The sequence below is a fragment of the Ctenopharyngodon idella genome, chromosome 21 (genome assembly GCF_019924925.1).
Source record: "Ctenopharyngodon idella isolate HZGC_01 chromosome 21, HZGC01, whole genome shotgun sequence".
Classification (NCBI taxonomy): domain Eukaryota; kingdom Metazoa; phylum Chordata; class Actinopteri; order Cypriniformes; family Xenocyprididae; genus Ctenopharyngodon; species Ctenopharyngodon idella.
The window spans coordinates 12,075,094-12,308,658 of record NC_067240.1 but is presented as its reverse complement, the minus strand read 5'-3'; the positions used below and the strand labels follow the sequence as shown (position 1 = coordinate 12,308,658).

At 36.1% G+C, this 233,565-nt stretch overlaps 11 protein-coding genes across 21 annotated transcripts; 3 read left to right on the top strand and 8 right to left on the bottom strand.

The window, feature by feature from the left end:
- Positions 1 to 22,469: 22,469 nt before the first annotated feature.
- rai14 (retinoic acid induced 14) lies at positions 22,470 to 65,610 on the bottom strand. 8 transcript variants are annotated; one of them, XM_051877706.1, is made up of 18 exons: positions 65,362 to 65,610; positions 64,658 to 64,729; positions 46,712 to 46,842; positions 41,253 to 41,341; positions 41,075 to 41,139; positions 38,095 to 38,152; positions 37,159 to 37,229; positions 31,263 to 31,369; positions 30,428 to 30,615; positions 29,803 to 29,828; positions 29,332 to 29,415; positions 29,046 to 29,135; positions 28,440 to 28,559; positions 27,840 to 27,941; positions 26,016 to 27,557; positions 25,773 to 25,925; positions 25,180 to 25,245; positions 22,470 to 24,237 (listed from the first exon to the last, which is right to left on the bottom strand). In XM_051877706.1, exons 2-18 carry the CDS (start codon positions 64,691 to 64,693, stop codon positions 24,160 to 24,162), a joined length of 3,006 nt encoding a protein of 1,001 aa, XP_051733666.1. In that variant the 5' UTR covers positions 64,694 to 64,729; positions 65,362 to 65,610; the 3' UTR covers positions 22,470 to 24,159. The 8 variants fall into 8 exon arrangements, with proteins under 8 accessions (XP_051733666.1, XP_051733668.1, XP_051733667.1 ...); XM_051877708.1 differs by having other exon boundaries at positions 65,547 to 65,610; XM_051877707.1 differs by having other exon boundaries at positions 65,366 to 65,606.
- Positions 65,611 to 74,397: 8,787 nt separating this feature from the next.
- On the bottom strand, positions 74,398 to 76,650 carry LOC127503706 (granzyme K-like). Its single transcript, XM_051877793.1, has 5 exons — positions 76,319 to 76,650; positions 76,068 to 76,212; positions 75,435 to 75,582; positions 75,057 to 75,311; positions 74,398 to 74,956 (listed from the first exon to the last, which is right to left on the bottom strand). The coding sequence occupies exons 1-5, from the start codon at positions 76,380 to 76,382 to the stop codon at positions 74,786 to 74,788; spliced, it is 783 nt and encodes a 260-aa protein (XP_051733753.1). The 5' UTR covers positions 76,383 to 76,650; the 3' UTR covers positions 74,398 to 74,785.
- Positions 76,651 to 83,727: 7,077 nt separating this feature from the next.
- rxfp3 (relaxin family peptide receptor 3) lies at positions 83,728 to 86,604 on the top strand. Its single transcript, XM_051877772.1, has one exon. It carries the CDS (start codon positions 84,530 to 84,532, stop codon positions 85,766 to 85,768), a length of 1,239 nt encoding a protein of 412 aa, XP_051733732.1. The 5' UTR covers positions 83,728 to 84,529; the 3' UTR covers positions 85,769 to 86,604.
- Positions 86,605 to 87,080: 476 nt separating this feature from the next.
- On the bottom strand, positions 87,081 to 104,307 carry slc45a2 (solute carrier family 45 member 2). 2 transcript variants are annotated; one of them, XM_051877759.1, is made up of 9 exons: positions 104,119 to 104,307; positions 104,000 to 104,021; positions 103,131 to 103,812; positions 102,194 to 102,370; positions 97,050 to 97,396; positions 92,511 to 92,654; positions 90,260 to 90,383; positions 89,649 to 89,854; positions 87,081 to 87,338 (listed from the first exon to the last, which is right to left on the bottom strand). In XM_051877759.1, exons 3-9 carry the CDS (start codon positions 103,579 to 103,581, stop codon positions 87,123 to 87,125), a joined length of 1,665 nt encoding a protein of 554 aa, XP_051733719.1. In that variant the 5' UTR covers positions 103,582 to 103,812; positions 104,000 to 104,021; positions 104,119 to 104,307; the 3' UTR covers positions 87,081 to 87,122. The 2 variants fall into 2 exon arrangements, with proteins under 2 accessions (XP_051733719.1, XP_051733720.1); XM_051877760.1 differs by lacking the exons at positions 103,131 to 103,812; positions 104,000 to 104,021; positions 104,119 to 104,307 and having other exon boundaries at positions 102,194 to 103,030.
- Positions 104,308 to 104,451: 144 nt separating this feature from the next.
- amacr (alpha-methylacyl-CoA racemase) lies at positions 104,452 to 120,046 on the bottom strand. Its single transcript, XM_051877778.1, has 6 exons — positions 119,969 to 120,046; positions 119,399 to 119,653; positions 118,917 to 119,060; positions 113,656 to 113,816; positions 108,854 to 109,040; positions 104,452 to 106,328 (listed from the first exon to the last, which is right to left on the bottom strand). The coding sequence occupies exons 2-6, from the start codon at positions 119,643 to 119,645 to the stop codon at positions 105,919 to 105,921; spliced, it is 1,149 nt and encodes a 382-aa protein (XP_051733738.1). The 5' UTR covers positions 119,646 to 119,653; positions 119,969 to 120,046; the 3' UTR covers positions 104,452 to 105,918.
- Positions 120,047 to 138,453: 18,407 nt separating this feature from the next.
- On the bottom strand, positions 138,454 to 145,552 carry btc (betacellulin, epidermal growth factor family member). The gene is given in 7 exon segments (XM_051877805.1): positions 138,454 to 139,579; positions 141,757 to 141,890; positions 142,008 to 142,154; positions 142,234 to 142,351; positions 143,906 to 143,933; positions 143,935 to 144,011; positions 144,447 to 145,552. Coding segments are annotated over 6 exon segments (543 nt in total). The 5' UTR covers positions 144,487 to 145,552; the 3' UTR covers positions 138,454 to 139,579; position 141,757.
- A 1,623-nt stretch (positions 145,553 to 147,175) lies between these two features.
- hpse (heparanase) lies at positions 147,176 to 152,954 on the bottom strand. 3 transcript variants are annotated; one of them, XM_051877761.1, is made up of 12 exons: positions 152,543 to 152,953; positions 152,314 to 152,453; positions 151,527 to 151,655; positions 150,891 to 151,064; positions 150,621 to 150,792; positions 150,468 to 150,515; positions 150,282 to 150,375; positions 150,043 to 150,149; positions 148,869 to 148,983; positions 148,613 to 148,737; positions 148,367 to 148,513; positions 147,176 to 147,598 (listed from the first exon to the last, which is right to left on the bottom strand). In XM_051877761.1, the coding sequence occupies exons 1-12, from the start codon at positions 152,758 to 152,760 to the stop codon at positions 147,439 to 147,441; spliced, it is 1,629 nt and encodes a 542-aa protein (XP_051733721.1). In that variant the 5' UTR covers positions 152,761 to 152,953; the 3' UTR covers positions 147,176 to 147,438. The 3 variants fall into 3 exon arrangements, with proteins under 3 accessions (XP_051733721.1, XP_051733723.1, XP_051733722.1); XM_051877763.1 differs by having other exon boundaries at positions 152,314 to 152,472; positions 152,543 to 152,690; XM_051877762.1 differs by lacking the exon at positions 147,176 to 147,598 and adding an exon at positions 147,834 to 147,857 and having other exon boundaries at positions 152,543 to 152,954.
- A 161-nt stretch (positions 152,955 to 153,115) lies between these two features.
- helq (helicase, POLQ like) lies at positions 153,116 to 163,262 on the bottom strand. The gene is made up of 18 exons (XM_051877703.1): positions 162,909 to 163,262; positions 162,249 to 162,828; positions 161,965 to 162,143; positions 161,640 to 161,840; positions 160,960 to 161,032; positions 160,768 to 160,865; positions 160,583 to 160,681; positions 158,481 to 158,626; positions 158,159 to 158,398; positions 157,885 to 158,026; positions 157,010 to 157,114; positions 156,719 to 156,929; positions 156,383 to 156,540; positions 155,725 to 155,823; positions 155,244 to 155,417; positions 154,385 to 154,498; positions 154,139 to 154,273; positions 153,116 to 153,336 (listed from the first exon to the last, which is right to left on the bottom strand). Exons 1-18 carry the CDS (start codon positions 163,101 to 163,103, stop codon positions 153,253 to 153,255), a joined length of 3,033 nt encoding a protein of 1,010 aa, XP_051733663.1. The 5' UTR covers positions 163,104 to 163,262; the 3' UTR covers positions 153,116 to 153,252.
- A 618-nt stretch (positions 163,263 to 163,880) lies between these two features.
- Positions 163,881 to 165,244, top strand: mrps18c (mitochondrial ribosomal protein S18C). Its single transcript, XM_051877807.1, has 6 exons — positions 163,881 to 164,033; positions 164,293 to 164,351; positions 164,456 to 164,539; positions 164,631 to 164,688; positions 164,761 to 164,820; positions 164,961 to 165,244. Exons 1-6 carry the CDS (start codon positions 163,961 to 163,963, stop codon positions 165,035 to 165,037), a joined length of 411 nt encoding a protein of 136 aa, XP_051733767.1. The 5' UTR covers positions 163,881 to 163,960; the 3' UTR covers positions 165,038 to 165,244.
- Positions 165,245 to 165,248: 4 nt separating this feature from the next.
- Positions 165,249 to 169,209, bottom strand: abraxas1 (abraxas 1, BRCA1 A complex subunit). Its single transcript, XM_051877774.1, has 9 exons — positions 168,977 to 169,209; positions 168,756 to 168,846; positions 168,593 to 168,629; positions 168,166 to 168,232; positions 167,849 to 168,045; positions 167,626 to 167,745; positions 166,155 to 166,239; positions 165,944 to 166,058; positions 165,249 to 165,820 (listed from the first exon to the last, which is right to left on the bottom strand). The coding sequence occupies exons 1-9, from the start codon at positions 169,061 to 169,063 to the stop codon at positions 165,444 to 165,446; spliced, it is 1,176 nt and encodes a 391-aa protein (XP_051733734.1). The 5' UTR covers positions 169,064 to 169,209; the 3' UTR covers positions 165,249 to 165,443.
- A 441-nt stretch (positions 169,210 to 169,650) lies between these two features.
- Positions 169,651 to 177,183, top strand: gpat3 (glycerol-3-phosphate acyltransferase 3). Its single transcript, XM_051877768.1, has 13 exons — positions 169,651 to 169,835; positions 171,044 to 171,235; positions 171,542 to 171,608; positions 172,208 to 172,502; positions 173,295 to 173,369; positions 173,560 to 173,649; positions 174,159 to 174,252; positions 174,340 to 174,455; positions 174,541 to 174,596; positions 174,780 to 174,865; positions 174,956 to 175,084; positions 176,185 to 176,264; positions 176,552 to 177,183. The coding sequence occupies exons 2-13, from the start codon at positions 171,092 to 171,094 to the stop codon at positions 176,667 to 176,669; spliced, it is 1,350 nt and encodes a 449-aa protein (XP_051733728.1). The 5' UTR covers positions 169,651 to 169,835; positions 171,044 to 171,091; the 3' UTR covers positions 176,670 to 177,183.
- The last annotated feature ends 56,382 nt before the right edge of the window (positions 177,184 to 233,565 follow it).

Here is a 233,565-nt window from a genome sequence, read left to right as displayed (position 1 = left end):
TTCTATGTTGAAAGCTAAATATGGGTAAATATACTGGCCAGTTTCAAAGCCTACATTTATCTTGCTCTCATTTAATCCAAGATTTTCTTAATGATTAATTTACAAGCCAACCACAATATTTAAGAGGAAACTCCAATACCGTTCCTGCATTTCTATGCAGGAATGGCATTGGGCCCCTAAGCTTAGTACCAATAAGCTAATACAGTATCTTGCTTCTAAACAGTATGTACTACAAAAATTCACTATTTGTGCAACACAGTTCATGCAATTCACATCTGCCACAAGTGACGCTACAATGCGAACTGTTTTACACCTCTGATGACCTTCAATGGGAGAGTAATTTGCCCTAATTTCCTAACCATTTCCCACTTTCCTGACAAAAAGCAGTTCAAGACTTCTTTTGCATGCTATGCCATATCAGCATCCATTTCAGTAATGTGCAGCAGATTTGATTAAATTAGTGACTTAATATTCTTAACACTATGCTTTTGGTTTTACATGATACATTAATCTGCATCTCAGAACTGGTATCATTTCCAGCCAAAAATACCCAGGTCAAAAGTTGCTGCAAAGACTATAACAGGGTGGATCAAGACAAACCCTTAATTGTCATTGTGCTTATATGTGTGTGACATTGACCTCTGGGCATTTGAACCTGTGACCTGTCACAATCTCCAAGCTCATTCAATAGCACTAAGTGATCAGCACCTCCAAGACAAAGACTCCAGCTGCCTGGTGTTGAAATATGCATTAGGTAAGTATTCACTAATGGTAAATAATACATTGGTTAGATTAGTTCTAGTTTCAGGGAAAGCGAAGCGGAATGAATAAATGATAACACAAGCTATCTGGATCTCTCAAGCGGCAGCTCATGGGTGTAAGGTCCTCAACGATGGACAATACAATGTTTAAGAAAATGAGGAAAAAAGTGAATGTGCCACATTTGAGATTAGTACAGGGCAACAGTTTTGTTCAACTAGCTCAATCAGATCATACAAAACATATTACTTCCAAAAAGTGTAAACAAATATGAACTAAATTAGATAATAAAGATTGAAATGATAATCTTTCTTGGGGAAAAAAAAGTCATGCTCTCATGAAGGTGTCAGGTGTCAGCAGGGCATTTTATCAGGTGTTTTAACTCTCAGTGAAAGATATGAGGTGTAAGGAGAGGATGTGAGGAAATGAGGCCCAGGTGGCTTTAAGTGGGAGGAGACTGGAGCTGAAAATATTCCCAGGCCCTTTAGGACAAAGCAATCTCCCTCCAGTCAAACCTAACCGAGACCGATAAACTCAATAGAGTGTATAAGTGAATTTAGATTCTTTATCTTCTTTTTATAGTCTTGCAAAGAGATTTTTGCTTCTAGCATGTATATCCAATGTATTAAATTTAAAACCGATATTTATAAAATTCTGTTAGAAGATGTAGGATGACGGTGAGTAAACTACAGTCATTCAGAGGTCACAAAAAGTAGAGCCAAGTAATGACACGGGCGGCTAATCGACAGGATGACACCAGAAGTACCTTTGCCCTCTCTAAGCAGGAGGTGGAGGTTGAATGTCACACTTGAACTGGAGTCAGTGTGTGCAGGATCACTCTATCAATGACTGCCTCAGGTTACTGAGCGTTACTACAGACGGAAACATATGTTCTACCCCTTGTACTAAACCAAACACAAAAAACTTAAGTTTATCTTGTGCATCAGGTGTTGAACATGATAATGAATAATAATAGAATTAATAATGAATATACTGTGTATATATATCCATATATATATATATATATATATATATTACATACTACTGTTATTATTAATACTGCTTTAAATTAAATCAAACATTTTAAATTAATAAATATATATTATATTTATTATTACTTGTTATTATTATTACTACTACTATTGTTTTAAATTAAATAAAATAAAATTATAATACCAGATTATAAAGAACAAAACTAAAATCGAAATGATCGCAACAGAGCATTATTAGTATACATCAGTAAGCACTGCTCCACAATGACAGATTGAAGAACATTGAGTCAATGCTATCCATATGTAGGGCCTGATAAACAGAAAAAAAAAAAAAAAAAAACACACATTGTCCCCATTAATAGGGACCAGAGCAGCTGCAAGAGACACTGTCGGTCAGTTTGCTTTCACATCATGGTGTCAGTCATCTAAGAAAATAAAGCAACTGAGGCGTAAATGCAATAAAGTTCACAATGAAGTTCTCTTTCCGGTTCAGCTTGTTATTCTAACTATCTGTAAATGTCAAAAATATAAACAATGTACACAGATGAGTTTAATAATGGTAAGGGTTCCCTCTTTTTCCTAAAACAAATAATTCCCTGAAGCTTTGATTAAACCACTTCAACAAACATCATAATGAAGTTACTCTCTGTATAATAATCAAACAATCTTTTCTCAATTTTCAGCTATCAAAGCTTAACTGGTTAATAACTGCATTAGAAATGGCAATGGGTTCAATTGATTAGCCAGAAACACAGTTAAATGTCTTGAATGCACTTTAAGTTACCAATTGCATTTTATTCTTGACATTTTCAAACAGTAACAGTTGCCATTACAATGCATGACCTAAAGACATTATGATCACCTGAGTCCCTCACTTCAAAAGCACCTGATAAAACCACATATGAAATATCAGACATTCCACTGTTTTCATACCAGACATGTCCAACGAACATATCCTGTCCAGTGCACATATTGCTGTGTACATATATATTCTGTTTTCTCCCCTTAATATATCAGAGTGTGCCTTCCATCTGTTGCTCCAATTTGAACTCTCAAACCCCTCTTGTTCAGCAATTACACTGCAATGATGTGAAGCAAACAGACAACATGTCTCTCAATAGTTTCTTTGACCATTGAGGCAAAAAGAAAGAGAAAGATTGAACATTGTACACTCTAGAACATTGTAATCATGCAGAGAGCACAACAGAGGGAAAACGTGTGTCCAGTTTACCCTCTGGCCGCAGGGAAACGCAATACTCTGTATATTCTGTTACAATGGCATTCTTTTTCAATTACTCTTAAATGCTGATGAGGCCTGGTGACCGTGTGCGTATGCTGATTTAGAGTATGTGTGCCTGTGTCATTATTGTTAACTAAAACATAAATATTAGATGAAAAAGTTAAACTTAAAAAACTAAAATTAGAAATGTTGCCTTGGCAACTAAGTGAAATAAAATAGGGTGAAGTAATAAAATAACTAAAACTGGAATATAAATTAATTAAATCTAAATAAAAATTAAAAATTAAAAAAGCACTTAACAAAATTACTAAAACTTAAACTGAAATTAAAATAAAAACTAAGAAAAATAAAAAAAAATAAAAGCTAATTCAAAATATTAATAAATGCAATAGCAATAGATAAGTAATAAAAAAATAACTTTGTCCCCAGCCCTGTCCCAAATGGCACACTTTATGTGCACTTTCAGTCTTGTGGACTTACAATGGCCACTGCGTGCACGTGTCCGTTAAGTCCAGGAGACCGTAGGGTGTCCCATTTGTCATTTTAGCTTTCAGAAGGGTGCTCGTGAGCGGGGCTTTGTGCTTTGTGGCTGCTAAGCTCCCTCAATGCGCACTTCTGCTGAGCCCGCAAGCCTGCGAGCTACACAGAGGACTTCTACCCGGCAGTCAAAGCGGCATTACGTCACGAAAGTGTGGCTTCAGAGGAAGACCATGAGGGTTTAGGGTGCCATTTGGGACAGGGCCTACATATAGCCCCATAAAGTGTTACCCAAAATTCTGTCATTTAGAATTTTCTGGAAAAAAAAATTCAAACTTCACCTGTTCATCAAATTTGCATGACATTTGCTACAATGTGTGTAAAAATATAGTGCTAAGATTGTAAGAAAATCCTTAAAACTAAACAGTTGAAATCAAGGAAGTTGCAGCATTGAAATGTGGCTTCACATTTTTCCAATCTGTTTGGACCTCAATGATCGTCGCTTGCAGCTATATTTTGATATTGATTTAGACCATATACCACACATATCATCCACTAAATATATCTTCTCGTGATGAGCGAGATAAGAAGAGGACAAGTTCTCCATATGGCGCAAATATCCTTTGATGGTCATACGTATGCCACATGTCACTCTTCAATGGAATGAACCAACTGACTCAAGCCACGCAGGACTGAGAGCTGAGAGGGGAACACAGACCGGTTCTATGAAACCATAATGAGCGTGAAGGAGACATCAACACGTGTTAATTACTAAGGCAAGTTCCTCATCTGTAATGTGGGAAGGGGGTTGATCCTGCCAAGCCACCAAAAAACAATAAGCACAAGTCATAAAGTTGATAAACTCCTCATTAATTTTGCATTAAGCTGATAACTTCCTCATGACTCTAATTATGCAAGTACATCTGATATCAGATGTTCATGATGCTAAACATCTATTGATATCGATGAGTGATTGTGACAAAGCTGCAATCAAAAGCTTGAGTCAAGAGGTCTCCTGCTGTGTTCTCACCAAAAAACTTCCTAACCCACAGAGAGATGCTTGACAAGCACACTCACTATTCTGCTAATGAACTGTAATTAACCTGTTTGCTCATGTCTTGGTTTCGTCCGTCTTAGTCATATGTTCTCATCCAGGTAGTACAGACTGAAATGAGCATTTACTGGTCACCAGAATCAAAGCGTGCCTTGACTCTTAAAGAATGTGAGCAAAGATGAAAGCAGCTGTAAAGTTTTATGATTCTCACTGTGTGCAGTACGATTTCAACACTACGTGACTCATTCAGCCAATCTCTTACACATAGATTTCAGATTTATAGCTTCAGTGTATAACAAGATATAAAAACACAAATAAGTGAAATTAAATGACAAATTTACTCCAAAATGAAAAATCTCTCATTTACTCATGCCTCATGTTGTTCCAAACTTCTTTCAAGAAACACAAAAGGTAAAATTCTGTCTGTTCACTATTGCATGGAAAAGAGCAACCAGCCTGTCAAAGTCTTCCAAATTTCTCATTTCTAGAAAGAAAATCATTCAAGTTTGGAATGATTCAGCAGAATTGAAGGAAATCATCTCGGGCATGTCTCCAGGCTTTGGTCACACCATCATTTTCAAAGTATTGTTCTGGATTCCTCTCATGCCTGCTGTGTTTCTTTTACAGTGCATTCAGGAGATTTGCTTTTGTCTGGAATAATAAAAACATATAGCAAAAACTCTCCATCAGCATTTTAACAAGTTAGATCACGGAGTGTGCCTTTAGATGCAAAATATTACTGAAAAATATTTGTAATAAAAAAAAAATAAAAAAATGGAAATAATTGAAGTTTGTTTTGTAACATCTATCTATCTATCTATCTATCTATACATGGCTTCACACACTGAACTAATAATTGAGACAAGGATACGCTGTTCTTTTGAACTTTTTATTCATCAAAGAGCACTAAAATATTAAGCAGCAGCTTAATATTGTAGGATTCTTTGATGAATAGAAAGTTGAAAAGAAAATGGCTTCTATTGGAAATAGAAGTTTTTTTTTAAACAATGTGATAATTAGACATACATACATACAGTATATATAAATAATGGCTTCACACACTGAGCTAATAAATGAGATAGAGGCATGCACCGCTGAGAATAACTCATATTTTATAGACAATAAATGTTCACCCACTTGGAGTACATGATCTAAAGCCATGGGAAAGGAGCTGACAGTAAACCAGAGAAGGTCTGATGTTATGACAAACTACATTATAGCACACTTGTAAGACTCAGGAATCATAACCACAACCAGAGCTGGTTTCATAGCTATAAATGGCGAGAGTGCCAGCTGCTTTCACCTACACAGAAACTGTGAAGTACAGACCTCTATTTCTGGAAGAAAACAGCATTCTGGCTGTTGATAGAGGGGCTGCTGGACTGTTTCAGACAGACAAGACTGTTACTCATCCAGACAGGCCTCTACTCCTCTAGCACTGTGAACATTACTCTAGAGAGGCTCCCTGAATCTCATCCTGCCCCAGTGTTGACATTCTCTGCCTGGTACTGTAAAAGAGGAGCCTACAGTGTAACCAGCCACTCAGATGCTGAAGTATAACGAACCACTGTCTATGAGAACTTCATGAGAGCATCAGGAGATAGAAGCTGTAGATACGATTTCCACAAACTGAAAGGTTCCTCTGCGACTCCCTTTCCTGACCCTCACCTCCTCACCATGCATTTATTTTGTCACTTTACAATGCTTAGGGTTTATGGGTCCTGTGACCTGTGGCCTTCAAGCAGATAAATCTCCACAGATTCTCTGGTGAGCGACCACACAATTGTTTATTGTTTGTTCATGTTAGTTCGCTGTGCATTAACCAATGTTAACAGATACAACTTTTGATTTTAATCATCTAATTAATATTAACTAAGATCAATAAATACTGCAGAATTATTGTTCATTGTTATCTAATGTAGTTAACTAATATTAACAAATTAATCATTGTTAACCGTTAACTAAAAGTAAAACTATTAAATCTTTTTCATTAACTGAAATAAAGCAGATATAAAAACAAAATATGAATATTATGTGGAAAAACTCAAATGAAAATTAGAAATGGACAAGTTGAAGTACTAAAATTACTCATCACAACGTAACAAAACTACTAAAATAAAATGAAATATGAAATGAATATATTAAAATAAAAGCCAATTCAAAATATGAATAAATGTTAAAATACTACATAATACTTAAATAACAGTGGACCACATATACTGTCTATTAACTAATTTCTCACAAAAAAAAAAAAAAAAAGACTGTTTTCAGTTTAAAGTGTTCATAACATAAAATCTGATATTTTTGGTAGGCTTTTTCATTTGCTCCATTTAGTTCTGCATCAGGATATTTGTATATTGAGTTTATTTATATAAAATAAACTCAGTAGCAAATCCTTAAAGGGTCATTTCACCCAAAAATAAGAAATCTGTCATCATCACCATCAAGTTGATCCAAAAATTTCTTCCTTCTTGATTCCACCAAGATTCTCAGTGAACAACTTAAAATTCATTCTGTTCCACAATCTGTTTATTTGGAATTACTTGAGGGTGTGTAAATAATTACAGAATCCTAATTTTTGGGTGAACTATTCCTAATATGCAGTTTGACATGTTGAATCTAACAGTTGCTTCAAATTAAACTTAATGTCACTGGTTGTTGATTTCTCATGCAACAAAAATGTTGTCCAAATAAAAGTGAGGTTATTCTGCCTGCTGTGAAGAACAAAAACACGAATCCGAAAAACTCAAACCCTCTCAGTGAAGAACAAACCAAGATTACTGTCATTTTGAAACAAGTATTTGGTTGGACACGTGGGTGTCCAACCAAATATTCATTTCAAAATGACAGTAATCATTTTGTAACCGGGGGAAAAAAACTTACAGCAGATAATACAGTCTAATGTGATGACAGTAATATGATTTACAAACCCCTGGACAGAGCTGAAAGTACAAAAAAGTAGTCCAAAAGTGTGAAAAGTGTGATGAACTGCCTGATTATCTTAAGAACTGACAAGCCGTTCACTAAAGGAAATAGGAACAAGATGAACAAAGCATGGCATACTTACATAGTGGAAAGACATTGAGCATCGGCATGAATATTTCAGAGCCATAAAGGTTGGATTTCATCAGTCTAGATGTGCCGTCAGAAAACATCAACTGAGCACAGCCTGCGAGACAGATCATTCCAATAAATAACAGCCATCAATCCCAGTGGACATCTGCATTACTGTATGATGTACTGTATGATGTACTGTATGATTTGCATTACTGTATGATGAAACTTATCTGCTTCACTGTCAGTTAACTTTGTTATGCTCTGTGCTTAAAAGAAACAATATTAAGAATACATGTGTACTGTATACTGTAAAAACATAAATTCATTTAAAGAATGATGTGGTTGCCATTGCCAGAAAGTAACTCTAAAAAATAGGGTGGCCATATTTCAGGCATTATGGGATATAGTTTACTATATAATGTTACTAGAAGCAACCTAGAAGCCATAAAACAAATAAGTTGTAAAAGAAGGCCACATGATGACTTTAAGTTATTCAAAACTAGCCTTTCCTTGACCTATGACTAATGAACGTAAATAGTTTGTGTTACCCATCATCAGGGTAACACACATGACATTAAAATGACCTAATAAACATGAACTAAACAACATTAAATGTAACTCAAACCACCACAATGTGCATAACTGATATGGACAAAAATTATATACATCTATTTAAATAACAATTAAATGTGTTCCATCACACAGGGATGTCCTTTAACTGTTTTCACTGTAAATTATAAGGGAACTTGTATTTACAAAAAGCATAATTTTAGCACACATTTTTTACTATTAATATATGTACATGTACTGTCTTGTTAAATACAATATATATTTTCATCATAAATTATAAGGTTATATATACATATTACTTACAGAAAAACGTTATTAGTACTTAAAAAAAAGTACATGTATAGTCACATGAAATCAAATGTAAGTTTTTGAAATATTTGCTAAGGTAACAACTAATTAACAGGTTTTTAATGTAGCATTTTCAAGAAAAAAAAAGAAGAAAATAAGCAAAATAAAACAAAGAAATGTCATTAATTAGTGACATTATGGCCTGGTTTCACAGACAGGGCTTAGATTAAGCCAGGATTAGGCCTTAGTTTTTTTTTTTTTTTTTTTTTTTTTTTAATATATCTCCGATTGTGTTCATCTGAAAGAAGATTATCATATACACCTACTGTAGGATGGCTTGAGGGTGAGTAAATCATGGGATAATTTTCATTTTTGGGTGAACTAACCCTTTAAGTAGCTTTTATAAATGTACCTTAGAAAAAACAACATTACTGGTGTGCATCTTGAGACAAAACAATGGCAATGGCTTATTTTAGGATATGTCAGTGCAAGTTGCTTTCAGTTAAAACAGCTCATTTTAATGTGGGACAAGGCTTAAGCCAGGGGTGGATATCTGAACCAAGTAAACTGTGATACCCTTCTCTTGTTTTAATGCTTCAAAGCTGCAAGCTACATCGGTGACATCTTACTGTGAACAGACACCGCAGAAGGTTATTTATTGGGCACTGATGAGATCTTTATCTCCAGCTTTCAAATACTTTTGAAGCATTATCTTCTTCCCCCCAGTAGTTTGGCCGTATACCCATTTACAATGACATAGTGGGCATGTTCTGCTTTGAAGTGTTCAGTCCGTATTCTTCCTTTCGGCTTATCTCACCTCCCATAACCTCCAATGAGACGTCAGTAGCACCCACTGTCATCCAGTTCACTTCACTGCTTCCTTCAGATTGTGTTTAAATGTTTGAAAGTCAAAATTTTCCGTGGCTAGTGCGAGTCAGTCGTGACCATGAGACTCTAATGCTGTGGAGTGGAAGGGTGTGAAATATGCAGGAAGAGTTAGAAGAGTCATCAGTATCAGTTTTCTGAGAGAGATATGTTGTCAGGTTAAGGTATAAGTCATGGATGAGCTCTGGGATCGCTCAAAAAACATTCTTGTTTTAATCAAAGTTCTCTTTGTCAACTTGACAACATGCTAGACGCCTCTAGACTTAAGTACATAGACTTTGCAAATGAGAAAGATCTAATGGGCAAACCTCACGGTGGAATTTAAGACGTCTAATAGTAAAATAAAATGAACTTTGTCTAAATTCTAATGACAAAAACACACATAGCAGTTAAAAACATTAAGAAATGTCATTAAAACACCACCTTACATTTAGTCCTGTCTATCTTTGGTCCGTTTCTACCCAGACACCAGTGGGAGGTCTTCACCTCCCTGACGGATCCTAAGGTAAAGCCTGACCACTTGTAGGAAACTCCACCGCAGGGCTCTCAAGTGTAATAAAGGCTCAGGATGATCCGTTTACATGAGCAGCTGTGTAAATGATGTCAAGACTTTCCAGGAAACCGCTCTGGGTTGTATTTGCAAAATATTCGACCTGATTCATCATTTACTAACGAGACTTGACGTTGCTTCACTTGATTTATCTTTGCACAAAAACATCCAAGGCCCACAGATTAGTCATCTTGCTTTTACTTCTCTTCTTCTTGAGTTTCTGCAACAGACATCACATCCAAGCTCCATTTCTGCTTGCGGTCTCAGCTGCACAAGATCTCAGACGTTAGAGTGTTTTTTGCGGTGTCTCGCATGTTCAATTATGAGAACGGTCCAATGGACCTGATAATTCCCTCTGTTTATATCTCCTGTGTGGTATCATCTGCTCATATTTAATCACACTGGATATTTAAGACTTTTTTTTTTTTTGCTTGACCCTAAATGCATTAATTTGAAGCCAGCAACTATAACGGTGAGAATTGGGTTTTTTTAACAGGTAATAAACAGGATTTTTTGTACGAATGTGCCTGCCAAGTAAATAAATGTAAAATTTTTATGTGTGAAAGAGGGACTCATAAATCAAAGGTGAAGAGACTGCCAATGAAATTACTAAGAACAACAGGCCAAATGTGATGGGAAATATAATGCAGTGTCAAATATTGCACTTCTGCCAGCCTGGTTTTTATAAGTGTGGTGCAGTGGTTAACACATGTGCTTTTAACATGTTGGTGCTCATGCAACAGACAGCTTTGAGTTCATTCCTTTTATCTCAAAATTTGTCTTGTAAATGTGGCAATCAACATTGCTCCACAAATACTGACAGTGAACTTGTATTAAACTAGGAACATTCCTTTTAATACATTAGCAGTGACAAGAATAAATGGTTGTGGATTACAAAGCATGTGTTATCTATTGTGTGCTCTTGTGAACACATCAGGGGTTCTTACCTTTGTTATGGGAAGCAGGATGTGGGATTTCCTACAAAAATCAATGGCTGCTCATGAACACTCTGCAGCACCTGTGTGGAACAGTGTGGGAATAGACAATTTCATGTTTGGTGAAACGAAAATTCAAAGCAACATAGAAATTATGATTGGTATTAAAAAGTTTCCAATTAGCATAAAAAAATTACACTTGTGGCATTGATCATGGGAACTCCTTTGTACAGACGGTCAGATTTCCTTGCTTCTATTGAAGATGCTCTTTGGATCATTTTCAAATCACAGACTTTTACCATTAAAAAAAAAAAAAAAAAAAAAAAAACTAACAGTAATATATTTTGAAGAATGTTTGTAACCAAACAGTTGTGGGGCACCAGTGACTTCCATAAAAAAATATTACGGAAGTCAATGGTGCCCCATACGTTTGGTTACAAACATTCTACAAAATATCTTCCTTTGTGCTCAGCAGAACAAAGAAATTTATACAGGCTTGGAACAGCTTGAGGGTGAGTAAATGATGACAGAATTGTAATTTAGGGGTGAACTATCCCTTTAAATTACTAAAATAAATTAGCAACATTCCCAATTTTCTAGTGGAAAAATTACTACTATGTCCCAACAGAAGGACATTGATTTCAAAGTTTTCTTTTATAAGGTTTCACAGCTGTGTTCAACACACAGTCCACGCAGATTTTCTTATAAAATGGAAGCATGTGAACACCACTTAATTAATTCATTGATACATAAAGCTTTTTTTCAGTTGAATCTCAGAATCAGTGACTGCCAAATCATCGCAACAATTGCTCAACTCCACTTTTCAGTATCTGCTGTACAGTATTTCATCCTCAATGACCCCTGCATCCCTCCCACACTCCCAGCATCTTGCTATTCTCCCATAATCATTCTTTCTCTCTGTCTTTCTCTCCGAAGAGTCAATTTGCACCAACCTTCAATTAAAGTTACAAATGAGAACTCCTAAATTCCAATCCTCTAAAGGGATTAAAAATGATACTACTGCACCTGTTAATGATATTTGCTCTGGATCACTCCAGTGAGGGATGAAAGGCAGGCAAGACAAAGCAAACTGCAGCTGAAAGGGCTGAGATTCCAGATTCAAAATAACTCATTCACACTCATGAGAAACACATGGGCCTGGTGCAATGTGATGGATCCAGCCTTATTACTAATACTTTGACTTCACAAAATAAATAAATAAATACCCTCAAATAAGGCAAAATTTGCTAGCTCAAGAACATGCCTTGACATTTGGCAGGACAGCAAAGGTGTATCAGTTTAGTGACGTTGATGTTGAAATCTGAGTTAAGTAGTAAATAATTTTTATATTGGCCATAAAATAGCTTGATTGAGATATGTGCAATATGATGAAGAAAAATGAGTAACGCTTACTGTACAAATTTATAATGTTTATATAACAAGTTTATTTTGGTATATTATTAAAGGTAATAGAGCTCTAGTCTGCAGAGAAGGTTGCTGAAATACTTGCATGCTAAAAAGCACCATTAATTTTTTTTCCTCTAATCATTGTCAGATCCCTGTCAAAGTGTCAAGAGCTCAAAGTCCTCAATTAATAAAAAATAAAAAGGCCTTCAGATGTTGAATTAGTAGCAGTGAAAAAAATGACCAAGACTTGGCTGCTACAGAGAAAAAAGCCATGGGAGTAATAAGACTTAGCTATATGATGTGGTGCTAAGTGACAATTTGTAATCAATGTCTGAATATCTCCCTGAGGAGTTCCAGGAAGTTCCTAAATAATGCTCCAAGAGATTTTATAACTAGACAAGCATTTTATGTCCTTAATGTGCTCTTTGTGTAATATACAAAACTGAGTAGATGGTTACGGCCTTTATTTTTATCTCAAATTTTCTTCCATGTCTTGAACATAAAGCATAAAGAAATATAACAGTGAAGGAAATTCTAGGTCTAATTCTAGGTTGGGAAATAATCATTTTGAACTATTTGAAAATAATATTTGCACTAATTTGCATTAAAATGTGCACACTTTTGTTTGTATGCCGTTAAATGTATCTTGTCTCGTCACACTTAGTTAGGAATTACATGTATCAAGTACCTGCATATTTTCAATTCAAATCAGACATATTTGAGAAAAAAAGTTGAGTAGTTTGCATCACTGGATGTTACTGTTGGTCGTTTAACATTTCTGTCACAAAACAATTGACATGTATTAAATGTTTCGCTATTTACAACTTATCTCACTCTCTTTCTATGTTAAACTGACGCTTCATGCTGGAACTTACGCTCTGCTTTTGTTAACAGTAAACCCCGCCCACTTTGATTTGATTGGCCATCTCAATCTTTTTGACTTTTTGAGTGTCTCGGTTACATATGTAACCTTAGTTCCCTGAGTAGGGAACGAGACGCTGCGTCGAAGCGCTGCGGGAACGCCTCTGCGTGATTGCGTCGTGAAGCACAAATGAAATCAGTCCAATGGAGTGATGGAACGTCATAGGCGGGTGACGTCACTGACCAGGAAACTATAAAGCCTACCCGAAAACCCATTCATTCAGCTTCTGGAAAACTGAAGCATGTCGCTTACGGGCATGCTGGGAGTATGGCAGGGTGACGCAGCATCTCGTTCCCTACTCAGGGAACTAAGGTTACATACGTAACCGAGACGTTCCCTTTCAAGGAAACTCGAGCTGTGTTGAAGCGCTGCGGGAACACTAATACCCACGTTGCCATATGAGCAAGTGACCGTTTGTGTGAAATCGATGCGCACACTAGGACGATAGCACCTGCGCCCCTGGAGTGGAGCCGAGGTCCAGTTCATAGAACCTCACGAAGGTATGCAGCGAGGACCAGCCTGCCGTATCACAAACTTCTTGGAGAGAAACTCCTGACAATAGTGCTTTGGAAGCAGCCATACTCCGGGTCGAGTAAGCTCGAACAGCCAAGGGTGAAGGCTGACCAGCCGACTCGTAAGCAAGTGAGATGGCCTCAACCACCCACTTGCTCATCCTCTGCTTAGATGCGGGGTGACCTTTCCTAGGTGACCCGAAAGAAACAAACAATTGTTCAGATTTTCCCCACAGGGCAGCTCTGTGGACATAAGCATCTAATGCCCTCACAGGGCACAGGAGATTCAGCTTTTCCTGGTCTGACGTCCGGAAGGGAGGAGGACAGAAGGCCTGCAGAACGATAGGCCTCACAATATTAGTGGGGACCTTGGGAATATAGCCCGGTTTAGGGTGCAAGAAGGGGGATAGCCCTGTGGAAAATCTTTCCTGCAGGAACTCCAGCACCGTGCCAACGGGGCAGTTAACTGGGTCCAACTGGTGATTTCCACACCATGAAGTGAATAATCTCCACTTCATGGCATAGAGTTTCCTCATGGAGGGAGCTCTGGAGTTGAGGATGGTCTCAACAACCTCAGTTGAGAGACCTAAACTCATGAGCTGGGCCCCCTCAGAGGCCAAGCCCATAGTTTCCACAACTCTGGGCGGGGGTGAAGGATCGACCCATGTGCCTGAAAGAGAAGGTCCTTCCTGATCGGAATCTCCATCGGATAGCTGTCTAGCAAGGATATCAGGTCCGAGAACCATACTCGGGCCGGCCAGAACGGGGCCACTAGCAACAGACATACCCCGTCCTGGCGAACTCTCTCCAGAACTCCCGGGAGCAGCGCAATCAGTGGAAATGCATACAGACGTAGCCTCGGCCACGCCTGTACCATAGCATCCAGCCCCAGAGGTGCTGGGTTTGTCATGGAGAACCATAATGGGCAATGAGTAGTCTCTCGAGACGCAAACAGATCCACCTTGGCTCGACCAAAGTTCTCCCACAGGAGCTCCACCACCTCAGGGTGAAGTCTCCATTCCCCGGGCCTCAGCCCCTGCCTCGACAGGATGTCTGCTCCCAAATCGAGGTACCCTGGGATATATACTGCCTCCCAGCTCCCAGGGGGAGTACGAGTGGCAACACTCTGCTTCTGCTGTTGTCTGTGGGAGGAGCTTGGACTCGGCTGCTCCTGCCCAGCAGCCGCAGAGACCTGGGTTCGGCGGGGAAGAAACTGTTGTAAAGCCGCAGCTTGTTTCTTCAACTCAAGAAACCTCTCGGTGACAGTAGATATAGCGTCACCGAAGAGGCCAGAAGGGTTAAGCGGAGCATCCAAGATGAAGGTTTTATCTCTGTCTATTATTTCTGTGAGATTCAATCATAAGTGCCTCTCCGTGGCCACCAGGGCTGCCACAGACCGGCCGATAGACTTGGCCGTCTCCTTAGTGGCATGGAGAGCTAAGTCAGCAGACTGACGCGGCTCCTGGATGACATCCGCCCCTACTTCTTCACTTTCCCCCAGGTCTCTTAGCAGTTCGGCTTGGTATGACTGCAAGATGGACATAGTATGCAGACATGCCGCAGCCTGACCTGCAGCCGAGTACGCTTTGCCCACCTGCGCGGATGTAGCTTTAAGAGGCTTGGTGGGAAGTGTCGGGGCTTTGAGGGACGATACAGACTGAGGGGAGAGATGGCTCGCAAGTGTCTCTTCCGCCTTTGGCATCGCCCCATAACCGTGCCTTCTCATACCTAACACGTTACTGTATGTTGATGTTTGTGGTGTATATATACGGTATGAGACAGGTAACGGTAAGCCCCGACGTAGAGGTTGAGCTGATCTAGATGGTAAATATCTTTTCATCTTTTCATGCTCTTTACTTGCAGCTCCCGTTTCTCGGCCGGACAGTCAATGTTTAATTTAGCCATGGCACGAGTTAAAACCTCCATCAGCTCCTCACTAGCAGGGGACTGAAGTGGCGAGTCTTCAGTCTCTCCTGTTGTTGCACTAACAACATCCAATTCCTCAGAACTGGATGCCATTAATGTAACTGCATCAACCGGAGCGGAAGAAACCGCAGCGCGTGCTTCCTGATTTCGAATTGACACATCGGATCTGACAGGTGAAGGCTGAGATAGGGCAGCGCCCGTCCCTAACCCCTCTGTCAGATCCATTTGCGAACCTCACGACCTGAGACGCCGCTCCGCCTCAGCAGAAGCGGGACCCGAGCCCCGTGGAACGTGAGCTGAGCCGCTCTCCTCAAAGAGGGCTCGGCGGGAGCGCAGCGTTCTCAGCGGGAGAAGCTCACAGTGCTCGCAGGCAGCCCCCTCGAGAGCTGCCTGGGCGTGCTGCGCTCCCAAACAAACAACACACATTTGGTGTGTATCCCCACCCGTAATAAAACGAGGGCAGGGATGAACACACTTCCTGAAATGTTGTTTGCTCGCCATGATATATATATATATATGTGTGTGTGTGTGTGTGTGTATATATGAATGAGGACAGACAACAATAAATAGGACAAACGATTTCACATGAAGCGCTTGCTGAAGGCACAGAAGCTGAATGAATGGGTTTTCGGGTAGGCTTTATAGTTTCCTTGTCAGTGACGTCACCCGCCGATGACATTACGTCACTCCATTGGACTGATTTCATACGTGCTTCACGACGCAATCACGCAGAGGCGTTCCCGCAGCGCTTCGACGCAGCTCGAGTTCCCTTGAAAGGGAACGCTTATATCGCTGAGGCAGACCAGACTAAAAATGTCTTCCTAACAACTTAAGGCCAATTCACACCGCACCGACAAACGCCAACGAACAAGTTGGCCGTTGGATTTAGAATTCTATGAGAAAAAACTGTCATGTTCACACTGCCCCAACAAACACCGACAAACGAGCCACAGAGAGTCAAGTCTGACTAGGAAAATTCCACAAGTACATACGTGTAACCATGTTAAAAATATTGTCAGGCAAGTTTATTATATTAACAATATAGTATCATATATATTTTCATTGTATTAAAGTATTGAGGCAAAACAAAAATACTAACCTGAAATCGAAGAGCTGTAGCCATCGATCTGATCGCAACCTATTGCGTTGCGGTTGGTATACACCGGTTTTTAAACTTTTTTTAGCGCGACCCTTTTTATTTATGTGACCCATAGGCCTATACAACCATGTAGCTAAACAAGCCAAAACGAATTAATTCAAAACGAAACTGAAGGTAAACCTGCGCTGCTCTCATGGTGGTTACCTCTCTCTTTCGGTGAAGTGGAGCAGTGCTCTTGCTGAATGGTACGGATTGCACTACGGACTATTGTACCTTTTATATGTTTTTTTTTTTTAACTGTATTTTATTTTTTATAATGAACAAGCTGTGATGTCACGTTTCTAGTACTTTGTTGTGTGTGCGTGAGGCGCGGGCGCGATCAAACAGCTGTCTTTGCAGGGGACTTGCCTCCTCGTCATGACAACGGTTCGTGGCCAGGTCAGATTACGTCCGAGTTTGTTGCCGTTTGTTGGTAAACTGTTCACACTGCACATTTGATGCTTACAAATATGTTTTAAAAATGTTAAATGTTATCATACACACTCACATGAGAAGACTTTGTTCATTTCGCCAGAGAAGAACTGGCCTCCTGGCTGAGCCATGGTTTCTGGCAAGGTTTTATTCTCCATATCTGTCACCTGATTGAGTTTTGGCTCCTTGCCACTGGTGCCTTTGGCTTGTTTAGTTGGGGTTTAAAAGACACTTAATATTCAGTAATGTTATTGATTTGACTGCGCTAATGAGAACAAACCATGTCTTCTGTAGAGTGCAGCTGAATTGAACTCATTTCATAATTGAAGAGCTTTACACAGTAATTGAACTGAACTGAATCAACACTGAATTGACTTGAGCTTTTCTTCTGTGGAGGTGTTTTACAGAACAATTTGAAATTGTCTTATATTTGATGAAGTTTGCATCATTGATCATTATTTTTCTGTTTATTACTGTGAAGCTGCTTTGAAACAATCTGCACTGTATAAAGTGATATATAAATAAATGCGACATGACTTGGTTATATACTGGTTATATCTTTGTTCATTTTGTAAATTAAATGGATACTTCATCCACAAATAAAAAAATACTTCCTTTTCTTGAAACATAAATGTAAAAAAAAAAAAAGAAAAGAAAAAAAAGGTTTTGTCCAAACAATGAAAGTCCAAAACAGCATTGAAGAAACTCATAAATGATCTAAATTATCTCAAAATTGCCATGTTTGGGTGAACTATCCCTTTAAGGCTATTCTTAAACCACATCTGGAGTTGTTGGAATTAAATCAATGGAAGCCATAATTTTGATATCACTGCTTAATCCAGTGAGGTTTCTTTAGTAAAACCCCCAATACTTGTCTACTTAATTCATTATCCTCTGAGGGAATATCTATAAGCCACTGAATCTACATCACCATTTTATAATACCATGAATAAACTTGCAGAGAACATCTAATCCCCATTGCAACACAGACCAGCAAGGGAAGGAGGCTTGGTTATTTGCCAGCCTCTGCAGAACAGACCTTGCAGCATTTTTTGCTGCAATAACTGAAACTGTATTATACCCTGAAATCAAGAACAAACTGCTGGTAATAGCCCAAAACATTACTGTACTCTCTAGTACAATGTGTGCAGACTGTAATCTGTGCAATAGCGCAAAAAAAAAAAAAAACATTTCACAAATTTGGTTGCATTTAGATAATGTTGCATTTCCTTTTAAAAAACAGAAGAAAGTTCTGCTTATCTTGACAACCAGTGATTAATTTAATTTATCGGCAACGCAGGTCATAACCAACCCTATTGCGCCATATTAGCCCATTTCACAGAACATAACAGCAAGAAGACAAATGAACGGTTTCACAAAAAGATGGACAAGAGGACATTGGACATATGGTGTCTGCCATTCCTCCGCCACAGACGGTTTGATCCACCACATGCCAATAGCGCAGCGGACCCTCATGAGCCATTTCCTTCACATGTTGCTAACGGTTTTCCACCGACACGACTGGTCTTTTGAAGTCCCTTTTAAGAGCACAATTATTCCCCCTTCCAGACAGTACACTCACTTCTCACCTTTTTAATAAGCCACTCATAGACAAGTGTTTGCCTCTTTTACTCGCTCTCTCTTTCTTACTTATTTCCCTAGAAGCCTAAGTGCTCCCATAAATTCTCTGTCACTTGGCTGCAAACACGGTCGCCCCTCTCACCAGGTTGATTCTCCTGCTAGTTTTGAGTCACTTGTGAAAAGGGACCTCCACGCTTTGATTTTCAGTGAGTCAGGTGTGACTGAATATAAAAGCAGCCATTAGAGGGAACGAGACTTCAGAGGCTCGAAGGTCCCTGAGCTGCATTAAGGTAGTTCCTCACAAGTTCATCACGTTCTGCAGTCTGCTCAATAAAGAGAAGGACAGCGGATTTGGGAATGATGTCATTAATACTCTGATCCTGTCTGTTTTGATATGCAATTACTACATCTGGTTCCAATTAGGCGTATTAGATTTTGATGGCGATGCTGTTGAGTAGGTTTGGAGAATGCATGTGGTCTTTCTGAAGGCAAAATGCATTGACAACTAGATGCGATGTAATTCAAACTAGAGGCTAAAGTTTGTGAACAAACTTTGATGTTGGCTTGAGAAACCTAAACCTTGAGCCAGGACTCGAACTTCAGTCGCATGAAGCACAGATGCGGCATATGTCAGAGTAGGGGCGAAGCCAGAACATTTTTCAGGGGTGGCCAGGTAAGACCCAGTCATTTCATTAGGGGTGGAAAAAATAATAAATAAATAATAAATAAATAAATTTAATTCCTGCTTCAAATCTACCGTGACCGTGCATGGAATACATTAAAACATAAACAGATTTCTTGTAGCTAACTGCATCTCAACAAACACTGGTTAAACCAGTCCCACTGCAATAACATCCTACAGATTACTATTCCTTGAGTCATTTTTCCCCAATATTGTCTGCTGCTTAAACATCTTTACCATGTGTGCTTAGTCAATTAAGTTAGTTGATTATTGTATCCTGTTGTGCAGGACTTCACGGTTAACGCTACTGAAACACCCCTCATTTTTGTAGGGGCGGTAGGCTACACATCAGGGTTATTATAGTTTTATTTTAGTTCTGTATTTGTTAAATTTCATTTAATTTAATTTTTAATTTCAGTTTTGTTTCAGTTAAATTTAATGGTGTATAAATAGTTTTGATTTCGTTTTTATCTTATGATAAAAGTCTTGACGTGTATTTGACAAAGGTGGAATAAATTATCAAAATCAAAAGGCATATTTAACACTAACAAGCTACAAAAATAAAATTTAAAATAAGCGTGCATCACCGATTCTGACACTAGGTGCGTCCCAATTCGCGTACTTATGCACTATGACATTTTTTAAGTACAAACAGTGCGAGTAGTGCGTTCACACAGAAAATTCCAAAAAGAAAAAGAGCACTTTAAATACCCGGATGATGCACTAAATTAACGGAAACGAAGTGTGGAATGTTGGACACTACATGCACTCAGCTGTCGCAGCTTTAATTACGTAGCGGAGGGAGAGGGGGTATCGGACTCCGTTTTAAAATGACAAAATAACTTTATACAACTCACGTACTACATGGATGAGTACATACTGTAGTGTTTAAGTACATAGTATGTAAGTGCATAGTGTATAGTGCGTCATTTGGGATGCAACTACTGTTTCTGTGCGCGCGATCTACACGTGGAGAGCTACTAAATATATGTGTGCAACAATTATGTAGCAACACATAAGTTTAGAACAGCAACTAACTTACCTGTACAATAAACTGTTTAAAAAAGTGCTTTCACCCAATCGATAATGAATATCCAGATGGTATAAGCAAGCATAACTTGTGGAGCACTAGCCTATCTATCAGATTATGCATTTATTGGTAATTTTAACTGACAGAAATGGAGAGTAAAAGTAGACATAAAAGATTTCTTCTCCTGTTGCCCCCTCTATAGGATAGCATTAGTATTACAGCCAAATGTAAATGTATGGTTTTTTTTGTTTTGTTTTTTTACATTTTTGATCGCCATTTGGGCCTATACGAAAGCCCGAAGTCCAATCAGTTAGATAATACATAGCAACAAACTTCAGAACAGTTTTAAGGTCTGTACCGAGTTTAGTGCTTGTAGCAGAGACCTCTAGTAGCAGCAGTTGAAAATGAAGTCTCAGAAGAACATATATATGTATGTGTGTGTGTACAGTGTACATTTATTATATTTTAGATCGAGGATTATAAAAAAAATGAAGCTGTTGTAAATGTTTAAATGTTATGTGCTTTTAAATGCATAAATGTCATATTAAAACAATGATGTGCAAAGCAGAACTTTCATTCCACATTATGTAATACAGCATGAAAATCCCAGGATAAAATGGAAAAAAAAAAAAAAAAAAAATACTTAATTCTATAATTATAATTCTAACTCTATCCTCTAAATATGATTTGAATGGCTGAATATTTGACTTCAATGCTTTATCCTGAAGTACTTTTCTAAGTAATATTGGTCAACAGCACCATCTAGCTGAGACAACAGCTACTTTGGTGTACTACACTAAAGGCCTATGGCAAAGGTGGGATGCAGAAGGATCGTTCTTGAGTTCATTTCTTGGTAAAGAATAATATAGCTTAAAATCTTAAAACTAATCTGTTCAAGTAAAGCTACTGGTATTTCTGCCATGGCAGGCACTTCAGTGTTCTGGTGCTCTAATGTGGTGTCCATTTGTTTGAATTATTAGATTGTATCCTTTAAGGACAAAGGAGTCTTACCACAGGGTACAGTGGTGACATTACCCAGAATTCAGTTGGCATGACATCTAAGAACATTCTGATGCTGTGCGCTCAGAGTAAGACGTCTCTGGATCGGCCTTTAGGCGCTGACAGTTGCTCTCTCCTTGCCAAAATGGCATCTAAAAAACATTGACAGTGGCCTTCTTCACCAAAGCAGCAATTTCAAGAAATTACCAACAGGAAATGGAACTCACATGCTGGCCTGTGTTGTTCTTGTTTTTGTGTTCTCAGGGAGAACTTTGCAAAATAGAGGCATGTAAAATATGAAAATCCTCATTTTGCACAGTATTGTTTTGACAGCACAAGGAAAATTTTTTTTAACTCTTGTACAACTTTCTAAATATGACAGTAATACCATTATTTCAGCTTTACCGAATTGGTAACACTTTACAATAATGTCTCTTTTGTCAACATTAGCTAAAGCATTAGCTAACAATAACATTGAGCAATATGTTTTTACAGCATTTATTAATATTTTAGTAAACGCAAATTATTAATATGACGAATAAATGCTGTAGAAGTACTGTAACGTCATGTTAATCTAATTAACTAATGTTAAATTTAATCTCATTATAAAGCGTTACCACAAAACTGTTACTCATAAGATCTAAGAGCTAGTTAGAATTGCAGCAAGTTTGTTGATGGCACCAAAAGCACACGAGCATCAAGGTACAGTGTTCCAGCTGATTATATAATAAAACCTCAATGCAGAATCACCATTTGCCATGAAATTGAAGCCAGGACTGTGCTCTTCCTGCCTCTGTGAATCTGTATTTCAAGCTGTGTTTACATATTTGTAGAATACAAATTAAGAAATCAATACTTGGAAAGTATTTTAGTGCACAAAAAGTTCTTACATTAATCTGTAATATTTCTATATTAATATTTAAATGATGCTACAGTAACATAACGTCTCTAAACTCACCCCTAATCCCAATATTATTTTATTATAAATTGTTTAAAATATGTACCAATATTGATTAATTGAAGACAAATAAGAACAAATTCATAAGTTTAATTACTAAGCAAAAATCCTTTTCTGACTCAATAACAAATACAATAGAAAACAAAAAACTCAACTGACTATGAGCTGATCATGAAATATGACAGATAAGATCTCAATATCATGGGCATTCAACAGGCCAGTTTTTTGCATTTAATCTCTTCTCTTCAGAAACTGAAATTGACAGTATCAGATATTTGTTGAACATTTTCTGATGTATCATCAAATGTATTTTTGTACATTATGAACTCGTTTAGTAATCCAATGGCACTCTGAAAGCAACTGCAAGGCTCTCAGGAAAGGTAACGGATAATCAAAAAGAAAAGATGCCTATTTCTAGGTAATAGACAGTTAATACACGTCATACAAAACACTGCTATATTTTCTATGAAAACGGGTTTATATCTTATGCATCCCTCAAATTACATTCAAAAAGCTAAAAAAATTGTACTAAACCAGGTAATGAGCTAGGCTTTAGTGCATGGATAAAATAACATCTAAACCATGCTCTACAGGTGAATAGCATGTTTTCAAGTGCTAATGTATATTTCTTAACACTTACAAAGCGTGTTTACTCTTTAGGTGTCAAAAAAATCCTTCGTTCGGCCCACATTTAAGTAACTCCTGAAGTGGGGAAGTTTGTTTATCCTTACACTGACAAACAAACTACCATCTCATCTTTTCCGAACCTTATTTGTTGTAAAAACCACAACTACACTGAAGTGCTAGGGCTAACTCACCCCTCACTGTGTCACTGGAGCCTTTAGTACATAACTACCTACAGTAATTGTTTAACATGTGATGACTTCATTACTATTATGTGCAGGCAAATTCAACTGTAAAGCTAAAATGTTTTAGTGCAGCAGGCTGGTTGAACCAAGCATAATGCAAAAGAAATATAGTGCAGCTTCAAATGTTATGGCCTCCAGAACACTACCATGGGTTTTAAAAATGAGCAGAGGCACAAGGACACAACCCATCAGGTGTCCTGGAGATGGCAGGTAAACGCTGGCATCAAAGAAAGACTGACTACTGACTGAAGAAAGTGCATTTGGCAGATGGGCATTTTGTCAAAGCACATGCTCTGAAAAAGTCGAGAATTCTGAAAAACTACTTAAAAATGTCATAATGTCCTACAACACTGAGCAACTTCACTTTTCACAGCATGCAGATACTATAGGTGGCTACAATTTAAGTCCACATAATACAACTGAAAAAGAAAGCCAATACGGTTGTAAAAGGTGCATTGTGATGGACTGCTCTGCAGGCAAACATACTAGAACACACATTGTGCTTTGTTTTTGCATTCTACCTCAATGCAAACTGACAAATTCTGATTACCTTGCAACAGAATCAAATACTGATCAAATTCTTTGACAATATACAAAAATAAAACTGTTTTCAAAATAGATTTCAAAAAATCACTGACTGTAGATTGTGTTTTTGTCTGGCACTGCATGAGCTACGAGATTGTGCACACATCAATTGTTTTCCTTTTTTTGTAAATCACTCAAGTTCGCTGTACGTTTCCAAAATATCTGGGGAAAGCCAATGACAATGTTCTCAATTGCAATGCTTGAGTACAGATGTCATTCTGATTGATGGATCCTGGACTTTAGTTCTCAGATGAATTTCCTTTGATCAATGTTTTTTTGGCAAATCATGAACAACTGCAGTACTGGCTCCTTCACTTGGCCTCGGTTGGCATTTTGCACATTACAAGTATCTGTTTCAAAGCCTTTTGCACATCTTCATCCATCTGACCCTAAAGAGAAAGGTTTCAGAGTTTAAAAATTCTATTCTGAACTGTGAGAAAAAAATGAAACAATTTAGTAATAAGATAATACAGTATATGGATGGGAATAAATGCAATATCATTAAATAAATATATAGAATATTGTTGTAACTGTGGTACTATGACATTGCAGTATCTTTAACAGAGGAAACACGTTAAAGGGTTAGTTCACCCAAAAATGAAAATTCTGTCATTTATCACTCACCCTCATGTTGTTCCACATCTGTAAGACCTTCGTTTATCTTCGGAACACAAATTAAGTTGAAATCCGAGAGGTTTCTGTCCTTCCATAGAGATCTAACGCAACTACCACTCCAAGCTCCAGAAAGGTAGGAATAACATCATTAAAAGTACTCCATGTGACTCCAGTGGTTTAACCTCAATTTTATGAAGCGATGCGAGTGCTTTGTTTGGGCAAAAAAAAAAAAAAAAAAAAAAAAAACATAATTTACCACTTCACTTACAAAAATATTGATCTGCAACACGCGTTGACGAGAGCTTCAAGACACATGCGTTTTGTGTTCACACGAGAGCTGACATTGTTGCATGAACATGCTTTGGATAATATTATTTGTAAATAAAGTGGTAAATTATGTTTTTTTTTTGCACAAACAAAGCACTCATGTCACGTCAAAACTGATTTTAAGCCACTGGAGTCACATGGAGCACTTTAATGATGATTTTCCTACCTTTCTGGACCTTGGAGTGATAGTTACTTCTCAGACTCTGACTTCATCAAAAAGATCTTAATTTGTGTTCCAAAGATGAACAAAGGTCTTACGGATATGGAAGGACTCAAGGGTGAGTAATAAATGACAGAATATTCATTTTTGGGTGAACTAAACCTTTAAAATGTCAATATATTATGTGTACATACTGTAATAAAAAACTGATACGAAAATCAATACAGACCTGGACAGCATAAAGAAGGTGCATCCGGTAGACTGAGACAATTTCATGATGACGTTTCTTGGACTCCTATTGCACAAAAAGAGCAAATACTGTTATGTTTGGAAAGCTATTTTGAGCACTAAAGTGAGTGCATGATGCATCCGTCATGCTCATACAAAACAAACATCATTTTCTCTGCTGTTATATATTACACACTATCGTTCAAAAGTTTGGGGCCAGAAATGAATAAAAATGGATGCATGATCTAAATTGGTCAACAGTGACAATAAATGTATAATGTTACAAAAGATTTTATTTCACATACATTTTCCCACAAAATTAAGCAGCACAACTCTGTTTTCAATATTGAGAATAAAGAAATGTTTCTTGAGCACCAAATCAGCATATTAGAATGATTTCTAAAGGATCATGTGATGTGCTAAAAAAATCATCTTTGCCATCACAGTAATAAATCACATTTTAAAACATGTTAAAATAGAAAACAGTTGTTTTAAATTGTAGTATTTTACACTTTTGAACAGTTCACTTGCCAATAATGAAACAGAACATTAGATGCCTTGCTAATTTATGGCAGAACAAGATTTGTAACATACAGCAAGCTGATATTGCAGTTGTTTGATCTGCTGCTGGAGCGAGTCCACCTGCTGGCTCTGTTGTCTCTTAGGGGTGCTAGTGGTGTACGAGAGCTGTGAAAGGCTGTTCAGAGCATCCTTCAACTTCATGATTTCCTTTGAGAGCTCATCTATCTGTAGATAATAAACAAACATGACACATTGAGCTTTAATATGACACAACTGCATCAATTTAGACAGAACCGTGTGTGAGAGAATCAGCACCTTTTTATTCTTCTCTCTCTCTGAGATCACATGGTTCTCCACCTGCTTCTTCAGCTGGATAATGATATCCTGAGCCTCCTTGTACCTGGTATTCAATGCACTGCACTCTTGCTCCCTGCACACTGCCAACTCCTGTGCCGCTTCTCTCTCATTCCTTCCGTCCTTCACCTCCTGCCAAGCAGCGGTCACCTCCAGGGCCATCTCATCCTGTTTCCTGAGAGCATCCTTCAGTAGGTGGTTCAGGTGACTTATCTCACCCTCCAGCGTCTCCCTCATCTGCTCATATTCCAGTCGGGACAATGAATCATCTGGAGTTACATCCTTCTCAACTGTCAGTCTGTTCTGCAAAGCGTCCACCTGCAAGGTCTTCTGGGCGAGCTGCTCTTTAAGAACTTCAACTTCCAACTCTAGGTTCTTAATAGCGTTCCCCAAGGATGCCACGACCTGGGTGTGGTCTGCAATGGCTACAGATGATTGAGCCTGGTTTTCAGCATCTTGTTTAACCTGGGCTATTTCTTTTAGCGCCGCTTGATGCTTAGCCTCCGTGTCCTTCAGAATGTTCTGCATGTCCTTTATCTTGAACACCAGCTCTTGAATTCTCTGCTCATGCTCCTCCTTGGTGACACAGACCACGTCTGCCTGGTCCTTAGGCTCTGAAGCTTTGGCCTGCAGCTGGTTGCGGGCAGCACTAAGCTCGCTTTTGGCCTCGCTGTACGACTTTGAGAGCTCCAAAAGCCGCCGCTGCAGCCCATCGATAATCTCGCCGAGCTCTGCCTTCATCTCCTCGAAGTCTTTGGCAGCAGCCTCTACCGGCACAGTGCCACGAAGGGCCTCCTGGAGCATCTTGATCTCCTCTTGAGACTCCTTGTACTTCTCAATCAACAGCGTCTTCTCCTGGTTGATGTTTTCCACCAAAACATTGTAGGTGTTCTTTAGTTCTTGACGCTCTTCTTCAGATAGACGGACACTTTTGAGCTGAGCCTGAAGATCCCTTATCAAACAAGTATCTTGCTTTTGCTCCTCCTGTGACTTGGCCAACTTTCCCTTCAGTTCTTTAACCTCCTGCTCCAGGCAGCTTTTCAAATACTGAAACTTCTGCACCACATTGTCCTCTTGTGGACTCACAGAATCTCCCCTCAGCTGTAACTCTTGCAAAGCTTCTTGGTATTTTTGAGTATCTTCGCCCATGCTTTTAGATGCAACTTCAATCTTCTCAAAGTCAGTGTTGAGTCTGGCCTGAAGGGAGCGGTTCTCCATTCTGGACTCTAGAAGTTTAGTCTGCAGATTCTCCAGTGCATCCCGTAGCAATCCAATTTCTTTATCTGTACTCAACCTCACATCCTCCTCCATCTCATTCTTGATTGAGGAACTGCTGATGTCCAGAACAGACACCTCTGAAAGATCCTCTTCATCCACAGTGTGGATATGCATGTCGCTGGAGAGCTCAAAATCAGCACGGGTGGAGTGGTACGAAGCATTGGATTCGATGCTGTTTGGACGGGAATTTCCCTGGCCTTCCTCTCCTTGAGGAGCTGGACGTTTCTACTCGGTGAGAAAAGATAAATAATGTTGAAAATCAAAATAATGACTTGCAATGCACATCTTTTTTTCCAAATTCTTTTCCTTAAAGTGCAGTGTGCAATTTCCGAACCACCAAACAGATTTGTAAAAATTTCCAAACAGGTTTCCCAGTCTAACACTGTTTATAGAGGCAGTCCTGCCCCAAACTCTGGCCACTGGTTGTCTGTCATGGCATGACATGGCAATATAAGGTAACCTACAAAGTTTCAGCTTTATGGTCAAACATTTTTTACACTGAGTTACCTTTATTATTTGGGCAAGCTGCTGGTTTTCCAGGGAAAGAGAGGCTATCTTTGCTTGTAGGGCTGCAATCAATGACAAATTTGCATTCTCAGACTGCTCCATCTGTTTCAAAACAGGAGGACAAAAGATTATTTTACAATATCCTTTTTTTATTGGGCCTCAGACAAAAACTCACTTGGGACCGACAAACTGCTTCCTTACGATCTGTTACTACACTAAGTGAAGTCATGCAGGCCACCACAAAAATTCCCTAACATAAGAGGCTGTTTTGAAGAGCATCATTAATAAACACAAAACACAGTGTCTCTGGGCTTTGAGGTTTTCAATGCTTACTCAAGGTCACGTAAAAAAGACCCACGGGTTTGCGTCACTTGTCGAAATTCAAACACGATGCGCAAACTTAAAGCTCATCTGCAAGTTGGAGGCTAAGAACAGTGGTGTGGATGAGAGGTCTGCTTTCGTGTCCCCTAAAGCAAGGTCCTTCACCTGGCCAGGGCCAGTAAAAATGCAGCTGTTAAAATGGGTTCCAGAGAGCAAAAGTGGCTGAAGATCAAAGCAGCTGCCACATGAAGGAATATTAAAGGGCTGTGCAGTACTCGCCTTGGGCTCAGTCTGCTCCACAATCTGCTTCAGATCTTCAATGGTCTCGAGCAGCATGCTCTTTTCCTCGTGCAATTTCTCGATCTCATCCTTCAGTACAGCACTTTTCAGCTCCTCCTCCTCAACAAACAGGAAGTGAAGAACGCCCAGTCATATGTAATTAAATAGTGAACAAAATATAACAGCAACATACCTATGGTTTAGCTATCTGACACACTTGTTTTATTTTACCACTGACAATATTTCAAAACCTAATATGCTGCCTACCTAGACAGCATTTTTGGGGCATTATAGGCATGTTCAAATGGTAAGCATTTTTGAATGTTTGGTGGGCAGTGACTAAGCTTTGAGACACAGCCAATAATTTTTTTTAACTAGTTACAAAACAATTTTTGGTTTTTTTTTTTTTTTTTTTTTTTAGTTACACACAATACTTAAAAAAAAAAAAAAAAAAAAACCTTTACAAAAACACTAATAAAAATGTAAATAAAAATACAATATTTACATTACATTAATATTTTAATAAATACTTTCTTAATTTATATATACATACTTTATATATTTTTATTAATACTAATACCCCTTAATGCTCTTTCAATATTTTACCTTGTAATTAAATCTTTTGGATGAATCACTTTTGCTGGACAAAGGAGTATCAGTTGGAGTAAAATAAGGTGGTGAGATGATACCAGCCGACTGAAAAAAAAAGACAAAGGAAAGTGTAAAAGCGAGGCTAAGCTTAGAGACAGTAAGAGCCAATATGGATACAGAAGAAAAAAAAAAAAGTTATCAGCTGAATATTCAGAAGTAATTAAAAAAAGAATTGCGTCTAAAGCTTTTAGAAAGTGCAGAGATCATTACCGATTACAGATTTAGCACTGTGTGCCTTTACCTGGATTGGGCTAATGGGAGGAGGAGGAGGTGCTTTTCTCTTTTTGGGAGTGGAGCTTCTGTCCTCATTTAACTTTTGACCATGCTGAGATTGTGTGCGTGATAAGGAGAGTGGCAAAGAGAGAGAGAGAGAGGAAGACGAAGTAAAGTGTTTAAGTGGTTAGTGAAATAAACACTGCACACTTAGTTTGGGAAAAGTAGACTTTTTCACTACAGGGTGAGGCAAATGCCAGTGCAGGTTTCCAAAAGTGCATTGTGGGAATGTTTGTCAAATTTAAGAATAAAGGAATATTCAATCAAAACTCCTGGCTTGTGGCTGACGCTACTGTTCCTAGTGAACTAAGCATTCAGTTAAAATGTGAATTTGAAGTGTCTATGGAGAAACTTTGCAGGTTCTGTCAATCAGAAAATGAGGAAAACCATCAAAGTCTGAGGGGATGAAAATGAATGAAATGAAAATTAACTTGCTTACCTGAGGGGTTCTCGTCGAACTCTTATCTGCTCATGCAAAGATACAGGAGGGGAAAACATGGAGCGTGGTTATGAGGGGAAAATGAAAATGGCATGTCATTGTCTGGTGCTAACATTAGTTATTCTGTCTTAATCTTTCCTTTTTTCATTATTTCATAGAGAAAATCATTATTTCATTATTTATTAAATCAAATTTTCTTTATTTAATCTGAGAAAAAGTGTCGAAGTAAGAGTTTATTTTTGTAAAACGCCACTAGATGGCAATGTTGAGCCAAAAAGCTCTGTGCAACTTCAGGACAAAAAGGAAAAAAGGAGTGACATTTAACATTCAAGATGATGATACACACACACACACACACACACACACACACACACACAAATAATAATGGTTTCTTTTATTAAATGCCATTGGGGGAAAAAAACGCCTTTCAGGCTTTCCTCAGTGTATCCCAGTGTATATTTTACATTCAACAACAGCTGCCTCGTGCTTAAAGCCAAATCATAACTGCACTGATGTGATATTCAGCACAACAGCACAAATAAAGATGCTATTGCTATTAATCATAATCTGAAATGACATCTTCACAGCTAAACTGGCATCACACTGACATTCACTTTTAAATTACCTGACTCTGACTGCTGTCTCTGGAGGGCCGTGTTAAGAACGGTTCGGACCTCGCTGCTGCCCGACAATTTGGCATAATGGAGCACGTCGTGGCCGAGCGAGTCCACCATGTGCAGGTCAGCTCCCCTCTGCACCAGCAGCTCTACAGCGGCTGGACAGCTGCTCTCACTGGCCAACATCACTGCGGTCCTGAACGGATAAAAGTTTTTTTTTGTTGTTGTTAAAAGAAATTAATACTTCTATTCAGCAAGGACTCGATAAATTGATCAAAAGTGACAGTAAATACATTTATATTGTTACAAAATATTTCTATTTTAAATAAAATTAAAAATGTTGATCTTTTTAATATTCTATTCATTAAAGAATCCAGAAAAAAAAAAAAATGTAAGAAACATTTCTTGAGCTCCAAATCAGCATATTAGAATGATTTCTGAAGGATCATGTGACACTGAAGACTGGAGTAATGATGCTGAAAATTCAGCTTTGCCATCACAGGAATAAATTAAATCTAATATATATTAGAAAAGAAAACGGTTTTAAAATGTTAATAATATTCCAGAAAATTACTGTTTTTACTGTGTTTTTCATCAATCAAATTCAGCCTTGGTCAGCATAAAAGACTTAAAAAAAAACAAAAAAATTCGTATTTATCCCAAACTTTTCAACGGAACTGTGTTCTGTCTTAAGATGGATTATGTTACGCACAGTTTAGTTGCGGCGTTAGCATCTCAATTTAGTTTATTTAGCTCACTTGACACTTTATGATAGCAGGGTGTAATGTTTAAATTGAAAAACTTTTCTTATCAGCAGATTATGACTGATGACTACAAACATACCTGCCATTTTTGTCTCTAGCGTTGATGTCAGCACCCCAATCCAATAAACTCCGGCAGACCTCTGCGTGTGCATGTCTACCTGACAAAAGCAGGGGCGTCAAGCCGTCCTAAATGGAAAAAGAGCTTTAAGTCAACATCATTTTTCTTCAAATACAATCCTCTGCATATTAAGAGGCTACGTAGACATTAAACAGAACTGGCACCAAACAGTGAGACAGTGTGAAAAGGCACTGAATTATCATTAAAATGTAATAGAGCTTCAGACAACTAATATCAACAGAAGAAAAACCTGATGCATTAAACTCTACATGATATTAAAGTACACAAGTCAACTTTGTCCCCCATCTTTTCTAAATTTCCTTAGGCAAACAATCCTCTCACTGAGCTCAATTGCTCCTGCCAGCGACGCCAGGGGTCACAGGGGGTTCTGCCAATTATTCCAGAGCGCAAGAGAGAACCTGACACCTCATCAAAAGCACATTTAGGGTGACGAGGCTGAATTTGAGCTGCAACCTGAAAATTGCACCATGACTTTGTACAGCACTGTACCAATGCATTTAAGTTTTCTCAGTTAAAACTTCTACAACAAAAACCAAAAAGAGCCTGTGCATGCAAAACATTGTGAGCTATATGGCAATGTTTTCAATTCTGCTGACATTATGCTGTATTTGAATAATTTATAAAGAATACAATCCAAGAGAATTAATTTTTTTTTCTTCAGGAAGCAAAAGGTGCAGATCTAGACTGTCTGTGGGAGCTCACAACATGGTGTGGTATTTCCATGGGAAGTGTGAGGAAACTGAGACTGTGTTGATGCTAATTTTTGATACAGACACAACCATTATGATCTTAAAGCTTGTGCATGTTTGTGGTATACAAAAAAGGTTTCAAGTCCTCTTTTGACGCTCTTCATTTTGCATCTTAACTGGCAAAAGCTTAGTCATAGCAGTCCAGGGGATGATTTAAGCTCATATGGCATCAAGCAGAGAAAATGAAATGATTAAATATAATCCTATATATGCGCTGGCTGGTTTCTACCCTGGCATTCATTGAAGAGCCAGGACAAGATTAAATTTAACAAGCTAACATTTAAGACATCTGGAAGGTCAGCGCTCAACCCAACAGGTCAGGGGATGTTATAATTACAGTTTATACTAACAATAACATTTGTAGGCCCAATATTTGAGTGATAGAATAGAAAATAATTGCCTTTTTTTAGCTATTACACATCCCATCTAGACTTTTTTTTTTTTGTACATTCTGGGAGTGACATTTCAGTCAATTGACATTTTCCAGGCAAATTGTTGTAAAAACATAATTGTTCATACATAAGCCCTTCAAGTTGAGAACAATCATTTCACACAGCAAACCACATCAATTCCAATTAATTAGTTTATAACTGTATTCAGCACTGATAAACACAGAACAAGTCTGCTGTGGAGAAAGTTTGCTTACAAAATATACCTCATGAGTATTCACAACTGTGCCAATTTTGCAATGGCTGAGTCGCTGTAATACAAACATTAGCATAATTGTAGCAGAATTGATTGGTTTGTTTACATAATTCACCAGTTTTAACGTAAAACAGGTTTTGAGAGAACATTGTATCTAACAAACCATTTTATAAGGTGTTGCTCAAAAGCTCAAAGTCTGTTAATAACCTCAATATTAATTTCTTCCAGCTAGGAGATCTTAAGCTGTTGCAATCATAAAAGGAAATGTGCATAAACTGTACCTTCAGAGCTACGACAGTATGTTACTTCGGCAGTACCCTCAAAGGGACACTTTTATACAATATTCACCCCAAAATGAAAATTCTGTCATTAATTACTCACCCTCATGTCTTTCTAAACCTGTAAGACTTTCATTCATCTTTGGAACAAGATAAAATCTGACAAAATCTGAGAGCTTTCTGTTCCTCCATAGACAGCTATGTGACTTCCACTTTGACACTTCAAAAAGTTCATAAAGAGATTGGAAAACTAATCCATATGAATTGAGTGGTTTAGTCCAAATTTTCTGAAGAGACTCGATTGCTTTATATGATGAACAGACTTAATTTAGGCTTTTTCTCACATGTAAACATTGATCAGCGAACATAAGTAGAAGCTCAACCGAACGTGAAGCTCAAACGTGCTGCGTAACCAATGAGGTTCATTCTCTGTTACGCAGCATGTTTGAGCTTCTGGGAGAGGTTTGTTCTTGTGCGTTATTCAGGTTCGGTTGAGCTTCTGCTTATGTTCGCTGATGTAACATTTGAGTAAAAGCCTAAATTAAATCTGTTCTTCATAAAAAGCAATCGAGTCTCTTCAGAAAATTTGGACTAAACCACTCAATTCATTAGTTTTCCAATCTCTTTTTGAAGAGTCAAAGTGTCAGTTTGCGAAGATGAACGAAAGTCTTACAGGTTTTGAACGACATGAGGGTAATTAATGACAGACTTTTCATTTTGGGGTGAACTAACCCTTTAAGGCTGCAAATCGCTACTCTAAAGTACCAATATGCACCTTTTAGGTGTAGAGGTACAAATTTGTTCCTTTAAGGGTAATGGGTAATGCCCTGGTGACAAGTACCTTTCCCCTAAAGGTATTTTTTTTTGCACCTTTAGGTCTGACAGCGTTTAAATGTATTAAAGAAGGAGTTTCTTCCAAAAAAGAAAATTCTTATTTACTCAACCCTCTTTTCTTTTCAAACCCATCAAATTTATTTCCTCTGTGAAACAAAACAAGCAAGGTAATTCTTCACACAATGTGTTTTTAGGTGATTTTGTGCGTCAGGTCCCGTTCATTGAAACCACATGAAAAAGAGTCTTCAAAATGAAGCTATATGAGTTCACAATGAGATGATCAAGAGTAAATGATAACAGAACTGTCATTTTTGGTTGAACTATCCCATTAAAATGTAAACATATTTTTGCAGTATAAATTTAAAATCTATGCACATACTGCATGCCATATGCTCCTGAGGGTAAGAGCATCCCAGATATGCTGCAAGGGAAAATAAGAGGAAAAGTACCAGGTGTGAGTTTTCTAAATTAGACCGAGTGGCTTTTTGCTAAGCTGTTGGTGGATGAAGGTTTTCCATTCATTTTCCAGCTCAAAGGCAAACTCCAAGATGAGTTTAAATGAAAAACAGGAAAAAGGCACACCACTGGACTCATTACTAACAGTCTAGTTTTTGAAAATTAGGCCCAGTGTTTTCTGAGTGTGCAAAGCTCAATTATTTGTGCTTGAGCCCAGAATGCTATTGCGAAATTAGTTGGGCTACGTTTAATAATTTAGCAGCGAAAGCAGGTATTTCTGCATGTTCAAAGAAATGGGCTGAGTGGGCATGAATGTGCCAAGCTTGCCTCAGAGGAGGACGACGGTGGATAATCAGTGACCGTAAGCAGAAGCCGCCTCTGATTCACATCTACTTTGACTCTTTCTCTCTCTCGTTCTCATTTCTGACTGCTGAAGCTCTTCAGTCATGGTTGTCTAAAAGAGAGAGCCACAGCTTGAGGGTTCGCTGCCTCCCACACCGGCCCTCTGTCTCTGAGTAATATACAGCTTGAGAAGAGAAAAACAATCATTTCATTGGAGCTGCATGCTGACATTACGACAATTGAGATGGTGTGAATTCGAGAATAGGTGATAATGTCACATGGTAGACAAAGGCTGTTTATCTAGCAGACAGACACAGTGGTTAAGTCAAAGTTTATGAAAATGACATGCTTTTGATATGTGTAAAAGAGGTTTGGGACCATTTTATGCAAAATGCAAAAATATGAAAATATGAATTCTGTTCTGCTACCTGCAAAAATGGATAAAAAAACCCCCCCTTGACTTTAAAGGAAGTTATGCTTCTGTTGTCTTGATAACAAAGCAGCTCATTATAAATGATTCACGTCACTACCATAAGTTTAGTGAGGATGACTTAATACAGGTTGTTTAGCTGTTGCCTCTTTCTTCCAGCGCTCTCCCCTGACAGAAAATAGCTATTTGATGCATTATTAGCATGAAATATTTCTCTGGAGTTGCATCAGGGTCGTTCATCCTTCACTGCAGTCAGTCTAATCTCTGGGATAAAAGTGCTGTGGGTCTTAACAGAAAACACTACTATTAAAGGATAACTGTGAATAATTGTGGATTTATTTCTCAATTAGAACAGACACTGTAGGGACAGCTCAATCCATCCAATGAATGTTGAAAGAATCATTTGTTTACTGGTTGTTTACATTTGATAACTGGATAATGCAGATGCAAATTAATAAATTTTCGACACAGAGGAGTAAATAAGGTCAGTGTGATGGGTAATGGATACAAACCTTGAGTTTTAGTAATGTGATCATTTAACTTCACAAAAACCTTGTTTAACAAAACATCATGGTATAAATAATTTTGGATATTCCAATATTTTTCTTCTGTTCTCTAAAGTTTTGAAGCCTTTTAATTAACACTATATCTAATTCATCTCTAGAGGACTTTTCACACTGTGCTTAACCTTGGGTTATCGTTGTTCTAAACATCGTTTTTAACCCAGAGGAACGTTTCACACTTGTAATTTAGAAGCGGGGTTAGCGCTGCTTTTTACCCGAGGATATGAAACCCTGCTCTGGAGCTTTTGCGGTGTTAACCTCGCATTGCGGTGCCAAACTTGTACAGTGTGAAATGATGCAGTGCTAGAATGTTACAGCTAGACGCGTAGCAACAGACAACTAATAGCGTGCCTCATATTTGCTTGCTTTGGACAGTCATGGAAACACTGTGCATGGTATATAATAAACAGTAAATTCAGCGTTTGAGAGGAAAAATGTCAAATGCTTGACAGAAAACGCGTCAATTTGAATGAAGAGACTGTTTCATTCTTACCTTTATAGTCCGAAATGTCCATTCAGGATAAACTCAATAGTACAATCAGCAATACGAGGATGCGCGATGTTAAAACTAGCCTATGTAAACAAGTTGCATGCTGCGTTTATCCAATTAATGACACTGACACCACAAATATGCAAATAAGAACGTTAACTCAGGGTTTAGTAACGTACAATGTGAAACGTCAGCTTATGTCAACCCTGGGTAAATTATGAGTAGTGTGAAAAGTGAAGCAAGATAACCCAGGATTCCGTTTACCCGGGGTTTAGAATGACCCAGGGTTAACTATTTCAAGTGTGAAAAGCCCTTAGGATGATGGTTAAATGTTAACATGATACTAGGCAGATTCTAACATTAACCAACCACATATTTTTACAGACACACACACATTTTATTCAGTTTGAATTCAATATGAGCCAGAGGTAATTTAATTCTTTATAAATATTAATCTATAATATGTTAAATATTAATTCATATTTATAATTTATAAATAATTTTAAAAATATTATTAAACACTTTGATCTTTGAAACACTTTGAAACTCCCTCAATATTAATATTTTTATGGTAATCTAAATTATTCTTATACCAAAAGATGCCAGAGAGATTTGTAGTAGTCTGAGTTATGAAAGAAAAAAATACCTTACTACCTGTAAGTATAGAATACAAATTCTTTTTGTACTACTAGTCAGCGCTCTTGTCATCACCCAGACAGAAGCCATTTAAAAGCCATTTAAAAGAAGCACTGTAAGACTCTTGAAGGAATAAAAGAAAACTCATTGCAGAAGAAAAAGTAAAAAAACAACCCTAGACAAGCAATCTCCCAGTAACGGTGACCTCAAGTGTGCCATGGGGATTTTAATCAATGTAGCTGAGCACGGATTCAAACCCACAGAGAACAGAGTCTTTGAGGAGTTGTGCCTGACAATGCACAAGTTTGAGGTAGACCACAGGCAGCTCTGAGATGCAGCAAAACACATGCAGAGAAAGACAGAAAGACCATTTTTCCAGCAGTTAAGCTATCTCTTATAAGACTCATACATACCGAGTCCTTAAGATTGACGTGACACTTGTGCTCACACAGAAGCTGAACTATCACAGTGTTTCCGCTGGCAGCTACAGGAGAGAGAAAGAGAGAAAAGATAATAAGAAGCAGTTCTTTATCCCCACAGAGACACAAATAAGGGTTTAAAAGCATGCCAACAAACTCCTTACAGAGTAATTACTATGAACACTTCAAGCTTTCCCACAGAGACCAAAACCAGGCTTATAGTGTGTGACCCCACTTATTTCCCAACAATTATTAGCGTCCCCTTTAAAAATTAGAGAGTGTCCTGCTTCTCAACCAATCACGGCAATTATTCTCAAAGGGCGGATGGGCATAAATGCATCCTCCTATCAGTTTCTCTGCTTTGTAGTCCATATGAAACCATGTTTTGCTTATTGTTTTTCTCTGTAAGATAAATAACATCTTGCCAGCAGATTTATAACCTCCAGGTGGATGCAAGCTCCTTGCTCTTTGTGGCCGTTCCAACCCGGTTCAATCCATAACAGCTGGCAAAAAGGCTCAATTAACAGCCAACACTCTGTCAGTTTTTTCCTTACCATCTTCTGTACAGACTGAAAGGGGCAAGGGAGCAATTTTTATTTTTTATTTTTTTGCAAGGGAGCAATTTTCTGAACAAAGAGTCCACAAATAAAAACATGATTTTCCTGGCAATTTGGAGCAAATGGTCCACAATGACATGTCATTCTGTGCTTGGGAGTATACGGTGAATGATGGTGCCAAAGTCGTGGTGTTAATGTTTAAAACTTTTGCACCAAGATACCACTCAGAACAAACTATCAATAAACCAAAAATAATGAAAGAAAACAAGACATACTGAAGATTGCTTGTCCTTGAAGAGATCCTCTCTGAGGTAGTCAAGAAATATTAAAGTAAACAGAATAATCTTTAAAACAAGGAAATTTTGCACCTCACCTGCATGATGAAGAGCCATCTTCCCTGAGCTGTCAGGGGCATCCACCACACACTTAGTCTGTAGAATGAAGCGCATTAGATTATTGCTTCAAACACATCATCTAAAACCAGCATGACATGTTCTACCCAGAATTCACTGCTAGACACCAATTACGACCTTTCAATCAAAACAGCTACACTTTCACCAAGCAGTTTTTTTTTTTTTTTTTTGGTGCGAGTTAATGATTTGCACTCCTATTAAACATTTAGCAGCATGTCAGGCCAGTGTTTATGGATGAACAGGCACAAGGCATTTATTTGACAGGCATCATCCGAGGAGAAGTGTAATATATTAAACCTGACTACAGCAGCTGATCAGACCTAAAAATGTACCAAATGTGGATGTCCCTTTAAATGTGATTACTGGCTGCCAGCTATTAACCCTCAAGGTTATTCTGCTACTGTTATGGTAATGAGATCCCATACAGTATGTCCCTTTTAAATCCTGTATGCCTAGATAAACCACCAAAGCTTATTTTAACTAAAGAGGCCAATGACACTTTTTTTTGTCATTAGAAATGACCAGCCAGTCAAACAACAAGAAAATTAGCCTAGAAAGTATTTTCATTTTCATGGAACATTTCAGCAGAATCTCAAGGCACTGGGTACATTAGAACATTTGTTGTGTTTGGGAAGCCAGGCAAGAAGTTTTGGTTTATCACTGCTGGATGAAACCAAATTACTACTGTCAGGCCCTTTCATTTGTGCAGCAGTTAATTTTTCTGTTTCACAGGATCTCCAGGGGAAAAAGGCTAATTAATTCAACACCGGCCTAGCTGTGTGAAGGGGAATATATTTGCAATGCTTTCAACAGTGAAACGACACCATTCAAAACTTCTCATTTTTCACTTGTAGAATGCATTTAAAGGGTTAGTTCACCCAAAAATGAAAATAATGTCATTAATTACTCACCCTCATGTCGTTCTACACCCGTAAGACCTTCGTTAATCTTCGGAACACAAATTAAGATATTTTTGAATAAATCTGAATGCTCAGTGAGGCCTCTATAGACAGCAATGCCACTGAAAATCTCAAGATCCATAAAGGTATTAAAACATATTTTAAAACAGTTCATGTGAGTTCAGTGGTTCTACCTTAATATTATAAAGCGACGAGAATACTTTTTGTGTGCCAAAAAAACAAAATAACGACTTTTCAACAATATCTCGTGATGGCCGATTTCAAAACACTGCTTCAGGGTTTTACGAATCGAATCAGTGCTTCGGAGCGCCAAAGTCACGTGATTTCAGCAGTTTAGCCATTTGATAGGAGATCTGAATCACTGATTTGAAATAAAAGATTCATAAAGCTTTGAAGCTTCATGAAGCAGTGATTTGAAATCGGCCATCATGAGATATTGTTGAAAAGTCGTTATTTTGTTTTTTTGGCACACAAAAAGTATTCTCGTCGCTTTATAATATTAAGGTAGAACCACTGAACTCACATGAACTGTTTTAAAATATGTTTTAATACCTTTATGGATCTTGAGATTTTCAGTGGCATTGCTGTCTTTAGAGGCCTCACTGAGCATTCAGATTTATTCAAAAATATCTTAATTTGTGTTCCGAAGATGAACCCTTACGGGTGTAGAACGACATGAGGGTGAGTAATAAATGACATTATTTTCATTTTTGGGTGAACTAACCCTTAAAGGTTGGAAGGTCAATGTTGGCAAAATAATGTACAATACCATTGAAAAGTTTAGGTTGGTACTATTTTTTTAATGTTTTTAAAAGAAACATCTTATGCTCACCAATGCTGGATTTTATTTTTTATCAAAAATACAGTAAAACAGTAATGTTGTGAAATATTATTACAATTCAAAATAACGATTACCTATTTTAATACATGGTAAAGTGTAATTTTGCAAGCTGAATTTTCAGCATCATTACTCCAGTAATGATGCTGATCATTACTTCAGTGTCACATGATCCTTCAGAAATTATTCTAATATGCTGATCTGTGCTCAGGCAACATTTCTTATTAATATCAATATTGAAAACAGTTGTGCTGCTTAATATTTTTGTGAAAGTTCGAAAAGAATGATTTCTGAAGGATCATGTGACACTGAAGACTGGAGTAATGATGCTGAAAATTCAGAAACTCACATGAATAAATTACATTTTAAAATGTATTAAAATAGAAAACAATTATTTTAAATTGTAATAATATTTTACAATATTTCTGTTTTACTGTATTTTTTATCAAATAAATGCAGCCTTGGTGAGCATAAAGTATTTTTTTCAAAAACAAAAACAAAAAATGTTTCCAGACTTTAAGATGGTAAAAACAAAGTGGTATGTATTTTTTTTTTTTTTTTTTTTAAGAGACAATCACACTTTTCACGCAAAATATTGACCCAAAAGAAAAAAACAAAACAAAAAAAAAAAAACATCCAATTTAATGACATTCAAACATTTTTAAGAATGTCTCACCATTCAAATGCTTTTTGGGGGAGATTTATTAGTTTTACTGTGTGAATACAATTTCTGATGCAGTGTTAAACTGGCAGTATGGGTTAAAATAGGCATCAGTAATAGCAAAGCCAATACTGGCACCTATTAGTGAACAGAGCAGAGCAGATAGGCTCTGGATATTTCAGATCTGTGCAGCTCTGGTAGAATCACATGGAGTGGAGAATGAGTTGCCCATGATGATAAAAGAGACGCTAGAGAAGGTGCTTCAGCAGACCGTGGGGAGTCTTCGAACATGCCAACCTGCCCACACACAGATCCAAACATACAACACTCTCCAAGATCACAGAGGGAGGCCGTGGGATTTGCTAGTTTACGAAACTGCAGGAACAAAATCTGCTCCCTTTGTTTAGCTGGCACACACAGCGTGGCAACGGACATGGCTGTTGTTCCCATTAGCATTCGCTCCATCTGTGTGCACATAACAAACTCTCAGTCTACAATTCATAATCAATTGAAAATATTACCTGAAGCAACTTTTTGGCACACTCAGGATGGTTGTTTTTGGCAGCAAGGTGTAAAGCAGTAAACCCTGATGTGAAGAGGACAAACAAGGCTTGTTATTTACATAGATTTACTCATTATGCATTACTGATGTAACATAAAAGTAATGCAAGAAAACATGTTGATCTAGCTGTAATCAACCTGAAGCGTCCTGCAGAGAAACATCAGCCCCATGAGCCAAGATGACAGCAAGGCACTCAGCTTGACCTTGTGCAGCTGCTACATGCAGACTGAGAAAGAAAGGGGGGGAAAAAAAGTGTCATTAACACTTAATTTTAGTTGCAGATTAGCCATGTCACTCACATTTGGCCAGTTTTTTATGGCATGTATAACTTGCCTATAACCTACATGCAGTAAATACAGGGCTCTTTGATTTAAAAGGTAGGTCAATGACATGCTCTGCATATATGCTTGTCCTAAGGCAATTGTAAAGCACTCTAGTGTGAATGAGTGACACTAGATCAATCCTTTTCATTCTGTGTAGCAAGTCAAGCACAAAGCAGCAATTAAAATTGTTGTCAAAATACAGTAAGCTTCAGAATTGTCAATTCTCAAAACTTTTATTAAACCGATGAACACACATAAACAAGGTGATTTTCTTCTTACCAAATAAAATGTATTCACCCCAAATGAGCATACACACTACTGTTCAAAAGTTTGCTTGTTTTTTTTTATTACATTTCTAAAAGATGTCTCTTATGCTCAACAATGCTGCATTCATTTGATCAAAAATACAGGAAATACTGTGAAATTTATTAAACAGCATTACTGTAAAATATTACATTGAAATATATTACAATTTAAAATAGCTGTTTTTATTTTAATATATTTCAAAAAGTTATTTATTCCTGTGATGGCAAAGCTGAATTTTCAATAGCTAGGCTATTACTTCAGTCTTCAGTGTCACATGATCCTTCAGAAATCATTCTAATATGCTGATCTGGAAACATTTCTTATTATTATCTATGTTGAAAACTTTGGTGAATAACAATAATAAAAAACAAACAAAAAACAAACAGCATTTACTTGTAATATAAATCTTTTGTAACATTGTCTTATTGTCACTTTTGACATCTGATCAGTTTAATGCATCCTTGCTAAATAAAAGCACACATTTCACATTCCTTTCAAAAAACGGTAGTGTATATATGCATATTTCGGAGATGTTATGTTTCTATCCAATATTAACCCAAATTTAATAAAAAATAAAATTAATTATATCCCAAAATTCACATTAAATAAATGGTTGGAAACCCAGAGGTAACACTATAGTATGGGAAAGAATTCCCACTTTTAACTAGTTGCTTATTAGCTTGCATATTGGCTGTTTAGTACTTATAAAGCACATATAAATGCCTTATTCTGCATGACCACATTCTACATCCCTAAATCCTACTCCATACCTAAACTTAAAAGCTACAGCTACCTTACTAACTATTAATAATAAGCAGTAAATTAAGAGTTTATTGAGGCAAAAGTCATAATAGTTAATATGTTCCCCATACCAAAGTGTGACCAACCCAGCTAATGAAGAATAAATATCCCTGTCTTGGTGAACTATTCCTTTAAATCCTTTATTAGTCATGAAAACTCTGACCTGAGGGCACAAAAAAAAAAAAAAAAAAAAATTAGAAAAGTTTAAACTATCCTTGTGATTAAAAAGTTCAGTGCTCTCTATCACTTAATAAATAGTTTCCATTCAGTCCCACTGGTTTGATATCTACAATCTCTTCATTAATTGGCTCTTTAGAGGACAAACTTAAGAAAAAAAAACACTAATTAATCTAAATGAAATTGATTACACCTTCTGGAGGATAATGATCAAGATATGCTTGGATCTCTCTTTTGGGCAGTAATAAAGCTAACAACTAAAGCTACGCAAGATGCCCTGATAATGACCTTGCTGATTATGTCACTCATGACAGCTACATGGTTCTGACCTTTAAATTAACAAACCAAGAACTTTAAATATTCAAATATGGCAATTTAAGCACAATATACATCACTTTAATGCCATTAAAGGTCAGCTCCAGAAAAACTACTGTTTTTTTGGTAGAATTAAAGCAACACATATCATAGCTGTTTTTAAATTGGTCTGAAACGCATCATTTAACAGGATAGCGAACACTAAAATGACAATTTTGTTACCATTTTTTTGTTCCACAGAACAAAATGTCATCACCTATATGACTTTCTTTTCCAAAAGTTGATATTTTGAAGAATGTTGGTAACCAAACATTTTTGGTTAACACTGACTTTTAACTGTATTGACAAGAAAAACAACAACAGGCATTTCTCAAAATATTTTCTTTTGAGTCTCACAAAAGAAAGTCTTACATTTTTTAAACAACATTTAGGCCTGGTTTCACAGACAGGGCTTAGCCTAAGCCAGGATTAGGCCTTGGTTCAATTAGGATATTTAAGTTGCTTTTTTAAACATATACTAGAAAAAAAAACATTACTGGTGTGCGTCTCGAGATGAAACAATAGCAGTGACATATTTTAAGATATGTCAGTACAAGTTGCTTTCAGTTAAAACAGCTCAAACATGCATATTAGTCCAGGACTAGCTTAAGCCTTGTCTGTGAAACCGGGGGGAAAAAAGTGAGTAAATGATGAGAATTTGCATTTCTGAGTGAACTATACCTTTATGCTTATTTAAGCTATATCTTTAAAAAAAATAAGAAAAACTTGACACAGAATGTTTTCAAATATAGAGAATTATGAATCCTAATCACTGGTGTCCTTAGATTTAATTAAATGTTCAAGTCAATTAAATGTTCAGTCACTGCATTCTCCACAAGATGGGTTTCTTTTAACCCTGAAAAGTAGAGGTAACATTTGCTGCAGCATCTCTCTCATGTCTTTGTAATTAATATTATCAAGCGCTCTCTCGCAGTCCTTTTCAAGGTAAATGACATGATCACCAGAGCATATGATTACCAAATCGCACTGGGTCACGTGTCCAGCTCCTCCATTATCAGAAAATCATATCTCCAAGGCAACAGTGACAGTTTGGAAATACAGCGAGGCTCTGTGTTCTACATGTGCCTCTCTGGCTCATGAACCCTCTGGAGCGCAAGCACTCGAACACAATGAACTTCTCAAACAGGAAGATAAGGATTTATTGTGAGCCTATGAGAGTGCTTCGGCTCAAGCCGTTCTAACGCAGGACACTGGAGACTCATTCAGGTCAGCAGTGTCTGAGTTCATTACTTACAGAGTGAAGAGAGCAAGCTCATCTCTCTGCATTCACTGGAGTTCATTCATTGATTCATCTCTGCTGTGCTCATAGGAATGTTGCTATTCTTTCTTCATAGCTGATGTTTTTAATGTTGCGTATAAAGTTAATAATTACATGTAACTGCATCTAACATGAGAGAGAGAGAGAGAGTATTCTTCTCATGCATTTCATGACACATTCTGCTATAAAGTCTTACAGTCCAGCCCAGGAAAATGTTATATTAACTGAATTTTGCAAATCACGCTGAGCAAATTTTGACCACATTATGTTTTCATACATTTGTTGTGCAGTTTGAACATTTACTTTTATATAAAATCTAAGACCAGTAAGAAATCAACCAGAAAACACTAGCAACCACCTAGAAAAACTACAGTCATCGCCAAAAGTTTTGGCAGTGACGTATATTTTGTTTATGTACTGTCATAAGTTTGCTGCTTCAGCATTTCTAGATAATTCTTTCATGTTTCTGTGGTATACTGGAAAACAATTATAAGCATTTCACAAGTTTTAAAGGCTTTTATTGACAAAAACATTTAATATTTGCAAGGAGTCAATATCTACAGCGTTGACCCTTCTTCATAACCTCTGCAATTTGCTCTGACATGCTGGACATCAGCTTATGGCTAAATCCTGACTGATGGTGATCCATTCTTGCTTCATTAGTGCTGGGAGTTGATCACAATTTATGGGCTTCTGCTTGTCCACTCACCTTTTGGGGATTGACCACAGGTTCCTATGGGATTAAGGTCCAGGGACTTGCCTGGCCAATTTCAAAGTAATGATCTCTGAGACACTTCTTTATCACTTTTGTCTTGTGACATGGTGCTCCATCATGCTGGAAAAAGCATGGATCATCACCAAATTGCTCCTGGATCATTGGGAGAGGCTGCTCTTGCAGGACATTTTGATATTATTCTTTATTCCTGGTAGTGTTTTGGGCAGAATTGTGAGAGAGAGTTCACACCCTTGAATGAAAATGGATGGTCTCAGGATCCTGTACTATTAGCATCACAAAGGACTCATGGTAGCGTTCACCGTTTCTTCTCCGGACAAGCGATCTTCCAGATGTCCTAAACATTCTAGTCTAACAGTCTAACAGTCTGCACAGTTTGCACCAGTCCAATCCTTGTACTTCCTGCAGAATTTCAGTCTGTCCATAATGTTTTTCTTGGAGAGAAGTGGCCTCCTTGCTGCCCTTCTTGACACGAGGTCATTGTCCAAAAGTCTTGGCCTCACTATGCATGCAGATGCACTCACACCCACCTGCTGCCAATATTGAGGAAGCTCTGCACTGGTGATGACACAATTTCGTAGGCACTTGCATGACACTCTGGGACGTCCTGAAGCCTTCTTCACTGCAGCTGAATCTCTCCATGAAGTTCTTGATGATCCAGAAAATGGTTCTTTCAGGTACAATATTCTTTGCAGCAATTTCCTTGCATGTGAGGCCATTTTGATGCAAAGCGATGATTCTGCACGTCTTTCTTACATTTACGTTTCTTTGGAGGAAACCATTGCTAACACAAGAACACAAAGATTGGAAGCACCGAAGTTATGTCACTACCAAAACTTTTGGCCATGACTGTAGTTAAAATATTTTGTTAAGAAAATTCCTTTATGGTGGATCAAATGCTGTTATTCCTACAAACACTACAAATTCGTCCAAGTCATTTCAAAATGTATATTTCCCCCTGAAAATGTAGACACAAGCATGCAATTATTCAGGTTCAGGCTCCAATTAAAAAAAATTGTATTTACAGTATCTCTGCCAAGACAACGAAACAAAGCATTCAAACTTCTTTGAACTAGTTTAACATATCTTTAAGTGTTCTTTAAATGACTTCTAAAGCATAACACAAAGTTTCTAAATGAAAAAGTCGGAAAAGCTGAGCTCTTATAGCTGAGGTTTTACAGCCATTGTTGGTTCAAATGTGCATAACACATCATTTTAAAACTGGATGACTACTATAAACAAATCAAGCATTCACATCTGAACATCTGTGTGCCTATTATGGTAAATAAGGGAAAATGAAGACTGATGTAAATGCAATGAAACAAAATACTGATGGGATGAATGACAGACTAAATTTGTTTAAGTGGAGTTTAGATTATAATTTCTACTGCTAAATAAACACCCTGATGAATGGATGCAAAGAAGAAGAAGAAAAAAAACCCTCAAATCTCTCCTTCTGATGGAGTATAAACACCCACATGCACATCATCTTTATATGCATATCTCAAGTGGATTGCAGAAAACAGTCTAGAAATTCTCTTGAAACACTTCTGAAGTCACAATTAGAGCAGTCAACGTCTATATCAAATAAAAATGAGAGCAACCTCAGTTCCCAGTACTCACGCAGACTTGCCCTCGCTGTCAAGCTTGGTAGGACAGGCTCCTTTCTTCGACAGGAGGGAGGTGACTTTATCTGCCTCTCCATGCTCCACTGCACTGAGGAGACGCTCATCATTCTTGTTCCATTCATGGGCCTAAAGAAATTTAAAAACATTTTAAAACAGCTCATATATGAATCTTAACTATTTCTAGGTCACTAAATCACATTTAATAAGCAAACAAACAAGCTCAAATTCTGCTATTAAAGGGAGACAAAAATTATTAGTGAGACTTTTGATTGCTAACAATATAATTTTTAGGACTGGGTACTGACAGATTTTACAAATCAGTTCGATTCTGATTCACACGCTCTTGATTCGATTGGATTCAATTCCAAAATCAATTCATTATCAGGTACAGTACATGAAATCTTTCTCAAAAAATTCTCTCAAATTTAAACAACACAGGGAACTCAGTCAATTGGTATTGTAATATTAAAAGTCAAATTAACAACAGAGGCCAAATTCAATTGCTATATATTTTTAGATGTTCAATTTTTATTGATGTCTTTCCGTGGTTGAAACACTGACTGAGCTATTACATGAGAAATTACAGATTTTAATAAGTTGTACTGTTTCTTTCAACATACCTTCTGATGTTTATTGTTTATCTCATGCTATAACTAGTAGTAAAGAGTAAGGGATGATCGGTCGACGTATGCTTTGCACAGCCACTTGAACTGAGGTGGTACAGCAATCTTTCACGCCACATTAAGATATTATCATTTGAATTTTATGATAAAATTTACTGAATTTGAAAGCTGAGACTTTCATATTTCAACTAACCAAGCACAAAGCTTATTGAGATTAATGAATAAGAGGCGAACTACAAATAATCTTTAGAGCATTTTTGTTCACACATCAACAGAAAACACCACCAGATCAAACTTGGGATTTAAAAAAGTGATATCAGTTCATCAAAAAGATCTATTAAAGTTGAAAAATCGATATTGTCAGCCCTGAGTTACTTATTGACAGTAACAATGGACTTATAATAACTAACAAAAATGTGCATCTTTGTAAGTATTCCCAAAAACCCATATCTTTAGACCACAAATAAGGTTTATGGAAGCTGTTAAAGCACCATTTAATTTTCCTCTTTAATAGTTGAAGAAAATCTGGTCTTGTAACGGGTCTTGTGAAATAAAATGTCATTTTTTAAAAGAGAATATATTTTAAGTTCATGACTGATATAGCTAACAACAGTTTTCCTCTCTTTAGCATACCATAATGGAAATCAATCAGCTTTCCCCATTAGTCTCCACCTGTGACCTTCACAAAATGTATACTTATAATTTAAACTCAAAGAACATGAGTTACTAGCCTTGAGAGAGCATGTTGAGAGATCTTTTACACACTCAGTGAGAGACTGAGTGGAAAAAGACGAAAGAGGGTTTGGATCAATCACAGAAGCCGCTTTTAGTATGACTAAAAAGGGGAATAAAAGATATGCCTCCTCCAAACTTCAAGCATGAAAGAACGAATGATGCAATGACACCACAAAACTTGGATCGTGAAGTCTTTGTGCCGGAAGTTATCTGATTTAAATGAGGGCTGGCAATGCATAATATGGACTGGAAATCATTTACAGGGGCTGCTAAAGTCTGTTTATTACTGGCTGCTTGAACTGAGAGTTACAATAACAACCTACCACCAGTAACATTTACTCTATATATCATTGCATTGTGGAACTGTTGTGGAATTGCATAAAAGCCCTTTGTAAACGTGAAGACTAATTGCTATTTTTTTTCTTCCTGTTATATATGCTGACAATTGCGGATCTAAAAGGAACAATTCCCACCAAAATCAGTCAAGTCAAAAGTAAAGCAATCATATGAAACCATGGATGAAGTCATCTGAATTTCACCTATAATTTAGAGGTATCTCAAGGGGAATGAATCACATTATTTCCCTCTAGTTCTTCTGAAACCTCTCAGACACAACAGGAACTGATTTCCTAACAAGGTCTTATTCACAGCTGAGATTCAAATGCAGAAAATCTAGTTAAAATGTGTCTATGTAGCTATGCATAAAAGTGAAACAACACCCGATCGCTGAACATTGCAAATCAGAGCAACTGTTTGAAGACCCCTTTGCAACAAGAAATCATTTTGAGAAGTCCGCATATACTAAAAAGTTGAAGAGTTCTGAACAAACCAAAATTCAATTGCTCTAAATGTAGTCTAGGCAGTGAGCTGAAAGCAGACCGCAGAGGTCAGCCGGCGAAACACAGAGGCCACTACTTAAGTCTGTCACTATTTTTAAAATGCAGTGTAATATTACACAAGCCACAGTAAACCCAGCACTATTTTGGGAGCTGTTTGACTTTGGCCTACTATCTGCAATCAGCTGATGCTATTTAAAGTCAACTCATGAAACAAATGAACATCAATAGTATAAAAGAAACAGACATTTGTAAAGAAACAGAGTCTGATTTAGCCTCCTGGCCTTACCAGGGTGCTCAAACATTAACAATGTACTTCAGAACACAGTGACTGATGCTACATTTCAAAACAGAAAAAAAATCAATATGGGTCTATAATATTCCCTCTGATGCTGGAGAAATTTTTTTCTGAGGTACATGTTCTTTCTATTTTCTAATTAGTAAGAACAGTAACAGCAAAACCAGAACAGAAACTCCAGTTGAAAAGAAAGTGAACTGTAAAACGGTGAATAACAAACAGCTTTTGACAATAAAGAAATAAATGAACAGTTCAAAAAAAAAAAAAAAAAAAAACTGTGTACATGACCAATAGCTTCTATACTGCCAATGCAGAGTACTGGGTTACTAGGTTACTCAATGACATATAAGAGCGTGTCCACAATAAAAACAAGGAAAATTTAGCTTAAAAATGTACTTTTTGTATTCATGTTGATCACGCACTTGCACCACAGTTAATCTTGTATCTGACAGCGCATCTATAATATTGTCTGTTGAAAACAACAACAACACATAAAACAGAAAGACAGAGTTCCACTGTTATTTTTCTGTCAATAAATACGCTCTGCATGTGCTTCATGTGAGTAGCTGATCAATAACTGTTATTATGTAAATCTGTTGCTGACATCATTGTGTTGGTGTGTTGCAGTTCAGCATGGCAAACGAAGGAGACAAGATGCTGATAAAGCCGCCACCTGCATCATATAAATCTCCTGTCTGACATTCTGGCTCCCCAATACATTACAACAATGATGGTCAAAAAACATGGACAAAACAGTCACTCTCTGTAAACCTTGATGCGAGTGCCATATGCAATATGGCCTACGCCATCGTCACCCGGGTGTTGATAGAGCACAAGCACAGATGAGACCGAAACAGCACACACTGCCTTCAGTGTTTAAACAGACACTCAGTGCTAATTCAGACAGGCACAAGTACTGGACAGGGCTTGATGATAAGGACTGCCCGATGGCCCGGGTTGAGTGAAAACGAGCAAATTATAAATGTTTATGACGGTACAGCACTGGACCGATTGGGACAGTGCTGCATCGTCATAAAAGTTTATAACTTACGTGTTTACGCTGGATAATTTAAGCCTTGCCAATTTAAACATTCAAACAAAAGAACACACGAAAGAGAACTTGCGCTCACTGTGTATTTTCTGTGCTCACACATCTGAAGCACGCACATGGAAAGCCACGTCTCAGACAGCGCAAAAATACTAAATTAAGTTTGCTTTCAAGTGTTCTTGCGCTTGAACGGACAAATTTACACAAAAATTATGTCAACTTGCATTGTGCCGTCTTGGCAAATATCCTAGTAAACATAGTCAAGTTATGTCTTAAGTGAAAGTAAACAGTCAAAAAAGACAACAGTCAAAAAAGACAACACATGTACAGTATAGGCATTATGTCTCAGTGACAACAGCCTAATATTCCTGCTGTTGTCCGTTTTTAATGTTAATTAAACAACAAAAGACTAAGAAATCCCTCCCTCACTGCTTTTGACTGAATAACTTTTATAACTTTATTAAGGATTAATCTTTAACCCCACCCTCCCCCTGATAAATAAATTTAAAAAAAGATAAACGATTTTTTAGCTGCTTTTATTTGACCAAAAGTACAGTCCTGTAATATTGTGAAATTTCATATTTTTATAAATGAAATTATAAATTACATTTTTAACTGTTTTAATATTAAAATGTTATTATATTTTAAAATGCAATTTATTCCTATGATGGCAAAGCTGAATTTTTTGCAGCCTTTACTACAGTGACAGTCTTCAGTGTCACATGAATGATCCTTTGTAAAAATTTTGTGGAAACCGTGATACATTTTTCAGGAATCTTTGACAAATAGAAAGTTTAAAATAACAGCATTTATTTGAAATAGATTTTTTTTGTAACAATGTATATATTATTAAATTATATCAGCCTTCAAATCTGTTTGTCACTTTTTGCTGTAAAAGTTTTTGAAATCAAGTTAAAAATATTCAGCTAAAAGCAGCACACAACAATATTAAATATTACTGCTAAATATCAACCAGTGTGCTATATATAAATCTTACTGAGGCTACATGAATTGTATGTTTTGGATTAATATCCTTAATCTCAGAACAAAACAGCTTCTGGAGAGAGAGAAGAATAGATTGGTGAACAATTTAAAAATAAATAATAATCTAATGCTTTAACAGAATGCATTGCATGTAGAACAGGGGTATTCAATTAAGGCCCCGTTTATACTAGTGTGTTTTCATTTTAAAGTGCATACGTTTTGCTACAGTTACGCCTGTTGTTTACACTACACCGGCATTTTTGAACCTTGAAACGGACCAAAACGGAGACTTTTGAAAACGATGGCGTGGCTGCCCACGTTCACTCTACGTATCCTTGACGACCACGTAAACAGTAACATGGAAACTGAACTGCAAGAGTTCAGGAGTTAAAGCATTTTTTTTTTAATACTGCAGCTACCTATATACACAAGAGACAACTGTTTACACTTGTACGTACATGCCCAGTGTGCATGAACTGTCATGTGACAAGCGTTTTCGGTCGTGTAATGTAGACGGAGATCGTTTCTGAAACGCAGTGGAAACGCCAGTGTAGACGAGGAACGTTTTCATTTTAAAATGCTGTTTTAAAAAGAAAATGCACTAGTGTAAACGTTCAAAGAGTCCGGTCTCTATATTTCCTTCCATTTCCTTCCTACCATTTTTTATATTTTGCTTAAAATAATTATCTAATAAAAGCAATGTACATAATATTCAAAATGCTCTCATGCTAAAATGTTAACTAGTAATTTCACTATTTTAATTGTCTTTCCTTGCCATCTACAAATCATTTTCCTAATTATAAATGTACAGTAGATTAAAAAAAAAAAAAAAAAAAAACACGTCTTGTCACAAACCTGGTTTGAGCGGTTAGAGTATGTACTGTATACACACGCACACACACACACACACACACACACACACAATATGTATGACAGATAAAAATAACATTTGCTGCATTCTAATTTTCTGCAGTGTTTTAGTGAAAGTATGAATATTTTGCTGCTCACCATGTTTCTGCTACTGCTGTTAAATTAACCACATCATCTGCAGTTCTTGTACCACTTTATGTCTTTAGTTGGAGAGATAGAATAAAACATAGAATAAAAAAGCAAACACAAATAACAAAGCAGGGACATTAGATGACACGACTGGCATTATACCGCCATAGCAAAGGATCGCACAAAACAAACATCACTGCCAGTCTAATGCCAGAACCAATGTGATAAATAGGCTTTTAATCTATACTGTTAAGTGGTAAAGAAAGAACAAACATAAGGTTTTCCAGCTATAAAAAGATGTGAAAATCTACACACACTTCCAAAAGAAACTTTAAACATCTAGCAACAGCCTGGAGATCTCCTTTTTGTCATGGTGGGCCTTTGCAAAAACAGGAAACACTTAACATTATCTCAAAAGGGCCTGTTGGACTAAATAACCAGTGGAGAACGGGGACACATGGCACAAACATTACCTCCACCCATCGTTCAGTGTAAGCATTTAACTTTTATCTGATAAAAGTCCTCTTCAGCCGTGCAATATCTAGAGCCAGGGGCAAGACAAGTGGTTCAGATCAAAAGGTTTTCAAGTTGAATTTGTGTTATCTGCACATAAACATATGCAGTTAACTAAACAGGACAGAACATAGCAATTTCATTATTTAGCTGTTGAGAATCAATGGACGTAAGGCATATTTCTACAGCACATTTTACAATCTTCCTTGATTTTGAGTGCTCATACACTGATATACCTCCCGAACTTAAAATAAACAATAGATAATTTTACTTTCTTTCCCACTAGCAAAACAATGTAGGCGTGTGGCCAAGTTGTGACCCTTGTACTTGACATGTCATGCTGAATATTTTCAGCACACTGGACACTAATGCTAAATCAAACTTGAGAGTCTTTACTTTGAGAAATGCAAAAGAAGCATAACAATGGGCTAAATAGAAAACTGACCTGGTGGTGAATGGGTTTATACTGCCTGTACCTGTACATAAGCCAAATGGATCAATTACTCATGTACCACGTCCATGTGAACCAGCCATTGACTTTAAGACTAATGGTTTCTCAAATTCGAAAGTGGCAGCCGAGCACCTTGAGAACAGGCTGGACTATGACCTCTTATCACGCTCGTCTCTGTTCAAGCCTGGCACTAGCTGTGTTCTCCGTTTGAACGATTACACTCACACTGCTAAACTTTGGACAGCTTCTCTTTCTAGGATTCTTGAGATAAGCTCAGAGCAGTTTTTGCTCAGAAAAGCACATTCCTGTGTGAGAATGTTTAAACTTCAGAAATAATCACTATTTCACTTTATTATTATTACATGATAGATAATCATATGATCCAAAGAAAGCTTCAATGTCCACAAATGATTGAAGTCAAAAGATAAAGAGCTAAAAGATTTAGATTTAGCTAAATAAATGTCATGAAATATGGCAATTTTCCTATTTGCAGGTTTGCACTTATCCCAGGCTTACACCCAGATGCCTCACTTACACCCAGATACGGAAAAGGTCTAGGGACTCACAATACACTACCATTTGAACATTTGGGGTCAGTACAAAGTTTTAAGATAAGAAGTCTCTTTTGCTCACCAACGCTTTGATTAAAAATACGGTAACACTTTATTTTAGGGTCTTTTAACTAGTTGCTTATTAGCATGCATATTACTAGAATATTGGCTGTTTATGATTTTATGGTGAAGTAAATACTACAGAAAAAACAAATGTAATTTTTACATGAAAAAGTTAGTTCAAGCAAGAATTAAAAAAACTAAGTAAATTCTATAGTAGTATAATAATTAATGAGGTCGATTTTTCACTGTTTTCCAGCTGTATTTACACTGTTTTATCATTGCTTTTGTGGTTAAGTTTAGTAACTTGCCATTTTGTGACATTTGGAGTTCATTTTCTACTCAAAATACCACAATCACACTCAAAAATGACCCATCAAATGTTACCATCATTGTGTACCAAGTATTGAGGTCTCTGTGTTCAGGTGCAGTGTTACTTCTAATATGTAGATATGGTGTCTACACAATATCTATTGTATTATTTACTTAGATGTTTAAACATACACTTTAAAAGCATGGTTTAATTCAGTTTTATATTGTTTGAGTAAAATGTATTGCAAAAGAAACTTCAACCAAGTAGAAATTACTCTGGCCAAGTTAAAATTACTTATTTTCTTTAGCAATTTTACTTAACTAAGTTTAGTAGAGTAACTTAATTCCATATTTGAAATTTACTTTAAAAATATGCGTGCAAAAACTTGCAAAAGAAAAATTAAGTAAATTTTTTTTACAGTGTACTTATTAAACACATATTAATGCCTTATTCTGCATTACCTTATTCTACATTCTTAATCCTACCCAATACCTAAATGTAACAACTAACTTACTAACTATTAATAAGCAGTAATTAGGAGTTTGAGGGAAAATTTGTAGTTAATAGTGAATGTGTGTTCCCTATACTAACGTGTTACCAAAAATACAGTAAAATTAAAACAGTAATATTGTGAAATATTACAATTTAAAAATTCTTTCTATTTAAATGTTTTAAAATGTAATTTATATTTCATATTCCATTACTCTAGTCTTTAGTGTCACATGATCCTTCAAAAATCATTTTATGTTGGTGCTCAAGAAACATTTCTTATTATTATCATCTAGGGATGTGCGCAATGACTAATTTAACGTTTAAATTTTGCAACCGACTAATCTAACCCCGCTCCACCCCCCAGAGACAGTCTGTATATGTGATCCTCAGACTGAATGCCACTAAAAATAGGTCAGATACATGCGATGCATATTTTAAAATAAACTATTATTTGCAAACTATTTAAATATATTCGAACTACAATTAGATTACAATTATTCTACCTAAAAAAAATAAGGAGGAAAGATATATAAAAATAATTGTAAGATATCAATTAATGACTTCATATTAACAAAAAACAATTTATATAGTGGGAAAAAAAGTTGCTTCTCAAAACTCCAAAAAAGACCATTAAATCTGCTTGCTCTAAAATCTGTAAGATGATGTGAATGAAATATGATGCTTTTAATATTTGTCCAGCCAGCCAGCCTGCACCAGCGATGCCAGTTCAGGAGGGTGAAAGTACACTAAAGACATAATCTCCCTCTTAATCTCATTATTAGATTTTCAGCCATGTGGCATATTGATAAAACCCCAGTGAATAGGGAAGAGCTTGAGGGGTTGAAACGGAAGGTTCTGGATATCCATTCAGGGCTTTACCATTAGCATGGTCTGAGTGCAAATCTTTGCAGCGCTGCACTGTACAAAAGACGTCCTTATAGAACTGCTGAGATGTCTGAGAGAAAATCCTGGGTTTAGGTTCATGCAAATGGTATGTGCAGATAAACAACAGCTGTTAAAGCCACTATGTTATTCCCTAAAGCTTGTTTTCACACATATTGAGATGTTCTTAAAATCTGTTTTTTGAACCGTTTTGAACCCCAACCCCCCACTCACTAAAAGCATACTCTACTCAAGTAACCAAGTGCCTCTTCCATAAAGAGCAAAGAGTCTTTTTGTGGGAAACTTTTACACGGTGTACAAATGCCTCCTTTTGTTTAACAAAGTTCAGAAGCGAACATACCATGGAAGTCCACAGATTTGAGTAATAACTGCATCCATTTTGCCAGAAACTGTTATAGAAGGGGTCCATCTGTGGATTAACCTCTAAATAAATCCCAGAGATGCTGTCTAAGTCCGATCTAAAGCAGACCTGAGTAATATGAGGGGCAAGCATCTGCAGCTCTGTGAAATAATTGTAATGTTATGACTTCCAGTACTTTCTAATGCCAACCATATGAACCTTTTCCAAAAAACAATGCATCTTTTCTACAAAACTACAGCTGCAACTGCTTAAACAATTGCAGAATGTGGGCTAGTTTATATTAGTCTGAATAGATATGAGGATTAAAAAGACAGAAACCACATGACTGGTTTGAGATTCTGCGAACAAGACTTAAAATAGACCTTCTGTACCTAACTTTGAACATTTATTATCACATTCCACCAAACTCATCCGTTCAAAAAGAATGTGCTTTTTAATCCCTTGAACTTGAATTTGGTCCAGTGCCAAATCTCTTGGAGGAACTCTAGACAATTTGCCTGAAACAAGAAGATGAAACAAGGGCTTGGAAGATGTTGCAGACAGTAAAAGTTTAGAGGGCATGAGGACTCATGAAAAGTTCAGAAAGTCTGAATTGGTAGTGATTAGAGATCAGTTAGGGTTTGTCTGCAAAAAATATGAAGCTTAAGAACAGATTGTTCTTTTCTTAAAACCCCAAAACACATTTTTTGGGGGTTAAAAGCACTATGTGGAAGTGGAAATTGGTTATTTTTGCGTTTTTCTTGAGCAATTTCGTTCTTCCAGGTTGAAAAGGAAATTCAAAGCAACGTCACAGAATCTGACGTAGAAGCGTGCCTCCGGAGTGTGTGATTGGCTGCCGGGGCTGGAGAGGCACAATTCTACGTCATCCAGTTCTGAGCAGTTCTTGTTTCATGACACTTTAAGGGCTGTCAATCAGTTAAAAAGTAAAATCTCCATCCACATGAAAACATGAAAACACAAAAACACGCTATGAAGCGCTGTCAAGAGCCATGTTGGCCAATCAGAAACATGGAAAAAAGTTTATTACTGGTTCCGGTAGGCTAAAAACATTGTCATTTTATTAAGCATTTTATTATTATTATTAATTCCATAAACCAGAACAATACAATGAGACATATTCATATTCATTCAATGTTAAAAAAAAGAAAAAACTTGACAGAGAGAACTGTTGAATTAAGTTATTTTTGTTTTGTTTTTGCACACAAAAAGTATTCTCGTCACTTCATTAAATTAAGGTTGAATCACTGCAGTCATGTCGACTGTTTTAACGATGTCTTTAGTACCTTTCTGGACCTTGAAAGTGTCTGTTAAATTGCTATCTATGGATGAGTCATACACCTCACGGATTTCATCAAAAATATCTTAATTTGTGTTCTGAAGAAGAACGAAGGTCTTACGGGTGTGGAACGACATAAGGGTGAGTAATTAATGACAGAATTTTCATTTTTGGGTGAACTAACTAACCCTTTAAGTGATTAATTTTGCATGGTGAAGGTAGCATTTGTAAATTTTAAAATGGCAAAATCTATTTTTTTTTTTTATTCTAGCATAATTTTATTTGAATTTCTATTTGTCTTCTTGACTTTAGTTCCCTATCTGTCCTGATGAAAAACATGAAGGAGGTACTTCTGTAGGATAACTCTTCATTACGAATTTATGGTTCAGTGGACAGGATTAACTGCATACATCTTTATTGCATTGTTGTTTTTAAATAATTAATGACATTAAAATAATTAATTACATTAAAAAACAGCCCTACTTTTTTTTTCCACCAAATGACACCCACATTCTATTCTTATTAAGATAACAGACAAGAAAGGAAAAAACATAGCTGAAATAAATGGCATTGCTTAAAGCAATCAACACACACAAACCGTTATCTGGGATGAGCTTCCTGAAGCAGTAATACTAACAGTTAATAGTCTCAGTGCACCAGTTTAGGGAGCCAGACGTGTTTGATTTATCCTGACGGCTAATTTCTCAACCTGTAAAGCTTGTCATTACTTCACCACGATAACTGTTACTGAGATGACTCGTGCTTAAACCAATTTGAAAGCTCACAGAATGTCCTAAGTCACTGGGGAGATACAAATGGGCCATCTTATGCCATCAGGACTGTACTTTATCAAACCACAATTACATGAAGGGAAAACAAGGCAAATGAAAATTGGAGTCTGGGATAGCTGAATTAGGCCAGGGATGTAATATGTAGACCAGAAGGGATGTGAACTGAAAGGGCTGAGGTTAAGGGGAGGGGGGTGTTGGGGCTAGATTTGCTAATCTCTAAGAGCCGGGCAGCTGGGTCTGGGCTAATACAGAAACCCTCTTCTTAGTGCGGCTACCTGCTGTGCCCATTCTCATCCGCTTTACGACACTGCTGCCAGATTCACTCTGATTGGTCATCTGGGGCTTTTTTTGAGGTTATCTAATTGGTCCTGGACCAAACGGATGAGAGCTGTAAACATTTGATTGGTCATTGAAATCTGAACTGAAAACAGAGATGGTATGGGGGTCAGCTGTTTGATTAGACAATGACCAGACATGTATAGTCAGTCAAAATAAATCTCATTTTTACCGATGTTATTTTTAGTATTCCTTTTAATGTTTGGCTGGCACAACCAAAGACATGAAATTAATACACACCTGGCACTGTCAATAGAAGGTGCTATTTTTAAGGCAACCTACTTTTGGAAAGGCAACGGGACTGTTATTTGGCCAGCCTAGACCGTGATCCACTCCCTTTAAGGTTTGAATTAAGCAGCAACGACTGAGTGTATGAAAGGTGTCCGTCTACGACAGAGGATAGAAAGGAATTACCGTCTGGGCAGTCTGCTATGGCCAAGCAAATACAGTTAAACACAGAGAAGAGAGTGGGAAGGGATGCTACATGTGTGTTCACTGCGAATACTTTTACAGGGCCTGTGAAATAGTGTAGACTCCGATTCAACCCACTAAATAAATATTGCACAGGAGACGTTTGTGTTTGCCATTTGAGGTTATACAATGTAATGAAGGGTTGTGTTTTACCCTCACATGGCAGGGAGTTTTACCCCCGTTTCTAAATCCCCTGGCAGCCATATCTTACTGATGAGGTAATTCCACAAAAGCACAGCTAGTCTTATCACAATCCTGCCTCCCTCTTCAACCACTTTAACCTCAGAACTGGACACATCTGATTCTTCCCAGAATGGACGCACTGACCTAAGGTGAAACCAAAATACCATTAGCAACATTATGATGCCATTAATCCACGTTTTTCTGTTGACTAACGTTTTATGGGAAGAGTAAAATGAGTCCTTATCTCCTCAGACAGCTCTGGATAGATTTCACTGAGGGTTTCATCATGTTGAAGGTTGTAGTTAATGGGGAAAAGGGTAAGGACACTAATTAAGTACCATGGACATGACTATGTTCCAGATGAGATAAATCCAGTCTGCTGGGAGTCTTGCCATGAACTCAACTGACAAAGAAAAAGGCTTGGTAGAGAAAAAGAAATTAACACAAATATTATGTTTCATAACACGTTTAGCTTTATGGTAACATTTTGACCTGATCGTTAATGTGAGGCCACACCTGATGTTGGCTAAATGATGCACTCTATGAAGTTAAACCAGCATCACGTCAACTGTAGAGAAAACCCAATACAGTCTTGTGACAACTCAATATAATTCGTACACGATGGAGAAATCATAAAATATAAAAGTTACAACTTAGCTCATACAAAAAAAGTACAACTTTTGTAGTTTTTATCCTGTTCACTCATGGTTATAGTTAAAGGGATTAGGTCACAGTACCAAGATTTCAGCAGTCGGCACCAAAAATAATACAATTTTGCAGTTCTCTGTACTAGGGATGCTCAGAACTAACTGGTTACCCATTAACCGAGAGTAAGAATTTTGACCTAGTAATTTTTAAAGTAGATATTTTAAAACATTTGCTGCATGGTTAAAAATACGCTACACATATAAAACTGCGTTTTTGAGAGAAAAAAAAAAAAAGTTGTGTATAAGTCGCATTTTATTATTCAGAAATTTTTGTTCCACTCACTCCACAACAATTCCTATCAATTTAACAGAATTCAGAACAGAAGAATAAAACATAAGTAGCTATATAAAATGAATGAATTTACAGCGAAACTGAAACAGAAACCTGCGTTGGGCTCACGTAAACTCTCTCACTCAGCATGACTCCAAATGTTTTTATATTCATGATGCATTTAGATACTAAGCTATTATTTATTATGCAAACCAGGCTTTGTACTTCACTTGCGGCCCAAGACTGACATTAAACATCATCCTTCACATGCGTAAATATGTGCTTGGCATAACACCACAGTGGGGTGCTGGACACGTTGAACAGCACAGATTGTATTATGAACTATTTAAATTGAGCAGTGTAACTTTTTATATATATTTTTTTATTTTAATAATGAACAGGCTGTGTGTCTATTTAGCAATTTATGTTGTGTGTGTGCATGAGGTGCCTGCACGATCACTTGAATTTTTTCCTTATAACAGCGAAAACATCTTAAAATACTCCGTCATTTAAGGTCATACAGATAAGTAAGAAGACATCATTTGAAACTGTAAAGGGTTTACTTTTTTGTGTAAACTCAAACTAAAAACAAAACATTGTGCTTTTGTAAAATTAAGAAAACAAACAGGATGCCGCTTTCTGCTGTCTTGGTTTCCTTTCCTTGAACCATTTTGTGGAGCATGTCACAAAAATGAACCGTGACTCCTATTACTTGTTGCACAGTTTTTTTTTTTCTTTTGTTTTGTTAATCTGTTAAAGATTCTGTCGGTAAACAGAATCTCTGAAGTGTACTTAGCAGCATGAAAAACTAAACTTGTATTCAGATTGTGAACTGTAAGAAACAGAAAGCAAGAGAAGAGCCCTCCCTCCCTTTATAAGCACTAAGGCTGTCAATCACTGCACTATTGCAAAAACTCTGTTATAATAAAAAAGCTGTCTTAATTATATAATGAACCTCTTATTTACATCATGATTACACTTTGTTGGTTATAATGAAAGGATTCGAAAGTGTGCGGCTCGCGTTGGAAAAAAAAAACAAAACCTTGTGATTTTCAGCAGTGTTAAGTGGACTTTGACTGACTGACAAGCACCTCTGATAGGCCATTGCATCCACAAGCTCAACAGATATGATTGTGATTGGCTACAATGCTCAATATTTGTAAAAACACATTGTAAATATAAAAGTGCGTTTGAAAGCAGCGTCTGTCAGTGGGTACCGAATATACCCGGTACTCGGTACTACCAGTACTGCAGAAATGCTGGTACCATCAACTTTTTTGGTACCAACTGGTACCAGTAGTACCTGTACTTTTGACAACCCTAAAAGGTATAGTTCAACCAAAATTGAAAACCTGTATGACTTTCTTCCCCGGAACACAAAATGTGATGTTTTGAAGAACGTTGGTTACCAAACCAAACAGTAGTTTTGATGACTACTAACTATCTCAAAATTTTTACTTTAAAGATCCACAGAACCTATTTGAGGCTGGGTTGTGGAGTTGGACTTTATGGTTAAGTTTAGGTTCGGGCAGTTTCTTTTTGTACAGATTTCTTATGCTTTTGCAATCTACAAATTATTATGACTTCTCATGAGACTGCAATTTTCATTTCCCTTTCCTGATTCATTTGTCAACTTCACCTAAAATAAAACACACTGGATAACTAGATAAATCTAGATAAAACTACATAAAAGCCCATATAACGTCAACAGATAGCAAATTACAAGTGCAATTTTCAATCTGTAATCGGCAAAAGTGTCGGTTAAGCAATTAACAGTCCATTCAGGCCACAATGTGATTAAATGTTATCCAAAAATTTGTGATACAATTTTTCCATTGCATCAGTGAAATAAAGTTAACAACTAAATGAGCTTAAATAAGAAAACCAGGACCCTATTAACTACATTACATGATAATGTTAATTGGTTAAGAATCTCATTAAAGACAAGCTAATAAATAAAGAGATTATGCAGTAATGTCAGCAGCCTGCAAAATATCAACTTACATCTAGACGCTTACTTGGGAAAAGAACCCCAAGAGAGAGTGGAGGTTTTCCAAATTCTCAATGACTTAAGCAGACCCAAAGTGAGTCCATGAGCAGATAAAAGACAGCTCTCATCATGTTAACATAGCAAAATTAGATATGTGTCTGCAATCGATTTGTGTGCACAAAAGGTCTATTCTTGAAAGTTAAAGACAGAAGTCAAATAGTGCTGCTATCCTACTGAGATGCAATAAACCTGGTCTACAACAAGCTGTTTTTAATGTCTTGTACCTTACACATAAGGACTGGAATTTCATGCCACCCTGAGCAAGAAGCTAGAAAAAGCTTTTTATGATTCTCTCAAACATGCCACAAATACCAACAAATGTAATAATAGCAATATCTCTTGCTCTTTGTTATGCAATATGTTATGGGTACACCATGATGGTTCAAATGGGACTACAAACACACGAAGTGCTGGTAGAGTAACATCACACATATTACAAGAACTTGGCAATGACTCAGATGCTCTTGTAAAAGTATTTATCCTGGCAGTTCTGATCTCCTGTTTTGCTCAAGAATGAAAGCCTGGCCTTACATGAAAATTCCTGTACGGTTCTGGACTGACACACAAAACCTAAAATAGAACCAGGAGGAGATTTTGTTTCTCTTGTTCTTGATTACCTCTTTTCCAGAAACACCCTGTATGGGAAAGTACTGAAACAAGACTTTTGATTGGTAAGTGTACTGGTTACAACTGATATTACAAGCAGAAGTGATGACAAAATACAAGTAAAAGGAATCAAAACCAAAAACTTAAAGAGGAAGTTTCTCTTTTTATTATTAATGGGGAGATGTGTGTGTGTGTGTGTGTGTGTGTGTGTATATATATATATATTATATAAAAATGGTTAGTTCCTGTCCTTTATTCTGATTGGTCAATAGCTGTGTTTTATTCACGATAAAACATGGCTATGACCGCTTCACCCAACAGCTCTGTGTATCACTACACAACACCCTTAGCAACCACTCTTAGTAACGTAAACTGTATGTTCTCAGCTGATATTGCTCATTGAAGCTTACTGTATTATGTAGAAGAGTATTGTGAGAAAGAGATCGAGTGAGTGAGTTTATTACCTGCATTCAGATTTAGCATTTTTCCTTCAGGTCAGTCCTATGTTCATAATAAAAAAAAACTGTTTAAATGTCCGATGTATTATCTTGTCTTTTTAACAGTTAAGGGGTTTTCCCGTGACTGACAGCGCTAGTCAAAGCATTTGTCAGCTGCATCTTGTTCCGTGTTCACAACAATTCAGTTTTTTTTACAATGTAAAAGTCTTCACTGCTGACTGACACACTCATAAAGACAGTCTTTGTCGCCATCTAATGGTGTAATAATGTAACTTCTGTTGCTGTTCATGGTCACATACTATTTTTTCCGGCACAAGGAAGGCTTTTAATGAAACTTTACTTCATGAAAGTTGCATTGATACATATTTTTGGCTTTAATATTTGCATTGTGTGGTAACCGTTTTATAAAAGCAATAAGGTACCCGAAGCTAGTGCTGTAGCATGAATAAGTCACGGCTGAAGGGAGTTGTTAGACACGACACGAAGCGGAGTGCCTGCACAGCACGCCTCTCGTACCTTATTGCTTACATATATATATATATATATATATATATATATATATATATATATATATATATATATAATTATATGTATATTATATAAAATGTTAATTATAACGTATGTATTATATATATATATATATATATATATATATATATATATATATATATATATATATATAAATAATACATACATACGTGTATTAACATTTTGTCAGAACCTCTAGGCTCTAGTAAATGACATTCTTTTTTTGTTGCACAAATCTTGCACAAAGACAGCCATGCAAAGTTCTACCTATAAATTGAGGGAGTAGATTACTTTATAAAATTATGTCGAAAATGATGTTTCTAGGCAACCACATTGTTGTGCAAGCAAACGCCTACCATTTAGTAAAGATAAAAACAGTAAAGCGTGACTTAGCCTCCATACAAGGAGAAAATCAATATAATGAGCTGTGAATGTGGCTATGGCGAGCTTGCTCTTAACAACATTCCGTGCAAATGTTCAAAATGCCACTGTGACCATGTGCTGGCAGAGAGTATATTAAAAGTCAGCTTAGTTCTGTGGTTTGATGATCACACAGAATTTCACAGTAATCTCTATCCGCTGACTCAGCCCAAGTGGCAATGATTTGGCAAGCCAAAACATGAAATTATAAGCAAAAGCATTTCATTCGTGCACATTCCTATACTTCAGCCTGAGACTGATGTTGTTCTATTATAGGCTTAGAAATGATTGCTGAATCACATCTGGTGGCAGGAAGCTCCTCTGAGGGGTGTTTTTTCGTTCTTTCTTTGGGAGTGCAGAAGTTCTGTGCCTTAAATTTATACTCCCAGTTATGACTCAGTCTTCATAATAAAGCTGCAGACATGTCTGATTCTGAGTCATTCACTCATCATGCAGTCTAGAACATTCACAGAAGCTGACCATGAAACTTTGCCTCAGATTCCAACTGAATGAAAATATAGACTATAACTATAAATGTCATACGTGAGAATATGGTGTTAAATCAGTGTTTTGTTTCATGGAGGGACTGTTCATGCGATTCTCAATACAAGAGTTCAAGACCAACACAACGCCATTCAGTTCCCAAACCAGCTGAAAGTACACTAGGTCATACTTACATCACTCTTCCTAAATTTTGCCTTCAGGCTCTTCATATTAGTCCATTCAGATTCCAACAGATCCCAAGACACCTGAATAAAATCAAACTTTAGTTAGTCACACACACCTACTCCAAAGCAACTGTCGCTCAATGCGGCGGAAACTAAGGATCAGGTCAGCACTGTTATTAATGGCAAAACTAGGACCAAGCTTTTGGAGGCAAAACAGGGTGGATCAAGTTACAGTGGCCCCAGTGGCAGTAGAACTGAATCTAATGTGTGTTCACTGTGAAAATTTTACAATGTCAGAGCATTTTGTGTTCCTTTCCAGACACTTCCGTGCAGACACTCTGTGAGCTCCATAAATACACAAACTGGGGTCACTGATATTCTTGGATCTTCCTGAAGAGTCTCCACGGGAAAGTGAAAAGTTTAGATGGAGTGTTCAGAAAGACTCCAACAAGATAAGAAAAGCAAACAGGACTGGCCGCGCGCTTCACTAAGGAACAATGGCAACATTGTGTCCAACTATAGCTGACAGGAATGATTATTGTAAACAACACTGACATATAAATGTAACACTGAAGCGAAATTATAACTATTTTATTCGGTAGCGTGAAGTCTGAAATGTTTCGTTCTAAAGTTCAGCAGAGTTCCAATTGAAATAGCCTTAAAATTGGAAAGAAAAATACACGGGAAAAGAGTGTTTAGATTTCTGCACTTACCCACTTTGCAAAAGTTAAGCCGCACACACAGACCTCAGGGGTTTGTTGCTAACACACTTTTCCGAGTGGTGTTAAGTGCTTCACATACCATTTAGTGCAATTTGGACTCGTATATATCAGAAAAAAACCGGCGGAAAATGCGAGCGGTGGGCTAAAGGGGAGAAACCAAGAACAAAGTTATTCACCGACAACAATCCATTCAAGTGGCGCTCGCGCTGCCTCTGATTGTTCCCCGGGCAGATAGAGTGACGTCACCATCCATGTGTCCTCGTGACTACAGAGCTTGACTGTATATACTTTACAGTACCGATACATGTTTTATTCCTCTTACAAAATGTTTAACATGCTAGCAATAATGTTAACCAAAATATCTCTGTGATTTTTTAATTAGTGGAACTTCTGTCTCCTAGGATGAATTTAAAGGAAAACATTTCCCAGCCAGACTTTTTATATTTCCCTCTATAATGAATGTAAGAAATGTGTTAACATCAGGGTACTTTATACGTTGTAGTTTCCAATAAGAACGTAGGAAGTAAGTGCAAATATATATTTTTAGTTCATTTGGTATTTATGTGTACAATTTATCAGCTGTAAACGTTTGTAGCCTATTTGTTTATTATAATGATAAATGAGAGCATCTGCCAGGGAGTGTAATTAAAATAATGTGCATAATTTGCATTTACATTAATTTTTCATTAAACTAATTAAAGATTTTTACATCATGATCTATGAGTATGCTAGCTTTATTTTCTATGTCAAACCAGCCAGTATTTGAGAATTTTAATTCATAAACAAATGACTACTTCTGATTTATTGACTGCCAGCTAACTTGTGATATGAAATCCTTGAGAAAAAAAACAAGTCATTACCATCATCATCATAAGTGAATTAAAATCGAATAAGGGCATTGGCTAATTATATATTGTTAATTTTCAAAGCTATACGCTTTAAAAGGAGATCCCAAATTATTTTTAATTGGAAATAGCCTATTATTTTATCGTTTTATCAAACTATGATTACCAAGGTTCACGAGACCAGTTTTATTCCATCCGGGCAAAGAATTTACCAGCGTCAGTAATCGCTCGAGAGCAGATATCTTTATGATTATGTATATAGGCTATAAATAGAAGTTGTGAGCGCTATGCAATAGCCTACTTTCCACTGGGACCGTAAAAGTGTCCTCGGGGCCTGAAGCCAAACGTGCGGATTCGATATAGTGACCTACTATCCGGTGCAGCAGTGCTGGGGAAGGGCGCCGCGAGGTGGACACGTCCAAAGGTTTTAAAGCCGTACAGTAGGCTACCAGTGTGTACTGTATACTAAATCAGACCAAGCCCATGCAAAATCATGGCTTGATAATAACCTATAGTACAGCACATATGGCATCAAACAGAACTGTGCGGCCCACCGACTCATATTGGGGAAGAAAAATAGTTGCTGACAGAATGAGTTTTTGGTGTTTCTTTCCAAATAAACTACTAGGGACAAATAAAGGCTTGTATTAGAATCACTGCTGTAATATCAAGCACATTCATGCTTCACTTTGTAATTTTGGCTTTCACTGTAGAATAAAATGCGCTGACAGTAGAACTAATAGACTGACAAGAAGCCCGCCCTTGTAATTTCTTCAGAGCTGCAACACATCTGTGGTCATGCAGTACCAGAACAAAGAATAACACCAATCCCACGCTTGTCTCTTTGGTTATTGTGGTGGGTCTGTTCCTTGGTGGTCCATTGCCACAAGCGACAGAGTAGGCTAATAAACGCAGCAATAAGTTTAAACAACATTATTTAGGTTACCTATCAAAAAATATTGTCAAGATGAGAATATGAAAACATATGAAAAGCAACACAGACCCAGGTTACAGACAAAGCTGCAACACAAGTTAAGCTTCTTTCCTTTCTTTTCCTCTCTGAAATAAATAAAAGTAAAATACACCGTGTGCAGAATTATTAGGCAAGTTGATTTTCTGATCATATTTTTTTTTCCAAGCACATTTGACCAATTCCAAACCACACCAATCTTAATAACTATTATTAATTTTGTATTTAATCATTTATAAGAGATAACTGTTCATGAAGGCTGGGAATGAAAAACGCCTTACATTGAGGAGTGCATAATTATTAGGCAGGTTTTCTTTTACAGGCAAAATGAGCCAAAAAAGAGATTTAACTCAGACTGAATTCAATTAAATATTAAATACTCATGAGAAGGATGCAATAGTAATGCAATAGAAATTGCAAAATTACACTGTAAAAAAAATGACCGTGATTTTAACGGTAAAAGACTGTAAAAATGCTACAGTGAAAAACAGTTAACTGGTTTACAGAAAGTATATGCGGTGAATAACTGTAATAGATCTAACAGTACATTTAATGTAATTTTATGGTAAAACACCGTTAAATTTACAGTTTTTGGAAGTGAAAATAACAAGTCATTGTATAATTTACAGTGAAAAATTGTAAATTGAAATTTCCACAATTCCCTGCATGATCACATTTGATGTATTTTTGTTGAAATAAATCTGTTTCTTCTTATTTTTTTCTAATCAGTTATGTACATTAGGCTTTCATGTTACATCTAATGTTGTTAAATTAATGTTCATTGCATTTTATCATTTAATGTGTGTTACCATGATGGTGTTTAGTGTTTGTGTGAATGACACTGTGTGCACCTTCTGTACAGGTGCTGGTCATATAATTAGAATATCATCAAAAAGTTCATTTTTTTTATTATAAATTATTTTTAAAAATGAAACTTTCATATATTCTAGATTCCCTACATGTAAAGTAAAACATTTCAAAAGTTTTTTTTTAAAATTTTGATGATTAGAGCGTACAGCTCATGAAAGTCCAAAATCCAGTATTTCAAAATATTAGAATATTTCCTAAGATCAATCAAAAAATGGATTTGCAAAACAGAAAAGTTCAAGTTCTTTAAAGTATGTTCTTTTGTGCACTCAATACTTGATCGGCAGGACATATTACAGCAAATGACTTGCTCCTAGCACAAATTACTGCATCAGTGAAGTGTGGCATAGAAGTGATCAGCCTGTGGCACTGCTGAGGCACTATTGAGCCTTCAGATCATCTGTATATTGTTGGATCGACTGTTTCTCATCTTTCTCTTGAAAATATCCCATAGATTCAGGTCAGGCATATTGGCTGGCCAATAAAGCACAGTAATATCATGGTCAGCAAACCACTTGGAAGTAGTTTTTGCACTGTGGGCAGGTGCTAAAGTCCTGCTGGAAAAGGAAATCAGCATCTCCATAAAGCTTGTCAGCAGATGGAAGCATAAAGTGCTCCAAAATCTCCTGGAAGATGGCTGCATTGACTTTGCACTTGATAAAACACAATGGACCAACACCAGCAGACGTCACGGCCCCCCCAAATCATTATTGACTTCAGAAACTTCACACTAGACTTCAAGCAGCTTGGATTCTGTGCCTCTCCAGTCTTCCTTCAGACTCTGGGACCATGATTTCAACATGAAATGCAAAATTTACTTTTATCTGAAAAGAGGACTTTCGACCACTGTTCACTATCCAGTTCTTTTTCTCCTTAGCCCAGGTAAGATGCTTCTGACGTTGTCTCTGGTTCAGAAGTGGCTTGGTAGTCCTTTTCCTGAAGATGTCTGAGTGTGGTGACTCTTGATGCGCTGACTCCAGCTTCATTCTACTCATTGTGAAGCTCTCCCAAGTGTTTGAATCGGCTTTACTTGACAGTATTCTCAAGCTTGTGGTCATCCCTGTTGCTTGTGCACCTTTGCCTACCCAATTTCTTCCTTCCAGTCAACTTTGCATTTAATATGCTTTGATACATCACTCTGTAAACAGCCACCCCATTCAGTAATGACCTTCTGTGACTTACTCTCTTTGTGGAGGGTGTCAATGATTGTCTCCTGGACCATTGCCAAGTCAGCAGTCTTCCCCATTAGTGTGGTTTCAAAGAACAAAAGATACCCGGAATTTATACTGTAGGGATGGTCATTTAATGAAACTCAAATGTAAATATTCTAATATTTTGAGATACTGGATTTTGGACTTTCATTAGCTGTACGCTCTAATCAACAAATTAAAAAAAAAAAACCCTTTTGAAATGTTTTACTTTACATGCAGGGAATCTAGAATATATGAAAGTTTCATTTTTTAAAATAATTTACAATAAAAAAATGAACTTTTTTACGATATTCTAATTATATGACCAGCACCTGTATATTAGAATTGTTCTTCTCAGCTTTTGGAAAAGTTGTTTGTGTTTAGCTTTGATTCATCATGTGACTGTTATCACCACTGTGTTTAGTGGTTGTCAATGTATTTTCAAAGGTACAAAACAGATATTAGTACTTCAATAGGTTGGTTAATTAACATTATATCAGTTAAAGCTGCTGTCTGTAACTTTTTTTGTAGTCAAATTTTACACAAATTATATAATGAGAATGTACATCATGAATCCATTTTCCAAACCGTGTTTTTGTCTTATCCTGAATCATTATGATACATTTATAATAAGTGTTTATATTCGGACTATTTTAGACTGGTCTGGTGGAACTGCTGTGGAGTAGCTCCGGCTACAATGTTCGTCCACGAGACGCATGCAATTCTGTTTATTAACTACTAGAGCGGCAAAAGTTATGGACTGCAGCTTTAATGAAATATGTTTTTACCATAAATTTAACAGATTTTTTTTTTACAGTGTGTAAAATTAACAGTTATGAACTGTAATTATTACAGTATAAACCTTTAAATTATACGGTTTTGAACTGTAAAATAGACAGTAAACTAAGTGATATCCCATAAAACCTAAAACGTTGCTACCGTACTTTTTACGGCAAAGTTCTGGCAACCACAGCTGCCGGTTTTTTAAAGTACATTTTACAGGGATTTTTTTTTTTACAGTGTAAGTCATGACCAATGGACAGCAAAACACTCATTGGGTCAGCAGAGTCAGACAAAAACAGAAGAATTAAAAATTAAGGTACAGAATTAAGTGTGAAACCATCAGGAACCCTTTAGTTTCCAGCACCACCATTTTTCAGAACTGCAACCTACCTGGAGTCTCAAGAAGTGCAAGGTGTCAGGATCTCAGAAACTTAGGTTTGGTAAAGAATCCTAAAAATGACCCCTACTTAATAAGAATCACAAGCTGAAGTGTTGTAAAATACATGCATACGTTTTTATAGACAGACAGATCGAGAGTGACTCTTAAAGGACCAGCACCACATCCTCTTGTACCACTGTTTGAAGAATTCATCTTCCAGAATCTAGCAGTAAGGTGTGGGAGTTCATTTTTAGTCCATCTCCTATCCTGAAAAGTCTGTCTTGCAGATATGTAATAAAAATGATCTTCCAAAACCTAAAGGGTTCCTGATGGTTTCACACTTAATTCTTCACCTTAATTCTTAATTCTTTTGCAGTTATCATGTGTCTTTTCTTCTCCATCTATTTTTGTCTGACCCAATGAGCGTTTTGCTGTCCATTGGTCATGCCTTAACTTTGCAGTTTCTAGTATTGCATTAATATTGCATCCTTCTCATTAGAATTTAATAATTTTTGACTTTTCAGTCTGAGTTAAATATCTTTTTTGGCTCATTTTGCCTGTATAAGAAACCTACCTAATAATTATGCACACCTGAATATGTGGCGTTTTTCATTCCTAGCCATCATGAACAATTATATATCACTTATAAATGATTAAATACAAAATTAATAGTAGTTGTTAAGATTGATGTGAAGAGGGTTTCAAGCACAACTTTTTTAAAGGTACATAATTTCCTGCTTATATAGCTTCAACCAAGGACAACAACATTTGTACAGCCTTATACAGAATAATACCAAATGGCCTGTACAGAAAAATTATAGCCTTTACCAAAGCCACGTGTTTCTGCATATTAATTGAAACAAGAATCTGCAGAGGGCTGTTTATTCTGTTTCCCCCACACTCATCCTTGTGGCCAATATACTGGTTTATCTCCTCATACAGTGGCTAAATAAAGCCTTGGACTGGAGGTGGGCTTAGAGGTGACATCCTTCACCTCACTTCAATAACTGATGCTGCAGGATGAATCCACTGGGCTGGCAATGTACGGGAACAGCTATATGTCACAACACAAATAGGATGAAGCTGAGCTTTTCATCATAAAATTTCTCCAGCTCAAAATATCTCATGAAGGAACCCAATAGTTTCAATGGGCTCATGATCTCCATTGGTGCTGACAATGTGTCCACTGATCATGCAGTTAGTTGTAGTAAATATTTCAGTAATGATGAATCTCGCATGAATAATATATTGCACACATATGCAAATCAGTATTTTTATATGCATATGAAATATGACTGTGATGAAGGATGTGAAGATTTCAAAACAACATTGAAAGGCAAATGAGGACATCAGTATAACACACTCAGCTTGGATTACGTTTGGAAGATTGTTCCTGTACTGAATTAAAAATGTAAAGGAATAGTAGGTTTCAGGCAAGGATCACTGCTAAACACCTCATCTCTCTGAGGGAATCTTATTTAAAGTGAATTAAAGTACTTGCTTGATTACTGAAGTTCTCTGTCCAGGAGGGGGTAGTACTGTTCTGTTATAGCTACCACTCAAATTCACTCAAGCTTTCTGGCATCCTCTCTCCTCTCGTCCTTCTGCTAAGAGCAGATTTGAAGAGGGTCTTGCATCATACACTTTCAACGAAAGACCTTTGAATGCCATCCACTTTGAGCTTAAACCTGGCAGCGAGCACAGGATTCAGGATAAGCACACGAAATATTCTGAATATATTGACCAGTGACTTGTGTCTCCACTTACACTGATTAAAGTCCCTACAACACAGCATCCACAGCAAACCAATTTTAGCAACTCAAGGAATATAGGCTACTGCATAATGACATGAAGACTGTGTCTGTTTACATTATATTTAATGGCATGACATAAGAATTTCATATTAGCAAGTGAATCCATTTTTATAAAAAAAGTCGCAATTACTAAAAAAGTCGCAATTACTGTTTTTATTTTTTATTTAGTGGCGGAAACGGGCTTCCATACGTTTCCGCCACAATTGAGTAAAAAAATATAATTCTGTAAGTCATAATAATGAGAAACTTTCTCATAATTATGACTTAGTATCTCATTATATTGAGAAAGTTTCTCGTAATAATGACTTAGTATCTCATAATAATGAGAAACTTTCTCGTAATAATGAGAAACTTCTACGCATGCGCAAAGCAGCGGAGCAGTGACACGCTAGTGACATCCGCTGGTCAAACGCGAGAACTCCGCAACCATGGCACGTTCTGCAAAAGTGTAATCTATAATATCATTAAATTAATAACATTATTGATAAATTATCAGTAGCCATGAGACGGGATATAGTCGTTTATTCATTTGTAACATTCATTTGTATTTTTGTGTATGAACAAGCAGAAACACAGAGTGGTGATCCATGGATTTCAAACAGATAGAGGAATGATAAGACAGCACACACCTACATATCCAAGTCTGTTAAAGAACGCTTCACCTGGAAAGCTGTCTTTTGCATACATTCTAATGAGTCATAAACATCTTAAAAGGTGTTTTCTGTAGGAATATCACTGGAATGAAGGTTTATGACTGGGCAAATGCTTTAGGACCCGGTTTATATTAGAAAAGCTTTCCAGCAAACCTGCACATCAAATAGCCTAGACTCATCCGCGAAATACGTGTTAACATTAACACATAAACCCACACATTTTATGAAGACGTTGCACTTAAACTTAACGAATACATGTCATATTCCTTCGTTAATCTGATAGTTTTGTAAGCCGTCGCGTTCATGCAACAGTTTCCACCGTTACCACGGAAACCACTTTGCGTTCCACCTTCTCGTGCGTATGGAAAAGTATTGAAGATATACTGATAATTTAAAATAACTGATGTTATTTAATGATACTATAGATAGACTGCACTTTGTAGATTACTTTAACGAAAACACCTGTTTTGCATAACGTGCCATGTTTGCTGTTCTCGCATTTACGAGACTTTGACCAGCGGATGTCGCTAGCGTGCCACGCCCTTCTGCTCCGTTGCTCTGCGCATGCGTAGAAGTTTCTCATTATTATGAGACAGTTTCTCGTTATTATGAGAAACTAAGTCATTATTACGAGAATGTTTCTCATTATTATGAGAAACTAAGTCATTATTACGAGAAAGTTTCTCATTATTATGAGAAACTAAGTCATTATTACGAGAAAGTTTCTCATTATTATGAGATACTAAGTCATTATTACGAGAAACTTTCTCAATATAATGAGATACTAAGTCATAATTATGAGAAAGTTTCTCATTATTATGACTTAAAGAATTATATTTTTTACTCAATTGTGGCGGAAACGGGCTTCCATAGAAACGGGCTTCCACAGACTCGCGAACGGGAACATGGTTTGTGTAAAATTAGCAACACATTATTAGCTGTTTGATAATGTTGTCAAGCAAAAGGCTAATCATATTAATCATACCGTTATGTGTCTGGCGTTGTAAAAAGCGATACCATTGTGCAGCATTTACCTCAGTAAGTTCACCAAATGGATCTCGAGCTCGCGAGAGTGGAGGCGGGGCTAATTAGCATATTCACATATGCGTATAATAAATAAGGCAATGGTGTAGCGTTTCATTAAAGCTATTTTAAGGCATGAAGATTTTTTTTTTCACAGGAAAAAAATGTTTAAATGTGTCATTTTGGTGATCAAAGATGAGTTTTAAGGGCTAAAATTATTGATAGGGGGACTTTAAATGTAGACTTTTGATGTAAACTTAAATATCTAACCTCTTCAAACCCAGTGTGTAATTCTGTTCTTGACTCTGAAAAAGGTTTGTTGTTTGTCCTCAACAGGAGGTATGTTTGTTTGTCTGAATGTGTTTTGAATACAATTATCATAAAAGCCAATGGGAGTTTAATTTATTCGATTAACTGGTGTTAATGTGAAATGTGTTCAATGTAACGGAAGACAAACAAGACAGAAAACATTACTAATTAAATAAATCTGCAGTCATTAACAGTTAAGTTTTGAAAATTGAGGATAAAATTTATTTTAGTTTCATTTGGAAAAAAAAAAAAAACATAAAAATGAATATGATTCCATTTCATAAGTTTCACCAGACAACAGATCATCTTCCGATGTTTATTTAACCATAACAAGAGTGTCCATCAATAATAAAGCACAGTGGAAAATCTTCATTGAATATTAATGGAATATCATATACATTTACATGATTTTAATTTAGCTCTGTTTTGCTTTATTTATTAATTAAAAAAAAAAAATGTGAAAAAAGTTTGGTATTGCTTTATGAATATATATTTAACCCTAATTCCAAAAGCATAACATTTTAAAAGTTACAGCAATCTGAACTACAAACAACAGTATATATGCTGGAAATGTTTAGGTTCTTAAAAAGTTGTGCTGTTGAATTGCTTTTTCAGTATGCTATTGATCCAGGAGATGTGTTTTTTGGAGAGAAATGTGTACACAGTTGGTTGCTTGGGATTAGCGCATCCTCTCGACCCTGATACCATTCCAACAATGTTTTTCTTACATTCCAGAGGACCACCGGAATCTCCCTAAAACAAGAAAACAAGCTTCTTTTTCCTTCAGACAGTTAAAGCGATGATTTCAAAGAAGCTGCAACAGCCATAAATCAAAAACAACAATATGACATACCCAACAGGTGCCTTTCTTTTCCTGCTTGTTTCCTGCACACATCATGTCTTTGGTGATCACAATATCTCTCTTGTAGTCACGGTTGCACTGATCTCTGTCCACAACTGTCACCTCTAACATTTGCAGTTTATCAGAAGGTTCCAAGACATTAGAATTGATAGTTCCCCAACCTGTCACAACACATTTTGTTCCAGGTGGAACATCTTTTTCCTTTTTAGGGATTTTTTGGGGTTTTGCTTTCACTTTTTTGTTTAGCTGCAGAAGAAAAGTCAATGCTCAAATACATACTGTGAAAAACGTCAATGCTCAAATGCATACTGTGAAAAATGTCATACGGTCACCGTGTCTAAACAACAACCACATTCAGATCATCCCTACCTTAATGAGCATAATGTCATCTTGTTTAGTCCTTGCATTGAATGTTTTAGGTTTGTCATAACTGAGGATGCCAACGCGCTGAGAGCCTTTACTCACTTTACTCAGAGACAGAGATCCTATGAGAACTGTCACAGATGTAATGGGTTTTCTGAAATAGAAAAGTGACTTAGATGTGCTTAGGACTTCTAAGAAACTGAGGGCTTAGCATAATATATATATATATATATATATATATATATTATATAACCCACCCTAAAACCTAACCATACCACGAAACCTGTCCCTAGTCTTACCCATATCTCACCTCAGAACAATTGTTTTGAAATATAACAGGAACACAATAACATTGTACCTCATAATTACTTTTTTTTTTTATGTATGTGCATAGTAGTTAAAGACACCTAATATAATGTATGACCAAATGGATAAATAAATTAATAATAATTTAATACAAATTAATTAAATAATTGTATCTTTAATTTGGACAATTGTTTTTATGGGAAAAATGCACACACACAAAAAAAGAAGAAAAAAAAGAAGCTATTTCAAGAACAATTTCAAGAACTAAAAGAACGATTATATTTTGCTTCACAGAGATTTTACAGATTCATTTGCTTAAAGTGGTTGCCTTACTCTTCGCATTGTGCTGAAGTTAAAACCCATTGGCTTTGAATGAGGATTCCCCCACACACATGTCTCTGGTCCTTCTGAATGGACACCATCCACGATTTAAGTTTTTTGACATCGTTGCCTCCAATAATGGACACCTCAGAGCAAGCTGGAACAGAGATTTTAAAGGCGGTTACAGATTCAACAAAAACAAACTGATGAATTTGCAATGTGAAATTTTTAATCAAACTCTGTGACAGATAAATAACCGTTACCTGCTACTTTGAAAAAGGTAAACGCCAGGAAGTGATACACAATCAAATATTTGCAAGCATCCATCTTGCAGACTTTTCTCTCAGCCAAAAGTCAATGTGTTGCCTCAGACATCCAACAATGTCAAGTGTAAGAGCAATGAGGAAATAACTGTTTTTCAATGCACGTTTTGGTTACTTTGTGGTCAGAGCAGAATCAAAAGGTGTGTAGACGTGGGAGTGTTTGCATGCAATGTGATGCATCTGTTTTTGCAAATTTTAACAAGTTGACATTTAGATTATGACATCTACCATAGGTTATGACATCTACATAATCTTTTCTGTAAATGCTATTCATATGAGAGAGCAGAACTTTAAAAATAAAAGTGCTTTAAAGCTAAGAGTAAGTTGTAAAAGCTCTTTAAAGACAGTCAAGCTCTACTGACTGTATCTGTTGCATTCTGTTGATTAAAACAGAAAATAATTTACATCGACAGGGCATTTACAAAATTCTATGGGACAACCAACGAACAGCAAAACTGTTATCCCTAAAGACTTATTAGTATAGGATTGCACTTTACAAACTACTATGGCACAAGCTTGTATCTTCTGCATTAATCATCATTATATCAATGCTGCAGATCAAACGTAAGAGTCCAACAAAACAAAAGACATTGCAGTATTATTACATCCTTTTTCAAGTATTCCTCCCCTATTAAAATAAGTCTGAGAGGGGCTCTTTGTGACATGAGTTAAGACATGAGTCTTGAAAGTAAAAGTCTCATCAGGGGACATGTAGCCCTCACTGAAAGATTAATGTGAAGCTAAAATAACGGTTTTTCACACCTTCAGAAGCAAAGCAGATGCTTCAAAGTAGAACGCACGGCTGCAGTCTCCTGCTGCGCCAACCTTATAAATGTGTGAATCGCAGCTGGAGATTCAAATGAAGACCCAGAAGTTTTTATTTAACCTCATGTCAAGGAGATAAAATAAAAGATCTTGGGAGGGAAATATGAAACTGTTTTATAAAATGAGTTACTACTTGCAAATGAGAATATTTTACTTTTTTGACATACAAATACAAAGCTGATGTTTTGAGCTGATGTTGTGAAGAATTTCAAGATGACTGGAACAGAAACAAGCTCTGCTGTGGTTAATTATCATTGCTGTTCTTATTATAATATCATGATGCAATAATTTAGATTATAATACAGATACATTAATATGGAGGAAGATAAAACAATACGTAACTCCTGAGGTTAAATGATCACCATGAATGCCACAATCAACTAAGTGGAACTTTGGGAAATTGAAGCTTTCTTTCAGCACAGGAAACAAAGCACATATTTTCATCTGTTTGAAATGTTGTGGTCTTGAGAACAAACACACACTGGTACATTCTTCCAGATGATGCTGCCCAGATGTGCAATCACATTTATGAACACCTTTTGAACATCTGCTTATGATCACAACAAAGAGTAAAATATGCATCAAAATACCACCGTGACAAACAAAAAGACCATGGAAAATTTGAGGTTTACATTTTCCCATTTTCTTTTTTCATGTACTGTGTTTGGTGGCACTAAAAAGGTCTTAAATCAAACCACAGCTTGTTAGACTGCAATAGTTATTTTAAAAAACACGATGAAAAAATATAGCTGCGAGCTATATGCGAGGCCTTTAAGCATATGCATAAAAAGGTATTATGTTTTAGCAAGCATGTAATCACTTAGATCATGGAAAAAAACATTTACAGCCAATACAGGCAGATTACTAAGGAAATACACGGTTTTTAAAACTTTATTCACCTTTGTAACAGTTAAAGCGCCAGCTATGGCCCAATATCCATAAAAGTTTCCATGCTTCATTAGTGTGCAAACCCAATTTTGTGAAGTTCTGCGCAAATCAGGCAGGAGGCCATTTTCAGCCATTTCATGGGATTTGCCATATAGAAATACAGCATTTTTACAATTTTACTATGGGCCGATCTCCATAAAAGTGTGCATGCTTCTTTAGAATCATGTGCTGCATGTGCTCACCTAATGATGCAAAGTTCTGAGTTTTTGTTTAGGAATGATAGGCTTTTGGGTAGACTTGGCCACGCCTATTTTCTAAATGACCCTACTATAGCTACCCAAAGGCCAAAAATTGCAAAAAATCGCATCATATACAATCCTTTATGCATGTGAAAAATGTGAAGGTGCCCCCCAGTGGCCTATTTCTTTAAAATTTCTCACAGGCCTCTAGAACCGTGAGTCAAACAGGCCCAGCGAGTTTTGTTCCGATCGGCCTCTGTTAACCTCGCCTGATAGCTGCTCAAATTTCATTGTTCACCGCCGGCCAAATTTTTAGAGAAAGTGAATGTCCTCAAAGGCAGCTTCGTTCTTTTCAAACGTTTTGGCGGCTCTTAGAGACAGTCAATCGAAATTTTAACTTTTTTTATAATTATTGACAATCACACTTTAGATAATCATGCTGCACTGGTTTGGTTCTGATTGGGCCAAAAACCAAGGAGTAGTTCTCAAAAGTATGTTTTTCAAAAAATCCAAAATACCTGAAAATTTGGTCATTGAATCCAAGGCATGTATTTTGTCCATATTGAGCCAAGGATTCCACCTGAGCCTACGCCTAACAGTTTAGGAGTTATGAGCAATTTTGTACTTTTCACTGCTGTAGCGCACCCGTCAGGCCAATCGAGGCAAACCTCGGTGAAGTTGTAGATGGTCTGAGTACTACCAGCCCTCAAAATTTCAAGTATCTACAACTTACGATTTGGTACTTCAAAACTGACAGGAGATCCTCGGGCTGTCAACATTATTCAGGCCACACTACCCATCTGTCATAATGTAACTGCTGGCAAAAGTTACAAAGGCATCACCGGATGGAATGGATTTCAAAAGCTGCAAAAAGTTGCATCACTGATGAAAGGTTATTAGAGGGAAAAAATGGGACTCTAATCTCAAGTAAACAGAATTGATCTTAATTAGCAACCGCTAAAGACCTCTGACTGTGAAGTATTTTCCCATGTGGTTACGTGTTGAGAAAGCTAACAATCAATGAGTGTTGTTCAGATTTCTAAAGTGTGTTGCACAGATGCTATCATTAAGATGATGAATCACAAATGAATGGCATGTTATGCTTTAACTACCCACAAACTCATTCCTGTGCCATTCTTTAGGTCAAATACAATACAATTTTTATAAAGTATTATATAATACATTTATATACTAATGGGAAGTCTCAGTTCAAGACTATCAAGACTACAAACAATAGCCAGCTAGGTAACCATTAGTACAATAAATATGTCTGTGTGAGTTCTCCATTTATAAACTCTCAATGATTTTCAAGTGAAGTCATAAAGAGATAATTGAGAATTGAAGATCTGTTGGTAGCATGTTTCCTTGTTCAGATCTACATGAATGGACACACTTCTTTAGCATACTATAGCTCTACTGTGGCAGTTTAAATTGGCTGTGCTCATGTCTTGGCAGAGTAAGACTGAATAAACAGGCAGCTTCAAATAAATGCCCTTGATGCAAACCGTGTGGTGTCATTTTCATCAAGGAATTCTTGTGCTTGAAGGCATAATTACAGAGTTCAAGCACCTTCAGCGTATTTATTCATGGATGTGAAAATCCGAGAGGTTTTATCTAATTCATGCCTTTGGCATGACAGCCTTTCCTTAAGAGGCTATTTCAAGAGATCTCTCAAAAATAACTATTTATTTATTTGTATATTTATATACTGAACCTAAAGTGATTTGTAAAAGGATGCTTGAGAAAATGGTCTATAGAGACAGTGATCTGTCTTATGGACCTCTGCAGAGAGAAAAAAAAATGTTTTCATTTCATGGCTCAGGATACTAGTCCACACAAAAATGAAAATTGTCATCATTTACTCACCCTCATGTCATTCCAAAAACTTCCATGACTTCCTTTCTTCTGTGGAACACAAAATAAAATATTTTAATGAATGTTTCATCTATACAAAGAAAGTCAAAGGCGCTGAATGTTGTTTCGGACTTTAAATTTGGACTTCAAATGTCCAAACCTCTCTAGAACATATTGTGGTGAATTTATTTATTTATTTTTAACTCAGAAATAATACAAAAAGAACTTAGGGAAAGAACAAGAGTAAATTAGTTGTTTTTTGTTCTTTTAATGAAATAAATAAATGCTAAATAGAATATCACAATGACACAGCAACAACTCCCACAACACCTCTCTTCACCTTCATTTTTTTCAGTTCTTTATGCCATGTATTACTTCTTAATTTATAAATTTCAGTTTAACCTGTCAAACTTTTTCATAGTCAGTAATTGGATTAGGTAACACAAATGAAATGACACGTGAGTATCACAGACATTCTGAGTTTCAGTAGATCTGATTTACTCACCACAAATCCAGTTAGAGACCAAGTGCTAATCTGTACCCACCAATGTAGATCCAGCAGAAACCTAGTTTGCTTCAACTGAGAACCGGTTTCCTTGGGGAAACAAAATGACAGAATGGTGAATCAATTGACTAAATGAAAAAGTAGATGCGGCACAGTGGGAGCAGCTACCTGTGACAAGTTTGTGACTCATCCATCACTCAGCCTTAAGCAAACAACAAAGCCAATTACTCCTGAAGACAATGCGTGAAATCAAAGTTAACTCAAACTGAAAACTGACAGGCTTTTTTTTGTACTTTTTTGGTAGAATGGGGAATATTCAGATGACTGAACAATTCTTTGTGACAAAAACATGTAATGTATATGTACATAAAAAGTGACTTAAATTCTCATGTCACTTAAAACCTTTTTTGTTTGGTCATATAGGGCACCAAGAGGACCATCACTGTTGCCCCCAGCAAAAAAAAAAAAAAAAAAAAAAGAAAATATATATATATTTATAGGTGCATGACTCCCTGGGAAACACCTAATTTATGAGTTTCAAAACTTTCCTGGAACCAGCTGGTTTGACATATGGTAGCTGAAATTGTATGCATAAATTAATCCATTTATGCATTAAAAATACTTATGATAATTCTACTCATCTTTTCCTCCATATACAGTCTACTCATACACAGTATGTGAACATTGCAATTGCAATTGAAGCATTTTTAACACTCTGTCAGGCAGCATGACATTTAGTTTTCTTCTCACTCCGTTTGAGCTTGTCATGTTTAATGAAATGTTCAGCAATAGGTGTTTTTTTTTTTTTTGGTCTTTCTTGTCACATCAAGAAATCTTCCCAATACTCACACCTGAAATGTCTGACCTAGGTTTGAACCCACAACACAACAGAAACAGGCTTGTGTTCTACTGTGAAAACATGAGCTGAGACAGTGTGCGACTACAGTACTATTCAAAAAAGACAGAGGGAATGCTCCGAGGAAACAAGAATGTTGTGCTCCACCCTCAGATATCCATGTTCCCTTGTCTGGATACCGTGGGGAGGTCTGATGAATTATTTATATGAGCACAAAAAGCAGAGACTTAATTGATTGATCGCTGGGCTTCCACATGCTAGATATGCACTCAGATTAATAGAATCCTGCAAGTGCAATGTTTGTGTACTACTTGAGTCAATAACACCCTAATAACAAGCATTTATTCCAATTTTGAATTGATTTTAGAATGTCAGAATTAGATCAGTCAGATTTTATTTCCACCTTTGCTTATTCCGAATATAGTGTTTCCAGATTCAGAGTATAAAAGGAAATTTTTTAGCTGACCTTGTTTAAGAGCAGGACTAGGACTAAACATATAAACCTCTAGACTAGACAGAACTTTAGTAGAACTTTAATGGGTTCTATGGGTGCCCTGTACCTAAATAATAATAATAATGAATAAATAAATAAATCCTATATAACTACAGTACCTGCCTGAGAGAAATATGCCTAACTATAGTGGAGCTTTAATTGGTGCCATAGGTGTTCTGTACCCAAATACTAATAAAACATATTTATTAAAAAAAAAATAAAAAAATCATATTATATTATATTATGATGATAAATAAACACATCATAATGAATATTGGGCCATGTTCCAATTTCTTTTCCTTTATTTCCTGGCTGCCACTGGCACCCAAAGCGAGAAATTGAGCCTGTTCTGTGTTAGGAGGAGAGTTATTTGAACTGACCTTTGAAGTTGTAACAATAGTTGACGTAACATGGTTGCCAAGAAACTGTTTTGCGAGGTGAGCTGCTGTTAGAAAGCTGTTAGAGTCCGATAACTAGAGCGCAAAATTACTAAAGACAGTGACTCTGGTAAGCAATGAGAGATTACAGAAACACTGCAGCAGAACATCTCAGGTCAGCATTAACAATTTCTAGACCTTAGAATTTTGTGCTGCTTCAAACCCATTATTTTACTTAGAGACTGTCATTCTGTTTTTAAAGAAAAAAGAAAAGAAAATTTAGTTTTAAAGTAAACTTGTTTTTAAAACCAAAACATTTACTGCATTTATCCTCACCTCTTAACCGGATCGAATCAGAAATCCCACAGGCACTGCAGAGCTTCATTAAACTGTTTTTGTGCACCATCACAAGCTGATGATGAGGATTTGGAGAAGGGCAGGGATCATTAGATCTCTTTAGATCTGACCTGATACAGCAGCTTATGCACAAAACAACCCTCGAGCAGTTTATAGCAGAAGGCAAAATGATAAAACTGTCAAAGGAGACTGGTGCTAATAAACCAGAACTGTCACACAAAACTTGTCAAAGTGGTATATAATTTTGCTAGCCTGGTCTCTCATCTGTCAATGCAATATTATCAGTATGCCATTAATGAAGAAAAAAAAAATATATATATCAAATAAATTACACTGAAAAATGGTGTGAGAATGAGTGAGAACCTTCAGCCTGTCAATCAAGAAATAACTGACCTCTATATCACATTGAAAAGGTATAATTTCAAAAACAAAAGCAATTTATATGCAAATCTGTATCTTTTCTGTTCTGCAGACACAATACAGAAGATATTGTGGAAACAAGGGCTAGTGGTAAACTGTAATGTTTAGTGAAATATATATATATATATATATATATATATATATATATATATAAACCAATAATTTAAGGTATGTATAAATTGACTTTCAAAAATATAATTTTTGATATATATATCAAAATATATATATATATATATATATATATATCAAATATATATATATATATATTTGATATATATATCAAAAAGTATATTTTTGAAAGTCAAGAATTTAAGGTATTCTTGGTTTCCAAAAATCACACTGGGGAAAAAAAAGATAAAGTTCATATTTTTTTTGCCATAATAGTGGGCATGTTGTCACAAATTGGCATATTCTGTTTTTAGAGAAGTTTAAAAAGCAAATAATTAAATAATTAAATAAAAATTATAAAAAACAAACCAAACCATGAATAATCAAAAATATAAAAAGCAAAAACAAAAACAACTGTACAAACATTTATTATCATTATAAATTGTATTTAAACATTTAAAACATGACAACATGCACCAACATTTTTTTGAAAAATTATAAAATTATGACAATTATGAAAAATACCTTTGTCCTAAAATCTACCCTCATTACACTTTCCTGAAAGTGCAGTGTGGTTTCAAAAAAATTATATTCAGTTGTTTAACTAAATGGTATTGAAAATTTAAAAAGAGTGGCAGCTGCATTAGCAAAGTAGATATACAGCCTATATTTGAATCCCAAAAGTGAGCATTGACTAACTGCCAGTTGGTCACACTTAAGACAGTTTATGCAACTGGCCACTGATAATAGTAATTTTGAACCAGCACAAACTACTGCTATAGAAACAAGCATTTGTGTAAATTATTATTATTATTATTTTTTTACTCAAAACCTTACATTTCCACACTCTATTTAACCATTCAGAGCACCGCATCAAAGGGATCACCGCTGTCTGTGCTGCGTAAAAGCGCACGCCATCCAATCCATTGACACTTGGCTCTATAAAAACGCAGCGAGCTGTCAGTGCGCGTGAAGATAAGCACAGACAACAGAATTGTCCGATAAACATTATTAAAATTAGGTTAAATAACCCCTCATATTTCGATTTATTTACATCGATTTAAGATCCCCATGGTCTTAAATATCACCGTTGCAATGCGCGCGCAAAGACGTTGTCCACGGAACACTATGATGACAATGTCAGAGAGTGGAGACAGGAGAAGTTGGAATGGTAAGATTCAGGAATGAGTAACTCGAACCAGATGGAAGAATTACACTGAACAACAGCAATGCAGAAGACTCTCGAGATGCAAGACGAGCGCACAGAGTACGCGTCTGGAAGTCTCCCGTTAAGTGAATACAACGCGAGCTTCGTGGTCAACAGGACCAATCTCTCGTGGAGTGACTTTCAGGATCTAGCCGATTTGGATAAACCCGACTTTATGGGAGACGGATCTGCGGTCCTAAGAATAATGATCTCTATCATTTACTCGGTTGTGTGCGCACTGGGTTTAATCGGAAACATCCTCGTCCTCTATCTCATGAAATCTAAACAAGCATGGAAGAAGTCTTGCATCAACCTCTTTGTGACCAGTTTGGCGGTCACTGACTTTCAGTTTGTTTTGACACTTCCTTTTTGGGCTGTGGAGAACGCCATGGATTTCACTTGGCTGTTTGGGAAGGCGATGTGTAAGATAGTGTCTTATGTCACGGCTACAAACATGTACGCCAGCGTGTTTTTCCTCACGGCTATGAGCGTCGCGAGATACTGCTCCGTGGCTTCGGCGTTAAAAAGTAGGAGGCGCCGGTTGCGTTTCTCCGCGCAGTGGATGACTGTCATCATCTGGATAGCAGCTGTCGGTGCCGCTCTGCCAAACGCAATATTTTCAACGACCGCCACCGTATCTAACGAGGAACTGTGTCTGGTGAAATTTCCAGACCGGAGCGGAGACGCGCAATTTTGGCTGGGTTTATACCACGCGCAAAAAGTACTTCTGGGGTTCCTCATACCGTTCGGAATAATCACGATTTGTTACCTGCTTCTTTTGCGCTTCATAACTAACAAAAATGTGAACACCTCAAGCGCTAAGAGAAGATCCAAAGTGACCAAATCTGTGACTATCGTCGTTTTGTCTTTTTTCATGTGCTGGCTGCCGAATCAGGCGTTAACAGCGTGGGGTATCTTAATAAAACTCAATGTAGTGCACTTCAGTTACGAGTATTACACCACACAGGTGTACATCTTTCCAGTCACAGTCTGTTTGGCACATTCAAACAGCTGTCTCAATCCCATTCTGTACTGTTTGATGAGAAGGGAATTCAGAAAGGCGTTGAAAAAGCTATTTTGGCAAATTACATCGCCTTCTGTGACGAACATGAGACCGTTTACCGCCTCCACGAAGCCAGAGCAGGATGAACACGGTCCCGTGCTGGTTCCGCTCAGTCCTGCGGAGCCCGCGCTTATTTTCTATCCTCCGGGGGCTGTCATGTATAACGGAAGAAACGACCTTCTGCCTAACAGCACTTAACGAGAAGTTGTTGAGTAAGTTTTCAGACTCAAACAAAATAGCTAATTAGCTTGTAGCCTACGGTTCTCTGCCAACTAACTAAAATAGTTAACCAACGCGCAAAGCCGCAGACTAAAAGCCGTTCTGGAATACCTTTTAGAAGTGGATGGGAGCCTCCCCAACTGAAAACATTCCTTAATTACACGGCTCTAAATCCAATCCGAGTTTTACATTTAACGCTCCACTCTCACTAGTGTTCAAGTTCCACTCCGCACTGCTCACATACTTTATTCTGGAGCTGTGAAAACAATCAAATTAGAGTGAAAAGGTGTTGTTTAAATATTATAATGCTTCATAGCCTATCCACAGAGCACAATATGTGGATCTATATACTTTAATGTATCAGATGGTTTACAAAGGAATATAAATTTGCATTGTTTTTCACCATGAATGTGTCAACAATACCTGATATTTATTCACCTAATATTTGCACAGTATGGTACAAATGTGTATTTTTGGACAATCATTACCCTAAGAAACCATTAACCTGCTGATAAACATCTTGCATCGGGTTGAAATTGCTGGTAAGATTAAAAAAAAAAAAATCCCCAAAACAAACATCCATTACCAGACAATATACTAGCCTGACCAGGTTTAGAGACTGCTGAGACCAGAAAACTATCTTAGGCTTGTTGATGTTTTTTAATCAGGATAAAGATCAAGTGAATCATTAAGATGCTGTGTTATCATGTGAACTTGTGACAGTTATTTGTAAATTTGGTCAGTTATTTGCATATGATTTTATTGATTTGTCCAACTTTGTCGTCAGATTAAAAAAATAACACAACATGCAAAAAGATGTCTGTCCTAATTAAATCTATAAAGAGGCATAAATAAAATTAATACAAGCTGAAACAGTTTACATCTGAGGTACAACTCTCTGCCAACAGTTCATTGATTATCACCGAAATAAAGTCAAATGATCATCTAAAATATTTCTTAATTCAGTTATTGTTTTGCTCAAAAGTGAATATTTATTGGAGTTTGACAATGGACATGATAATGCTCATTGTTTTATGGTGAAAACAATTCACATTAAACAAGTAATGAAATTGCATGAAACATCCAAATCGTGCATTTTTTATTCAACTCTTCTTTGAGTACATGTAATCTTTCTTTCAACACTGATGAAGGCTGTTATTGGCATGTAAATTGGAGCGCAAAGAGAAAGACTTGATGGAATCAGTGAATGGACGCAGACGTGTATGGCTCAGTACCCACAAAACATGTCATTTTCCTGCTCGTTTTCAGTGAATATAGGAGATTGATCAGATGAAATAGAGAAAGGTTGTTTATTTGAGGCTTAATCTGTACATCACATAAAGAGAGCAATAAAGAGGCAGCCAATTAGGGATACTGTTGAGGCAGAGAGCACCACCACAATCACACTGCCTGCTAGATTGACCAGGGCTCCAAGCCCAGCTCCCACTATGACCTGAGCCAGCTGCACCATGCAGGTAAGAGCTGCGCAGTCCATGCCAGTCCCACGACCCTCAAGAGCTGGTTCATTACTGCCCAATTTTCTTCGCTCCTATGACAAGAGAGAGGCTTTGCATGAGAGAAGGGCTATAATCGTTAACAAAATTATGCAAATGGACATGAAATATCAGAAAATATTTATACAGCAGCATTCCAAAAAGGATTAAGATCACCAAAAAATATTAAGTAACTTATAATGAGCAAAACACTGTGGATCTACAGATCAGGAAGACTGGCAGAGAACATCTGAAACAATTCAAATGCAAGTAAAATCCAAGTTGCACTTTAGCAGGGTTATAATTCATCTAGATTATAATTCAGTCTGAGTTCCAGGGAAGGATTTCGATTTGTAATTCAAGTTTCCTTGCAACTTAATTCATGCTTTAGACATCCCAGGGACTTTAGATAGAAGCTAAACAAATCCATATTTGAAAAATCAATGTTTTAAACTAGTGAAGCACTCAATTTTATACTAAGGAATGTTCTTGGTAAACAGCTGTTTAGATACAAAACACAGTTTGGTGTGTGCTGGTGACAGATAAATTCTGCCTTACATTAAACATTTATTAAACAATGTATTGATTCTTACTGGTCAATCGCAGCATATAAATAACTACCGTTGTCTATAGCAAGGTTGTATAATTGACTGCTCTTCTAGGAAACTCATGTTTAATCTAATAAAATAATTTTCAATTCGAATCAATATATATCAATATCAGTAAAGTCTATACAGTTTAATGTATTTACTTGTTTGTATGTAATAAGGAGAACAGTGTCCAGTAAGATGATTTTCAATCACAAAATAAACACTTGTCAATATCAATAAGTCAATACAGTTTTACTTGTTTGTAGTCACGTAATTAGGAGAATAACGTCCAGTAAGATGGTTTTTAAATCACAAAATAAACACTTATCAATATTAATAAAGTCAATACAGTTTATGAATTTGTTTGTAGTCATGTAATAAGGAGAATAATGTCACGATAATAATCACAAAATAAACCACTCGAAGATGATAAAAGACTCACTCTCTTTACATAAGTGTCCTGATTACCATTAGGTTTATTTTGTGGCAATGACTGACTGAGTGTACACTAGTCCTTACTGAACCACCTTTACAAGTCTTTGCATTAGATGAAATTACACAAAAACTATTTGACTTCTTATTTAATAGACACAACCACTATATTATTACAATGTAAAATGACTGTTGTATTTAAATATATTTTGAAAAATGTACAGTAATTTATTCCTGTGATGGCAAAGCTTATCAGCAGCCATTACTCCAGTCTTTAGTGTCCTTCAGAAATCATTCTAATATGCTGGTCTGGTTCTCAAGTAACATTTTTTATTTATTTCAAATGTTTATTTTTTTTATTTCATTTTTTAAAATTTACTGCCACTTGTATCAATTTAACTATCAGTTTAATGCATCCTTGCTGAATAAAACTTTCTTTTTTCTTTTTTAAAGTATACTCTTGGGCAAAAAAAGGGGGCCAAATTATTGGTCAGGAAATTAGCAAAATTTAAGCAAATGCACTACTTAAGCCATTGCTGTCTCACGGAAAAACAAACAAATGAAGTTTCTGGCAGAATATGTGAAGTTGTGTGTGAAGTGATAAATCACAAATACAAATTGCATGGTGATGCTCCAGAGCAGTGTCTTTGAAAATCTTTGAAAATAGCCTAATAAATACATCTTTACCACAGTAAAACATGAAGGGAAGAGGTACCATTGTGTGGGGAGCCTGTTTAGCTGCTGATATGTGAGCTACTTCACTGTGAAAAGTCATTTAATGCTTTGGAGTACAGGAGAATATTGCAGAATGGCTTGCTTCCCACAAATGAAAAGTTGTTATCTAATGAGGAATGATCAGATGTTATTTTTCAACAAGACAATGCTCCTGCCCAAATCCCAAAGACAGCCAAGAAGTAGCTTGAGAATAAGTCCATTTGGTTTTGGCCTTGATCAGAGTCCAGATTTGAATCCTATAGTGAATATTTAGTCTCACGTTAAACTCAAATTTTTGGAGACGTTTTTTAACTACTCATGAACTGTTTGAAGTCATTAATATTGAGTGGAACAGCACTAACTGTTCTTCCTGTAAAAAGCTGTCTGCAAGTTGGGGAAGTCTATTCTGTGCTAAGCTACATTATCTACAGTATTTGTGGAATTCTTGCTAATTTCCTGACCAGTGATTTATGATTAAAATTGTTAAGACCATTAAAAGACCACTAAATATTTTGCCATTTTTGGCTTGGCCTATTTTTTTTGCCCAGAAGTGTATATTTTCTTGTTTATGAATTTATAAAACTGCTGATTTGTTCATTTTTTGTCCTGATGTAACACTCTGAAACTGACCTGTTCCGCCTTGTGGTACTCTGAGATGAGGTTGAATGGGATGGTGTAGAGAGTGCTGGACATGACTCCAAACACACTACACAACGTCAGCGTGGCCACAATGTTTGGAAATAGGCCGATCAGACCGGTTCCTAAACCAAACATAAAGTAGCCTAGGAAGTACAGTCCCTTCAGGCCAATATATGGCAGGAGCAGCCTCTGCACATCTGGATGGACACATATGGAAATCATTTAAGCAGGCTGCAACAATGGCCTTTAATATAGAACAAATGGTGAATAAGATGAATAGCAAAGACACATTAACAGATCAGACGTATTCATATCATGAGATAAAATGTCTTGACGGATAAAGCCTTCTGAAATGGCCTTTTGAATGACACATGACTTGTAGCACTAATTAGAATGACATGACATTGAAAGGGACTGTGACTCTCTCATCAAATCAGACTAATAACTCTGAAAAAGTGTATTATCCAATTTAAAACGTGGTAGGGCCATGTATTATCTGACTGTAATTGAACAGTCTTCTTTTGTCTGGTTGTATTAAGAGACTGCAGGTCTAATAAAGTCAGGAAGAATGAACAGTTGAGTTATGGTTTAATATTACTCACATGAATAGAGCGCAGAGGAGACAGCGTTGATGCACAAGCCCCAGCAGCCGACTTCTACCCCTCTCTCATATGTCGCATATGAGGTGGAATTGTGTTCAGCATATGGATTCCCCTTATATACAATCTAAAGATGGATACACAGATCCCAGGGATGTTACATAAGATAAAGCATGTGACACCATCACATCCCAGGTGTGCCTTGGGTCAATCAGCCTTGGGTCAAATAGGGTAAAAACAGTTGAGTACAGAGCTAGATAACCTCTCCACAGGTGTGTCTTTTCCCATTATACTACTCAAGTGAACCTGAACACTGTAAGGCTTTTTCCATTCAGACATCACATGGCAAATAAAAGGGACTCAATGAAAACAACATCCTCTGCTCTGCTGAGGCTACTGAGAATGTTATAATTCTCACCTTTTTCTTATACAGCCTGTTAAGAATATGTCTATTCACTGTATCATGGCTAGTCATTGCGCTGAACAGTTTTCCACTTTGTTGAGGCCAGCAGTACAACTTTCTTTACACTTTGGCTGCCTACAAGGAGACTTACTCATTTATCTCAATTCAGCACTGAATTTTGGTTAAAAGGTAGCAGTTTCTTCATCTTTTTTTCCTTTGCACAGCTAGCTTGATCAAAGTATCATTGATCTATTTTTCAGTGCTGGGTTCAAAATAAAATGTTACTCTTCCAAGAGTGCTAAATTGAAATCTAATGGCATGGTGAATGAATAAATAAAGATGAATGTTAGAGACAAGGGCCTAGAAAAAGTGGGGTACATGTCCCCAGCACTTTTTAAAAAAAAGCAAATTCTTACTTTTTTGGGCAAGTGTGTTCACCTAGAGGTTTTCATGGGCCAATGTAAATGAATCTAGTTTTAAATTCAAAGAGATTTTATTCTTATCCAAAACGAGGTGATGTGAACATTATGGAGCGCTAACCCTTGCACAGAAAGTCCAAAAATGCACTCATAAGGGCTTTTCACACTTGAAAAAGTTAACCCTGGGTCGTTCTAAACCCCGGGTAAACAGATTCCTGGGTTATCTTGCTTCACGTTTCACACTGCTCATAATTTACCCGGGGTTAACAATTAATCCTGGGTACTCATAAGCTGACGTTTCACATTGTACATTCCTAAACCCTGAGTTAACGTTCTTATTTGCATATTTGCGGCGTCAGTGTCATTGATTGGATAAACGCAGCACGCGACCTGTTTACATAGGCTAGCTCTAGCATTGCGCATCCTCGTATTGCCGACTGTACTACCGAGTTTATACTGAATGGACATTTCGGACTATAAAGGTAAGAATGAAATGGCTGGTAAAATCCCAAATAAAAAGCAGTGATAACCCCGCTTCTAAATTACAAGTGTGAAATGTTCATTTACCCGGGGTTAAAGGCGGTGTTTAGAACAATGATAACCCAAGGTTAAGCGCAGTATGAAAAGCCCTTATAAAGGTAATAACTTATGGACAAAGGCACCCAACTATCTGTAGCTGAATAAAATACAGACACGTTTTGACTGAAACATGAAGACAATAAATACATTATTGCGACAATATATAATTTATATGTTTTTCAAGCCATATTTTCATAACAATAAAGTATATGAATAATGCAGTGCTAATTGACATATCCTTTATTACAGTACAGAAACTATAAATTATATATATATATATATATATATATATATATATATTTTTTTTTTTTTTTTTTTTTGTAGTACACAAAACAATCATAAAACTTTTATTATGGCAATATAGGAAAAACATATGATAGAACAAACATTATTGTGCAGCAGTGTATTTGATTTCTTAGCCAGTTAAGAGATAACAAAAAATAAAACCTGTCAATAAAACAAAGAAAAAAAACAAAACCGGTATTACACTCGACATTTCTGTCCCTCTCACTTTTTTTTTTTAGTTTGTTGTTTGCTAAGCTATGCGTTTGACAACCTATTTAAAAGATACATAACAGAATGAAGCAGCACAACTGTTTTCAACATTGATTATAATTTGAAATATTTCTTGAACAGCAAATCAGCATAGAATGATTTCTAAAGGATCATGTGACACTGAAGACTGAAGTAGGTCAAGGATTTCACTTAAATGCTAGTCTGTAGTGTGCTAACATCATGAGTGTCAGCATATGTATTTTATGTCTGTTCTGATCCCTCTCTTTAAAGATAGGGACGTGCAAAACTATGCACAAATGGGAAAGTCAAATTCCTCAAAAAAGCCTCATTCCCTCACCTGCCCCATAAAGTCAGTGAAGAACAGCATGTTGCACAGGAAGGCCGTCCATCCCAACAGATGACTCACACATAGACAGCGGTAATGGCTTGGCATGCTGATCATAGCTGACAGCAGAGATTTCAGGGTCATCCTCTTTTGCACCTGAAACATAATTATGCAGACAGGTCAATAATGTCTTCTGAAAGGTTCAAAAACTCTAACACTTACCAGACAACATTTAATAAACCCGTCATCTTTATGCAGTATGAAGGTTTTCTAGTTGTCTCGGCACATTATACTGGAATGAGAATGTACTTTAATACTGAAATAAATTGACACCAATAAATTGGTTGTGACTTGTTGTACAAAACAATGTTTTTGACACAAGACATTATTAAGAAGGTAATAAAGGTTTCCATAACCACAAAGGGTTGCTCATTAATGTAATATCACTAGTCATGAGGATCTCTCTGTAAAAAAAGAAAAATCTTAATTTCCTTTTGTTGCTAAAATTCAATTGTTGATGGAAAAATAATGGTTGGGCAATGGGGTGAAACAATCAAATTATAAATACAATTATACTCCAATGAACAGAGTTTGATTTGTTAAAGGTCTTGTAATGAATATGAAGACTGAAGGCCTAAAATCAGCAACTTATCACTATTCACATACATGGAATACATTTTTAGGGATGGACATTTAAAAATAAATAAAAAAAACAAACATTAATGGCTTTTGTTATCTCTAGAGCCAAAATGAAATGTTGTCAACCTTAGATTTCTCACTTTGATCTTTCTTTAACCTGTTTGTGTTAAAACTAATGCTGTCAATCATATACAAAAATAACTAATTAATCACACATTTTTCTGTCATTAATTGCGATTAATCATGATTAAAAACATTGGATTTTTTAATATTTTTATATTGTAATAATTTCACAGTTACTCTCCAAATTAACGTAGAAACAACGTAAAGATAGTATATTTTAAATATTTGTTGTAATGGCATCTTTCACTGATACTAATACAGCTACTGATGTCTCTATGAAAATTATTTGTGACAGACATTTGTGACAGACATCATTAATTATTAATGACAGACATTTAACATTACAGTATAATTGAAAGCTATCAATTTCAGCATTTATTAGGCTTTAAAAAATAACACCTTTTAATTTAAGTGAACTTAAAACAATCTTCACATAAACCCATATAATAAATGTCATTTACCTGTGGCCTTCCTACCTGTCTAACAGGTAGGAAATTGAATAAAGTTATCAAACACTTTACAGTCTTAACTGCATAAATTATAAATTAAATATAGATTAATCTTTATTTAAGCTACAATTTTCTGTTACCTTTGTTCTTTTATTAACATTAAAGGATTAGTTCACTTTCAAATGAAAATTAGCCCAAGCTTTACTCACCCTCAAGCCATCCTAGGTGTATGAGACTTTCTTTTTTCTGATGAACACAATCGGAGAAATATTATTAAATATCCCAACACATCCAAGCTTTATAATGGCAGTAAGCGTTACCAAACGAGTATGAGCTGAAGGTGTCTCCATCCACATCCATCCATCCATCATAAAGTGTACTCCACACGGCTCCGGAGGGTTAATAAAGGTCTTCTGAAGTAAAGCAATGCGCTACATCCTACTCCTTCCCTATTCAACTTACAGAAAAAATGTAACTGATGCGACGCCAGTTTACACTTTCTTCGTAACTTGAATACGGAAGGCGGTCTGGCAGAAGCTAGATATTTCACTTCATAACTTGTTAATTATGGACTTTTTTTTTTTCTTTTTTCTTTTTTTTTACACAAACGCGTCAGAAGGCCTTTATTAACCCCCCGGAGCCATGTGGAATATGTTTATGATGGATGAATGTGGATGGAGGTACTCTCTTCAGCTCATACTCGTTTGATAACGCTCGTATGCATCAGGATATTTGTAAATATATCCCCGATTGTGTTCATCAGAAAGAAGAAAGTCATATACACCAAGGATGGCTTGAGGGTGAGTAAAGCTTGGGGTAATTTGAAAGTGAACTAATCCTTTAATGACAGACATCACAGTTAATCAGGCTACTGTGACTTTAAAATCTGCCGCAGCCGAACATGACGCGTCTCATTTTCTCACAACTCATTTAAGACTGCTCTTATGAGAATACTCGACAAAACAGGAATTTTGGCATAATTCTCTGTTATTGTTTGTTCAAGCACGAAAGAGAAATCAATTGTGGCGTGCTGTCTGTGCACACGATACTGGCTCGTGCCTTTCTGTGTGTGTCACACAGACACGACATTCACAGACAGTGCATTCTCTTTTCTCGCATTTGGATGGTTTAAAAGCATTTGCATGAATAAGAGCGTGATCATATAATTTAACGCTAGCCAAAGAATGACAGAAAAAAAATTAATGCTGTGTTAATTGGACATAATTAATCGCATGCATTAACGTGCTAATTTTGACAGTACTAGTTAAAACACATGATGCAACTGATGAAGAAATAGCACTAATTTAAATACAATTTCCCTGAGGTATTTACACCTCTGCATTTCATTCGAGACCTTTATCAGTCTAATTAACCAGTGTTATACCCGTCAGTCAGTGAAACAAGCCTCCAATCACTTCCTTACATTAACAAGAACTATATGTTCTGAACATTTTGTCCAAGAGCAGTGTTTGCTGGAACAGAACTCTTTCTCAGGAACAGATGGCAGATTATGTGAGGTTTGTAGCAGGTTAATGATTGTGAGACTGACTGAGTTGGGGTCTAGACTGACAGGATTAGTGAGATATACAGTTCCTTTTACAGTTCTAGCACCATTAACAATTTGATATGAACATTAAATAAAAAAAGTAAAGTTACTTTGCTGTTATGGGTATAAAACTACAACATATAGAATATTTTTTGACCCTAAATTCTGATTATACAGACATATACTATAGCATAAATTCTGATGGTAAAGTGCATAGTACACAGCTATCTGGGAAAGCATTTTACAGATTTAAAATGAACTGCATTAAAGCATCATTGTGACATGGTGTGACTCACTGACATGACAAATTGCAGTCTAGGTTAAGTTCCACATGTGGAGGTTTTACAAAGAGCATGCCCAATTTTTATGATTCAGAAGGAACAGTCTAATGATGATCTGAAACAGGATTTGAGACAATCATCCGAAACATACTCTGTGGTCCAAAAGCCTAAAACCAAACTATAAAAAATGTAAACAGACAAACTTTATTACATAAAATAAACAATAAATATTTCAGATTCAGCACTATTTTAGATCATAAATCAAGTGACCAAGTCAAATAAAGTAAATTATGACATAGCATGACATCACATTGTCATGTTTTGAGTTTGCTTTTTATCTCCTTTTCTGTTCTGTTCATGTCTGAGTTTCATTCATGTTTGTATTTCTGGTCTTGTTTTGCTGTCAGTTTGTTAATTAGTTCTGTCATCCTCAGTTTCCCTTGCCTGTTTGTCGCCACAGTTACATATTGACTTTCATTTGAGGTGTGTCTCGTTAGTTAGTCTCATTGGTTCCTCTGTTTGCTGTGTATTTAAGCCCTGTGTTTCTTAAAGTTCATTGTCAGTTCTACGTCGTGTTATGCTGGTTGTTCCATTCTTGTTCACGTTATTTCATGTTTGAGTTTTATTCTGAATAAGGACTGCTGCAACCAACCGTGACACACGTGATCATGTGAACTCTTGTACAGACAATCAGATATTCTTCTTACCATGTAAAAAAACAATATGCTTTTTGTATTATTCTTAAATCATGCTGCAGAATATGGTTTTATAAGCTTGAGTGCTGCTGTGATTAAAGCAAAAGGAAGACAAACCAAATTCTAAGAAATCAAAAAAATGAAATATTATAATTTTTGTATTAAATGTATCATTGTTATTATTACTCTTAAATAGTATTAGTAGTTATTAACAACAACAACAACAACAACAATAAATTAGTTGTTATTGTAGTTATTATTATTAAAATGTCCAAAATTTTGCTGAAATTGTTATGCTGAAAATATCTTTTTACTAATACAAATGCAAAACACAAGCATTTTTATTTATGGTGGATTTTAGACCTCACCACATAATGAGACTCAGATGTCTAAAATCCCTGCTTTATTATGTAACTGCCGGTATAAACCTGAGACTGGTTTAATACTTAATGAACTAATAAAACATAGTGAGAACTTTGAAAAGCGTGTAAATTTTTTACACTGGAGAATCGAACTTCATAATCACACACAATACAGCCATAATGAGTAATCATTACATCATCACATCACCACAAGATATGCCATTATTTGTTGTATTTATAATAAACTAAAAAAGCATGTGCTGATTTTCATTATCGACTAAACGAGGAATTGTTTCTGTGAGAAGCATGAGCAATATCCAGCCTAATCACAGCTCACAAAAGCTGTTGCTCTGAGGTCTGAAACAGGTCATTAAAATGTGAGGGGAAATTGGGTGCAGAGTGAGGCCAAGAATAAAAGCCACAAGAAAAGGATACAAAGTAACACAAATGACCAACCTCGCTGTTAGGATGCTTGGCACTGGGCGTGACTGCATTGGCTTCACTCAGGGCAGAGAACGAGCGCTGCCTCATATCAGGTAAAGGTGGCGGTTCTTTGGATACTGCGCCGTAGCCGTTATGATCCGGGCCTTCCAGGAGCGGTGAGGTGGTTGGACAAGAGTCCGAACTGTGATCTTTAATCAATGGTTTCTCTGGGATGCTGAAAAGGTGCATGGTGAGAAAAATGCCCCAGGTTAGAGATGAGAAAAAATAAATAACTTGGTACTCGGAACCCAGTGCAAATCCAAGCGCAGAGTGACCCCAGTCCATGGCTCCAATCAGATATCCACAGGCTCCACCTAGACCTGCAAGGAAGCACAGCAGATTGCTTTGAGAGGGGAGAAAAAAAAAAAAAAAAAAAAAATCATCCAGATAATCAAATGAAACTGAAAGCTTCGGCAGAATGTGCTCAGCTGGGCAAAAACTAAAATGCTTCTTGAAATCTGAGATGAAGCACTATAGGAAGGAATTAAATTCACTAGCTCTTGTTGCACAACAATTACAACAGTGACCTTTATAATGGAATAATGTGCATGAGATAAAAGTAATCCCTAGTGGAAAAAAATATACTAAAATGTATTCGAATATATTTATTTTGTGTTAAGTATACTACAAATGCATTTACATATTTATGTGCTAAATAAACATTTCCTGCAGTTGTACTTTTGGTATACTAAACTGGTCTGCTAAATTGGAACAACTAATTTTGTACTTAATGCTCTTTAATTGTGCGGAAGTGCTGAGGTCCAACTAAAGAATACTTAAGTATATTTGATTGTGCTAAAGTGGTAATATTGCAAGTATACGTTAGGTACACTTTAAATATCTTGCATTTTAAGACTGATATCATACAAAGGTCATACAATCCTTATTAAAGTGATAGTTCACCCAAAAATGAAAATTTTGTCATCATTTACTCACCCTCAAGTTGTTTCAAACCTGTATAATTTTCCTTGCATGTTTCATCTGCTAAACAATGTTTCGTATGCTCATGTTAAAAATGGCACAGCCATGTAATGCCAACCCTGTCACCACATAGGTGCTACTAGCAGCCCCACCTGTAAAACACAATGTCTCGTGTATTTAACACATGTGAGATGTGTAAATGGTTGTTTTAGCAACATAGTCAGATTTCCTGTTGATTCAATACATGGAGCTGAAAATCAGTTTTTTATTCTGTGGTGTCAATTCATTAATTGAAGTGAAGTCTAGATTTGTAAGTATTTATGATAAATATTTAATTTGAAAGAACACGTTTTTGTATCTGATGGCAAGAAAGATTTTTCAACATTTTGTTGAAAAATGGAAAAATAAATTAATAAAACTATTATCCCTAGTAAAAAAAAAAAAACAACAACAAAAAACAACTATACCAAAATCTATTTAAAATACATTTATTTCTTATTAAGTACACTTAAAATCCATTAACATATTTATTGACATATCACTTAAGACTTACTGATATAAAAATATAATGAAACTTTATTTGGAGTTTTTCTTTATTGTACAATGCACATTTCTTAATATTATGCCTAAAAAGTGTTTTAATATAACTATTAAAGTGATAGTTCACACAAAAATGAAAATCATTTACTCCTGTCATCATTTACTTCTCCTCAAGTTGTTCCAAACCTGTATGAATTTCTTTGTTCTGCTGTATACAATGGAAGATATCTGGAAGAATGTTTGTAACCAAGCAGATCTCATCCCCCCATTGACTGCCATAGTATTTTTTTCCTACTATGGTAGTCAATGGAGGGCGAGATCTGCTTGGTTACAAACATTCTTCCAGATATCTTCCTTTGTGTACAGCAGAACAAAGACATCTATCATGATGAAGACTGACTTTGAAATGCCCTTAATGTTTTTATTTTTTATTTTTTATAAATATCTGACAATACAATACTGAAATAAAAAAATAAAAAAAAAAACAAAAAACAAAAAACACACAGCTGTAAACCTTTCAAAGGATGCATACTTTTTTAAAAATTAACATCTTTTGTCAGGTCATAGCAGTATCATAACCAGCCTTCAGTGTCAAATGATCCTTTGGAAATCATTCTAATATGCTGATTTGATGCTCAAGTAACATTTCTATTATCAATGTTAAAAATGACTGTGCTGCTTAATATTTTAATGTTAAAAAGGACAGCATTTACAGTATTTGATTTGAGTACAATAGATATTTACACTACTATATAACAAAAATATAAATAAATATTATAATAGTTATTTCAAATTAACAAAGTATTGAGTTATAGTCTGAGGGCAGGTAGTTTTAGGGGTAGTAAGTGATAATGAAATAACAATTTGTATAAAATACAGAGAAAAGCTCATATATATATATATTAAAGTCATGTTACATTGCAGGATATATTTTGTGCCGTTTTCTCTCAAAAATCAGTAAAAGCAGACCAGAGAAGGAAAAAGAAAGAAAGAAAGTAAAAAAAAAAAAAAAAACACCCAGTAAGCAGGGTTATGCACAATTACACACAAACACCCCTGAGCCACAGAAACGATCCAGTCATGTGGCTCTGAAGCTCTCAGCTTCAACCCATGATCTCAGCACATGACTGGGCCTGTTTGGATTAGGATACCCTGAGTGCACACAGGCCCCTTGGTGCCTCAGCACCATGAGCAATTGGCTAAAACCAGACCGACACAACCAAGCTCTACTATAACTGGATAACAGACCTCATGATGTTCTTAAAAGCATTTGATTTACTTTTGGGGTGCTGTTTTTCTGTGATGGTTTTAGTGCATAAGAACACATAAAATCGATTATATAGACAACAGCTCCTGAGTTATTAAACATCTTAACTTTGCCTGATTCATTATTTAGTCTAAACTACATTCCACACTTCCTAAAAATCAGTGTGAAAATACAAAGATGTCTTTATTTCTTGTGGATGTTCTCCACACAAGACTGAAAGCACACGTGTCTCTAGTAGCCTGACTAATATGTTGTTTTCCTTTTTTTTTTTTTGAAGAGATTTGTACTGTTATCTAAGATGGCTTTTTCTTTTTCAGTTCTTGGAAGTTCATGTGTGACAGTGATGAAACGCACAGAAACAAATTCCTCCAAAGATATCAAGATTTTGACCAGTAAACAACACTGATTTTGCTGAGAGTTTAGAAGACACATAAAAAAGGGTGTTTTTCTCATGTCTTGTTAACACAACCAAATAAATCCCCCAGAAGGCTTTAATACTGCCATACAGACAGCAGGATGTTTAGTTACATCAGTAATACGGCACCAAAGCACCCAACAGACCATGTTAAAGATGGTGAAAGAGGAAACAGGCCGTTGCCATAGTGCCAACCAATTTCACACAAAAACCTGGAATTGAGGCAAAATACTGCACTTGGAAGCTTTCAAAAATGAAAAATGGTTTGAAACAAATGCTGTCAGTCAGCTTTATATTGTAGAACTGTCTGTAATGTCCCAGTTCCTGCTGCGGTAATTGCAGAAAAGCATGCACATCTTAAAATTTTTCTAATCAAGAAAATAACATGTTTTTCTAAAAGAACTGACAGGATCAAAATGACAAAGCAAAAATATGTATAAGATGCACAGTGGCTATAAAAAATACTTAATGTATGAATGGAGTGGATGACATCTAGTCAGGGTTGCCAGGTCTGTGTAACAAAACTAGCCAAATGGCCAATCAAAAGTGACCATATCCCAAATATCAAAATTCAAAATATGCTATTCCCATTCCTAAAATACATATTTTACAGCCATTGTTATGCAAAATGAAAACTACTATTTCAAAACCACAAAATGTAGCACAGTTTTATCTTTGGTAGAATATACAATTTCAATACAAGCAATATGTCAAACCATTAACTAGCGGGGGCTCTAAAAGTAGATCAATTCGGCGGGGAAGCTTCTGTGGCTTTTGTATCTACTAGACTTAAATCTGTACATCTACTAGATTTAATGAGTGCAAAAAGCGATCCATGTTATGAATTATATTGCCACAATCTACTGTGAAAAGAACCACAACACCAAGGAAAGACACAAATGAAAGTGGACCTACAAACAAACGCTGTAGTCCTTTACAACAGCACTTAGTTAGTTAAAAATGCTATGTACGTCAAACTGGCATAATGCCATAATTCATAATGCTTCAGAACATCTCCGCAGCAACAGAGTTATATTAAGGTGTTCTTCATGGAATTGTCAAGGTAACTTGACAAATAGCTTTTAATGAGACCAATGTATTTTTCTTGTGTTTTAAAAGCTAGAATTTCTGCTGTTAAAATTAGCTTTCTGTCTTGTTGTGCAAAACAATTCATGCTAATTCAATGCACCTATCAAAGTTTAATAAGACATATGCAACAACTCATAATGTAAAAACTGCACATACTGTAATAAGTATTACATTATAATTGTAATAAAATGTACATAATGTAATCATTTTCTCAAAACGTAATAATAAAATCTTGAGCTCATAGAGTAATAACAATATTTACATTATGAGAAATTTATTACATTATAAACTCACCAAAAACATTGTGTTGATATTTGACCATTTAACAGTATGTGTAACTTACATAAGAAGTAGTAGTAGTAGTAGTAGTAGTAGTATCAGTAATCTGGTGGATTTTGGTTGAGACTGGATTTAGATTTTAAAGTGTATTGTAAAGGAATACCAATGATTTATGTATAATAATAATAATAATAATAATAATAATAATAATTGCATGAATGTTTAAATCTGTTGCATTTTGAAGGTAGTTTAAGACTGGATTTAGATTTTTAAAAATGTAGCTACTGTAAGGGAATACCAATATTTTTCATGTTTTAAAAGCGGTTACAATTATGACAAAGTGACAATATATTCATGCGTTGTTGTTTTTTTCAATATGTTTTTGGTGAGTTTATAATGTAATCAATTTCTCATAATGTATAAACTGTTATTGCATTATGAGCTCAAGATTTTATTACATTTTGAGAAAAGATTACATTATGAATATTTTAGTGAAATAATAAAGTAATCCTTATTACAGTATGTGCAGTTATTACATTATGAGTTGCTACAACATATTTTTATCATGATGCAAAGCCAAGCAAATCATTTATTGTTACTCTTTACCTGTGAGTAAGGCATGATAATGAAGACCTCGCTCCTTATCCCGATGAGAACACACATCAAACAAATAGGCTTTAATGGGTCCGTCAATGAAGTCCGCTGCAAAGTCAAACATCACCACTCCAAACATGACCACCACGATGGCCCATGTCCTTTTAACATTTCTATCCTCTAGTACAGCTGGAGGAGAGAAACAACATCATGCTAGGTTTCATCAAAATTATACATTCAATGGTAATGAATACTACTGAATATAACTTATACATTTTGGAACTTAAGGTCAGGACATATCTCAAAAGGCAAAAGTGAGTAAATGCATTATTTACAAATTATTAAGATTAATAAATCACTAAAAAAGAGCAGCTTTTTTCAGTTATGTCTTTTGCAATGCATAAATGAATACATAAACTAAATCAATTCATAAATAAAATGTGCATTTGTTTCAATTTTTCATATAGCTAAAGGACACCTAATTGCAGTAATGAAATCAGGAGTTTTCTTCAGCATTTTAAATGTGTGCTCTTGGTACTACAAATGATTAAAACTCTAGATTTGTAGTAGTTAATAGGAAATAAAATAAATAGGAATATGTAAAAACAGACTCCACTAATGCTGTACAAAATTTCCATGCAATGTCCAGCTGTGCTATCTTCCTGTGTCTAATTTCTGGATAGAGCCCCATTTTCTTTGGTTATTTTGAAAAAGCATTTTGAAATAATTTGCAGTTCCTATCTTCTTCTCTTCTGTCCTTATTATCTTTTTAAATTCCAACCTAACAACAAATTCAACGGAAAACAGATCAACTTTACTTTACAGTTTTTAAAATTACATTGCACCTTTGGCTAATATTAAAGCTAATTTTAACTACCAGCCTTGACACAAGTATCTCTTGATTTCATAATCTAGAGAGATCCATCACGTTTACTTCAGCTACACATACCTGATGTGACCGCATCTCCATTTAGAAATAAAGTCAGGCCCACTAACATCATAATTCCCAGTAAGAGTATGTACGGTCGCCTTCGGCCCCATGGGGACCTACAGTAGTCGCTTGCCGAGCCGATGACAGGCTGTAGGATAAAACCCAAAATAGGGCTGATGAGCCACACCAGGCTGTACAGGCGTCTGGGGAGTCCAACGCTCAGCAACACCGGCGTGACAAAGGCAGCCTCAACAGCGTAGCAGAATTCCCTTCCAAACATGACCATGCCGTGCATGATAAGTCTTCCTCTCGAGCGCTTCAGAGGCTCCACTGCTCCAAACACATCCGGTTCCATGCTGTCCAAATAGTCCTCTTTCTGTTCCGAGTCCACCGGGTAGTGCTCCATGGATGTAAGCGGGCTGTCCGGTGCAGAGAACCTGCAAGGCTGGTCCTCGGTTAGGAGAGTCATGGTTCTCAGTATTGAAATTGTTAATTCCTACTGCATAGCTGAGCGATAAAGTTCAAGACTAGTATTCACAACGCAAACTGAGCTGAGAAGAAAAGGAGGTGGTGGTCTTGTTGGGATGAAGGTAGTAAGCCTTGCCTTTTTTCCTGTCTTTGCTGCCAAAGGCTGCTGATCGAGTTGGTTGTAAGCACAAGACAAAGATTATGAATTGTAGATGTCCTTCTCTTCCTCCTACTGCGTTACAAGAGGTTAGAAGTTAAGAGCAAGACAGCACCAACAAAACATAGTTTTCATAATCAGATAAAAGGAAACATTAGAGTGTTTGTGGAAATATAAAGGTTATGAAAAACGTAGATCTAACAAGCATTCTTTTGTGGTCTCGCATGCTGGGATTGCCCATTAGGTAAATCAAGTGACATACCATGTGATTCCTCCGTAGACGGCTTTAATGGGATTGGAAAAAGAAGACAACGTATTTAAAGTCAAAGAATCAAAGCCTTCCACCCTTCACAATGTTCCCTCTCCATTCACTCGACTAACCTCTGTTCCTTCGGGTTTACTCAAATCTGTCATGAGACATTCACAGAGTCTGTTCAACAATCATGTGAGCTTCTCACGGAACATCATCCACTCTCTCTTGGACTAATTCTATAGAGGTTGAGCTGTGGATCACAGGCAACCGGTCAGATGGTGCCACATGGATTAAAATGCCACATTCCACACATATCTCTATGTGAATGAGAATCGATTTCAGGCTAGAGTAGTTAGGAAATATTTTTATCCAACTCATTCCTCTGGTTTACTAATAGGATTTGCCTGGAGAAAAGATTATGCAGAATGTTATTAAGAGAAAAAGCATTGTTTGAAGCAAGATATGGTTTTAAAGTTTTAATAACTGTTTTACAAATTGATTATGATTTCATCACAATCTTCAAGCATAAGAAAACGTTCCTTAAGGGTATAGTTCACCCAAAAATCGAAAATTCTGTCATCATTTACTCCCCCTTAAGTTGTTCCAAACCTGTATAAATTTCTTTGTTCTGCTGTACACAAAGGAAGATATTTGGAAGAATGTAACCAAGCAGATCTCATTGACTACCATAGTATTTTTTTTTTTTTTTTGCTACTATGGTAGTCAAAGGGGGGTGAGATCTGCTTGGTTACAAACATTCTTCCAAATATCTTCCTTTATGTACAGCAGAACAAAGAAATTTGTACAGGTTTGGAACATCTTGACAGGGAAGTAAATGATAACAGAATTTTCATTTTTGGGTGAACTTTCCCTTTAATCTGTAAGATCTCTGTTCTGATTTTGAAAATACACCACCATTCAAAAGTTTGGGGTCAGTGAGAGTAAAGACTTTTATAACTGTACAAAAGACTGCTATTTCAAATAAATGCTGTTGTTTTGAATTTTCTATTCATCAAAGAATCCTGAAAAAAATGTATTAATTGTTTCCACAAAAACATTAAGCAGCAAAACTGTTCTCAGCATTGATAACAATCAGAAATGTTTCTTGAGCAGCAAATTAGAATGATTTCTGAAGGATCATGTGACACTAAAGACTGGAGTAATGATGCTGAAAATTCAGTTTTGCCATCACATTACTGTTTTTACTGTAGCCTTGGTGAACAAAAAGTTAAAAAACCATAAAAAAAATCTTACCGACCCCATCACTTGCAGTAAATGTTTATACAAGTAGCGACATTATTACAACAGATATTTTCATCTTAATCTGAGTCATTAATTGGTTTTAACCCAATGCCATTATCATAGGTCATCAGCTCTGCCTAACATTTTGGTAAACGAAGATTCAAAGGCAAATCAGTTAATTAATCTACGACACACTCAGCAATTCTTGCTAAAGGCACTTATTAGTCAAGGATTTTAATTCACAACCAAAAGTGGTACATTTTAATCAACTACAATTAAAATGCCCTCACCAGTACTTGAGTTAATAATTTAAACAGTCTTAAAAAATAAGTCAATATTGAATATCCTTTTTAAAAGACATATTGCAGATCTGGTTGCTGACAAAAAGAGGGATGCTGAGGTTATTACAGAATATTTGCAATAGACTTTAATTAAATCCCACTTGACTTTCCCTGCAGCAATTACAAATGAGAGTTGAATGTGTTGGACATTTCAACTTAAAACCCCAGAATCATTCAGTCCACCTCGACTGAAGTACCCAGTGATTCACACGGGAGACGAACATTTTGTTCTGAAAAGCCCCCTCACACTCATTCAATGAGACAGAAACAGAGTTCAAGTGCTCAGATTCCGGTGCTGCATCACTGGCCACAAAGTTTAATGATTCTCCAGTCAGACTCTTCGGTTTATAGGCGTGCTTTAGCTTCGTTACACTCTATGATTCCGGCAGACAGGAGCTGTTCTATTTGCGCTTGCTCAAACCCGTACTCCTTCAGCACAGCGCGAGTGTGCTCTCCAATAAAAGGGTCACGGGAGCGGCAGGCCTCCGCAGGGGAGCGGGACAGAACAGGTGCAGGTCGCGGGCTAATTTCCCCCTGAGAGTCCTTAAAGAACGATCCCCTTGCCTGGTTGTGGGGGTGAGAAAGTACATCATCCAGTGACAGCACAGGGGTGACACAGGCATCTGTCCCATCGAAGATCCGACCCCACTCAGCCTGCGTCTTGGTGGCAAACACTTGGGTGAACGTCTGCCTGAGCTGCGGCCAATCAGATACACTCATTTGTGAGGGCAGGTCGGCATCGTCCAAACCCAAACCTGAAAGAGAATTAAATAGATAAAAAGGAGATTAAAAAAAGAGGAAAGAAATCAATAAAGGAGTTTAGAGGACAAGGATCAAAGACATCATAAAGGACTGAATCCAGAATCCATTAAACATAACACTGGCCGCAGTAGGTGACTTATAAAGAGAAGGTCTCTTTTGAGGGTCAAACATGAATAGCAATAGAGTCATTATGGTTTCAAAGCAAGATTGAGTACACTGCATTTGCACTTGGGTCATCAGGGTGTGGGGTAAATCCCTGTGCACATACTAATAAAGCATCCTGTGGCTTCTCCCTAATCTTTGCATGCCTGTGCAAAATTGACAACCATGTAGCTAGACCAATGTGACCCTGAAAATCTTGTGGCTAAACATGTCAATTGTACTCAGACTTCCTTCAGGTTACAGGTTTATTTCAGGTGAATTAAAAGCAGTTAGAGCAGGGGTGTCCAAACTCGGTCCTGGAGGGCCATTGTCCTGCAGGGCTTAGCTCCAACTTGCCTCAACACACCTGCCTGGAAGTTTCTAGTATGCCTAGTAAGTGGCCGTTTATTTTAACCCCTAAAAAAATAGGGGTTAAATGGATCATTGCGGACCAAGAAACCGCAGGTGATTCGCAGATTAATTGCAAGTTTAACCGCCATAGAGTGAAAGGTTAACTTCTTCTTATCAGTCTTAAAGTGACCGCAGGCTATAAATACCTGCTGTTGCCTGTGTCACTGATATTATTCAAAAAACAAAACACAGCTTTAACAAAGATTAATCTAAATTAAGTTTATACAGTGAACATATAATCTTCCAAACATCCATTTTCCATATTGCTTATACTATACTGGGTTCGGATGTGCTGGATGATTACTGACATACAGCATTACTGATGTAAAGGAGAGTTCTGGTAACATTAGAATATTGTTAGGGGAACGTTAGTATAAGGTTAGAATAACATTATAGGAACGTTATAATAACGTTAGGGAAATGTTAGAATAACGTTAGGAGAACGTTAAAATTAAGTCATAGGAACGTTAAAATATGTTAGAGGATCGTTAAAATAACGTTATAATAACATTAGGGGAACGGTAAAATAACGTTAGAATAACATTAGGGGAATGTTAGAATAATGTTCTACAAACAAAAAACTAACGTTCTATTTCCGTTAAGAAAACTTTCTTGGCTAACCAAAAACAAACCTTAAAAAAACAGAACATTCTGGGAACCAAAAACTAATGTTCTAGCAACCAAAAAATGTTAGCTGGGCCCCAGCAAAAACAGAACATTTCCCTAATATTAGTATTTGTTTTTTTGAGAATCAAATAATAACGTTATTTTTAGGTTTTTGTTTTGCAACCAAAAAAATAACATTCCAAGAATTTTAAAGAGTGGTTATCTTTAAATAACCAAAAAACAACTTGTATAGAACGTTTATTATAACGTTGATTATAAGCCTCCATACATCCATTTTCCATATCACTTATACTATACTGGGTTGCGGGTGTGTTGGATGATTACTGACGTACAGGAGAGTTCTTGGAACATTAGACATTAGAATATCGTTAGGGGAATGTTAGTATAATGTTAGAAAAACATTAGGAGAACATTAGAATTACACTATAGGAACATAAAAATAACGTTAGAGGATCGTTAAAATAACGTTATAATAACATTAGGGGAACGTTAAAATAGAATAATGTTAGGGGAATGTTAGAATAACATTAGGAGAACATTAGAATAACATTACAATAACGTTAGGGGAATGTTACAATAACGTTATAGGAATGTTAAAATAAGGTTAGAGGATCATTAAAATAACGTTATAATAACGTTAGGGGAACATTATAATAACTTGAGAGTAAAAATGCAAAAATAAAGAAAAAACGAAATGCAAAAGTAAGAAAATAAATAATTTAAAAATGAGAGTAGAATAAGGACAAAATGCAAAAATAAGGCAAGAGAAAAATAATACGAATATAAAATGCAAAAATAATAGAGAATACAGATAGAGAATAAATAGAAATGCCTGGAGAAAATATCTTAATTAGATCTATTTGCAATTTTTTTTCTATGAACATACTCTGCAGTCCTTTTGCAAATTAAGCATGTTTTCCAAATAAAGACTCGACAACTTTGTGACCATACTGAAGCAAAGGTTAATATAACAAGGGGTTTTGCGCACCAGCCACTGAAGTTGCCAGGTGAATATCAGGCAGCATGAATTAAACACCACATAGCACATTATCCAGTAAGATATCAATATATTCTTAAGGTTGTCTACAAATAAGCCAGTTGCTATTAAAACATCTATGTTGACCCAAAAGATATATGTGAATGAAAAAGTGGTAGAACCCTTAGCAAGTTAAATGGGTTAATACTTATATTTTTTCCATTAACAAAAACACTGAAATTACATCACCTATTCTCAATTAGACAGCATGCATTCACACCATTTCCGAACATGAGAACATTAATCATATTCAGAAAATAACAGTACAGGACCATACTAGGAGAGAATATATAATACACTAACCCCGAACAAGCTCTTCATAGAACTGAGGTTCAATCGCCCCCACTGCCACGTATTTTCCGTCAGAAGTACAGTACGTATCATAGAACGGAGCGCCGCTATCCAGCATGTTTTCCCCGCGAGGACGATTCCACAGGCCGAGGCTACGGGACTTCCACATGAAGGAGCCGACATATGCTGCACCTTCCACCTGCACATAAACCCAGAGAGATGTTTTTTATAATTATTTGCCATAATTATATCATGCTGAACAGAATGTTTGGCATAAAGCAAAGAGGTCCTTGAGGAGGAAACATTATAAAAGGGCTACAGTATGCTGAGATGGTCAGAAGTTATACATATTCATAAGGTCGTGTAATTCAGTTTATAATCAATTTATATGCAAAAAGTTGTGCAGATAATCTCATATTTACATGCATGAGTGCATTAAACAAGATGGAAATGTGATATGGCAGGGAAAGATTTAAGCAGCTTGGTAATACAAGCATGCCACAGTGAAACAGCCTGCCATTCTGTTGTTGAGGTTTTCAGTAGTTTGAGTTCCACATCATGGACAGCAGGACTCTAAAGGGGCCATATTGAGAGTGATAACATTGTCTTTGATCTTTTATGCATAATAAAGCTTGATGTCCAATGAAAACATAATGTAACCTTTAGATATTTCCTCCTCAGTCCAAAAAAAGCATTAATTGAAACGAAACATCAAAAAATTGAGTTAACTTTGCGACACTATAAAGAATTCATCAAACACGACTGTCCACGAATAGGAAAAAAAGACATTGTGAGGCACAGTTCAATGCTGGTTTTGTGAAGCAGTCACGATGTAATACAGTTTCCACAAAGCCTGTTATTAAAGGATGAGGCAGGTAAAAAAATATATCTGACACACACACACTCAAAAAAAAAAAAAGGTCGCGCGAACAATGGCAGAGAAAGCAATACATCCTGTTAATAATTTCACATGCATTGGGGACATTTCTCAAAGCGGCAGAAGGGGGAAAAAAAAAAAAGCAGAAAGGGCTGAAAGGGTCAAAATGGCCAAGAAAAACTAGAATATGGCTGTGACTGACACAAATAAACTCACTAGCACAAATACACTTAAATTAAATATGTATGATATGACCCCTTTAAAGAATTGTAGCACTCAGATCTTGAACTGAATCACTTATGAATGACAAAGTTGGCATCAAGGAGTAGGTTAACGGGTGTGTAGCAAGTCTTCCAGAAACATTTTCACAGATGAAAAGGAACATTTTTGTAGGTCAACTCTCCCCAATTGATGTATAAATATAAATATACATGCATTTCAAAGACTGTGACTTTACAAGACTGACTTCAATATAGATATACTTCATATATTTCCCAGTGAACCAAGCCTTCAAAGAGATGTTGACAATCTGGGTTTCTATTTGAGCACATGATTGGCCTGACCACTAAGTCACTCTCCCAGAAGATCCCTGCCGCTTGGCCTAGTACTGAATGTTTTATCATGCTATGCCTCAAAAAGTTATTTCTTCACACTTCTACCTTTAATTTAGTTCCCAGAAATACAGATGTATTCATGTGGAATATTTAGCTATTTTGTAAAAAAAAAAAAATAATGAGTTAATGTTTTGAGTTTAAAGTGTTTGTTAGGAAGACAAAAAGTAAAAGTTACATTTTTAGGCTGCTCTGCCTCAGCAGTCTAACAGCGCTCATCAATGTCAAAATGATTGAGATGGCCAATCAAATCAAAGAAGGCAGGGCTTACTGTTCACTGAAGACAAGAGCGAGATGCTTTAACAGTGAAAGTGCGTGGTGAGATGGAAGTAGCTAGACATTTAATAGAAAGGTAGTAAAGACATTGTTAAAATAGTCAACGTGACTACAGTGGTCCAACCTTAATGTTATGAAGTGACAAGAAATTTTTTTTTGTTTTGAATCAGTGGTTCGGAGCACCCCCCAGTGGTGAACCATTAAAATTTCGAAACACTTATGATGTAACGAAGCCTTGATTACTGCAATCACGTGACTTTGGCAGTTTGATACGTGCTCCAAACCACTGATTCGAAACAAAAGATTCATAAAGCTTCGAAGCTTCATGAAGCAGTGTTTTGAAATCGCCCATCACTAGATATTGTTGAATAAAGTCGTTATTTTGTTTTTTGGCACACAAAAAGTATTTGCGTCACTTCATAACATTAAGGTTGAACCACTGTAGTCACATGAACTGTTTTAAATATGTCTTTAGTAGCTTTCTGGGCACTGAAAGTGTTAATTGTCTTGCTGGCAATGCAGGCCTCAGTGAGCGATCGGATTTCATCAAAAATATCTTAATTTGCGTTCCGAAGATGAACAAAGGTCTTACGGGTGTGGAACGACAACAGGGTGAGTAATTAATGACAGAATTTTAATTTTTGGGTGAACTAACCCTTTAATTTGTTTTCTGAAGATGAGTGAAGGTCTTATGGGTTGACATGAGGGTGAGTAATTAATGACAGAAATTTCGTTTTTGGGTGAACAAACCCTTTAACTTTATGATATTTCACCATTTTGAATTGAAACTGTTATATCTATTTACATGATTCATGTAATTCATGACTGAATGTGACGAGACAAGAAACGTTTTGCATTTTTGACATATTAGACATACAAATAAGAGTGAATGTGTGCATATTTTTTAAAAATATATTATTTGCAAACTGTTTTAATAGATTCTACCTACAATTAGAGAACTTCCTTGTACAGATCTTATTTCTTTTTCTTTACTCCCTTAAATTCCTTTTAATCCTTTAAAGAACCTCCCTCCCCAAAAACAAAAAAACCTTTAGTCCCCACCATGTTCAAGATGTGGTTAAGGCCTTGGGTCAAACACTATTTGGGATTTTAACCGATAGTGTACGTGGTCCCAAAACAAATGTTGCGTAACACAATTCTGAAATGCTAATGAAACACCCAGGCCGCCTCTTAAATTTATAATAAGTATTTAAATAAAAAAAAAAACTTTAAAAAGCATAAAGTTTGCAGGGTATAATACATCCAAACTGGCAGGCAAATCTCTAAGAAACACTATTTGTTTGCCTTCCAGGGTAATAACATTGCCAAAAGCTGCTGTCAGCATCAAGCGACAGGTCTTATCAAAGAATGGCAAGGTGACTCTCACGGGAGCATGTTTTATATATCTTTACTGCCTAACAGGCAAACATCTAATCATCATTACCACAGCTTCTGCCCACACGGACATACATGCCGCACACATGGCTACCAGGAGAACCTCTTCACTGGCACTGCAGCTTTGCTCCAGTTCTGAATTTCTAATGCGAAATGTTCTTCAAAATTGGATTGTCACATATTAAGCTTTATATTTACCACTGTTTATTTCCTTAAGGGCTTAAAGCGGCAGAGATCAGACAGTGTCAGAGAAAATTACATAACCTCAGTCATATCAGAGCTCCATTGTCTAGTTCTTCTAAAGCATAAAAATGTATTCAGGGCTAAGTGAAATGTCATATTTAATTAACAAGCAGAATAGCAGATGCTAATCGTCATTATCTTCTAGCAGAGAAAACCTAGTGCAGTGTGAACAAAACTGGGCACTTTAATGACCAATGTGCCAGCAAACCTTAAAATATTTTTGGTCTAACTGCTCCAGCAAACACCAACAGGATTAACACATGGATTCAGCACAACACAAACGCAACAAGTGTGAATTAGACTCGGTTTTTCATGTTGAATAGTCTAGTACAAATAAAGTCTAATTTTCATTGCCCAAGACAGATGATAATATGAGAACACACCTATATTAATATTATTCTTTTTATTTTTATTATTATAGAGTAAGTACTAAGGCTAGGAAAATAAAGGAAAATTTTACAACTATAACATATTGTAATATTACAGCCTTTCTGATTAAACAGCTGAGCATGGCGGTAGCAACACCAAGGTGCACAATTATGTTTTTTATTATTTTTACTACAACATTTTTAATAATGATTGAAAATATAGAGATGAACAATGAAGTATGAGCATCTCAGCAAGCTGTATAAAAAAATAATAATAAAAAATAAAAAAAAACATCAATTTTGCAGTTTCTTATGGTTGAGCTTCATGGTTTTCGTACTTAATGTTAATGTTACTTGATGAGCTCTGCAGCCAAATTGTTCATATTTTTAACCACTGGTCTAAATTCAAATGCATAATATCTGTGAATAAGTAGCTAGTTAGTTTAGTTTCTAAAAAATTTTTCAAAGTGAATTACAGTACACAAATTTGGAGGAACATTTAGGCTCTCTAGGGCCGAATGAATGGGCAAGACCATGATATCCTTACTTACTGAGTCCTTATTGGAAAATAACCACTCTAACAATATTCACACATAGCTGTAAAAGAGATAGTGCCAGTATAAGCAACTTGAAAAAAAAAAAACATTCAATTATTGGAAATTCCAGATTGCAGAAAACTATTGACACTTGACAGGCTGGTCAGAAAATGGGGCGATCATGTTGAGAAAAACAAGGTTTTGTAATTGCCTCATTCCATGCAGTGATAGGTCAAAACAGGAAGAGAAAAAGGTTTTTAGCACCGTGGAGGGAAAAAAAACAATACACAACTAAAATGAAAACAAGCCAGCACAAGTGCTTCTTTTTCCAATAGCTAGTTAGCTTTAAAATGAGTAGCACACATCTTAGCTAGCCAGCCCTGAAAACAATCACATTCAAACGAGTCTATAAGAAACAGGAAATTGCTCTACTGGTTTTTTCAAAGAGAAATTATTAACTTTTTTCCCCCAGTAGAAACCCATTCTAAAATAAGGTGCAGTATCTCACCATGCTGGCATCAATGATCTGGCCTTGTCCTGACCTGCTCCTCTCCAGGAGAGCCAACACAATCCCAAATGCACACATGAGACCTCCTCCAGCAAAGTCTGCCACTAAATTCAGTGGAGCGTATGGTTTCTCTGAGCTACGGCCCAGCATGGACAGTAACCCTATTACAGAGAGAGAAGGACAGAAACATGCTAAGAATTGAAGAATGAAGAGTGGACGAATAATTACTGTAACAGTTATTTTTAAATCACAGTTAAAGGTCAGCTAAAAATGTCACCAATTAAGCCTTCTGCATCTCAAGCAAGCATTTGTTCCAGTCCTCTGTGCTTTCAAATTAGTTTTAATCTTAATGCCTGTTAATTGGTGTTAAGAGAAGGGTAGAGAATGAATGAAAATAAAAGAACATTGGGCATTATTGTTCTTTGGGCATTAAGTGATAGCATGTATTTGACGCCTATACACTTACCGAAGGCCAGTTTCCAAGGGAAGCATTGTCATTATGAATAACTAGCTTACAAATGTGTATTGTGCTGTTGGCATACACAAGGTCACAGCAAATAGATAGCCAAGGCCTGTAAAAACGTAATCAAACTTGTGCATTATGCAGTAAAATGGTCTTTGTGCTACATCCATTAATTGCACCAGTCTTGACCTTCACAACCCATTGACAGCACCTGAATGAAAAGAACACAGTAGTACCATGGCAATGTACAGTAGTTGGTGTTGATAACAAATAAAACACAATTTGAATGCATAATATGTTTACAATTACAATTACATGTCTGGCAATGCTCATTGATGTCAAAAAATTGTTGTTTGATGCATCAATAGTTCAAAGCACCATCTAAATCTGGTGCTGTTATTTTGCATGAAATTGCAAACTCAACATTGAAATGCAGCTGCCAGGATGATATTACATTAATGCTTTTATTTAACATTTTATGCATTTGGCAGACGCAAACTCATGACTTTGGTGTTGCTAGCGCCATGATCTACAATAATATACCATCAAATGTCATATATTTTAAAGAAAGATAGCATAAATAAACAATTCACAAGAAATAGGTATATGGGGTATTATATGATAAAATAACAGGTATAAAATGGATCTAGTCCTAGATACTGTCAATCCAGCATCCTGTAATAACAGTTTCCTTATAGTTACCATGAAAACAAAACTGGCAATTCTTGTTTTCATGGAATATTGCAGTATTTATTATAAATGATTTATTTATGTAAATTTTAAAACAAAATAACTTCCCCTTCCTCTTGAAGTGACACCTCTGATGACGTGTTACCGCGACAACCTGTCACTCACATGAGATCACAGCAATAGCAAACCACAACCATCCAATCAATTCCTGACGGACAAAATCAAGTCCTGGACTTTTTTTTTTTTTTTTTTTGTCTGAGTAGCCATTTTACTCAGATATACATCAGAATAGAGAAGAAAAGACTATTGCAACTTCCAGTTCATGCCAACTTTAAATTCTAGTTTAATGTTTTAGTTAAATGGTAAAATAATACTGAAAGAGGTGAATAGTTTAAAAAAACAAAATTAAAAAAAATAAAATATAAAGATTTTATTTAAAATATTCTTTTAAAAAAATTAATGAGCCATATGTAAATCATAAAATATTGGGAGAAGAATTCATATTAAAAAAATCTCAAAGATTAACACAGCATAATTTACATTAACATTCTTTTGACACCACAGACCCAGACATTAGGGCTGGTCCCAAACGCACACCACAACTCAGGCAAACATACACACATCTGTAGGACAGTACACTACACTAATAGTCTTTTTTTTAATTCTCATTTAAAGCGCCCTTATTATGCTTTTTCACATATTATAAAGATCAAAAATGCACAACAAATAAAGTTTTAAAATAAAGTTTCCTAAAATAAATAATCGATTCTGAGCTACTGAAATGAGTTGTAAGCAATTCCAGTCTCACTTCCTGTTACCTACCTACGTAACTCTGTAACAAATTTGCATAATGCCAGCCTAATGCCAACCTATTCACATGAAAATGCGTATCTATAGTATGCATGTGTAATCTCGTGGAATGTATACGCCAAAATGAGTTTTGGCGTGCATATGATATGCAGTTTTTTCGCACTTTTTGGCGTATATATTCCACAAGATTACACACACGTACTATTGATACGCATTCTCATGTGATCGGGTTGGGTCTTCATTCTACTTTGACCCACCTTCAAAGACTGTAAATCACAACAGACTGGGCTGTCTGACCAATCAGAGCAGAGTAGGCTTGTGGAAGGGAGGTGTTTAGCGGGACTGAATCTTCAAATTAACCATTTTCAGACTTATTGAGAAATGAGATGATGTGCAGTGTATATTATGCAGTGTATAATATATTAAAGTATTTTTTGACCTTTGATTCGTGTAAATCTGTTGTAGGATGCCTCCAAAACAACATTAGAAACCTTTAAAATAGCATAATCGGGGCACTTCAATGTAACAATAAGTGATTTCTTTTGAAAGGCAGTTGCCACTTTTGATACCTGTGTGTTGCTGTAACCCATTTCATCAAACCCTACTCAAGATTCAAGATGGACTTTGCTATAAAAACCCCATTATAAGACAGATTTCAACTGGATCGCAAATTATCAAATTGGGCCACTGGTGCTTAAACCCTGATGATTGCCCCGGTTGATTTATTTGTCCTATTGGTTATAATTTTTTTCCTTCTTTGTTTTTATTGTATTACTGGCTTTTAACTTGTTTTTAACTAATTGTTTGAGGACTTTTTTATTAGCCTATTTTCTGTTGTGGTATCGAAATGGGTATCAACAATGAATATGAAATTTCACTGTTATCTAAAATTATTTCCATCCAATATTTCCACCAAAATATTCTCATATCTATCTGTCTGTCTATCTATCTATGCAAGATTTTGCTCATATCACCCACTCCTAATTGTGTTAAAGCTGCAGTCCGTAAGTTTTGCCCCTTTGTCGCCATCTCTGTTTGAAACCTGCAATTGCAGTTATTTGCGGAATTATTATCTTTACGACGGTTGTGCATCAGCACGGTTCCTCAGCGTGGATGAATCTAATGTTTGGTGTCAGTCACCACATCGGTGTGTATACTGTACTTCGGAATCACAGATTCTTCATCTTGGAAGTATGACCAAAATAAGAATTTTTCACCGGAAAATGAACAAGTAAGTAATATGTCTGCCACTTTTGTTCTGACCAACTGATAAAAAAGCATTACAATAAATTGCGCTGTCAATGGTGATTAAATCTAACGATCGCTTAGCTCGGATCATGTCAAACTAGAGATGCACCCATACTAAACTTCTCTGCCGATTATTCAGAATGATATCGGCCGATACCGATAGTTTGGTTTTTCTTAAGGAAAAAAAAAAATCTCTCCCAAATAATGTTGCAAACTATACAGGGAACCCTCTCATTTGGTACACTACAATATTAGAGGTTACAATTAACAGCAGAGGTATTACATTCAGCTGCTGTTTATTTTCAGATATAATAATTACACTCAAATAAAAACTGAAATGTATAAAACTTAGTATCACATAAGGTAGTTTTCATAAGCACTTGTCTTCATGGCAAATTTGCACAAACATATAATTAACAGTAAATAAGCACCTCTCTAGTGTTTTTTATATGTAGATAGCTAAGTAACTGTGAACACTGAAAAACATTCCTGAGATAAAAGTGACATGATGTGACATATTGTTCACTGTTTTATTGATGTCTTTCCGCGGTTGAAACACAAATAAAATGATTACATGAGACATGATACATTCTGGTAAGTTGTACAATATATTTCAACATACCTTTGATGTTCATTCATGTTTTTCGAGATATAACTATTGAAGAGGAAGAAAAGACTCGCACTCCGCACTGCCACCTGAACTGAGGCATTACAGCGATCTGACACGTCACATTTAAGAGCGTCAAAATGCCATTTATTGTTTGAATTTCATGATAAAAATGGACAGAATTTGAAAACTGAAACTTTCATTCTTATCAGAAGTAATAAAGCACAAATCTTTTTGCGATTATTTGATGGGAGGCGCTACAAATAATATTTGATGTAGGAAAAAAAACGCAGACCTGGCAACCCTGGCTTGAACTACGGGTGATTCATAGGGTCAAAAAAGAGCCTGCTTAAATGTCACTATTTTTAAACTGTTAATGCGTTAAAATTCAACACAAGAGTGATTTTCTTCACAAACAGTATGTATGAGTTGCAGTCTGAACACATCTTTCTGCACCCTTTTGATTGGTCAGGGCCGATTATATCCTGTCATCGGCAGTTTTTAAACAATCAGCCAATGGCCGACTGTGATAATAGCTTTTATCGGCCGATACCGATTGTTAGCCGATACATCGGTGTATCTCTACGTCAAACCATGCAAATTATTATTATTGTTATACTTTGTTCTCAAATTGTTAATGTTAACAACATCAGCATTGCGTGACTGTGTGTATTTAGTGTGTATTAGCGTTACCTGTAGATTTCAATTTCTGTAGCCACTCCGCAGTCCGAAGTCTTTTGCTTTTGACTACAGGTGAATCTCCAACTGTCACTGATGATTGTCATTTGGACCTTTCTGGATTCCGTCATCAAAATTATAAGTTTAGTTATTCCAGCTGCTGTGAGAAAAGGCTATAAATGATCCGCTACCTGCAGCATCCTCACATGTGATTTAAGCCTACTAGCTGGGACTCCTTCTCTATGTAAACAGACATGAAATAATGATGCAATGACGCAAAGACGAATGGCTACATATTTGAATTTCCTGTGGAAACCCACCAGTACCGATGTTATTACAAAACATTATTACTAACTTAACATTGTGAATCGGGCTAAGGAAATTAGATAGTTTTGAACACTGGCTGGTTATGTACTTGCTCAAAAATTGATTTTGGATCATTCTTAACCAAAAAAAGTTATGGACTGCAGCTTTAAATAATCGTGAACACAATAGTTACTAAAAATAATTGTGATTACGATTTTTGGCATAATCTAGGAGCCCTACCCAAACTGCTCCATATGGTTTAATTCTGCAACCTGACAAGTGCTGGTTTGCAGTCATTACTCAATGTGGAGGACACAAAAGTTTTAAACCAAAGACATTTTGAACTTCACATAGCTCCATCTCTCTAATCTACTCTGCTTTACAACCACTGTGCCTAAGGGCATTCTGGGAGAGCTTATTAGCCAGGATCCTTTGCAACTGTTTAACAGTGATCTTTACCTGACATGGCTAGGTAGTTAATATCATGCCCAGCAGCCCTGGCGTAGGATCCGCTCTGACCATATCCGGTGAGTCGAGCGTAGATCAGGCGTGGATTCTCTTTTAGCAAGTCTTCAGGACCTAATCCCATCTTCTCCATAACACCTATGCCAGAGAGATTTAATAATGAAGCACGAAAGGAAAAAAACTTGAAAGTAAATAAATTTAAATTTAGAGGACAAATTATTCTTGTTTGGATTTAAAATGAGGAAAGAAATGGCAATCAACCATTTAAGTCAAGATCATTTTTCTTTCCATTAACTAACAATTTATTACAATATTATATACATCTTGTCAGCATCAGAACAATACTTCATTAAAGAAAATACACCCTGCCATCTAGCTAGAAAAGGATTAATTGTCAAAAGCCTGTGGAGAATATTATTATATTTTAAGCATTTGAATGTGGAAGCATGTTTGTTTCTTTTAATTAAGGCACTGACCTTTACGATAGGGCTCCAGAACCACATCTGACTGGACACACAGTCTTTTCAAAACAGCGACAGCTTTTGGACTCTTCAGATTCAAGGCCACTGATTGTTTGCCTCTTGCTTGAGTATCTACAGTCATTGCCACCTTTGTCCGATCTACCCGGATCACCCTTGCGCCGAAGTCCGAAAGTATCATCCCGCAAAAGGGTGCAGGAGCTAGTCCTGCCAGCTCAATTACACGCACTCCTGTCAGAGCCATAATGGAGCCTGTTTATATAAAAAAAAAATAATAATGTTACACGTGAAATAAATATATTCTAATTATTATGCAGTCCAGGAGTGGTTGAAACACACTAAAAATCATATCAATAAAGCACCGTGCATAGTCAACTAACAGTTGTTATTTGGGTCACAGTTCACTCCAGTTGTCTATTCTCAACTTATTATTAAACTGCTAAACTGGCAATAGCGCTAAATAACAACAGTTCGTTATGTGTGTTTTCTGTCCAAATCAGCTTTGCGTAAAAACATAAGATAAAACACTAGTAATCATGACTTTGATATGAAAAACATACAACATACCTTTTAAAATTTGCACTTGACACCAAACAGCTCGGCGCGTGTTTATGACGTGTGCGTGCGTATAGGATTATGGACGTTGTAGTTTTAATCTCTCTCTCTCTCTCTCTCTCTCTCTCTCTCTCTCTCTCTCTCTCTCTATTAAAATATAAATGTCAAAATATAAATTGTATAAAGCACAAGGGGTGGCGTTAAATAATAAAACAATACTGATAAATACTGATAGGTTCAAAACAAATCATTCAATATAAAATAAATAATAATAATAAAAATAATAATAAAACTATTTCCATGAGATTGGGTTAGGCTATTCTACTAAATATTATCAAGGCACTTTAATCCATTTTCATTTGTTCATTGAATTGTATGGTTCTTAGTCTGAATAAAACTACTTCACATTTTATTTTAACAAAAGAGAAGAGAAAATGAGACCATTTCAGTGCTGAAAATGTATTTGCTGAAGCATAAATGCAACTTTTTGTAGATAATAATGATTTATGAACCCTCAATTTCTCACCACCATGATATTCTGTCACATTAATGCATTTAGAAGATATGTACATGACATGGTGTAATGGATGATATGTTTTTTTATTCCATATATTTTATTTAATCTTTTCATTTCACTTTGTATTTCGTCTCAAGTATTTGACTCTGAAAATGAAGGACTGATCCCTCAAAAATATGTCACGCTTGTGCCTTATTACAGTTCCCAAATATTCTAGTGCAGTCAAGGATGTATAATCCAAATTGGCTAAATAAGTGACAAATGGGATCAGATTTAAGATATTGCTTGGAAACGGCCACATTCCATATTCATATTCAAATGATATAAGACAGAATTGAACTGACGGGAAAATGTTTAGAGACTCACTGTAAATTTGTGTCTTAACACTGCTACATTTATGCATACAATATCAATATCAAGTAGTAGTAAGTGTAGGAAATCAGGTACACAACACATGGTAGTGAATAATAAGAGTTGCAGTTCAAGGATTACAATTCTAAAGATGGTTTGACTGCTTTGTGTATTGTGTGGGTAAACACTCAGCATCAAGGTCAGTCTCAACTGACCTTGCCTCAAGGAAAAACACACTCAGTGGCACGTAATGTTCATTTAGAAGATCTTGGTATATAAAAATCCCTTTGACTTATAATTTAGAAATGCATTAATTTTGTTTTCCTATATCAATTAAAGAGTCAATCAGCAGCATTCTATAAAATGCCTATTTCAGACAACTCTGTTATGCTAATTGGAAAACATTAGGAGGAATGTTGTTGGTCTAACATTCTCTTTTCTTATCTGTGATTAAAAGTGCTGTATAAAACCTACAAACATGAAAACACTTGTCTCTCAGCTAAACAGTCCAAATGTACTTCATGACACTTCCATATAGTGATATTTATGGCATTTGTTGTGTTTGCAGTTCATATATCAAATTAGAGATGTTATTTGAATCTTCCTGTCTGAAGTGTTTCTGCACTTTATTGATATCAACATGATTCAGAAAGCATTGTTTCTCAATTAACACCTCCTGTCAAGCATGAAGTTTTAAATCAACTCAGCCAAAGCAACATGACAGTAACTTTGCAGAGTCATTCTGAATTCATTGTCAGACTCCCAACAGTGTCAGAGCAATTAAAATCAACCTTATTCTCACTGAGAAGGCCTAGTTTTGCTTTTAATTTCTTGCCGGTTCATGAAAGAAATTTGATTGCGCTTCAGATGAAAGGGAGCTGACACGACTTGACGCTGCCTAATGAACTGATGAAAGTGAGAAGTGCCCTCTCTTTGATGACAGAAGAGACTCCAGCAGTCATTTAATGGATGCAAGTCTTATTTGAGTTGGTAAATTCAATGGCTTCGGCTTGGCACAAAACACATCTGTTTGCATTATGTTTGACATTTCTGACGTTTCATGGATAGAATGAATTGCTTTACAAGTATCTCATTCATTTGTTGCATGCCATTTGGCTTTTTGTCACATTTCTTAAAATAACATCAGACATCTCAAATGCTCTCTTTATTTTTTTTACCTTCTTTGAGCTTAGAAACAGTTAGATTACCACAAAGATATAAAGCTTTATATTCAGTACAACAAAGCATTAATACTTGCTCCATCATTGTAGTTTCCTTTTCGACATTAGACTCAGCAGCCATACCACCCCAGAGCCCAAGACCGGTTGCCCACTGAAGCTAAGCAGGGTTGAGCCTGGTCAGTACCTGGATGGGAGATCTCCTGTACTGTAAACCCTTACACTCAAAGTAATTAATTGGTTTGAGTAGGACAAACTTGAATAAAACAAATTAGTTCAGTCAAATTAACTTTTATGAGTATTTAGCACTTCCTTTTTCTTTCAAGTTCACAGAACTGATATATTTGAAGTACTATGTCATTGTTTTGAGTTTTATGAACTTATTTCTTTTAATTTGGACAAACTTAAGTTTAACTGAAACTGGGCTGGGATTTCTATTTCCCAGCATGCTTTGCCCATGGCACTCGAAAGGGAGAGTAAAATGCTAAAATTAAGTGTATATATATTTGTGCAAGATTAATATGTGGGGGATTTAGTAGTGATTAATGTTATGTTATGCTGATTTAGAAGAGTTTCTGTTAATGTGGGTTTTTGGAGAGTTACCATCATGGTGACAAGTGGTGCATGTGGCTTGGTTTGAGAGCAAGTATATTAAACGCTTTATATTGTTCCACTCATTCAGAGTGTGATATACCATGCTATTGTTAACATTTAGCAAATTAGCAATTAAGCATTTTCTGAAATTAATTGTTTACACTAATGAAGATGTTTACATTGGGGTTACATGATAATTTTAATCTAAATGTAAAAGTGTACTCAAACATTTCAAGTTAAAATCAATTAAAATGTATGAGTACAAAATAAAAATCTGCCAGTTCTTACTTAAACTGAATTTCTTAACTTTTTAGGCTTTGCATGACACATTAAACTGAGGTCCTGACTCTCTGTGGTCATTAAAAATCCTAGGATGTCCTTTGAAAAAGAGTAGAGGAATAACCCCGACATCCTGGCCAAATTTGTCCATTGGCCTCTGTCATCCTCCTAATCATATACTGATTGGCTTCATCACTCTGTCTCCTCTCCACCAATAAGCTGGTGTGTGGTGGGCATTCTATTACAATATGGATGGCTGCTGTCGCATCATCCAGGTAGATGCTGCATACTGGTGGTGGTGGAGGTGGAGATCCCCCCCCCCCCCCCCCCCCCCCCCATTCCGTGTAAAGCACTTTGCGTGCCGAGAAAAGCGCTATATAAATGTAACAATTTATTATTAATTAGCTCTGTTCCAAAATCTAGTTAGCTGTCTTGCTGCATACTGTCTAGATAGGTATCATCCTAATCACGTAAACCTCACAAGCAACTAATTTGGAAACCTCTGGCAGCAACTCTGTAGGCAAGTCACACAAATCTTATAATGCAGCATTAGGCCAGTTGTTTACCTTTTGTGACAGCTTTAACATCACCTTAAATGCTGCCTCTATGGGCAGCTCACTAGATGTTGCTTAGGAACAATGTGTGTGGTTACGTAATACAGCAAGGACAAAGAAAACAATAAAAAGTGTTCTTTTCAACAATAAGAAGTGACATTTTCGATGTAATCCCCAAAGATTCACAAAATACTGCATCGTCATCTCCAGTTTATGAAGTTTGACATTTAAATATATAGGTAAGTTTGCTCTGAAGCCAAGTAAAAATCAAAGGCTATCATTGCCAATAATGTTAAGAATGAGTACTGAACAATGTAATCAATGGTAAAAGGCATGTCAAAATCATGATTTTTTGATGATGTTCACTTTATATAAACAATTCATTTTGATTTAACACAGTTGTATCAGGTTTCTGGTTAAAATGTAGCTAAAGTAGTTAAAAGACAAGCTGAACAGAATGACTAATCAATAAATAACCAAAGAGAGAACTCAGAAAGACGGCTAACAGAATGCAAACAGAAAACAAACGTTACAATACTGACATCCACCATATTAACACCAGCGCTAAAGAGAAAAGTCCACACAAGATTTTCCACAAGCTGAGGTACAAAACACATCATGGTAACACACATGACACTAAAATAATGCAATAAACATTTATTTAACATAATATAAGGTGTAACATAAAACCCTAATGTACATAACTGATCATTTTTTAAAAAAAGAAGCATAATTATTCAAATTAAAAACCATCAAATGTTAAGTGTCTAACAGGGAATTCTGGGTCTGTCAGTTTACAGTTTAATTTGAAAAGTTGATTCATTCTTTTTACTTCCAAAAATGGTACATTTAACATTATTTTAAGGTTAGATCTATTACAGTTGTTCCCCGTATATACTAATTAACAGGTTTTTATTGCATTTTACATTTTGCACAAATTGCATTTATTGTCTTTTACTGTTAATAATACAATATAAACACACTTAAAAAATAAGAAAAGTTTGCAATCATCTTGAGATCTGACATTTACAATTTCAGGGCTTCAGGGTTATTCAGGGCGCTCTAGAAGACCTGTGAGGGGTATAGGCTACTTTCATAAACTGTTAACATTCCCTGATAAGCAGTCGGGACATTTGTATTCAGCTGTTTAATTTACCCAAAAGAAACTTTGGACAGAGGGCCCTTGAGGCTTTATGTTCGTTTTATCTTCTCACATATCAGAGAGCTTTTAGCTGAAAATATGCTGCATAATAGAACTTTCTTCCAGCAGCAGAATTTCATCAAAACAGATTCTGTAACAAGTCTGCTGTATAAATGCCCTCAGCCTTTCTCATTTTTATGTATTTCCCATCAGAAATTGCTCAGCTCCTTTGAATGAAAGTCGCAGGAGAGGTTTTTGCGTGAGTTGTGTCAATTGCATGAGAGACACTTACATTAGAGGCTTAAGAGAAAATGCCACAGAATATTAAATTTGGGCTTTGATGAAGTCATTCACTCACATAGTGCACCTAACATTTTATGTGTATTGTAAGTACTATATTTACTTCATAAAGAGTAAAGTGGAAGCATTCACATACCAGTAATATTGAGACAATGACTAACTTTATAACATTTCATAACTAGCTGAACAGCAAAATCCATGTGATGTATTAAAATGGACAAATTTAATGTGTGCATAAAATGCAGATTGAATGGGAACTTCCATTATAGTCTAATATATCTGAGCATAACTTTGAGAGTATTAAAGGCAAATGTTCAAATGAGTTTGATATTTGTGATTATTCATGCTGTCCAAAAATTATGCCAGGGTGTTTAATATTCTTCAAGATCTTGTCTGTATGCAGTTAATAAGTCATTACGCAGGGATCAAAGATTGTGCCAATTCAGTCCTGTTCTTTTCAGTCCTTTTTTTCAAGTGTTATGTTTCTATTGAATTTACTTTTGAATATTTTTTTCTAATAAAGAAAGTTTTAAAAAAAAGGGCTTAGAAAGCGTAAATGTGGTTCAGAAATTTAAAGATGTAATTTCACTATTAGTATCTTTTAAAGATGCTCTGGGTAAAATAAAATAAAATAAAATAAAATAAAATAAAATAAAATAAAATAAAATAAAATAAAATAAAATAAAATCCCTCACATTCTTGTTTTCATTTAACAAAAATTAAGTCTATTTTTATACTACCACAATAAACACCAAAACACAGTGTAGACCACTAAAGACCTTTTACACAACCTGATTTTTTAAAATGCTTGTCACATTGCCTTGTATGAAAATGTTTTTTAAAAAGCTTATGAAATAATTTCACATGCATCATATGCTTAAAATTAAGTCTCACTGAACACCTTTTGGCTTTAGTGATTACTGTCACATAATGTTCTTTGTGTTTCCATCTGTGCATCAATGGGGGTGAGCAGCAGTATGCATCACATAAAAGCAACATAAAATCAAATAACCATGAAAGCAACAGGACAAATGCAGTGTATTAAAAAAATGATTTCATGGATTTCTCTGGGCTGGGTTTAAATTAGTGATGATTCTGGTTGAAGAAAATAAAGAAATTTTGTTAAAAGAAAGCTTGTTAAAAATGAAATGACTAAAGAATGACTATTAAGAGTCTGAAAATTTTAGAGCATGTCTGTCTTGTTGAGGAAGAGAACCTCTTCCCTGTTGGTGTGCTACAGGTTCAGCAGGGGTTAGGAATGTGGATAAACTACTGCCTTTGATCCGTTGGGAAGAATACATCATCCATTCCTTTCCGAGATTCCAGTGACGGCCTGGTTTGTTCCATTACAACATTTCAATAATGGTAGTTTTGTTTCATTACAAGATTTTAATGACGGTTCGGTTTTCAGCGTTGGTCGGTTTAATTTGGTTACAAGATTTCAATGACAGTTCATATTTTTTCCGTTACAAGATTTCAATGAAGATTTCACGAGATTTTAATGACGGTCATTTTTATTTGGTTACAAGATCTCAATGACGGTCAGTTTTGTTCTGTTAAGAGATTTCAATGACAGTCGGTTATGTTCCATTACGAGATTTCAATGGCAATCGGTTTTGTTCGGTTACGAGATTTCAATGACGTCTGTTTTATTTGGTTGTGACATTTCAGTGACAGTCGGTTTTGTTTGGTTACGAGATTTCAATGACAGTCGGTTTTATTCGGTTACAAGATCTCAATGACGGTTGGTTTTTAGTGTCAGTCGGTTTTGTTCTGTTAAGAAATTTCAAAGACTGTCGGTTTTGTTCGGTTATGAGATCTCAATGATGGTCAGTTTTGTTCTTTCACAAGATTTCAATGATGGTCGGTTTTATTCGGTTACGAGATTTCAGTGATGGTCGGTTTTGTTCTGTTAAGAGATTTCAAAGACGGTCGGTATTGTTCGTTTACGAGATCTCAATGACGGTCAGTTTTGTTCCTTCACGAGATTTCAATGATGGTCAGTTTTATTTGGTTATGAGATTTCAGTAATTTCAGTGATGGCCGGTTTTGTTCGGTCACGAGATGTCAATGACGGTCAGTTTTGTTCTTTCACAAGATTTCAATGACGGCCGGTTTTATTCAGTTACGAGATTTCAATGACGACTGTTTTATTCAGTTGTGAGATTTCATTGATGGACGGTTTTATTCGTTACGATATTTCAATGACGTCTGTTTTACTCGGTTGTGAGATTTCAGTGACAGACGGTTTTATTCAGTTACGAGATTTCAATGATGTCTGTTTTATTCGGTTGTGAGATTTAGAGATTTCAGTGACAGCCGGTTTAGTTCGGTTACAAGATCTGAATGACGGTCAGTTTTGTTCCTTCACGAAAATTCAGAGACGGCCGGTTTTATTTGGTTACGAGATTTCAATGATGTCTGTTTTATTCGGTTGTAAGATTTCAGTGATGTCAGTGACTTTAATGAGATTTTAGATGTTTTAATTTAATGTTTTGTTCCATTACAAGATTTTAATGATTGGCATTTTTATTAGGTAATGAAATCTCAATGACGGTTGTTTTTCAGTGTCAGTCGGTTTTGTTCTGTTATGAGATTTCAGAGACAGTCGGTTTTGTTCCCTTGTTTTTTTTACGAGACTATAAAGACAGTCGGTTTTGTTTTGTTTCGAGATTTTAATGATGATCGTTTTTATTTGGTTACGAGATTTCAGTGACAGACGGTTTTGTTCAGTTACGAGATTTCACCGACTGCCAGTTTAGTTTGGTTACGAGATTTCACGGGCAGTTGGCGTTCAGTGGCTGTTGGCTCTGTTCTATCATGAGATTTCAAATACGGCTGGTCTTGGTCCTTGGACCTTTTAATGAGATTTCAAAGACAGCCAGTCTTGGTCCTTGGTTCTCTTTACGAGATTGCAAAGGCGGTCAGTTTTGTTCTTTCATGAGATTTCACTGACAGTTTAGTTCAATTACAAGATCTCACAGACGGTCGGCATTCAATGGCTGTCTGCTCTGTTCTGTCATGAGATTTCAAAGACGGCCATTGTTCTCAAAGATGGTATTCTTTACAAGATTGCAAAGGCGGCCGGTTTTGTTCCTTCACGAGATTTCACTGAACCCCGTTTTGGTTCCGTTATGACATTTCACGGGCAGTCGGTGTTCAGTGGCTGTCGGCTCTGTTCTGTTATGAGATTTTAAAGACGGCCGGTTTTGGTTCTCTTTACGAGATTGCAAAGGCGTCCGGTTTTGCTCCTTCATGAGATTTCAATGACAGCCGGTTTAGTCCGGTTACGAGATCTCACAGGCGGTCGGCTCTGTTCTTTCACAAGATTTCAAAGACGGCCGTTCTTGGTCCTTGGTGCTCTTTACGAGATTGAAAAGGCGGCTGGTTTTGTTCGTTCACGAGATTTCACTGACGGCCGGTTTAGTTCAGTTACGAAATCTCACGTGTAGTCGGCGTTCAGTGGCTGTCGGCTCTGTTCTATCATTAGATTTCAAAGACAGCCGGTTTAGCTTGATTACGAGATCTCATGGGCAGTCAGCGTTCAGTGGCTGTCGGCTTAGATTTCAAAGACGGCCATGGTTCTCAAAGATGGTTTTCTTTACGAGATTGCAAAGGTGGCCGGTTTTGTTAATTCACAAGATTTTACTGACGGCTGGTTTAGTTCGATTACGAGATCTTATGGGCGGTCGGCATTCAGTGGCTGTTGGATCTGTTCTGTCATTAGATGTCAAAGATGGCCATGGTTCCCAAAGATTGTTTTCTTTACGAGATTGCAAAGTCGGCCGGTTTTGTTAATTCACGAGATTTTACTGACAGCCTGTTTAGTTCGGTTAGGAGATTTTACAGTGGTCGGCGTTCAGTGGCTGTCGGATTTGTTCAGAACAGAGCCAACAGCCACTGAATGCCGACCGCCTGTGAGATCTCATAACCGAACTAAACAGGCCACCAGTAAAATCTCGTGAAAGAACAAAACAGACCGCCTTTGAAATCACATGACAGAACAGATCTGACAGCCACTGAACGCCGACCGCCCGTAAGATCTTATAAACCGAACTAAACAGGCCGTCAGTAAAATCTCCTGAAGAAACAAAACCGGCCGCCTTTGCAAACTCGTAAAAAGAACCAATACCGGCTGTCTTTGAAATCACATGGCAGAACAGATCCTACAACCGCTGAACTCCGACTGCCCGTAAGATCTTGTAACCGAACTAAACAGGTCGTCAGTAAAATCTCCTGAAGAAACAAAACCGGCCGCCTTTGCGAACTCGTAAAAAGAACCAATACCGGCTGTCTTTGAAATCACATGGCAGAACAGATCCTACAACCGCTGAACTCCGACTGCCCGTAAGATCTTGTAACCGAACTAAACAGGCCGTCAGTAAAATCTTGTGAAGGAACAAAACAAGCTGCCTTTGCAATCTTGTAAAGAAAACCATCTTTGAGAACCAAGACCAGCCGTCTTTGAAACCGCATGACAGAACAGAGTCAACAGCCACTGAACGCTGACTGCCCGTGAGATCTCGTAATTGAACTAAACCAGCTGTCAATGAAATCTCGTGAAGTAACAAAACCGGTTGCCTTTGCAATCTCGTAAAGAAAACCAAGACCAGTTGTCTTTGAAATCACATGATAGAACTGATCCGACAGCCACTGAATGCTGACTGCCCGTAAGATCTCGTAACCGAACTAAACAGGCCGTCAGTAAAATCTCGTGAAGGAACAAAAACGGCCGCCTTTGCAATCTTGTAAAGAAAACCATCATTGAGAACCATGGTCGTCTTTGAAATCTAATGACGGAACAGAACTGACAGCCACTGAATGCTGGCTGCCCGTGAGATCTCATAATCGAACTAAACCGGCCATCAGTGAAATCTCACGAAGTAACAAAACCGACCGCCTTTGCAATCTCGTAAAGAAAACCATCTTTGAGAACCATGGCCATCTTTGAAATCACATGGCAGAAAAGATCTGACAGCCACTGAACGCCGACTGCCCGAAAAATCTCGTAACCGAACGAAACAGGCCGTCAGTAAAATCTCGTGAAGGAACAAAACCAGCCGCCTTTGCAATCTTGTAAAGAGAACCAAGGACCAAGACCGGCCGTCTTTGAAATCTCATGACTAAACGAAGCCGACAACCACTGAATGCTGACGGCCCGTGAGATCTCGTTACTGAACCAAACTACTCTTAACCAAACTAAACCTGCTGACAATAAAATCTCATGAAGGAGCAAAACCGACAGCCACTAAATGCTGACCACCCATGAGATCTCTTAACCAAACTAATCCTGCTGACAGTGAAATCTCATGAAGGAACAAAACCCGCCGCCTTTACAATCTCGTAAAGAGAACCTTCTTTGAGAACCATGGCCGTCTTTGAAATCTCATGACAGAACAGAGCCGACAGCCACTGAACGCTGACCGCCCATGAGATCTCGTAACAAAACAAAACCGGCCGTCAGTGAAATCTCGTGAAGAAACAAAACCAGCCACCTTTGTAATCTCGTAAAGAGAACCAAGACGGGCCGTCTTTGAAACCTCAAGACAGAACAGAGTCGACAGCCACTGAATGCCGACCGCCCGTAGGATCTCGTAACTGGTCATGGTTCTCAAAGATGGTTTTCTTAGTTCGGTTTCGAGATCTCACTGTCGGTTGGCGTTCAGTGGCAGACGGCTCTGTTCTGTCATGAGATTTCAAAGACGGCCATGGTCGGTTTCGTTTCGTTACGAGATCTCAGTGGCGGTCGGTTTTGTTCATTTGCAAGATTTCAAAGATGGTCGTTTTTTAACAAGATTTTAATGACAGTTGGTTTTCTTCCATTATGAGATTTCAATGACAGTCAGTTTTATTCGGTTGCGAGATTTCAGTGACGGTCAGTTTTGTTCTTTTACAAGATTTCAAAGACAGTCGGTTTTGTTCCGTTGCAAGATTTAAATGTTGGTCGGTTTTGTTCTTTTAGGAGATCTCAATAGCAATCAGTTTTGTTAACTTATGAGATCTCAATGACTGTCAGTTTTGTTTAATTACAAGATTTCAATGATGGTCAGGTTTGTTCGGTTACAAGATCTGAATGACAGTCGGTTTTGTTTCGTTACAAGATTTCAGTGACGCTCGGTTTTGTTCCTTTGCGAGATTTCATAAATGGTCGGTTTTGTTCCATTACAAGATTTAAATGTCAGTCGGTATTGTCCCTTTACAAGATTTCAATGACAGTCGTTTTCATGGTCAGTCAGTCAAATTATAATTTTTTTAGTTACATGATCTCAATATAGTATGTTTTTGTTCTTTTACGAGATTTTAATGACAGCTGGTTTTGTTCCGTTACGAGATTTTAATGACAGTCTGTTTTATTCGGTTACTAGATGTCAGTAAGTTTTGTTTCTTTGTGAGATTTCAATTATGGTCGATTTTTTTCATTTAGGAGATCTCAATAGCAATCAGCTCCGTTCCTTTACGAGATCTCAATGACTGTCAGTTTTGTTTATTTACGAGATTTCAATGATGGTTAGTTTTGTTCAGTTACAAGATTTATTCGGTTATGAGATTTCAGTGACGGCCGGTTTTGTTTTGTTACAAGATCTCACTGATGGTCAGTTTTGTTCCTTTACGAGATTTCAATGACAGTCGTTTTATTCGGTTGTGAGATTTCAATGACATCTGTTTTATTCGGTTGTGAAGTATCAGTGACGGCCGGTTTTGTTCGGTTACAAGATCTCAATGACGGTCTGTTTCGCTTTGTTACGAGATTTCAGTGAAGGTCGGTTTTGTTCCTTTGCGAGATTTCAAAGATGGTCGGTTTTCTTCCGTTGCTAGATTTCAATGATGGTCGGTTTCGATCGGTTACGAGATCTCAATGACAGTCGGTTTTATTCGGTTACAATATTTCAATGACATCTGTTTTATTCGGTTGTGAGATTTCAGGAATGGCCGGTTTTGTTTGGTTACGAGATCTCAATGACGGTCGGTTTTCAGTGACAGTCGGTTTTGTTCTGTCATGAGATTTCAAAGATGGTCGGTTTTGTTCCGTTGTTCTTTTACGAGATTTCAAAGACAGTCGGTTTTGTTTCGATGACGGTCTGTTTTGTTTGGTTACGAGATCTCAGTGATGGTCGGTTTTTAGTGACAGTCAGTTTTGTTCAGTTACAAGATCTCAATGATGGTTGTTTTTCAGTGGCAGTGAGATTTCAAATACAGGTGGTTTTGTTCCTTTGTTCTTTTACGAGACTTCAAAGACTGTCGGTTTTCAGTGTCAGTCAGTTTTGTTCAGTTATGAGACCTCAATACGGTATGTTTTATTCTTTTACAAGACTTTAATGACAGTTGTTTTTCTTCCTTTACAAGATTTCAATGACAGTCGGTTTCGTTTCATTATGAGATTTCAGTGACGGTCGGTTTTGTTCCTTTATGAGATTTCAAAGATGGCCCGTTTTGTTCTATTAAGAAGTTTCAGTGTCACTTGGTTTTGTTTCTTAACAATATTTTAATGACGGTCGGTTTTCAGTGTCAGTCGGTTTTGTTTGTGTACAAGATCTCAATGATGGTAGGTTTTCAGTGTCAGTTGGTTTTGTTCTGTTACGAGATTTCAAAGACAGTCGGTTTTGTTTCGTTACGAGATTTCAATGACGGTCGGTTTTCTGTGTCAGTCGGTTTTGTTCAGTTATGAGATCTCAATACGGTATGTTTTATTCTTTTACAAGATTTTAATGACAGTTGGTTTTGTTTCTTTACAAGATTTCAATGACAGTCGGTTTCGTTTCATTATGAGATTTCAGTGACGGCCTTTGTTCTATTAGGAAATTTCAGTGTCACTTGTTTTTTTTTTCCTAATGAGATTTTAATGACAGTCGGTTTTGGTCATGTACAAGATCTCAATGACAGTAGGTTTTCAGTGTCAGTCGGTTTTGTTCTGTTATATAATTTCAAAGACGGTCAGTTTTGTTCCTTTGTTCCGTTACGAGATTTCAAAGACAGTCGGTTTTGTTTTATTATGAGATTTCAAAGATAGGCTGTTTTGTTCTATTACGAAATTTCAGTGTTATTTGGTTTTGTTTTCTAACGAGATTTTAATGACAGTTGGTTTTCTTCGATTACAATATCTCAATGACAGTAGGTTTTATTCAGTTAGGAGATCTCAATGACGGTAGGTTTTGTCATGTCATAAAGCTTTGTCAAAGGACGTCTCAATTTAAAGGATCATTTGTGTATCCTTCATGTCCTCCAATTATTTCTATAACATTTTTGTGACTTTGGGGGCAGAAACATTTATGACATAGCCATGCACACTTACTAGACTGCCTCATTCTAGCATTTAATTCTGAGGAGGACACTAGACTACAAGCCTTTAAAGGACTGCATTAGGAAGGACACAGCCTCACTAGTATGCAGCCTTCCATTTGAGAAGCACCCACTGACTACTGTCTTTATGAACAAATCATTAAATCATTAAAATCTTTGTTAAAAGAAAAATGTTCAAATGATTCGTATAAAATGCTGATTCATTCAGGAAGAATATAAGTGACCACTGTCTTTATGAATAAATCACTGAATTATTTATATGACCAATTTGTTCAAAAATCCTGATTTATTCAGGAACAAAACAATTGAATGAGTGAATCTTTGCATCATTAGTTCAAAACACCGATTCATTGAGGAACAAAACAAGTGATCGTGATCTTTATAAGTAATTCAGAATTCCAACATACTGAAATCTAAGCTTTCACAATCCAGTCCATAAATAATTAATAACGGTAATACAAGTTCTTATATTACAGTTCATTTCCTTTATTGCTGAGGATGGCAGTGAGAATGACCGAAGCTAATATTTGCCAAAGGTAACCTTAAATTAAAATTCCAGCAGTCACTCCAATAGATTAGTGCCTCAAGGCAACCAACCATGTGATTGCATACATTTCAGGATACATTACAAACTGAGAAAAAAAATGGTGCAAATTTAAAATAAGAGACTAGTACTGACATTTAAAGAGGGGCAAAACATTTGTACATCTGCATACAGGCCAACTATACCATGCAGGAAATCTCACTTGGATGCCAATCAGTTGCTCCTCCTCATGCTGTGTCAGCGTGATTTCTGAGCCAATTAAGAATAATGAACAACACCTATCTTACATTGCAACATATGATGCCTTAACAGCACAAATTTACAGAGGAAATACAACACAAAGCAATATTTCTAATCTGAAATTGTGCTTGTCCCCTGTTGCTCCACATGTTCTGTTCACCTTCCATTGTACAGTTGTCACAGTCGCTGGTCGCAGCACAAAGGAAAATTGTCAGGATCTTGACGCAGCAGCTTCTTCTTCTTCTTCTTCTATTAAACAAACTCAAAAACTTTACAAAAGACTCTTGAGCACAAGAACAGAACAACCAACGTATCAATGACAAGGACAGACAGAGAACTGAAAGAAACACAGGGTTTAAATACAAGGGCAAACAGAGGAACTGATTAGATAATTAATGAAACACACCTGAACTAAACTAACACAATCAGTGGCCATGGAAACAAAAAGGTGAGGAACGAAGGAAAACTGATCTGCTCTAATAAACAGATTAGAAGATAAAAGAAACTCAAACATGAACAGAACTCAAAACGTGACAACAGTTCACCAGCACAAAGGCGAATCAGATTTTGGAATAACTATATAAGTTATAAAATGTGGAGGTGAATTTCAGACAACAGAGCTGACAAAAGAAAACATTCAGTCCCAGCCTGTGCTTTCAGAAGTCAATCAAAAGTAATCTCAAAAGCACCATATCAAAGCGGCAATGAATCTCACCTTGGATGAAATAAGTATAGCTTGATGTGAATGGTTGCAAAGTGTCAGCGTGACTTACAGTTCCTGTGTGAATATGATGGCTATAAAGGCTTTTATGGGAAGCAAACTAAATACATCCCCAGCTGTTCAGATACAAAGTCAACTCTGCAGCTGACATCCTTGTAATTAAGTGATAGTGTGACGGATGTGTTTCAAAATGCTCTCTGATGGTTCACTAAACAAAACATATTCCCCTTGTTCCCTGTGATTAGCAATTTTCAGAATAAATGACTAGTGATTACTGTTCTTTGACAAGTGAAACAAAAATACATATATACTGAGACAGAAAAAAAATAAATTGTATGTATAACAATTGCTTTTGATTTGCAATTTACTTCTGAATAATCATGCCCCTCTTTGTTTAAATAATAGATTATTATTTTTTATCATACTCAACAACCCACGTATATATAGCCTACCTCAGTTATCTTTTTATTCAAGTTATTTGAACAGTTATCAAAGCAAATATTAAATCTCTAAAATTGGTTTTCAAACATTTGTAATAGGAAATAGAACTGAAGTGTTAATCAATTAAAATAATTATTAATGCGGTGTAACCATGAAGTTTGAAAAACTACATGTTTTTAATTAAAATAAGTAATATGATATCAGCACATGTTGTACACTTTGATGTTTAGCTGTCTGAATTACATTCAATTATTTTAATATCTAAATAATTCAATAGTTAAGTCTCGTTTGGTCCTCTTTGGAAGGCCAACTAGTGGACCCCAGACCCTTGCTTTAGATCTCCCCCTTGGTTTCTGACTAGAAATATATGATAAATAGTGTATTTTCAAGTCAGTATTTGTAAAGGAACACAGGATATTTCATCTGTCTCTGAGATAAACAGCATTTCTGACTACGTTCACTCTGCACAATATTATATTTTGCTGTTACCATGACAATTTAAAGCAGCAATCATGCTGTAGACCTCAAAACTATTTATATCAGCTATAAGAACTCAAAATATTTAACCTACAAGAAGCGCTTAAAATGATATGTATTTTAAAATTTGGTATTTTTAATAAAGATCGCAGCACTTGGTGGATCCTGATTGAGCCTTGTCTGCTTTTTTCCCCCCTTGTTTATCTTTTTTGGTAGTTTAATATTAAATCATTCTCAAACACACTACATTTAAAATTGTTTCACATCATTGCCTAAAAATAACAGCTATTTCAAATAACCTTGACATTCACTGACTTTTTTATTTAACCCTCCATTACCGTATTGATCATTTGTTATTGTAGAAAGGAATTGCTTCTGCAGTCACCTCTTGCAGGTCTATCTTTGCCCTAATATAATGTGTGTGAGTCATGCTGACAATCCCATATATTGTTACACACTAGAAGCATGAGAAGGAATGAAACATCATTCACCTTTAAGACCATGTCAAGATCAGTTCAAAAGACCTTGAGAATAATATAAAGAACCAGGTTTAAACCACACAATTTAGAGTCTGCCAAATGGACCAGATCCCTATTCCCTGGGTCAAAGCATGGTCAGTTTCTCAAAGCCACCTGCTACAAGAGCAATCTTGAGTTCTGGTCAAGCTCTCCACAACTGTCTGGCAAAAAGCAGATGTGCTATGATTATGAAAGTGTTAATGAGGTGTGCATGAAAGCATTACACCAGTTCCCCTGGAGAAACTCAAGAGCAATAAGAGACATTTGAGTGCTGTTTCTGACCATCAGGGTAACACAAGTTGAAGTGTGGGAGTAAGTGAGAACAAAGGAAAGAATACACATTTGTTAATTAGCTTGCACAAGAACTTCTCTTGCTGTCCTGTAGATGGCAATGTATTCTCTTTAAAAATGACAAGAAGTTTTAAAATTTTAAGTAGCGGTTCACCCAAAAATTTAAATTCGTTCATTTTTTAATTTCCATTTTACCTTAATGCCATTTCAAACCTGCATGACTTTGTTTCTTCAGTAGAACACAAAAGATTAATTTCCAGCAGTCTTTTCAACAGAGTGCTGCAGTGATGACGTATTTATAGGTCAACCCAGAAGTTAATATTATCCTGGCTCCCTTGACATAAAACCCAATAGGATTTTCTGTTGGCTTTTGGATTATTGCAGAAAATAAGCTCTGTGACCAACAAAAGCTTATGATGTTTACACGTTTTGTTCATCAAGAATCAAAAATGATACAAATTTTAAGAATTTTGAACCCAAAATACAATCAGAAGTAAAAAGCTAAACATATGCTAAAAATGAAGTACACCACGGTCAGATGACTTCAACCTCACCAGTCACCATCACTAAGCTTCCACTGTAAAAGTGAACTAGTGTGTAAATGAGTTTACCTGTTTGGCGTGATGACTTTTGGGGTCCATAACAACTTCTGTAGTCCCATTTAGCCACTTGTTAGCCAAAAACCCACTGGCTGCATCCAAAATCGCATACTGTCTTGAGTTTATTTTTAAAAATGACTTCACAACAGCTAAAAAAAATATTTTCTGTAAAGTATGAGTGCGTGTAGTATGAATGTAATCCGGATGTACTACATTCGCTATGTTTTCATTATCCTACCAGCATCAGTTGCGTCGCTTCACTGCCATACACAAATCGTTTCCTGTGGCCTCATGGGATAGTAAAGTGTCCATCGTATGTAGCAGGTAATAGTAGGTCATCCAGGTACTGTTTGCTTACTCTTTTATGAGTACTGTGAATTCAGACAGACATCTTTTGTCACATACTGTTTTTCACCTACTATATACAGTAGTAGAGAAGTATGCAATTTTGGATGCAGCCATTGACTTCAGGACAAAGGAACCGGAAGTGCTAAAATGCTGACTTGTTTCAGGGTTTTGGCCTACAAAAAAAGTCATCCCGCAGCTTTTTATATGAAATTGAATTAAGCTCCAAAATTCCAAAAGCAATATTTAAAGTCTTCTGAAGCAATTGAATGGCTTAATTTAAGTCATTAGTTACTGAACATCTACAGTAGTTCAGTTAAAAGCTATTCATAAGAATTGATTTTTTTACTTCAAAAGCAGTCCGGCTGATTCATTCACAAATTGGACTAATTCTCGAGTTCAACTAACTGTCTCACTGATAAAGATATCATATGGCTTCAGAAGACCTAGAAAAAAAAGTGAGATCAGAGTGATCTCTTATCTCCTGCAAAAAGAGCGTTGTATCGGTTACCTATTTCATTCACTTTGAGACACACCTTCCTTTTTCATTTCCTGCTGCTTTAGTTCAGGGGAAATGCAGCTGAATGAAACATTCGTCACAGGTCATTGCTACGCTAGTGGAACAGAAGTTTAAATGGGCCTCAGATCATATGATCTATCACAGCCTTTACATCTTGCAACAAAAATACTTTAAAATATGTGTAGCTTCATGCTTGAAATCAGTGCATATTGTTGTCTGGTTAAGTGATGTTCTGTTGAAACATCTGACACAGCTCTGATAAATATCATGGAAAAACATCTGCCTCACAAGATCCTACCAACTGAGGTGCTGCATTCCTGTCGTTCTTCAATCACTGACATGAGGCCAAGACGAGCTATTTATGGCTGTGCTGAAACACGAGGTCTGCCCGTGCTGGTCACACCGGCCAGTTTCTATTGGCATCAGCACAGACTGAGGCTTCAAAAACTTATGAGTAATGAAAGTTCTTAAGACAAGGCGGCTCTTCAAAGCTTTATCTATAATGATAACGGTTAAATAATCCCACAGACTGGATGTATGAGGGCAGCCGTAACTAGGGCAAAAAACAAACAATAAAGCAGATGGAACATTTCTTGGAAGCAGGGTTGGTAGACAGTTTATTCTAACTAAGCACCTTTGCACATTCCATGGACATTTTCCACCTTGGCGTGAAAAATAATCAGCTTATATGCCATATTCACCTTGTTTACAGAACATAATGCAAGCATTTTAATATCACAAAAATCCATCTCATAAAACCCACTGAAAATCAAACTTTCTTGTGTAATATAACATAAGAGAAATAAAAATACTCAGGTGAATTACTTTATAAAGACATTGTATGGTATAAAGTAAATACAGCTTTGCATTTAAAGAAAATCTCAAAAACGTTAAGTGCTTACAATACAAATCTGAACAGCATGTGCAACATATATCTAACTTTACATCAACAAATTAAATCTTTCCAAACTGTACTTAACAAAACACAAATATATAAAGTTATTCTCATTTTTCATGAAAAAAAAAAAAAGTTTTTGTTGTCACTAAATATTTTTGACCAAACATATGATTGTAAAACTTTTTTTTTTTTATTTATTATGGCTAATACTTCTGTCAAAAAAGCTCAATAAAGAAAACAAAAATACATTGTACATGGTAATTTTTCTCCAAAATTTACTTAATATATTCTTTTAAAATCAAAGAAAGCAAAATCTTTTCTATTTACATGTTAATAAATAAATCAAAGTTAAGAGTAGATTTTGGTCCGTCAATGTCAGGAGAACTACTTCCAGAAACAGTTGAAACTGTCAATATGACAATTTATTATTTAATTTTCAATTTATTATTATACGGAAACTTTTTTCAATATTCTGTGCTTCATATGCAGTATAAATAGGCCTATATCTAAACCAACATGGATAGGCTTTGTTTGTTTTCATATATTTGAATTATGATACACTTTGTCATTACAGCCACTCTGAAGGCATATTTGTTCAGTTCATCTACACTTTTTCCTGAAAAGTGTGAAAATCATTTGTGGCATGAAGAATGAGGTAAACAGTAGCACACAGAATGGCAAAGGTTGCCTGACACAACATATCTCCCAAATTCTTTTAAAGTACACACAGGATTGCTGTAAAGCACTACTTTCATCACTCTGCAAGTCCACATTTCCAGGCCATTACCAACCCTGGCAGGATCACTTCACTGTTTCACTGAAACAAAAAGATCATTAGACCCATGTCTTTGAACTAAAAGTTTACCTGACTTCCTAGCAACCAAAGTCTGAACACTGTCACAATAGCTACACATTTCAAACAAGCATTTAGCTTATTCTATCTTATTCACACTTCTAAAATGCTTTTAACATAAACTAAGAGAAGATGACAGGTCAAGGTCCTTGTACAGAATGGAAAAACGGTCATGAAGTTTTATAGAGTTTAGTGGAGATCAATTTCAGATTGGAGCAAATATTTAATTTCATTTCAATCAGAGGAGAGGTGGTTATAATAGCAGGTCAAAAGCAGGAAAAAAAAGATGTATTCACTAATTAAATGGAAAAAACTGACGTCAACACTCGTGTATCCAAATCTAATTTTTTAATATTTTGCAGGATATCTCCTTTTATGCTCATAAACTCATACCATATTGGGATCGACATGAGATATCCCTTTAATACTGGCAAGACAAATTGATCAGTTGCTAATATAGACATCCTAAAAAACAATGGCCAAAACTATGCCAGATAAAAGAAAGGCAGCGGTAGATGCTATTTACACTAAGTGCAAATAGCTGTATATGTTATTTACACTAAGTGAAAATAGCAGCATTTTCTTAGCGATATGTTATTTACACTAGGTGAAAATAGCAATAGATTCTATTTACACCACGTAAAAGTATCAGTTCTTTGCAATAAGAGTAAATAGTAATTAGATGCTATCTATACTTTATATTGACAGATACTATTTGCACCTCAGTATTTTTGTACATTAGCATGATGCAATAATATCATAGAGTGTAAATGATTATATTTATTAAAATTATTCAATGGATGCTGCCTTATTGGGAGAATAAAAAACCTTCCCTACACCTTCCCCTAATCCTACCCAATAAACACTTAATATTATTAAACACTCGTTCGCAGTTTATTTCCACTTTTAGAATATTATTTTAATTTTTATTGAAAATAAATGCGAGCTCGTCAAAAGGCGGATTTGAACCCACGTCGATCGCGTTAAAAGCCAGGTCTGCGTGTTGTACTCGCTACTGCTACACCACTTAAGATGTTGACTTCTGTGCGTCATTTTTAAAAATTAAGTGGCCCAACCAGACATTGGTGGGTGGAGCTAGTGTAAATAGCATTTGCCAACAAGGGACGCTATTTACACTTAGTGTAAATAGACACTCCGTAAAAGAAAATATGACATAGATTTCATTAACCATCTGGGCCTCTTCGGGCATAAATGAACAAAAAAAATTTATGTTTTGATTTTTTTTTTTTTTTTTTTTAACACACCAAAAAAAAACATGGACATGATTCTGATATGTTAAAGGGTTAGTTCACCCAGAAATGTAAATTCTGTCATTAATCACTCATTTTTGATGAAATGCAAGAGGCATATGACTGGTCCATAGACTGCAATATAATCACCATTTTCAATGTCCAGAAAGGTACTAAAGACATCATTAAAACAGTCGACGTGACTACAGCGGTTCACCTTAATTTTATGAAGCAACAAGAATACTTTTTGTGTACAAAAACAAAATGAAAATAACGACTTTATTTAACAATCTCTTCTCTTCCCTGTCATTATCCATACGCAGTTGACGTAGTAAGCACAGTGAAGACTTCCGTGTTAACGTCTGAATGCCGGCTCAGTATTGGCCAAAGCTGATCACATGAGCAGCATGACGCATGACGCAGGAGTCGGCGTTCTGACATAGAACCTGGAGGCGCTGGACATAAACAACGTATGAAAATGACACAGAAGAGAAGATATTGTTGAATAAAGTCGTTATTTTTGTTTTGTTTTTGCGCACAAAATGTATTCTTGTCGCTTCATTAAATTAAGTTTGAAAAACTGCTGTCATGTCGATGGTTTTTTAACAATGTCTTTAGTACCTTTATGGACCTTGAATGTGGTGATTATATTGCTATCTATGGACAAGTCATATACCTCTCGGATTTCATCAAAAATATATTAATTTGTGTTCCAAAGGTGAACGAAGGTCTTACGGGTGTGGAATGACATAAGAGTGAGTAATTAATGACAACTGCAACTGCAGTCCTAAACTATTTGCAAACCACTGGTTTACATGATCTGCACAGAAAGTAGCCCTAATGCAACATGCTGTTAATGTAAAATGAATAAGGCAGGAGAAGAATACTCACTTCATACAGCATTAGTGTCAGATGTGTCGACTGGTGCAGCTAAAGCTTCATGTGTGTTTAGTGAACTGAGTTTTGCCTCTTCATCACTTGTTTCCTTTTTTCTCTTCTTCTTTCTACATGGTTTATAACGTTTACTGTGAAAAAATAGGAAGATGGTAAAAAGAACAACATTAAAGATTAAATAAACACCGAAGACCAACAATTTTAAGCTTGAATAAGTTTGACGCTTAATAATGTAACACATCACTCACTGTGTACAGACGCATATGAAGATGATGAGCAGAATCAGAAAGACCAATCCTGCGACCACACATGCGATGACTATTTTTCTTCGTTCTCCCACATGAAAATCAAGATCAAGATATTCACACCTTGTCCCAATATATCCTGTTTCACATCTGTGCAAATGTATGAGAAAATTATTTAACATTTACTTGAGCTCTGATTGATTGAGTTATGGACAGGTCAAAGTCTCACCTGCATGAAGGAGTGTTTTGCTCTTTCACAAAACGGCAAACGCCTTGGATACAGTAATGCTGGTATTCTTTTGGACACTCCGAGAAGTGCCCACCCCAAGTGTGGTCATCTTTTGAATCTGTATAGATTTTAAGCGTACATATCACATCACCATCAAACACATCCATAACTGTTCAAAAGCGTAGGGTTGATGATTTTTTTAATGTTTTTGAAAGCAGTCTGTTATGCTAGGTTATACCAAAGCTGCATTCATTTGGTCAAAAATACAGAAATATTGTGAACTGTTTTCTATTGTAATATTTTTTTTTAAAAAGCTGAATTTTCAGCATCATTACTCCAGTTTTCACTGTCACATGATCCTTCAGAAATCATTTTAGTATGCTGATTTGGTGCTCAAGAAACATTTCTTATTTTTATCAATGTTGAAAACAGTTGTGCTGCTTAACGTTTTATAGAAACCATGATACTTTTTTTCAAGATTCTTTGATTAATACAAAGTTCAAAAGAATAACATTTATTTGCAATGGAAATCATTTGTAACATTATAAATGTCTTTGCTGTCACTTTTGATCAATATATATATATATATACTAATATTCTATCCAATAATTATTTTCATGTTATAATGGTCGATATTAAAATTCTATACTATTTTGTCTAAATAATTTAAAAATAAACTAAAATCAGTCGCAGGAATTTAGGCATCAACATTATAAAATATAGCATGAAAAAAAGATTACATTTAACAGTGTTATTAAGTTATTTGTGTTTTCAAAGGTAAACTTCACGTGAGCGTTAGCTAATGGCAAAGCTAATCCAAATGTAAAAATAACAGAAAATGTGAATGCACAATTAAATATCCATCAATGTAATACATTAAAAAAAGTATCAGCCAATAACTAATATCCTTAAAATACAAAGTAATGTAATTAGGGTTGTCATTTTACTAATTTACAATATTTTGTGTACGTCATTATACAAAGCACTGTATAGGCCAAACTCAGTTCAAAGGACTGAGCTAGAAAAAAAGACCGGTCTACAGAAACTGAAACTTGAGCTCTGACTTCAGAATGAACTAAAAGTTGAATGGGAAAAGATCTAATTACAACCTCAGGCCACATGTAACATGATCTGAGTTCAGTCAGAGAGAATTACCTGCTATACAGAGATGATAAACTTGAGCTTGGAAGTGTTATCACTTCTTAAATTAAATTACAAGGTTTGAAGGGGACTATAAGAAGCTGAATTATTATCATAACAGTCCAATTTTCCTCAGTGAACAGATTATAATATCTTTCATGTTAAGCAAATGCTTTGACAGAATTTTATGATCAAATAACACCAACTTTTTCATGCTATAAAAATATCTTTTAATTTAATATCCTATTTATCTCTTCAGCAGGTGATCATGCTGTCAAGACTTTCATGTCATGCCCAGGGGAAACCCTTTTTTAAATATATATATATATATATATATATTTACAACACAACGGGGGCAAACACAGCATTACATCTGACATCTTTAAAGTCAGTGGTAGTCAAACCTCAGCACAGCTTCAAAATACGCTTTCTGCATGAGGTGGAATCTTGAAAGCAGAGCATACGGAAAATATCTCAGGCTTGGCTTGCTCATTATTTGAGAAGAACAGGTTGGGGTGCCATTGATATTTACCTGTGCAATTGCTGCTGTTGTCATGGTGACCTGCAGGACACAGTCCTATTCGCTGGTGCTTTTGTGGTATTCCATTCAGCCTGGGAGTATTTGCATAGGACAACAGCTGAGGGCACGCAACAAACAAATCACAGGTGGCATCATGCATATCTCGAGAACTGTGGCATTAGATTGCTTTGCAGGATTTTTCAGGCAAATGTTAAACTAGATTATATAGGCCTCTTGATTGTGGTTACACTTTAAAATCCCTCCCTCCATGATTAACCAATAGCAGGTCTTCTAATGAGCTAAACTGAATTCCAGTGCTAAAAATAGAATAGTATAAAATAAGTTAGACACTCAGCTAAAGCAATGACATACTCACTCTTGATGTCACGAGCAAATTAATAAATACAAGTAAATAAGGAGCTATTTGAAGAAGGAAAAGTTGGCAAACGGGTACTTCTACAATCTATAGAGTGGTAAAATGTGCTATAGCTGATTTGTAGACAAACAAGACAGTTAAAGGCGTTGAATACAAACCAACAATGGTGAATCGTACCTGTGATTATTCCCAAAATGAACCTGCGCGTCCTGTCCATTTGGATTTCGCGTTGCGCGTCACACTGAAGACTTCAATCCACGAGCTGCTGCTTCAGATTCAGACTTCATGTCGTTCATTTTTGAACTATTATTTTATTGAACGACTACAATGAGTTACTATTAACTTTTCAGCAGTCTTCTCAAAGTTACCTTCGAGTCCTCAAGCTTAGAGGAGAGTGAAGGTTGGCTCAATAGAGGCGTGCGTGGGAGGTGCTAGTGTGTATTCTCCGCCTTTATGTTTGAGTGAACATTTAGGCCTACTTTGGGCTTCGATAAGATATTTTCACCAAACTTGTTATACTCATGTATGAGCTCATTCTGTAGTCACACAAAAAATACGGGGCGATTCACCACTTGGTAGCGTTATAATGCGAATAAAACATGAAAACAGCTAGACTATTCAACCGTTTTTCAAGGCTAAATACATGTTCGATAAAATAAGGATTTTTACTGAGTATTGAAAAATGAATGACACAGAAGAAAAATGAAAATAAATCTCAGAAGAAAAATGTAAAAGAAAGAGACGGAAAGTTTTCAGATTAAGACACAAGAGGGGAATTGGAAAAAAAAAAATGAGGAAAAAAAAAATACAAAATATATTTAGAGCTGTTCATGTATTAAATAATGTTTAGGATTTATTATCACATTTACAGAATTGTATAATCTTAATGCTTAATTTTCCATTATGCTTTCTAAAGACAAATGAAATTATGAGATTAATCACAATTCTTATTTCATTCCATTGACATCCTTTTCAACAGTAAGTAATAAACATTGTTTTGTGAATAAAAAGTGTGATTATAAAGACAACCAACATGTTTCCAAAAACAGGAAAAATTTAACACACATACTTGTGTGCCCTTGGCTTCAAAGAGTTTGAAGTTCTCTGAGTCATTAGATACTTCTGTCAGGGTAGCCCAAGGAGAAGCCTGAGTCTCTAGCCTAAATCCCCTCCTGTTTCCAGACGGCGCCTTAATGAAGCTGAGAGTGCTATGTGGACACACCACGCTGCTGGAGGGCTTGTGTTCACTGATGGCCGTGGGATTTCTCGTGGGAGATGAAGATGTGTGACTGGCAGGGGTTGCCAGAGTCTGCTCTCCCCGTCGCACACAAGCTGCGTATTAACAAGCGCCACTGCAAACAACGACCCCTTCAGCAAATGCCATGCCCAACTTAGCACAGACACCGCATGGCAGACACAAGCTGCTCGTTCATGAGAGATGCATATAAACCATATGTTCAGTAAAATGTGCTCATATAATGGTACAGATTGATGGTATTTTATTTATTTATGTACTGTATATATAATATAGAACTGAACAAGAACAGCAGCAACAACAAGACATCTTGTAGAACAATGAGGAATACTTTTGATTTTCACCAACCAAATATGTACGTCTGTAGGCTACCCAAACTTTAAAAGTAAAATCAAAGGATTTTATGATTTGGCAAATCATAATTATGACAATATAAGATACTTAATAATTACGAGCGGAAAAAAAGTGAAAATTATGACATAAAAAGTCAAAATTAGGCGAAAGTCATGATTATGACAAAAAATTAAAATTGATAAAAACAATTAGTACAAAAAAGTAAACAATGAGATTTTTAAAATAAAATTGCCATAATATTTATCTCAGAATTTCGACTTTTTATCTTGTAATTTTGACTGTCTCATAATTTTTACTATTAATGTCATACTTATGATTTACCAAAGCATGATTTTTTTTATGTGTTAGAAATGGGCTTCCATACAGAATATATCTTGCATAGAATTGTGTGATAAGCCTCTTTAAAATTTAGGGCAGACATGCCAAATAAAAAAATAAGGGATTTATCCCAAACTAAAACCTCAACATCACCAACAATGAATAATGCCTGTGGTGGTCTTTATTCATATTGAACTGTAATGTGGCCTCCAAAATTATTCTTGACCAATTCAGTAGTAAACATTGCCGCCTGGTGGGCAAAACCGCCCACTGCAGTTTTTTTAATCCACTCATTTTGATTCACAAATTACTTTTGAGTAATTTAAACTTTCCACAATTTTCTATTATTTGGAAATCACTGCAAAAGGAGTTTAAAATCCCTTTAGTAAACCGACAGGTGGCTTGCGAATAAAACTACAGTCATTACTTAACAAGAATAGCTTCCCTTTTTGGGACAATCAATATGTTGGTTGTTTATTTTAGATGAGGTTATGTTTTTTCAATGCAGTGCTCTTTAAATCTTCTTAAATGTTAATGTTAAATGTTTACATGACAAAACTTGTCATATTGTAACATTCATTTAAATGAATTGAATTTTTTCACAGATTTACATAAGCATCCAGCGTGTAGCAATCACAGTCGCAATATTTCTCTGTATTTATACCAGCTGTGTTCTCACTTAAGCCCAGATGTTTCAGTCCTCTAACTTAGACTCTCTTCTACAATCATCACCACACACAGAGTAACAAGTGCAACTAGAGCTCTTAAGTCTTCCTTTGAATAAAGTCTCATGTATCTCAACCATTTTATTCCTGTCTAAATTTAGCTGAATGTAGTGCTTTGCACACACTGACGTGAATCACACAGACAGAAGATGACTAAGAATCAAAAGGCTTGATTGCTATAGTGCAGAGGGCTGCCTGTCTGCATGGATACTGAATCACTTCAACATGTCAAACAAAATGTCCTCACAAACGAGTGCTTTGCTGAAAATCAGTTTATTTTAACAGATGTAAAATAGATTAAATCTAGTCCATAATGTTCATGAAGTATTAAAAACATTCTTGAGTGTCTTCAGCTCGATATTTATAATAAATATACATTTTCATAAACAAAATATGTTGATTTTATATTAAGAGACTGATTAATTTAATTCAAGTTTGAAGTTCCCTCACATAAATAATCTCAAAGAAAAATATTTAACGTCCATGATTCTCCAGTGAAAGCAGTCTTTATCTGAGATCATTTGCATACCGGAGCTCGTGCTTCAATCAGAACATAGAATGCAAATGAGAACCCAGGCAACTTAATGTGTTCTCCAGGCGGCAGCTCACGTCCCTCCAATAGAGGAAGTGTTCGGTCATCCACCATCTTCAGCACTTCTCCATTCAATTTGACTGACCTAGAGAGGAACAAAAAAAATGGGATTTAACAATCTCAATGTTGTTACTATGGTAGTTGAGTAAATACAGGAAAGCATATATCTTTGTCCTATAGCTGGTCGAAATTTCTTTTACGCTTTTATACCATTTTAATCACATTTCTGACTATTTTCAGTCTTGACAAATTACCTATTAAAGGGTTAGTTCACCCAAAAATGAAAATAATGTCATTTATTACTCACCCTCATGTCGTTCCACACCCGTAAGACCTTCATTCATCTTCGGAACACAAATTAAGATATTTTTGATTAAATCAGATGGCTTAGTGAGGCCTGCATTCAAAGCAATGACATTTCCTCTCTCAAGATCCATAAAGGTACTAAAAACATATTTAAAACAGTTCATGCGAGTTCAGTAGTTCTCCCTTAATATTATAAAGCGACGAGAATACTTTTTGTGCCCCCAAAAAAAACAAAATAATGACTTTTCAACAATATAGTGATGGGCCGATTTCACTGAGCAATTGGATTTAATCAAAAACATCTTAATTTGTGTTCTGAAGATGAATGAAGGCCTTATGGGTGTGGAACGACATGAGGGTGAGTAATAAATTACATCATTTTCATTTTTGGGTGAACTAACCCTTTAAAAGTAGAATATTCTCTGTAGTCCTTCTAATAATGAGGTAATAAAAGTATAGTAAAGTGTAGCATAGCATTTCACACCACAAAAGGTGATTGTTGTGTGCTAGCAAACATATTATACATTGTGAGACCTTGAGACATTACCTGGAATGAAGGTTCTGTTCACCGGCTGACTGTAGCACAAATGCTTCAATGGTGCTGTTGGCCAAATGGGTGGGCAGACTAATCGTGGCTTCATTTTTGTTTAGGTTTAAGGCAAATAAGGTCACAGCACCTGGTCTGTAATGTGTACTGGAAAGGACATATAATATGTTAAAAAGGGTTAACCACTGTTTCTTTAAAAAAAAAAAAAAAAAAAAAAAATGATTGTAAGCAAGAGAATACATGTACCTTTTTCTGTTAGTGCAGTGAAGATATACCCGTATTGCTTTCTTTGGTCCAAAATTCATATGAACTTCTGCTTTTAAGACCTCTGGACCAACAAGCCTTTTGTATAGCAATGATAGCCAGTAATCCTGACATATGTATAAAGCAGTTTAAAAGTAAAGAAAGAAGAAAAAAAACAGGATAATTGAATCGTTCACATTCCTGAGCTGTTATGGAAGTTAAAGTTATAAGAAAGATCAAACACATAAGAAACACTTACTGGAAGGGGATCTAGATTATCATCCACTAAATGGTATGTGCCGGAACCAATTAACACCTGTCTGATAACAACATCCACACCAAGCTTAGCAGCAAGTCCCAGTTTGTCCAGCCACCTTTAAGAAACAAAACAGACTGAAATATATGTTATTTATAATATGCATTTACTCAGCTAGGATGCATTACATGGATCAAAGGTGACATTAACCCTTGTGCTGTGTTGAAAACCCTATCACACTCATGGTGTTCCCGGTCCAAAATGACCGGCCTGCAAAAAATTGCTTATAAATCTCTTATTATGCTACCTTATTATCAAACATTGGATTCATTCTGTTTGTCAGCTTGTTTTCTTTCAATTAGGACAGGTTTTGTGTTTATTTTTGGAACTGATTGATCGTAGGCCTCATTTATCTCAGCTTATGTACCTCAGTTTTTGAGTCAAAAAAGTGTTTTTTTGTGGATAATTTTGTCAGTTTTGCACAAAATATGAAAAGAATTTGCATTGTTTATCACACTAGTGTGCTTTAATGTTTAAACAGGAAATTTGTTTTGAAATGGTTTTATTTTGTTTTTTTATTTATTACAAAATGGCACAAAATCACACTTGTGGTGTTCCCGGTCAAAAATGACCGGCCAAAATAGCTTATAAATCACTTGTTACGCTATTTTATTACCAAATATTGTATTCAATCTTTTTGTCAACTTGTTTTCTTTAAATTAGGACAGGTTTTGTATTAATTTTTGAAACTGATTGATTGCAGGCCTCATTGATCTGATCATTGATCAAACACATAAGATCTGATTATCCACAAAAAACACTTTTTTCACTCAAAAACTGAGGCTTACGATTAATCAGATGCAAAAAAAATACAAAAACCAGTCCTAAATGAAAGAAAACAAGTTGACAAAAAGATTGAATCCAATATTTGGTAATACAGCATAATGAGAGATTTTTAAGCAATTTTTTGTAAGCCGATCATTTTTGACCGGGAACACCACAAGTGTGACAAGGTGATTGGCTAAAAGTGTGTTGTGGTGCTCAGTCCGATCCACTTTCAACAGCATTTCTCAGAAATCACTTACTGCACCTTTAAATGTACATTAAAATATATTGGCAGTTTTAATTTACTGATGAACTTTCAACTTAAACTGGTGTGAAAAAAACTTTGACTCACATAAAACCAGCTACAAATGTGTCTGATAGACCAATGGCGCCTCCACCATATGCCGAGCTCGTCTCTCCCAGCCAAACCTTCTTCCCCGGAGAAACAGATTCAACGGTCTGAAGGCAGAGTGTTTATCAGTTCATTTCAGTTAATTTATTCATCTGACATTTCTTACTGTAGAATATGAGAAATTTGGATGCCACGAGAGAGTTCCTATTTTAATGTATTATGCAGAATTACTCTTTTACCTCGAGGACCTCGTTAATTTTTGTTGCCAGAGTATCAAGCACATGAGGGTCAAGGAAATCCTCTAAAGATGTGTCTCTGCCATTCACATAATAGCTGTTAAGAAAGAAAATGGAAAGCAAGTTTAGTACAAAGACTCAATTATGATTTATTTCTGATTTTGTGAAAGGAAGTAAATCATAACTTACTGGTGCCAGGTGCATGCAGTAATGGCCTCTGCTCCAGTCTCTAAAAACCTATAAAAGTGAATGCTCAACCATGTCACCTTTATTTGATACCCAAATCCATAAGTAAGACAAGAAGCTACTCTGAAAATATATTTATTTTCTCTGAACACTTACCCAGTTAACAAATCTTTGCGGTGATCTCGTGGCTGACCAATATCTGGTCCATATAGACCTGTTGAGTTATAGATCGTGGATTCCTGAAGGATTTGATGCAAATGGACAAAATCCTTACCGAGCTGGTACCCATCCACTCTGATTCCAGCTTTTTTCTCATAGCTGTTGGGTTCTAAAGCAAGAGATTTAATGATGAGAAATCAACTTAAATAATAACAAATAATCATATAAAAGTCAAGCCTAATCAAAAAGAAATATCCCAAATCCTACCATTTCCCAGCTCCCAGGACATCACATACTGCCTGGACTCACAGTACTTCAACAGCAGTTCTGCATTTGAGCTGTTCCATGTGTTTTCACTGGTTCGGAGCAAAGCGTTTAAACCAAAGATGAGGTCCAAACCAGAACAGTTTGCAAAGGCATACAGCAAGTCCACAGCATATTCTGTGAGAAAGACAGACACTTGACTTTCCATTTGATAGATATGATTGTGATATCACTGAAAATATGAATACATTACAGGGCTCAACAATAATGATGGCCCATGGCCAGTCTGAGAGGGTTTCTGTCAGCTGATGGTCTCACAAATATTTTTGTGATGTACTGATCATGGTTGTTAAATTAATTATGTTACTAAAGCAAACTTTACAACTGATCATGGAAACATGATATATACTGCACTATATATATATATATATATATATATATATATATATAAAAAAACATAAAAAAAAAAAAAACAACTTTTTAAACTTTTTATTAAAAATATAACTATATGTTTTCTGACACCGCAGGAAACTTGTAATTGTGGAGCCTGACAAGAAATTACAATGTTGCTATAGAACATTGTTTTGCAAAAAATTCCCCGTTAGGTAATTATTTAACAGAAGTGGAATTAAAACTTACCAGAGAATTTCGTCTTTTTGTATTTTCCCTCTAGTTCCTCCTGAAGTAAAGTCTTTGACTGTAGGACCCATTCTTGCTTTAACCTATTTTCCAGCAATGGAGGCAATTCGAGTCTCTTACATAAATTTCCTGTAGGAATGACATCAGATGTGCTGATTAAAAAAGTCCAATAATAAAAATAATAATATAAAATATAATAATAATAATTATTTAATAATATAATAATAATATTAAAAATATATATATGAGTAAATATTTTTAAGTGCGGTCTACAGTGGCTAAAGAGTGGTAAAGGTAATAAAATATGACAAGAACTCAGAGTTAAACTGTGTCAGAAAAAAATAATCTTAATTATGTCATATAACACTTAAGCAAAATATGGTCAGGTCAAAGTGTCTGAATCATTTTTGGTCCCAAATTTTTATCAATTTTACTGGTAGTCCACTGTATGAAGAATTTTTGGGTATATTATATCATAGTTTACTTTATTTTGCTATCTTCACTCACATAAATAAAACTATAGTGTCACGCACCCACTAGTAAAAAAAAATATAAAAAAATATATCTAGTGTCTGAATAATTTTTGGTTTGACTGTATATATACCTGTGGTTACTTTAACGAACATTATGTTCAGGGTGTTTAGTATGAATCAGTTTACTGTTCCCAAATTAAAGCAAAACTGGAATCATGCTGTTAAAGTCAGATGACAACACACCACAGTCAGCCTTCTCGACTGGGGGATGTGGTTAACGAACTCATGTACTGATGCTAAGTGAAAGAAGTTACCTAGAACAGCTCTGCTGCTGTTTTCTCTTGCTTGAAAATATCTTCCACGTGGGTTGAATTCCATAAAATCTTGTTTGGTACCTCCAAATCGCAGAAACGCTGGGATCAAGGCTTTGGCAAGGGTTCTTAACTTTGGTGAACTACATAAACATATCATCACTTCTTTCAAAGTTACGTCACAACTTTATTTATTTGAGGTCTGCTTTAAGAGGACTTTTGAAGGACTTACTTCAGTAGGTTCATGAACCTCTCCTCGGCTATTAAACTCGCATCTATAGCCACGGAGAGAAACCTTTCGTCCACCTTTCGGGCCACATTGGACAGATCCAAATCAACGCGAATGGACTGAACATCATCGACAGATATCACTGTTTTGGCGTCGCCACATAATGCGCGAAACAAAACAAGAGCGACAATCGTGGAAACTGCTGTTGCTGCAGACTTCATCTGTTCAATCTACCGGTTTCCTCATTCAGTAGTTGATTGCATCGGTTTCTCGCGCTCATCCAAAACACACAGGCGAAATATATATTTTTGACACCTTAAAAGACCTACTTCCTTCTTTCTTGTTTTACTGTAAAGAAGGAACCGGTGCATGACAAATTATTTGAAATACCTTACGCCAGCGACTTCAGGGCGTGGCTTCAGCGCATTCATTTATTTGCATACCTTACCTGATTGGCTGGAACTCACAACATTAGAGGCAGTGCTGGAACTGTAACAAGCTGTTTGTGGCTGAGTGATGATTGTAAAATCGTTGAGATATAAAATAACACATGATGATGGTAATAAGTAACAGAGATGTTACAAAATCGGGAGTTACTCCCATTTTTATTTCAGCCAGACATATAGGCACAACATAGTTTACATAATGCCACAGATAGATTAAATAATATACATACTATTTACATCATATAAATAAAAAATAAACATAAGAATTTACAAAGATGGGAGATCAGATGGCAGCATAAGCAGATCATCCACCTCCTCCTGCAAGGCCTCTGCTTTCTCTTTTATTAACATCTGAAAATGAACAGAGAAAGTTAACATGATGAATACACAAGGGTGTTTTCTTTTATACATCACCCAAAAATTAAAATTCCTTTACTCACCTTGATGTTGTTTCAAACCTGTATGACTTTCTTTCTGATGTAGGCGGAGAAATTTCCTGAATGTCATGGGCTACGTTTCTCAAATGCATCATGAGATAAGTTGACAATGATTCCACAATCTACTTAGGCTGACAATGCTTTTAAAGGGATGATTCACCCAAAAATGAAAATTCTGTCATCATTTACTCACCCTAAATTAGTTCTGAACCTGTATGAATTTCTTTGTTCTGCTGAACACAAAGGAAAATAAATAAATAAAATAAATACCATGGTAGTCAATGGGGGGTGAGATCTGTTTGGTTACTGACATTATTCCAAATATCTTCCTTTGTGTTCAGCAGAGCAAAGAAATTCATGCAGGTTTTTGGGTGAAATATCCCTTTAAGAAACACAGCCCTGGTCAGTATTTTGCATGCAATGACAAAAAATTAGGACAAAATATGCCTAGCCTCAAAAAGTCTTCTCGAGTCATATGATTGTGATCATGTGAGGAAATACTTTGATAATGCCTTTCTGATGATTTTGCATCTTTTTTGAGGGCTTACATCAATATTTGATTCCAATGCATTTTTGTGTGTTCCACAGAAGAGATAAAGTCATGTAGGTTCGGCTTCAGGATGAATAAATGACGACACAATTTCTATTTTGGATAGATTTGTATGTAAAAAAAGCTAATATGGAAATAAAATGCTGCTATATAGTGCAATACTTACTTTTGCTGATGCAATAATTTGATTGGCTTGTCTCTTGAAGAGGTTTTCAATAGTTCTGACGAGAATTTGTGGATCTGCGTTGGCAAGATGCGGCAGTGTCTTGTAACCTGCGTTATATAGCTGCTTAGCACGATGCTAAATCAAAAGAGAATGAAGAAGAATAAAACAAAAGCACACAAACTGAGCTTTTAAGCAAATGTTCTGGTCATAACTATTCTACAGAAACCGAGCAGCAAGGACACACACCTCCATGACTCCAGCCACCTCCATGAGTGGAATGAGCTCAGCCTGCACACAGTAAGTCAATCTACGGGTCAGCTCTGAGAGAAGAGACTTGTAGGCCCAAAACTCCTCCAGCTCCTGAAATGGACAGACAGATCTCATAGCATTATAATCAATTATTGATTGCAAGATAGGAACAGATGTAGAGAATATGTAGGACGATACTGTATGTTTTAGGGCGTTTTCACACCTGGCTCGTTTTTTTTTTTAACCTGGCGCTTTTTCCCCCCTTCAGTTCGATTCGCTTCGGCATATATGAACACAGAAATCACGCTTAGATCGGTCGGGAAAAAAACTCTGGAGCGGTTCGACTGTGGTGAGAGTGCAATCTAACCCAATGGACCAACAAACCAAGCTGTATCATAAATCATCATGGGAAATAAGTTACATAAAATGCAGCAGTGTCTGATGAGGTGAGCACATTAGTTATCGCAGCTGAAAACCAAAGAGCGCCTCTTCATCTTAAAATGTTGTCTAATTGCTCTTCACCGAAACAGGTGCATTGCAAGAATGCTTTGATTCCCATGACAGCTATGCAGATAAAGCCACAATAAGCCTACAGAGCTAACTTGTCAATCCATCTTGATGGATGATGCTATGAAGAACATAAACAGGCGTACTCTGAGCAATAGGATAGTTTCACTCACGTGTGACTTGCATTGCATAAACACATTTTGGCACGCTTTGAAATATTGCCTTGAGAAAGCGAACCGAACCTAGGAGAAACTGCCACATTGTAACAGTTTAAGTCTCTATTTCAAAACAAAGCAAACAATCTACAGGTCTGAAAACGCCCTTAAATGCTGCCTAGATGTGCCCTAACCTCAGTGAAGTGCAGCACGGAGGACCCAAAGGCAGAAGCTGAGCTGAGGAGAGTCTGAACAAAGCCTCTAGTCAGCTGGAACCTATCGGACACGTTCCACAGGTTTGTCTCCTTCAGTAGGGAGTACAGCACTAGGGCAAGATACAACCTATTCACTACCACAATGTCCACAGACTGAGACACAGGTAGAAGAAAACAAGAAAAAAAATCCATTGTGAAATAAATATAACTTTTTCCCCTCAGAATGCAGATTTAGCATTAATACTCTACAAATGTTTTAAGAGAATAATGCTTTAAGTGGTAATATATTCAAACCACTTATATATAAATATATTTATTTTTAAAACAATCTTAGCTAATGATATCTTTCTACTGCACTCTTTGGCTTATTATACCTAGGTTGTTTAATCTCAAACAAAAAAAGGTTGTGAATCGCTCGTATGGTACTCTAAAGCATGAGAGGAATGCTGTTTTTACCAACCTTCCTCACACTCTGTCCCGCTGCCTTTCTAGCCACAAAACTTTCAGGCACTCCGACTGCAGTGGCCATCTTCTGCTCAGCAGCTGACAAATTTGTAAACTGGTACAATGAAAAATTCGTATTCAGTATGAATACACATCAGTTGAGACTAAGGAAAAGCACAATAATGGCTAACAGTCGATATTCAAAATAAAAGCACTGTTGCACATTATTTTTTTATGAAAGAAATGAATACTTCTATTCAACAAGAATGCATTGAAATGATGAATAATGACAGTAAAGACATTATAATGTTACAAAAACATTCTACTTCAAAGTAAATGCTGTTCTTTTGAACTTTCTATAAATCAAACAATCCTGAAAAAATGCATCACGGTTTCCAGAAAAATATTAAGCAGCATTATTAAATATTAACTGTTTTCAACATTGATAACAATAAGAAATGTTTCTTGCACACCAAATCAGAATATTAGTTTCTCTAAAGGATCATGTGACACTGAAGACTGGAGTAATGGCTTTGCCATCACAGAAATAAATTATTTTAATTTTAAAATATATAAAAATAGACAATTAAAATTTAACTGTATATTTGATCAAATAAATGGAGACTTGGTAAACATAAACATTAAAAATAATACCGACCCGAAACAAATCCCACCTGTCTGAAGTAGATCATCCAATCTGGCTTGCATTGATGCACCATGTCATATGGAGTAACCAGATAGACTAAGTGAAGAAAACTATTGAGGAGTAAACCCTCCAGCCCCTTTGATAAGTCTTGGTAGAGCAGATCACAGTAATTTAGGTCTACTGAACCTGAAATGACAAGCAATTATTTAAATGGAAAAAATTACAAAAGGGAGGCTCTGAAAAAAACAGTGATAAATAATAAAAATAGACAGTAGACAAGAACTGACTGATCTCTAAACAAGGTCATGTTGCCACCCTGTGGTAAATGCATCAAGTTATTGAATTGCTGCACACTCTGTTTTACCTTTGAATGTTGCTCTCCCAAGCCTGGTGATTTGGAGAATGGTTTCATTATGTACATCAGCAGAGGCTTCAATGAGGCTCTTCTGCTTCAATGTCTCTATAGATTCCACTGTAAGATCCCACAAATTCCTCTCTGGACTGACCTGAGCCTCCTGCACACTAAGCAGCGTGCCTTTCATGAAATCCCTCACTTGTTCTACAGTTGTAGTTATCTATAATCAAAGGAAACAGTTTAGTGTTTGCAAGTGTAAACCAGACATAATTTATCATTACATCAAAATATTTCACATACTTTCAGGCCAATGAGTGACAGGACGAGACTGAGGAGGCCCCTCCCTCCATCATGCAACAGGTTACTATAACACTTCTCCATTGGTGCAGACAATAGTTTTTTGGCCTGGGGAGGAAACATTAGTATACATTAATATAATATAATATAATATAATATAATATAATATAATATAATATAATATAATATAATGCTGTCAAATGAATAATCGGAATTAATATTGGTGTTTACATAATATAATTGTGTGTACTGTGTATTTTTATTATGTATATATAAATACACACACATACATGTATTTATTTAAGAAATATTTTCATGTATACATGTATATATTAGTGCTGTCAAATGAATAATCGCGATTAATAAATGTTTTTATATAATATGTATTGTTATTAATTATGTATATATAAATACACACACATGCATGTATATATTTAAGAAAATTTGTTATATTTATATATTATATAAATTATATAAATATATATGTAGTATATACATGCAAATATTTCTTAAATATATATGTATGTGTGTATTTATATATACATAATTATACACAGTACACATACATATTATATAAAAATAAACTTTTATTTTGGATGCGATTAATCGTTTGACAGCACTAATATATATATATATATATATATATATATATATATATATATATACACACACACATACACACACACTGTATATATAAATAATTTATATATTTTTTTTGTTAAATATATACATACACGTGTGTGTGTATTTCTGTATACATGATAGATATACACAGTACACACACATATATTATGTAAACACAAACTTTTATTTTGGATGTGATTAATCGCGATTAATCGTTTGACAGCAATATAATATAATATATCTGTGTTCTTTACCATGTTTATATCTTTTTCCTGCAGGATCAGGATACTCTCTCCCATGGCATCAATACCTGCTCGTCCTGCTCTGCCCACCATCTGTTTGTACTGACTTCTCTTTAAAAACTCTGCAGCTACATATGGGGACCTCAGAATCACCCTGGGAAGAAACACATGCACATTATTAAGAACCTCCTTTCAATACTTAAACAGTTTTTTAAATCTCTTTTAATCCAGGTTTGAGAACGATTTAATCTGGGACTACATGGGTTCGAGTTGGGCCTAGACAAACCTGCGTGCGGGGAGGTTGATGCCAGCAGCAAGAGTAGAGGTGCACGTGAGAAGGCAGAGCACCCCTGAGGAATAGGCCTCCTCCACCAGCTTCCTCTCATCACTGGTCAGGCCGCTGTGGTGGTAGGCCAGGCCAAAGGGCACAGTCTTCTGCAGCACAGGACACAAGGATCCATTCCCACTGCTCTTCAGTTCACCCAGAAGTGTGGCTTTCTCTGTCTTCTTGTGTTTAAGAAACTCCCTAAAAGATTGCAGAAGTCTCATTTCATGTCAATGACACAAAAAATGTAAAAGTCATTTAAGGACTCTAAAGGTCTACGCACTTATTTAAATACTTGCAGATCATTCCAGCTAGATTCTCGCAGTTCTTCTTGGTGGCACAGAAAATGAGGCAGGACTGCTGTGGGATGACTTCAGTTGCCAGAGCTATGATGTGGTCAGGGTCCATCTTCTGCATTCCACTGGAGTACTGTGAAAGTCCATTGCACAAAAGTTCAATGAGCTCAGCAGATCGATACCTTATTGAGTTTTAAAAAAAACAGGGTTCCCACTATTTTTCAGCGATCATTTTCCAGGACTTTTCCAGGACATTTTCAATTTTACAACAATGAGAATAAAAGACCAGGATCACGCCCTTAATATAATAATAATATATTATAGTAATATATTGCTCTCTAAGTTTTTAAAAGGTATAGCTACAGTTTATTGCCATGACTTAACTATAAAATCAGTTTTTAATATGAGCTCTTAAACATACATTATAACTATGGAAGCTTGTTTCCGACTTCAATTTCTTGCAATTGCGACTTTACATAATTGTGATTTGATAATCACAATTGCAAGATATAAAGATATAAACTGTCAAATGCCAGAAAAAAAGTCATAATTGTGAGAAAAAAGGTCAGAATTGTGTGATACAAACTCGCAATTCTGAATTTTTTAGAATTGTGAGATAAAAAGTTGCAATTAGGCTACCTTTTTTATTTTTTATTCAGTGGCGGAAACAATATTCCATAGTTTATTGCCATGACTTAACTATAAAATCAGTTTTTAATATGAGCTCTTAATCATACATAATGACAAATTGTTCACATTGCCAGTGTCAGTCATTGGAACTATTTTAATGTTTTGTTTTACTATTTGAAAATGAAAATATTAGTCAAAGACAAAGTCAATGAACAACAAAGATATCCATAACACGTAATAAAATATGTGGCAGGTCTATTAGTCTGCATTTACACAATGCACACATCTATTTTTTTTGGCAGTAAGTTTTGGATGATCATTATCTCTGCAAGATGGACTTTTCAGGGCAGGAGATGGACTAAAAATGAACTCCCACACCTTACTGCCAAATTCTGGAAGATGAATTCTTCAAACAGTGGTACAGGTCCTCTCAATCTGTCTGTCTATAAAGCCTATAAAAAAAATCAGTCTTCTTGCATTTTACTACAATTCAGTATGTGATTCTTAAGTGGGGGTCATTTTTGGGATTCTTTACCTAACCTAACTCTCTGAGATCCTGACACCTTGCACTTCTGGAGACTCCAGGTAGGTTGCAGTTCTGGAAAATGGTGGCGCTGGAGACTAAAGGGGTCCTGATGGTTTCACACTTAATTCTCCACCTTAATAATTAATTCTTTTGCAGTTAACGTGTCTTCTCTTCTCCAGCTGTTTTTGTCTGACCCTGCTGACCCAATGAGCATTTTGCTGTCCAATGGTCATGCCTTAACTGCAGTTTCTAGTATTGTATTAGTATTACATCCTTCTCATGGGCATTTAATAATTTTTGACTTTACAGTCTGAGTTAAATGTCTTGTTTGGCTCATTTTATCTGTAAAAGAAAACCTGCCTAATAATTCTGCACACCTGAATACAAGGCATTTCCAGCCTTCATGAACAATATCTCACTTATACATGATTAAATACAAAATGAATAGTAGTTATTAAGATTGATTGGTTTGGAATTGGTAAAATGTGTTAGGAAAAAAAATATGATCAGAAAATCAACTTACATAATAATTATGCATGCACTGTAGTTAGCAAGTTACTGGATTAGTTACCAGTTAACATTCGCTGCATGCATTTGAGCAGTTAATAACATTAGCTAACTGCTGCAAGTGGCAACACAAGACTAAACATCATCATTGAAAATACTACTCTCACGTGTCAAAACATCGCACTTTCTGCAACTAATGGTGATTGTTTTGGGCCAGTGATAAACTCTTTGTTCTCAACTAAAGAAAAACCCAAGGACTTTTAAAAAAAATAATTTTCCAGGACAACAACAAGATTTTCCAGGACATTTTACATTTTCTCTAATTTTCCATGTGTTTTCCAGGACTGGAAAATTTGTCATCAATTTTCCAGGTTTTCAAGGTTTTCCAGGATGAGTGGGAACCCTGAAAAAGGCTTTGAAAAATACCTTGAAATCCAGGAGTCGTGAGAAACTGAAGCATGTCTCTTCCTTTGGATCAACTTCATATATGCTGTCCTTTACTTTTACATACTCTTTCAGCTCAACCTAGAGAAAAAAAAGTTATTTATTTGAATTGAGTTTATCAAATTTAAAGACTTATTAAATCACAGTCACACAGAGATTATTCTTACGGGTCTAAAGTCATTGGTGTAGTTTTCAGCTTTCAGGAAGGTCTGAAGATCTCCCACATTGCCTAGTGTTGCACTCATACCAATAATTTGAGTTGATTCTGTGGGGAAATAACAATGGGGTTATCAGAATCTGTAAGGAGTGACCATTACAGAGGTAAAGATTACTGCATGTGTGAGTTTTAGAATACTCACTGCTCATGTACAGAATCTTTGACAAAGTCATTTCAAGAATTGCCCCCCTGCTCCCATCACCAAGCATATGGAGCTGAAAAAAAAAAAAAAAACATAAAACATACATTCATTTGAAAAGCTTATCATATACAATACTGTTCAAAAGTTTCAGGCCAGTAAGATTTTTTTTTAAAGAAATTAATACTTTTATTCAGCAAGGATATATTAAACTGATCAAAATGGCAGTAAAAATCTTTACATTGTTGCAAAAATAAATGCTGCTGAATCCTGAAAAAAAGTAGGCTATTACAGTATACACAAAATTATTAAGCAGCACAAATGTTTTCAAAATGGATTATAATAATAAACGGATCTTGAGCAGCAAATCAGCCTATTAGAATGATTTCTGAAGGATCATGTGACACTGAAGACTGGAGTAATGATGCTGAAAATTCAGCTTTGTCATCACAGAAATAAATTACATTTTAAATCATATTAAAATACAAAAGAGTTAATTAAATTGTAATAATAGTTCACAATATAACTGTTTTTTTTACTGCATTTTTGATCAAATAAATGCAACCTTGGTGAGTATAAGCATTAAAAATCTTATGAAATCGAACAGCAGTGTATCAAAACTAAACCAAAACACAATTTTAAAAAATATATATACTTTATTAATAATAATTTTTGATACACACCTCATCCACAACAACCAGGCCAATATTGTCTAGACGGTCATTTTCAATTAGTGAATTGACAAGACTGTGTCCCTTCTCAATGGTTGTGATGTACAGAGAGTTTTTATTTCTTCTCTTGACTGGAGGAAACTTCCCTTTACTGCCAGCATACTCCTCGACCATGAAGTCCAACTCAATTCCAAAGCTAGACAACCCTCGAACCTAAAGGCAAATCAGTACATCTATCATTCTTTAATAATGCAGTAATAATTGTTCAAAACTGCTTGCATTCTAATTGTCAAACTGCTTAGATAATACAAATATCATGCATAAATACAATGCATACCTTTTCCTGAACCAAGGATATGTATGGCAAAATAAGCAGGGCATCTTTCTTTCTACACAAGAGCTCTTTAAATATAAGAATCTCTGCCACTAGAGTCTTTCCTCCACTTGTTGGTAAAGAATAAATGAGATTTCTCCTTTGTTGCACCGAATCCAGACTCAAACATGTTTTCTGCCAATCTGAAAGCAAAAGAGAACAGAAAGTAGTGATAGAATTAAAACACAGATTTACTAGTTTCTGACAAGGATAAATCTGAAATGGAACAAAAAATTTGAAATACTTACCATACAAGTCCTGGATTCCCTTTAACCTCAAAATAAGGTCTTTAACTTTGGATGGGAGACCAAAAAAAGGGCCCAGGTCCCCCTCAGCTGATATGGACTCCATGGCCTGCATGGCAAAACTCATTTCTTCAGTCATCACAGCTTCCTTTTGTTGTACGGTCTTGGAGACAGTGCTAGATGCTGCTGCATTATCTATCAGTACTTTCTTAAGATGATCTTTCATGCTTCTTCTGGCTTTTGAGGGTGGCTTTTTAACATTGAGGTCTGCATGATTGACAGCTGGCCTGGGATTCATCAAATCAGGGGTAGAGGTGCTATATGCACCCCTGGAAGGGCTTTTGTGTGGGGTTGTGACAGCTTTTTGAAATTCAATTTGAGAGCTTGGCAAAGCTCTCGGTGGTGAGTCTCTGAAATCCTCTGCTAAGATAGAGTCTGAAAGATCATCCTCACAGGGGTTTGGAGTCTGCTGATCATGACACTGCCTCATCTGGAGCTCTACATCTTCAAGCTTAGCTAGAAAGGAGCTGTCACCCACAATGCTGTCATAACCCTCAAATAAGTCCTCATTGTCACTGCAGCACTGGACAAGAACAGAAGCACCATCATCATGCTTGAAACCAACGTATATCTTTCAATGAAAAGAAAGAAGAGGCTGCTTACCAGCTCTGTGCCTTTATTGTCAGTCATGTCTTCAGCATAAGTGTGTCCTTCACCGGAAGTGCATTTTGTTGACGTGAAACTGGACCGCTTCTTGGCTGGAGAGATGTGACTTCTTATGCCATCCCTTGATCTTTTTCTTGAGGACGAATTGTTGCGTTTTACCACAATGTCGTGTACGTGGTTGTCATTATACATTTCTACTATAAAGATACTCCACACTGAGATTACAGCATTGTGTGATATTACTGACGCAAAGTCAGTAACTGACAAGAGTAACAAAGAGCCAAAGATGTGTGTATCAAAAACGACGACTTTCGAAAAGATGAATAATGGAGATAGCCAATGGAAGTTCGTCTTTGGACCACGTGACTATAAAAGCGTCGATACGAGAAAAAAACAGAACAAAAGTCCCTTCAGAATGCGAGAAATACTAAAAACTATTAAAAACAACAACAACAACAACAAAAAAACTCTAAGGCCAGGTTTCACAGACAGGGTTTAGAGCCAGGATATTTTAAGATAAGATAAGCAAGTTGCTTTCAGTTAAAAAAGCTCAGACATGCATTTTAGTCTGGGACTAGGTTTAAGCCTTGTCTGTGAATCCGGGAGGTATAGCTATTTACCATATTTTATTTTCCATTAATTCTTTATCCCCCGTATTGCTTCATTGTTTATTGCCCCAATGCATTTAAACGCCCTCTGTCAAAAAAAGAGAGTTAAAAGCTTAGTGCAAGTCTTTCAAGAATACAAAATGTATAAAACTACTAAAGCTTTCATACAAATGTTCTATTCTTTTATTTTATTCATTTATATTATTTGCCATTACACGTTTATCATTTATATTGTACATCAATTATGTGTATAATATGTAAAGGCCCTATTTATTTCAATAATTTATTTTAGATATAAATTTCCATTTAGAAACATAGATCACTTACTCCGATCCTGTAGATGTCGGTAGATCGCAACAAACCTATACATTATAGCGCTAAACGACTCTGCAGAAGAAGAAAGCAGAAACTGTCATGGTGGCCTCCTGAACAGACAGAGGAATGTTTGCCCTTTCTTTTAGTCGCCTGTTATTACAGGCTCTTCCCAAGCAACCAGTCACACCTAGGGCTACAGGTATGTCTGTAACTTTTTTTTTTTTTTTTCAATCTTTTTATATGCCAAATGTTTTCCAGGACAGCTAGTTATTCTCTTACCCAGATGACAAGTACATTTTCGTAAGCACGCTTATGAGAAGCACACGACTTCTTTATCAACAATAGACATCTAATAATGTGATTAACATAGATGTTAAGGCTAGACATAAGATGCTGATCTGTTTAACAGAATTTGAAGTATGACAGCCTGTTGGAATAATTAATTTCATCTGTTCCAGCACAATGCATCAGAAGTCTGACAACATCTCAACAAGATCCGCCCAAGAAAGATGATATGGCAAGAGTTTTACATGTTTCTGTCTGAGAGTTTAAGTGTTCTGTTTTTCTGGAACCATTTGAATAATTATTTGCACTAATATTGCAAAATTATGTCTTGTGCAGCCCATCAAAATGGAAAACCCATACAAACAACCCCCTAAAACTTGCATCCTGTGTAATGTAACTGTAGACTTTAAAAACGTTCAGGTTGGTAAAATTAACAATAATATGTATATTAAATAGAGAATATTTTTATTGTCAAAATAATGAAAGCATTCTTTTGGAAAACTTTCTTCAGCTGTTGTCTCAGTTCATTTCACCACACACAGGCAGAGTATACGGCAGACACATAACAGGTGAGAGGATTATGGGTTCAAATATTCACTTTAATATTTTTATAAATGTGACACCGTAACTCTTGCTCACAGGCTTGTGTGGTCGAAAGCAGAAGGAGGTATCGAAGGCAATAAAAAAAGCTCGTTCAATGGGTAAGAATTTATAGCTATTTGTAGATTCTCCTTTTTTAAAACTTTGACAATTAAATATGCCTGTGCTTTCAGTAAAATATCCATGTATGTACAGTAAAACCAGGATAATTGACTAACAAAGTTCTTTGTCCTATCCACAGGTTTTATGTCAGTCACTCTGAAGGACCCACAGTTTATGAAAGACCCTGATATTTGTGGTATCAAACACTTTGAATAGGTTCTGTATGAAGACTGTGACTCTGCAGGCCATCTTTGTGTTGTTGTTTCTGTAAATCTGTGGTTTGTACAAACATACAAAATGGTATAAAAAAAAATGAAAAAAAAAAACTAAACAGTGAAACATAATTATAATAATCTGATAAACCAGAAATGTACTACTATAATGAGAACTTAAATAAAATCCATCAATTAAATAAGAACACCACATATGTGGATTAAATTTTTAATTTTTCACAGTAACGTTTACAAACAAAGTTTAAAAAAAAAAGATATTAAACAAAATAGAGCAACCTTAGTTGAGCACGCATATCAAGATAAAGGCAACCTCCAGGTATAAAATGTGTAATGCTTTCCAGTCATGGCTAGATTGCTGTAGAAATAAAAACAAGCTCAGTTTTTTTTCTTTAAAAGACAGGAGAGTTACTTCTGCTCTGTCCATTCATCTCAATCTCTGTATCTGACCCGCTCTCAGAGGCTGACTTGCTGATATCATTCGATTTCCTCTTCCTTTTAAGTCTCTGAGGAAAACCAGCAGCGAGGCATTTTTTCCTGAGTCTGGGGGCTGCATCCTTCCTCCTGGTATATTGATTCTCCAGAATCAGAGGCAGTTTAGTGGGAATATCAATGTTATGGTCAGAATTACAGCACAGTTCTAATACGGGGAAGCCCTGAACAGTGAGGGTTTGTGTCCGTAATGAGGGAGCATCGGGGAAGAGAGTTCTCAGAGCTGAGCACAGAGGTATGTTCTCTTTGGGTTCTTCTGGAGAGGCACATTTTTGGGCTGAAATACAATGTTATTCAGTTATTCACAGGGTTACGATCTGTGATGACAAGCTTCAGTTCATTGTGTGTGACTGGCCTTGGAAGCATCAATATAAAGTGCACTAGAAACAATAGATCTTACTTTCATTTTTCTCTGAGGAATTCTTCTGTTTCCCGATCGCCTCCTTTAGTTGCGTGATGTCTTCTTGAAGTTTCTCAACTGCTCTTTCACCCTTCTCCACTTCCTCACACACTTTCTGTATAAAATGATGGATATGAAAGTTCATATGATTACAGATATTCAAACCACACCGGAGAAACTTTTGTAACTAATGTGAAATGTAGTTACTAACCTGCATTTCTGCTAATAAAGCATCATTCATGTCGCTGACATTTCTGACCTCTTTTAAATCATCCCCTGAGCAGAAGAATTTGGTCCTGACAGATAATAAAAAACGATTTATCACTTCTAAAGAAAAAAAAATAGATTTTTGTATTTTCTGAAGAAATTGGGAGTGGTGCCAATGTTTTTACTGCATTGCTATGTGATTTCAAGGGTAGTTGCCCATGATCCTCCAGATCTCTTTGATACTTTAATCTCTAGATATAGATATGGCTAGGGCCCCTCCTTAAATACAAGTCTATGGGATGCTTTTGCCATTTTATCATCTACCAGGCAAAAATGTAAATAAACAAAGTACCTGTCAAAAATTTGGAAATAAATTTATGTTTTTGGAAGAAGTCTCTTATGCTCACCAAGCCTGCGTTTATTCGAACAAAAATACAGAAAACCAGTAATATTGCTAAATATTACGAATTAAAATATCTGTTTTCCATTTTAATATATTTTAAAATGTCACCCTATTCCTGTGATGGCAAAGCTGAATTTTCAGCATCATTACTCCAGTCTTCAGTGTCACATGATCCTTCAGAAATCATTTTAATATACCAATTTCCTGCTCAAGAAACATTTCTTCTTATTATTTTCAATGTTGAAAACAGTTATGCTGCTTAACATTTATGTCAAAATAGTGATTTTTTTTCAGGATTCTTTGATGAATATATAGTTCAATTAACCATTTATTTGCATTTATTAAAGAATGTATTAAATAGAAATATTTTGTAACATTATAAATGTCTTCACTGTCACGTTTGATCAATTTAATGCATCTTTGATGAATAAAAGTATTAATTTCTCTTTCTTTTTTTAATCTTACCAAATCAGCATATTAGAATGATTCTGAAGGATCATGTGACACCAAAGACTGGAGTAATGATGCTGAAAATTCAACTTTGTCATGACAGGAATAAATTACATTTGAAAATATATTATTAGTAATATCAGTATATTAATAGAGAAATCAATAAATTTGTAATTATATTTCATAATTATATTTCACAATATTGCTGTTTTTACTTTGGTGAGCATATTAAAATAGAAAACAATTATTTTTAATTGTAATAATAGTTCACAATATTACTGTTTTTACTGTATTTTTGATTAAATAAATGCAGCCTTGGTGAGCATGAAGGTGATGATACACGTGGCAACTTTTTGAGCAATGTTGCTTGGGCACTTTCCCATTGAAAATGGGCAACAAATTTCGATCTAAAGTATCCAGATAAAAATTTGTTGCCCATTCTTAAAGCAACATTGCCCGGCAACACTGCTCAAAAAGTTGCCCCATGTATCATCACCTTATAGACTTCTTTCAAAAACATTAATGTTTCCCCACTTTTGACAGCTACTATACATGTATGAGTGTTTGCCTTGGCAAGAACAACTAAAAAGTCTTGAATTTTAAACTTAATTTCTGAATGTACCTGTGTTGATTTACAGCTTGACTCTGTCCTAAAGATGGACATGTGCCTGACACTCTCCAGTAGTCTTGTTGTTCAAGGTTTCCCAGGTTGCTCACCAAGATGGGGATATTGTTGTACTGGCTGCATGGAGATATTAAACACATTCAATTACAGTATATACTTATATTCACTAAGCTTCAAAAGTCTGATTTATGTTTGTGTGCCAGAGTTGAGTGTATCTCACCTGCTGTGCCATAAGAAAGCTGAGAACTCAAGGCGATGTGTGGAGCCTGATGCTGTTGCCTGAGAGGGTGTGAGCAGCATGAAAACAAGTTCCTGATTGGACAGAATCTTTCTCATATTTTGATGAATCACTTGTTCCATGAAGGTCATTTGCTGTCTGGTGTTTCTTCGTTGTCTGTACCACCCAATCACATTCTCCTTGACACAACGAGTAAATGTGTAGGAAGAAAAACACGATTTGTTAATGCAAATCATGTTTGCATTTATTCAGCAGTATATAAAAAAAATAACCAAATGTATTTAGAAAGTGGAAAATACCGTTTTGTAATCAGACAAAATTTGTCTTATTTTCTGCTCGCTTACATCACCAACATTACTGTAGAAGCTTTCAAGAGGATTGAGGCAATGATTAGAAAAAAATGTCAGTTTTTGAAACCTCTATATCACTGATTCTCAACTGATAGAGTTATGGCCAAAAATAAACAAACTGCTAAATGCAAATAGTAAAATACTGTATACATGTTTAATTATTTACTATGCAGTTCATGGTAATGTTCATAAATTACAATATTTGATCATCATTCAGTACATATTTAATCACGTCTGTATTATAAACAATTTTGTACCGAATTGGCTAACCACTTGATGTCCAAATGTAAAATCGAGGCCCTAAAGTAAAACCAGTTGAGAACTACTGCTTTATATGAAAAGAGGTTCGTGGAAAAATCCTAAACAATTCACTTACCTATGCAGTTTATGACAAGGGATGTGTTTTTGAATATCTGAAAAAGAGAAAACATCATGATACTAGTGTTTTGTTGATATGGCTATCATGTGATATTTGTTCCTTCTGAGCACACGAGTTGTGAGTATTATGTGAAAATATGTAATAAGTAGAGTCAACTTACTTATAGTGTGCTCAAACTGTATGTGATCAATTTGTGAGTCTGTGATCCTACAGTTCTCCTCTCCTACACTCTCTCCAAGAATAAGACCTTCCTTTAAACATAGTACAAATGTAACAGAAGTTATGGGTCTGAGGGAATGCTTAGCGGACGAATCTGACTTCTTAGTTTGCTATTTAATGCAAACCCAGTCATATGGTCACAAAAGGACCTTTGCCACTTACCACATCCGCATCACTGTTCAAATGATGAAACATCAGTGAACTCAACACGAAACCCGATATACGGACAGTTGTGTTGAATTCCTCCATGCTTTTGGACTAAACCGTGAGTTAATTATCGCGACGTCATAGTTTTTTTAGGTTAGAGTTACTAAGCTACATGTATAAACTTTCTGCGCTTGTAGGTTTCGTTTAGTTATTCTCTGCTCTCGAGACTGCAGTTTACAGCTAAACACTTGCTTATGCTGCCACCATGTGGCGCGGAGTAAATACGAGTTCTATAATAGAAAACAGCCTTGACATGATGTGTATTTCTTTTCTTTTTTTACTTCCTTGAAAGTGTTTATTTGAAACTACTTGTGGTTTTTAAGTACATTTTTAGGGGAATTTTGGAAAAACAAAGCAAATTTGAACGCTGATATTTGTAATTCCCACTAAGCTAGAAGGCTTATTTTGAGTTGGGTATACATTATTTACTGAAACTACACAGAATAGCCTACGACTTTTTAAGAAAAACATTTTGTTTGTTTAATTTATTTTTAATATTTTATGTGTTACATAAAATGGGCAATTTTTGGTGTCTTTTTGTGACAAATAGATTAACTTATCATTTTAACAAGAAATTTGCACCTTCGATAGCGTTTTAGGGCTGTAAACAATGATTACGATCAAGTATTTTGAAATTTTTTTACCACAAGGAGGCGCTAGTGCATCATTTCTGACCGTATGTGTCCGAACTTTGTAACCAGTCGCACGAGAACTTCTTCGAAAATAATTTCGGGATTTGGGACATACAGTATTATGAAACATCAACTTCAGATGTCTGGAATGAAGAACTGAATGTTGTCCTGGTATTGTGAAGGTGTGTGTACTAATTCTTAATCCTTTTTGGTTGTTGTTTTACTGCTCATGTGATGCAGTTGTTACCCTCTTATGGCACGGTGGTTTCTTATAACGGAAAAGGAACAGACTCAACAACGGAACAGCTCAAGTCTTAAAAGTTTTCGATAATTACTGTTCGTCAAACTCATCTAGCAGAAGTGTAATTAGGTAATATGCATTTCTGATTATATTTTAGGAAGAGTGTCTCAGCTTAAGGGGGGTTAATGCATTATAGAGACCCTTAAGTACAGAGTTTCCGCCGAAATGCGATTGTTACTATATAGATATATATTGTTATGTTGTTAGCCTACTATATAGATATATTAGACACAAATGTCATTAATAAATAAATAAATAAATACCACATTTACTACAGATAGGAATCACAAATGTCATGAAATAAAATTAAATGAAAATACCATATCTACTATAAATATACTATAATTTAAAATACTATAGTTAATACAACTAAAAAATGCAATAGTTAATACAATTGATAGCCACAAATGTCATAAATAATAAATAGAAAATACCATAGTTACTACAGCTATCAAACAAATGTCATGAAATAATAATAATAAAAAAAACTACTATAGCTAATATAGCTGTTAGTCACAAATGTCTTAAATAAATAAAATAAAATAAAATAAAAATACCATAGTACAACAGCTATTGTTACTAAAATACATTGTTAGGCCTATTGGTCACCACTATATTAAAAACTTTAAATTAACTTAAAAAATAAATAAATTAGAAAATAATATGAAGTAAAATGACAAAATATTCAGAAAGGTTTTTATAAGCTGTGTGAATTTACATAATATAATATATATAATAATAATAATTATTAATTTACATAATGTAACATTATTATTATTGATTATCATTAAGTTCGAAATGGTTGCAAAAATACAATGAACATATTGACACCCCTTAGATTTTTATTTATTTTTTAAATAAAGCAACAATTCACATTTCCCACTTGAGGTTTTTAAAAATGATTACAGTGTATTTAGTTAAAGTGAACTCTGCAAAATCTGCTCAGGCACTTTACAGTAATACAGAAACAGGCCAACCACAATAATAAAATAAAAATCCCCAGAGACAGTACTAGCACATTGATTACGACATGGCCTTTTAAACAAGCACCACCTCTGTTTTGGCTTTTACCTTCACCCATTTGAGCAGATGGCCTGAGCCCAGAGCCCATAGACTGACAGGAAGGAGAGCAGAGAGATGGAAGGTGTTTGGGACGTCGCATTTGTGCTCTTCCAGGTGTGGCTGTCCATTGTAGCGGGGCTCATCGTGTTACCTGCCATGTTTGGTGTGTCCCTGGGGTTCACAGATATCTACATCAAGGTGCTGGTTAAGATACTAGAGGTAAAGGCTATAAATCATATCTCATTTTTAAAGACATATGCCTATTAATTGCTTTCCATGCCTGATAATATGAAAATTAATTGTAGTTACAAACTTTTTTACTTCCTTTATACATGACAGAAGTTGATAATGCCAAGACAAACTTGTAAAAGAGAGTCAAAGTGCATGAAATTAAAATAAATTTCATTATCAGGTGTTTCGTTTTTAGTATTTATTTCAGAGGAAGACATATTGCACTTTGACTTGTGCATGTAGGAAGCATTGTGTCAAAGGTTACCTGAAAATAAACCTCTGTTCTGTGTTTAGTGGGCAACTCTTAGGATCCAACGAGGACAGAAGGAACAGCCAACACTGCCATCACAGTCAGCCAACGGTGAGTGAGGGTGTCTGTCCATAAAAAATATTTATGAGTACGAGACATCATGTGCATAAAACACAAGCATTCAGTTTCAAAATAATGTCATGTGAAGCCACAGCTTCCTCTTTGGTGTTATTAATTATGCATATTACACCATAATCAAAAAGTTTGTTTTATTTGCTGCCTTTTGTTTGTTGTTTTTTTTTAATTATTCATTGCTCATATTTATAAGTCTTAGTTTAAGTTAATGCTTTATATAAGGAAATAATGTTTTAGATGCTTTTATTATTGGCCTGATGCCTGTCAGTAATGTTGAGTCTGTTGAACATACTGTATTTGGTATTGCAGCAAGTGACGGATTTCAAAATTTCAGTTGATCCTATTTATGAACTTTACCCGGCTTCAGACGGGGTGTTTTTAGCTGATGGACTGTATGATCCCAATCTCAGGAGGACACACATGACATTATACTTACATCAGAAATACTTGCTTCAGAAAACAAAGAAATTAAAGTGTATAGAGGCAATTGTGTCTAAAAAGCATTGTGCAGTGTTGTTTGCACATGTGGGATCCTCAAGAATAGAACTCACTTCAAACTTGTAATGTCTTCTCAGGGATAATCGAAAAAGATGACGGCTCTATGGCAGAGGAGATCGGAAAGCTGCGACGAGCTCATCCCAAAAATCTGGCTGGGGGAGACTTTACTCTGTGTGATGTCTTCTATTTTTGTAAGAAAGGCATTGAGAACATTGTTGAGGATCAGGTGACTCAGCGCTTCACGTCGGAGGAACTGGCTTCCTGGAATCTCCTCACCCGAACCAACAACAACTTTCGCTACATCAGCGTGCGGCTCACCATCATATGGGGCCTGGGAGTTTTTATACGTTACTGTATTTTAATGCCTCTCAGGTGAGATTGGATGAAGAAACAGATGAAACTGAAACTAAATCCAGAAGAACTGTGGCCGTGTCTCCAAGACGCTTGAAGAAACCGACCTGCAAAGATACAGTACTGTGAGAAGTTTTAGGCAATTGTGTAAAAATACTGTCATAAATAGATTTTATTTATCAATTAACTTCTATTAACCAAATCAAATCAATATTTGGTGTGATCACCCTTTGCGTTTAAAACAGCTTTTGTCCAGGTACACTTGTGCATCGTTTTTCAGGTAGCTTTGCAAAAAGGTTTCTTCAAGCGTCTTGGAGACACGGCCACAGTTCTGGATTTAATCTGTCTCAGTTTCTTCATGTAATCACAGACAGATTCGATGATGGTGAGATTAGATCTCCGTGTGGAGCACCGGCTGTTGTCAGACTCCTTGTGCATACAAAAATCTCACTGGATTATTACAATTAATGGCAAAATAAATGTTTAGAAATGTGAACCGATATTTCCTACTGACACACTACAGCAAAAGATATAAATAACTGGCTTAAAACCCTTTTTGGGGGGTGAAAATACTGACGTGCCTAACACTTTTGCACAGTACTGTATATATATATATATATATATATATATATATATACACACTGTAATATTTATTATTATATTATAGATTTTTTTTTTTTTAAAATAGATTTTGTATAAAAAAAAATTCCCCTCTCACAATTCTCATTATTGTGACCTGGAAATGTGACCAGGCTGTGGTTTTATGTGATTCAACCACATGTATATTTAATCATATGTTGTTCTTTGTCATAGGATCACTTTAGCTGCTATCGGATTGAGCTGGTTGGTGATAGGAACTACTTTTGTTGGATTTCTTCCTAACAGCAAGTAATTAACATTGCATGCCATAATTAATTATATTATATTCTTTTGTCCTCCATTTATGGACTGAATAAGATATGTTAAACTTGAAAAAAAATGTTTTCAGATATGTTTGTTATATATGGATGAAATGATATTTTGACTTTGAGAGTTTGAAGAAGCATTTCCTAAAGGGAAGGGTCTGTGTCTCTTTCAGCGCGAAGAACTGGCTCAGTGATTTGGTTCATATTACATGCTACAGAATATGTGCCAGAGGCCTGTCTGCTACCATCCGCTATCATAATAAGTGAGCCACTGCTTCTTTTTTTATCCCAGCCGTTCCACTTTGATCGTTGTCTGACTGTCTTCAGTTTCCGTCTGCTTTTCAGTGTTTCCAGTCTTCTCCCTAGCAAGCAAACATAAAACACATACACAAACTGGTCACAAAAACAGTGGCATATGTAAATTATCATTCACTGTTGACTTTTGCTATTTGCTATTGCTATGGATCTGTTTTTGTATATTGCATCCTTTACAGCACTTTCCACTTTTATAAAGTTTTTATTTTTTTTACACTTTAAGTAATGCAAAAAAATAGCTATATTTTGCCTAAACTATATTTTGCCAACCATCATACTTATCATCAACAAGATAAAAGAGTTTTTGTTAGAATCTCTACAAATTGAAGTGGCTTACAAGATGGAGAAAGGTTGTTATTATGTCTCATTGTCATTTTCGGCCATGCATACACATCTTTTTCTTTTTTAACACTCCTTAATATAGTCAAATGACTGATGTTTCTCATATTTGTCTCAGAGAGAATCGGCCAAAAAAAGGAGGTATCTGTGTTGCCAACCACACCTCCCCAATTGACATTGTCATTCTTGCGAACGATGGATGTTATGCTATGGTGAGTCATGCTGACTGTATCAGATGTGTGACATTGTGTGTCTCTAGAAAGTGTCAGGTGTCTTAAACTCAGTTTCATTCTCCTCAGGTAGGTCAAGTTCATGGAGGTCTCATGGGGGTCATCCAGAGGTCAATGGTGAGGTCCTGTCCTCATGTGTGGTTTGAGAGATCCGAGATGAAAGATCGCCATGCGGTTGCCAAAAGGTGACAAAGTGTGTATTTATTAGCCGTGTGGAGTATAATATGTCCTCGCTTAGAACATAAAGCCTCAGCTTTGCTTTTTCCGCAGGTTGAAAGACCATATTGCTGATAAAACTAAGCTGCCAATTCTGATCTTTCCAGAGGGTAAAAGTTATATTAACGTGATTGTGTCCTTATGCAAATTAAATTTACCATGAAAGAAAGTATAAAACTTAGCATTTAATATATATATATATATATATATATTTTACATATTTATTTGAATAAATCTGTCATTTGTTATCCTATTCTCAAAGTCCCTATGGTCTGTCTTTGTGTTGATTTTAGGAACTTGCATTAATAATACATCAGTCATGATGTTCAAGAAGGGAAGCTTTGAAATTGGTGGAACTATATACCCAGTTGCAATCAAGGTATCGAGTGCCAACAAGCTAGCTTTTTCCTATGGCAGTATTACGGTTACCCTCTGAATGGGACACACCTCATGTACTTCTCTCTTTCAGTATGACCCTCAGTTTGGAGATGCCTTCTGGAACAGTGCCAAGTACAACATGGTGAGTTACCTCCTCAGAATGATGACAAGCTGGGCCATAGTGTGCAACGTGTGGTACCTCCCACCCATGACTCGACAGGTAAGCAGAAACATCCATCCATCCATCCATCTTTTCCTATGTAATGTTCCAGGTAGAGCTGCACAATTCTGGATAAACTGAGAATCATGATTTTTTTGTATCAAATGGAGATCACGATTCTCCCACGATTCTAAACAGAAAACTAAATAAAATAACACAATTTACTAGAGGTTCTGACAAATTATTAATTTCTACAGTCTATTTCAAAATGTTTAATTAATTAGAGTGAATTATTTAAAAAAAAAAATGGTTTGAATGAATGATTCAATGACTCACAGACTTCACTTGTATCATTACTGGATGAATCAACTTTTTTAAATGAATCTCTTGAATCAATGATTCAATGACAAATACAGTCGCTTGTCACCACCTGGTGGCATAACAATGTAATCTATACAATTATTTGAAGCATCAAAAGGTAATTTGCTATTTTTTGATCACTACCATAGACATCAGTGTTTATATCGGAACAATAAGCTTTTATCCCAGTACTTCTGAGATAATTTGAGACAGGAATAACGATAATGTGAAAAGACTATTTGTAAAGCTGAATACCTATACTGGATCACCGGCAGCAAGAACACAGATCTGAATGTTCAGTTCTGGTATGATTTTGTGTGAGGTTTAATAGACACAGGCATAAACATTTTAAAGAGATAAATTGTATACAAGTAAATTAAACTTTTGTTTATAGTCTACCAGTCAAAAATTGGAATGCAAGTCACTGAATTTATGTTTCTCCTGATCATGACATTTTGATCTTAGAATTTTATTGCCTAAAAGCTTAAAATTATATTTGTAGACTGTAAAAATTGTGCCTTTCTATAATTTGTGAATTTCTTTACAAAACAATAATTTTATTTATTCATTTATATTTATATTTTTATTTTTTTACATGGGAACCCCTTCAAAACTGTTTAAAAGCATCCCAGAATACATCAGAGCATGCAAAACTATAGTAAAGCATAGGGTGACTACATAATTCTCCACATTCATTTGTGTTATTTAACAACCTTATGAGCATTTCAGGTGTATCTAAACTTTTAACCGGTAGAGTCTTGGTTCCATTATTTCATTATATGTGAATATGTATTTTGTAGGACGGAGAGGATGCTGTTCATTTTGCTAACAGAGTGAAATCAGCAATTGCCAATCAGGGTGGACTGGTGGATTTGTCCTGGTAAGAATATAAACTTATTGTGTAAAAATATACATATATTTACACTCAGATGTTTTGTTTTGTTTTGTTTTTTTATAAATTATATATGTATATATTATATATACATTTTTATTAAGCAATTTATTTTTGCTTTCTCTGGAGAAAACATTAATATTTAAATGTGCATTTAAGTTTTTAGTACTAACAGATGATTATTATGAGTGGCAATATCATCTCAAAATGATCAACTATTAGCCTGGAAACTCACAAATTGTTAGGTGTTAGATTAAATTGTTATTATGTTGCAGGGATGGAGGACTGAAGAGAGAAAAGGTCAAGGAGTCATACAAGGAGGAGCAACAGAAGATGTACAGCAGTATGATCGTAGGCTCGGACTGTCACGAAGCCTCTGTTGGTCCCGCATAACTTTCAGCCCACACTATTTATGAACTTGATCTGAAAGTGAGAAACACTAGCACAGCCACCGGACACAATCAATCAGCACCCATCAGCACAGTTCCGCTGCTGGGCAATGTTGCTCTTTTTGATTCAGCAACTTTTTTAAACTGGAAAATATATTCTTGAGATCTGAACTTTTCCTTTTCTGTGTACATAAATCCTAACAAATTGTTATGATACATAGTTACATTACTTGCGTCACTTTGTTCTCAATCGTCGTTGGGTGCTAGTATGTCTAGTCCCCACACAATACAGTGTATAGATTTGCATGTTAAAATATTCACTTTGTGCATGTTCATATTTTATTCCTGTTACATGATTTCGTAAAGCTCTTACAGAATGTGAGCCGCACACACTTTTCTCAGGTCCAGTGGGCTGTTTCTGTGTGGACACTAGAGGTCACTGTTACCAAACATTTGAGCCACATCAGACAGCTCACTATCATGATTGCCTTTCCTAATAAAATAATGAAATGAAACCATCATCTCTCAAAGCATTAATCATTTTATGTAATACGATATTGTAATAGAATCACTCCTATTTTCAAAGTACATAACGTGAGCAAAACCTGCGTAGTATGTAACAAGCACATAAAATATACAATAATTACATTAAGCCTGCGGGCACTTTTCAGGCAGCCCTCTGTGAAAAGGCAAATCTGTCTCCCTTGTGTCAATTAGTTATGGGTGATGCACAAAGCACCATTGAGTTCTTGATTGCAGGAGCACCAGCTCATTTTACTTAGAGCTCCATTGAAACGTCTGCCATTATAAAGTCATTAGGCGCTAAGATTTTGCTGCGGAAAGTCGACAGAAAGTTTCCCGGCACGGGAAAAGGAGAGGGTGCAGTCACGGTAAATTCAAAGAGGAGACGGTGAGCAATATGTGCTTACTGCGATGGCAGTTTAATAAAGAAAGCATAGAGTGTGAAATAGAACATAGTTATTCTCTGGCACAGAGGGCTGAAGCAGGCTTAGCTATCCCTCGCTCTCTCTCTCTTTCTCCGTCTCTGACCGCAGCACATCCCCAGACGATCCTCCAGCCCCCGCGAAAGGCAGCAGCGGGCTTTAATAACAGTCCTGCAACTTAAATTGCTTGAACAGAAATGTTTGTTCTCCCCTAACAGGATTGTAAATTATTAATCGGATCTGAAGCCGATTTTATAACCTGATTGTTGAGGTGGGATTCTCCACGAGCAGTGCTCTGGCACACCATTTACTGTGATGTATGTGTCTGCACATCTTTATATCCAATTTAATGTGATTCGGATAGATTTCAAAGCGACATCATAAAAAGCATGGAAGTGACCCCGGCAGAGCCTCGAATGTAGACTCCGTGCGACAGGCGGCCACGTCTCTGTATTTTGATTCGATTTTCCCGATTTCTGTTTTTACCCAGATGTGATCTATACAAATGTAATGCCAGTACACTCAGTAAATATGAATAAATCACTAAATTAGATCATTTTCCTGGAGAATGTAGTTCAAGCTGGACATCATTTTAAATCACAGTTTGCCTGGAACTGACTGGCTTACCTAATCAGAAGGGTAAATGACCTCGCTTCTGCCGAGGACCTGCCATTAGTTAGAGCCGAATGTTTTTTAAATACATTGTTCTACCATCGTTTCTGAGACTCGAGTGGACCTCCTACACTAATGCATGAGATCTTGAGGTACAATACGTCTCTGAGGGAAAAATCAATAGAGGAATAGCCTACTGGAAGAAGTCTCTGCAGACTCTCTTTTCTCGAAAAGCTCGGCACCTCACAAGGAGTTTTAGTGTTCGAATGTGTTCAAACACAACCCTATTAAATATAGTCAGTTTTATTATAAAAACATGGCATGACAAAGCATCTGCTAATTTATAGTGGCTGCTTGCGCCTTTCTTTTACAGTTTAATTACATAATTGCAGTTTTAATCATGTTTACATGTCATATTTTTTTGTTTATTTGAGTAGTGCACTTAACAATTGATGCTTCTTTCTTTGCTTGTTTCCAGCCAGACCTGACTGCAAAAAATTGGATTACCCAAAACATATACGGTCCAAATGAAAAGGTTGGCGGGTGTCTGAGCAGAGGAAAAATAATACAATGAAAGAAGTGTGCTCGGCTTTTGTCGTGGTCTTAGACATGTCCTCTCCTCGACCGTAGCTGGAACCAAAGGATGTACATGATGTTTTAACATGGTACACTGTGAATCCAGCAAAAACACAAAAAGCTTGTTGCATGTTGCTTTGATTTTATAACTTTATAACATAACTTTAAAATCAAAGTAATGTGATATTCAACAGGTGGGTTAATATATACTTGATCAGTCCAACAGATGTCAATATGTTTCATCAACACTGTCTACTGTATATCGGTAGTGTACAAGAAGAGAAATCATAGGTCCAACTCATTTGCAATTCTACCTGATTAACATACCTTAATGAAATAGGCTATAATTGGACCACATTGATTTTTTTTTTTCTCTTTTTGATTGAGCTAAAATGGAGTCTGAAGTTCTTTGAGCCTGAGAGCTGATTGATCTGTGGCGAGATTCAAGACTATTCAGTTTGAAAAATAATTAAGTTCTTATAATCAGCTGAAATTTTATATAGCTTATTTTTTACTTGCTTAATTTGAATCTTTTAATTTGGATCATAAGTTTCCAAATGAAGCAGGTAACGCATTACAAATAACACAAGTTACGTAATCAGATTATTTTTCAACTACACTGTAAAAAAGAATTGTTGGTTTAACTTAAAAAGTAAGTTACCTGGTTGCCTTAAAATTTTGAGTTCATTGAAATTAAAAAATTTAGTTAATACAATGAAGGGGATTGGTTTAATCAACAGAAACTCAAAATATTATGTTACCTGAACCACATTAATTATCGTAAGTTGATTTGACAAAAGAAAAAATGTTGTGATAGCAAATCATGAAAATAATTTTTTACAGTGTAGTAAAGTAAAGCATTACTTATAAATTCACTTCAAAATATTTTCAAATAAGTAACTCTTGTTTTCCCATTTATTGACTGACACTTCTCCTGTCGCTATGTTGAAAGAAATCGGGCGTAAAGTGCAGAGGCGTAAACATGACGGTTACTGTAGTTAGTGTAACGCAATATTGTAACACATTACTTTAAAAAGTTACTTTCCCCAACACTGGAACCAAGGCTTAGGAATCTAACAAAACAGATGACATTAAATAGTATAACTTTAGATACCATAGTACATTAATTGACACAAGGGGTTAAGTATTCATTTGAATTAGTTTTAATATTATGTGTCAGTACTGAGTATTGAAAATAACTTTTAGGGCTTTCACAGAAGCCAGGCAGTTTGAAAAGATCCACCTCAAGTAACAAGATCATAAATTGTTTGCTTTCTGTGCGTATGCATGTTTCTCTTTTTATGGAGAGGGAGACAGAATTTCACCTTGAATGCGAGAGCTGTCGCGGTTCACCGTTCCAGGCGTTTTACCCTTTACTGTGATTGCTTTTGTTTTTCGGGTCAGCTCTCATCTATGCCTGCAACTTTTCCAATTTATCAGGACTTGTTATATGAAGACAAAAGCTACAGTCGGACGGCAGAGCAGGCAGATTGTGCACAGAGCCATTTAAGAAACAGCAACAAAGATCCGGAGTGGCACACGTTCATGCTTGGTGAGCAGTGCTTATAATCACACCTCCGTGAAACACACTGTGCAAGTTCATCAAATGAATAATGAAATAATGGTTGTGGTCCATTAATAGAAAATTATCCTGCCTCATGATTAATTGCATTAAACTTATGAAAGTGTGTTTTTTGTACAAATCAAAGGGAGGAAATGATGGATGATGAGGAGGCATGATGAATGAAGAAAGGCTGTGAACTAAATTGAAAGTGTACTCATCCGTTCTCCGCTCAAAACTAATGATGAATTGACCGTGTCACATTGAACAATACACATTGAGCTTTAAACATAATCCCTGTTTGAAAGCAGACGCGGCCACAGCAGGCACAGAGCTTGAATCGCAGTTGTACTGGACGGCATGCAAAAAAAAATGGTTTTTTTTTTTTGATTATTGATGTTATTTGTCTTTAATTTCCATTTAAAGTCAACAGGCAGCAGGACAGGACTGATTGAATTTTTAATATGAATGATATATTAATATATGACTATTACAGGTTATTAAGTCATCATATTTCTGAATGCATTCAAAAAATATTGCACATGCCAAATATAAACAGAGTAAAGCTTGAAATGACCTGCATTGTCGGGTCCAGACTATAGTTCCTGCAAATTGCTCAAAAACGTACTAAATAATGTTTTAATTAAAGTCTAAAAACACAAAAAGAGTTGTGTAAAAGATTAGGCTTAAAAAATATTAACTCAAGTCAATGGAAATGATGTTTGGAAGGGGTTGTTGGTGGTTAATGATCACCTTGAATGGCCATACTTTAGTTATTAAGCTACATAATGGAGAAAATCTGTTTTCTTAAATTATAATTTTCTTTAATTTGGCTGTCATGATATTAATAACCTTTGTTTCAAACTTTTTATATTATACTTATCTTTTTTGATTACCCTTTGTCTCATTCCCTAAATTTGACTCTTTATTACTTTTCTTTAATCTGGTCGTTATGATATTAATAACCCCTGTTTCAAACTTTTTATATTATTATATTATTATCTCATTTGATTACCCTTTGTCTCATTCCCTAAATCTGACTCTTTGTGTCGGTTTACAAAGGAAGATGGGACAGGCAAAAGAAAGCATTCTTTTTCATATTGCAAAACATTGACTAATTGACAAACTGCCAAAGTTACAGATGATCAAATCCATATTAAGACAGCATCTGGACTGGCTCCAAGCAACATTGTGTATTGTAAATAATATTGCCATCTGTGAGGTGCCGACGGTTGGGAATTAAGAAACTACATGATTGTAATTAATGTTGAGAAGATAAAAGACGTAGAGTGTGCATAAAAGTTCCTCTCCTTTGTTTGGTTGATTGCCTGCCTGTCACGTGACCAATCCAGAGCCATTCTCAAGCTTTGAACAAACATTCGGTGACACTTTAATATAGGGAACACATATTCACTATTAACTATGACTTTTCCCTCAATAAACTCCTAATTTACTGCTTATTAATCATTAGTAAGGTAGTTGTTAAGTTTAGGTATTGGGTAGGATTAAAAATGTAGAATAAAGTCATGCAGAATAAGGCATTAATATGTGCTTAATAAGTACTAATAAACAGCCAATATTCTAGTAATATGCATGCTAATAAGCAACTAGTTAAAAGACCCTAAAATAAAGTGTTACCAAACATTCGATATAAAAATTAAAATTAAACTTCAATATACACTACCCTTTAAAAGTTTGGTTGGTAAGATATTAAAATGTTTCTGAAAGAAGTCTCTTATGTTCACCAAATATTGTGAAATATTATTACAATTTAAAATAACTAATTGTAATTTATTCCTGTGATGGCAAAGCTGAATTTTCAGCATCATTACTCCAGTCTTTAGTGTCACATGATCCTTCAGAAATCATTCTAATATGCTGATTTAGTGATCAAGAAACATTTCTTATTATGATCAATGTTGAAAACAGCTATGCTGCTTATGTTTTCATTCATTTATGATATTTTATTTAGAATGTATTCACACCGCAATGATATGTTTTTCCATTTCCTATCCAAACACAAAGGCCCTTGTTAGGTCACAGAGAGACAATGATGGCAGTCACACCATGTACTTCCTGCACCAGGCCCAAAAGCCGCTGCTGATATTCAAATGCACTGCTTCAATTTCATTTCCAAAGAGAGAAAAAAAAAAATGAAAACTATATCAGCTCAGTGAAGCTGCACACTGCAAGTTCACACAGAAATGAATATTCTCTTTAATTTGTCGGGCTGCGACGGGTTTGGAGCCCCCAAGACAATGTTGATGGATGATGTTTTAATGCTGCTGAATGTTATTTTTACCGAACAGGGAAAACGATGAATTTTTACTTCATTGGCAATGATCGTGCCCTACACATAAAAGTGTGGCAGGCGAGCGTCGCCCATGAATAAGCACCTCTCGCAGCAGATGTTACTTCGCTGAAAGCAATTCTTCAGATAAGATTTGCAGAAGATTAATTGTGTACAGCTGTTTCATGGCCCGGTGCAATCTTAATACATTTATGATAAGTTTAAAAGCTCACTAGACGCAGCAGACGCTCCCAAGTGAGACTGCACAGAGAAAGGCGAGCTTTATTCCCACATCTGGATTCATATCCTCCATCATATTCATTATTGCCTTTGTGCCAGCCGACGACGGCAGCGCGGCTTATTATTGTGCAAAGTGCAACAGCGCTCGAGTCCTCTACCTGATTCCTTTATCGTCTTTTTCTTTCTCCTCGCCCCATATTTTCTTTTTTTTTCAAGGGGGCAAATTATTCAAATCTGTGCAAATGAGTTGTTTCCATTTCTCGCCCCTCTGGGTGGAAATTGAAAGTGACCCGGGTTGACCCTCCTCCATTAATCGTGGCAAATTGCAGCAAGTGCACAATCCGGATCATAGTAATGGTACAGGGTCCCCCAATGACTCATTAATGAGAGAGATATGACCCAGCTGGATTCTCTCACTCGCACTAGTTAAGAACAATCGTGGTGTTATGACCCAAACCAGGGGTCTTATGAAGTAGCTTTTCATTTTTCCGAGGACGAATAATCGACGTGCTCGGCCTGGTCTGTATGTCAAATGTTCCACATAAGAAGCCAGTTATTCAAAAGAGGCTTTTGAGGTCCCCGAGTCAAAAGAACCGCGGTGAGAGGATGTGATCTGGCAAATGTTTAACCTGGAAAGATGGCAGATCCCCTGAGGATTGCAGGGATTTTATTTCACCTTGCATAATAAAGACTGGAAAAACTAACTCAAATGTATCGTAATAATGCCATTTTCTGTCTGTCTTCAAACAAATGTAAGCCAAAGCAAACCACAAAAAAAGTGAAACTGGATTCTACGTTGCACTGCCACATAAATGCACTCATTTCAATTATTATTTCCAATAATGGCTAAATGATTTATAATTATTTTCATATTGTAACAGGCAACTGAACTAAAACCATAAAAACATTGAAACCAAAAAAAACAACAAAAAAAAACAAAGATATGACATCCAAAGTATGTAAGGTAGCACATCTAGATTTCTTTTATTGAATCCAAAAGGTTTTAATTATATTTTGCAACATATAAATGTATTTTAAAGATTTTGAAGTGTCAAAAGGTCATTCAGTTTAACTGTCCAAAGGCCAATACAGCCATTTCATTTGTGATTAAAATATCTTAAAATGTAATAAATGTATATATTTTTTATTCTGTCATGATTTTATAGCATCATATATCAACATAGTGCAAAATGGCATTAAAATTATGTGTAGAAGTCGTTGCTTTGTTTAAAAATGAATTTCATTGATGTCATTTGGAGTAACCAATATAAAGGAACCATTTTGGATCAAGTCATGTGGTTAGTATCATGTGACAGGATGTGACATTATTCAGACACCTGCAAAGGACCACATGGTCATGAAGCAAAGTAACTAAATCTCTCTTAACTATTTGAAAAATTTGTGTTTTCACTTGCTCATATGCATGTCCCGAAACATCAGGTCATTTGGTACAACTGCTATAAAACATGGAAAATGTTGTAATATTTTAAAAACTTTTACTAAATATAAAATGTTTGATTGTCCTTTTGTTAGCTAGCTAGCAAGCTAACTAACTAGCTAGCTAGATATCAGCCTGTTAGCATTGTTTGAAAATATCGTCATTCATTATAACCAAAAGTGTCATTCAGTAAAACCGAAATTTTGGTTAAACCGAATGACTGTATTGGGACAAATTTTGTCTATCTTGTAAAAAATGACAAAAGCATTGTTAATTAATCTCATTGTTAACACTTAATAAAATTTTAAAATTAATTAATTAATTATATCTCCATTATGTTTATTTACACTTTTAAAATCTTTATTCGTTAATGACCCATATATATATATATATATATATATATATATATATATATAGTTTTAGTTCAGTTACCTGTTATATATATATTTATATAAAATAAATATATATATATAAAATATTTATATATATATTAAAATAAAATAAAAAATAAAATCACACCATCAGAGAATTGTAGAAAATTATTTAATGACCCCTTATCTTTAAGACCCCAAAGTAACAGACCATAAATGTTAAAAATGAGATGGATCTATGTATAGTGCACAGCTCTAACACTAATCAGTCTCAGATAGCACTGGTTCTGCCCTGCTGTCCAACACATCTGTGCCATCATCACCCTCATAACTGTGCTTCATATTATTACTTCCTTGCACATTAAAGTACAATAAAAGCCAGTTGAGTATTAACTGACAGATACGTCATAAATAACACGGACTAACCTTGAGTAATGTCTCACTTCACGGCCACCTTGTGCATCGAACATGACTTAATATGGTGCAATAAAATGAAACCTTCACTTCATAAATTTGCATGATTTATATGGGAGGTATTAAATTAATTTAACGCTATGAATATGCAACAACATGAAACCGATATAGCCGCATAATGTTCATTTTTTCCCAATATGATGAGGGGAGGACTTAATTAGTGATTGGTTGCTATTTCCTTCTCCTTCTTGCTCAGGAGGAAAAAATAATTAACTTAATGAACTTAATTACTCGCCTCCACCAATGCAGTTTGCATCTCATTTCACTTGCTGGAGCGAAACTTCATTTTATAAATATGTGGAATTATTCAGTCCAGATGTATGTGACTTACTACGCTTTTATGGTGACCCAAGATGTATGAACAGGAAGCCAGAACACATTCAGCAAGATATTTGCGATGTACATCTGGAGAGGGTACCGAACCATTCTATGCCATCAGTGTTAAATGATGATCCAGTTTAGGATGTAAAATGTGTCAGACTGCATCGCCAGCAACCAGCTACCAATAAATTCTCCTTCCTCTATAAATACACACGGCCAGAGGGGCTGTGAGACTCTGCATCCGCCGTCCCTAATCTGACATCATCATTCTGCTCCACCTCCCATCCCACCTGCACACCTTCACTCAGATAACTGTCACATATGAAAAATAGGATGCCTCCTTAGCAAATGCCTCATTCTCTGCAGATTATTTACTTTTAATGGGCGGGGAATGAGAAAAGCACTTAATATGTGGTCACTAAAGATGTGATTTATGGGGTCAGGGGAGCGATAGTGGCACCCTCCATTTTTGCTCTTTTGTTATAAATCTATCAAAGCCCAGAGATTTTTATAACAAATTGTGTTACAAACATTTCTTCTAGAGACAAATCGCTCAACAGAAAATTTGATTATCTATTTCTATTTCTACTGTTTTGTAGTATGGATAGAATAGACCTGCTTAATATAGGAATTTAGAATGAATGGGCGTCATTTACTGTATTAAAAGGAAATGCTCAGAAATCAAATTTTATATGAGAGCATGTTATCTATTTGACTTTGGAAGCAATGACTGAATATTATAACCAACGTTTCCTGCAAGCTCTGCTGCTGAATTTTCAGCGTCGTGGCAAACAAAATCATATTTTGCTTTGTTGTGAATGCTGTGAGTTCACAGTCTGCATTGAATATGATGCAATAAAACCATTGAGCATTGTGAAATAATGGTAAGAAACGCCTTTCTATTGAGTTGTCCTCACAGCATGCAAACAAATATATAACTGCGACCAAATTCACAAATAAGTGACTCTTCCCAACCAGCTCTTTTTAGTGAATCAAATAAATTAAAAGGTTAGTTCACCCAAAAATTTAAATTCTGTCATTAAATTCTGTCATTAGTTCCCAGTGTGTATCAAACTGCCAAAGTCACGTGATTTCAGTAAACGAGGCTTCGTTACATCATAAGTGTTTCGAAATTTCAATGGTTCACCACTGGGGGGCGTGACTTTGGCAGTCTGATACACTGATACAAACAAATGATTCGTAAAGCTTCGAAGCTTCATGAAGCAGTGTTTTGAAATCGGCCATCACTAGATATTGTTAAATAAAGTCATTATTTTGATTTTTTGGCGCACAAAAAGTAGTATTTCTGTAGTAGGAGACCCTGACATAACCATAATACCATTATATGGTATTGCCATTCAGCTCATCAAATGCGTCTGACTGCTTTGAATTTATTCAGCTTTCAAATGATTGGATGATTGACTGTATGAGAATTCATAATTCTATTATTAATATCCTGTATAGTGATAAAAGAAATATTAGCTTATAAATCCTATTTAAACACAGTGAGATGACTTCTATCATTTGTCTTATTTAAATATCAAATGATATCACTTCATGAAATGATTAATTTTCTAGACTTTTCTAAGTGTTAAATAATCACAGCAATTTTACAAAACCTTAATCAAAACTAGAAAAAAAGTCATCAATCTTCTTAAAAAGCTCTATAGGGTCATTTGAAATTTAAATTCATTCCCTTTGGATTACGACCCATATTTTAGACGGGAATAATTCATCACAGACAAGGAAGATCTAATTGCATTGTGTCATATCAAAGTTGAAGAGAAGTTCAATTAAATGCATGTTTTGTATCTCCTCCCCATGTTTAATAGTCACTCGTGAAATCTCACTTTTTCTCCGCATTTCTTGTTCAAAGCCTTGTAAAATTCCCTCTCATCGGGCTATGTCCTGATAAGAGTCACTTTAGGAGAAAAGGACAGCTTGTAAACTGACACTCAGATCAAAGCTTTGATCAAGCCAAGGTCTAAATCATCTTCAGACAAGTGCCATCTGACAAGAGGAGGGACCTCAGTGCTTTCAAAAGTCTTATTATTTGTGTGCAGAGAGAATATTTGCTATATAGCTCGACATAGATTGAATTTCTTCACGTCTAGTTATAACCTTCATAAAGCCGATCAATTGAAATGCATCAGCGGTTGCTGAAGCGAGTACAGGATCCCTGTGTAGTAAGTAGACTGAGAATGTGATGTGACTAATGTTTGTGTTTAGAAGGTGAAATGGACAGAGTAGCTCATTATTGGGGACTTGAGCCCACTGCCACTTGTTGATGGGCAGGGCGAAGATGAATCACTAGATTATCTCAAGGCCACGCTCTCAGAAGATGAGAAAAAGGGCATTTGCCTGCCCATGTGGCTGCATTCTCATCATCCTTTTAATAACCTGTAATATTGTAACGGGAGATTTTTCTCACCATGAATGTGATTGATGGCCTTTAACCGTGAAACATCACAGCGGCAAAGTAAATTGACCAAACACCTAAACATACAAATGATTAAAAAAGGAGGGGGTCCGCTTCAGACCTTTTATTTAAGATCACGCCATTTCCAAGAGCAATTTATAGTCTATTGACTCGAGACAGTTGCTTTTCAGCTGCGGAAATTGTGTTACATTGCAGATGAGATGCTGGCGCTGAAATCACGGGCATTGCAAGAGCAAACATCGCATTAAATATCCAGGAAGGGGAGAGATGATATCTGCCAAAAAGTGTTGTTCGGGTCACGCCGTAGACCATTTTAGCCCCAGCGGCAAACAAAACCAGCACTTGATCCCCGCCTGACCACACCAAGTCAAACATTTAAGCTGATCAGGAGAGAAAGAGAACAGCACGTTCCTCCCAAAGCCGATTCAGTCGGGAAAATTTTCAAGTGCCGTTTCTCATTATCTCCCAGCCGCTGACGTCTTGACAGGAGAAGATCCTTCTCTGCCACTCAAGTCTATCAATGTCAGAAGAAGGCTTAGCAACAGACTCATACATTTGGATTAAACAGTCAAAGTCATTATACAGAATGTAATTGACCTTTTAAGATACAGCAGTAATAGCTTTCCTCTCCTCTCGCCTTGTCGGCCTTAAATGGCAGTTTTCTTATGAAGTCCCAACAGGATTTTCTCTCAAATTAGAATTAGATTTTTCAGCTAGGAATGTCAGTGCACTATGAGAAAAACTATGAATTGTACAAACAATTAGGATTACAAGAAAGATCTCTAATTTTACGGCAGCTTGCTGTGCAGATCTGGTAGTTTACGCTACACTAGCACGGCATAAGTGACGTGCTCATGTGGAAAATCAAAAAAGGAGATGCTACTAAGACAGCACATTATTTACCTCACCATCGCTTTCAGTGATATTTTGCGCCACAAGTGAGAAGGTTGTCAACATTTAGTATTTCCAAAGACCCTCAAAGACCTCTCTGCAGCAATATTCAGTACGATACTTTAAGTTTTGGGACTCGCGATCGGCAAAGACTATCTCACCTGTCTGCTATCAAAGCCGAGCCAGTTATTCACCATCTCATCAGCACTTGCCTTTTTTCAATTTCAGGTCCAAGGAAGCTACAGCTCTTTGTACAAGCGGCTGGCGTAATTGAATTTGCCGCAGAAATGGCAGGCTCGAAAATTTCATTTTCTGCGCGTATGAGTGTCGGAGAGGCCCGAGCAGACAGGCGGCCCCTCTCTCTAAACTTATCTCCCCTCTCGCCCATCCTCCCATTATGTTCTGCACTAGACTGAGTTCCACCGCTTGTGTTTTTCTCGCGTTCGCCCTCCCTCAATCCCTCTCTCTGTCTGCAGGGCACGTTATGCTGGTGAGGGACAGACTGGATCCCTTTTCTCTCAGTCTTTGTCCAAATCCTTGTCCTCTGATAATCTCTGCAAGCAAGGGGGCTTGTCAGTGTGGCAATTCCCCCTAAATGCCTTCCACAAATAATGGTTTTCAGAATGAGCATTAACAGGTTTGATTACACGGAATGGCCCTTTTAATTTACAGCGGGATTCTATTGATCACAGGAGTGCAGATTAAAGCGTTCAATGAAGCCAGTGATGAGGTATTAAGCACCTGAAGCCCCTCAGGGGAGCCGCGAGGAGCAGGAGGCAGGCGAGCGGCCCCGGGCTGTGTACAGTTATTCCCCTGTAATGAAGTGCCTCTATGCGGCGGCATGAAGCACGGGCGGGAAAAATAGATTGGAGATGATGAGCTCTTCAAAGTCATTTCTCGCTCTCTCATTCCGACGCATGCTCCCATCCTCCCGTGCCACTCCTTCGGCGAAATGCCCCGGATTTACTCAGCTGGACCAATGCAAGTTTTATGACCTTATTGCTTTTTTACCATGGTAATAGTTTTGAATCAATTTATCAATCTGCAGGAACCATCAGGCATGTTGACCTCAAAGATCAAGTCCAGGTCATTCCATCAATTCACTGAGGAGGGCCGAGATGGAAAGTGAAAAAAGGTGGGGAAAAAAAATCCCTTCCCCTCCCACCAGCACAGTCTGCTATAAAAGAAGGTGTTCAGAAAACAAGCTCTCATCTCTGACCTGCCATGAAGAAAAACCTCTAATTGTGGTTTAATTGGAGAAACACACCATAAAATGTTGTTGTGCATGAGTTTAGCGAGGGTTGGGCCCTTTATGTCTTTGAATTATTAATGCAATCCTCGCTGCGTGCACTTTCATGAACCACTTATTTTAAAAACATTTTCTAGTGTGTTTGGTCATTTTTCGAGGCTGTGTTAGTCCTTGAAGATTTATTCTCTCCGTTTGAAAGTCTTTTAATTTGGTAATATTCCCTTGGTGTCCTTTGTTTGGCTTGAACAAATGCCAATTAATGTTCCATTTCCCAAGTCAAATGGGATCTGAGCTCCCTAATGCAATTCAATTGAATTATCTGAACTGGCTACTGTACACCGAGTAATGGTAATGCAATAATGTGATAATGACAAAATAGCTTTTAAGACCTGCCTTTCAAAACGAGCTGCATTTATCAGTAATTACAAAAGCATGCATTGTTAAAGTCCTGTTTTTAAATCACATTTCATAAATATAATTTTATTCTCTCTGATCATTTTAATATACAGATAATTAGGTTTAATCATTCAGAACTGGTTCCATTAAAAACAAAAAAACGAAACAAAAACAAAGAACCGAAGAGCTCACACGTGCAGACTTTTGCTGATGCAGACGGAGATACGTACGGAGAGAATATGTACGGAGAAGCTCTGACAGAGTTTGACAGGCTACTTAATTAACGGCGTCGCAATAATGCTACCGAACCCACAGCGCGAAACTACAAAGCCCCGGACATGACATGCAGGGGAAAAAAGTAAATCGTGCGCACGATAAATCGAGGGAACGACTTAAGCGTGCGCACGATTTAGTAAATCGATTGAATGAATTAGTAAATCGTGTGCACGATTTATAAATCGAGGGAACGACTTAGTAAAACGTGCGCATGATTTAGCCTACTATTTTTTTCCTGCATGTCATGTGCAGACGGTGCGAGTTTCTTTTTAGTGAATCAAAAACATACAGCGCAAACAGGCTGGTCTGATTCCTGAATAAATTATTCTAATGAGTTGGTTTTATAGCGTATCAACAACATACAGCGCGACCAGTGGAGTCCAACTCCAGAATGAATGACTCTAATGAGTCGGTTCTTTTTAGTGAATCAAACAAACAGCTCAACTAGAGAATGACTTATCAAATACACAGAACTAAATTTACAACAAAAATGAAGTTTTACATTTTTTTTAAACTGATCCCAGAATTTGGAAATGTAAATCTCAAAATTCTTACTTTTTTTCTTGCAATTGTGAGTTTACATCTCACAATTCTGACTTTTTTTCTCAGAATTGCATGATATAAAGTCGCAATTGCAAGTTATAAAGTCAGAATTGTGTGATATGAACTCGTAATTGCGAGTTATAAAGTCAGAATTGTGATATAACCTCGCAATTGCGAGTTATAAAGTCAAAATTTTGAGATATAAAGTCGCAATTGCGTGTTAAAGTCAGAATTGCAAGGTATAAACTCTTTTTTCTCCGAATTGTGAGATATAAACTAACAACAACTGCGGAAAAAAAAAACAGAATTGCAAATCAGAAATCAGAAAAATCAGAATTGTTTATAACTTGCAAATCTGACTTTATTTCTCGCAATTGTGAGTTTATATCTTGCAATTCTGACATTATAACGATGTAAACTCGCAATTGTGAGAAAAAAAGTTAGAATTGTGAGATAAAAAGTCACAATTATCTTTTTTATTTTTTTATTCAGTGGCGGAAACAAGCTTCCATAGCAATGGAATTGCATTTCCCAAATATTTTTTTTCCTAAAAGAAGCATTAATGGATCCATTAAAGAACTAGATTCGTTAAGAATTAAATTCTTTACGATTCCCAACCCTAAATAATTTATAACACATAAAGGACAGGAGGATTATATTACAGAGAATGGCATATCGTACTACATTTGTTTGCAGACACACAGACATCATCTTCAGTTTCATTCCTCCTATTTCTATAGCTGAGCCATGTGAACAAATTGTCCATTGTGAGGATCTACCCCTCACTGTCTCCGGTGGCCTTTTCTCCTTCTCCACAATGGGGCAATAAGTCTCTGTGAGCCCCAGCAAATCAGATCCTAATGAGCCTCTTTAAGGCTGTTTGAATTTCTAATGAATAACTCAGTGCACAAAAATAAACACGTTGCTATTGATCATGCCATGAAGATTTACACTAATCTAATAACTGTGGTCAGTATTTGGCTGATGTCTACGAGCTCTGTGTTTTATCCATGGGGAGCTGTTGTCTCTGCCCTGTTATTACTGTACGGATCATCTGACTAGATCAAACCCCAGATTTGATATTCAAAACCTCTCTCTACATGAAGCGGCCTCAGTGGAATATTTATTTGCCGTCAGTATGTTCCATTAGCCAGTGCTGGGAAAAGTGGGATCCACTGAATGGGGTTGGAAAAGTGTGTGTGCGTCATACATACACACATATTTTTTGGAGTTTACCTCGCTTGAGTATATTCATGTTTCTTTAGTGAGAGAAAATAAATGATAAGTCTTAGAAATTAAACAAATACCTTGTTTGGGGTCAGTCAGTACCTGATGGAATGCAAAAGAAGGCACGGTGAGATTCTGACAGTACTTTCCCTATAGAAATATACATTAGAGTATTTCTCTTGGCAGAGATTCAAGACAAGATGTGAACAAAAATAAAGGAAATTGTTAGTCAGTAGGTGTGTAGCAGCAAAAGAATGGTGCCATTTTTTCCCTTTATGGATTTTCATTCAAGGATAAAATGTTAATGGCAAAAAGGTTAGAGAATTACTACAATGACTATAATAACTTCTGCATGGTCATTAACAAATAATATCCACATATATGGAGTCCTCCTGCATGCACTGAATTCTAGTTGGAACCGGAGTTTAGTTTAGTTTAGTTTAGTTAGTTAGTTTATAACAAAAGTTATGTGCAACGGAGGACTTCTAAAGGCCAATTCACACTGCACCGACAGACACAGACCAACGCCGACACCAGATTACAGTACGTCACTTTTCAGACATTCCACGACCTGACAAATACCAATTTAATGTTCAATCGGCAAAAACAAGTGCCGACCAATGCCGACAGAGGTAACATACTGATCTGACAAAACCCAACAAAATGTCTGTTGCCGCCTGTTGGCAAAGCAGTGGCTTTAAGAAAACAACATACAGAAAAGATTTTTTTTTTTTTTTTTATTTAAACCAAACACTGCTTAACACAAATTTGTCTGAAATAATGTCTTATTATTAATTTATTAAATACACATATTTCAACTAACAAGCATGTCACCCTTAAAGGGTTAGTTCACCCAAAAATGAAAATTCTGACATTAATTACTCACCCTCATGTCGTTCCAAACCCATAAAACTTTCGTTCATCTTCGGAACACAAATAAAGATCTTTTTGATGAAATCTGAGAGATTTCTCTCCCTCCATATTGCTATTGAATTTTGACGCTTCAAAAAGTTCATAAAGAGATCCATATGAAAACTAATCCATATGAATTGAGCGATTTAGTCCAAATTTTCTGAAGAGACTCTGTCTCTTTTTATGATGAACAGATTTAACCAATGAGGTTCATTCTTGTGATGTGTAACACATGAGAATGAATCTCATTGGTTACGCAGCACATTTGAGCTTCCGGAAGAGGTTTGTTCTTCTGCGTCATGCATGTTCGGTTGAGCTTCTATTAATGTTCACTGATCAAGGTTTATATGCAAGTAAAAGACTAAATTAAATCTGTTCATCAAAAACAGTGTTCAGTAAAAAAATCGATCGAGTCTCTTCAGAAAATTTGGACTAAACCACTCAATTAATATGGATTAGTTTTTAAGTCGTTTATGAATTTTTTGAAGTATTAAATTTCCAATTGCATTGGAAGGACAGAAAGCTCTCAGATTTCATCAAAAAGATCTTCATTTGTGTTCCGAAGATGAACGAAAGACTTATGGGTGTGGAACGACATGAGGCTGAGTAATAAATGACAGAATTTTCATTTGGGGTGAACTAACTCTTTAATATAATGCATATATTTAGATAAATGTGAAATCATTCTTAATCATTATACTTTAAACTGGATGTGCCAACCATGCCCACTCATGCTCTTTTCGTAAATGGTGCTAATCAGATATCATAATTTATCAGAGCCTCCTAAAATGTATATAGAAATATAGCTTAAAGGGATAGTTCACCCCAAAATGAAAATTATCCCATGATTTACTCACCCCCAAGCCATCCTAGGTGTATATGACTATCTTCTTTCAGACGAACACAATCAGAGATATATTATAAACCTCCAAGGTTTATAATAGTTGTGAATGGGTGGCCAAATTTTGAAGACAAAAAAAATGCATCCATCAATAAAAAAATGAATCCATACAACTCCAGATGTTTAATAAAGGCCTGTATTTCTAAATATATCTCTGATTGTGTTCGTCTGAAAGAAGATAGTCATATACACCTAGGATGGCTTGAGGGTGGGTAAATCCTGGGATAATTTTCATTTTTGGGTGAACAATCCCTTTAATAAACAGATAAAAACTACCAAAAAATAAATAAATAAATGTTTTCACTTCAATTGTGTGGAGAAATATTTGATGAAGCAGGATGCTTTGATGCCTTATCCTCTGTTAATTCTGACTGAATGCATTTAAATGTTATGCAACATGTTAAAGTAATAAATGATTGCAATCATGGGCAAGTTCCGTGATTGATTATTGGATGATGCTATATGGTAGTTTTTAACTTATCCCTGTGCAGCAGTGCTGCCTCATCCCTGGGGTACGGGATGAGGATGGGTCTTTAGGGCCTGCTGTAATGAATATTTAAAATCTATCTTACATGCAACTGTGTCAAGGGCACTCAGTGGAATACAGTTTTAGAGCCACACTTATGGAACTATTAGAGGTGAATACATGTGTAAATGCTCTCTGTTCTCTTCGGTGTGTGAGAATAGGTTTGTTTGCTTGCTAAATAACAACCAAATCTAATCTAAAATGATAAAAACAGATTCTGGATACACTATGCTGCATTTAGATCTACACAAATTTACATGCATCGTCACCTTGCAACCATCCGCAAAGGAATTACATTCAATCGGGAATAAATTCACAGTCAGGGATCTCCGGAACATCAGATCAGGTCCGGCAGCGCCTCCGTGTTTACTGTGATGCATTCCGAATTCTATAGGTGGAAAATCAATCTCTCGGTGTGATGGCTGTGCACTGATGCTCTTTTAAAGCACAGGGAGTTTGTGTACTCTGATAGAGAGGTCACTGTGATGGGCACTATATTCAGCGAATCCAGAGACCTCTCCCTGCCCTGACCTACAGCATTCCCAGAAAAAGGTTCAGTGTACAATGACTATTATTAGACTAATACGGCTATCTCTCTCCCCTTAGAGGTCAGCATTAAATTGAGCATTAAGCAAATAGCTAATGGAATTTAGAGGTATAATAATACAGGGATATGGTGAGACAATTCTATTAACAAGATATAAATCATGTTGAGTGTGAGGTAAGTGTTTTTTAATTGATTGATGGAAAAGACGATCCATTGGTTTTCTGAAGACTAACAGCCATTTACCGTTTCCTCCGCAGTAAAAGAGGCAAAAAAGGAAAGATAAGGAAATTACTCTGTGCAAGGGGATAAATTATTCAGAGAAGATAATCATTTTGTGCTGACATTACTAATGTGAAGAAGCATTTAATCTCCACTCTGTTGGGACAGAGGACTTTGGGTGAAGGTTTTTATAAAGATTAAAGCTGTGTCTCCCAGATGGTCTACGGTTACTTTAGTTTACCTGTGTTAAAATCAAAAGACCACGCTGGATGTAGCGGGAACATGACAGAAGTGTGCAAAAATGCTAAAAGCTACTATGACTTAATACTTAGAAATACTATTGCATTGCCACGATTTTACAAAAGGGGAAAAAATAGAGAGACATGGTTTACATAATAAATATTTTAAAAAAAGTTTATATCATTTTATATAAAACAATCATTTTAAACATTAAAATGTTTTATATATGTTTTATAATGTTTTCATATAATTATTATTATTATTAATTATTATTAATATTATTCTGAATAATTTTATTAAAAAAAAAAAAAAACGTTTTTTTCATATAAAAATCAAATAAATATTTTAAATAATTTAAAAATGAAAACATAAAGAGTTTTCATTTTGGAGGGTGCCAAAATGTTGAAAGCTCCTATGACTAAATCTAAAAAAAAAAAATAAAAAAATAAAAATTCTACTATTGCATTACCACAACTTATTAAAAGAGGAAAAAATTGAGAAAGATGGTTTACATTATAAAAAATATTTAAAAATAATAAGTAAAATATAAATACAATAATTAAAATAATAACTTTAAACATATCAATAAATTAAAACATATGTTTTCATATAAATATAACAAAAAAATTTTTTAAATAACTTTAAAAATGAAGTGTGCCAAAATGTTGAAAGCTCCTATGACTAAATCTAAAAAAAAAAAAAAAAAAAAAAAAAAAATGCAATCTACTATTGCATTACAACTTATTAAAAGAGGAAAAAATTGAGAAAGATGGTTTACATACAAAAATAATAATAAGTAAAATATAAATACAATAATTAAAACAATAATTTTAAACATATCAATAAATTAAAACTTTTTTTGTTCATATAAAAATAAAAAATATATTTTAAATAATTTTAAAAATGATGAAATGATGAAAAAGTTTTCATTTTAGAATTGTGCCAAAATGTTGAAAGCTCCTATGACTAAAAAAAAAAGAAAAAAAAAATTCTACTATTGCATACCCAACTTATTAAAAATTGAGAAAGATGGTTTACATACAAAAATAATAATAAGTAAAATATAAATACAATAATTAAAACAATAATTTTAAACATATCAATAAATTAAAACTTTTTTTGTTCATATAAAAATAAAAAATATATTTTAAATAATTTTAAAAATGATGAAATGATGAAAAAGTTTTCATTTTAGAATTGTGCCAAAATGTTGAAAGCTCCTATGACTAAAAAAAAAAGAAAAAAAAAATTCTACTATTGCATACCCAACTTATTAAAAATTGAGAAAGATGGTTTACATTATGAAAAATATTTAAAAAATAATATGTGAAATATAAATATAATAATTAAAATAATTTTAAACATATCAATAAAATAAAAATGACAATTTTATACAAAAATATATAAAATTATTTAATATATAATAATAAATCATTTAAAAATATAAGTATAAAAAATGTTTTCCAGGTTTAAGATGATTTAATTAAAGCAGATACGCATCATCAGGGTCCATATTACTTTGAATTATTAATGGATGACTTTTATTTTGGCATCACCTGGCCATAACGTCTACCATCTTTTTTCTGTAACCAAAGAAAGAAAACCAATCAAAATATACCAACACAAAAGTAAAGTTTGGAGAGCAAAGTGACCCTATGTCAGGACAACCACTCACTTATCTGTTTTGAGGAATGGCCAATATGTTCTGCCCAATATTAACTGAAGAAACGAGAGATTTCTCTGTCCTAGGTGTAAACATCCTGTATCTCCTGAATCAACAGATGTCTCCATCTGCCCTCGGCGTCCTCCGATCGCTCATACGTGCTCGCATGTGTACGCAAATCCCCTCACAGTATACACACATTGATCTGGGCATAGATCCGTTGTGTCAGGATGATGTACATTATTTACAAGTGGCTGTTCTCCTCCTGTGCTATTTTTCCCTCACCTCTCCTCAGGGAGCAAATTAGAGGAAAGGAAAAAAAGAAAGGACCTCTCCGATAGCCATCTAGCATGACGAATTATGAGTGTTACAAAATAAAATGACAAACGGAGCCTGCTAGAATGGAAGTTAACAAGGCACTGATCAGCTAGGACCAACGTTATCTTCTCTTCATGTTTATTGCAGTGAGGGGCTGTTATTGCCCCTGCCCTGACATTGATCGACAGCTTCTATTAAGCGTCCTTCCCCGAGCAGCTGCCAGGAGCAGATACATTAAATAAAACAGTTATTGCTTTTCATTGGCTGCGCTGTAAAATATTGCCGCTAAATAGCTCCTGCCATCAGATGCGGTTCGCTACAAGGTTTTAATTTGAGAGACTGCGCATAACGCAGGCGCAATTGACACCAGCCTTTGTTTCCTCGCTGTAATGATTGTGTACATATAGTTGAATTGATGGTCTGTCGCCTTTGTTCGGCTTTAATGTGTGGCCTGTTTGTCAGGCGGAGACCGATGCCTGAACACGGATTTTTATCTCTCCTTCTCCTCCTCCCTCTGCGTCTGATGTTTCCTCCCTTTCCCTTGTCGCACTGTGTCTGTCCCTTATCAGGGAGCTGGTGCGCTGTGGCGGCCTTAAGCTCTTGTCTAGCGACAAGATAAGGCGCTTTTTGCTTGTTGGAGACAACAAAAGCACGGGCCGTTACAACTCTTTCTGTGCGCGGACAATCTATATACATGCCCAAGATGAATTATGGACGTGAAATGGGCTTCAGATGTTTGTGTAACACAGATTTATTTGAATCCGGACCCCCCTCCCGCCACCTATCCAATGTTATCGAAGAGAAGGCAGGGCAGCTGCGCTCTGAGCGTGGATGTCATGTCCCTGTTTTGTGCGCTGCATATTAAAAGCTTTATGGAAGCAATTAAATGCATGCTTAATGGCGAGGAGTTGGCAGAATGAATGTACAATTGAATTAGCAGTTATGATGGGGCACAATCCAAGACAAAGTAAATGGAATTACCTCACACATTTCTCTCGTCCCCATCAGGTTTGGCAGCATGACACCACTTAATTACCCCTTTGTCACATATATTCTCTCATTGATCTAATTTTCACACAGCCTGTTTGGTGGCCGAAAGCAAGTGCTCTGGATATCCACTGATATTCTTCATGGATTTTTTGGGGGATGCGATATATTGGAGCTGACTCATCCCAGTAATAATTAGCCCATTAAGTGGCTTCAGCAGAAAGAGAGGGAGATCAAAACAGGTTGACCAAATTCAATTATGTGGATACTCTCACACAGGCCTGTCTGATCACACATACAGCAGCTGTTTTGTTTTTGCTGCGTGTCACAAACCCGCCATCGTAACATCTCTCACTGTAAACCCAAATAAGTTGGCAAAACTCAAAAAAATTGAGGCAAAAATCAGTTGCCTCCAAATTTTTAAGTTAAGAAATTCAAAGTTTAAGTAAGCAGAACTGACAGATTTTTATTTTGTACTTTTATTTTGTACTTTTATTTTGTTCTTAACTTGAAATGTTTGAGTACACTAATTCATACATTTAACTTAAAATTTTCATGTAACCTCAATGTGAACATTTTTATTAGTGTAAACTTAGCTAGCTATAACAAGCTAATTCAGAAAATGCTAACTTGCTAATTTGCTAACATGTTAGAAATAGCATGGTATAGCACTTACTAAATAAGTGCAGCAATATAAAGCATTGAACATACTTGCTCTCAAACCAAGCCGTATGCACCACTTGCCACCATGATGGTAACATTATATAACACTTAATTTTAGCATTTACTCTCCCTTTCGAGTGCCATGGGCAAAGCATTCTAGGAAATAGAAATCCCAGCCCAGTTTCAGTTAAACTTAAGTTTGTCTAAATTAAAAGAAATACGTTTATAAAACTCAAAACAATGAAACAGTTCAGTTTACTTAAAATACATCAGTTCTGTGACCTTGAAAGAAAAAGAAAGTGCTAAATACTCATAAAAGTTAATTTGACTGAACTAATTTGTTTAAGTTTGTCCTACTCAAACCAATTAATTATTTTGAGCGTTAGGGTTTACATTTTCAGCTTTCAAACTAAAAACTTTTTATGTGTTTTGGCCGTACATTTACACAACCACGGCGTTTTGGGGGCCTGAAAACAATTTTTTTTAAAACAATGCCATTATAGTTTCCATGTAAACTACAAAAATGCAAATTTGTGAAAACAGTGACATCATGCACATGTTTTCTTTACAAAGTGACATCGCCAACTACTGGCCTGGCATGTATAATGCAGTTTTTAGTTGTTTCCATGGATCCGTGTGAACGGGGATTATTTTGACAACGTTGTTGTCTGTATGCGAAAAATGCGAAGGAAAAACTTTTCTGTTTTAAGTACATCAATGTTGTGTAAACAGCTGAAAAAAAAAAGATTTATTCACATAATTTGCTAATAATACTGTGTAAATCGTAAACCTCACTAATCATTCTGTACGGGTTTTTTCTCATTTTTTCTCATTTTTTCCCATACTGGTAACTGTGGTAAACAGGAAGTCTTCAGAAAACATTTCACAAAACAATACTATAATATGTAAAAGAATACAAATATTAGCACAGCCCATTATAATAATTTAAAGTTTTGTTTTAGTAAATCATGAAGCTTTGTTCACATAAGTTATCTTTAAATGTTATTTTCCACTACAACAAAATATGTGACCCTGGACCGCAAAACCAGTCATAAGTCACACGGGTATATTTGTAGTAATAGTCAACAATACACTGTATGCATCAAAATTATTGATTTTTCTTGTATGCCAAAAATCATTAAGATATTAAGTAAAGATCACGTTCCATGAAGATAATTTGTAAATTTCCTACTGTAAATATATATTTTTGTAAGTAATATGCGTTGTTAAGGACTTGATTTTTTTGCACACTCAGATTCCAGATTTTCAAATAGTTGTATCTTGGACAAATATTGTCCTATCCTAACAGGCTTATTTATTCAGCTTTCAGATGATGTATAAATCTCAATTTCAAAAAACTGACCCTTATGACTGGTTTTGTGGTCCAGGGTCACATATACACAACTGTTCAAACATTTGGGGTATGTAAGATTTTTGAAAGAAGTCCCTTCTGATCAAATTTGGATCATTTATCTGATCAAAAATACACAACAGTAATACTGTGAAATATTATTACAATAAAAAAAACCTGTTTTCTATTTTAATACATTTTAAAATGTAATTATCAATGTAATTTATATATTAATTATCAATGTTGAAAACAGCTGTGAAACTGGATTCTTTTCTTTTTAAAAAAAAAAAAAAAAAGTTTATAAGAGAATATTTAAAAATAGATTTTTTTGTAACATTATAAATGTCTGTTACATTTGATTAGTACTTGCTGAATAAAAGTATTAACTTCTTAAAAATATATATTTCAGGGATACAGACTGCAGAAACGTAATACTTGACAGAACGAACACCGAAGTTTATAAATGAGAGGAAAATGTTGTCACGAACAGGTGTCATTTGTCCCCCAGTGGTCACCCTCAGATGAAGAAGAGTATTGAAATCATGCATCATAGCGGCTCACCTCTGTCAAGCCATGGACAGTGAAAATTGCTGTGTACATTCATACTGTCCTTCAACATTCTGTTCAAAAAAATATTTCAGTAATATAAAACTGTTACTTAAAGTCTGATGTATCTAAACTAAAGAAATATTCTCAAATTTAAAAATTAGGCTTGTGGCAGCATCCTGGTCAGTGAGATTTTTTCTGAATCTGGAAAAAAAAAAATGGATAAAACAGAACAGATCATATAAGTGTGATATTTTAATGCGGAGGTCAAAATATATTTTTTAATATGTAATTATTTTATCATTGAGTGTAGACCCGGAAGAGGAAATATGACGGTATCAGCCTCCTTCCTTGATGATTCTCAAGCCCGGTCATCCCGCAGAGAGTAGACTGCTGCTGAATATGACGTCCTTGCAGATTAAGTGGTCACTTGTTCAACTTTCGCCATTAACCTGAGTGCACCGGGCAGTTTGCACTCCCCGCTGGGCTGCATTGGCACATTTATTGTCTGGGGACAGACTAATGGATCCCAGTTAAGGTGTGTTAACAATTTTTCTATCGATTAATGAAGGGAAATCATAGCCAGACGAACTTAGCCCACAAGATTTAGTGGCTTTTAAGGTAGTAGGGACGAATATAATGCTTTAGAAAGAGCTACTGTACATTATATATAAGACACCTGCTACATTAAGTTACATTAAGGTTTAATACGTCTTCATTACTGGCAGGGCGCCCAACCCCTTCAAGGTTGAAATAGAGATCCACCTTTCATTATGCCACTTCTCATTGCTCTGCGGAGAGATATCAAATAATAATGGAACTATTGAGACAGTTCTGCTCGAGCTGTTAATGCTAATCGATGTATTAAATATTGAGCATTTCCATAACAGAACTTTGAACAGCTGCCACGCCGTTCGCCCAAGATGATTCAGGATGCTGCCATGGGCCTTACTTTTCATTTTTGCTTAATTAAACAAAGTAGACCATGATAACAGCCCTATGACCTCTGAACTATGACCTCTGGTGAAAAAAACTACATACATTACGTCTAGAGAATATTAAACTCAAACGCTCTGGTTTTTACAGTGTACGTCTGCTTTAGTTCGCATCGAAGTTTGTACATTGGACAGCCTTTTCTGATAAATATCGTTGTTTTTGCAACGACAAACTTTGGGGTCGATAAGACATTTTTTTGAAAGAAGTCCCTTATGCTCACCACAGTAAAAACAGTAATATTGTGAAATATACTTACAAATTTAAATAATTGATTTCTCTATTAATATGGCCTAAAAATAATATAATTTAAAATGTAATTTCTTCTTGTGATGGCAAAACTGAATTGTCATCAGCCATTACTCCAGCCTTCAGTGTCACATGATCCTTATGAAATCATTCTAATATGCTGATTTGCTACTCAAGAAACATTTCTCATTGTTATCAATTGCTGCTCAGTGTTTTTGCAGAAACTGTAATGCATTTTTCAGGATTCTTTCATGAATAAAAAGTTTAAACAAACAGCATTTATTTGAAATTGAAGTTTTTTGTTACAATGTAAATGTTACTTTTGATCAAATTAATGCATCCTTGCTGAATAAAAGTATTAATTTCTTTCCAAAAAAACCGTACTGACCTCAAACTTCTGAATGGTATAGTGTATTTCACTCATAATATATTAATTTCTGGTGTGATTTCATGCAGTTTTGTCTTATCCCACACAATCTCTTCTCCATGTCAAATCCACACCCCTCACGTCCTCCATTTACATAAATGCACAAACACGTGACAAACGTCAAACAAACACTCAGTAGGCGCACTCAGAACGCAAAGATCCCACGGCAGAGCTTAAACAGAGCGTCTCGGGCCGACCGTGAGCAGGGGTGGCCATGTTAGATTCCTGCGTGCCGCACACGACGCAGCTCAAATAAACCCAGCACAGTGAGCTGGGGTCAGGCCGCCTCTGCTCAGGGATGCACTGCAGTGCCAGTTGTATAGAAAGAAAACAGGGTACCCAGCAGGACGTCCCGCAAAGAGCCCAGCCAGCCAGATATTCAAGCCCGCTCCCTGTTTCTCTTTCCTTCGGAGTGTCCAAAGCGTTAGTCATGTTTGCCTTGCTGCTCTTTGATGAGAGTAAATATCTTTTGCTCTCAGACACTTTGATTCTGTCAAAAAAGCAGCAAATCAACAATAATTTTCAGTCCAAAAGAATGTAACATTCTAGTCAAAGACTGAGATTTCACTCAACACAGCCTCTAAAGAGTAGCAATGCACAATATATCAGTACCATATTAGTCACTGGCTTTTAATATTGGCCGTTATTGGATATTTAATTGTGAATGCCGTACTATTTTCCCTTTTTAAAATTTAGATGACCTTTGCCATCATCAAAAACTCATGTAACGTTAAACTTAAACAAACCTAATCATTTAATAACACTGTTAAATGTAATCTTTAGCAAATCTCAAAATATATATTAAATTTTAACACTGTAATGTTGTGATGCCTAAATTTAAAAAAAAAAAACAGGTTTTAGTGTTTATTTTATTTTTATTTAGAGAATATATATTAAAATATTACATTAATATTTTATAATATAATATATAAAATATATAATATTTCATAATATATATATCATAATTCACATTGGCCAAAATATGAAAATAATGATCTGCTTCCCTGTATTGGCCAGAATTTAAATAATGGTGAATTTTGGTGCAATGGTGCAAGAGAACTGCCATTTTAAAAATAATGAATTGAATCTGAATTATTTGATCATGTTCTTTTCAACATAAGTTTTACAGCTTTTAGCCAGTAAAATAAGGTTAATTGTGACACTTTTTTGCACTCATCTCAATGGCAAAATGTGTTCCAATTAACCTGAATTCACACACACACACACACACACACACACACACACACACACACACACACACACACACACAAAGGGCTGAAATAGTTAACCCTGGGTCATTCTAAACCCCTGGTAAATGAAATCCTGGGTTATCTTTATTCACGTTTCACACTTCTCATACTATACCCGGGGTTGACAGTTAATCCTGGGTATTCATAAGCTACCCAGGTTTCACATTCCTAAACCTTAAAAGTCCTTATCTGCATATGTGCAGTGTCAGTGTCACTGACTGGACAAACACAGCACGTGGCCTGTTTACATAAAGGCTTTAGCACTGCGCGTCCTTATATTACACATTTTTCTGTAACTTTTCGAAATAGAAAGGTAAGAACAACGGTCTCTTCTTCACTCCAATTGTCGCGTTTTCCATCGCGTTTGACATTTTTCCTAAGTTACGCAGAAACGACTTTTTATAGCCTATATCGTGCAGTGTTTCCGTGACTGCCCAAAGCGCGAGAATATAAGGCATGCGATTGGTTGTCGGATGCTAAGCATCTAGTTGTAACATTCTAACACCGGATTGTTTCACAAGTAAGTGTACAAGTTTGGCACGCAATGAGGAGTTAACATCACAAAAGCGATGCTAACCCTGCTCCAGAACAGGGTTTCATAACCCTGGGTAAAAAGCGGTGCTAACCCTGCATCTAATGCTGCCTTCACGTGCTCTCGGAATTATCACAAATACGAGTTGCCTAGGTATAAAATTGCACATGAACGCCCTCTCATGTCGAAATTTGAATGTGTTAAGCTTGTAATCACGACTTCATAAGTGGGAATTATCAAATTTCCTATAGCACATGAAGGCAGCATAAATTACAAGTGTGAAACGCTCCTTTACCCAGGGTTAAGCGCAGTGTGAAAAGCCCTATATATATATATATATATATATATATATATATATATAAAATTTAAACTTGATTTTATGAAACACCATTTTAAAGCACAAGGCTGTTGAGAAAAAAAAAAAATGCACTTATTAAAATTTCTTGTTCTGTGGCACATTTGCAATCTGCGCCATTGTGGAATTGTTGCCAATATCTTGTACTGGGCAGATGGGTGAGACAGAGAGATGGATCAGATGTCTCATAAATTTCTGTTTGCCACCAAAACTGAGGAGAGATACAGCTATGCGTGCTTTATTGCCGGGGCACAGGGTGGGCCTGCCAAATGCAACAGTTTAAGCTGTTTATACAAATTATTCTTGATTCAGCACAGTGAGTGTAACTCATTCATATCCCATCTTTTCCACGAGTGCCATTTTCTATACCTAAAAAAATGTTTATCACAGTGCGTAACCCTATAGTTCAGTGTCATAAGTGGCTTTTATGTTCACTAAATATTGTTTTCACTGTATTCTCATATTTCCACTCTATTCTACTGCCTCAAAAACCACATTCTTTTCTCTAGCTGCTATAAACAGCAATTGAGTCGTAATGCTTAAAATAGCTGCAGTTCAAGGTGAAATTTGAATGTTTGTATTTCTATGTCATTTATGTACATAAATGGTTGATAGAGTCCTGGAGTTTTATATGGCAAACAGATGTCGGGCAGAGCACAGAGCATTTCGTAGCACCTGCTTGAGTAAACAGAGGCCTGCTAAAGCCTGGAGCTCGCCTGTTTTCTTTCAATAGACACCTCGCTGCATCCATGCAGTCACAGACCTTCCTCTCCCCTTAGTTGGGCTCTGTCTGAATGCCCCAAACTAAATATATATATATATATATATATATATATATAATATACATCAACTTTACTGTTAAATGACTTAAATGTCTCTTGGTTTCAAATTTAAATTTAATTAATTGAATACATTTTTAGTGTCCAAAAGTGTACAAAGGCTTTTTTGGGGTCACCGTATAACATGTAGGTGAGGTAACCAATACAACACTTTATCTCGTTACATTGTAGTGATGTTTTTGATGGGACATTTGGCAACAGCACGTAAAGTGTATCTCCTGCAAGCAGACATCTGCCTGATCACTGCTTTATTCTGTGTCCTCCTTTACCACAATTGACTTGTCATGTATTTCACAGCTAATTAGGCCTTTACAAATGAGGCCAATGCTCACTGATAAGGACGCTGCTAAATTGACCGTAAATGCTACCATTCAATCAGACACAATGACCACCCCTCCAGCAATAATCAGGATTAATTAATGCTGCTGTATTGTGCACAGATGCAGTGGGAAAACAGCAGCTTTCACGACAGCAATATAAAATTGTGAAGTCAAAGGTGAGTATTCATTTACAAAGGCTTTCATTTGTCTTTTCAGGATTTTCACTTGCATATCTAATGCACTTAGTTGTCTGAACATGCAATTAGACAAGAACCACATATTTTCTGCATCTCCTTGTGTTAGAATTCAGCTCGCTTCTCATAGCATGCTGGTAGAGTATTGGGGTCCGTCTGAATGCCCCTTACTGTCTCATCCCTTTAGTACTCGCCTCACAATCTGCTTTGAGTACATAGGCACCAAGATTACTTGTGGCTTCGCTATTTTTTTGGGATTAAGATCCCTTCTTCCTAATCAAGTCAAGCTCTTGTGCACCATCCGAGGACAGTCGGGTGAGATGGTGTGAAATCTCTCCTGAGGGAACAGGCCGAGCTCCTCATCCTGAGCTATCACAGTGTTTGTCTCTGTGAATTGTTAGGACGCTACGCTGATGCCTACCTGGCAGCGCTGCCAGACAGAAATGTCCATCTTAGCCCTAACGTCATCGATTCAGCCTAGCGGCTTTAATTCCGCAGTTATCAGGTGGTTATTTGTTATTGTTCTTCCTCTTAAACAACTGACTCTGTATATTTCAGGTTTATACTGGATTACAACAAAGGAGTGCTGATATGTTAGTTTAATAGGTAAACATGTTGTAGAAACCGAGATTTAAAGTCATTAGCTAGCAACATCTTCTGCTGTCTCTGTCATATCTTTTCTTGGATATTACAGTGCATTATTTTCCATTGTACTACAATGGATTGCACTTTTAAAATTGCAGCTCTGAAAATGGGGGTCAAACGCATGAAAATAATGTTAGTAAGTTTTCTGCCATTAAATAAATCCTCCAAATGGAGCAAAATATGTTTACCCATGGTCAATCAAAACAAAATGGACTGAGAATCGAGAAAGGGCTGAGTCAGCACTTCACAAAGATAGCCATTATCTATGATGTCCTCCTCCCCTTCCTTCTCTGGAACAATGAAATCACTAATAATAATCATTACAAAAATCATTGTAAAAACTGCAGACATTAGGCACTAAGAATAATATATAAATAAATATGTAAATAAAAAAATTACCTTAGTACTTAATATATTTTAAAAAAAAAAAAAAAAAAATTGAATTATCTATATATATCATTATAATAAATAATATATAATTATATAAATTATATGAATATAATATAAATTATATAAATATATATGTGTGTGTGTGTGTGTGTATAAAATTATATAAATTATATATATATATACACACACACACACACACACACGCATATATATATATATATATGCTGAATAAAAATATAAAATATAAAAAAATTATCTAATTAATCGCACATTTTTTCTGCAATTAATCGTGATTAAAAACATTGTTTTTAATATTTTTATATTGTAATAATTTCACACTTACTCTCCAAATTAATGTAGAAACAACTTAAAGACAGTATATTTTAAATATTTGTTTAATGGCATCTTTTTATGAATGAAGGCCTTTATCACTGATACTAATACTGGTACTGATGTCTCATATGAAATAGATTATTACAGAATTACATTTTATTAATACAGAACATTACAGTATAACTGAAAGCTATCAATTTCCACATTTATTAGGCTTTAAAAACAATCTTCACATAAACCCATTATAATAAATGTAATTTATCTAACAGGTAGGAAATATACAGAAATTGAATAAAGTTATCAAACACTTTACAGTCTACAGTCTACACTTTACAGACACGTGTCATACAGACACGACATTCACAGACAGCACGTTTTTTTGTTTGGCGCTTGAATGGTTTAAAAGCATTTGCGTGACTAAGAGCATGATAATATATATATATATATATATATATATATATATTCTCTTTTCATTTTTTCGCACTAATAAAAGCATTGTAGCAGTGCATTGTATCTCACATTGTATCTCTGGAAATATTTCTCTGTTCAATCAAAAACATTAGTCAGCCCTAAAATGCCTCCAAAATCCAGTCATGTTTAAACAACACAATATCTCTTAAAGTTTCTGTTGATGAAAATAAGAAAAAAATATCACTATAAAATCTGATTGAATCCTAATCCTAATCTCATTCTCTGACCATAGAGAGATAAAGTTTTTGCTCTGTTTTCAAGTGGGAATGACAAATTAAGTGATCCTTTCCCTTTCCCCCCACCAAGTTCTTTTTCTGTCAGCGGCTTCGTCCTTCATTCCTCCGGTGACAGGGAGTGGTGAAGGACGCCTTGACTAGCTGACACTGCAGTTCCGTCTGCTTCTGGTCTGCCTGCTGCCAAGAGAGCTCACACTGCCTTGCAGGCACTTGATGAAGAAAAGGAATCGATGGAGTGAAGAATGATGAAGAAATGAAAGTGGGAGACAGACAAGCTGCAAAAACGAGTGTGGCACTTTTGCTGTGACAAAAACCACTAATTAGGCAGAAAGGAAGACGGGAATAGGTTTCTTTCTATCTAAAGTCTTTTTCATTATAAAAATAACCGGAAGAATATAAGAACATACTAAATAAACTGTAGTATGCAACTAAAACGGTGCAGTACACTAAAATGATGAATAAATTCATTTAATATTTAGAGAACAAAAGCAATATTTTTCTTCTGGGTGAAAAATAATAAACATATGGAAAGAGACACAAATTGTTTAATATGACTTGTTTGGCACAATCGATAGAACACAAAATTTAGTTTTCTTCATGATAAACGGTCTGATTCTGTCCATTAGGATTATTCTGCTAACTGTATAAGCAAAAACACAATGGACTTTGTAAAGCATCACAATTTAGGTATTAGTCATTAGATATTGCATTTGCTTAATGGAGGATAATAGGATCATATCCATCTCAACTAGGGCAGTAAATATGGCATTTTAATGTTTACTACACTGCTTGGATTTCTGGATTATTTGAGTGGTGCTATAATTCATACAGCATGACTGGTTATTCTGATGGTCCACGTCGACAATCATTACTGCAATTATCCTGGGATGCAGTTGGAAAATGACTGATGAATGAACATCTTTTTGGCCACTCACCAGGCAAACGTGGCATATTCATCTTCATTTTGTGGGATACTCCGTCCCTAAGAAAACCAGTTCTGCAGGTGAATGCCAGTAACTCTAAGCAAACACGAAATATTACCCTCAGCATCTATCTATTTCACAGACGTTTTCAACGTACTGCCGCAAAAGTTACTAACTTTAGGCCATTTCAAAATTTAGTTTAAAAACCGAGGAATGACCTGTGTGATGGATTGGGCAGATCTCAGCCCTGTTTTAAGCCTGGTGCTTTTGAGTTAATAACACTCACTTTTTATTCATATTCTAAAAAAAAAAAAAATATATATATATATATATATATATATATATATATATATATATTAGTTTTACAGAGATTTAGGGAGATTTTTACCTGACGTGCACATGGTTCAGAAGTGAAAGGGACCTGAACGTAATCTGCACACTCATGTCCCATAAATGTCTTTATGAATACTTTGAACATCGAATAGTTAACGCAAGCGGTAAGATGTCATAGCGCACCAATACACATGATCAAAAGATGGGACAAAATGACCCCGCTACAGGGATTCCTCTATTTCCTGCACAATTGATTTATTTCACATTATTAATGAACTTTGCTGCAGCTCCACTTGTCAGGGCTGCTGTGCAGAGGTCAATAACCAGAGGAAACTTGATGTTAGTAGATCCAGCTTAAGTGATTCTGTCGCGCTAACGATTCAATATATCAGGACAAATGTCAGGTGCTTTTAATATGTTGATTCACCGCCTCTAATCTGCATAAGCGCAGTGCTCGAGGAGATCCAGATCCCCGCAGAGCCGGGAGATTTATAATGCCTTGCTGAAATTCCCCCTGCTTTCAGTAAATATTTGAGGTTGTAGGTAGAGGTGGCCAAACAGCAGAAGAATTTAAAACATTTTTCCTATTGGTCTAGTGGAATAACATTCAGGATTAGTGGAGAAATGCGGTATATTTGTTTATTTTCATTCATTATGATATCTGGAGAAATCTTTTCATTAGCTTTTCCATCTGGCTGAAAGAAGAAAAAAAAACTAGTGAACATCTACTATGATATAATGATTTTTTTGAGGGATTAATGTATTGCTTGCTAAAATAAATAAATAAAAAGCAAAAACGCACCTGAAAAGACAAATTGTATTATTTTGGTTAAAATTTGTTGTGTGTTTTTAGGGCTGTCTAGCGATTAAAATTTTTAATCTAATTAATTACATAATGTGCCGATTAATTAATCTAATTAATCACAAATTAATTGCACATCAAATTTGACTGAGAAATTACCCCCCAAAGATCATTTAAAGTCATTATTGTGTTAAATGAGAAAAGCGTTAAATAGACATTACAAAGAGTAGCTTTAGAAAGAAATATTTTATTTGATTCAACATAGAATTTATTACACAAACTTTTAGGCTACAAGAGCCATGATTTTTTCTGAATCGGTATTTGATAAGTACTACATAGGTCATCACATATTACTTTTTATAGAGCAAATATCAAAAATAACAAACATATTTCCTAAAAAAAAAAAAAAAAAAAAAAAAAATCAGTAACACTTTACAATACGGTCTCATTTGTTAACATTAATGTATTAACTAACATGAACTAACAATGAGCGATACATTTGTTACAGTATTTATTAATCTTTGTTAATGTTAGTTAATGAAAAAAATACAGTTGTTCATTGTTTGTTCATGTTAGTTCACAGTGCATTAACTAATGTTAACAAATACAACTTTTGATTATTTTGAGTATTAGTAAATGTTGAAATTAACATTAAGATTAATAAATGCTGTAGAAGCATTGTTCATTCAACTAAAGTAGTTAACTAATGTTAACTAATGAAAACTTATTGTAGTGTTACCAAATTTTCTTTAACATTAGCAAATAAAAAAAAAATCTATCTACATTATAAAAAATGTATTTAAAAAATACATTTTTATATATTTTACATGTTTAAAATAGTCGTCGATATCTGATACTATAATGCTATAATACTATGATACTATGATGCAATAATATTACATAATTATAAGGTCATCTAAGATACCAGATTACACTGTAAAAAATGATTATTCAAAGTTGTAAATAGGGGTCTAACGGTACATGTTTTTGTCCTGAACCATCATGGTACGGACGTCACAGTTTGGTGCATACAGTCAGATGACGAATACAGTCACAGGCGATCCACACTCCAATCCAGAAGGGGGTGTGTGCAGTAATGCGAAACTGTTTGCTAACCACCACAATCAAACGATCTATGCATAGATATGTTTACATGTAATCTGTAATCTCTCAACCAGTGTTTCAAAGACATCAATAAAACAGCTTGAGAATAATATCTCACGTAGCATTACATTTACCTCAGGCAAGTCAATTAGTGCCCACAGCATGTTATTTCACTAGAGAAATGAACTCTAGAGGGGTGCATTTCACTAAATATATGCACTATATTAGCTTTTATATATACATTATATTTACTTTACCTGTTAGTAATGCCTTAATTATTTAATATGTTTAAATAAATTTGTTATGAAAACAAATTAAGACTGTGTAAATGATCATATTTCAAAAATGTAATTGTGTTGAAAAATAATTTAATGATTAGATTTAGAAGTTAAAGCAAAACATGCCTCCCCATAGTTTACAGCATTAGCTGAGATAGATTTTTTTTATCCTTAAGAAAATGTTAATTATAACTGAATTTATTTAAAGAGACACAATTTGTTAAATAAACCACTAATAAAAAGAAAAAAGAAGCAATTTTATGTTTAGTTTTCTACCCCTTGCTGTACCGAACCCGTACCGAACCGTGACTTAAATACCGAGGTAGTTACTGAACCATGTTACCAGTTGTAAATAAAACTAAGAATATTGGAGGGTTTTACAAGTAAATACTATTTATATTTACATCAAAATTTCATGTTTAATTCACTGTTACTTGCAAATCTTTGTAATTGTATGTAAAATTTACTAGCAATTTCTGAGTGAAAATTGTTTCTACACCAGTGTAGGAAAGTCTCACCTTTTAAAACTGATTAAAAAGTAGAAGTGTGCAGAGATTTTGTAAATTTTGGGAGGTTTAACACTAAAGGTGACTAAACTGCTGGCTGCATTTTTCTGGTCGGTTGCAGAAATCAGTGCAATGGATTGGCAGGAAGAGATTTAGTTGCGCGTGGCAGAGGTCAGTGTATTGTGTGTTCTGTGCAGTCAATAATAAAGTAAGGACTTATGCCTGCTGAAAGTTAATGAGCAATCACAAGGACCTTGGAAAGTCATTTGCATCCTTACATCGGCTGCACACTTTGGCTCTGAAAGGGCCCAGGGGATCCAGAGTCATCGGAATGCCACAGCAGGCAAGATGGAGGAGATAGACCTGCCGCAATGATCCCCAATGCCTCTAAAAGCAAGGGGATTATCCATAACAAAAATCAGATGATAATGCTCTTTTGGAAGTTTCAATGCACATAGTGTTCAAGCTGATCTCTGCAAATCACTCAAGACAATTAGCAGTTCGCTACATCATATTTTTTTCATTCCAGAAAACTACAACAGACCATTTTTAAGGATTTTTCTAATTGAAATAGAACAACTAATTGAAGATAACCTTTAAAGCATCCAGAAAGTTTATAAGCGTTCGCTCTCATGACATTAAATGGGTTAAAGTAGCATACTACAGCCACAAAAGCGAACTTCAATTGTTCAAGAACACCATCAGTCATATGTTTGGCTGAAATCTGAATTACCTGGGCGTTCATGGTGTTTGTTGCCAAACAGGGTCATATGGAACAATCGTCAGGGTTAGTGGAGGGTGGGTAGTCAATTGGAATATTCAGCATGCCCTTGAAGTCAACAGCCATCACTGTGCATGCATGAAGGATTCACTTTATCAAAGGGTGGCACCCTGCCATACTACACTGGTCATGTAATCAACCTTGCTGCTTTCAAGTCAACAGCATGCGGATGTAATCTGGAGCCAAGCAGAACGATGCTCGGTTCTGTTAACGGTTCTTGCATGTGCATTTTTCCATCGATGGGGACGCTACACTAATATACCCTGACGGAGTTTTCTACAATACTACTCAGCAGCAGCATATGGAGCCCCAGAAGGGAGATTGTGAAACAATGATTTTTCATTATCGCCCCCCAGTGGTGAACCACTGACATTTCGAAACGTTTAGAAAAACTTATGACATAACGAAGCCTCGTTTACTGAAATCACGTGACTTTGGCAGTTTGATACACACTCCGAACCACTGATCCGAAACAAAAGATTTGTAAAGCTTCGATGCTTCATAAAGAAGTGTTTCGAAATCGCCCATCACTAGATATTGTTGAATAAAGACGTTATTTTGTTTTTTTGTGTTTTTATTTTTGTCGCTTCATAAAATTAAGGTTGACCAATGTACTCAAATGAACTGTTTTAAATATGTCTTTAGTCTGGGCATTGAAAGTGTAAATTAACTTGCTGTGAATGGAGGCCTCACTGAGTCATCGGATTTGATCAAAAATATCTTAATTTGTGTTCCGAAGATGAACGAAGGTCTTACGGGTGTGGAAAGACATGATGGCAAGTAATTAATGACAGAAATTTCATTTTTGGGTGAACTAACCCTTTAACAAAGGTGTTAACAAAACAAAAAGAGTTAAGTATGACTAGTTGATTTGCAAATAATAAATGATTATGATAAAGTATTACAGATCTTACTGTTACTATATGTCTTACTATATATGAGCTACTATATGAGCTACTTGGAGCTACTTAGAGTCTTGTATTAATGATATTTTTATTTCAGCGTGCCTCCAGATCTCTAAAATGCAAAACTATACAAGTAGGAGTGGAAAACAAATCTCATTACTTTGCTTGGTGCTATTTTTTCCAAAACAGTAATGGAATATCACGGCAAGAAACAGATTGTTTCCCAGCCCACATCCAACAAGCCTTATTCTAATGTGCCAAGGCCATACGACTTCCAGCTTTGTTACAGTCAAGTGCGAGGCCTTCCTCCCCTCCTATTTTTAATATATCTGTATAGAGAGAGTAGATCTTACACTGTTCTGACAAGAGACAAATGTTTCATTCAAATGTGGCTTTCGCATATTGTGGAAGAAGTAATGAATTCCTGTGCTCCGGCGGGCCCAGTTCACCGTGTCAAGCCTGAGCAAGGTGGAACCCGGCTGCAACAGCAAAATTAAATTTAATGTTCCAGCCGCCACTAGAAAGGTGCATAAATCAAGGCTTTTGATTTGCATGGACTGTTGCGAACAACCCTATTCCACGCAAAAATAAACCAAGCCTCAAATATGATGTCAGTCCAAGAACAAAGCAATCTTAGGATTCCTAATAAAAGTGAGCAAGTGGCAGAAGAGTTTTAATTTTCACTGGTATTACGTCGCTCTGATGTCAAGTGTGTTATTAAAAACACAGCTTCTGTTCTCTTTTCATTTTTAAAAGAAATCTTTCATAAAAAAGTTTTATTTTTATTTTAGGGAAAACAACAAGCAAAGCAGTGATGCTTCTTAAGTGTTTCTTTGACCTGTCAGAGCATTCAGACTGTGTATTTAATTGTTTATAATATTACTTATTACGGGTAAAATAAATCATTAAATTCTATCCAATTAAATTGTTTCCCACCAGAATAAACCAATTGAAAATGGTCAAAATGACACTAGATAAGCTATGTTTACATTCAACTATTTTTATGTGAATTTTGGTATGCCACTTAAAAAAAAATTGCTGCGTGGAAACACCAAGAATTGAATAAATTCTAAAAAAAAAAAAAAAAATGCATAAAAACGTGATCAACTGAAGCTGGTAATTATTTATCCAATTAGAAGACATGCACATTAACTATGATGGAAACACATTTACTGAATAAATCCATCAATGCGCAAGAAAAAGTGTGATTTGCCTCAGCAGAGAATGTGATTGGATAACTGGACTAACCAGTGGACCAATTTCATTGCAGCATCTCAAACGCTGGTTTGGTCATTCCGAAAAGCTTGACCCGAAGTCTGTCATCAAAATGATTTGGTGTAATAACCTCCCAGTTTTTATTGCATTTTGTTTGCACACTCTGAAGCACAAGTAATTTAGGGTGTATGATAAAAGAGCCTCGGGGAAGCCCCTGATTGCAGCAACTTGCGGCAATTTCCCAGGAAGTCGATTTTGTTTTTTGAACACATGGGATGCAAAAAGTGCTTTAAGCTGGTTCACGCCATATCGTAATTATACCCTACTTACAAAATGACAAAACGTGATGTTCTACTTGGGGCTGTTCACGTCCTTGAACTCGAGGCACAACTCCAAGTGTGCCACACAAGTCCCGAAAAGCAAAGCCAAAGCATTTTGATTGCCCCCTGGTGGCTGGTTGCAGTATAGGTCATAAACCCCGCCTCTCCATGTAATCAAACGGGATGCGACCCAAACTAAAAAATTCAATTACACTTCAAATAATTTTTTTACAAAGATAGTTTCTGTCATTTTAGGTAGTTTTTATCATGCAGACATACGTCATTTTTAGTTATTTGATGCAATAAATACGAGGTGTAACGTCATAATTGACAGCTGTGCTTGCGATCGAGTCAGCAGGAGTGGGAGTGTGGGCGGGACCTTGATACCGTGGCTCCACTTCTGCGCAGACTCAGGCTCCAAACGACGTAATTGGCAACGACCGTCACTGGGATATTTTGGCTTAATTTTTTTCTACAGTGGAGCCTAGCGTAGCTAGACTAACTGTCCATCTTTTTTACAGTCTATGGGCAACACTATCAATGGCAAAATTAATCTGCAGTGGTCAGGTGGTACAAGTCGGACCTCTCAGAAAATTACAAGTTTACAAGTTGTAATTATGAGTTCTACAAGGACATGAATGTTTTTGGAATTTCGTAATTACGACATGGCGTGAACGCACCTTTATTCGCAAATGTTTTATGCGTTATTCCAATTTTGTTTTTTCAAGTTACAGTATCTCACAGAAGTGAGTACACCCCTCACATTTTTGTAAATATTTTATTATATCTTTTCATGTGACAACACTGAAGAAATGACACTTTGCTACAATGTAAAGTAGTGAGTGTACAGCTTGTATAACAGTGTAAATTTGCTGTCCCCTCAAAATAACTCAACACACAGCCATTAATGTCTAAACCGCTGGCCACAAAAGTGAGTACACCCCTAAGTGAAATTGTCCAAATTGGGCCCAATTAGCCATTTTCTCTCCCCGGTGTCATGTGACTCGTTAGTGTTACAAGGTCTCAGGTGTGAATGGGGAGCAGGTGTGTTAAATTTGGTGTAATCGCTCTCACTCTCTCATACTGGTCACTGGAAGTTCAACATGGCACCTCATGGCAAAGAACTCTCTGAGGATCTGAAAAAAAGAACTGTTGCTCTACATAAAGATGGCGTAGGCTATAAGAAGATTGCCAAGACCCTGAAACTGAGCTACAGCACGGTGGCCAAGACCAGCGGTTTAACAGGACAGGTTCCACTCAGAACAGGCCTCGCCATGGTCTACCAAAGAAGTTGAGTGCACGTGCTCAGCGTCATATCCAGAGGTTTTGTTTGGGAAATAGATGTTTGAGTGCTGCCAGCATTGCTGCAGAGGTTGAAGGGGTGGGGGGTCAGCCTGTCAGTGCTCAGACCATACGCCGCGCACTGCATCAAATTGGTCTGCATGGCTGTCGTCCCAGAAGGAAGCCTCTTCTAAAGATCATGCACAAGAAAGCCCGCAAACAGTTTGCTGAAGACAAGCAGACTAAGGACATGGATTACTGGAACCATGTCCTGTGGTCTATTGAGACCAAGATAAACTTATTTGGTTCAGATGATGTCAAGCGTGTGTGGCGGCAACCAGGTGAGGAGTACAAAGACAAATGTGTCTTGCCTACAGTCAAGCATGGTGGTGGGAGTGTCATGGTCTGGGGCTGCATGAGTGCTGCCAGCACTGGGGAGCTACAGTTCATTGAGGGAACCATGAATGCCAACATGTACTGTGACATACTGAAGCAGAGCATGGGCAGCAGGGCAGTATTCCAACATGATAACAACCCCAAACACGCCTCCAAGACGACCACTGCCTTGCTAAAGAAGCTGAGGGTAAAGGTGATGGACTGGCCAAGCATGTCTCCAGACCTAAACCCTATTGAGCATCTGTGGGGCATCCTCAAACAGAAGGTGGAGGAGCGCAAGGTCTCTAACATCCACCAGCTCCGTGATGTCGTCATGGAGGAGTGGAAGAGGACTCCAGTGGCAACCTGTGAAGCTCTGGTGAACTCCATGCCCAAGAAGGTTAAGGCAGTGCTGGAAAATAATGGTGGCCACACAAAATATTGACACTTTGGGCCCAATTTGGACATTTTCATTTAGCGGTGTACTCACTTTTATGACCAGCGGTTTAGACATTAATGGCTGTGTGTTGAGTTATTTTGAGGGGACAGCAAATTTACACTGTTATACAAGCTGTACACTCACTACTTTACATTATAGCAAAGTGTCATTTCTTCAGTGTTGTCACATGAAAATATATAATAAAATATTTACAAAAATGTGAGGGGTGTACTCACTTCTGTGAGATAATGTAAATTTGCAGCTTGGGATGGAAACATCCAATGGCTAGGTTAATGATCTATCTTAACACACATATGCGCACACAAATACAGCAGGTAATGAAAGCAGTGAGCTCATGGATCTATAAGTTTAGAGTCAACCTGTCATTATTATTCTAGCACCAGCTAAATTTGAAACTAGTCTACCGTCCCATTATAAATCAGACTTAATATCAAATGAATTAAGACTTTTTCTGATCTGATCAACTGCCTATTATTTTATAATAATTTCTCATCCTGCATTCTTTTTGGAATTTGGAATTAATTTCTGTCCATTATTTCTTGAAAAAAAGTATTCTTAAAATCATACAATTATATATAAAAACATATACCATTATTTTCAATTACGGCTGAATATGGGACCTAGAATGTGGATGTATCCTGCAGAAAGGGCAAGATGCAGGTTATTGAAATGAAATGGAGCCACTCTCAATCTACTTTTGTCATGCTTTCCTTCTGCAGAGACATACATAGGCATGTGGAGGGGGAAAATAGCACTGCCCTCCCAAAGAATTATGGGATTAACGTCCACGCCATAGCGCAATTGCCGCAGCCCCGGATAAAGAGGTTCAGGTGTGGCGACTCACCCCTATAGTTAAAGAGATTATCAACAATGAAAATAATCTAAGAAAAGTTACTCTGTGCTGCAGCCACGATGAAAAGTCTTGTCATTTTTTGAACAATTTCCCAGAAAAGGCTTTTTATTGTATAAGTGGGCAGGAGCCAAACGTCCTGTACTGGTGGCCATCCTCTTAGCCCTCTGATCCCAGCCCGCGTCAATCCGATCTGCAAACTCAATAAAAACGATAGGAAAGATGATTGCCTTTTACATTAAAAGCCATATATTCTGATGAATTCGTCTTTTTCTTATAGTTGACGTGCGCTTACCACGATGGAATAAAGGCTCTGAGTGCATCAAGACATAAAAAGATGGTATGATATCAAAAAGAGTGAGAAGTGACCTGCAAAATGACAGCCGTGCACAGTGATGCCTCAAATCAGTGTCAGTTGAGGAACGGAGAAGATGAAACACAATACAAAATAAGATTTAAGAACCTGCTAGCTTTGTCAGAATAAAGCGAACAGATGCCACTTTCTCAATTAATGGCGAGTCTTAATTTGCAATGTACAGCTATAAACTAACAAATTTATGCTGTTGTCTTTATTGTTCAACAGAGAACTGCAGTTCAGAGTCTTTTTATGAAGAACGCTGGATCAGAGAAAGTGGCAAGCATTGTGAAACCGCAAGCCCATCTGTGTGCACGGTCGCAATGCAAAACCGTAACTATTCATGGCCATATGTCCAAACAGAGAATGCCATCTCATACTGACAGAGCAGTTTAATAGCAGTGGTAAATGGCTCACTGAAGTGAATGTATTAAATGGTTTACTGCGCTGGTATCAAATGTGTGTTTTATAATGATTTGGGGCCTCTTTAGGCCAATAAAATGTTTTGTAGGTCTCTTGCTCGTTGATGTGAAAGCATGTCAACTAATCAAATTAGTGATGGGGTGTAAAATGACCTAAATCTCACTTACTTTGTCATGTCTTTTAATATTCCAGATTACTTAAAGGGTTACTTCACCCAAAAATGAAATTTCTGTCATTAATTATTCACCCTGATGAGCCGGTGTTCGGATGTAGAGCCTGAAAGACAAATTTCATTTTTGGGTGAACTAACCCTTTAAAAGGGTGCTTTTTTCCACCCTTAGTTTGTACTTTAGCCACAACTGTATTGTTTTTATATTCAGCAAGCTAATTATAATATCTCAGGGCTCCATGAGACTAGAATGCTCAAAAAACAAAACTGTGCGGCAGTCATTTAAAATACAATGGCTATTGATGATGGTCGGAAGAGTACTGGCTACATTCTGAATAGCATACTAATATACTTCTCTTATTATTTCTGTCTTTAATCTTTATCTTTATATGGCAGAAACAGTAAGAGCAGTATACTGGTATGCTATTCCGAATTCAGCCTTTGTGTGCATCCATATTCAGTTTTGTCAGATATCATCTTGTCAGTGCACGCATGTTTACTGCGTGCAGCGCCAAAAACAGCGCAACCCAGATGTCTGATTCATGAATGAATGACTCATATGAACCTCTTCTTTTTGATGAGTCAGTCAAAAAAATATTCATTAAACTGCCTCAAATGTAAGTTAATGGGGTGAATCAGGCTCACACAGTCAGTGAATCGTTCAGAGCCATTACTGGCTTCACAACTGACTTCGTCACTGAACCACAAGTCATTTTCAGTTATGTTTGATTCGGAATTAACCAGAAAATATTAGTGAGTGATGATGTATGCTTTAGGTTTGTGAGACTTACATTTTATACTGTATATATATGATAAGAGTATAAATAAAGATACATATTTACAACAGAGTTTTGTTGTATAAATTAATAATGGTAGCCTATTCTAAATAAAAAAACAACTCAAAATTTGTCAGTGAGATTTTTTTTTAAAGAAATTAATTATTGTATTCAACAAAAAATGCATTACATTGATCAAGAGTGACAGTAAAGACTTTTATAATGTTACAAAAGATTTTATATTTCAAATAAATGCTGTTCTTTTGAACTTTCTATTCAAAGAATCCTGAAAAAAATGTATCATGGTTTCCACAAAAATATTAAGCAGCACAACAGTGATAATTTGTATTATTTGTACAATTGATGATATAAAAATGGTTTCTTAAGTACCAAATCAGCATATCAGAATGATTTCTGAAAGATCACGTGACACTGAAGACAGAAGTAATGGCTGCTGAAAATTCAGCTTTGTTGCCACAGGAATAAATTACATTTTAAAATATATTAAATATATCAAACAAATGCAGCCTTGGTAGGCATAACGGACTGCTTTTAGACATTAAAAAAACTTTCTGACTCCAAACTTTTGAACAATAGTGTAAATATTTCATTTTAGAAGCCAAAGGCTCTCTTTTCAGTTTTTCTTTTTGTCTGGAGCTCTGTAACTACAGACTAATCCAAACCCCTAACCTTTTCAATTGAGGATGTCCCTGGATGTCCCTAAAAGAGGTTTTTGTCCTCTTTTACACACTTTTGGCAACAAATTTGTCCCTAAACTATAGCTAAGTAAACCATCACACACACATACACGCGTGTTTGTGAGTCTAGGGCAAAGTCAGGACAAGGGCCCCTGTGGGAAAAACACACAAACTTCTTCCTGCAGTGACTCAAATCAATCCTACTGCAAAGCGAGAGCCGGTAGACATTCCTGTATCAATGAGCCTGGGTCACCAAAAAGACCAGGACGAACAAGTACAACGAACGAAAGAGAAAGAAAAACAAGAGGTGGACTGAAGGAAAAAAAGAAACGAAAAAGAAAGAAAACAACTACTTTGGATTTTCAGCTTGCAAATAAAAAAGAAAAGTAATCAATCATGTTTGAGGCGTTTAATTCCCGGCTGCTGTTCTGGGCAGGGGAAGAATGAAATGGGACAAGACTAGAATATGCAAAGTTGTGTGCTCTTTCACAGGAGTTGCTGGGAGGGGAAACACGTTAAGAAGAGACAAATTGACATTCCAGGGGAAAACATAAAGGCCTGGTAAACGTTTACTGTCACAAACACTAATTAATCACCTTGCCAGCTACTATTAATCATATATTAATGAGATTGTCTTTGCTTTGGCTGATCCAGGATCCCTCCTCGGTACTACCGGCTTTGAAAGCCAGACATCCACGACTCAATTAATCTTGTAGCACCTATGCTCATAAAAGACAGACTTTATATTAAAAGCAAATAGTCAGAACATTTAAACTGTCCATATCTCACCACATTACACAGGTTACATCAAAGTCAGAATAAGACAATAAGTTCATTCTTTAAAGGAAGTGAAAAGTGTCTGATGGAGAAAGTAACAATTCCAACAAGAAAATAATGAAGCTGCTTCATGCTCATCAAGGTTGATACTATTACTGACATCTATTCATCTGCATTTAAATTAGCAGAAAAAAACTGACATCAATTAATTATGTCATCTAGATGTTCTACACTACAGAATGCACCAAAACCAGTATGGGATTACAGAATGGGAGCCTGACATGGACATATTTTTAACGTATAAAGATTAATTAGAAACATCAATCAAGCTGAATTTGAATGTAAGCAACAATTGAACAGTCATAGTTGCTATGAAGATGTCTCTAGACTGTTCTTTAGTTTCCAGGGAGCTGATGTCTTGGCCTCAGTGGTAGGTTTTACTCAAATAATAGCTCATCTGTCAACTGTCAAGACCTTTACAATGCAGATATCCCATAATGCATCACTCTTCTTACTATTTCCTCATCTCATTTTGCTTCTTTCAGCGTATTTGTACTTCAGTATGTCCCGAATCGGGAAACAATGGCAACACATGAAAAAGTAGCTATAGACCTATTTTGTGTTTGCAAACAGTGATGACGTTTTTTGTGGGCGGAGCCTACCTGGTTGCAGAAAATTACAGTTCTGCAGCAGCAGTCTGTGGAAGCCATGGAATAAACGAATAAAAAAGGTTCATTTCGAGTTTATATCTCACAATCTGACTTTTTTCTCGCAAATCCAAGTTCATATCTCACAATTCTCAGAAGGAAAAACAGATGAGATATACTTGTTATTCTGTCTTTTTTCCCCAGAATTGCAAGTTTATATCTAGCAATTCTGACTTTTTTCCCCTCAGAATTGTGATATAAACTCACAATTGCAAGTTATAAAGACAGAACTGGAGATATAAACATGCAAATGCACGAAAAAAGTTGGAATTGTGAGATAAAAATGTAATAGTCCAAGTTTAAAAAGTTATCTATGTAAAATGTTATAGGTTTAAATATTACTTTATGCTGTAACTGCTATGTATGTATGTATGTATGTCCCTTATGAACTGGATATGTGAATATTATGTAGACTTACTGTTTACATCAAATTCATGCTTTAATAATAGACTAATCATTGCAGGTTTCATCAGTCCAGTCTGTGACTTGCAACATAAACATCTCTGTTTAGCTTCAAAGGACATCTTCAATGACGCTATTCTATAAAAATGAAGACTATATTTTTCAGATTCTGACATCCAAAGGCACAACAAAACATTTTTCTCTTATTCTGTGAATTTTGCCCATTTTTCTCCACTTTACTGCTATTTTTCTGCCACCGTTATGCGCATGAAGCTGCAAGTGGCGTAGCGGTGACGTCTGCTTCAAATTGGTCTATAGGATTTCTACAAATGATTAGCAATAACAAAATGCAAGGTGTACTTCCTCAGCTTGGCAAAGACCAACTGTTGGTCTTTTCTACGTTTTTTTCTACGGCCTTTAACTTTCTAAAGACCAAATGGCTGCACAATTCTTTCCAGTGGTTATCTAGAGGCCACACCACCTACACCTTCGAGCACCTGACCTGTGCATCGGCCCGGCAGAAATGTTTATCACACTTTGGGCATTTATAAACTGAGGGAGTGCATTAAACAGAGGAGGCTGTCACTGCATGCTGATGGAGGGAGCTGCTTTGCTTTCTAAGCTGTATGTAGATCGGCACCGGGGTCAGCCAGCCTATACACTCTCCTCGACACATGGTACATACTAATACAGGGCATGGCCTAAAACACACACACAAAAAAGCATTAAAATATGCTGTGGGGTTACTTTAAATTGTTTGAATTTATTCACATTATTTGAAACCCATCAAACTTCTTTTTGTGAAATGTTTCACTTGGCTTTATATATAGTGAGAATAAAGACATTTATAATGTAACAAATATTTTTTATGTCAAATAAATGCTGTTCTTTGGAATTTTCTACTCAAAGAATCCTGAAACATTTTCCACATTGATGATAATAAGGAACGTTTCTTGAGCATCAAATCAGAATTATTTCTGAAGGATCATGTGACACTGAAGACTGGAGAAATGGCTACTAAAAATTAATCTTTGCCATCACAGGAATAAATTACGTTTTAAAACATTAAATAAAATTTTGCAATATTACTGTTTTAAAGGGGACCCTTGGTTGAATTTCATTTCTAAAAGAAATGTGCCGACGAAATTCGGTAAAGTGTTATATATTTGCGCAAATCATTTTACGAATCAACTTAATTCCACAACAACTACATAAATGTATCCACTAACCATTCAGAAACGTCCAGTTGCATTCTAAAAGTTACTTCTTCCTGAGTCTATTCATGTCCATCTCCAGTTCGAACATGTGAGGCTGAACACTGCTACTGACAATTTCTGACATTCTGGCTGCATGAGATTCTCCAGTTTTGTTGTTGTTGAAGCTCGAGCTGTTAAAGCTCCACCCTCCACACAAAATTTGGTCACACCCAAATAAGGACAAATTTGACAAGTAAGCAATAATGTATGAGAGAGGCTGTGCTATATCGTGAATAAGTCACGGCTGAAGGGCGTTGTTAGGCACGACGTGAAGCGGAGTGACTTATTCACGATATAGCACTAGCCTCGAATACCTTATTGCTTTTATAAAACGTTTACCACACAATACAAATATTAAAGCCAAAAATATGTATCATGCAACTTTCATGAAGTAAACTTTAACTAAAAGCCTTTCTTCCGCCAGAAAAAATAGTCCCTGACCGTGAACAGCAACAGAAGTTACATTATTACGGCATTAGATGGCGGCAAAGACTGTCTTTATGAGTGCGTCAGTCAGTAGCGAAGACTTTTACATTGAAAAGACTGAACTGTTGTGAACACGGAACAAGACGCAACTGACAAATGCTTTGACTAGCGCTGTCAGTCACGGGAAAACCCCTTAACTGTTAAAAGGACAAGACAATACATCGGACATTTAAACAGATTTTTTATTATGAACATAGGACTGACCTGAAGAAAAATGCTAAATCTGAATGCAGGTAATAAACTCGCTAAATCGATCTCTTTCTCACAATACTCTTCTAGTTCTACATAATACAGTAAGCTTCAATGAACAATATCAATTGAGAACAAACAATTTACGTTGCTAAGAGTGGTTGCTAAGGGTGTTGTGTAGTGATACACAGAACCGTTGGGTTAAGCGGTCATAGCCGTGTTTTATCGTGAATAAAACACAGCTATGGACCAATCAGAATCAAGGACAGGAACTAACCTTTTTATAAGCTATAATAAATGATCTGTGGGGTATTTTGAACTGAAAATTCACAGACACATTCTGGGGTAACCAGAGACTTATATTACATCTTGTGAAAAGAGGCATAACAGGTCCCCTTTGAAGTATTTTGATTAAATAAATGCAGCCTTGTTGAACATAACAGACTTATTTTAAAAACAAAAAATCTTACCGACCCCAAACTTTTGAACATTACTGTATATATATTTAACTGTTGCTTAAGTATCCAAAATATTTTTTAGGGTTCACTGTATACCCTGTCAGATTAAACCACCCAAGACTGCAATGACTGACATGCATCATTTGAGGATCATGAAAATTGTTTTCACAATAATTTCCTCTGTACTGCTCCAAAGGTGTTATTTTCATATCAAACATGTGTATTTATTTTCAGTGGCCCTCAAAAAAAAAAAAAAAAAAAATCATTAATCAGACTATGAATAACAAATAATCGAGGTGTTTAGCAGATTACCATTTTCCCTCACAGAGCAGCCATAGACCGTCATATATGGCAGTCCATAATTCCATAATTGTGCAGCACAAAGAGTTAATATACACAGTGATGCTAATGAAGTGAAACTCATCGGCCCCTCGGCGGAGGAGACCTGCTGTTTAATTACCTTTTAAAAAGTCGTTTGATAGTTGCAAGCGGAGAGCCGCTTTTTCAAAGGGAACAATGACGAGCCTGTTGAGAGCAGGGGTTTGTCTTTCAAATCAAACTCCAGTCGACGTCTTCCGGGACCGAAGAAAACATGTGTAAAGACTTTCTGAGCAGCGTGAGCCGAGCTGGCCATAACCTTTTCTTGTTCTCTCCATCTCTCTGTGATCTTCGCAGGTCACATTTAATGCTTCCCATTAAACGGATAAACTCTAGGTTGGAATTAAATATGAATCCGAGAGGAACGATCATAATGAAGCACTTAGTGGGCTATTGGCATAATCAGACCAAAACTAGATCCCATTTCCATCCGTGACCTCCAGACACTGACACTTATTTATAATAATGACCGTCGCACGGGGTGATGACATAATAAACCTGCGACCCCATGGCCGGGTTTGTCATAGATGTGTCCTTTAATGGCAAATACACTCTCTAATTGGTTTCCCTACCCCAAAAGAGATGGTGGGACATGGTTTGTGCCGAACTGATGGGTGCACTCACGTCCTTCCTTGGCGCAATCCAGGGACGGTGACAGAGATATATCTTCCTCATGTGCCCCATGGGGGTGTCTGATGGCTTAAAAGCAAGGTACGAACACAAGAACCCCATCGACCTCTGGACGGGAGATGGGAACATATGTGATGGGACTCTGAGGAGGTGGAGGGGAGAAACGAGTAATGGATGGGGTACGGTGTAGGTGAGAAGCCCAGAGCTGTCCGAGCAGTCCTGACAGCTGATCCCTCCGAGGGCCTTTTCGCAATGACTGTTGCTTTAATTAAGGGCAGTGCAAAGAGAGGTACTCTCCTACCTTAGCGCTTTCAGAAAACGGTGCTACGTGCTTGTCCACAGTCATGTAAGTGTTTGTATTCTCGATGAAGCGTGCAGGGTCCAGGCTAGCGTAGTTTGCTTCAGCCCAAGCTCCCTCGCTGCGGAGGAATGACTCAGCCGGCGCAGGCATGTTTGTGGAGCGCTCGAAAGAAGCTTGTAGCTGTGTGGTAATGTCAACGCTAATGTTATGATTACTTGGGCCGGAGGCCTTTGATGACACGGTTAATGAGAAGTCTCGGGGTCCGACCCAGCGGGGTGAAGTTAAGACCTCCCACATCAAACAGTCGTACTGCTGGCCAGCCATCCACCCACATCTTCCATCTCAGTGGACTGCTCTGGAAAAATCACATTTCTCTGGAGAAATTCCCTCCTTCCTCAAGCCATTTAGGCCTCTCTTATGGGGGATTCATACCAGAGGAGGTTCACGGCTGGTTCTGCACACAACATTCTTTAGCAGTTATCATCTGAAACACCAGATAAGTTGAGTTTTCATGGACGTTAAATTGAAATGTTACTGTGGAGTGCATAGCTATTCTGACTTTGAAGTGAGAAGGAAGGTTTATAGTAGCAACTTAATAAAGTTGTTATAAAAATATGTTTTACTCTACACAATATAGTATAAATAAATAAAGCACAAAAATACTAAAGTTTTAAATGCTACAAGTGAATTTGGAAATCACAATTTTATGGAGAAAAAAAAGTACAATAAGAAGAAATGGATATAATCATTTTGAGTTTTGCAAGATTACATTTACCAGTGTTATATAAAATATAATTATTAGTGTTTTTAAAGATTAACTTAACATCAGATGATGTCAAAGGTAATCAAGAAAAAAATTAAAATGGTTGTAAATATTTAATTAAATTTACTTAAAAAAAATAATTGACCAATCTAATATTGACCAATAACCAATATGGTACTGCAGACTTGGCATTTTATCGGTGTGGTGTCTGCATACTGGTAATCAGTGTTGGGGGTAACGCATTACAAGTAACTTGAATTATGTAATCAGATTACTTTTTTAAGTAACTAGTAAAATAACGCATTATTTACAACAAAATATCTAAGTTACTTTTTCAAATAAGTAACGCAATTTACTTTTTCACATTTATTGACTGACAGCTCTCCTGTACCCATGTTGAGAAAAATAAAGTTCAGAGTTGTTGTGAGCGCTGTGTAAACATGATGGTTATTGTAGTTCTAGAGTAAATGTGAACATGCATTTACTCATCTCACTTACACGAAAACATTCAGTATTTCTCAAAATGAATAAAAACAGTGAAATGCAATCTCAGATTTTTATGCAAACCTGTAATAATTAGGCCTAACTGTAGGCCTATTAAATTACACAAATTTGCTGCTGACCTTCAAAGATTTAATTCAACCATACTAATAATCAAAAATTACTTTAAATTAGATTTAGAAATAAGAGTGTTGAACTTCCTTCTCCTGTATCCTATTCTTCTTTAATCCAGAATGGCTGAAAGGTTTGTTTGAGCTGCGCCCTCTACTGTTCAGGTGTAAATATGCATTTCCTTTAGCCTGAGGCTTATTCATTTCACTTTTGGTGTGAAAGGGCCTTAACATTTGCAAAAAATAGAACTTTTTTTTGTTGTTATCAAAAAAAACAAGCAAAAAAACAAAACAAAAAAAACAAGTAAGCCCAGGCAGGTGAGAAAAAGTAACGCAAAAGTAATGTAATGCATTACTTTTCTTAAAAAGTAACTAAGTAATTCAATTAGTTACTTTTTAAAGGAGTAACGCAATATTATAATGCATCACATTTAAAAGTAACTTTCCCCAACACTGCTGCTTTATTTACTTTAACTAAAACTGGAAAAAAAAAAAGGCAATCAGAATAAATGGTGTATTGTTCACTAATTTTTTTCTTTCTTTTTTTTTAATGAAGCGTTTGGTTTCTTAAAGTCTGCATGAAACGGAAGTTGCGATTGTCTTCTTCTCTACTGTGACGTCTATCTGAGTGAAACAGCATCTGAAATGACAGGGTGGGACTTGATTTCGTCCTTCGGGAATTGATTGGATTGTTGGAAGTTGGGCATTGCTAACAAAATGGAGGCAGATAAGAATGCCCGTTTGCAGTCAGTTGTGGGGGATTTCTCTCCACCGGACTCACTGCGAGCACCCTAACGTTACTGTAAGAACTTTATTTATTGAGGATGACGAGGACAGTTAATGGCACTGAACACCGAGAGAGTGCGCGAGAGAGAGACTGACTGGTGGTGCGTTTCCGTTGGCGCGGAGCAAGCGGGGAAGAGCGAGCCTTTTCGGTTAATTCCTATGGAAGTTGAGCCTCACACTTAACTTCCATAGGAATGAATCTAAAAACGCTCTGGTCGCTTGCTCTGCTCCAGTGGACACGCAGCCTGACTGACTGTGTGTCCTCCATCAGGTTCCTTTCAATGTTTGAGGGTACCATACACCCCAATGACTGGCATCAGCGGTTGTTAATGCACTGATCTTTATAAAGTGAAGCATCAGCTTACCCCAGCGACAGCATTTACCCCTAACGTCACTGAATCTGCTGGCAGTTCCAGATAGCTCCGCCCTCGAGCCAGAGCATGTGACAGGAAGAGACGATGAGTCGTTTTGAGTGGGAGGAGAGGTTAATGTTTTGATTAAAGATTATGAGGGCACATGAATTTTAAAAAAATAATGAAGTGCACAGATAAATTATTGATAATAAATACTACACTATTCCATAAAAAAAAAAATAAGAATTTTAACTTTAACAACTTCTTAACGCAGCTGTTAACTGTTGTTATCAAGGAAGTTTTATTCATAATGTTTCCCTTTGTATAACCGGGTCAAGCCTATTGTTCTGATATATTGTGCATCGCTAAATGGAATTGCAAAAATAATGACTGTATTCAACAGGTTTCACAAACACACCTTCCATCCACCAGTGGTTACAGACAGCCCCGCCCCAAACTTATGCCATTGGTTGATCCAGTGTTGCCATGTCAGGCTGGTCGGAATACTCTAAACAAACAAACAATGTTTTGACAGCACTACAGATCCATTTCTCCTAAATCATCCTACAAATTGCATTACATACTTCAGCATTAAGTCAAAATTAGACTGGTCGTGAGAGTCTAGTCGTGAACTGATGCGATTCCACAAAACCAAAAATGAATCTGTGACATTCCTCCAAGGTGTTGTATGACATAATGATCATGCTACTAATTGCATCCATAATTGCATTTAACTCACAGCTGTCCCTGCTGATGACAGAGATGGTTCATCTCAAGGGGCCGGTTAGGAGAGAGAAAGAGAGCGTGTTCGTCTTGTCACTCTGATGTGTGCCTCACGTGTCCCCTCGTGGAGCAGTTCACCTCCTGGGATGCGCTAAGCTCCACATAGGGATTCATCCCACTGAAGGCTAGAAAGTCAAGGAGCGCAAATAATGAGAAAGGACATGGGGGGGGAGGTAAGAGGTGGCGGCAGAACAAATGCCCGGGCCTAACCGTGATCTAAGCCCCTGGATGAGCCTCTACAGATAAGCAATGCCATGTCACTGCCGCAACACCGTCATGGGGGTCTTGTCCGTAGCCAAAGCTCTCTCTCAAGCACACACACACACACACACTCTCTGGCGGAGATCGTGCCCTTTTGTTATGTCTTTTGTTTTTTTCCAACCTCCTCTACGAAAAAGTTTACTCAGCTTTGGAATCACATCTCGCAGATGGCCGCTCCGTGCAGGAAAGAACCGTCATCGTGCAGGGAAAATATTATTGCAGGCCTGACCTCCGTTTGAAAGTGTTCCCATTGAGTGTTTTTATGATTCCCGGAGAAGTACACCCCCCCTGAGAAATTATCATCCTCATCAAAGTCCATGATCTTCAATGGCCACGCTGAGTAAACACGCTCTTAGATGCTCGTCGTACTTCCACAATAATCAACATGGCACATTTCGTCCCGAATACATAATAAACAAATGTACAAAATGAACACATCTCTGGCAAGTGGACGATTATTGTCCAGTGCTATTTTTGGACAGCGACACAGTTCTCTCTGGGGCATGTAAATATCTTGCTTACAATGTTATGCTTGTGTTCAAATATATTTTCAATTCATTTTTATGTCACGTGCGTCTTGGGATTCAAATATGACCCGCTTTTGACATCTGTAGATAAATTAACTGCCCTATTTGAGGACATAAAAGGCTCTGTGATGTTTGCTCAGAGACGAAAATGTCCTCTGATGTTTGCTTAAGACGATGCTCAAGTGATGAACATCCGTCCACAAATTTACATCAAAGTGAGTTTTCAAATGGAGGGGCTTGGGAAGTCTATTTGAATACCCAGTATGACAATCCCGTCTCCCTCAGAACTGAACCTCACAGGGAGGCGTGTGTGTTTGTTGCCTAAAGCCCTAATTGGACCTTCCTCGCTTTTTATTGCCAAGTTCTGCTCCACACATGTGACTGAAACCAGACAGAGAGACAGAACAAATTTATGATTTTTTCTGTGGTGTGTGTGTGATAGGTCTGCTGGCTAAGATTACGCAGCTTATCTGTCTTTGTGTTATGTTTTTTTGTCGGCCGTGGAGGCGAAGGTGTGCTTGGGAGCGGCAAATATCTCTCTAAATGCCCAGCCTGGAGAGGACGGATTTGCCTCACTTGTTATGTAATGTCTGGTGCAAGTGTATGGTAGATCTGATAAATATTTAGTAGCTCTCAATAACAACTAAAATTACCACAGATAATTTAGACAGACAATTGGTGTCTTACTGGTAAATCAATAAATAAAATTGTCATATCAATCAATCTTGCAGCAGTACCAGAAGTAACAAACAATCAAAACATAATGAAACATAAATAAATAAATAAATGATCTGTATTACGCTTGCACAACATGAAAATGACATGCAACAGTCAATATGTTAATTCCTTGAGTGACTCAGCTCTCCAAAGAAAGTCTGAACTGCTCTGTAAGGAATTTACTTTCAAAGACAACACTGGCTAATCGCCTGACCTGCCCTCAGAGGCTCAATTGATTTACACGGATCAAATCTTAAATCATGCAATTTAGTCTGCTGTCACATGGCATAAACTTATGACATTTTAAATGAAAAGCACACAACTGAGGAGGTTAAATGACAACATCTGCCATACACAGATTTAACAAGATTTTTTTTTTTGAAAACACACAGTAAAAAAGAATTGTTGGTTCAACTTAAAAAAGTAAGTTACCTGGTTGCCTTAAAATTTTGAGTCCATTGAAATTAAAAATTTGAGTTAATACAAAGAAGGCGATTGATTTAATCAACAGAAACTCAAAATATTATGTTATTTGAACCGCATTAATTATCTAAGTTGATTTGACAAAAGAAAAAATGTTGTGTTAACAATTCATTAAAAAACTTTTTAACAGTTGAACAAATGTTGAAGACATTATTTAGTATGGTATTATGGGCTATTTAATATAATTAAGTTCCTATATAATAATAATAATAATAAATAATACAATGTAGTATAGCTGATATTTGTATAATTATATATTCCACTAACACATTTTTAATTTAACACTTAATTATTTTATAAATAAAGTAGTTGCAAACAATTTTATATATGAATTTTATATTTTTAAAGTGATTTAATTGTAATTGTGCATTACTGACTAAACAAATAATCAATGTTAATTCAGTACACACTGACATACCTCTATCTCAGACAGGAAGTGTAAAAGCATAATGTCAGGAAAAATAAGCTTGTACTTCCCTCTGTAAACTATAGATGGCAGTGTAAGGAACTGAAACTCTTTTTATCGCCACAAGCTGAGACTTGTGCTGGGTTCATATTCTGTAATTTGGCACAATATCAAGATAAATGCACAGCTTTCAGATGTGAAATTCAGAATGCCATTACAAAACCACTATAGCAAATTATCTCAAATGTTATTTATTGACTGACCAAAAATAAACACATGCCTCTATGTTGGCTCATAATATGACATCAGCCCAGTGGAAATATAAGTCCTCAAAGCCAAAACCGATATCGAATAGATTTTACATTTTAGATAATACATAAAAATAACAAAAATAATAATAATTAATAAACAAAAATAATATAAAATAATACATTTTTAGCATGTAAATATTATACTATGCACTGCTTTTTACATTTAGTGTAAAAATTTTACTTTTATTATTATTATTATTTTAAAGAAAATATCCTAAAAAACACTAACTTCAGCAAAACGTCTGAACTATGATAATAATAACAATAATAATACAGTATCATACTGTAAAAAATACCATATGTTACAGATCAGATTTAGCATGTTATTTATTTTTAATAAATTTTGGCCACGCTTGTGTAATTGATGGTCACACATTCTCAAAAACTCATTAAATGCAGACAACCCTCCTGTAACAAATCTATGTTTTTAAATACATTTCCACTGCATATTTCACTCTGAAAAGCATATAAGCCTCTCAGTTAAACAACCTGCATTTGCAAAAAAGACAGTTGTGTTGCACACATTTTGTGGGGACCTATTAACCTCTATTTAAATTCTTTTTTACCCTCCTCTTTGAAAAGCCTTATGCAATTGATTTAACTTCCATGCATGCAGTGCTTGTCCCCCCTGGTTAAATAAATGGCAAACAGTTTAAGTCTTAATTGATTTTTCTCTTCTGCCTTACACTCATCAGCCGCCTGGCACTGTATGTAAATCCTGTTTCAGAAAATTTAATAAATTCATTAAAGCACAAGGTGACTTATAAGATTTTAAGTGTCTGACCAAAATGAGACTTTGTATAAT

Coding starts and splice junctions, on each gene's coding strand:
- rai14 (XM_051877704.1), bottom strand. CDS start 53,236: ATGTACAGGTACAGGCAGTATAAACCCATTCACCACCAG. Junction 41,140..41,252: donor TTCTCTGCAGGACGCTTCAG/GTTGATTACAGC, acceptor TCTTCACATCAG/GGTTTACTGCTTTACACCTT. Junction 27,558..27,839: donor AGCTTGCCCAAATAATAAAG/GTAACTCAGTGT, acceptor CTCACCGAGTAG/AAACGTCCAGCTCCTCAAGG.
- LOC127503706 (XM_051877793.1), bottom strand. CDS start 76,382: ATGGATGCTTGCAAATATTTGATTGTGTATCACTTCCTGGCGTTTACC. Junction 76,213..76,318: donor TACCTTTTTCAAAGTAGCAG/GTAACGGTTATT, acceptor TCTCTGTTCCAG/CTTGCTCTGAGGTGTCCATT. Junction 75,583..76,067: donor ACTTCAGCACAATGCGAAGA/GTAAGGCAACCA, acceptor TTTCTATTTCAG/AAAACCCATTACATCTGTGA.
- rxfp3 (XM_051877772.1), top strand. CDS start 84,530: ATGCAGAAGACTCTCGAGATGCAAGACGAGCGCACAGAGTACGCGTCT.
- slc45a2 (XM_051877759.1), bottom strand. CDS start 103,581: ATGACTCTCCTAACCGAGGACCAGCCTTGCAGGTTCTCTGCACCGGAC. Junction 102,371..103,130: donor TGGAGATGCGGTCACATCAG/GTATGTGTAGCT, acceptor TCTCTCCTCCAG/CTGTACTAGAGGATAGAAAT. Junction 90,384..92,510: donor TCACTGACTTTATGGGGCAG/GTGAGGGAATGA, acceptor ATCCATCTTTAG/ATTGTATATAAGGGGAATCC.
- amacr (XM_051877778.1), bottom strand. CDS start 119,645: ATGGCTCTGACAGGAGTGCGTGTAATTGAGCTGGCAGGACTAGCTCCT. Junction 113,817..118,916: donor TAACTACCTAGCCATGTCAG/GTAAAGATCACT, acceptor TCTCTGTAATAG/GGTTACTGTCCATGCTGGGC. Junction 106,329..108,853: donor CTATGAAGAGCTTGTTCGGG/GTTAGTGTATTA, acceptor ATTCTCTTTCAG/GTTTGGGTTTGGACGATGCC.
- hpse (XM_051877761.1), bottom strand. CDS start 152,760: ATGAAGTCTGCAGCAACAGCAGTTTCCACGATTGTCGCTCTTGTTTTG. Junction 152,454..152,542: donor AGGTTCATGAACCTACTGAA/GTAAGTCCTTCA, acceptor ATGTTTATGTAG/TTCACCAAAGTTAAGAACCC. Junction 150,150..150,281: donor AAATTAACGAGGTCCTCGAG/GTAAAAGAGTAA, acceptor CTCTGCCTTCAG/ACCGTTGAATCTGTTTCTCC.
- helq (XM_051877703.1), bottom strand. CDS start 163,103: ATGTATAATGACAACCACGTACACGACATTGTGGTAAAACGCAACAAT. Junction 158,627..160,582: donor CACGACTCCTGGATTTCAAG/GTATTTTTCAAA, acceptor GGACTTTCACAG/TACTCCAGTGGAATGCAGAA. Junction 154,499..155,243: donor CCGTGCTGCACTTCACTGAG/GTTAGGGCACAT, acceptor TGTCCATTTCAG/GAGCTGGAGGAGTTTTGGGC.
- mrps18c (XM_051877807.1), top strand. CDS start 163,961: ATGTTTGCCCTTTCTTTTAGTCGCCTGTTATTACAGGCTCTTCCCAAG. Junction 164,034..164,292: donor AGTCACACCTAGGGCTACAG/GTATGTCTGTAA, acceptor CATCTGTTCCAG/CACAATGCATCAGAAGTCTG. Junction 164,821..164,960: donor AAAAAAAGCTCGTTCAATGG/GTAAGAATTTAT, acceptor TCCTATCCACAG/GTTTTATGTCAGTCACTCTG.
- abraxas1 (XM_051877774.1), bottom strand. CDS start 169,063: ATGGAGGAATTCAACACAACTGTCCGTATATCGGGTTTCGTGTTGAGT. Junction 168,046..168,165: donor TTTTGTCTGATTACAAAACG/GTATTTTCCACT, acceptor CGTTGTGTCAAG/GAGAATGTGATTGGGTGGTA. Junction 166,059..166,154: donor CTTTATTAGCAGAAATGCAG/GTTAGTAACTAC, acceptor CATTTTATACAG/AAAGTGTGTGAGGAAGTGGA.
- gpat3 (XM_051877768.1), top strand. CDS start 171,092: ATGGAAGGTGTTTGGGACGTCGCATTTGTGCTCTTCCAGGTGTGGCTG. Junction 171,609..172,207: donor GCCATCACAGTCAGCCAACG/GTGAGTGAGGGT, acceptor ATGTCTTCTCAG/GGATAATCGAAAAAGATGAC. Junction 173,370..173,559: donor GGATTTCTTCCTAACAGCAA/GTAATTAACATT, acceptor TGTCTCTTTCAG/CGCGAAGAACTGGCTCAGTG.